This window comes from Atractosteus spatula, chromosome 6 (genome assembly GCF_055471065.1).
Source record: "Atractosteus spatula isolate fAtrSpa1 chromosome 6, fAtrSpa1.hap1, whole genome shotgun sequence".
NCBI classification, from domain to species: domain Eukaryota; kingdom Metazoa; phylum Chordata; class Actinopteri; order Semionotiformes; family Lepisosteidae; genus Atractosteus; species Atractosteus spatula.
The window spans coordinates 42,683,623-42,971,980 of NC_142711.1; the positions used below are offsets into that span (position 1 = coordinate 42,683,623).

Below are 288,358 nucleotides of genomic sequence, written 5' to 3' on the forward strand. Positions count from 1 at the left end.
ACTGGAATGATACTTGCCAAGTTTGCAGTTAAGTGGTTTAACAGTTTTTGCAAAGGAGCAGTTTGAAGTATAGGATGTGTATTAACAAGAAAACAAAATGGCAGTCAGGCTGTCACCTGGGTAGTACAGAAATCCTATTTCATTAAACTGTAATTGCATTGTTGCTACTGTACATATAAAAGTTGGAGTTAAATGACCAGACCAAACAGATTTGGCAAAGAATAAATAATGTTTTGGGGTGTATTTTGCCAAGCGCTTGATTACATGTGCTGGGTATATAAAGTACCATTGCAATCAATGAGGCACAATTACTGTAGGAAGCAATATCTAGGTGTGATGAAACCTGCTGTTTCAAGTCAATCAGTGTGTAATGGCTCCTTAAATTATGACAATTTGAATTTTGAGAACTCATCACAGCTATGCATGACAGACGCAGCTTTTGATGCTCATGAAATCTACCAGGTTTTAATCTAATCAGTGTATCAGTTCACAAAACAGAGACAGAGTTTCAAGAATGAAGTGGTACTTGTGTATGGTACTGTATGTGGTACAGTATATCCAAGGATGACAGTAACAGTCAACTGTTAATGGTATTCTCACTAGAATGGCACTTACCACTCTCAGATTTAATTGCCCAAGAGGTTTTTAAACAGCATTAGCATGAGTACAAAGAAAAAGATAGTCAGACTGGCATTGTGGTTTATACATTCATCCTGTTGAAGCTAGAGATATACAATTTAGAGTTAATTGCCCAAACAGATTTTGAGCAAGAGTAGTTTGCATGATGGGTCATGTTTTTCAAAGTAGTGTGTGATTTCTTACAGGCATAAAAAATTACTGTAACAACATCTTAGATACAAATGATAAAAAGCTTTGGTTGTTGATGAAATCCAGCTAAGTCCAATTTAATAGATTCAGTAGTTCAAAAGGCGACGTTCAAAAGGGTTTCTGAGCATGCAGGCCAGCCTACCATCCTGGTTGACACAGTTCTGGTCACACATTCAATGGTTTGTCTATTCTGGTAAATCTAACTAGTATGAACTTGCTAATCTGTCTGTCTGAGCAGTTTCAAAAGTTCGGAAGAAAAAATATTGCTATTATCTTCCAATATCTGTCTTCAAAGTAGAAACTTGATCACAGTAAATATTTAAGTGAAACAATCTGCAGTACAACATGTTTAAAAAAGAAATTTAATTCGAAGATCTAACAGTTGTGACTAGGATGTGTAAGAAAATTCCAAAGAATTGCTGAATCTGTCTTTTGTCTGTCTGAAACCCTTTATCAATGTATGGTGCGGTACAGAAATGCTGAGTAAGGTATTCAGGAACCTGGGATAAGCTGAAGACTGCCAGCTTGTACTCATTTACGGATGTGACAGGCATTAGTGTTATGTCTGTAGATAGGAGTTTCACTGCCTGATTGAAGGGTGTGGGCATACTTGAAATTTGTCTAATATCTGGGGGATTAATTAGCCAATCTACAACATAATGGTGACTAATTCAACTATGCTACTGTACAGAAAAAGGATTTCAAACATACAGACTTTCACAAACAGGAAAAGTTATCCTTTCAAAACATTTATGTTACAAAAATTATACAATGAATATAGGTGCATTATTTCTTGCTTGTCTCCTTTACTTTTGAGGCTATAAGATTTTCAGTCAGTCAGAATGAGTAAATACACTTACAGTGTAATGATATTATTGGCTGTATTTCAGCCAGTCTGGGCAGGATATAATAAATTGTGCAGGATATCATGATAGTTTCCGTTGAGCAAAACAGCAAATACTCATGCAAAATACTAATAAGTATTATCCTTAACAATAAAAGGAAAAAACATCATATATCATGCTTCTGAATTTGCTTTATTTCTGTAGTTGTTGATTTATGAAAAAAATATTGTTTGTTTTTTATAATTATAAAATTGTTTCTTTCAGTAATATTGAAATGGAAATTATTTTGGGGTGACAGGGTGAACGTATTTCTAAAAACAATTTTAAGATAGATTTTATAACAGTTTAATCACAGTTATGATTAACGCTTCTGCCTCAAAGCTCAAAGGTTCAATTCTGGATGTTGTCACCTTCTGTGTGGAGTTTGGATGTTCTCCTTTTGATCATGTAGGTTTTTGGTGGGGTTTCTTCCGACCTTACAAAGAAATAATGGCTAGGTTAATTTAGACAAAACATCTAAATTGTCTATGTGCGTATATGTGGCTTATTGATATTGTATGGATGAACAGTAAAAATATTCTAATTATTTCCTCTATTTTTAACATTACTAAACCTCTCTGATTTAAAAGGTTCATGTTAGGTCCTGCAAACAAGTAGACTTGGGGTACTCATGTCCAGACCAGGAAAGCTGCTGTATCTGGAGGTTATAAGGTCAGCTTATAAGGAAACAATTGAACTAATTATTGGCTTAATTGGAACTGTTAGCAACAATTTCCAGCTCTTAAGGTGCTTCTGATTTAATCATATGTTCAACAAAAGCGATTTCATTTAGATTTCATTTTATCAAATCTGTTACAGTACATAGAATAAGTTTAACCTTGCAAAACATGCATTAGACTTGCTTTGTGCTTCTCAATGGCTAGGTTATGAGGTTATGTAAGCTTCAACTGACAAACAACAGGAGGATCTCTGGCTACATGAAGGCCACGCACTGCTTAATGTGTCCTTAAGGATATTCCTGTCATGCCAACATGTGCAGGAGGTCATTAAAGGAAATGGAAAGTACAGAGAGTACTGGTGAATGGCGAATGCGTCCCATAAAGCCCTGTGTTGTGAAGAGCAATACAAATCCCAAATCACCTGCTTTATGCCGATTTTCTCACTGTTCCCCGCCCCTTCTCACGTATTCCGTTCTTTTGTTCTCCTATTCCTTATTTATTTGCTACTTCCCCACTCTTCCTCACGCCTGGAGAAGGCTCCACAGTCGAAACGTTGAGTGTCTTTTCTTTACCTTTCAGCATGCCTGCTCCTTTGCAGCCTATGCGTGTTGATGCAGCTCCCTGCTCAATCGTCTACAAATAAACCTGAACTATGAAAGTCTGTTCACGACAGACACAGTATGCTCTACTGCACGTACCTGTAAGAATAACTTTTCATGTTCATGTTTCATTTTCACGTTTTAAAGTGTTGGGGTAAAAGAAAGACAGACCAGAGGCCAGGCGGTGTTCCTACATTTACCTAGCTTGGTAAAAGGTCGGAAGTCCTGAAACCATTAAACTGACGGGCACAAGCAGTCACAGGCTACGTTCCACATGTGCAGAGGTAGAAGGCACAGTGACACCAAGGAAAATCCGTCGAGCTAGACCCTATTCACACCCGCATTGAAGCCAAGCTGTGACAATGGCATCCGAGGTGGGTGGTGAAGCGGAAGAACCTTGAACACCTTCCCCTGGCATTGGGGTACCCAGAACTAGCAATCGCTTAAAAACAGAAATATCCAATCCGGAAAAAATACATCTGAAATCAGGCATTAAGATTTCACAGAAAACGGGATAATACAAATGCGTGCTTTACAAGATTATAAAACACAAATTTGATTTAGTTTTTGAAATACTATGTTGCCTTTTTTTTTACTGATGGGTCTTTTACGTGCATCTTCACAAAACATTTTATGAGCTTATATGACACTAATACTCCTCATGATAATGATTACATTTGGACGTTTTTTACAGTTGTTTTCCGAAATGACTACAAAATATGCGTACAAAACGCACACAGTGAGTAGCCTGATTTATTTTAAATTCCCGGATAACGTTCCAGTACTCCGACATCTTAACATTTAAACCGGAGCTAAATGCCAATAAACGCCGAGGAAACACTGCATCACTCCATAGAGTGTGTTTACAGGGATCTCAGATTTCCTGTTGAAGAGTTTTGGATTTCCTGAGTTCCTGTGCTGTTAGCTCCCAGATCCTGTCCATTGTAACTGGCCATGTAACCATGCTCACATGGTAGATTTTCCTTCCTGCCCCTGCGTGGCTGCTGATCTATTCTCGGGACCCACATGAAGACAAATCGCTGCTCTTTATTCTAACCCTTTCTGCAGTAAATGGATACAATCTTTCCTGTCGCTGGATTAAGTTACATGTACAAAATGAACGAAATATGATGGCATTTGGAGATATTTTGTCTTCTTTGCAGGAACTACTGGCTTTCGATTTGCCGTACAAAGTAAGGGTTGTGATTGGAATTGCAGCAGTCTTGGTAAGTTGGTGATTAAATTAGGCGTGGCTGTTGTTACATTGTTCAAATATTTATTTTCCATACATTTAGATGTATTGTGGTCATCTCGTTTAGATGGGAACGTGCCCACCGAAAACTTTTTTTGCCGAGGCACTAGAGCCTTTTTTAACGCCCTGTTTTTTTCTTGCCTTGTTCATTATCATATCGCCATATATGTGAACATTATTACCGTTATCTCTGCTACTGTCCCTGCCTTTGTGCGATGGGCATGAAGACTTATTTTGCAAACAGTTATTCTGATCATGATAGTACATATGCTTAACAAAATATATTCTAAATATTTTTTTTAATTAATAGAACTTTTTAAACAATGTTTTCTTTAGGATTTAACTATTTCCAGGCGATTATTAAAACTGTTGTGCAGTTTTCAGTGTTCGTTGTGCGTATATTAGAACAAAAAGCATATATTTAATGGTATCTCAAGTGACTTTCGTTTGTTTTATTCAGGTAATTTTGTTAAGGTGACTGTAAAGTCATGCGGTCCTCATCATCCCGACTATCGAGTTTTTCATCAAAAGATTCTCTATGGAACCGGTAAGAGAGGATTTACATAATTAATTGCACACATTTTGCTTACATTCTGGTTAATGTATTTTATTGCTTATTTTTCTTTCGCCTTTTGCGAATTGAAACAACTTATACTCGAAAGCCCCGGCATAACACATTTAAAATGCTAAAGGTGCACAGGCCGTGAGCTCATTTTAAGATAATTAAATCAGAGTGCACGCTGTAACAGACCGTTACAGAGTATTTGTAAATTTGACTCAATATTTTTCAGCAATGGTATATTTTCAACAGATCGTTGGAACCGTGGCTTTAACACTTCAGCTGCTCAATTACAGTTGTTGCACATTCTCTGCTACAGATCGCCTGTAGGCTGCGCTAGTGCATCATTGCGCCCACCGAGTTTGACAGAGGGTCGGGGCACGATATCACAGAATGAAAAGTGTTACGTCGACAGAAGTAGACACACAGGGATACTTAGTAACTCGTGTTTAACTGTTCGCCTGCGCTGCTTTATCCGTAGAATTTGTTTGTCACCACCCTTGTCTGTTTGGGAAAAAAATGCTTAAATGTGAAGTTGAAAGGAAATGACACTTTGTAGAAGAAACAGTATGTTACGACACAACGTGATAATTACCATATTAAATTGTTTGATTTTAATGCAACACTTAATGCGAAAATATGCTCACGGAATGCAATGCATTACCATAGCATAATACTGTAAATGTATAATCTCCCATGCGGGCCTCCCAAAATAGCAATAAATCAGTATTACTTGTAGGGATATATGGGGCACTGCGGTTTTTCTGCACAGCAGAGGGTTAGACCCTGGCGTGTTTCTCAAGGATGAGCCCGAACGAAAGCGAAGGCGGGTGGGTTTTAGTAGTCGGAGGTAAAGCACCTTCTGGGCTGATACGGTTAGAAATATAACGTCGTAGCGGTAGCCTGTGCTTTTTGAAGGGGGCATGCTCCACCCTTATTGTCCTTTTTCAACTTAATTTTTGTACTGTAAACAACGCAGGGCCATCACTACATTTGCATCGTAGTCTGCAATGGAGATTTCAACGACGAAGACGGGATTCAAAGCATTTTGAAAATGCGTGCAATTCTAAGGACCGGTTCTGGCCTGGACGGCTACAGATGTCTAGCTTTTCAGGGCGGCTGTATTGTTTGTGATATTTAGGCATGCGCAGAGTTCTTCCTTGTTTGTCCCTGTGGTTCGCGGTGGGTGGGTGAAAGGAAGAGAGAGAGAGAAAGAGTGCGTGTATGTATGTGTGTGTGTGAGTGAGTGTCAGAGAGCAGAGATCGTCAGGAAGGAAAAAAAAATAGTGGGAAGAGAAAAGGGGAAAAAGAAAATCTCAAAACAGACCGTTACAGCTGCTGGATCTACCCAATAACTGGAATTGCAGGCGCAAACACCTACATTTGCGGAAAACGTAATGAGGACATCTGTTATGCTCCGATTTACAGCTTGTGTTGGTGGAAGCAAAGAAAATAATTAAAACTGTTGTGGACAGTGTTGCAATAGAAGCAGAGGATACGGAAAAGACTGGAGGGGAGAAGGGAGAAATTACTTGGAATCCCCTGTAACCAAGGGGACTGAAATCAGCTAATTGCATAATTTCAAACAAGGCATCTGTTCTTATTTTTGCAGCTTTTTTGTTTCTGATATTTTAGTAAAAAGACACACATTTCCTCTCCTTGGCAAGTTTGCTCTTTAATGATTTAGGTTTTCCGTTTTTTCCCCCATATCCCCTTTTCGCGTTTCCTTGCTGAAGGATGCCGGATCAGATTTCGGTGTCCGAGTTTCTCTCGGAGACTACGGAGGATTATAATTCCCCGACCACGTCCAGTTTTACCACCCGCCTGCAGAGCTGCCGGAATACCGTCAACGTGCTGGAAGAGGTAGGGGAGAGAATCACATCGCTGGGCGGCGGGGCTTCCAAATAATACGATTCATTAAAAATGACTGGTGCAAGCTACGACTGGCGGTCGCGATATACTTAACTGATGAAAGCGTGCCATTTTAAAACGGTACCTACAGAACAGTATTTTCATATACATAAATTGCAATGCATGGTTGCGATCATTTCCCCCCAGAAAATGAATGCCAAAACACCAGCACCTTAGATCTGCTTGCTTTTTAATGCTCACAAACCGATGCATTTCAGTGCAACTGCTTGAGACCCTTGTTTATAAACAATTTTTACTAACATCTTAATTCAGGCACGTAACATTGTATTTGGACACAATTTATTTTGTAATAACTCATTCAACGGTGTGTGTCATTAAGGGAAACGGTATAGAATCATTAAAAAACACTGCTATAACATGTTTTATTTTTTATTTGTACTTTCAGAATATTAGACATGCAAATAACGGGGTGTCACACTAGCCATTTGATATTGTGACTTTCATCTATCTTGGAATGAACGTGCTTCTTGCCGATTTAAACCAAATAATAAGAATGGCGATTTCTGGGTAGCTATCCACTCAAGTCTTGGCGAGCGAGGAAGAGCGAATAATTCATTGCGTATATACACTGAATAAAAGCTTATGAATGTGACTGTGCTAGTTACAAATGACTTGCGTAGCCCGGGTAAATTAGGTGTATAACAAATCGGTAATATTACGCCAAGGTCAGTTTAAGGTTGGGCTCCTGAGTGATGGGGGTATTGTGTTATGAAATATTGTTGTTCTGAACTGAAAATATTGCTAGTATTGTAACGGAGATTAATTTATTTGGAAAATAGTGATACAGATTTGTGTTGAAGTAGCCGTCTGATGGGACCAAGACAGCAGATTGTGGTGCAGCGTTTTTAAAAACCTGAATCAAAAATGTTACATCATAACATTACAACATACCTTTATAGAAAAATAGTTTGGAAGGCTAACATTTAGAACGTTTAAATTTTTCAAGAGGTGCAAAAATGGCAAATCAGCTGCATTAATTGTAATTGTTCTTTTAATATTATTACTGTTTTACACCGAGCGATGGTTGTCGCCCATAGTTCTCTTCTAAGGTACCCATTTATGTTGGGTTTTTGTTCTGCCCTTTATGCTCTTTATAAACCCATTCTGGATATATTGTGTAAGTAGTTCCTGAAAGGATACTCGGGCCTGGCCTGTTCAATCTAACATTAATCAGCTGGAAGTTCACATGGACCATGAAGTGTTACATCCCTTACAAGGGTGAGATTTTGAAGTGCTACAAGAATTGGCAGCTTTTTAGTCTTTTATTGTTGCCATTTTGGAACTTAGGGGTGAAGCTGGCTTAGCACAGGACAATAATTGTAGTGTCCCACTGATACTGATACAATGCCCGTGAAGATTGGTGTGTGAACGATGCCATCTGTTGTAGGCCTAAAACGCATCTTTGAGGGTGACAGTCTATGGATTCAGACCATTAAGTGTCCAACTACTTGGTTAAAAAAAAACTTATCAAGGCTAAAATAAGGATTTTGCACTTCATTAATATAGAGCATTGTGCTCTAATTAATAAGCCTTGAGTCCTTGATCAAAAATACAGCTTCAAAAAACATAGTAATAATTAAGAACCATAAACATGGATGCCAGAAAAGACAACAGAGAGTATCTCTGGCAGAACATGACTGTTTCTTGATGGAATGCTCCATTTTTTATTTAGAGAACACAGCATAGAACTGTGGATGTGAGTTTATGCACCCTTTATCTGAAATAAGTTTCTTCACGTGCAGGTAAATGTGAATGGTGTCTTAGTTAAACTCGACCGTTCTGAGAGCATTTTGGGTTTATGTATCCTAACAAGCAAGGGGGTTAGGATGAAGAGGGTTCATAGAGAATCAGCCAGGGTTGTAGAGAATCAGCCAATTTAGGATACAGGGTGCGGAAGAGCAGTAGTTCTGTCTGCATCTGTATTACCATATTGCTTCTCAATCCATCAGTTGAAAAGCACATGCAGTGAGGTCTCTCATATGGGAAAAAAAGCTTGCACCCTCTTTGAACTTTAGGTTGAAAACAGATACCAGACATCATAAGGGGACATAGAGTCAGTTCTCCAGCCCATTCCCAGAGCTTGTTCTTGTTGAGCTAATGCTGATGTCCTGCCAGACAGGACCACAAGGTGCCGTGTTAGCATCCTAGGTAATATACCAAGGAAAGTTTTTTAAATGCTTGTTCATCACCCTAGTCAAAAGTCTGTTTATACAAAAGATCCCAGTTCTGACCAAAATGAATAATTTATAGTTCAACCTTATCAGATACTAATATATAGTATGTACAGTATATACTGTGTATGTAACAGCCTTGTTTATTTAATGTTCATTTTGAATCTGGCACAGAATTGAAATGCTTTCATATCAGGTACAGTAGTGGAATTTGTGTCTCATGATTGATTATTATTTTTATTCTCCCAGGCCCCTTTATATACAGTACCTGTGGTTTTTTGTCACTCCTAGTTTGAGGAACCACTATTTAAAATAATGGTTTGAAAGCTTCTCAAGAAGCTTGAATAACTACCTTTAATGTGCAGTATGTTCATGCCTTTGGGTGCATTGATGTGGTTTTGAAATGAACGATAATCTTGACTAGGAAGGGATATAGTTGTAGTTTCAGTGCAATTCCCTAGCAAAACATATACACCAGTTTAAAGCTGAATGTCTCCTGCAGCATGCATTGGTATTCTGTGCGCTGTAAAACTGCAACTGAGCTTTGAAATTGTAAAGTTTTGGAGGCCTGGTGTGCATTTGTAGGTTTTCAGAGTTCATAGTGTTATTATTAAAGTCGCCTGCTGTTACACTGCCATATACAGTAGGTCAAAATGCCCACCTATGCAAGAATTTGGTGCAGTGGTTTACCCTGATACCTGCTTCTGCACTGCTGTTCAGATTTATGGTACTGTGGGATTAAGAATATGGTGCTCTGCTACTGGCAGCTTTGTGACAAGTGATCAGATGCTTATGTGGTGCTTTCCTTTTGCAGAAGAACCTTGTTAGGTGTCTGGGGATTTTGGAAAGGTATAGTGTGTCAGGTTTTACTGTAAAAGGTGTCTTCAGTGTGCATATCAAATCCAAAAGTTCCTGACAATTTACGGAAGAAACATTTAATCTGCAACCGTGCAGAAGTACACCTCAGTGTAGATGATGAAAGTGAAGTACACAGCCTATATGCAGCACTTGCTATTTTCATTCTCACCAAATAAGAGCTGTAATTCTCAGGAAGGCCTTGAAATACATTTTAGAAAACACCCCTAAGGAAATAAGAACATAAATAAGGTTGAGAATGAGAGGAGGCCATTTGTTCCTTCTTGTATATGTGGTTGCGATTGATCTGAAGATCTTGTCCAGCTGTCTTGAGGAAAGCTGAAGTGTTGCTGTTTCAGTAAGGTGGTTGGCTAGCTTGTTCCCAGTTTCAGTCTTTAATGTACCCCCCTGTAACTTTCACTGGACTCCTCTGGTTCGTGTCTGAACGTTGATTATGAAGAAGTGCACTGTGTTGACTTTGTGAATGCTTTAAAGGATTTTAATTCACTGATTCATCCCTGTCACGGAGCTTTAATTTCCTTTAAGAAAAAATAGAAAAAGATAAATCGGATAAATCATTGCTTCTTTAAAATATTTTTTTAGGTAAACAAAACACCAGCTGCACAAGCTTGTAGTTCTAATTCACTTCAACCATGCCCAGTTCTTGATGTTAAGAAAAAAACAAAGAAATTATTATAACAATGAAAATAATTTGTGTTTAGTAAAATATTTCTCTTTAAAAATCACTGGATACTATATGTTTCTAATACCATAGGACATCTTTTGTTCCTTGAAAGAGAGCATAGGAACATCTAATGAAAAAGCAATAGAAATAGCCAGGAGTCTAACATTTGAAGAGTGTTTTTACTGTAACAGGCTAGCTTGTTTGAACCTGTCTTACAAAGCCTGGAGCACCTCTCTTTCTTAGTGCACTGTGCATAGGAATTTCAATTGCACACACACAACACATTCTCCCAGTCTCCCACCTGGGTAGGCTGTTATGTGGTAATGGTTATTCCAAATGGATTTCAGGAAAACAAATTAATTCAGAAATTCTTGCAGGCAGTGTTTGTTAGTAGGGTTTCACTGCTCTGCCCATAGTAACCGAAGGCTCTGTGATTTGTCATTTTGGTGGGATTGATGAACTGTGAAGGTTTGGAGTAACTCAATCCCAAAACAAGAACATCGTTCTGCTTGCTGATGTGATTAAATAGGGACTGCAGTCCTGGGCTGTTGTTATTAGGCTCAATTAAAGTCACAGCACAATTTACTTCTCACTTTTTTAAATTATGGTTCTAAACAAATTGAGCAAGTGCACATTTTTAAGTCTGTAATTAAGTATTCGAATACTGAAAAAGTAAACAATGCCTGATTTTAGCTTACGGAAACGTCCTTCAACAGGGTTAATTAATGAGCTTGTAATTTCTCCTGGGCACAAATTCCTCTCTTTGGTTTAATGTCACTCATCCAGGTGCGGCAATCTGCATACCTGTATATGTATATGCTCAGAGAGGCAATAAAAGTGCACTCGGTTCTAATACTCAGTTTTAATATCTCTCAGTGTTTGTTTACATATGTCACAGATGTTTACTGGTATTGCCTGCCATAGGTTTCACAGGGTGGGTTGGACAGGGGTGTGAGTGATTTCCTGAGTAGTTTCTCACAGGATTTGAGTTCAGTTCACTTTCGATGACCACTTACAGTACCACCTCATTAACTATTACTGTGGATGAGGCTGGTGGTGTTGGCCTGCTGCTGGCTTTTCCATGCTATAGCTCATGATGGACTGTCTCACCGGCTGCAACCGCAGATTCAGCAGTGGCATGAGCCCTCCAGCACAGGAGAGCATCGAACAGCTGGATCCTGATTTCAAACGTCCGAAATCATCACTTGGAAAGCATCCTGTCACGGTTCAGTAAAGTCGCAAGGCCCAGACATGAAATCATGCAGGCCTTATGTTTGTTGCTGCCTCACCCTTTTAATTCTAATTGACAAAGTGGTTCGATTCTCATAGAGTGTCTAAGGTGAGCTAATTGACCTTTGCTCAATGTAATCTAGGCCACATGATGCCGAAGGTTTCAAAACGGAGATAAACTTTTACATACACGTGCAATATGACAACAGCACCTTGCGAAAGATTTCAGCCCTTTCTTGTGGTCTCCCATTTTGTGAAATTACAAAATGATGCTTCAGCATTTTTTAAAGATGTAATATTTAATTCAAAAAGTGAATGTTCAAACTGAAGACTTCTGAGGGTAGAATACTTAAGAGCAAAGGTCAGCAAAACTAAAGAGAAAAAACTGCAGTATGTTGATTGTATAAATAGTCAAATCTGTTATCTTCGGACTTTGTGGAAGCACCTCTAGAAGCAAGTACAGCCGTAGGTCTTTCTGGGTAAGTCTAGCAACTGTGCATACCAGCTTTGTGCATTTTGTGCCCATTCTTCTTGGCAATCTTGCTCTAGGTTTCTCACTTTGGTTGAGTATTGCTTATGGACAGTGGTTTTCAAGTCTTTCCACCAATTTCTCAGTAGACTCAATAGTCAGGACTTTGGCTGGGCCACTCAAGGGCAATCACTGTCTTGTTCTTAATCCACTTCAGTGTAGCTTTGGATCGTTGTCATGCTGAAAGGTAAATTTGGAGTTGTAGGTCTGAAGCAAGTGTTCTTCTGAGGTTTAACCTGTGGCCTCATGGTGGAATCTCAAACCTGCTTCGTCCTTGCCTGACTGCTAAAGTCGAGGAACTTCCTGATCTAATTGGTGTTTGGTTAATGATCGACATTGCTTAATGATCGACTTCACTATACTTAAAGTGGTATTAAGAGTCTCTGAAATGTTTAAATAGCTTCGCCTAATTACTGCCTTTATACAACTTTTTCTGAGGTGTTTTGAAACCTCCTTGTCTCCGTGGTTGAATCTGTGCTTGAATTTCATTACCTAACTGAGAAACTTTACAGAAACTGGTGGATTTACTTTGAAATCAGGTGAACCACTATCATTGCACACAGACAGAATCTAATTGTGTAACGTTTTAAGGCTCTTTATTGCATTTGAATTAAGGTGTGTCCAAGCAAATGGTTTGAATACTCTATAATCATGACTATTGCATTTTTCGGATTATTTAATTGTTTAGAGTAGGTTGCGAATATAACAGATATTAAACAGATCAAAAGTGTCTTAATTGCAAGCTTTAAAGCAGCATGTTTTTGTGCAAGGGCCTGAATACTTTTCATGGTGTAGTATGTACACTCAATGTCCAAAATACTTGGATCCTTACTAAGATCAGAAAGTCCGAACAGCTTGTAATGTGTGATTGGGTGTGAAGACAGACTTCCATCCTCTTTGCTCTGAACAATCCCTAGATCTCCATCCTGTTGAGTAGTGGTGGACAAGGACAGGACTGGGCTGTGGATAATTAAGACTGGTATGTTTGCCGTATCCTATTCGAGCTCATCTTGGTGTTTGAATGGGCACATCATGTATTTGGCTTGTAAATGTATTTGAATCATGTTTTATATTGAGTACAGAGTTTGGGTTTATATAACAATGGTAGCAGGAAAAAGAGGTGGAGAGGAGAATAAAAAGGAGTCATTAGTGGTTCAGAACATGTAGCTGTTGGTAATAAGGGTTGTAAGGAGGACCTTTAAATAGGGTAATATAGAGGACCTTTAATAGCTGTAGGTTTCCCAATAAGTCAGCCTGTTCTTGCTCATAGAGGGCAAACATTGTATTTAATTTGAAGTTCGTAATACTTTGGCAAGCAAGTTCATAGCATATTGAAGACTTAGAACATGTTCTTATTCATGCTTGTGACATGGTGTACCTGGTAATTTTCTAAATTTTTACTTAATGAGACATTTGGAAATCCATGGCAATCATACAGCATCCTTATTACTGCTGCATTACTTTCTGTGTTGTGTTCAAGAATAGCTTTTGAGAAATGTCAGCCAAAGTTATGTAGGCTTGCGTTGCTGTAAATGCTCTGTTTCTGTTTTGAATTGATTGAAATCAAGTGCAGCTGCTTATGAAATGTATTTTTTTTTTGCTGCCAGTGTGTTACAGCTGTGAAATATTAAGATGACCCTTACTCCTAAATTTACACCCTTGTCAATGCTAAATGTTCAGCGGGTCAATTGCAGATGACAAAGTAGTAAGAAAAAAATAATCATTTGAGATTGTAATATAGAGCTTTCTTATCCCAAAGGAAGCCAGTACTCTTTATGTGCAGGAGGGGACCCACTTCATCCACTCCTCTTGGGTGTTGGAAAGAAGCTCCACTGCACAGCTGCTCGGGTAGAGAAGTGAGAAGATGCCTCATCAGATGCATTAAGAGAGCTGTAAAGGAACAGCTGTGCCTCTAAGCTATCTGTGATGGTTTGCATTATGGGTGTGCGATGTAAGAGACCGGTTAGAAAGACAAAAAAAGTAGCAGGCAATCGCACAGGGCAGGGAGAGCAAGATAAGATCACTTTATTTTTTATTAGCTACATACTGTGCAATTCCTTGCATTAGGAATTTGTCTTTTCGCATACCCCAGCTTGCTCTCCATGAGACACACAGGCACACAGATGGGGAGAGAGAAGCTTGGGGTCAGAGCGCAGGGTCAGCCATTTATACGGCGCCCCTGGAGCAGTTGGGGTTAAGGGCCTTGCTCAGGGGCCTAACGGAATGGGATTCCTCTGTCGGCCATGGGTTTTGAACCGGCAACCTTCCAGCCACAGGCGCAGATCCTTAGCCACAGAGCCACCGCTCTGCTGCTTCTCTATGAAAAGGTTCAGCGGGCAGGTCATAAAGTCTAATTGGCAAGTTGTTATGGTAGACTAGTTAAGGGTTAGAGTTAAACCGAGTTAAAGATTAATATTTCTTGGAGGTTAAAAGGGAGAAGTGGGATGGTTGTCCCATCAGTTTGGAAAGGGTCAAGAAGGCTGCCTTTTCACTTAAGGTTGGGGTTAGAAGGGAGAAGCTCAGCCTCAGCTCTCTTATTATTTAAAAAATAGGTGTACTGTACAGGCGAACCTGGGGAGGCCAAAGTAGATTATGGACCAAGACAGGATGGGAAGGTTTTATACCAGGGGTGGTTTCACAATCCTTAACTGTTTATAGTAATGGCTTTACTATAAAGGTTACAGCAAATAGAGTTCAGGTACCCTACAGTCCTTCAAGAGATTTATGAGACCAGATTTCACAAGCCCACAGAGGAAGTAAGCCAGGACATCAGGATTAGCAACACTTCTCTTTCAACAGTACCATAAGAGTTTTACTAACCAAGTATCTGGACCTCAGTTAAATGTCTCATTCAATGGATGACATCTCCTCCAGCCCAGTGACTCCTGTCATCATCATCATAGATAGATAGATACTTTATTGATCCCGTGAGGGAAATTGCAGTGCAACAGCAGCTTAACACACACAACACAGCCACAGTGTAACGAATTATATAATAATAGTACAATACATACAATACAATACAAGAGTTACTCACAGTCCGGACACACAAGAACAAACTAGAACAGAACAGTACACAGAAAATCGTATCACACATATGAATATAAATATAGATGTAGCTATAGATATAAATATAAATGTATTGCACAGGTCCCTGGCGTATATTGCACAAAAAGTGGTTGTAAACGGGAAAAAGAAAAAGAAAGAGAACAGATGTAGCAGTAGATGTGTTTAGTCCAGAAATAGGTCACTGTCGATGTTGCCTCTGCCAAGACTCAAGGTGGATGCGTTGTACAGTCTTATGGCAGACGGCAAGAATGACCTCCTGTAGCGCTCCCTGTCGCACCGTGGATGAATCAGTCTATTGCTGAACGTGCTCTTCATTCCTGCAAGCCTGTCATAGAGGGGATGGGAGAAGTTGTCCATGATGGCCTCTAGTTTGGACATCATCATCATCATCATAGCAAATAGCGCTCTTCTGGACACTCCACTCAAAGCGCTTTACAGGTAATGGGGACTCCCCTCCACCACCACCACTGTGCAGCTTCCACCTGGATGATGCGAAGGCAGCCAGAGTGCGCCAGTATGCTCACCACACACCAGCTATCAGTGGGGAGGAGAACAGAGTGATGAAGCAAATTCATAGATGGGGATTATTAGGAGGCCGTGGTTGGTAAGGGCCAATGGGAAATTTGGCCAGGACACCGGGGGTTACACTGGGATTTTTAATGACCACAGAAAGTCAGGACTTTGGTTTTATGTCTCATCCTAAGAACTGCACCTTTTTACAGTATGGTGTCCACGTCACTATACTGGGCCCCCTGCTGGCCCCACTAACACCTCTTCCAGCAGCAAACTTAGTTTTTAGATAAGCTTAGATTAGCTTCAGTGGGTTGCCAGTTGTGAGTTACAGGGTGATATGGCTGCTGGCATTAATATCATACTGGGGCATTGGTCCCTCCAATTGGTTAACTAACACCACTTACAGCTCCAGAGGTCTCCCATCCCAGTACTGAGCAGACCAGTCTTACCAGCTGGGGAGCTTTGGCTAACTTTTCCATCACCTCACTATCACATCTAGGCATGCTTGATGCAATTTCACTTTTAACTTGTAGCAAGCATGAATGACATCTACAGAGGAATTTGTATCTTATTTAATTGAAAAAAGGGTTGTAATAACCTGTGTTAGATGACTTGTTTCATTGCTTTGTAATTAGGCACCATTCATATGTGGGGTAATATATAATAGAAGAGTATTTAATTTAGTGCTGTCTCTTGTAAGTGCTGGGCCATTTACTTTTGAATGATATTACAAGCTTGGCTGTTGTCTCCCTTGTGTGTTCTTCACTGGCAGCCCTCGAGAAATCTCATTCCTCACCTCTGTTAGTTTCTGGGACTGGACAGGACTGGTCTTAACACTAGATGTCAGCTGTACTAGAAGTTAACTATACCAATGGATGCCACATGACCCAGCGTCATCATTGTGTGACCAACATGTCAAGTGATGACTACAGTCTGCTGAGAGAAGATTTGGGAGGGGAACTGGAGCTCTTATTTTCGAACATACTTCAGGGCGTCATCAGAGTTATAGGTGTCTCACTCGCATCTGTGCACAAAGAAAGTTTGTCTGATGTAACTGTTGCTTTCCATCTGTGCTGGTTTTGGAATTGTTTCCATTGTCCATCCATTTTCTAACTGCTTTTTCCAATTCTGGGTCGTTGGGAAGCTGAAGCCTGTCCTGGCAAAGAACAGGTGCAGGGAAGGGTACACCCTGGATGGGACACCAGTCATACAAGAGAACATACAAACTCCACACAGATGGCACCCTACTGGATTTAAACCCCAGGCCCCAGGGCTGGAAGGCACATTGCTAACTACTCCGCCACCATGCCACCATGTTCTTCCATTTGATGGAATTGCTTCCTAAATCACCACTTTTGTTCTTTTTGCTTTTTTAAAAATAAAAGTGTTCTAAACTGATTTTGTGTTCAGAAAAGTAATACCGAGAGATGAAACCTTCTCTGAAAGGAAAGGCTGGAGGTGTTGTTTATCTTCTGCAGTGATTTTTTTTAAATGAACTTTAAAGAAATTCTCAGGTTCATGAATCACCTATTTGACTTTCTGTTTTAGAATTTAGGAACCAAAGCGTAAACTGAAAACATCTGTTGGAGAGGTGCCCTCTGCACAAGGCTTCAGTAGCTCTTTTGGAATTCCAGCACAAGGGATCACATGACTTATTCCATTACATGAGTAACAGAGAACAGGGAAGCAGAGCTCTTTTCACACAAGCGGGGATCCGATCCTCATAGCCACTGAAGCTGAAATTTCCATCTTTCTGTGGGGACATAAAAATGCACAATTAGGAAACTTTTGAGCTGTAGTCAGCTTAGTTTTGTGAGTGTTTTGTTTTGTAAAGAGTAGTAATGTAGCTTCTGTGCTTTTCTAGAGCAGATTTATTTTAAAAGAACTGATTCTTTTGAAAGCTACTCAGTAGAGCAACTTTACTGGACCATGCAGGTTTAGCTCCCTTGTTGTTTTTTGTTGTTTCCATATCTCAGTTTGATACCAGTATGACTTTAAGGATTTTGTTTTGTTTATGCTTTTGCATATGTGTTTATGTGTTTTGGCTGCCATTTTTGTCAATCAGCTGAGGCTGAGCTTCTCCCTTCTAACCCCAACCTGCAGAATTTAGCATTGCTTTTTTATTTTGCTGGAGGGGGTAATGATGAAAATGATTAGTATTTTGTCAGGATGTGCTGAGCAATAGAATGACAATCAAACATTAAGCGTTTAGTAACATAGCAAGCTGGATTCAGCTCTAAGATGTACAGTACGTTTCTGAATCTGTGCACTTTTACTGGCATTGAAGCAATACATTTACAAAGAAACCAATAGTGTGAACTCACCTTTCTGACCAGCAGTGAATGGTTTGGTGTGCACTTCTATTGTAAAAGTGGTTTGACCCCTTTTCAGTGTGCATAATTGGTTTAACATCCTGTTCCAAAGACCTGCTTTCATTTGTAATGTTTTTTTTTTCTTGACTTGAAAGCAGTGAATGTTTAAGTCATTCCAATGTTATCAGTCCCTAGGTTTTAAACTTGTTTGCAGATATGATTTTCACAGCTACTGTACCAGTTAACCTCGGGTAAACCTATTTTGTAGAAGGCAGCAGTCTTTTTAGGAACAGTATTTTTGAGGATGTTAAATCAGTGGGGCCTTTTCCTTTACAATATATCTGCTCCTTTCTAATGGTTGTCTCATAGCTCACAGGACTGTGAGTTTGACTTTATAGCTGGTGCATTGCTTTCCCATTTCTACAAAGCTGCACTGTTTTTAATTCTAACATTAATCTCTACACAAAAGTGCAAGGTATGTAGTTATAACAGGTGTAAAGTTCCATTCATTCTTGTGTTCTTTATTTGTTCACACGACCTTTGTAATGTTACACTGGGAAACAAGACCTTTATAATGCAGCAATTTGATGCATTCCAGCTTGAGCCTCGAGCACTAGCAGTGCTAAGTGCTTGACACAACATATTTGTTACCTCATTTTCAATAGAAGTGCATAAAAACATGCTAAGTAAAAATTCACTATTCTTCTGTACAATATGTATTAAAGCCTGAAGATTATAAGAAGTGGAATGAATCAGACCTTGAAGGAATGAGCAATCTTTTCTGTTTTCCTACTTCTAATCTTCTAATACGTGACAGAGTTGTTTCTGAGGATACTTTTTGCACAGACACGATGTCGCTATTAACATGAAGACCTGGCGACCTGTAAGAAATTGTACATTTTGAAATAAAATGAAAGAGCGCTGTTGTCAGAAGTTGCCATTTTATAGGGCGTTCCCCATAAAGATTCGTTGCTTTTGAATCTCAGTCATGTGGAAAGGATCGATCGGGGGAGCAGTTTTTCTTTTTCAATGGGAGTCTTTAACCTGTGTTTTTGTTTCCTGTTTTCTGGGCTCTTCTTCACTGTAATCCTTTATTAGCTGATTACTTTATCCCTCGTTACCTTGGTGCTAGCCTGCAGGGCTTCCATGGGGTTTTACACCAGTGTACCTGCAGATCATTGTCAGGCGCTACGGTATGTTCCTGCGAGGCACAGACATCCGCTTCAGCAGGCTGGAGGGTAAGGTCAGTGCTGAGGGGGACACGCGTCCCAGGCCTGACTTTTTCTCTTTCCTTGCCCCCCTAATGGTGGAAAGACCTGCCAGCCACAGTTGGAAGTGCACACTCACACACCATTGTCCAGAAGAGACTCAAAACTCATCTCTTCAGGGTGTGTCCATCTCCAGAGGATCATGACTCACCCTCACTTACAGTTTATGCTCTTATGCTGCCACTTCCTGCCTGTAAGTTTAGGATCCTACTGGTAGCTGTGCTTAATGTTTTCTGTGGTTTCATTGTTATTTTTATGCTACTGTTTTATGCAGCTTGACCGGATGCAATTTGAAGTTGCTTTGGATAAAAATGTCTGCTAGATGAATATATTAAAAGTTATATATAGTCTTGCAAGTTTTTCTTGAAAAGCTTGAAAACAGTTACTTCAGTTTATTAATGCCTTAGGAAGGGCAAGAAAAGCCAAAGAAGGTGCTGAAGCTCGAAACTGCCGTTCTTAACTGGGGTAGTTTTTGTTGTTTCTGCTTCGAGAGCTGTTTTCAGAATCTAGGTTTCCATTGCTATAGTAGTGTCCATGGTTATACTGTAGATAAAGATAAAGAGAAGCCACCAGAGGGAATAGGGCAAACAAAACTACTTAATAGGATATGCTAGATATCAGATGTTAGAAGCTAGATAGGAAGGAAACATTATATGCACTACTCTAGTAAGTGGGTGTCCATCATATGGTGAAGGCTTTGCTTGATCATCACATACAGTACCTCTCTGCATATCACTGCTTAACGAGGAACTGTAGTCCTGTTTTCTCAAACCGGTTATTAAATCTTGGTAACAAGATAAATGTATTGATGGTATAGAAAAATGTTACGAATTTCAAATTAAGCACTTGTGAAACTACTGTAAACTGCCATGTTGTCGCAAACCCCTCCTCGTCTCCGCAAGAGTGAAAGTTCCCACAATTGGATGCAGCCCTTCCTGCTCACTAGTCACTCTAATGACTGATGTAATGTGATGTACGAGTGAATAAGTACAGGTTGTGCAGCAGGTTTGGATTAAAAGAGATGTATTTACAAGGCTATTTGTTTAAAATGTCAGAGGGTTACACATGTCACCAGACATTGTGTTTTCTCGTTTTGAATCGCAGAATATGGCACAGCGCATACCTATAAATTTAATTTATTTTGTTCTACCTCCAGTTCCTGTGTACATTTTACTTTTATTGTGGTTTGAAAAGCACTCATTAATGGTGATTCTTTCTAAGTTCCCCTTTAAAGAGAGCTGGTGAAGGCCTGGAAGGTGATATTTAGATGCAGTGCATGCTATTCTTTAACACTAGAAAAAATCTTGTTGTGGTTTGAAATGCACTCATCAATGCTGGTTTTTTCTAAACCTGAAACATAAAAATAACATTGCAGTTCCCCTTTAAATGATTAGGAATCATTACAGGTTGCCACACACATGAGCTCTACGTAGGCACTTGCAGAATAGAAACCATGGATTACAAACTGCACTTGAGACATTTTGTTGTATCAAAGCAGTTTGTAAATCAATAGGGGAGAGGTAGTGGAGAGTAGTTTTGAGGCTCTGGACTCTGGAACTGTGCTCTGGAGGGGTTCAATTTCTGGTTTTGTTGACGGCTGGTGTCCAACCGTGCGACATACAGTACTTTACCCCAATCGCTTAATTTCATATGGATGTGTGAATTGGTACCCTTATTGCTGGGGGTATCCCTACTTAACACTACAGAGACCAAGGTAAGCTCTGGCCTGTTGAGCTTTTAGGCTTGCCCTTTTCACTGTGTCATAAGCAACTGGTAGTATACATTTAAACTATGTAATAAAAACAGTTCCGTTCCACTTTTGCAATAACATATCTTTGAAGAAGGTCATAATAATTGGCTTGTCTTGAAAGCAAGGGACTGTACTTGCTCAATACGCAGACTTTTCTATTTGGCCAGGCCAGACTCACCATCTGTAAGACTCGGAAGAATATGGCCTCAGGTCTGTGGAGGTGGTGAGGATGGTTTTAGGGGTTGGTGAAGAGCAGGATCATCTTAGAATTCATGTATCATAAATGAGTGAAAAGTCTGAGTGTGTCTGAAGATGTTTTTAAAATGTTTTCTGTAAAGTTGTAAATGAGGAGTTGATTTTTCAAATATAAATATTATACACAAGGTTGTTGTGAAGGTGTGCTTTAACCATTTTTGTGTTTTGTTTTTCATAAATAAAGGTGGGGGGTAGAAATTGTTTTGGATTATAATGTATTTTCTGTGATTTTTTTATCAATTTACAATAAAGTCTAAAACTCAGGACACTTCAGTAGTCCTGCAGGGGTCACATCAGTGCAGCAGCATCTGGGTTGCACACTGGCTACTGACTGACAGATGTGTTTGGGGTTAATAAGTATAAGGTCATAGTGGACGCTAGGGCTATCATTTCTGCATTCCATTTTAAATTGATCACAACTTGTTAAAAAAATCCAGCTAATGCAGTATAATCTGTGATCGAGGGAAATACTTGCTTTCCGGCATTTATTATTTTTAATGAGGGGAGAGGTTTTGAGTAGAGGTGTAATGGATCGGTAATATCCATGTTTGTGTTTCAAATCTACATTCAGTGGCCCTGAGGCTGGGTAATATAAAGCCCTTATACTGTACTATATGTCACATGGAACAGAAACAGTTATCAGAAAGAAAAAAACCAGAGAATATAAGATGCTCTGACTACAGCAAGTTTTGCTTAATATATTTTGTGATCCCAGCTAAAGTTGCGTGTGATTCTGAGTTTTCATTCCGAATGAAAAAGTGCTGCAGTCGCACCCCAGAGGAAGTTAGCCACAGCTACCTAATTTCCATGGTTTTCTGTACGTGAAGTGGTTTCTTATGCTATAGGAGGAGAGCACATAGTGGATCAATAATTTCCTTGCCTGGAATTGTTTTCTTTTCTCCGCCAGAAAGTAAATCAAAATCATATCATCTTCAAATGCGCTCGTCACTGCAGGAATCAACCCATGCCCCAGGCAAGCAGCTGTTCATTTTTTGTAGTTATGAAGGGAAAATAGTTTTGCATAAAATGTAACCCTCTCACTGTAGGAAGTTTGAAATGGTTTGTCTTGAGCAGCTGTTGTTCGGTACATTAGAAAGTTAGGGATAATCAAGATTAGGTCTTGTTAAAGAGGAACTGCAATCCCAATTTCTCAGACTGGTTATTGAATCTCTGTCAGTAAATAATTTAAATGACAAATTTCAAGTTAAGTTCAAAATCCTTAACTTTGTGAAAGTACCGTATGTACAGTAAGTTGCATGTTGCCGCAAACCCATGGTTTCACCACGGGCGAGGGCAAGAGTTTGCAAGAATTGTGACGTGATGCAGCTCTTCCTCCTTGCTAGTCAACGTAATGACTAATGTAATGCGATATACGAGCAAATAAGTACATGATGTGCGTGTAGAGTTAACAAGTTAAGTTCCATTTATTGGCAAAACTGTCACAAAGTCTAAATCAATATTTCTATTGGATTAAAAGAGAGGTATTCACAAATCTTCTTAGTAATGTTTTAATAGGGCACCGGACATCATAGAATATCACCGGAATCATAGAATATGGTGCAGCGTGTACCTGGACATTTCAGCTATTTTGTGATGCAAATTGGAGGTTTTACAAGTCACTGTGTACTTTTTTCTTTTATTGTGGTTTGAATGCATTTCTCAATGCTAATTCTTTCTAAGTTCCCCTTTAAAGAGAGCTGGTGAAGGCCTGGAAGATGGTATTTAAAAGTAGTGCTATTCTCTCTTATCACGAGAAAAAAAGAGATGGGCTCTATTCAAAGAGTAACATTTATTGTAACGACTTTATCAAATGGGTCAGATGGGCCAGATGATCTCCCCTCATTTGTAAACTTTCTTATGTTGTGACGGTACGCACACAATTGCTTGGGAGTTGGTGTGGGGTGCGTGCAGTGTTTATTTGGGTGCATGTCTAGATTCATGTCTTTGAAACAAAATGTATTTGCAAATCTAATAAACTCAACTGGACTGAGGAAAAAAAGAGCATGAGATACTCAGTTTGCAGGCTGATAATATTGTAGGCACTATTGGGTGCTCCTCTAGGCAAAGTAGCACTGTGTAATGAGTATGGTTAGTATCGTAGTAATTCTTAACTGAACTTGCTTGAATCTGGATTTCTTAAAATAAAAAAGCTCAGTTTCTGGTAGTGGATTAAATGTACAGTGTGACTGGACTTTTTTGAAAAAGAAAAGTTGTTGAAACAGTTAATGATGTCATATCTGTATGAAAAGAGCACTTGAGACTCCCCAGCCTTCTCTCCTGCAGGACTTTGGTACCTGCTGCGGGAATACTGTGGTTTACTTTTGTGGTCCCCAGTGCTTTCTGTTCCAGTTCTTACTTCCACAGTTCTTTTCTTTTGGGCAAAATTGGCAGACCAGTACACCACACCAGTAACATCCAGTAAACCTTACTGCAGCCTCTGTACACTGATGGGCTGGGACTCTGTTGCTGCAGTGTGCTTTATCTGTGACAAATAAGGAAGTGACTCTTACAGTACAGGTTTGTATTTTGGATGTGGTACCGAGTGTTGCAGTTGTCATTTTTATAGCACGACAACCTAAAAGCTGAGTTATGTTGGAGCAAAGATGCAATTACACCTTCCTTTAAAGGATTAATACTGCAGAAGTCAGAGGGCAAGCAGAGGAAACAGGTCATACATTGTATCCAGCCCCAGGAGTGCTGTGGTTTATGCTTAAAGCTTAACATATGGCCTTTCTATTACTGTACTTCTGTATTGTACTTCTCCCAACCCTTCTGTAGACTCTGTAGCATGGAGGTTAAAACAGTGACATTGAGTCCAGAGCTTGTAGGATTTATAGGAAACTTAAGTCAATATATCTGAACCACTTTCAAAAAGAATAAATAATTTACTCAAACTAAGAAATCCAGAAACCCATATGGTTCAGTCTAAGACTGATCATCCCTGCTTTAATTTCGCTGTATGTAGTAATGCTTTCAGTCATGTCCTAGATATTCAAGACAGTGCTTAGATATTGCTTGAGCACTTCTGGTCTATCCCTTTATGGCTTGAAGTTTTGTTTTTGTGTAAAAAAAGTTAAAAGTGCTCATATGTTGTAGACTGCCATACACATCTGGCTCTTCAGGGTTTAAACTTTGGTCAGTGGCCAGACCAGTGTTCACTGACCTTGATTCTGCTGTCTTATGTCTCACTGAAAATCTTCCCTTCCTCCACAAAAAATGTTCTAGCCATTTTCTACTGACTGGACTTTCAAGTCCCAACAGGCCGTAAAGGGTTAATCTTTAAACACGTGGTCCTTTAATGTACATTTAGGAAATGCCTGCCTGTACGAAAAGTGGTTGCTGAAGGAGAGCTTGCAGAAGTCTGGTGGAAATGGTGATGCAAGCATGTGACATGCGCTGCATTGCAAAACGGTGGTTGCAGGGAATGGTGTGCTTAGCTCTCTCTGTACTGAGTGTTGAAAAAAAAAAAACCTGCTTTGTCAGGATCTAGAAACCAGCTCTGCAGAACAACAATGTACAGATGCACTGTGAAAGACTCGGCTGTAATTTGAAAAAAAAAAATGAACTCACTGAAGTTCAAGCCAGACCACAGCAAAGAACGTTTTCTCATCTATTGTATTCAGTGTGGGGGCTGTTTCTTTTTTATGGTTTGTTTCTGTCAATACTGAAGATCATACATGGAAAGGATGTGTTACCATGGTGACATGACAGAGAAAGGAGCGTGGCCCTGTGTCTAGTGTCCCAATCTTGTTTTCGGTTTGATTTGTTTCAACATCTAACTTTTAAAGAGTTTTTCATGGTGCTGTAGCAGGATAATTCAAGGTGTTGAGGTATCTGTCCTCTTCACAGAAATAATTAAATAGTCATTTCAGTTGGATGCAAGGGAAGCATTTTCCTATGTAATAGATCACTCTTGGGCCCTTCAGTGGGCTAGGCCTGTGACAGGACAACCCTCTTAAAGTTCTACCTTTGATAAATTGGTCGTTTTTTTCTTGTAATCAGTTTCATTGCAAGAAACTTTTCCTTGAAAGTTATAATAGAGTAACAATGTTGCACCTGATTCATAGACATCCAATCAGACAGATGAGCTATGTCAATATATTCTATCGTTGTTTGTTTTAAAATGATTTTTTTCTTTAGAAAAACATGGAGGTGGGGTTGAGAATTTGTCACAATAAATTCCTCTGATTATGTTAAAGGGATTCTTCTGTCTTACTCAGCTAGAGGTGAGTCTGTGATAAATAGCCCCAACATATTTAGAAGCTGTTAATGAATATTTACTATGTCAATTCCTTATATGTATTCAGATCTGTGGAGTTATCTGAAAAATAAGTTTACAAAATTTAATATTACCGCAGTCTATTGTATAAGGTGTTACTGTGTTGATCTTAATGTTTTGCAAGGCAGGTGACTTTATTCATGGTGACTTATAGTAGTGCACAATTGTAAGGCAGAAGGGTTGGTACAGCTGTTGTTAAGTTCTCTAATGTTTGATCAAATCATTCACATTTAACTAACTAGAATATGCCCTTTTCATTTCCTAGATCATTTTAGATAGTTATCTGGTAAGTTAAAAAAAAACCTTTTCAAGGAGTAAAACACTCCTGAAAACTGATGATAATTAGCACTGATTCTCTGTTAAATTCCCACGCAAGCATGAAGGAGCTGCAAGTATTTCTGATCGTTAACACATTCGTCAATCACCCCTAATTCGAAAATCAGATTAGCACAATTTCTCCGTGACAAAATAGATGTGACCTAATGAAAATGCCAAATTAATGATTTGTTAATTAACACTGGCATGAAAATCCCCCTCTTCCTGTGTTGTGAAACTAGCTGCAGAAATAAAGTTGTCTTATAAACACACATATGGCCACTTTCTATGAAGCCATTTACTTTTCTTTTTCAGTTTCCTCCCCCAGACATTCTAAGATTATGTTTTTTGTGGAACATTTGGGCTCGCAGATGATCATCTGTAGCAAAAAGACAACCTTTCTCAAAGTGGCACCTCTCAGATGTTACATTAAATGCTCACTAAAAAGGATGACAGCAGTGGTGAGGTTCTGTAGTTCTTTGCCTGACCTCAGAACAGTTAAGAACTAGACAAGGAAATTGATCAAATTAATTAAAAAAAAAATACCAGAATGAAAGTATGTTGATCAGACACAGTATGTTGTTTAACATACAGCACGTGGTCAATGATGTGGTGACTTTGCTGTCACCTGAAAGGTAACATTTTCTGCTGTTCAGTGAAGTCAGAAAGCTGCTTGAGTCACGTTGTAACCACTGCTCTTTGGACAGTGGAGAGAGCCTCATCTGCTGACTGCTTTTCTTTTTTTTTTGCTTCCTCTGAGGCCGAGCGAGTTTTTTTTTACTGTTTTCTAATGGCATATATTAAACCAACAGTTCTGTGTTTGCTGTGAATGAACATTTTTCATTTAGAAGAGTTTAACATGACAGAAAGAGGATCATGGTCCAGTACTACTGGACTGAACAGTACATACAGAGGTATACAAGATATTAGGTATATCACTAATGTATAGGTCTTGGACAACAACAATGGTCAATTCATAATTCATGGTCACACAGAGGGAATTATTTCTCAGTATGTGGCATGCTTGTTAGCAGAAAGGGCACATCTTTTAGAAACTGACTAAATGTTAGAAATTATTCCTTTCCCTGATAAGAATCCAAAACAAATCTTTAAAAGCTGATATACCGTCGCTATAAGCAACTTCAGGGATCTATAGACTGAAAAACCAGCATGACATTTTCTTAACTTAGCCTATTCAGAACTGGAAGGACCAAATCCATTGAATTACAAGATTTCCCACAAAGCTTTCTTTTTTCACTTGATTTCATCTGTACGAAATCAAGCCCCTTTTCATGCTTTGCAGTACGTCTTCTGTAATAGTTCCTGGAAGTCTCATGTTGTTGATTTTTTTCCTCAAGTGCAATGAATGACATTTTGGTCAAGTGCACTTTTTTTTGCAAACTGTACTGCATTTTTTAAAGAAAGCTGAGGAATATGCATGATTAACTCAGGGCAGTTATTGATTGTTCTAAGAAGTGGCTAGTTAGCCTAGGCTTTACTACAAGACTGAAGAATAATAAGAGGGTTCATGCAGTTATTTTTACATTGTGTATCTTTAGGTTTCTCATTTCCTTGATTTTACTTCCCTTTCATGATAATCATGAATATGAAGGTGTAAAGCTTGACAGAACGGAAGATTGTTACCACATCATCACATCTTGGGTTTGCAGTTAGTCAGTGATCAGAGATATTTTTATGGTAATTCAATAAATAATCCGTAGTAGGCAGGGATATTCTTTAAACATAGAATTTATGTTCCACTTAAGGTAACAACAGAAGGTTGTTTATGGTAAATACTGCTTCATAAAATAGCATTCAACTTTTTTGAGCTTGTCTAATGTGAAAAGGTCATGCTCAAGATTTTCAAGCCTTTCTTTTTCCGTAAGATCTGAAAAGATCTGAAAACAGGCGTGACGTAATGAATAAATGAGCTTAAAAGTGGTTTCTTCCCACCCTACTTGCTTATCTGACAAGACACAGCAGTCCTTGAGGCATGACATCATTAATGTAGATTATCATAGAGTACATCCTAGTTTAGAGGTAATTAAGTGTAATGCAATGAGGATTACAGTACATTTTAATTACGGCAACATTGTATTGCAGAAGCACACCCTAATACAAACATAAAATGGATAAAGCATTGACTAATCTGAGTTATTAAGAACTTAATTCTTGCTTTAAGTTTTTAGAAATTCTTTTTTCTTGTGTGGTACAGTGTATTTTAAAAACCTGAAAACATCAGGGCAAAGATATTCATACGTACCAAATTAATGAAGCAGTTAGAGAGTGTCTTGTGAAAGTATTCACTCTCTCCCAATTTTGAAGTCCCATTTTGTTGCATTAGAGGTTTTTCCACTGTTTCACCCATATAAGTGTTCAGTTACAGTATTCATGTTTTGATTAAAAATACTGTAGTCAGAAAATGTGTATACTTCATATGAAATTCAGCAGAATGGGACATACATTTGCAAGACACTGTAAGTAAAGGATCACTGGGGAATTGTGTTGCTTGCGGTTACTTAAGATTTGTTTGTGTGATGAACACCACAATTTTTTTACAATTTGCAGAACAGTAGCATAAAAAAATGGTTACAAATGAGACAATTTTGGTTCATCTAATCTATTTAAGGTTGTTAAGAGCTCATCTCATCTGTCTGTTCATTGAAACAAGCCAGGGTATCGACTTCAGCTACATGGCTGAGTAGCTGATTCCAGACTTGACCCTTTTAGGTAAAGAAGGTTATACATGTACAGTAATTGCATTTTTTTGAACTCTCCACTCGTTTCCTCTGGTTGATGTTTCACTGATGATTCTGAAAGAAGTCCACTGGGTTGACTTCGTCAAAGCCCTTGAAGGTTTTGAATATATAGACCAGGTCCCCTCATAATAATCTCTGTTAAGGATCACGAGGGTTCAGATCAAGAAAAAGATTCAGTAATTATGTGGAGCCACCATTATTGATATAGACAGCGTTACAGAATCACCAATATTTTTATCTGACTCTTATAAAACCTTTGATGTTGATCAATACATACAGCAGTATGTAAAGAGAATAGAATACAAGGATGTGTGTGTTAATGAAGTGTATGTGCATATACAGTAGGTTTATGCAACAGCAAATAGGGGGTCTGTTTTTTCTCATTGGTTTTGGGGGGTTAGGTGTCATATATAAAATATAAATTATACAAAAATCTTTTTTATCCTCATATGCTTCTTTAACCTGTACTGTGTATGTGTTTTCAAAGGTTCTAAATTCCTGATTTTAGGGATTCTCAGTTTAATAGGTGATTTACGGAGTAGTTGATATGGTGTTTTTTCAATTTGCTTGAGCAGCTCACACAACACGGAGATTCATGAAGAAGTCTTGCTCTCCTTTAGCTAGAAAAGGTGTTTGCAGTGGCAACAGAAGGCCACTGTCATGCTGGAAAGGCTATGGCTTTAGTAAAGACATCATATTAAACAGGCTAACAACTGCACCTCGAGCCATTTTGAGCAGGTGGTGTGATTTGAAAGGTGGACAGACGAAGCTGCTTCATTAAACTTCCTCATGTTGACATGAGAACAGTAATTCTGTTCTGTGATGCATGGGACCAAAAAATTAAAGCTGCTTAAAATTCCACATTGATCCTATAGACAAGTTACACATTAAAACTATGAGGTTATTGGCTGGAAGTTAGAACAGAGTCAATGAAATGATTTTTCATGTGCTGTACGCAATTGCAAGTGTTCATTTAAGAAAGTTACTGTTTTGAAATTCATGTCACTCTGGAGCTCAAAGACAGCGACCAGTCAGTTTAGATCATTCTCATGTGGCTATTACCATGATTCTAAAGGAGTTACTGATGCTCTCAAATTGAAAACCATGCAAGGTTTATACATCACACCTGTATTTTTAAAAAGTTTTTAAAAAGTACAGACAACAGTCTGCAGACAACAGTGATTAACAAATCACAGATGATCTGTTTTCAGACAGAACTGTTTAATAAGCTTACCCCAGAAAAATCAGTCTTCAGTTAAGAAAAAAAATATATGTATAATGAAAAGTTTTCTGTGGAGTCTACTTTATTTTTTATATTCCACTGGAAACATTTCCAGTGTGATACACACAAAAAAAATATTTCACTTTGGGAATAATACTTTAGGAAATTGCTTGATGAAGCCAAATTAATGCAGCTCTTTAGTGTCTGTTTAAAAGTGGAGTGAAAATAGTGCTGCTTAATGTTAGATGCACAAGGCATAACAATTAGGTGGTTTTGTAGTGGTTAAATGTAATATTGAAAGAGAAATGAATTCCTATGGCTTTTGTGCCACCTGCAAGCCAAATTTCATACAGATATTTTTTGTTCCTTCAAAAGCTCTGAAGTCACCCTGTTTTTTGTCTTGTTTTGGAATTTTGCCACTATGCCAAGCTGTCTGGAGCTGTACTAAGTGAAACATCTGCTGTCATTGTGAGTGTTATCAGACCACTATTTGTTAAAACCTGATTCCTGAATTGAGAGAGCCCGAAGGAGAGTACAGTGATGTCAGTAAGGATGTCTTTTGTATTCCCCAGAGTGTTTAAATCTGACACTATAACCTTTTTTGGTTCGCATTTTCCAGTCATAAAGCTTCTAGGATATGACACTGTTTTCCATGGATATTTTGTTGTGTAACTGATGTCATGAACTGTGTCCAGCAGTTTACTTCAGAAAGCCACACATCAGCTTTGGGAAGGGGTAATGTGGAGGCGTACTGCTTGCAAACAGATTCTGGGAGGTGAAATTCAGTATATTATACAGGATGAACTACTCTTGTCCATCTTCTCTGGCATGGCGTGGTTAGCCAGTAGTTAGATGTCCACTTATTGTCCAGTAGGTAGATGTCCACTTCTTGTATATGGGACCAAGTTTCCTGAGGTCCAGTGAAGTTTGCTGACTGCCACATCAAGCAGTGGAAGTGTTTGTTATTTTGCTAAGCATAAACATTTTAATATCGGTACAGCAAAAGTGTAATGGATGAAGACAGTGGTACAGTATGTGCCTTGCGTGTGTTTTACAATGTAAGGTCATCTGCAACGAGTGATTTGACCTCACGACTTAAGCGTTTCACTGAAAATGAAAGTAAAAAAAGTGTGAGTGTTCGTAAGAGATTGAGGGAGGGGAAAAGCAGTGATTAAAATGCTACAAATAAATATACACATTGACCTCCAGTGGTCTGCCAAAAGTGTGTGACTTGATTCTGGTCAGGCCCTGAGGGGGCCAGAGTAGTGAGGTTCAGCGTGTTCTAATGCAGCAGCGTGTGCAGAGCTGAGCTCTAATCTCATCAGGAGGCTGCTCTGATTTAACCCACTATGGGATTCAGTCTGCTGTGCTGGGCTGATGTGACATCATCACAGTTCGACATCATTCTGACAAGAATTATGGAATGTACCGTCAAACAAATTATCAATAAAATCTGAATGTAAGAAGCAACTGCTGATATGAGGGGATTTTTTTGCCTTTTCTTTTTCACACAAGACGTTAACGTAAGTGTTCTGTTATCTGTGGCTCACAGAAGGACTACCTTGGGGGATTACCAAATGCTGTCAGAACACAAGAAGTATTGTCTGACTGAAGGCCAAGCTGGTGATTGATACTATAGCAACTGATTTTTTAAAAAGTTTTACAGGCTTAAAGCACAGGTAAGGTGGAGATTTTAAAGCTTTACTGAAACTCCTAAAATAAGGGAATTGCTCGATTCAGAAGATTGATTCTTGATATAGAATTCACAAGGGTGTAATGGTACAATAGAAACTGCTTTTAGGCAGAAAACAGTACCTTTCATTTTCTCCTAGAATGGCAGTCTGGAGCTGAACTTTCTTTAGACAAAGGAGAAATTTAAGCCCTGGTTGAGTTTGTTGACATACTATAAACATACATAATTGCACGATGATCTTACTCTTTCAGTATCTCTCCTTTTAATAATGAAAAAATAATAACATTATTTTATATAGCGTCTTTAAAGGTGGCTTCTCAAAGCGCTTTACAGAATGACAACAAAAGTAGATAAAAAGAATACACAAGATAAAATACAATTACAATACACAGAGGAGACTGTGGATGGTGATACTAAGTAAATTAGGAGCGGAGGGGTAAAGAACAGAATCAGTTAAGTAAAGGCTCTTCTAAAGAAGAAGGTTTAGAGTCTGGATTTGATGGAGTTTAGAGAAGGTGACTCTCTGATATCCTTGGGGAGAGAGTTCCAGCTTGAGGGCATAACAGGAGAAGGCCTTGTCACACATAGAATGTAGACGGGCTTTGGGGACAGTTAGGAGACCAGAATTAGAAGAGTGAAGGTTGTGAGGTGGGGAGTAGGGCGATAATAGTTCAGACAGGTACTGAGGTGCCAAGCCATGCAGAGCCTTATAGGTGAGCATGAGGATTTTAAAGTCCACACGAAATTTGACAGGAAGCCAGTGCAAGGACTCCAGGATAGGAGTAATGTAATCACTTGCAGTAGACCTGGTCAGGATTCTGGCTGCCGAAATTTGGACCTACTGCAGTTTGTTCAATGTAGATTTAGATACCCCGGTGAGTAGAGCATTACAGTAGTCAATTCAGGAGAACATAAATGAGTTGATCAGCTTTTCAACAACAGTGATAACATAGGGCATAGTCTAGCGATATTTCTGAGATGGAAAAACTATGTTTTGACAATATGCTGCACATATTGTCGAATGTTAAGCCAGAATCGAATATCACCCCAAGGTTTTAAATTTAGACTGAATCTCAAGTACAGAACCATCTACAGATAGGGTTACAGGATTGGCTTTACAAAGTTGATGGAGGTGTGCCAATAAGCATGACTTCAGTCTTGTCACAGTTAAGATGAAGGAAATTTTGAGTCATCCAAGTTTTTATGTCAGAGATGCAATTAGATAGAATAGAGACAGCCACATCAGTGTCAGGTTTGGTATGGATGTATATTTGAGTATCATCAGCATAGAAATAATAGCTGAGGCCATGTGATCTTAAAAGCTGACCAAGTGGAAACATGTAAATGCTGAAAACCAAGGGCCCAGTATTGAGCCCTGAGGAACACCAGACTTAACAAGACCAGTTTCAGACCTATACCGATTAAGAGAGACAAAGTGACAACGTTCAGTGATGTAAGATTAGAACCATTTGAGAGCAGTGTCAGAAACTCTAAACAGTCTCAAGACGAGAAAGTAAGATGTCATGGTCAACAGTGTCAAAAGCAGCACTGAGATCAAGAAGGATGAGTATAGAAAGTGAACCAGATTCAGAAACTATTAGAAGATCATTAGTGACTTTGACTAGGGCAGTTTCTGTGCTGTGAAGTTGATGGGAGCCGGATTGGAGGGGCTCAAAAAGGTTATTTGCCATGAGGTGGTTATGTAACTGAAATGTGACAGAACATTTTAGAATATTTGCAAGAAAGGGTAAATTGGAAATGGGGTGAAAATTGTTTAGATTGTCCAGAGCCATGTTAGGCTTTTTTGGCATGGGGGTAATGGCAGCAGTTTTGAGGACCGTTGGTACAATGCCAGTGATTCATTTATAATATTGAGGACAATGGGACAGAGAGAAGAGAAACAGGCTGAAATAAAGTGGTGGGAATGGGATCTAAAATAGATGTGGTGGGTTTCACGTGTGTAAATAGTTTATTGAGGGATGCTGGGTCAAGAAGAGAGATGTTGGGGAGAAGGGAACCAGAAAATGGACTATTCATCCATTTCCTAACCACTTTATCCATGATGTGATCACAGGAGAGCCATAGCCTATGCCGGCAGGTGCAAGGCAGGATACACCCTGGATGAGACGTCAGACATGCAAACACATTCAGCAGCACCGATATTCCCCGAAGTGTATTAACCTACCAGTATGTCTTTGGACTATGTGAGGAAATTAGAGCACCCAGAGAAAACTAAAAGAACATGGAGAGAACATGCAAACTCCATGCACATAGCACCCCGGTAATTGAACCCAGGGCCCCAGAGCTGCGCAGCACCAATGTTAACCAATGTGTCGCTCCACTAAATGTATCATGGTTAATAATTGTCCCGTTGTGTTTAATTGAGGGTCTTTAATGAGTGATTCCTTGTAATAGGGTCCTTCAGCCTGACAGTATAGAAAATCCTTGTCCCGGATTGGTAGGTTTGAACACTATTTTGAAACTCAGAAACGATGAACAGTTGCTTTCAAAAGACAAGATGTCAAAGGTTGTACTGCCTCCTGTTAATTGCTTTTGAGTCCTCTTTAAGTACTTTCATTGTAGGCTGTTTTCAATTCCAGAAGTGACTGAGAATTTAAAGACAACACTAGTACGTGTTAACAAAAAAGCACTATATACTGTATATATAACAATATTACACCCAGAAAACACAGCCTACATACACACTGACATCTTGTTGGCTTCGAATTTTGATTTTTTTTGTGAAACACACATATTTTCCCTCCACCTTTGACTTTATGCATCATCTTGCTGTTAAGCAGGATTTTAAGAATGATTCAGTATCTGCATCATTTTTTATTCTGGCTAGGACCCCTTGTATAAATGCATGAAGTTGTTTTGGTCTCTTAACCTTTAATTTGTATCTACATCCACATCTGTTGTGCTGTTCTTCAATTCTATCATTTTCCCTGCTCAGATGCACTAATTAGCTAATGAAATAACTCTTCATCTGTACTATTGTACAGATGAAGCACATAGGCTTTTTGTCTGTTGGTACAGACTTTTACTGCAATTACTGCAATACTTATGTCATATTGTCTTCTGTTTATGTAACCGTATGTACATTGGGTACTGAGTGTAGTGCTTTCAGGTCCCTGAGCTCTCTGGAACATCCAGAACCTCTTTGTCAGATTTGATGTTTTCTTGGGCTGTCCAGGTTAGGTGTTCAAGGTGCATTTAAGACACTGATTTGAATCTGAAGTCCAATCGCATGTTTTGCAGTGGTGCCATGATCCAGTTTGTATGAATTCAAGCTCATCACAAGTTGACGTTTCAACAGATTTTTCAGAGAAAGGGAACAGCAGAGCCCATAGAATATAGAGAGATTGCTGTGCAGTGACGTCCAGTCCTGACTCACCTGATTCAGATCCCTTGCGCCTGGGTGCTGGTCTGCTGATGCAGTGGGCTTGACTGTCATTGGGACTGTGCTGCTCTTCTGCTGGGGTGTAGGCCTGGGACAATGACTTGAATCTGGGATGTGACTGGACACTCTTGTGTAAAATGTGGACTGTCCTGTTTAGCATGAAGGAGGGTTGGGGACTGTTTGCTTTCATGAATAACCAGATTGTTGCCAGAAACTGTGTCGTCCTTATGCTCGAATTAAAAAGCTCAGAAGGAGTTTATAAACAAAAGTTGTGGTGGGAAAACAGCCCCCGGGCTGTTCCACTGACCTAGTTTCCTTTTTTGTGTGCTTTTGTTTCTTTATAGTTTTGGCTAGTAGAAGTGGTGGGGGGAGGTCTTGCTGTGCCTGTCCAGTGGTATTCCTCTTCCTAGTAATTTCCTCCAAGGAACTGGTGTTTGTGACAGGAGCACAGCCAGCAGTCGCATGCAGTTAGGAGGGATGTACAACAGCAGTACAGAAAATTCAAGAGATATCCAATGTCTTTTAGTGAGCTGTGTAGCCTTACTGCATGTGTTTATTCTGTGGCCCTGTCAGATAATCCAGGCAATACTCCTGTATTCACTCCTGTTTCGTTTTTTGACTGAAGCAATTTGTGCTGCAGTAATGAAATTAGGATGAAATAGCCTTATCTCACAAGGATTATTGCTGTTATTTTAATAGATACAGTAGTGTTCTCCAATAGCTTCTTTCTTCCTAAGAGTACTGTTTTAGAATTCTGCGTATATGTGTATTATGCACACATTTCCAAGATGAGCATGGGAAAACAATGTCTTCTAACATTTCGTCCAAACTCACTACTTTGTCTTATTGAAGACACCTATTTTTGCATCTATCACTCTCTTGTCATTTTTTAGACTGCACTCTTCATCTCGTCATGCTCAACTTGAAGTGTTTACTGTATATGACTTGTATGCCACCCGGGGCAGAATTACAGATGTTGATACTCGGAAGCTGTTTTTGGATTGCTTTAAAAAAGCTGCAGTGACGATTCTTACACATTTATTTCCTTGTCTGTGTAGCATCTTAACAATGAGAGTCAATGAAGATGGAAACATGACCGTGCTCAAGTGAAACATAGTTTCTTGTACATTACGAGTAACAAAACCACAGTCACAGAAATAGTTTCAAAAAGGTCTGTGCACTGTTTAGTTGGCGCTTGTTAGTGACCTTTTCAGATGCCGTTTGTAAAAAATGATATAACTGTGTTCACAAGAGAACCTGGTAATATTAGAAGTTAAATATTGGGTTTTACGGCACTTTTTAACAGTAGGAAAAGGTTGCAATGGTATGCTTTTTCAGAGTGTTATTTTGTAACACCAAACAGAGAAACAGAGTTTAGCCTGGTGGTTTTTGCTCATTTGAATTACGCATGGGTTTGTTAAGCCTAGCAATACATAAATATTAGTTGTATAGAGTGCATATTTCACTAACGTGCTATTCAATACTTGGATCTGAAACTTCTGCGCTACAGCTCACGTAATAGGAGTGCAGTGTTTTCTGTTATGTGGTGTGCAGGAAAAGTGGGAAAATATCCAGTCACTTTTGTGTGCAGAGTACTGGAAAACATGTAACATTCCTGGTATCCCAGAAGATCTTGAGTTTTTTGTTCGTTTGGATTTTAAGCGGATTTCTTATTCTTGGAGAGCAATGTGACATTTTAAAATATCTTTCTTTAAATAGTTTAACCTTCAAGGAGAACGGTGCTGTATGGTTTGTGGTTATCTGTGTTCGGTAATGCATTCACATTTAGCTTCAGGCAGCTTCAAAGGGGCAAGGAAAAGCATTTGCAATTCTGTTTTTTTTTCAGCTGACTGCTCATCTCTAAACATTACAGATACATGGAAATAGGCTGTTAGCATTTGTGTTGGAATGGCCATTCATATGAAGTTTAGCCATTGTAATAATGGTACAAAATAGTGGAATGAAGATGTTGTGGTTATTCAGCAAATGGCAGCCCATGACATTGGTTCTTCTATAGAGGGCTTTATCAGTATCAGACAGAACCCTGTGATGTTTTCATTATTCATTTTGCTTTCTATAAAAAGAAGGATGGATAAAACTGCCATTATTGAGGTTGTATGTCTGGGGCTCCAATGTGTTTTTAGCTAGAAATGTCACTGAGCCAAATATTCTAGCAATTATTATTCTAATGTTATTTTCAGGAATTTGCCCATTTCTGTTCAGCCTAGAAAATCTCCAGCGTCATCCTGTGTTTCACATGGAACCCAACAACACAACTGTGAAACACCATCATATTTTCACGTGTTTTAAAATGGTTTTTTTTGGATCCGGCTCTGGTTCTCTGTTGACACTTCATAAGAACCTGTTAATTATGCAGAGAACTGCAGGGGCTTTGCTACTTAATGTGATAAATTTCAATTAATTTCTTGCCAAGAGAAAGAGTGTCAGTTTGACACCTACTTTGCCTTCAGGCAAATACGATACTGGTTCTTACAATCCTCTTCTGCTCTAGGAGCTGCCAGGAATCTGAATTGATTCTGTCTAGATTCTTGATAATGTGATATTGCGCAGAAAGCTTGTCATTTTTTTGTCATTCCACAATGATGTGATTAATTGAACTCGTGGCATAGGTGTGACCTTTTTCAACCTACCAGTTTTCCTTTAATTTCTTACATTTTTAAACCATTAATTGTAGAAATAAATGTATAGTGAACTTGTGAACAAATAAAAAACCCAGCTATTGTCAGCTATTGGCAGTTTAATGAAACAATAGAATCATACACTGTAGTAAAAACATCTTTTTTGTTTGTTATATTGCAGTATTTAAAGTAACACATCTAGCTCTGAGACAAGTTTGCAGTACCAACATTGAAAAATAGAAAAATAACATTGTGGTTGGTAAACAAAATGATTGGTTTCAAGAGTAAGCAATTTTACAGTATTAACAATAATTTACAGGCCGAAAAAAGTTTAGGTCCAGTTATGCTTGTAGACCATATTTTCCAGAGTTTTTTTTTTCTCAATAGAGAATATCTTATTTGTAAGTGGTATTAAGATTAGTTTTATTCTCTTCTGAAGATTTTAGCAGCACATCTGGCTTAATTGAATAAAAAATGGCTTGTTTGTGTGGTTAAAAAACACACAGGAACTCTGAATGTTCTTTATTTGCTAATTACAATGAGCATTGTAAGGACTGTGAAGGGTGCACACTGGGTGCTATACCAGAGGCCACTGTAAGGGTATGGGGAATTGTAATTTATACTTTACCTTCTGAATTGTTAGAGGTGGAGGAAATTTTAGTGTTTAAAGAAGTTGAAACTAACGCGGTGCACCATGGCGACACAGTGTTTGGCCTTGTGGCCTCACACCTCAGGGGCCCTGAGTTCTGTTCTGGACCTTGGGTCCTGTCTGTGTGGAGTCTGTATGTTCTTTCTGGGTTTGTGTGGGTTTCTGGTATCCTCCCACGGTCCTTAACATACTGGTAAGTTAATTGGCCTAAGGGAAAACTGGTCCAGGTGTGAGTGTCTGTGTCTGTGTCTATCTGTGGCGTCCCGTCCAGGGTAAGATAAGATAGATAAGATCACTTCATTGGCCATATACAATTTGTCTTTTTGGATATCCCAACATATGAATTTGTCTTTTTGTATATCCCAACTTGCTCTCCATGAGACACACAGACAGGGAGAGAGAAGCTTGGGGTCAGAGCACAGGGTCAGCTATTTATATGGTGCCCTTGGAGCAGCTGGGGTTAAGGGTCTTGTTCAGGGACCCAATGGAGTAGGATTCCTCTGCCGGCCGCGAGATTTGAACCAGCAACCTTCCAGCCACAGCTGCAGTTCCTTAGCCACAGCGCCACCGCTCCGTGTACCCTGCCTCATGACCCTTTGCTGGTCAGTGATATGCTCCAACAGTTAGAAGATGGATGGATGAAACTAATGCTTTAATTTGTTGATAATCTAAAGGACATTTCATGACTGATAAAAATTGATGTAAATCGTTGAATTGTTCCTTTAAACAAGATATGTATATAACTCTGTTGTATGTTTTCTCCTGATGTTAGTTGCCCTGTGTTAGGGTAGGCTATGCTGTACATGTTTCTGTGTTTTTCATACATATTGATTTTGCAAAAGAGGACTGCATTACTGTTTTTGTTTTAGCGTAGTGCCATTGGGAAGGGGAACTGTGTTTACTATTTAGCCAACTCATTCTCTCCCAAGATGTGCTGGAATTGCATCTGTGAAGCTGAGTAATGTACAGTTAAGAATTTTAAAGTTGGAAAGGTATACAAATTATTTACAAAACATTGTAAAAAACAGTTCCATAATATTTTTTTTCATAAATGACTTGAAGGTCAGAAGACTGCTATCTTAAAAAAAATTAAATATTAAGATGTGTCTGTTTCCCATATTATGATGTTGTATTGCAGATATATTTTTGAATTGCATGACAGTATTGTGTTCAAGATTGCATTTCAAAGAATTTGGAATTATGACGGAGTGTGTGATTGGAGGAGTACAGTAAAGCACGATCTTCCATGGATGAAGGCAGGGGAGACCGATGCATTTGTATTTTACTAAATCCATAAATAAATCATTTGAAATTTGGCATATAGCAATACTGGAGAAGCAACACACTTGGAAACAAATGTATTTAAGTGTTAATATTCTAGCTTTTCCTGTTGAAAAGACATTTAATTTTTTAAATGCGAGATGACAGCTGAGCATGTGTGCTTTTTTTCTGTTGAATTCAAAACACTTTCCAGGAAGTATATATTTTTTAAGCCAAGAAATTGTACAAAATCCAACTGAACCTATTCACAATTACCACATATATCTGTAAGTAGCATCTTACTGAAGAAAACTAATTTTTGGAAGTGCGTTCTTGTGATGAGTCATGCTCTTTCATCAGCAGTCTCTTATACTTTATTAATTGGAATACCAGTGAAGTACTGTTGTGTGGCACTGTGAACACCTACATTGTATGCATGTGCTGAACCAAGTTTGACTGTTCAAAAATACTTGAAGATTGAGGGTGAGTCAGCTAGCCTCTAGGATGCAGAAGTAATCATCTGCAGACACGTAATAACAAGTATTGTTGTGAATAACAATTGTGGGGCTGGTAAATACATACCTGCCTTAACTAGATATTGGAAATAGTTCCCATACAATTGTAATCTTGGCACCAGGGTATCATCTTAGCATTTCAGAGAAGCAGTTTCATTATCTTTAAACTTGTAGCTGCTTTTAAGCTGATTCACTCGGAATAATGAAAGGAAGATCCTAGAAAAGGCTTACATCATTTGATGTCCAGTTCAGTAATTGGCCACTTTTCCTGGCGAAACAGTGCTTTCATGGCCAGGAAACATTATGAGCATGAAAATGACAATAGCAGTGAATATCCACTCTTCAAGAGGGGAAAAATGATTGCTTTCACAGTTTCTCGTTTTTTGTTTAATTTTCTTGTCTTTGTATAATTCTGCAGTGATAGCTAATGTCATCATATATCTTAGTATTGATGAAGATTGGCATGATGTTAGTGAACACATATGGGAAAAAATAAATCTGAATAATCCGACCCTAATAGGTTCTGACAGCTGTCTGTTTATACATAGTATAGTTTTGGAAAAAACACATGAAATTGTTGAAAGCTAATCGCTTTCAAACAAGTGTGATACTGTATATTCATCAAAGTCCACACGCAGATAGATTGTTGCAGAATCTAAATGTTGTAGAATTGAAAGTATAATTGTAACCGTATACTTTGTAATGAAAAAAATGGGACTCAGTGGGTCATAAGATTGATTTGAACAATATTGCAAAAGTAATAAGAATATGGCACAGGAAGTGTCAACTGGACTTGTACATGAGTGATGACATTGATCTAACATTTTGGGATTTAAACAATTACATATGTTTTTAGATGGGTGGAATTCATTTTTAGGATGTACTGTGTTCAGATTTGGCTAAAGAAAGCAGTTTCTTGATAGAAATGAAAAAATATTTTTTAACAATTGATTCTGTTTTATGATTCCTGACTGCTAACTCCCCAGGAATTAGTTCCTGACTAATTCCTGACTGCAGCTGTCTCAGCTGCTCTCCTCTTGCCTGTCTTAAGTCTCTTACTTTCCATCTACAACTTTCCATCTTCTCCATTCCACTCCAAGAGCCTGTTCACTGTCCACACTCACCCCTCAGAGATGGGTGGAAGGGAATGATATAGGAAAGAACTACCTATATAATTCAGAGCTGCTCAGTCCCTGATCACCTCCTCAAGTCTCATCTGTTTAACACATGCAGTATGATCTCTGAGCTCCTCTAGTTTGTGCGAGACTCATTGATTTATTCTTTACTGTACAAAATATTTCTATATATTAAAATTGCTTTTGCTAACATTTTCATCTAAGGCTGAGACTATCACACAATGGTGGATTTAAATTGAAGCTGTTAACGTTTTCCAAAAAGAAGGACATTTTACCTCAGAAGAAATATAGATATAGGTAACTATGAAAATCAAGAACCAGACTGAATCTGTGCTTTAGACTGGTCACATTTAGCTATGTTCTAACTCAATAAATATGCTACAGTAAAGGAAAAGGTGATTTCTTTCTCCAGTTAAAAGCTCATTAAAATAAGCATTTCTGAGCCAAGGAAAATGACCGTGCTAAAAACAAGAACCAAAGTACTGTATGCAAAGTGTCAGTCCTTACCATTAAAATGAGCAGATTTCAGAAAGCATGTTTTATCTGTTTATTCCAAGCTTAGCCTGCTGTAATGGTCATCAGCAGGTTACAAAATGAGGTGGTGGTGAATCAGACAGTCAAAATGATTCAGTTGTGGTTTGGAGATGCTAATTAATCTTAAATGAATGACTGTATTCACAAATGAAAAGAGTCTTGTCGCAACTTCTCTGTGATACTTGTGTACACAATTAAAATTGTTCACCAGCTTTCTGGCCAACTAGAGTCCAGAGCTAACATGGATTTTTTGATGTTATAAGACTTTCCCTGGATGGGATGTTAGTCCTATACATGGCTGCCACCATACCTAGTTCATACCCAGTTATATGGCTAGGTGGATTGGAAAAATTGAGGTTCAGCACCTTGATCAAGGATACAGCAGTGTTGGTTTTTTGGGATTTTGAATCAATTCTAAAAATTGGACCTGAGCTCTCTAACCAGTAATTTCAGGGCAAACAGGGTGGGCCAGAAGTCAAGCAGGCCTTCCCTGTGTTGAAAAGGTAGGAAGGGCCTAAAGTTAAAACTGAGAACAACTGGGAGAAGTGAAAGGAGTGCTTGCTTTTTCTCTAAATTTAAATGTAAACCAAAATACAGGCATTTTGTATTTTGCATTCAGGCAAAAATTATTGCTGTGCAGCAGTTATATCGGTCCATCTCTGTCATCTGTGCTCAGCTGCTCCCAGTAAAAAAAAATTGAATTGCAAATTTTTGTCGGGTCTGCTGCTGTTTGATTGGACTTTTATTTTGTTTCCTTCATGAAGTGGCTGCAGCCTGCAAGAGGTACAAAGGTCCACATGGGTGTAGAAGCTGGCCTAACGGTATAAGTCTCTTCCACCTAGATTGATGAGGAGGCTTTTGAAAGCAGTCTAACCCTTAGAACGCTTGACTGACTTGAAAGCTGGCGTTTTAAATCTTTTGAAATCCTTGCTTCCAATTTTCGGTTTGTGGTAAAGGATGCTGTGGGATGACCTTTGGCCATGATTATTTTCATCACGGTTCTCACTTCCTCTACAAGGTGGTGCTTTTTTTTTCTCTGTAAAGCCCAAGTGCTTTTCTAGATCTCGTTTTGATACATACATTGCAAGAAATGCAAGAAGTCCGAAACAACCTTGAGTAGTAAGCTTATATAATATTTTTGGCTTTGTTCTCAGAACAGTTTTCAGAACGGTGGCTTGCCTAGAGCTGTTAAATATGTTTGGATTTCTCTCTCTTCATCTCTCTCGGTCTCACGTTTTTATTTGTGAAAAAACATGAAGGTTACGGTGTGTCTCCTGACGAACAATATCGAAACTAAGACGCTTCACTGTGGCTTGTGTCATTGGATGCAAATTAACATTCTTTTCTGCAAAGAAAATGAGATTTTCCAAGAAGCGGTCAAATTTCAAGTCCAAAATACTTTAGTACTGTAGATCAAACACTGAAGTCAGCCAGGGAGTGTTTTTTTGCCTTACTTGGTGCACTTCACTGTCATTGGTCTGACAGGCTGGTTTGTGGAAGTGGAATTTGTCACAGACCTACATTGTGTGTTGGAGTAGCTTGATTGATTTTTTTGCCACTTTTGTTTCCTGTCTAGTTTGACTGGGTAGCTTTGCACTCAAGATTACACATCAGTTTCCGCAAAGGGCTGACCCTTGAAACCTTGCGTAATTCAAAGTGAATCAGTTGCGCTGTTTTGGGGGAATTTATTTTTGTGTGTGTGCGATGGTGGTCAGGAAGTGCATTTTCCTCTTCTACTTTAATGCCAATGCGAACAAAACCACAGTGTTTCTCTTGCCTGATGCCTTCAGCCAGAGAGTGAGAGCTCAGAACAGAAACAGAAACCCGCGCAAAACTGCGCATGCATGTGTGGCACTGAAATTCTGCATTCTGTTGCTTGCAGAAACAGAGGTTTTTATTACTTGGCCTTGAAACCCCACTTGATTGGCTTTGGGGTAGTTCATGCAGCTTTGGGTCTTTTATTATTATTAATAATAATAATAGCTTATACTTATATAGCACTTTTCTGGACACTCCACTCAAAGCACTTTACAGGTAATGGGGACTCCCCTCCACCACCACCACTGTGCAGCCCCACCTGGATGATGTGATGGCAGCCATAGTGCGCCAAAGTGCTCACCACACATCAGCTATTAGTGGGGAGGAGAACAAAGTGATGAAGCCAATTTATAGATGGGGATTATTAGGAGGCCATGCTTGGTAAGGGCCAGTGGGAGATTTGGCCAGGACACCCCTACTATTTTCGAGAAACACCCTGGGATTTTTAATGATGACAGAGAGTCAGGACCTCGGTTTTACATCTCATCCGAAGGACAGTGCCTTTTTGCAGTAAAGTGTCCCCGTCACTATACTGGGGCATTAAGACCCACACAGACTGCAGAGTGAGCACCTCCTACTGGCCCCACTAACACCTCTTCCAGCAGCAACCTTAATATTTCCCAGGAGGTCTCCCATCCAGGTACTGGCCAGGTTCACACCTGCTTAGTTTCAGTGGGTTGCAAGATGTGAGTTGTAGGGTGACATGGCTGCTTTTGCTCTGTCATAGGAAGCTGCCTAATGATGTAATTAAATAGTTAAGTTGGAGAGCTGCAGAGGATTCAGAAAGAGGGTGATTCCATGAAAGGTAAAAAGAAGGAAGCTGTAGCAGATGAGTACATCATGCGTCTTGACGTGTGAGATCAACCACATGAAAAGGCCTTGCTCACAGAAGAGTGCAGGCCAGCATGATTGAGAGTCATCATCACTCTCATGTGCCTGAATAATTGGTCCGGTTTGAGTTCAATAGATCCTTCGCTGCTGTGACATTTTGTCAGATGTGTTGAGCCGAGCAAAAACAGCACTGTATTTTTGGTTAAGTTTGTAGGCACCCATGCTGTAACCTTTCCTCTGGCTGTCCAATCAGATGCAGCAGAGTTGTTATTGGTGCCTGTCCTCCCAGTGGCATATGGCTGATGACGCATGGTTTCAACGTTTGCTGTGCTCATCTTCAGTGTGGGAGCATATAGGATTGAGTGACAGCAGCCTGTTTTGAATTGAGTTCTAAATAGCAAACATTTAGTACAGAAGGTATAACCATGTAGTATGTATATAGTTTTTTATGTTGTGTTTACTGGTTGATTTGACATTTTTTGTAAAAAAAAAAAACTAAATATCATGCTTAAGTCATTACAAAAATTGTAGGGTTTCCATGTTGTTGTCTGCTCCAGAAAATTAAAGGTCATACACAGAAACTACGATCTGAGATCTGCCAGCAGAAAACACACAGGACATTAATAGGGTTTTTTTTCCCAAAATTGCATGAATGAGGCATACAGTAATTGACTCTTTTATTTGCGATTCTAACTGAAGCAAGCCAGGTAACAAAGTGAAAACCATTTAAGTGCTGTATTTATCAAGTGTTTTCCACTATGCTGCACTGACGGCAATTTTGTTTTCGAAAAAAATCACTATACTCCTGCAGGATTGCATAAATGGATCGTTTACAATGAATATGAAGAACATTGTTTGGCATTTCCATGGTGGTGGTGTTCTCTTGCTGTTTTTCGGAAAACGAGTGGCAACTCTTGTACTGGTAAATGTTATAAATATATATAACTAGATCTTCGCACATTTGAGCAATAACGTCATCATCAGCCAGGGGCCTGACAGATGTCTGCTCCTCACAGCCAGGCAACAGATTACTCTGCGGGGATGAAAGTCTTACAGGATGTGGATGGTCTGGAGTTAAATGTCTCATTGGTAATGTCTCCTGATGATAGATGCCGCAGAGTTTATTATAGGGGGTAGCAGGAGGTGGGGATGAGGGGTTGTTTAATTCATTTTCACTCCAGACAGTGGAAAAAAAAAAGTCATTGACTGGGAGGGAGGCCAAATTATAAATGAGAAAGCACCAGCCGTTTAGAAGAGAGGGCAACTGTGGGGAACTCATTGGTTGCATTTACGTGGATAATTGCAGAGGCTAAAAATAGGAAGTAGAAGCTTTCTGAGTTTTCACCCGTGATGGTTTAATTACTATTTTTTGCCCAAGAGTGAATGAATACACAGGCACATTTGTTGCATATACACATAACGTACATCGGGGATAGCCAGCTCTGATGTCCTTCAACTGTAGAGGTTCCTGTTTTTAATTTAATCGAACATTTATTTTTATAGATTAATCGTAAATTTGTCTGGTTCCTAATTGATAAAAGGGAAATGAGAAACCGTGCTGGACTATAATGGTTTTCACTGCTGTGTGCTACCGGCTTTCGGTTTGCGGTTTCGGCCTTTTTAATAAAAAAACCTAAATGGAGGTACTGTAGCAACAATTTACAGATTCTCGTCTTCTGCTCTTGTCCTGATGATGTCCCTTGGGGGATTCTTTTGAGCGGTGACGAATTACTTGCAGGTTTTCCAAGTCGTCTTTTTTGGGCCCTTTTGTTATTGCCCTAAAAAAAGACTTAAACATTCCTTCCAAACTTCCACATTTATTTGCAAAAGGAGAAGCAAGTCCAAATCCCTTGCAGCTCAAATGGGTTTTAAGTAGACCCCCATTTATATTTCCACCTTAATGTTTTCCTCTTGAACGGTTTTGCTGTAATGTATAGTAGGTTATTCAAACAAATGTGTAGTGAAAAGTGTACGCTGTGGAGCAATGACATGTGATGGATGCTCCACTGTGGACTTTAACAGTACTCACCAGAGGGCACTGTACTGGCTCAGTGCGACCATCATTAATGTTCCCAATGACTTGCCTCAATCCTGTTATGGTCACTGGTGATGCAGGCACCTTTTATCACTAACACATGGTGCAAAGTTTCCATGATATAGATGTTTGAAACCAACTACGTTAATGAACCACCTTAATTGCCCCTTTACAAAACCACCTTTGCTTTATTGCCAGTGTCAACGTTAAGAAATATTGTGATAATAAAGAAGTTTTGTATATTCTCAAGGCACCTTTACAGCTGTACATCTTGACTTTTTTGAGCTAAGGAGATCTGGTGTTTTCTGTTGTGTATGAGGAACATATTAGTCAGAGATTGCTAATTTACACTGTTTTACCATAAACTAGCCCTGCAAAACAAGTTATGCTTTTTCACAGGAGATATCGGGTACCTGGAAGGAATGAGTTAAGCTGCATCGCAATGGCAAAGAGCCTTCCCTGAATAAGGGCAGGGAACAAAAGTAGATGTCTTTTCTCTTCTGTGACTCTTTTGGGCTTATCTAAACAAATTTGATCTTTTAGTAATGAGAATAAATTAATCTGTGTGAAGTCTTGACAAAAATGGGTTATCTAGCCACCTATTTATTTTTACCCTTACGATTGCTGTTGTCGTTATTAATGCTTAAATGTAGTTTTCTCTCAGAGGCACAACGCCCACAGGGGAAGAGATGAAAGGACACTTTATTTTTTTACAGGAATTAGGTAATTTAATGAATCTGAGAAATAGGTTTAGACAGATTCAGTTCCACCTGATTGTTTTGGCCTTTCTGACCGTTGTAGGTATTCGGAACTATGAAGGTAGGGGCACATTTTTTTCAGCTGGAAATTACAAAAGGGCGGGGAAATTAGATCTTTAAGAGACCCCAGCCCAAAAGCTGCTCTTAAGGATCCCATTACACAGGATAAAAATGACCGAGTGTTCACTGTGAGTAATTATTAAAGGGGGAAATTGTTTTGCAACATGTGTAGAGTTAAAACTAGTTTGTGATGCGCCGGAAGCTTTCTGCAACAAACCTTTCAATCTAGAGCCCGTTCAGTCAGAGATGGAGCCTTGCACGGCCACTTTTGTCTTTTTAGTTTTACCTGGTAGATCCAGGATTCCATTCTGTGCTTGTGCTGTTGAACATTTAAAGGCAGCAGGTGGACAAAAATTTTCTTCAGTTTTACCTGACGATGAGTGTGGACCATGGAATGACACTGTAAGCACGCAAATTACATTTGAACATGTACTGAAAAAAATATGAATCTCCAGTGCCTAAGGATAACTTACTGATTTGGTGTATCATACATAGACTAAACTTGTGTAATTGTGCTCAAAATCCTCAAAGACTTTGACAAATGTGGACTTCCAGTATTCAGCATCACGTGACACGGTGAACACAAGTGCTTTTAAACAGGAAACACTTCTTTAAACAAAGGGCTGTGGGAGAATGGAGCAGGCTACCCAGCCACATTGTTGACACCGATGCCCTGGCTTATTAATGGCTAAATGTGATCCTTGGAACAATTAGTTGCTAACTGTCAAACAGGCTCACAATAGTGTTCTTATATCCTAGTTTCTCTCACTGCGAGCTTGCCTCTAAAATACCTGTATCCTTGCTTATGACTGTTGTCATGGTAAATGTTAATACATTGTAGCAGCTGACGTGTTCCCTCTAATTGAGATGCACCTGTTCAGAAACAATATTCCTTAATCCAACATAGGGAAAAATAACGATTGAGAAGTTTAGAACTCTTCTATTTTTATTATTGTGCAATTTATTTCTTTCCCCTTTGTAAACCTATATTCCAATCAAATGCCACCATTCATCAACAGCAGTTCTCCTGTACCAAAAACAAGATATTATAATTGACCTGTTATGGCCTGGTATTTTTTAATAGTTCTAATTTAAGATAATAAATGTGAAAGGAGAGCCTTTGAGATGCAATGACATATTTGACTTTGAACCAAGTAGTACAGACAAGTGCATTTATTTCAGTATATTGTCACAGGGAAAATGTAATGTAATAACTTTCCTTCACTTTAGTTAAACATATGTTTTGACATTAAGCTATTAAATATGTAGTCCATTTTACAAGAATATCGAGATCATTTGACCTTTTATAATGCATTTTTCTTGTTTCTAATATTGCACAAAACACAATTGTTTTTGACAAGAACACTGAAGTGGTAAGACGAAAATGTTTCTGAACTGTTAAAATTTATTGTAATTCATTCATAAATTCAAAAACCTTTTTAGTATTTATTCCTCATTCTGAAATATAGTGACAGTGTAACATTATACACTCAAGCAGTAGTTAACCTGATAAAATATAGTAAATGGAGGCTACCCAAAATCAGTTTGTACAAGTGCGTACCAGGAGCATTATACTGTATGTAACTTCTGTGAACAGCACAGGGCATCGTTACTTTCAGGCCTTGAGAAAGGTCAGCACTGAACTGTGACAAGAGTAACACTTAAGTGAGGTTCTGAACAGCACAATGTTTGCTCAGGGCGTCAATACTGTCCACTAATGTTATTCCTGAACCATTTGTATGTTTATTTTAATGCATACATTTTTTGCTTTAGGCTCTGTCTTGGATGATGGGTGAACTCATTTTTTCTGAAGCATTGACATTAGTTTGGCCAAGCACCATGAGCAGCCTGGGTTACCGAGTTTAAAATCCAGACCAGCTTTAAGTCTGGACCAGTGGGGTTTGGGATCCATTAACTGGATGAGCCATGTGACTTGTCCGGCACAGAACCTCTCAGTTGAGAGACATTTTGGAAACCTGGTTATCATAGAGGTTCACATTTTTAACTAATTTTTATTAAACATTTTGAAAAACATCACATAGTAAACAAATAAAAAAAAACCCCAACAGCAACACAAAATAAACCAATCAAGGGAGGAAGTGGTTCTCTTTCAAAAGTTTGCCCATGAATTTCTTTTGAGCGGGGGTGATACTGTTTGGTTTCGAGAAACCCATTGGATAATTAAGTTTTCAACTGGAGCACTTTCTTCTCTTAGGGGTTTTCACACATACACAAATGACTTTTGTAGTTTGAAAAATGAAAACATTCCCAAGAAGAGAAATGAGTTACATTGTAAAAGGAAAGTTTGTAAATTTCAGGAAATTCTTACAGTAAACAGATGTGTGCTCATCTAGAGTTAGTTGAAGGTGTTTGTGTAAAGACCTGATAGACAAGTGCACACTGACTGAAGAGTTATAAATTGTTTGGTTACTCTTTCTTTTGGTTTTGCTCTCATTTAGCTCTATTAAAACCAGATTACCATTTCAGGGAAAATTTCACAAAAAGGAAAGTGAAATTTTAAGATAACTGGTTTTATGCACTGCACACTTGTAAATGTTTATTGTGTGTGATGTGACCTGTTATTAAAAGTTTGAGAATGGCAGATCATCAAAACTCCTTTGGGGCACTGTCTTTGTCGTATGTTTATGGGATGTCCATCTTTTTTGCACTATAAAACACCACTGTTTTTTTCCTCTTTTGCTGATGTTATCTGCTTGCACGATCAGAATTTTTAATTTTAATGGTGTTTTAAACTTGTTCTTGAAAGGACATATTAATACTGTACAGTATGTATTAAATTGTTACTCTCAGTAGAGAATTTAATAGGAATTCTGAGCTTTTTCCCGTTCTGTCTCAGCCGAAATAAAAAAAGACGATAAAATTAAGACAGGCTTAACTACAGGTGTTTGTAGCAATGAAGTAGTAGTAAGACCTAATTAAAGCTGAGACTTGACTTTTAAAGCAATTTAAAGCATTTTGTGGAGCACAGAATCAGTTCTTCCTTCTAGACTCAGAAATTAAATGATTAATATATAATAAGAGCTCAAATTTTTTTTGTAATTCAGAAAAAAAAGTGTGATAACATGTTCTCTGTTTAAATATGACTGGTGAAATTTTGCTTGAAATTGCTTGCTTGCCTAGTTGTGAATGAAATCTGAGACAGTATTAGTCTTATCTTAGAGAAGATGGCTGTGCATACCAATTTATAGCAGTATAATAGTTTTACAGGTTTGCGTTATGTAGTCTGCTTCCTTTAACTGGACAGCTTGTTGAAACAACATGCCAGAAACCTCAGATTCTTCTTATTCTGAAATGATTCTCCACAGAATCCTCTGATGAACTATTGTATTGCTATTGTACATGCTACAGTACATGCAAGCATTTTTTACCACTCTGGTTCTAAAACTATAAAAGTGAGTTTAGGACTATCAGTCTGAATAATGTAAGGAAATACCTCTAACAACATTTTACAGTAGATTACAAGTAACTGCAGAGACAAATGTGCATTTATGCTGTGTAAATCTCAATTGCCTAACCATTTAATAACTGGATCATTGCTGGAGACATTCCAAATCTCTTCTTATTGTCACTTGAAAAAAGTTTTTTTAAGGTTTATCCAAAATTGCATGGTAAACCTAAAGCTAGCATTTAAACCTTACTTCCTGGTTGCCTTGAGTCTTTGTTTTTTTGTGACTAATCTTGGATGGGGCATAGTTTTTTTAATTAAATGTATGATTGCAATGCTTCAAACTGAAATCCAAGGTGTTTTATAGGCATCTTAAAATAATAACATTAATGTCGTGATTTGTTTGTAAAAAACTGGAACAATCCTATATACTGTACATACATGTCTAACAAAGAAAATAATTAGGTTAAATTTAACTGACTATTTAGATTGGAAAGAAAAACCCAGAGGAACCTAAGCCCTCCAGGAACTGAGACTGCTGCTGTAAGGAAAAGACCTCAAGCAAGCATTTGCTGGATATTTCTTCTTTCATGGAAGTCTGGGCGTTTTAATGGAAAATTGCTTTGTAAGTGACCTACTTCATATGCAGATCACGCTCAGTTCTACTTCAGCAGTATTTAAATCCACATAATCTGAGATCTCATAACTACAGAGCACCTCTGCCAAGTTTAATGGGAGCTGAACCATTCATTCTGCTGGAGTATTTCCTTGGATTCGCAAGTTGTGAGGATTCAGAACAGATATGCGGAATGTAACAGTGAAACAGTGGACGTTGTCTCCCTCTTCATTTGGAAACATCTGTACTGGGACTGTCTCCAGTAGTGCAATTCAGTGATTTATTAAACATAATACAAATTACATTTAAGAATTTAAAGCTTCATAGTTTACAATTACAGCATTACATTACGCTTCACATACAGTATTTGACAGTGTCTCTGTACTCATCCTGGCAATTGGTCATTAAGACATCTTGTGCATTAAATCTGTGCAATTGCCTAGTCATTTCTGTGCAAGTCTGTTCAGTAATGCCACAGCCCTAACTTTATCTTGCATATTGGGCATATAAAGCTAAAACCGCTAAGAGTTAGCGACATGACCACTTGAGCTATGTGAAAGCCTTAACAGCTTTAAACTTTAATGCTGTTAATGATTTTTGTGTCAGTCTATAAAATGATTTTTTTTTTCCCAAGTGATGAGATGACAAGATCCTTTTTCATCCTTAACGAGAACATCCAAATTAATAGCAGCAGCTCTGTTCCTTGGTTTGGGAAGAGTTTTCCTTGGGAAGAGTTATTTTTCTTTGTTCTTGAGGGGAGAAGGCATGTTTGTTACTTGTGTGCAATATCGTGTTGCATGGACTTTTACCTGTTAATAGCTTTGACTCCTGCATGATGGCTGCTTGTAACAGCACCTGTTAGGTGAGATGAGATTGATCTCCATTTACTTGGTCAACAGAGTCGTTTCAACTGTGAATTCCCCCATTTCTTGGAAGCGCAAGGGGTAAGCAAAAAGGCAGCACACCAAGACTTACCCAATACAGTAGGTTGAAGAGTGAAGCATCTCATGGAACCACTCATTATTGACCCATTCAGAAAGTAAGGAAATATCAGGGAGACTGATTTTTCAGATTCAGTGCAGGAAAACTATTTTTGTTACTGGCTCATGTTCAGTAAATAACTACACCTCAATGCCAGGAGCTGTCTGCCTAGCACCTTTAACAATGCGCTTCAGAAAAAAGGAAGCAGGGAAAATGAGGCTGCCAGCTTTCTGCTGCAGTTCAATCACTATTTTGTAACGTTTCACAAGGGCTTACTCTTTAAGAATGGGAGAGTGATTCATCAGTCACTTCAAACACTCAGCCAGAGAGTTGAAAGAAAAATAGGGTGGGGAAAAAATGAGAAAACCAACTGTAACAGACAATAGTTTTAGACATCTTTTGAATAAAGTGTTTGCATTTATTCAGAATCCAGAGATGTTTTTCAGTAATGCATCTGAGACTAAGCAGAAATAATAAACATCCACTTTTTATTCATGAGTCAAAGCTATAGGGATGTGTCCTCTTTTCCATCTGTCAGGCATAACATACAGGCTCGGAATATTGTAAAGCACCAAGAACACTGTTGCTAGTCCTTGTTTATTATTTGTTTAATTTAAGATGTGAGTTTCCGTCATCTACAGTTAACGTTATGCTGTTAAAAGGGTGTATTTTGACAAAGGTGTAACAGCTGCTTCTCTGTTATTTTCATTTAAATTAGCTATAATAAGCAGTTTCATCTTTTAAACAGTTGCAGACACTTAATGGCACATTTTCTGCTTTTGTGATGCATATCAAGCTAAATGAATTTGTTTCTGTAGTTTTTACTGGTTTCATCAGCATTGGAAAAAACATTAGAATTTACTGTAGAAAAGTCAGGTAGGGTGAAATGCACCACTGTAATAAAGAGTTGTGTCGTCGTCTTTGTTTTCCTGCAGTTTCTTTTTCTTTTGATTCATATCTTCTGTGCGTTGTGGTTGATGTTGTTTCTCTAGTGCCAGGAAGTCATCACTATTCTATCGTGAAAGGATGAAATCGGTGTTGAGCACTGGGGAAGGTGATATTTTTGTGCATCAATGTGAAAATACTTTGAGGAAAGCTTTGTGTATTTTAACCTATGGAGATGAAAATGCAACTATCCCAATTGTATTCTTTCAGTCAGTAGAATGTGTACGGAACCTTTATAAGGTACAGCTGGTTTAAAAAAATATTAAGAACAATGTAATGGGTAAATACTGTAGCTTTAGAGAATCATTTCCAACACTTGGAGTGCCATCTAAAACAAGGAAACTGCAGAAAAAAGTAATGTGTATATTCTGTGCCACTTCTTTATTGTGTGGAGTTAGGACGTAATATCTTGGAATATCATGTACTATACATTATGCAACCCTTGTGCCTCAGCAGGTTTCAGGAGGACAAGGGCCTCTACTGAGTAAAAAATATGGGCAATGACTAATTGTTAAAGAAAAGGGTAGCCGAATGTATGATAAGAAGGATTAAAAAATAGCAAAGTTCATTACATTCATGTTTTGAGAGATAGTCAGGTGGGCTGTTAAGTAAGGAGCCTCTTAGCAAAATGTCGAAAGTGATTCACTTAGGGACTCTATTCAAACAGTTCTTAACAACTAAAAATGTTTTTATTTCCTTTGAAGCATGTTATCAAGCTTCTTCTTGACCTTGAAAGTATTTTGATCCCTGCCTTTGAGCCATTTGAGAAACACAATTGAAACACAGCCTGAACCAAGATGACCTGGTTTGCGGTATTGTTTTCTGCTGAGCCCTGAAAGACTATCATTACGTTTGAGTTCTGCGCTGTGGAGATGTCTCATTACCGTGAATTAGAAAGTGTTATAAATTGAGATTGCCACCTTCCGAAATAAGATTAAAAAGACCTTTAAAAAAACCATAGGCCTATGTGTAAACAGAAACTTAATTCAGCATTTGGTGTAGCTTCCATTTTAATCTAAAGGGAAGCCAAGTGTGGTTAAAAAATCCCTTGTCTCGTTAAAAGAAACCAAACTCTCTGCTGACAGTCTTGTCCTTGGAATAACCTCCCTCAGACAATGCAAAAACATCAATGCAGGATAACTCCTGGCGACATCGCTGGCATTAATGTTCTGATGTATCCAGTAAGAGCAGACCAAGGGCTGTCTCTGCAATTGAAAAATCTCTTAGGATTTCAGCATTTCGCTGCAGCCCTTTTGACTCTCATCTTTGTGTTGTCCTAATTACAGAGGAGCACTCTAGAAATCAAGTTGGCAGAGCTCTTCATCTAACAGAACAAAATGGAAGCTTCGTTAATGGGTTTTTGAGGCTTTAAGCCTAGAATAAACTGCATTTTTTTGCAGCACCATTTTGCACACATTTCCTCATGAAAGATGCTAGGTGCAACGTAAGTTTCACACCTTATGTTGATTCTCAGCATTGAGAAACGGTGTAATTTGGAAGTGAAAAAGGAATTTAGTACTGTAAACAAGGCTCACCAAAGAAACTTCAAGCTTGAAATCAAAAGGGTGGGCTCTTGTGTAGCTGAGCTGGCAAAGGCTCCATTCAGTAGGCTAGGGACCTGACGACAATCTGACACTGGCTGCTTCTAACCTGGGCTGTGTCCCTGGCTGGCTGGAGCTGGGATTCTAGTCTAGGTATCAGCTGAGTCTAATGCTGGCTCTGGGTTTCCTGAGGTTTCCATGCCTGCTTGGTACTTATAATAATAATTAATAATAATTCCTTATACTTACATAGCGCTTTTCTTGAAAACATCGCTCAAAGCGCTTTACAGGTAATGGGGATCCCCTCCACCACCACCAATGTGCAGCCCCACCTTGATGATGCAACGGCAGCCATAGTGCGCCAGAACGCTCACCACACACCAGCTATCAGTGGGGACTAGAACAGAGTGATGAAGCCAATTCATAGAGGGGGATTATTATGAGGCCATGATTGGTAAAGGCCAGAGGGAAATTCGTCCAGGAAGCTGGGGTAACACCCCCACTCTTTTCAAGAAATGGCCTGGGAGTTTAATGACCACAGAGAGTCAGGATCTTGGATATATATCTCATCTGAAGAATGGTGCTTTTTTTACAGTATAATGTCCCAGTCGCTGTACTGGGGCATTAGGACCCACACAGACCGCAGAGTGCTGCCTGCTGGCCCCACTAACACCTCTTCCAGCAGCAAACCTTCGTTTTTCCCAGGAGGTCTCCCATCCAGGTACTGGCTTCAGTGGGTTGCCAGTTGTGAGTTGCAGGGTGATATACAGTAGCTGCTGGCTGTATTTATACTGTAAGTGTGTTGTGTTATTGATACTCAGATTTAGGAAAAGAGGGACTCGAATTGTGGGAAGAGGTGAGAGGCTGGAGAGCACAAGATTTGGAAGGTGTATACGTCATAGAACTGTAGTGACTGATTTGATTAATATTTTGCGATTCCAAATTAAAAAAGTGTTTGGCTCCCAACTTGTGAATTTATACATAAACTCATAAACTCTTATACATAAAAACATAAACTTTTGTGGAAATTTCAGAACTACATTATTCCCAATAATTCACAATGGTTATTTCTAGTTATCCAGTCCAGTTGCGGTGTCAGTTAAAATGGGACTGCTTAGTCTGTTTATAAAATGCTATTTGTGTACTTTTCTGCTGATTTTTTTTTTTAAAGGTGAAGACCTAGATAAAGGATTCAGTGGCTGCCTGATTTTGCCCATTGTGGTTTCCTTAGCTGTGCTTGCTGTGTTTATAGATGAATGAATCTGAGTTTCTGTGCTTTTCATCAAGCCTCTTTCTTTTACCATCCTCAGAAGTAAATGGTTCACTTGCCACTTCCCGCTGAGGATACAATTAAGATAGTCCCTTACAAATGTTAGGCTTTAATTCAATTGAGAAGGGTCCGAAGAATCCCTTCCTTGCAGTGTCATTATTTTTGCAGCACACATTTTTCACTCATTCTTCATCAGGTCGCACTCCAAAGTAGCTGTCTCAAGGGGGCTAAGATAAAAACGCAGACTCTCATGAAAACCTTGCAGATTCAAAGTAGACATGCTTTCTTCCTATTGGTTTTTTTATGTGAGTGCAGTTTTCTGTGCGCTGCATATAAAAAGCTGTCCAGAGATCTCAGAGCAAACTGGCTTTCTACCAGGCATTAAGAGCCTTGGCCTGCTGGGAGATTAAGGTGCGACAGACAAGGAAAAAAGTGAAATACACTGCATAAAGTACAAATCATTGGTGGCTTGCAGCTGAAGAACTGGGTGCCTACTCACAAACAAATCATTTCATTTCAAGCTCTGTTAAGGCATAATATCCTCCAGAGTAACATCCGTACCATTCTTTTTCTCAGGCCAGGTCTTGAGAAATTCAGCGGAGTGGAAATGGTTTTGAAACCCAGAAGTGATGATAACTTGTATTAAAATAGACAAAGGAGGGGACATTCCAGTGGAGTTAAGCTTTTATTCCTAGTAATACTGCCGTGCTTCAAATATGTTTTCTGCAGGGTTGTTAAGGCTGTAGACTACAATTACTGTGTTAGAGCTAGACTGTTGAATTAAGGACAGCTGTGGTGCTGCAAAGTGCAGCTTGTCTGGTAATCTTAAAGGGTCTTTGGCTGAAGTTGTACGTGTTGGTTACATTGTGGCACCATGGTCACTTGATGAATGGTTATTTGGGTTGGTGTCTTTTCATTGTAATATGTGTGAAAACAACAGATATGTATCTGTACAAACACAAAAGTGACATACTGCAAATCTCCACACTTTCCATTTTGTTTTAGAGGTGCACTGCAGTTGAAAATCTATAGTAAATATCAAATATTGTGACGGAAAGCAAGATGAAGCATTTTTTTAAAAATCTTCGTCAAAAGGGGCAAGTAGTAAAGTTGTAACAAAAAACTTTTTTGTATAAAACAACCCCTTTCTTGGAACAGTATTAATCTACGTTAATCAGAAGTACAGAGGGCTGGGTTATGCTGGGCCAACTTTGAGGTATGGGTTACATGAGCAGTTCTGATCAGCTTTTGTGTGTTGTTCAGATTGAAAGCACTGTACTTTTTAAATGTTTTTATATGAGCAAAAACACAAACATCTAACTTTAATTAAAGCTGAAACAGCTTTAATTCCTTCAGTCATTCTAATAACAGTGTAGATCTGTCAAGCCTTGTAAACTGTATTCCTCCTTACCTTTTAAGTGTGCAAAGTTTTCATTTTCACTGGTGATATACTGTAGATGCTACCAAGGAGTGCAGTCTTGCAAGAACATGAATACAATATATTCTCCTTAATTTTCTACTTCTTAGAAGTATTTAGAGAATAATACTGTTTTATTGCCTCTTCCCACTGAATGACTGTAAAATTTATGTTTTGGGCTGGTAAAACAAAAACTAAAAGTTTGTGTCTTTCGAATCTAGGTTTAACCAAGCAGAAACGCTGAAAATGATCTTTAACATCTGAGTACAGAGGGCATTTTCAGTCCTCAAACCCATTTAGGTACTGCCCATTGGTTTAAAGGTCAAAATATAAAATGCTGCAGGGATTTTGGTTGTTCCTCTGGACTCCAAATACACGATTGTTTTTTTACTGTAGATGTCGTGTGACCATATGAATCAGTGAATCCTGATATCTTTTGCGAAACTCCAATATCATCATGCTTGTCTTGTGTAAGTTAAAACATGATCAAAAGCACAATCACTGTATATTGTTACGTGGGCCACTGTAATAAAAGTAGTTTGGAAATGGGAAGTAACCATAAGAGAGTGCTGTAAAAATGAGTTGTAGCAATAGCTACCTTGTGGAGTGATGTGCTCATTCTCTGGGTTCGTCTAACAGCGTGAACCATTTTGATTAGTGGATGCTGGATGTTTCTTCTAGTTATGTGGTGGCAGTATCTAAGGGTTTTTTGAATGCTAAAAATTCTTGAAGTATAAGAGGAGGATTGCTATTGAATAAGATATATCTATATGCAAACTGGTTTAAAGCCTGGCAGTCGTACAGTATGTTCATGAAATAGGTTTAGAGAGCTTTTCCATGAACCCCCCAAAACTTTGTTCTGGGTAGTTAGCATTCATCATGACTGTCAGCTACAGCCCCCACACCAAAGAGAGATGACACATTCCCCAAGAAAACGGATTGCAGAGCCATCTGTTGTTTACCTCAAGTGCGCTTGATTCAAACGCAAATGATTGGACTTTCAAGTGTGGCGGAAGGCAGGCGCAGCTTTTACAGAACACACCTGCCATCGTAGATGTTCTCCAGAGTCAGCGTTGCTTTTGACTCAGGTGTGTAAGAATGGCATGAATACAATTCAAGACCCCGCAAAGTGATTTAATGTGTGTCTTCCCTGACTTTGAATTCTCGTACATGGTGTTTGTGCCACAACAGAGGATGATGGAGTTGGAGGAAGCACCTATCTGCAGTGATGGACCTTCAGAGTTTTTAATTCCTCTCAGCTCTGGAATTAGTCACGGCTGCTCCAAGATAAGATCACTTTATTGGCCATATACCATTTCTTGCATTAGGAATTTGTCTTCTCGCATACCCCAGCTTGCCCTCCATGAGACACACAGGCACTCAGACGGTGGGAGAGAAGTTTGGGGTCAGAGTGCAGGGTCAGCCATTTATACGGCACCCCTGGAGCAGCTGGGGTTAAGGGCCTTGCTCAGGGGCCCAACAGAGTAGGATTCCTCTACCAGCCTTAGCCACAGTGCCACCGCTCTGGTGGGATCTGAGGGATCCCCAGGTCTGAGAACTGAGGGATCCACAGGTCCACCAAAGCCAGTTAAAGTGTTTTACAGTACTACAGACGTTTTTATCCCATCTCTGAGCTCAAGATCTCATAAAAGAAAAAAGGTTCTCAGCACGGCTTTGGGATTTTTTGGTATTTCATTCTCCCACTAATCTTACTGCTATATTAGGGATATTTTAGTGAATGTGAATTTAGTATTTGTACTCACAAGAGGCATAAGTGACAAAACCACAACTTTTCTGCAGAATATGCAGAATTCATGATTCTTATCGTTATACCAGATTCTGTAAACGTGGCACTGAAAATCCCACGTGTAATCTTGATTAGTCTCAAGTTTTTTTGTTTTCACACAAAGACACAAAACAGGACTGTGGCTAATCTTGTCATTGTTCTAATGTTCTAGTCACAGTTTATAACATTGACCTTCGCTTTTTTTCCACAGCAGTGTGGAGGGAATTTTTCTGAAGTTTCAATGCAGCTTTGGCAGTTAACTGTATATCTGGAGCTGATTTTGGTCCATGCAGGTTTTACATTAGTGGCTGATGATATCTTGTCAAGAGAGAAAAAACATTCAGCCTAGCTTGCTCAATGCACGTAAGGCAAGTTTAATTTTTTAAAATATTTTTTGTAAAACAGTGTCAATGGCAATGACGGGGGTGGCTTTCCTAACAGCTTGTTTGAACTGTATTTTCCACAACCCTGAGACATACAGTATGCTACAGACTAAATGAGAGACTCTAATGAACAGTATAGCAGAATTTTTCTGGTCACATTGAGAAACCCTAGAGAATAGAGCACAGGGAAGGGAATTAAAAAGGTAACCTTTCCAGGATGTGTTACTTTAATAAAATAATTAATTTAAATCTGTATTTACTGCAGAGGGGTTCACAAAACACACCGTCAACAAAAATATCAGTCTTTAAAATGTATGGTTTACCAGAGGGAAATGTAGGTAAAAAAAACAGTAAAATGAAGATGTTTGTTTCCTATTCCATATCAGGATGCAAAATGTTATAAGTATTTGCACATAAAAAGCTGCAACACTTGGTTAAAACTTGTGGGAAGAATTGCTTCACGCAACAGCATTTTGAAACATGCTGAGATTTTCCAAGTTCTTCCATGCAGTATGTCATGCTCCGATGGTGTTCATGTACAAATGTTTTTTTCCCCGAATGGAAAAACTCACTAAGTTTCATTACTGAACGGAGCCTCACATTCAGTGAAGAAAAAACAGGGCAAGGAAACTGAACAGAATATTCCGATTGGAAAAATCCCCATCCTTGATTTTCAGAGACGTTCCCCTTTAGCACTAGAATCAGTACAGGCATATTCCTTGTTGTGCCCGTGTTGCCAGGCAACCATGCCGTAGGTGTGCTTTGAGACAGGGGAGTGCTGGGAAGTGGAGAGGTGGATGGATGCAGAGGCAATAAACAAGCTGTGTAAAAACTTGAATTGGTCTGGTTTTGATAGGAATTTAAAGTGATGAACACTTAATGACTGAAATCCCCTGTGGAGTTTGCTCCACTGCTGTGTGACCAGCTTGCTCATTACTTCCCATTTCCTTGAGGGGAACACTCAGAAGGGAAATGCCATGTCTGAAAGAGGAGGATAAGGCTGGGGACAGGAAGGCTGATGCGGCTCGACTTGGAGGGGGTCAGGCTTTATGCCCGACGCTCAAGGCTGTCGCTCTGACCTCCGAGAAGGAAATGCTGCTGCCACGCATTTCCCCCGACAACGCAGCCTGTCTGCAGCCTAACACAAGTCTCGTTTTCTGCGGCGAACTCGAAAAGGTTGGAGTATGGTACGTGCTTTGAAGTGGAAGCTGAGTTTTTTTTTTTAACCACAAGCAAATCTTGCGGGGCAGATTTGATTTTTTTTCCTGATGATGAAGAGGATTTTGCATCCAGAGATCTTCACCAAGAATAAAAATGGTTTTCAGAATGATTTTCTGAAAACCCTTGAAAAGGACAGCCCCTATTTGTTTTTAGACATAAAAATGGAAAATCAAATGCTGGTGTCACTGGACAGCTGTTGTCTGCTGTGGCCTAAACCAATTTCTAAAGCCATAGCTACAGTAAGTGTCCTCTTGCCAGTTAATTTCAGTTTACCCTGTGACCTGAGGGTGTCTGACCATTTTACTTGCAATGGGACTTATTTAAAACAGTGCTTTGAAAGTGGTCCCACTATGTCTGCCTTCAGAAACACTTCCTGCCTTCACAAAACACCAACTGTCTCAGTAGCTTTTTGCTTTGTTTTACCAGACACACATTCCAAAACCAACCAGAGGTCCTTACAGGTTTTAGTAAAATAACCAAGATAAGAGAATAAGTCTAAATGACTTCTATAGTGTCTGGTTTCATTCTCAATCAAAATCTGGACTTTATTCTTCCAGAACTCACTTTGTTTGAAGTAACTCTTTGTTGAACTTTGTCTTTCTGTTAATGCAGTGCTGTCTTTAACTTGGTCTTCTTAGTAAGGCATTAATAACACTCTTTTACTCACCAAGACATTTGTGCAGCTACAGTGAAAAAGGAAGGAGGCAAAAAAGAAAGAAATTTGTCGGGTTTTGTACCTCAATGCACTGCATTCACAGACAGTTGGCAGAAGTGTAGAACTTATTTATATTGAATGTTAACTGTGCAGAATTACTGCACTTGACAAAGTTTTGTATAAGCAAGTGAGTGCTGGAGATTTCAGGTTATGTCCTGAGGTGTCTGATGATGTTGGTTGATCTTTTTACCTTTATGTTTATGATGAGACAGACTGTTTTGGAATTTCTGAATCGCTGAAACTGAGGTTCAGTGTTGAAAGGATGTAGAGGAGAGCAGAAACCAGATAATAAAACCGGGAAATAGTACTGATGAACAGGCACAGCTGTGAGACCTTTAATTCAATACAAATAACTTTTCATTAATGAACGTAATGGTCCACAGAAAAAACACTGTGGTGATGTTAGCTGGCGTCAGGCCTTATGCTGTAGTTATTTTTTTTGTGTTATTGGCAAGTTTGCTTCTGAGAGCACTGTGCTCATTATTGGCATTTGCTGTGTTTTTCCTCAGTTTTGAAAGCCCATCCTTTGTCCTCGTTGGCGGCATGAAGGTCTTGTTTCAGCAGTTTCTCCCTCAGCAATCTGAGTCTGTCATTCTCTTTTTTTAAAGAAATAAGGTTCCTATAGGCCCTGTAAGAGGACATCTTTCCTGCTATGTCCTGCAGTCCCTTGGGAAGACCAGTGATAGTTATGGGACAGGTTACTACAGTATACTACAATCTGCTGACTGAGAAAGTGGAGCAGATCCTCATGTACTGTATAGCACAGGAAGCAGAGTTCAAGAGAGAAATGGAGGAAGTGGAAAAGATAAATGCAACTGATAGAGTGAATGAGTGTAAAAGAGTTGGTGTTTGGGTGTTTTTTTTTTGTTTGTTGCCAGTAAGAAGCTTAGCTGCCTGGCATATTGAGAGGGACCTGAAAGGAGTCTGTTTAGGCCTCAACTAGGAGCTTTTGTCTGGGCTGGGTTTTTCACATCATTGTTGCCTTTGTGTGTCTTTTTCCTGAGACTGCACCTGTTTTCAAGAGCCCACAATGCCACCCCACCCATGTAATGTCACCCCTCCCATTGTGGAAACATGAAGGAGGGGAATGAGAATTGTGCCTGCCTTCACCCAGATTGCCCACAGGAGACTAGCTCTCGCTGCCAACACTGCAAGCTCACAGGTGCTGAATAGTCACAGAAGTTAGTATGCCTTGGGAAGCTGAAGATACCCTATCTCCAGCACACCCCACCCTTCTGGGGATTCTGGTCACAGTGAGTTAATGGCATATCCCAAACATCAGCTTGCAACATCCTGATAACAGGACTCAACATGTAGCCAGAGAGAACCACTTTGCTAGTTGAGCCGTTGTATAGCCCCATACTATACCACGCTGCCCCTACACTGACAAGCTGAAGGAACTGAAAACTTTGGTCCAAACAGTGAAGTGTTCCAATTCCTCAATGGCATTGACCAGTAAAACATTTTGACATAAAGAAGTCAACCCAGTGAAACCAGAGAGCACAAGTGGAAAACTACATGGGAGTGTATTTAAAACCGACAACAGTAGGCATTTCTTTACCCAAAGTGTTGTGGGAGTATGAAATACACTACCCAGCCATGTTGTTTAAGCTGATAACTTCAAAGAAATGGCTTCAAAAAGTGTCTAAATAGATGTTCGGATCAGTGAGCTACTGGCTGCCTACAGTAGAGAGGAGATCATAAAGGCCACCTCGCCTTTCTAACCTGTCCTTATGCTCCCGGTTATTTATTTGTCAGAGAGTTAAAATGCAAAGTTGCCTGATTCTGTTCTATGCATAAAACAAAATGCTTTGAGGGGGGAGTATTCACACACTTGCATTGTCATCAAGCAGAAACAGCTCTTGTCGTAATGGAATTCCTGTCCCAAAGAAGAATGAACTTCTTCATTGAACTACTTAAATGACACCTTTATCTACAATGTTCTTGCCTACCGTGTTCAAACTAAAACTTTATCCTGGGTTAGGGACCGCTCAATGATCGGAGTTCATATACTGGATTTGGCCGCTAGATGAAAAGGAATGGATAATGATAATCTTGGCATTATCTCCAAAATACCAATAGGGAACGTAGGATCAGTTGATTTTCAAGTGAATATGAGGTGCGTGCTTTGGCTTGGACCCGTGGCTAAAGCTTCACTTTGCGCATTGAGAAGAGGTGCAGATAATGACTGCGCTGCAGAGTGCAGTTACATGGTGATGCTGCTTGAGTGGTAGACTGGGTAACCTGCCATAGTCTTCTGACTTTCCATTTATTGAAATTCAGCCTTCATTTTTAAAGTCTGCAGATTTTGCTGTGCAGATATGGGAAAAAAAGATGGGTAAATCTGCTTTTTTTAACATGTCTTCCTCCTACATTCGCTTTTAATTCTGTACATTATCTCAGAATTATAGCATAGGTGTGTGTTCCTTGTCTCGTATACAGTCAAATATTGTGAGAGATAAATAGAAGTCAGGCATCAGTGATGAAGATTCTAATTTGCAATGCTAAGGAACTGTTGAAATGAAACATTGTGACATGACACCATAAATGCACTAAAGCTCAAACCGCATTCTTCACAGAAGTTCAGTTTTAAACATTACTCATCTGTGACTGTATTAACTTTCAAACTGCCCTGAAAACAGATTGAAATACCTTTATGTCCATGTGTACCTGACTCTTATATTATCTGATTCCGTTTGTGTTGAAAATGCCTTATTTCAGGGCTGGAAAATGTTTTTTTATCTCTTTATTGTTTGAGACCTCAGTTTACAGAATGGGCTTTGTCTATGGTGAAGAGGACTTTCTTTTCAAATGTCAGATCTGAGGAGTGTCGCTGTTTTGGTCACTCTCAGATTACACCTCTTAATGGCAGTGGAATTACATGATGATCCTTGTGTTTTTTTGTTCTCCGTGCGAAATCAATGGCATTTAGTTCCCTTAAGCCTTTTGGAATTTGCTATCACGCAATACATCAGTTGTGAAAAGATTCTTGCTTCCGAGTGGCACATTAGACAGGATAAGATCTCAGCCCACTACTCCCCATACTCTCTTATGTGACATTTTTTTTGTTTCAAACTGGAAGTTGGGGTTGCCCTTGAGATCCAGTATAGGGTAAGAGCTGTACCACTCCCAGCTTGCATCTGTGCAGTGTGGTTTCTCAGAAGGCCTGGGACTGGGACTGCTGCATTATTAATATCAGGCTCTCTCCCTTGGCAAAGGCTAGGCTTGGCTGCTCACTGACTTCCTGTCATGAGCGCCATAATGATATGGCTGCCAGCACAAGCAAAAGCACAGCCTTCACTTTTTCCATTGCTAGCTCATTTTTTAAATCTTTACCCAATTTGTTTGGATAAAGCTCTATTTTAAACTCCATCTTAGCTGTTTATGTTACCTAAGTGCTTAGTGTCTGAAGTAAAAACATAGCAAGCTGTTAGTAAGAGGGCCCCCAGTTTACACAGAATGAATACAGCAAGGTATTTTTGCAGTGGTCATTAATGTCTGTGCTGTAGCTTTTGAATACACAAATGAGCCCAAAACTGGCACGGGCTTTTGAGGCTTTTGAAGATTTCTAGAACAACGCTTTAACTTTATAAGCTGGGCAAAATCACTTTCAGCAGGGTTTATGAAACACTTGGTGGTCATAATCGTTATTGAAGTTTAAAATTGCAGTAGTGAAATGTAATAACATCAGGTTGGAGATATCTCTGAAGACTTAGAAAAGCCCATTTTAAAATTGTTTAATTATAGCCACGGCAAGACGTTAACTTAGCTCCTCGGTTTTTGTTTCTCTGACTTTGTTTAACTTATTTTTCTGATTTAAACTAAGTATAACTAGGGTGAAATGTCTTAGGTGCCTCAGTTACTGGTACTGTAAAGTAAAAGTAATCTATTGTGATTTTGTGTCGATCTGCGTGAACTGCAGAACAGTAAGAGAGGCTTCATTCAAATTGTATAGTGGGAACTCTTGAAAAGGGATCTTATCACTTCAGTTATTGGTCGAGGAGGATGAAATGCAGTAAAATTATGGTGATTTTTAGTGTGATATATTTTAGTGTGAACACTATGCTGGTAATTTTCAGAGGAGACTGTCCTTTCCATTTAATGAGAATGGGTGTTATGATGATCTATGGGTTCTTCTAAATCTGCCTCTTAACTCATTAAATATAATAATTGTTGCACTCTAGGTGTTGGTCCAGTAGTGAAAGCCAGCGTGGAGGCAATGTTCAATAAGCGATAATTCCACCTGATTTCTGATTTGAGGGATCTAAATGTATTAGTATTGTAAGTGCACACAGTAGCTTGGCACATGTCAAGCAGTACTAAATGCCTGAGTGCAAAAGGAAACTAAAATGCTCTTTTTTATATTTCAAACAGTATATGGTTTGGGTAAGTGCTATAAATCAAATTCTTATACCATGTTTTCTTTCTTTCATTTATTGTAAAGAAAATAGGCACTCATCCTAAAAATAACAAGGTTCCTACGAATTCTGAGCAATATTCGATGGCTTAAAATCCATTAAGGAGAAATATTACAAAAACATAAATACCTGTGTGCTGCTATTGACACCTGGGGAATCACTCAATCTAATAAATTACAGTACAAACACGAAAAAAGAGAGCAACTAATTCACAAGGCTTTTGTATACACCTCTGGGCCTGGTCTAAGTAGGATTGTTTGTATGAATATGCGGCTTTTGGGGCATCAGCTAGTCTAGGGACCGTTACACAGTTCTTTCTATTCTTTTTTTATGGAAGGAAGATTGCTGATGCACGTACTTGGGGATTAACAGGCTGCATTCAGTGAGCAATACAGAAGAGGCAAATTGCACAGCTCGGGAATTCTTTGTATTGTTAAGCCATAGGCCTGGGTGTTGCTATGGAGCAGGGCTTGCTTCTCTTCACTGGGTGCCAAGTGATTTAGTCTATAGGCTCTTGGACACTATAGACCCTCTAGTTGGAGGTGCATTTAGGACATTTTCACAGGTGTTCAGACCACTGTTCAGATGGAAGGCAGGTTTTAAGAGCTGGAGTGGGTTTTGTGTAAAGAATCCTGAACAATACCACTGCTTTCCAGCAGTTAACGTGCAAATTTCGCAATTTCTGACCGTTACTACATGGATCTTTTTCATCAAAGTATTCACAATCCTGTTATGGTGAGCCCTCATTTCCAAAGCCTATATGTATTTTCTTTCTCTGGACCTGCAAAAATACCTAATGTACTGTAAGTTCTGCAACACAAAGAATAAGTGCTTGAAACAAAATGGATAGTTTTAATAAGCTGAATTGATTATCTTTTTTTTCATTGGTCCCCTCTGTCTTTTACCCCATTGACGTAAATAACATTCAGGACATTTTTGAAACAAAAGAAGAAAAACTAATTGAAAAATCAACTTGGGTACTATCCTGCAAATGCTGAAATCTGGGTTGTGCACGAACTGACATGTCTTTCTGATGGAAAGAAACATTTTTTTCCACTTCCAGTTGGAAACAAATGCACATTTTGTACTGTATATAGAACCTAACCTTTTGTCCACAGGAGCATTCCATTGGTAAAGAAAATGAGTTGATACTCATCCCAAAAAAACCAAATAGATTTTTATTGTTTTTCATGGTAGAAAGCTTCTTAATGCAGCTAAGTAAAACAATATCTTGGTATCATCAGCTAGTTTCAGGTTTCAATAATACTCTTTTTTAAATACTGTAGTTCTGCTTGTTATGAAAATACATTGAATGGACCAGATGCATGGCCATGGGTTAGTTATGTACAGTAACCTGCTGTCAGAGTTTTTGTTCTTCTTGTGCCCTATAAAAGTACTGCTGAATTGCAAACAGTATTTTGAGGTTTGTATGCTTTCAGACCAGAGATACTATTAGCTGTCTTGTTTCTTAATTGCAGACATTTCTTTGCTGTCACTGTACTTCAGTCTTTGTAATTCAAGATACTTATTAACTGGAACAACCTCCCTCATTAACTAAACACCTCTGTATTTTCTAAGCAAATGTAACATTTTCTTCCAGTGCCGATTTCAAGTTTTGGCAATAATGTAGTTTTTGTGTGAGATTTTTTTTTTATTATTATTTAAGAGAACAAGACAAAACCATTTTACATATAAACCACCATTATTCAGCAAAAAATGTCTATTCCCGTTTGTTCCCCTATTATTTTACAATTATATAACTTTTAAACAAGACTACATTCAAAATGAGGAAGATGTATACATTTATGAATATGAAAAGGGAGGAGACTATATAAATGTATTATTAAATTTCAGTTATTTTGTATCTCAGCAAAATCTGACCTTAAAGATTTAATGTACTGAGCCCATCTAGACCAATATTTGACTTTTTTTTTTCTTCCATTTGTAATTTTAATGAAAATGTTATTTTTTGTGTGACATTTTTAAATCTATTTTATCTCAACAACTATGACCTTCTCTGACAAAGTGATGGTTTTCATCTTTCTGTTGCTGAAGGACGAGCTCTCCTGGTACAGTACCTGTTTACCAGAGTCTTACTTAATAACTAATTAATACTGGATCAGTTCCACTAAATAATTAAGGAGGTGAGTGTAACAAAGTCTTGCAGTCTGGTATGAAATAGAAGCTCATCTCTTTGTAAACCCTCCACTGGGCCCTGATATGGCACATTTGAAGAAAAAGCATGGGTCGAGCGGCCAACACAAACAGCACTGCAGCAGCCCCTTCATTTTGGTTGGCAGCTGTAAATTGATAGCTGCAGATAGCAAACAGTAGGCAGTGCGCGCATATAGGAATTTAGCTTTGTTTCACATTTCACCCTGAGGTAGGTTACCAGAGTCCAGAGCTGCTGCTCGTGCAGAAACAGTCGGGCTGCCCAGATCAGTTTCCGGCTGAATTTCTCACTTCGTCAGTCTAGTCAAATTCAGTTTGGAGGGTTCTGGACCTGTGTGTAGTGTGCTCGGTTTAAACCCTGACCTCCTTAAATCATACGTGAACCTTGCGTTAGGAACCAATCTTTGTTCTTTCATTTGTTCCTTAAATTCAGTAAGAGCACAATGCATTGCTGTACTGCTGCGTTTTGGTAAAAATAGTCTTGTAATGCTCATCTTTGTGTTTAGCTAAATTTCTGCCCTGACATACAGTACTTATAACACCTCAAACAGTGTAGTGGCCTTTGACTGCAAACTTGGTCTTGTGCCATTCAAAGGCAATGGGTGTCTGGTGTACCAGCATCCCTTGCAGCAGTGTCATAAATCCGCTTGGTTGTCTCCTGTCTGAATACTCAGTTACTAAGCACCTAAGGTTTACTTTGCACCTCTGAGATCTGACACCCCAGACTTCCAGGTGATATTGTTGCTCTAAAGGTGTGGTTATAATGTTGTGAAATGTGCTGCTATCAACCCTCCAGACTTTGTTTTGTTTGTAATCAAATAACTATTTGAACCCCAAGATGTGAAGACTAGGGAATTAACCTTCTTTACCTCCTGTCTGTCTCAACATTCCCACTCCAGCACTGTTGTTGTTTTTTTTAAATGTTTGAACTTAGCTAAAAATAAGATGGTTAGGGTCACTGTAGAAAGGTTCCACTTGCCACTTTTGTATCACGGCTGACAATAAAAACTCACTTTGCCATTATAAGCAATGAGGAGTATGCATTGAAGTGGCTCTTTCAAAAATCCCAAATAACACTTTTTTTACATTTGTGTTGCTTTTAATTTTCTTTTCTCATTCAGTTCTCTGATGCCCGAATACTGAAGTTGTCACATTTGTTTTTTTGCAATAATTGTAAATACCTGCCTATTGTATTGGGAAGGATCTGATTATTTTTCTCTTTAGGCAATTGAAATGTGCTGGAAATATTTACTGTATGTGTATCACAGTATGCTTTTATCTTTGCCAGAAAAAAAAAATTCTTAATGAGATTATCAGAAAAATGGCAGCGAGGATTGTTTTTTGCACGTTAAAAATCAGTCAAGTTAGTAACTTCTTGCAGCCGGGATAGAAATCGAACCCTCCCTCATCCCATATGGTAAAAACCTCAGTAAGCCAGGAATGCAGGCTACCTCCTACTGCCATGAGAATTTATTCGGCATCCACGCTCTGCCTGTGCCAGCTCAGAATGGCAGTGAGCAGGCTGCGCTATGGCAGCTGGGGTACTTTGTCCCAAAATGGCACCTTGTCTGCCACAGCCAAGCTCCTGTGTGATGGGCTCAACCAGCTGGAGCTGGGTCTGGGCCCCTATCTGACACAAGCTCTGTTGTTATCTTGCGAAAAGAAACGTGTACATGTGTCATAGGTTACCTTATGTGTTAACAGCCTCCCCTTGGTCATTTTCTCCTGGTTAGTTGGAAAATGCAGTGAGCGGCTGATGTTTTTCTGTTTCTTTAAAAAAAATTGTTTAGTTTGTAAGTCCTTGTGTGGTTATTTTAAAGGCTGTGGTTTCAGTGCCTTTGCTTTGAATTGATCATAATGAGACTGTTTTCAAAGTGGTTTTGTTGTGAAAACATTCGCAAGAAATGCAGCTTTGTTCCAAGCTTCCATTTCAGGTTTTGCACTTTGCAAAACTAAAAAGAACCATTCAAATATATATTTAAATAAAGGTGACAGTTATTTAAATATTTTTACTGTAAATAAACTCTTGAATTGTATTACATAACTGCATCAAATAATAGTAACCACTAAAGGTTTTCTCATCACACTATTATGGTTAATCCAGCTGGTCAAAACACCTTGAAGTGGAGGTGTGGAATAAGTTTACCTTAAGTCTATGCCATCCAAATTAGTTAAACTGCAGTATTGAGAGCTAAATTGGAATGCCAACCAGAATATAGTTTTCCCTCTCAAATAATGTGAACATTGGGTAATTGTGGCGAGTCGTGCACCTCCATGGCAGTGTTGAGGAGTGGTTAGGTTAGTGGAATCCAAATAGAAGGGTTCTGAGTTCTAGGTCTTAGATGAAGCTCCACTGTTCTATGTTTGAGCAAGGTGTTCACACTGCTTTGAAAATGCATCGCTAGACTGTATAAAATTGGTGCTAATGTAAGTAGCTTTTGATAAAAACATCTGACAAATTAATAATAAAATCACATTTTTCTATATAAAGGGAACAGAAACCACAAAATTCTAGTCTGAAGGAAAAGATTAAATGTTTGAATGCTTTTGTTTTGGAAAGGGTGTAGCTAAGAGAGCAGATGTAAAAAGATGGGTAGAGAGATCCATAAATACTAAGGAATATTTTTTTAAGTTTTGTTTTTTTATGTAGTCATTATATATCCTCGTCATTTTTTGTTTGCTTTAGAAGTTAATATTCCTTACACTAATCCAGTTGTCAAGCTTGGAAAATGTCAAAAGAAGGAAAAGAATCCAAGTCATGCAACTTTCTGGCATACAAATCATTCTATTTCAGTCCCCAGCATTACTGTATATTATACGTCAACGGCTTCTCAACTTCATTGGGGAGGTTCAGTGTGAGGCTCATAAAGACACGTACTTGAGTCATCGTTCTCATGGATTAGGTGCAAATGAGCAGACCAGGACTGAGGAAGACTGCATCTGGCTGTTAGGTCATTGATTATATAGCTTTGTTTGATTATTATTATGGAAACATTGTCTCTGCCTCACCCAGCTTCTTAAACTCACGTTGGCTTATCATGTTTGAACATTAAGTGAGTAGGAATTTGCAGAAAAAGGAGACTACGAATGTAGATTACAACAGATGAATAAAAAAAACCTTAGTTGAGGACAGAGGCTCCTTTTTGACACTACTCGCAAAATTGTGACCCTTGTTTCAAGATGACTGTGAATTGGGATGCATAAGTTGTGTACAGATATTTCCTTTTCTCATACCAAATATATGAATGTTACAGTTCAAGTGAGAAGTGGACATCCAACCTTAGCATTTTATTGATCTCAATAGAAGATCACAGGGACTTTAAGTCTTAAATGTGCTTCCTCACTTGTGTTCTAAGATATTTATTCCTTTGTTGTTCCTTAAGAAGTGTTCTGTTCATGGTGGTTGTCATTTTAGTCTTCTAAGTTCAAACCTAAAAAGATTAAACATTTTATCTTGTGTGTGATGTCTTCGAGGTCAAAAAATAACTAATTGCTCTACAGAATAATTCAGTATTCTTTTCTGTAACATGGAGACCACGCTCAGAATACAGTATTCCAAGCAAGGCCTTACACATACAGAATAAGTCGTGTCTTTTTATTTTTGGCAGCGACCCATCCCCAGGGCACTGTTCACAGAAAGTCTGCAAGGGATTCGGTCAGTGCAATTCCATTGTCATCGGAACAAAGTCTCGCAGACTGAGGCTAACCAAATCGAGTTATCAGCACAGGCAGCGCTGTGCTGCATCACCCCAGATGTTACATTACTCGCAAATGTAGGTCTGTGCGGCAAACATATGTGCCCTGCAGAAGACAGACCGGTTTCCTGCTGAAGTGAGTGGCGCAGCAAAATCAACTTGCTGGAAACCAAAATGTTAACAGTGCAAAACAAGCAAGAATATCCCCCAAGAGAATGTAATTTACCTGGTTTTATCAGTGATGCCAAGTGTTTAATTCAGATTTTTTTTTATATTTCCTCCCCAAAAGGCTGAAGAAAGGAGAACAGCAAGTTAAGCTTGCTTTGTTATTCATGAACTGAGTGTCAATTATAAATACGTTCTCTGTGGTGATGCTAAAAATGTGCATTTTGCACTTTCCCTTGCACCGAAATACAGCTTACTGTAAACAGGAAATAAGCAGTGTGTTCTCAATTAATTACAAAGATTGAAAACGGGCAGAATGATACATTATTTGTTGCAAGTGCTTCGACTCTTCACTGTATTGTACAGGATTATGGTCGTTTTTGTGTTAACTGTTGTAGGAAGACACAAGTGAAATCATGGCAAGAGCACTGTGAAACATAGAGGCATGGTAAAACAACTGGAGCTGGGAGAGGCTGAGGCGAAGCTACAGTATATACAAGTATGGGGGGACTACTTATAATGTTCCCCCCACTTTTATCATCTATTTTTAATTTTTTATTACCATCCATATCCTAAGCACTTTATCCAGTGCAGGGTTTCGGAGAATCTGGAGACTGTCCTGGCAACAAAGGGTGCAAGGCAGGATACACCCTGGATGGGACGCCAGTTTATCGCAGAGAGGACACACACACAAACATGCACGCCCACTCTCACACGAGGGCAAAACTACTGCACCCATTACCGTATTCCATTTGAATCTAAAAATAGTTTGCAAATTTATCATAATATACATAAGGGGGGAAAACCTTCCACTCACAGCAAGGTTGGCTTTTTTTAGTCCTAGAGAAGATTTTGTGTTTTAGTTGAAGTCAGCTCCTTTACCTGTTGGGTTTCATTGGAGTGAGTAATTAGTCCTCTGAAAGCTGCCTACTATTGGAGATGTCCATGTAAATGAGAAGAGGGCTGTTTGCTAATAAATATAGTAACTAATTGATCAGAGGGTCTCAACCTGATGGTTTTTGAAGAAAGTCAGGTGTCAGCTTCTAAACATGGCTGGGGAAGCTTGTTCCATCCTTCCACCAGCCTTTGTGTAAAGGAGAGCCTCCTGTTCTCAGTTTTAAATGCATTACCACATAGATTCCACATGTGCCCACTGGGCTATGTTTCACTGTTGATTCTGAAGAGGTTTCAGATGTTTTTCAGGCACCTTGTGATTTATGATTTTCTCAGTTCAAACCTAAAAAGTTTCAGTTCCTTTGGCCTGTTAGTGTAACCTTTTATTTTTGGAGGCTGTCTTTGGTATTCATGCAACCCTGTACTTGGTAGCAAAAAAAATTTGAACCTACAGATCAAAAGTATTCATGCTGGATTTTTTTTCCCCCTGTTGTACATTAGTTTTGTCTTCTAGTGTGCAGTGGCAAACTTCACTCTATGGGACCTTTGCCTCTAATTTCATCTAAAGAAGATCAAAGCAGTTTGACCTTGGCAGGAGAAGTCTTAAGGGCATGGCTGGCTGAGGAGGGTTGAAAATAACTGGAAAAAAACCTTTAGGGGAAATACTGGGCTGCTTAATTATGCCATGAAATTTAATTAGCTTAAAGTTCTAAGCATTCTTTGTCAGCAACCAGAACCAAACCTTAAATTATTTATGTATGCATTTTTATCTCCAAAAGCAATGTGGTGAGTTTTGTTTTGAACATGTTGAAGGGAGATCCTTTTTTTAATGTATCTTCTTTGCCTTCTACCTTGGATAAACCGCACTTCATCCCCATTCAGCTTTTAAATCTTCGCACCAAGTTGCGGAGTTTCACACTTTTTTCAGCTCTTGATTTCTCACATCAGCCTTTGTACCGTTGAAGTCAGGAACTGCAACTCCAATTGCTTGGTTCATTTTTGTGTGGCAAAACTGTGCCAGAACTTTGGAGTAAAAACTGTGAGCTACAGTATGTACAGTATGTGTGTCAGTTAATGGATATTGTGGAAAAAAATGAATATTTTCATGACATGGTTATTGTCATTGTTTTAATGATTAATGTGTGCTAAAGATAATAAAATAAATTAACTTTACTAGTTTGACCATTGTGAAGTGTTCTTATTAACAGTAATACTATGTGTACACACATGGTCAAGATGGTCCTTTAATACGTCACTTTCGCAACACAGTGGACTTCTTCAGAATATGCAGAGAAACACTAACCAGACAACACGAGTGTGAACTACATGGAAAAACCAAGAATGGGAAATACTTTTTTTCTCGAAAGGATGGATAAAGTATGATGTAGCCAATACCTTCTTTCAAGAAACGCCTGGGTGAAATCCTTGGATCAGAAAGCAACTACCACACCAGCTAGATGGGCTGAATGGTCTTTCATTCATAAGTCTTATGTCCTTAGCTTACTTAGTAAATCCCCAAGCTGGTTTACTGTCTTAGTCATCATTTTTTGTCTTTTTCTCCAAAATACAAAAGACTTGTTTTGGCAAGTGTGCCGTTATTGCTGACTGCAGAATAAGCATGCAGTTGTGAACAGTGTTTTGTGTGCCAATGACTCATTTTATTGCAAACCCTTACTTAAAACTATAATTAAATTAGTGTATATATTACAACCGTGTAGTTAAACGTAAAACTTTTTAAGTCTGTACGCCTGATTGTTTTGACAGCTTGTGTTCTGTGCACAGTGGATAGGGAAACTGAAACTCAATCATTTTTGTGAAAGTCATGTGTGGTGTCAAACCTCATTTACTTGCATGCATTTATACAAAGTACAGCACATGTCTTTTTAAACAGCGCTTGCAATCATCAAAGCGGAATGGAAATAACACCTTCTAAAGGCATGCAAGGTTTAGACATGAGCTCTTGTCTTTACAATCATGCTGGAGTCCTGCTTTGAGTGAGAGAACTCTTTCACTGGGCATGAATCAGTTTTCTGTGAGCCGGCCATGGTTTCTTGATATTGTTCGATGGGCACTGGGCGATTCATTGAGACACTACAAGTTGTCGTCTTTCCTGTAGCTGTTTTGAATTGTTCATCTTCCAAATGACCTAATCACCAATGATTATAGTTTTTTTTTTTTTTTTAATCTTAAGCATGGTCAGGTCACAACACTTTGTCAGGGGATTCCTGCTGGAAGGCTCACTTGTGAAACTGACAGTGCCGCCAACGTCAATAGAAGAACCATTGAAAAGAAAAGTATACATCTCCGTGAAGCCAGCTTATTCGGTTACTCACCAAGTGTGAAAGGTGCAAAAATCGAGCAACGCTTCTGCCTGCTTCTTCCACCCACAATACAGTTCTGTGTGTCTTGGCACTCTGGTGTCCCAGATGGGGTCAGGCCCACACAGACATGAGGTCTTGATTGCTATAGTTCAGGCTCTTGTTCATCGTTGCAAATGAAGGTTTTCACCTCCTTAGTTCCTTACGATGGCACCATGGAGAGACTGGAGTGAATTTTAAGTGACAGAAAGCTAACCATGTTGATGTCGGCTGTGTATTTTTTTATATTTTATAGTATTTGGTAACTTGCATGTAATGATGGCAATAGAATGATTAACAGTACGGTACAGCTTCGTTAAAAAAAACTATTTTTGCACTGAAACTGCACTGTTCTCTTTCTATGTGGAAAAAGTAATTCATTTTTCAGATTAACAAAGGAAGTAACAAGCAGAATATCTAGCAGTCTGATAGTAGATAAGAAAGATCTTTTTTTGTTAAAAATATAAACCATATATTATAGTACCTGTGAAAAGATGTTGGTTTCTGTCGTAGCTGTGAAAATGTTGGTTTCCTCTATCACATGTGGACACAACTTGTTATATTAGCACAGTTTCAGAATTTTATTTTCTGGCTGAAATTGCATACTGTAGTTGATTGATATATTCAATAGTTAATGAAAATGCATAAGGTTTGTTAAATGACTGTCTTGTATTCTCAGAACATAAAACGTTTGCAAATCCATCTAGCTCATTTAATAATATTATTAATATATTAATATATTATAATATTATTTAAAATATGTATTTAAAACGTTTTTGTATAGTAATCATTTTAAATGTATATAATAAAATTAAAACTAGTGGTTTAATAGTACTATTTGGCTGCATGTTTAACTCTCTGAACAATTACATACCAACCAGATTACTCAGAATCTTGAACGAATACATTCCATTTCAATTGTTAATAGTATTATCACAGTATTTACAGTACTACAACATATGCTGTGTCATGTCAGCTGTACTTTAATATGCATAAGAATATCACTCCTCTTCTCTTCTAGCTTGACATCAGCAGTCTTGTCTTCTATATCCTAGTCTGACATCTTCATCAGTCCTTAAATACTGAGTTTTCAATATATCAAAAGAATCTTTCAGAAAATAAGGCAAGCATATGGATTTTGAATTTTGGTTAAATGTTTTTGCACTCAGTTAACTGTGTTGCATTAGCAACAATCACTTTGTGTTGCATTATCAAGAGTTGATTTGGCACAAATCAAGAAAATAAACACAGAAACACAGAAAGGGGCCAACATGCTGCCTTTAGCCAAAGAACAACACCTTTGTCCTCTGGGTGTGATGGAGGCTGGGATAAGGCCTGCCAGGTGGCTTCATCGACATTGGAGCCATGTCTACTTTAGTGCAGATCACCCAGCAGATGCACAAAATTGTGCATAACAGAGCAATCTGGAGGAAGGTGCAAGTATGTCGGTCTGGACAGGAGAGTGCAGCTTCTGCAAAACTCAACTTGTAATAATTGATAGCAACATTACTGCACTTCGTTGGTCAATTCCTGGGATATTGCTTGGGTCCCTTTCGTGTGGGTTTATCCTGAAATAACACCATTCCATGAGGACATTGGAAATTTTTATGCTTGTGTAAAAACCAGCATATTTGTGAGATGAGAATGCGGAGTGTCTATTCTGCTCACCCGACGTGAGCACCATTGAGCACTTGGAGGATGAGCTGGGATGAAATGTGGCATCTATTGCTCAGGGACCAGTGATGAGGCCGTTAGCTTTTCTGGGTTTTACAAGAGACGTGGGGCAGAATCCCACCAAATAACATCTGTAAGCTGGTGCAAAGCATGTAGCACACGCGCTTCTAGCTTCTACCTGTGCTTTGCCTGACCTTTAGAATGACAGAACACCTGTTACGAAAAAGAATGTTAATTTTCCTGACAATTAAAAAGTGTTAATTATTTATTATTTGATGTAATGTAATAACATATAATGTCAGTGACAGTTTGTCTGTTTAGTTTCACATATTATGTAGAACAATACTGCAGATGCAGAAAATCAAATATCGTTATTAATCCGCTGCTTTGCAATCTTTCCATGAACAGAGAGTATGTTCTTTGAGACTTAAAAAGATAAATTAGGTAAAATAGATAAATTAGGTAGAAAAAATGACTAGGTTAGTTGTCCCTAACAGTGTGTCCCTATAACAGACTGCTCCTGGATTAGGCATGAGACCTCTTCCAGTAAAAGTATCACATCTTGATAGTGAAAGAACAAATTGCAACTCAGTAATGATCAGTATTTTTTTTTAATGTTTAGATAGTTAATTAGATCCACGTGCCACCAGACTTCTAGTTCTGTTTAGGCACATCGATGATTTAATTTACTTATTTTTTTAAAGAGTTGGATGTTGTGAATCGATCAAATAAAAGTCAAGGCCAGGAGCTGAAAATTTACTGAACAGAATAAGTCAGCTGAGAGCGATTCCTGACTGGTCTTCAAAAACCAGAGTGTTTCTGGTTTTAAGCTCTGTGGTGATCACAGAGTCTTTATTGAGCAAATTAATTTAATTGAATTAAAGAATTTAAATGATCAAGTCCCGGTAACTGGGGGAGTATTTTCAAATGTTTTATTGGTTAGAAAAGGAAAAAGATGCAATCCTTCAAAAGCAAAGATGATTTTCTTCGGACCACTGCTGCTGGTGCTCATCATTAGTGATCATTAGTGGGTAGCCAAATAGAAACTGCAAACATCGTATAAAACCTTACTCTCCGGGCAAACACACTACAGTCACTTCTCATGAGTAACAGTGACAGAACCTAGGGCTACAATAAGAGACCTTTCACTGTATCGAAGAGCAGGCACTAATCCCAGCATTGTTACAGGCTTGTACAGGGAGTAAAATACTACTTCTGGTCATGAAATAAATACTGTGTGCTTTTTTGGATGCAGGCCAGAGTTGTAGTTAATAGAATGTCGGTTAGCTGAACCACCTCCTCCATCAAAAAGCTCAGGGGCTTTCATATAAGAATTTCATTCACACTTGTAAAATGTTAAATTCACTTTGGGGTCCTGGACTTGATTCTAGAGAGGGTTGCCATCTGTATGGAGTTTGCATGTTCTCCCAGTGTGCAGATGGATTTTGTTTACGGGTGCTTCACTTTCCTCCTTCCTCCCAAAGCCAAACTGGCTATGTTCATTGGTAGAAGTAGTACTTGGCAATTATGTTTTTGAAGTAGAGGAATAAAGCTTAATAAGAAAGAAAATGCAGTTTTATAGTACCTTCACTGTAAGGAGTTAGAGATTCAGCACAGTCATCTCCTGGACTCTGGTTCTCTGATTTCTTGTAGAATCATGATGATTTCTTTCATTTACTTTTTTACTGCTTGCAGTATAGCGAAAGAAGTTTAATTTTATATTCTAAAGGATCCAAGGTATATGGATGACATTGAACCTGGCATTTTTGTAGTGAAATTCTTGAAGTGCACTAACACAAACATTTGGGGCTATTCAGTTTAGTTAGGGGTGAAACTGTGCTACATTTGACTTTGGTACATCAGCCCTGATGTGCCATATAATAAATTCTCTCTGTTTCCATTGACAGCAGCCGTGCTCAACAGAGGGTATGTCTAGTGTGCCCGACATGATAAATGTGTCTACCAAGGGCAAAAACAGAAGGAAATAATCATTGTTGTGAACGGGCATACAGTGCTTTAATAAAATGTCTGTGCTGTGTTGATACGTGCCCCATGTTTCCGTTAACTTGTGCACTAAATTAACTCAGTGGAGTAAATTTGTAAATTTGTACGAATAGGCCAGTTGACACAATACACACTCTATACTTCTCTATCCGAGTGAAGAAAAGGAAGGGTTAAGTGTACTGGTTTGGCAGAGGCACAGTGCTAACATCAAGGTAGATTGCAGCACGTGCTGTCATAAAAGCTACTGTACATTTAGGGGTAGAAAAATATATAGAAAAACTGCCTCTGAGGAAAAAATCTGTTTTATTCTTGCCTATACTTCAATATTTATCGTTTGACAAAGAAGCTGTCATTGAGAGTGCTTTTTTCATAAGCCTTCCAAGAGAGGTTTCAATCAAAGCAACTGCTTTACAGAAATCTGGCCTTTTAACTTTCTTAAATCACTCAGGAGTTGCTACATTTTTATTATATAATACTGAATATTGAAACCCTTTGGCAGGCTGTTTATTAAGAAAACAGATTTTGCATTCAGAGGAGATAACACTCAGGGCTCAGGTTTTCTACGGTTATCAAACAACAGTATTTATATTGTACATATGTTTTCTGTGTTACTGTATGTCATTTTGCAGTTTGTATAAATCAGGAGGAGATATGGATAACTGATTTGTACTGTAGCTGTTTATCATAACGTTCAATTCATTGGGGGAAAACAGCACAAAGTGGTTCTATTTTATCTGTAATTTAAAATGAGTTAATATTTTCCTTCCCCTTATGTTTTCCTAGGCTTTAGATCAAGACCGGACAGCATTACAGAAAGTGAAGAAATCTGTTAAAGCAATATACAATTCAGGTCAAGGTAAGAGATGCACAGTTTCCCTCTTCTTCAGAACAGCTGCCAGTTTGTTTGCAAAAGCTGTTGTATCCTGGGCACAGCTGAGGTTTTACTCTTAAAACATAAGAACACATGAAAGGTTACAAACAAGAGAGGGGTGTTTAGCCCATCGTGCTCAGTTGGTTACTCATAGCTAATTGATCCGAGGGCCTCATTCAATGGCAGTGGCTTCAGCACCATGGCTGGGTAGCTTGTTCCATACTACTACAACTCTTTGCTTAAAACGTGCCTGCCGTTTTCTGTTTTTAATACACTTTGCTGTAGTTTCCGCTTGTGTCCTGATTTCTGTTTTCACTGTTCATTCTCGAGAAGTACTGTGGTTTGACTTTGTTAATGCCAGTAAGGTTTTTGAATGATTAAAAAGAAATCCTCTCACCGTTTTCCGTGTTGAAGACTAAAAAGATTTTGCTCTGTGAGCCTGTCAGAGTATGACATGCCATCTCTTCCCTTCCAGAGGAGCCATGCCTTATTGGTAATGTTACATGGCTACATGTTTCAGGTGCATTATACAATTTTGACATAACATCCTTGATTTCAAATTCCACACTTTTGCATATACAGCACCATTGTGTTTGGCTTTTTATTGTTGCCCCACATTGTGTAAAAGATCTATTTGTTTGCAACGACACCTTTAAGTAATATTTCATAAGTCTTTTTCTTAAGTAGCTTTTTCAGTGTTTCCATCTTAAAAGCTTAGATCTTGTGATATACAGTACATGATTTTACTACTAGCACATACTCTGCCTTATGTCAGATGTCGTCTGTCAGGTATGTCCCATCTTGAATTTTGAATATCTTTTGTTTTTTTTCCTCCTATTTTGGTAGCATCTACAGGTCTGACTAGGGAGTTCACATTTCTGGTATCTCCAAATACTTTACCATTCTTTTGTTTTTGTGGAAGAGCACCATGTTGCTCAGTTGAGCTTCAGAGGTGCCATGTTTCTACTGTGTTCTGAATGGACATTTCATGGACAAATGGGATTAAAAAAAAGGTCATAGAATGACTTCTTTCAGAACTCGTCATCTTGGAGGTTGCAGCAGTTCGCTTACACATAATTTGTTATGCTTGAGATAACTGTGCACTGTGGGGTTACAGTAAAATGAGCCTCCTGAAACTAATTGTAATGGTCACTGCTTTTAAGTTGCACTTAAGAGGTGTACCCTTTCTACAGCATCCATTTTTATTCTTAAAATAAAAAGGTATCAATCAATCTTGAGTTGTCTGGCATCATGGTGTTTTAAGATAATGACCTTTGGAGCCCTCTAGGTCAGTGGTTCGTGGCCTGGGAGTGCCAGACATGCCAGATTTTGTAGAAAGCACAAATTAAGCACATGCACATAAGTAAAACTACTTTGTTCCGTCAGATCTATGTATTTTAAGGTACACTTGTCAATCAAGCAACATAAATTGTGACCAAAAACACAGATCAAAAGGTCATGATACTTTCAAAATAGAAATATTATAAAGATCGTAACAGATACAGCATGGCTTACCTGAGCCTAGGCACATTCATGCGTTCACCTATAGAGCTGATAAGTCTCTGGATAGACTACCTGTCACTATTCCTGTTGAAAGTATTTGGTGCAAAAGAAAAGGCTAGTCAGGGCAGGACCTTGATGACATGTTTCTTTCTTAATGTCATGCCATTGTAATCCCAGCACTGTGTGTTCTCGCATTGTCCTTCTGGAAGATTGCCACTTGCCGATCTGCTCATAAGAAAAGAAAACCTGCCATCTTGTGTTGAGTTGTTTATACCAAAGGCGTTCTTGTGCTAAGAGTGATTTCTCTCACACTGTCTGAGTTCCGCAGCCAGCTCACTTGAACAGTGCAGCAGTCAGCACAACATCCCTGCTTGTGTTGACTTCTGTCAGGTCTGTCAGGGGAAGGACAACACTTACTGATGAATGAAATGCTCCACCACTCTCTCCTGCTTTGGTTGCTGTCAAGCTCACAGAGGATGGCAATTTCATTTTCATCCAAATGGAGAGCTACAGTGATTCTGTAACAATTTTCAGTGTGCTGTCCTGGAATTTCTCTTGCTGCAGTCATTATAGTCTGAAAACAGTTTTGCACATGGGATAGACAGATGAGGTGATCCTGGGCCAATGTGATGACCCTCTGCTTTCCAGGTTGTGGCCTTTCCCTTAATAGAGCATGTTTCCTGGTTTCTCTAGGATAACCAGCTGAATGTTGAAGCAGGGCATCTCATTCTCCTTCTGAATTCTCAATCATGCCAATAGCAACCACGCCATCTTCATTACTCAAGCATGGCATGGTCATACATTACCTTTCTGTGTTTTCGTAATAATGAAATTCACAATTTTGATAGGATATTTATGGTGCCTATAGAAAATTCACACCCCCTTGCCAAAGTGGCACAGTCTGAAATAGTGACACATTAAATCAGAATTTATTTTATGTTTATTTACACGTTTGAACACACAAACTCCAAGTGAAAAGCAAATGCTCAAACATTCTGAAAAGTACTGTAGTTAGTACTTTGTGAAAGCACCTTCTGCTTGAATTATTGCCATAATTCTGTTTGGACAGGTCTGTACTAATGTAGCACAAATAAAATTGGCGTTGTTTGCCCATTCCTCCTTACCGAACTAATTATTAACTCAAATTATTAGAGGACCTTTATGACTGAGGTCAGTGCTCTGACTGGCCCACTTGAGGACGTTTGGACGTTTACCTTTTTGTTCTTTAGCAACTCCAGTGTTGCTTTGACTGTGTGCTTTAAGCCATTGTCATGCCGAAAGGTGAACTTCCATTCCAATTTCAGCTTTCTTGCAGAAGGCAGCAGGTTTTCCTCAAGGAATTTCAGGTAGTTTGCTCCATTCATTTTCTCTTCTATCCTGACAAGTGCCCCAGTCCATACTGATGAGAAACATCCCAGCAGCATGATACTACCACTGCCATTCTTCACAGTAGAGATGGTGTTCTGTGAGTGATGTGCTGTGTTGGATTTGTGTGTAATACTTTGCATTTAGGCCAAAAAGTTCTATTTTAGTTTTGTTAGACCACAACACATTTTGCCATATTTTTGCATTATCACTTTAATGCTGTGTTGCTGTTTTTTTAAGTAATAGGATCCCCTTTGCCCTCCTGCCATATACAGGTATGCCAGATCTGTGAGTTCATGGGATATTGTTGGCATATAGTCTTGGCCATTAAAGCTTGTAGCTCTTTCAAACTTGCAATTGGCCTCTTAGTAGGCTCTCTGACCAGTCTACTTCTTACTTGGTCATCCAGTTTGGATCATTGGCCTGATCTCAGTAGGCTCTTTGTTGTGCCATACACCATTCACTTCTTAATAATCATCATGACAGTGCTCCGAGGGATATACTGTACTGTATATGGCTTTTGAAATCTTCTTATATCCATTTCCTGCTTTGTGCCTTTCCGTCTCTTTACTGAGAGGTGCATTACCCAGTAGAGATGACCTACAGAAACAGATGACTTTCTTATGAAATCATCAAAATTACTATGATTAAACCATAGACTAATTTGCAATCGCTGTTACCAAGGGCTGTGTACGCTGACCCAACCCATTGCTTTCATTTGTGAAATACTTTTCGGAATCTTTGAGGGTTTTTTTTCATTTGGAAGTTGTCTGTTACTTTCTGTGAATGAAAGTAACATCAATTCTGATTTAATTTGTTTTTATTAGAATGAAGGCCTATGGGTAGGTAAGCAAAACTAATAAAAATACAATTTTTGTTTGATATGTTAGGATGTAAATACTGTATTGCATAAACATGGATCATAAAACTTTATTGCACCACCCATTGAGCTAAATTGTCCACCCAAATGGTATATGGTGTTTATGTACAGTACACACAATTTAAAATTTTCACACTTTTGATTATATCTATGGCTTTAAATATGAACCTCAACTTGGCAAGGGAAAACATTTAGTTCCTGGTCATTTTGAAATATTGATCACTAATCTTAAATGGATCCAACTGAAAAATGTTAGGCATTGAGTCCGCCTAAAAGAAACAAAAAAATAAACACTTATATGCTTCCCTGTTTTAGCACAGATTTTTCATTGGAACGGAGGGTGATCTGCAGTTTTAGATTTCTTGCCATTTACCACAACAAATTTGGATGAAGCAGCATTGTCAGTTTTGACTCTTAAATATGAAATACAGAAACAGGCTGCATGTAAGTCTCTCTAAATGAAACAGTTTTTCTAAGTTCAAGGAACCATAAAACTGTGTCATAAGTAACACACAGTAGACTGTAATGCATGTTTTTTTCATTGCTTACTAAACAGCTTATGAGCTCTGGACTTGTTTGCCCAAGTCTAGCCAGAGGCATGGCCTATACAAATGACTTTAAACTTGTCATTTCTTGATAAGAATTGTGATCCAAATTAAATTAAACATTTTTCATTATGGGTCACTGATTCCTTTTTTTCTCATCCGGGCATTTGTTGTAAAGCTTGTGGAAAATGTGTGAAACAAGAAACATTGGTCTGATCAACACAAACATCTTTTTATAGCATACAGCCCTGTCTGAATTCCTCTGAGACCTAAGCATGCAGTAAAAAAGCCTATTTTACAAAAAGAAGGTCTATGTTGGATTAGCTAGGACTTTGCAACTGAAAGGGAAGCTCTCTTCCTCTATTTTTCACAAGCTGTAGTTGTGGCCTTCCACGTGAGTGAAGTTATTTTCAATAAAATTCGTTCGGACAGGTAAAGACCTGCAGCAATGGCATTCCTCCTTATTGCTGGTTGGGTGTGTTTGTTGCCAGGTGTGCCCAGTGTGTCGCTGCCACAAATGGCAACACCTTATCCCCCCCATTTTAGGAGCTTAGGGATTGTAGCTCCTAGCCTGAGGTTGGGAACAGCGAGGAGGAGGCAGGTTTGGGCCTGATTTTTCACCGTGGTAACAAGGATTTGAGGAAGGACTGGGGAGATGCTGCGCCTTTCATTGGAATGTTCCATTGGTCCGACCTAAGAGGGAGGGCACTGTGTGGCACTGTCAGGTCAGGTTACATCAGTCCCCTGTCAAAAAAGAATCATCTCATCTTAATCAGTCTGTTACTGTTCTGTTTTTCGCTTGCCAAGAACAAAACAGAGACCACTTAAAAAAAAAGGGTTCCTGTACATTTCCTGTGGTTCCAAAGTCAGGCGAAAGTAGTTAATGGCAGACTGTACACAGAGTCATAACTGCTAATTTATAGACTGGGACTTTAAATTCATACAGTATGTCCAAAAAAGTTTACATATGGCTAAATCTGATGTAAAAAAAAGTTTTTTTTTTAATATTTTACATCACACACTGTAAAATATCACTTGCATGCAGCAGCATGTTTTAACAGTGTATTTGAATTTAGTCTTATCAATCCAAAACAAATAAGCCCTCGCTAACCTCTGACCTGTGTTATAAACATCCCTTGTCCACACTGTTACAGAGTGTAGATACAGACGTGATCACAGAGTGATTTTGGAGTCTCGCCAAGTTTAACTCAATCTCTGAGGCAGTTGTACACTGGGGATTATGGGTTTTCCTCAGCGTTGTGGTTAGTTTGGTGTTGGTCTGCTGCTGAGAAGTGTCACTGGTTAATGTCTAGATCTGTGTGGCTGTTGCCTGCATGGCTTCTTATAGGAACTGAACCCGAACTGTACCTGCCACCTTAAGTAGGCTCCACTCCTACTCTTCCACAGCTATGTGTTAATTACCTAGCCCTAGGGCTAAATGCAGAGGATTATGTTTTTAGTGGCATTGATTCCCTTACTTTTTAATCAGTTAGTTTTAAGGTGGTCTGTAGATCTTAATCACATGAAATTCAAGACCTCTAAAGCAGAAATTGGTTATTTTCAATAAGACTACAATTTAAGGCAAGATGCCATGATGTTAACAAGCATTCATTATTTACATGGGATGTCATTCTTTATATCAGAAGAGCATTTGTTTAAAAGCAATTAAAATAGCTTTTTGATGTCATTGGGTTAGTATGTTCGTTTTGTTTTGGATTTGAGTATCAGGTTGCCTTTTTAATAAAAAAATTAAAATGTCTTCGAAGCCTCTAAAAAAGTAGACTAAACAGAGACAAGTTAAGGGGTGATGTTCTAATTGTGTGTAGATAGAGTGTGTTCAACGTCTTGAGTTATCATTGCACTTCATTGTGTCCTCAGAATTACAGTATTTGAAGCTGTTTTGTCCTCTGGAGTCACTGTTGGCATTCAGCCTCCTTGTGGTAAGGAATGGTAGTGCTTATTTGTGAGTCAGTTTTTTTAGGTAAAAAGACAGATGACCTAATAATGTCATTCTGCCAAGGGAATCCATATCATAAAACATAACAAAATTAAATCCATATGAGGCTAGAATACGAAGCAGCACTGCATCTTAACACTTTGAATCCTCGACAGGACTTCTTGTTTGTCATATGATGGTCTTATGAAATGGAAAATGTTGGACTGCTATGAATTGTGTCAGAGTGTGTAATTATAAACACATGAACTGGAGTGTTACTTTCTCTGCCTTTTTTATAGTTGACTGTTTTTGCATTGTATTTATATCATCTCTATCGGTACTATTTTTATTTTCTTAGCATTTTTTTTTAGCTTGCACCCTTAGTGAAATGGCTTTCAGTGACACATACTGTAAGTGTTTATATAATGAATGCTTCACAGACTGTGTCATGAAGCCTTCAGGAAAACCAACTTAACCCCTTTCCTCTTGCTTTCCATGATGTCCTGATTGCTTATTTCAATTATCTTGAAACTGACCAGCTTACACGTAGAGGTCTGGCAGTTTTACTGTCAGAAGAGAATCTTCCATTCTTTAGAATTACATCTGAGCCCTGAATTTTCCAATAAGTGTTAACTCAGAATATTTCAGCTTTGCTTATACTGTATAATTAGTTCAGCCCCTTTGCTGAGTTTTGATCTTTATTTATTCATGATGTAATTTACTGTATGTACAGCTGTTTTCTATCCTGTCAGCCCATGAGCATCTATTTCAAACTTAGCCCTAAACTCATGGCACAAATAATCCACTTCGCAGTTTGTTTTAATGGATCCATGTGCCACCAACCGTAAAATTGGGTTATATAATACTGGTTTAAAATCGAACTTTCTGCAAATTACAAAACATTAGGATTACGCATTGCAAGGTAATTTTACAGTGCTCATTTAGCAGCGTTTGAGTAGGAAATACTCTTTCTTTCTGACACTGCACATGCAAAGTGTGCCAAGGCGTTACATCACTGGCCTATATTTGAGCAGAACGGTAAAGCAGTGCACAGAGTGTCGTAACCATCCTGACCGTTAATCTGAATGTATTTGCCTTTTACAGTAATTGTAGTGTGTTAAGGGAGGATTGTGCTCCTGGGGGCTGTTACAGTCATTATTAGGAGCTGTACAACAATGGTAGGTATCCACAAGAACACAAAGAAGGTTACAAAAGAAAGGAAGCTCTTCGGCTTACCTAATTCATATGGTCCCTAGCTAATTGGTAGTTAGAGCATCTCATTCAGCAGTGTCCAGAAGGGTCACAGGATATGATCTTTAATAAAATGCCTGGATACCTTGTTCCAGACTCAGATAATCATTTTTCTTAATAAAAAGTAGCCTCCTCTAGTCAAACTTCAATGCAATTCTCTGTAGTTACTGTACCTCTCGTGTCTTCTGGTTTATCTTTCACTGTTAATTCTTCATCCCCATTGGTTGAATTTGTCTGTACTTTCCAGCATGAGAAATACCTGGCTCAACATCCCTTGTAGTTGTAGTCTTCTCTGTTCAAAGCTAAAAAAAATTATCAATTATTTTAACCTATCAGGGAAAGAATTTTTTTGGAATCCAGAAATTTAGCTACAGTACATTGATTTAAAATCTGTGCTTTTAGCTACTGTATATACCATCATATTGTTTAGCTATTAATTGCTTTCCCACATTGTCTATAACAGTATAATGAAGTGTCAGTGTTAATGCATACATATTTTTACATATTTGATTTAAATTAATGATCTTGGAAAATGTTACTGTGATTACAGTCTGAATCAATAGAGAGTTTATGGATTAAATCCAATCTTTGATTTACCCTGCCTTCAAATTTGAAAATCAGTAGCCTATACCACAGTGTGTAGCTTGTAAGTAGTCAAGAAAGAAGCTGCTCTCACATGGTACAGAATATTTGAAATTCACTTTCAGTAGTTGTATTAAAGTTTTGCCTTTATCTGGATCTAAGTCAGTCACAGCAACAATCAGAAAGTCTGTGTGTTGAACCGTGGGGCTCTACCTGTGTGAGTCTGCATTCATTTGTGATGGGAGAGTTGGTGAGGACAGGCACAGAGGTGAGAACGGGAAAACCAGATTGCACCCAGATGGATACAGAATGTTATTTTAAGAAATAGTCTGGTTTGTGGGTTTTAATTATATGCTGTCCCATAGTGTTATTAGCAATGTACATCAGACCTTTACAGTCATTTGGAAATGCATCTAGTATCTGTGTTTCATCTCAAAGTGGGACAGAGATAGTATGTACTGGGCAAAAATAACATTTTCTGTGACTGTCCCAAGTATAAGAAGATGGCTATCAAGATATTTAATTGTACAAATAAGGAAAACAGTTATGAAGAGGACAATGAAGTGCATCAGTTAAATGTTCCCACTTGTATGTCCTGACTCATGTTCACCTGTTAATGCTGAAGAGCTCTCACTGCTACACAGATAAGCACCTCTGTAGACAGGCAGAAGCCCCTCTGGAAGAATCGTGATAGAACATGAACTTTCAATAAATAAATTATAAGCAAGGAGATCTGGGACCGTGTGGTGCAAATGTAGCACAGTGAGGTGGGCTGTCAGTAAATTCAGAGAAACTGTCTCTGTGACTCTTTGTAGTTTACTTGTCTGGGATTTATAAAGAGCAGACTCAAACAAAATGGAGTTCAAGCACAGCTGCTTTATAAAAACAACAAATATTGTATTTCCAATACACAGTATTTCCAGACATTTTGGGCATGTGGACAACTTGCACAAGAATGTGTACAGTATATAAATTAGATAAGGTCATGTTAGTGGTAAAGAATTATTTTTATAACTTTTATGTGCCTCAAACCCATTTGTATTTGTTGTTTGTTTTCACAGAACATGTTCAAAATGAAGAGAACTATGCACAAGCTCTGGATAAATTTGGAAGCAATTTCATAAGCCGTGATAACCCTGATCTCGGGACGGCTTTCGTGAAATTTTCCACTCTTACAAAAGAGCTGTCAGCTCTGTTGAAAAACCTGGTAAGTATTTTTGCTGTGAATTCTTGATGCAGATGTCTATATCCTGTATTGTCTTTAAGATTGGCTTGTGTTTATTCTAAAGCCATGTTCACCTGTTAATGCTGAAGAGCTCTCACTTAAAGTATACACAACAGAGCACCTCTGCAGGCAAGCAGAAGTCCTCTCGAAGAATTGTGATAGAAGATGAACCAAAGAGAATCGTTAGTGTCTGACTACACAGTTAGGCCTTGTAATTTAATGAAGAGGAGACTCTTTAGTATTGTTTTAAAGGGGCCGTTTACATAATGTTCAGGTTATGCTTTGGAAAAGTCAGTGTATCATGACTCACTTAAACTGTTCAGATTTGCACCTGTTAATGCACTGAGGAGGTTAAATGTTTCCTGAATTGCACACAAAGTCATTCAGTCAAACGGGAAGTTATTGCAGAAGCTGAGCTCAGTAAGCTCCTGGCTTAGAGACAGAGAACAAATTCAGCATGCAGTTTTAACTTATGATACAGATTATATTTTCACTATACAGATTAAATTATCCCTTACATGTGCAGATCAAGTATAAAGAAAATTTCGTACACTATTATGTCACTATAGAGTTCCTTATAGATCAGAATTTCAGTGGAATATGTAGTAGAAAGGGTCTTATTTAAGACTAAAATATGAAGAACATTTAATCACTGAGGACTCTGAATTTGTTTTGGCAGTCAGTGTAAGGTTGGTAAAGTCTGTTTTACTCATTTTTTCCATTGCAAGTGTTTCCTGTGTTCCAGTATCAAATTGGTGTTTGCAGATACTCCATCTCAGACTGTGTCCATCAAGTTAATTAGGGTTTAGTTGCAACTCACTTGTATTGTAACCTAAGCATTGTTTTATTCCCATATATACCACTGGTAACCTACTATATAATTTGAGAAGTTCAGGCATGTTCAGATTTAGATTCACCCAAACATCGATACTATATCCTGCTATAAATTTTGTTGTTGAAATGAAAAGTCTGGAAAAGCTTTCAAGAAGCTTGTTTGTTATGCTTTCATTTTCTGTTGCCACATGAAATGTAAATGAAGAATCAGCACCTCCTAAAATTTTAAATTCAGCAACATGTGTTTGTTTGCCTTCCAATATGTAGGTCTTGACTCTCTGCATCACCTCATTTGCTGGAGAGGAAAACAAAATAGTGACTTTAAAGCCAAGGTCTTGTGGTATAATAAATCCTACTGCACAAAGGCTTTACTGTACATCGATGACAGTGAACTTTGTCTTATCCTAGACTGGAAAATATTTTTTTTTTGATTCAGCACCCTGTGATGTGTTTTCCCATAGTTCATAGCATTATCTAATTAAAATGAATGGCCTACAAAAGTGGAACGTACTGTATTCAATAATGTGTGCTAACAATTTGCAGTTTTGCTTGTAGAGAGTGCAGAAAACAGCATTCACATGGAGAGTCATATACAGTATATCCACATAATACCATGCTTTGTAAAGGACAGATGTGGCTAGGTAATATGACTGTTGTATGCCTGGAAGTAGCTGGTACAAATACATACTGTAGCACCTGCACATGAAAGGCAGCCTGGAAGTTCATATGAGTTGGGATTTCTGTATGTTTACCAGTATTGACTTCTGTTCAGTAGCTTGATAAATTTCTGTTCATATATTCCACATTATTTAAAAAAAAAACAAATGGAGAATAATGAAGTTAAGAACCTATAGATGACCTTCACACAACTGAAGGCACTGTCAGAGGCTTTGGCTAAAAAAGACTTGGAACGAACTGTAGTAGTAGAGACAAAGCTTTGATGTACAACATAGCTTTTTTAACAGTGATCTCTGGGCTATACAGTAGGCCCTCCTATAGAAGACAGGGTCCCTTTCAAGAAAGAAAACAGTCTGGAGAAGGAGGCTGAAGGAGCAGGATCTGATATTCAGCTCAGAAATTGAAGACTGTTGGTGTGGTGAAGGCAGTTTTTATCAACTGGACATGATCACTTGTTAATGCTTAGCTCTGCTTATGCAGTGTAGCATATTCTGCGTCAGTTTTTGTTCGTCTTCTTTCAGCACAGACAGACCTTTGACAAGGTCAGTGCTGTTAAAGTATATATACATACAATGCCTTGCAAAAGTATTCAGACCCTTCCTGTGTTTGTTCCATTTTGTAAAATTGCAAAGTGGTGCCTGCTGTATATACTTTTTAAAACTTAAATGTATTCAAATTATGAATTCTCAAACTGATAACTTGTTTACAGATTGGGGTATTCAAGTCTTTCCACGGATTTTCAGGATGAGGCTTAGGCCTTTGACTGGACCACTCAAGGACACTTACCTTCTTATTCTTAAGCCACTCCAGTCTTCATTAGGCCTTGTGCTCTGCATCACTCTAATGCTCACCTCAGTTTCAAGTCTTTAGCAAACTGAAACATATTTTCCTCTAGTATTTAATAATAATAATAATTATAATAGTTGTTTACACTTATATAGCACTTTTCTGGACACTCCACTCAAAGTGCTTTACAGGTAATGGGGACTCCCCTCCACCACCACCAATGTGCAGCATCCACCTGGATGATGCGACAGCAGCTATAGTGCGCCAGAACACTCACCACACATCAGCTATCAGTGGGGAGGAGAGCAGAGTAATGAAGCCAATTCATAGATGGGGATTATTAGGAGGCTATGATTGGTAAGGGCCAATGGGAAATTTGGCCAGGACGCCAGGGTTACACCCCTACTCTTTTCGAGAAACGCCCTGGGATTTTTAATGACTACAGAGAGTCAGGACCTCGGTTTTACATCTCATCCGAAGGACAGCGCTTGTTTACAGTATAGTGTCCCCGTCACTGTACTGGGGCATTAGGACCCACATGGACCGCAGGGTGAGCGCCCCCTGTTGGCCCCACTAACACCTCTTCCAGCAGCAACCTTAGTTTTTCCCAGGAGGTCTCCCATCCAGGTACTGACCACACCTGCTTAGCTTCAGTGGGTTGCCAGTTGTGAGTTGCAAAGTGATATGGCTGCTGGCCATATGTGATTGTACTTTGCCCTCTTTGTTTTTCTTTCAACCTTCCCAGACCCTGATGAGAAGCATGCTGCTGCCACCAGTGTGCTTGACTGTAGGGCTGGAGTTTGACTGAGAGATTCGTCTTTCTTTGTACTTGACTTGTTCCTGTACATGTATATATCATATATTCACATCTCACTGCCCTGTTGGGATTTAAGGGAAATGGATGCAGCCACTGAAAAGTTATAGTTCCATTTGTATTCCAGTCAGTTCCTCTTCTGTTGATATATCTGAGGTGCAGCTTTGTTCATGGTTTAATGATTTCTGTGATGATTTGACACTCGTCCCCGAAGGTATTACATAAAAGTACTTTAAAACTGCGTTATTACCTATTTTTCTGGGTCGTCCTGTCTCCAGTTTTCTTTCTGGGAGACTGTGCCCCTCAACGATTGTTTGGGAACAGCACCCTCACAATATCTTTGAATATACTGCAGCTTTTTTTTCATACTCGCCTTGTGTTCATGTGGGTTTTATCTGGGTGCTCTAGTTTCCTCCCACAGTCCAGAGACAAGCTGTTGTCATTAATTGGCGCCCCCGTATATGTATTCCTGCCCTGAGATACACCGGCATCTTGTTCAGGCTGGTGCCTGCCTCGTGCCCTTTGCCTGTCAGATTATACACTAGTTCACCATGACCCTTAAGGATAAAGATTTGAAATAGACAGATTTCTTTAAATAAGTATCAGATATAGTAATCATCTTGGCTGTTATTCCATTCTTCATTAATTATGAATAAATTTGTAATTATTGCAGATTATATGTAAATACGACTGAACTGTACAGCACTTTGTTTCGGCTCGCAGTCCTGCAGTAATTCAAATTGAAATTCAAACCGTCATTGCTGATGTCTCAGCCTGTGATAATTCACATTCCCCATTTTCTTCCTTCATATTGAGGGGTTGTGGAATCATTTTTTTTCTGCTCCTGTTGAGATTTGTTTCATTGACAGTATGGTGTTTCCAAAATCTATCAGCATGTCTTACATGAATGCTGTTTGCAGGTTTGTGTTCGCAGTACGCAAGTTCTTGGGTTCTCATATAGTGAAATAAAGTGAGCAATACCTATGGTATCGTTCTGACGTGCTGCGTCTTCCTCCTCCAGCTCCAGAGCCTAAGCCACAATGTCATCTTCACCCTGGACTCCCTGCTGAAAGGAGATCTGAAAGGAGTCAAAGGGGTAAGACCGAGGATCGTGGATGTTGGATTTTATGTGACAGTAAATGCCATTTTGAGGGACTCTGCCTTTTCCCACAACCATTATGGGAGAGTGCCTAATTACAGCCACAGTGTGAATCTGGACAAATGAATCTCCCTATTGGTTCCCTCTCAATTCAGTTTAAATTAAGTGGTTTAACAAATATCTTTAAACAAGGTTTAAAATATTTCTTATTGTTCTTTGTGGAGCCCTTGTATTCCATGTGTAGGCATACATTAACCAGCTCTTTTATAAATTTACAAAGTTTTGTATTACATGTTGCTTCAGAGGATGTTTATAAACAAATTCCTTGTTTAGGAAGTACAGTACATTGTTTGTGATGTTTTTTGTAATTTCAGTCACAGAGAGAAAGGTATGCTTTAGAAGGACACATACAATTATTTGTCAAAATCTATAATGTGTCAATAAAGTAATGATACAACAAATAGCTACTTCAAAAATAGAAATGTCTGAAAAATGCTAATATAAAGAACTAGTTTTCTGCAATTTCCCTCACGGGATCAATAAAGTATCTATGTAGTTTTATCAGTTAACGTGTTATTGCCATTGGGTGTTGGGTGTCCCATTGTGTCATCTAATGCCAGTGAAAATTTAAATTTAAACTTGATTTTGGTCAAGCAGTATATTTCTGAAGAAAAAAAAATCAGTAGGAATGGCATTCTTTAGCGAAAATGGTTAATCCAGTGGCTGTACCATTTAAAATTAATATTCTCTGATGAAGTTAATTCAAGAGAAAAATAGAGGCATTTGTTAAGAAAACCAAATTCACAGAAGACACCCACTCTCTGTACCAAAGAGAAAGGCAAGAATCCAAGTCGAACAGTAATCAAGTACTCTTCTTTTGCTTTGCGCGTTCTGAGCTCTGCAGTTTATTTTGAATGTCTGTGATTTTAACAGATAAAGATTTTTCACTTTTTTGACTTCACGTTTAAGCTCTTGCCTTTCTTTCGGGTGCACAGAGCACGTCTGTCTTGTGTGCTTTGATATGTGCCAAGACATACACACCTTTACAAGGCAAACTTTTGCTGGACTTGTGTGATGAGAGACGCAGTGACTCACAGGACTCTTAGGGAACTGGGAAGGTTTTGCTTTCCACTGAATTAAGACCCCAATCCATAGCTAAGCACATCTGTCAGCACTCAGACACTTTACAGCACTCAGCAAAATGCCAAAATAGATCTGGATATAGGAATACACTTTTTGATGTATTCATTTTTTTTAATACCTTTACAAAGTACACGATACTGTAAATGGAAAATTTTGTTTCACGGTCAGTTTTTTTTCTAGATCAGTAGAAAACATTTTCTCCATTTTGAATCTTCCCAATTAAAAAACAAATCAGTTGTTGCAGCTCAGCTCCCTACTGCCACCCTAGCCCAAGCTTTTCTTGTACTTCAAACAGTTTAATCTGAACCATTCTACATTTTCACTGTCTCTGTTGAGTTAGCATTGTGGGGCAGTGATGCAGTTTTCACTTGACAACACCAGAGGCACCCAACATATCCCAGAGTTCACTGATGTACAGCTTGCCAAGCATGCCCTGTCTACCTTATGCCTGTGTAATGCCAACAGTGCTCCCAGTTGAAGTGGAAACATCTTACTGTATATACAGTATGTTATTAAAATTGCCCTGCCCTTGATGAACCATTCAGGAGAAAACCACTTTTCTGTCATGGAGTATTGTGAAAACAACATTTTGATAGGGCAACACAATGATGCAGTGGTAAGCACTGTTGCTTCACAGTGCTTGGTCCCCGGATACAGTTCCAGGCCTGGGGTGTTATTGTATCTGTATAGAGTTGTATGTTCACCCCAGGTTTTAGTGGGTTTTCTCTGGGTGCTCCAGTTTCCTCCCACATTTCAAAACCATGCTGGTAGGTTAATTGGCTTCTGGGAAAATTGGCTGTAGTGTGAGTGCGAGCATGCGTGTCTATGCCCAGCGTGACTGTGAATTGGAAAAACCAGTTCAAAAATAGATGGATGGATGCAGTGGGTGGCATTATTAATTTAAATTCTTTTTTAATCATTTTGCTAAACTTCTTTCAAGTGAGAATTTCAGGTTCAAAGAGGTTTTTAAGATGGAAAACTGTGAGTCTTATACTGTGTTCTTAATATGGTTGTCTGTATTTTTTAGGATATAAAGAAGCCATTCGACAAGGCATGGAAAGACTATGAAGCCAAGTTGTAAGTTGTGTAAATATGTAGTAATGTGTGTTTCTAGTAATAAATAAAAAGAGATTGTATTTGTTTAATTATTTCCATTATTTGCAGATTTGGTTTATTTTAAGGTGCAATGTTCAGTGTAATGGTAAATGTATTAGAAAATTAGTCAAATTTGGAGCAGGTGACATGCTGACAGATGTTTTAAAACAACAGCATTTTGTTTCTGGCTCTGTTCCTTGTACCAATGATGCAGTTTACTAAAAAATAGGAATGTGGCTATATGTTTTTTTTTACTGTTTTCATCATTTGATTACATTTTGATTCATTTGACACATTATTTCTCCAGTACACTTATTTTGCTTCCATGAAATGCTATTTCAAGTACAGTTTTACTTTAAAAATGTCATTTGAAATGTATTCTCTGAATTGCTTTGTATCATTATAGGATTTTTGTATTATGTAATGTATTATTAAGCATATTCTTACAATGTTGAGTGTATTCTTGGTTTAGGGTTCACTGCTGATCTGTTGTCTGGTAAACATTTGTACATGGGCGTTGCCAGTCTGTGCAGTGAAGTGATGCCAGTACAGTTTGTACTGAACTCCGCTTCTTAGATCCATCCAGGCTGCCTGTTGAAAAGTTCTGGGAACAGATGGGATTGGTCCCTGACTCAGTCTTGCCAACCTGTTAGATCTAAGCGGTGTGTGCTGGCCTGAATATATGTTTGTTTGGAGCTTTATGGTCCCACTTACTGTGATTTGCCATGTTTTTTGGTTGACCTTTTTCAAAAGGGCAAGTTTCCTTTAGCAGACCTAAAGACCTCAGGGAAAACCAGCACTGGATTCAGTCTGAAATGGATCTGATCCGATTCAATCTCTACGTCTACCCCACTGGGTCATGACTGAAGCCACCGTTCTTCTTTCACCTGTCCATCTACAGTAGATCATCACAGAGGAGTGCCTGAAGTGTTTCTAGTGCACCAGTGCCATCCTGATCATGGGGTCCATTCAGTTTTAAATTTCCTCAAGGGCTTGGTTAAGAAGTTTCACAGAGCAACCTCGATATGACGTGGTTCTTCTTTTTTTAATACATGTAGGCAGTGTCAAAAAACACCATTTACTAAAGGCGCATATTTCCCATACATTGTGTTATTTTTTTCACTACATATTCCTGTGATTTGCATTTTGTGCATTCTTCCCGAAACAGTCAGATATGATCAAGCTCTCTTCTTCTTTCGGTCAGCATCATTGTTCCCATTGTTCCCCCTGGAACATAAATAACATCAAATGGCTTTTAAATTCACTTCACCTTCTGTAATCTTCAGTCTTTCTTCAACAATATTTGATATCTTTCAATATCTTTCAACAACATTTTGTCTTTTGGCCGTACCCTTTGTGGGTTCATCTGAGGTTGAGCAGGTACTGTACAAGGATTAGCATGGGTAATAGATCTCTGCATTAGACTGATAAAGGTGCTGTCGAAACATAGAAGCTGCTTCTGTGGACAGTACCGCTGTTCAGTACAAGAGTTTCAAGAAACCCCGCAACATATTGTACCCATTTGTAGCCGATGCAGACTTTGCCTTCTACAGTGAAATGAAATAAAACATATCTGTCTTAGGAGACATGATAATACCTGCAATATATCTGAAACCGCAGTATAACGAGGCACATTATGTCATGGTTGCACTGTAAGAGGCTGGTTGGTGTATAGAGCTGAGTTATTTTTTAAATACAGACGACAAGTGAAAGAAGTAACAAAGTGGGAAAATAGATTAAATACTGTTGGTGGAATCTATAATGACTAGGGGTACTGTATGTCAGTGTCCGCACAGCCCTTTTTTTTATCTGACACATGATCACTTGAAACAAAGAAATCCCATATTGTCAGTACCAATAAATGATAAAGTCTTCATTTAGTATACTGTACATTCTGAAGTCTCTTACCTACCTTGTAAGTAAACTGTTTCATGCTAAATGAAGTGCTAAGGTCTACAGATTTCAATATCATAGTATTACATGGCACTATGGGTGAGGACATCAAAACAAAGTTGATCTCTGTAGCTACTGTATAGACACAGCCCATGTCTGTGTCAAGTTTGTAATGTTTAATTAACAAAATACAGCCTGGATCAGCAAAGAAGCTTCTGGAAAATGTTCAGGACCTTTACCACATTGTCAGAATGGCGGAATATTTTCTCTTTCATTATCAGTGATTATCAGTGCAATAACTACTAGGCAGAAAATGAAGAAAGGGGGATGTTTTTTTTAAATGTAACACATTTTAAAATGTTCTTATTTCATTAAACCATTCTTTATGAATAACAAAATTATGAGCATTCTTCCCCTTAGTGCCTTTGTAGTAAGAGATCAAAAACTCATAAGATTGGGCACAAAATATATAAGCAATAATGTCATTTTTTTAATATAAATGAATGAAAACTAGTGTCACAGTATTGGGAGTAAACACCTTCCTTTAAAATTGCACAAAATATTCTGCTGTAGGCTGCTCTATAATTAAGCAGTGTATAAGAAATATGGTATAAACCCTTTTGCAGAAAATGTAAGATTCTAAATGAAAGTTGACTATTATTGTTATTGTATGCAGAGAAAAACTGTTTCTGCGCTCACTCAAATTCTTTGTTTGAACCTAGTACAAAAATTGAAAAGGAGAAACGGGAGCACGCCAAGCAGCATGGAATGATAAGGACAGAGATCACGGGGGCGGAGATCGCTGAGGAGATGGAGAAAGAGAGGCGTCTCTTTCAGCTGCAGATGTGTGAGGTATGCAGGTGATTTTTTTTTCTTTTAATCTTAATTGCGTTCTGACTGTAGCAATGCAAAATTAGATTACGCTTGGGAGCCCCATGTGTATTACCTGAAGGTCTAATATAAAATAGACAGCAGTGCTCAGATTTTAGATTTATTAAGCACCGACTGCTTGCAGGAAATATTAAGTTGTGTTATTTCTCACACGTTATGCAGATCAGTTGCAGAACATATAAATATACATGGTTAGGGCCTTCACATTTGTGAGGGTTTGGTGCAGAGAACAGTCCAGGTAGCCAAATTCCCAAGTCCAGCCCATAATGCACTAAAGTATAGAGTCTTTATGGTTAAAAGACACAAGTAACCCTCCCTTCAATGATAATTAAAGTACTAATTCATTGGCTTTAAGTTAATTTAAATATCATTGATCACCTAAAAGGAACAGTCAACACAAACCTAAAGTAATCGGTTAAAATAAGCAACATTAATCTCTCCTCTGCGTCCAGCCTACACGCCCCACTGTAATGAAAAGGGCAATAAAACTGTCAGGAAGTCTGTAAACTCATCTCCAGCCTGTCATTCCCCACGCTGCTGACGGAGATCCAGGAATGTTCATTACAACACAGAAAAAGACCTCACTGAGATGTGAATGCTGGGTAGTGGGGACTTGGGCAGGGGGCAGAGAGAGAGGCTCACTTGCTAGCTAGACCCCCTCTCATGATCTTTGCCTGTTGTGCTGGTAATTTGAAAGATGTGGTTAACATCATCCTGGTTTCACTCCACTCTGCTCTTCCTTCATCTAAGGTGCAGTCGGCCAGACCACATCGCGAATAAGCAATCGTCGAGAATCTACTATGCGATATATAATATTATGTATTATTTACAGTGGCATTTTAAAGTGCTCCGAATGTCTGATACACAGCACCACCATTTAAGATGTGCGCATGAAATCTAAAGAAGCTGGAAGGTAGTAAGATGCAGGCTGATGACACAGCTGTAGAGTGTCAAGGGCAAAAAATTGAAATGACTGGGGAAACTGTTTGTGAGGGCTTGTGGGTACGAAAAGATGAGCAAATGATATACTGTAGTGCGGAGGATGCTTCTTTCTGAACAGTCCCACTGGCAGGGCTGTTTCGAGGTATAAGCGGGAGCTGCTGGGGTTGATGCCCCCGCTGAGCAGCCCCAGGCTCGCAAGAAGGGTTTCAAAGTCACTGTTTCCTTTGAAAGCCTCCAGTCAAAAGAATCTGATCCAACACTGGATTAATGTTCAGGTCACCAGCTGCAAGACTGCTTGACAGTCTGCAGAACTGCTTTTCTCTAAAGAATACAGTAGATGAGTAAAGAAATTCCTTTCTTACTGTGCTTTGTCCAGCAAAACCAAAGTCATTTACTGTAGGAAAATGATTAAGCGGTGATGTGGGAATATTGATCGCAAGCCATTTTGAAGACGAATTTTCCGAGAGGAGGAATAGTAGGAAACACACAAAATCACACACACTATGAATGAGGACAGTGGATTCTCCAGTTAAAACTCAAAACTCAATATCTGGAGTATATAGGCCATCTGTTAAAGCAACAGTATGTATGTGCCTGTGGTGTACTCTTCCACACAAGTTTTTTTTTATCACCAGACGTGTTGTTCTACAATGGAAATTCTGCGAGAAATGGCACAGAATGATTTTTCTGTGTAGTAATGGAACTTGTTGCATTTCAGGATTTGGATCATATTTTCACGCTGTCACACTTAGAATTGGGCTTTCGATTGAAATGTTAGCCATGTTTCATGTGCCCAGAAAGGTTTTTGGAGTTGGCTCTGAGTCTAATCGGAGTATATAAAGAAGACTGACTGTACATGTATAAGAGAATTTTGCTTTCCTTCAAACACCCCATAGAAGAGGTAATACAGTGCATAGTTTGGCTTTTGTGCTTTTGCTTTGTAGTCACCATCTGATGTGTTCTGAAGATATAGACTTCAGGGTAGTTTCTATTTTGGTTTTAATTTTACAAGTGGTTTGTGATTTGTTTGAAGGGTTGTCTTCACACATCCTTCGTTATCATGCTGAGTGAAGTTCTTTTTTTTCCCCCAGATTCCAGGTGTGTAAATATACATGTCAACAGCAGCTTTGCAGTGACTAAAGCTGAAAAGTAATTTGGTTACTTCTCCTTGTGGATGCCTTGCTGAAAACATACTGTAGTATTAAGGGCGTTCCTTGAGTGACCCAGCTTATAAGGGACTCTCTGCGAGCCGGGTCACTTTGTTTGAGCTCTGTGATCCATGTCAAGGATGTGAGCCTGGGTTACGTCACTAGCTGACTGTGACTAGAATTCGACAGAAGATGTCGATTGGCTGACAAGGGGGTGGTTGAGATTCATGGAGCAGGCTCTCGCCTCCCGGTAACACAGTGATCCATTGACTTACACTGATGTCCGAAAACCCACGCAAACCTGGGGACAACATACAAACTCCACACAGATAGCACCCCAGGTCTGGAATTTAACCCAGGGCCCAGTGCGGCAAGGCAGCAATGATAATCACTGCACCACCATACCACTCTCTTAAGATTTTTTAGATTTCTGAAATTCACATAAAGTAAAGATCTGGTGGAATGATATTAGGAAACAAAGTATATTCGAAATTATGTCTTTGTGTGAATGCTTTTCAGCAGTCAACTATGGTTTTGACTGCTGAAATGGATTTTAAGGGTTCACGCACAGGATCTTGATCACAATAGATTCTCCTGGATGTTCATTTGTACTTTATTTTAAAGTTTGATAAGGCTCTGTTTAACTAATGTTCAGGTAAATTGTGATGTGCTTTTTCTCTTTCTCCAATAGTATCTGATTAAAGTGAATGAAATCAAGACAAAGAAGGGAGTGGATCTTCTACAAAACCTAATCAAGTATTACCATGCACAATGCAAGTAAGTAGGCATGTTTTCCTTGAGCAGTCTATTATTCTCTTTGGTCTGTTCCTTGGTTTCTGTAGGGCCATCCATATTGCACAATATCACCTATATGTGATTGCATGCATTTGGTAGATGTTGATTTAAGTATACCTGAAGGATTTGAATATGCAATTGAACAATTGAACCATTGAACTCAACTCCAGAGATGTGCTGTCCGTGCAGCATGGTTGATGTCTGTATATATTTTTTTTGCTTTTATATATGTCCTTCTTCCCCCCCTTAAAAAATGCAGTACTTTGATTATGTCCTGTGTTTCCCTGTGTAATTTAGATATTTGACTTTCCTAGTCTGGGTTTTTGTGGTTCCCTAGTGTCATTTTCCATGGTTACTTACTGTTCTGTCTAAATGAGCTTATGAAAAGAGTTGTGAAAGCTGAAAATGAGGAAATTGCACAGCGGAGGAAATGAATTTGAGATTGTTAGAGTCTGAGTCCCTTGCAACCTTAAGCCCATATGCAGCTAAAATGAGCTTAAACAGCAGAGGTCATAGCAGGTTTTAGACTTTACAGCATCCTCTTTATGTCACATTTCGTATTGCATTTTGCAGAATACAGTATGTTTAAAGGGACAGTTTACTATTATGTGGTCAAAATACAGAGTATTTGGCAATCAACTTTTTTTGAACGGTTGGATGTTGAGGAAATTGTTCTTATGTTTTGCAATGTCTCTGGTACCCAATTGCTCATCCTTCCAGGCAATTGGCATTTTCAGACCGATTTTTTTTTTTTTACAAAGCAGCAGCGAGGGGAAGTCAGAACATTGAAAAGTGTGAAGTCAGCCCTGGTAGCTCCAGTCAGGCAAGGAGAAAAGAGCAAGCCAGGGCGGGAGTCATTTACAGAGAGCAGTGCCACTAACAACAGGTTCAGTGCAGCATAGCTCTGAATCAGCTGTCATTAAATTACCTGGGAGCTTGCCTGCGTTTTCCAGCTGTCATATCCAATTAATTATGTTTTAATTAGGAACACATGAGTACTGGAGAGACCTGCAGCCCTCACTGTCATATGCTTGGTGAGGCAGAAGTTCTGCGCTGTAGTGTGAGCTTTAACAGTGCTGAGTGATGTGTACTCTTGAGGGGCTTTTACAACTCAGTTTGAACTTTGCAAGGGACTGGGGAACAAATTTGATATGGGCGTTTAACCAAAGAGTGTTTCTCGTTGCATTTCATTATAAGGAAAAAAGCATTAATTGTTCCTAATTTGTGTGGCTGCTACTTTAATCAGACATGTATTATGAGGGTTAAGACTCAATTACCTTGCATTGTTAAGATAATTTACAATCATGCAGGTGTAGTAAGTCAAGTTTATTCATTTACAAAGTGACACAGAGGTTTAGTGCAGTGGAACACACATGTAGATCAGTGTGTGTTGAAATAGGGTAGCAACAATCCAACAGTCAACAGATAGGAGCAGGAGCAGCTCATAGGTTTTCCAGGTGAAGATTGACCAGCTGAGTCCTGATTTCTGCTGGTAGCTGGCTTCACCACATGGGTGATAAAATCACTCATTGTAGATTGCAGTGTGCAGTTTTGGTGTGACTTGTTAATTATGCTGCAGGAGGAGAAGCCTTATAATAAGAATTTCAGTCTGCAAGAGAGGGAACATTCATAATAGATGAAAGCCTTGTTTGCGTTTAATGCTTTCCAAAACGCAAACATAAAACACAGTTCTTTCTATGTGCTTATTTAATGTCTCACTATAGTTTAGGAGTTGATTTGCAAAGATTCATGATTCTGTTTTAACTATTTCTCTGTGCTATTATTTAATATGTAGAGAACAAGCATCTTAGTTTTAATTTCATTATGTCTGTGGTGTCTAATAGCCGGCATTCACTGTAATTCATAGCAGTGTTATCACCTTATAGCCTGATCATGCCAAATATGTGGAGTTAAGCAAGGTTGGGTCTAGTCAGTACTAGGATGGGAGACATCTAAGAACAGCCAGGTTGCTACTGTGAGAGCAGGAGTTGCCAGTATTGTGGGTGGCACGGTGGCACAGTCATTAGCATAGGTGCCTCGCAGTGCTGGGCCCTGAGTTCAGTTTCAGACCGGGGTGACTAGAAGTCTTCAGCTTGGTTTGGAGTGAAATACAAAGTTTATTGCTTAGAAAATGATGCATACCCATTTTGTAATTTCACAAGTCACAATGGGAGACAATAGGAAGGGTCTGATTATTTATACTAGGCTATGTAGATTAAAGTGCTTTGGGATCCTTTGTAATGAAAAGCACTGTACAAGTGCAAGGAATGATAATCATTATTATTACCTCTACTGCTTCACCTGCCCTAATTCAGTCTAAATTAACTAATGTATTCACTTTTTATTCCCAGTTATTTTAAAGATATAAGATAATGAAGTTATTATGTTGGCTGTGCATTCCTAATTAACATCTGAATTATCATAAGTGTAAAAGTTCATTTTAACCTTTTCAAGCTCCAGTCCACCATCTGTTAAAAATACCAGGCTAAATTACCATGGTATTTAATGAGAGGGTGCTGTGCATATTGACAAGGCTAAGTGCCAAACAATTCATGTACTGTACTGTATTTTACAGGAAGGTGCAGTCAAAATGTTGATTTAAACAGTATTTAAGAACGTAGTGAAATGGTCAAAAATTCTGTAACACTTACCTGTAACCCAGACGGGGGCTGACACGTTTAAATTGCATTTCACGGTTTTTCACCTACTCTTTAATTTACATTAGGAGTGATGGGACTATTGAATCGTCAAAATCAGGTCCTAAAATATTTAGCTTTTGTAGCTTATTCTTGAGCTCTTCAAGCTAGTTAACACATGGTTTCTGTAATTATTTATAGTGTAAGGCAGTCAAGGGTGCTTAGAATATAGAGATTAAAGTAACAGCAGGTTCTATTGTAGTGTATTGTAATTGTTTTGTTAATTATTTGATGCCTTTGCAATTGTGAAAACAGGAGAACATCTTGATAATAAATGTTTTTTTTAAATTTAGCTCTGTGCAAAAGCCAACCTCATAAATACACTTAAAAATTCTGTTTTATCTATACTGTATGGCATATATCCATTTTCCTTGAGTCCCAGTTTTGTAGACTAAGCATAAATGCACAGACAGCACATTAAGACATCGCTTTGCCTATTATCCTTAAATGACAGCTTTCAGCTTTCACTACCACACTGCTGTGAAGTAGTAATGGGAGAGAACAAAAAGGTTGAAAATTGCTTCATTTTAGATAAGGGAAGCCCTGTTCTTTAAATAACTGCAATTTGGTGCCTTTGTTAAAACAGAATGTCTTTTTAATTTACTTATCAATAAAACATTAATCCTTGGGCTCAAGATGTATTTAAAATTAACATGGGCCTCGTCAACTTTGATAGTTGCCTTAAATGGCTGGAAAATTGTCTGAAATTGACTCGACGCCGAGCTGCTGAGAATTATGTTGGTCATTACTCTGCCTAATAAGGAACATAGGGAGCTTTTCATTTTTTACAAATATCAGTTTATCTGTCTAACAGGTAGTGCAAATTGATGTTTTGGGGTTGGAGAGAAGTGCTAGACATGGTATGTGAACTGCAAAGGAACAAGTACAAATTGAATATAACTGAGGAGGACTGCAAGGCTGTTTTTGTTGACCTTTCAGTGTGAAATTAACCTCTTCTCCTTCCATAAATGTTGTGGGTTACGTCTCATCTAGACTGCCCAACTGTTCTTAGAGCTGGCTGTTAAATTTCAAATATATAGTAACTGTTTCTCTTTGGGATTCATAGCGTCTCCTCAATAATATTGTTTTGGGTATTTTGTAATTAAGTCTTTTGCTCTTTATTTTTTAAACAAGTTCCTAACTTGTGGTTTTCAGTCGTAACAACTAGTCCTAGTATTTGATGATAATTGTACCCGATAATTACACACATCACTCCAGGATCTTCTGTCACGCCATATCCTTAAACAAATAAGCATGTGTGCTGTCCATGCAGTTACATTACATGGCAAATACTTCTGGATACTGAAAGGTCTTAAATAAAATGCACAGTTTTGATCTAACATGGTGATAAGATTGGTGGAATGGAGGAGTCTTCGAATCTTGGGGAACCAGACTTGAAATTCACACCTCAGCAGTGCATCAGGGAGATGCAGAAAGTTCCAGTTAGAACTTTACAATTGAAGTAGTGTTTATTGAATAGAAACCTAATCCACTTCTTTAAAAATAAGTATGCAGAGACAGTTGTGCTTTCTGGGAACATTACTATACTCTATGTTCTTTTCACTGTAAGATTTTATAGCCCTTAGATGATTGCCTGCTACCTTTGACTTTATTCTGGTTTTCCGGAATATGAACTGTTATCTTGCACAGTGAATAATATGAAGCAATCATGTGGAGTTATAATGTGATGACATATCAGTCTTGCGTATAAAGAATGGCCATTTTTAATATGCTCAGGACATCGTTAAAAAAGATAGGGTTTTGAAAGCAGCTGCATTGCTGGCAAACACTACTTTGACCAGGCAGAACTGTGGCATGAAACCCCTGTCGTCCTGCTGAAGTTACGAAAAGGAACTAGTATTGTTTGTGGCACTAAACACAAGTGAGACAGGAGGAATACCCCCAAGGCTTGTGCCAGTTTGTGTGAGGCATAAAGGGAGTGTGTCGGCCTTTTTTTATTCCTAGGCTACAAAAATGTTCTTGTCCTCTGTCTGGGGACAGCATCTGCAGGGAGGAAGTTTTACTGAATATAAAAGTGCAACCATTTCACCAGTTCGAAATGAACGTAGCCTCTGACTTTATTTTTTTAAAATAACTCTTCATTGAAGAAGACAAAGGGCGGATTCTCAAGTGGAGCTTGAGTCTGTCGCCAGAGGGTTGCGTTTGAAACAGCCCAAGAGGGAGATGAGGGGAGAGGACGTTTGTGTTTGAAGAAAGGCTCTGGAGGAAGAGAGAACATACAATATGAAAGGTTACAGACAAGAGGAGACCTTTCGGCCCACCTCATCCAGCCATTTCTTGCATGAAGCCAAAGTGTTGGCTTCAGTATTGCCTTGAAAGTATCGAGAGAAGCAAAGGCACAGTTCTGCCACAGACAGTCCAGCTGAGAAGCTGCTGAAGTTGTAGAATTAGGTCAATGGAACCCACAGTGAAATTCCTTTCTCTTGTCTTATTTTTAAAAGTAATGTCTGTCTCCTCTCATCGAGCACTTCATAATTTAACAACTGCCGTTCAGAAAGGCTGTAAGGTTGAAGTTACAGACTGGCTTGAGAAACCTGATGAAGGTTTTCAGCCAACTGGTCCATTACAGAAGACATTGAACTCTTAAAAAACTATTAAACCTCTTCTTAATTTTATTGTAAAGGCTGTAGACTGACAGGTTTGTGAGGATTTATATTAGAACAAGGTGCTGTTCAGCACATGACTGCACAAGTGAAATGCTGAAAGCAATCATTTTGGTATTCATACCCCTACAATGTTGTGTGTTTTAAGTGAGCAGGAATGCATTACTTCAAGAAAAGCCCTGTTTTGAGATAAAATGATACTTAGCTTGTCAGTGATGTATCACTTGGAATATGGCATTACATAGTTTTCCCCAGTCATTGAAAAGAAAGTTCCCTCTTCTACAGACATGTAGACATAAATTGATTTAATTGTGGATTTGACTTTTCATTTTTTATCTTTTCAGCTTTTTCCAAGATGGCTTGAAAACTGCAGACAAACTGAAGCAGTACATAGAAAAGCTTGCTGCTGATCTGTACAATGTAAGTGCCAGAAAACAAGAGGCTTTTATCGTGATGCTGTGTAACAGTGGTACTTTTTATTTTTTCTGGGTTACATGAGATATTTTAGGAGATATTTTACAGCCTTTTTTAAAAAAAGGAAAAGTAGGTAAGACATAAATAAATTTGTCAGAGAAGAAAACAGTCTCTATCTGGCTCAATGAGTAAAAGCAGTAAAGGCGAACCATAATGTCAAGACTGAGAGTTTGGGTTTAGTCTGTTAACCAGGCCGTGACGAGGATTCTTCAAGTGATGTCTGACAATTGACTGAACACTGTCAGGACTGGGAAAACTTGTGATTGCTAGGCTGTCCTTAGCTTGTTGCCCTAAAGCAAATACCTGTGATTTACATGGTGCTTGTGGGCTTGCAGTTTTGTTAGTGAAAACTGACCCATTAAATTAACAGTGCTGGTTAGAGCTCTGGACTTGTAACTAGAAGGTTGTGAGTTCAAATCAGTTCAATTATGGGGAGGGGCACTGTTGTTGTACCCTTGAGCAAGGTACTGTACCTTGCTCAGAATGTTCCAGAAAAATGTCCAGCTTTATAAATGGATTTTCTCCAGGTTGTCATTGTAAAAGAAAGTTTGTTCTCAGTTATAAGAGTAAGAGTGTTGGTATTTTAAAGCCTTGAGCTGAACAGTTTTTAGATTTACTGTATTTCTACTGACTCTTTTTTTACACAGACATTAGAATAGCCTCTGGGGACCTGTCCCATACACTAAGTGCTGGCTGAGAATCATTGATATTCTGCAACTGTTTCTGCCATTTAGATAAAGCAAACACAAGATGAAGAAAAGAAGCAGCTGACGGCTCTCCGAGACTTGATTAAGTCCTCTCTGCAGCTGGACCAGAAGGAGGTAGGCCCAGAAATGGGACTGAGCCAATTCAAAACCTGTTCCATCATGTTTAATTTACATGCGCGAAGACACTGCAGTCACAGGAAAAAAACAGTCTGTGAATGAGAAAGGATCAGCCTACTGTGACTAGCTCATCTCTACTGTATTTTCCTTCTGTTTTTTATTTACTTGTGGAGTTTGTGACATGAAAAAGAACAGGGATGACTTGAAATGGGAATGGACCCTTGCATTGATAACTCTGCGTCTGAATGCTTTCCCTGAAAAAAGTCTTAATGGCAAAGCATTTGGAAATGCATGAGGAAGTAGTAAAGTAACATACATTTCATAATATATTTTTATTTTAATTGCAAAGTCTACTGCAAAGTAGACTGCCTGAAATTGGCTTGACAGCCAAGCAATAATAAATACTGCAGGTAAACTTGTTTGGTGCAGTGGAGCAGAACGTTTGCAGTTCTGCCTTCAGAGTTGCCAGTGCTGTACCATGCTGGTAGCCAGTGTGAACTAGGCCTTGCTGGTAACCAGTGTTGTGCCTCACTGACTGCTCAGTGTAATGCCAATTAGACTAAAGCTAGAAATGGCAACATATCTTCGGCAATTTGGTTACTTCCAGTTTAGCACCCTTATCTCCAGACTGCAACATTGATGCACTGATAGTATGTTTTATGTCAGTCGTTATGTTCTACTTACTGTACCTATTCAATATGTGAATATTCAGATACTCAAAATCTACTTATTATCTACAGAATGACTGAGCCTTATTGAGTGGCATGAAGGACAACATAGGATGTCCCACTTTTGTTTTGTTTCACTGTAATATTGTGTCGGTTAACTTGAAGTAATAAAGTAATAATTCATTCCTAAAGCTTGTATCACCCTATTAAGCTGGAGATAAACAGTACATAAACATGGATTATGTCTGAGAGAAAGCGGACTTTTCTGTTATGGTGTTCACTGTAAGAAGACCTTGCTGTCACAGCAGATGATGCATTTTTCTCACAGTGGACCTGGCCACCATCTTAGCTTGGTACAGTACTGCACTGAGGAGAGAGCTTCACTTTGCTCTCAGGCATGTAGTCCTGTCCCTGAATTGTTAAGAAGCCTGAATGAAGAAATTTCAGAACCCATGCATGGTCTTACTGGAAACTCTTTTACAAGTTTTTTTAAAATTCTTCTTAAACAGCTTTCTGAACTGTAATGTCAGTACAGGTACAGTATGTCCTTTTCAGATGTCCTACAGTAGATATTGACTACTCCAATTAAGTAATTTATATAAATCCGATGTAAAGTACTTTAAAGCATTATAAAACCTCCCTGTTACATTTTTAATGGGACAACAACATTTTGTAAAATGTTAATCAATAACGGAATAGGACAACGATAATAAATGTACCCTTGTATGTTAAGTGCTTCCTCACAGCAGTAACTCTTTTAGCAAACTGTGCAAAAAATAAGAAAATGCATAGAGAAAACGTTTGTGTGGAACAAATGCACAAATAACTAAAGTTTTAAATGTAAACATTTGATGGGGCTATCATATTAGAATTTTATTACAAAGTGGAAGCAAACACCACATTGAGTTATTGTTTATTGCTCACTCTTAATTATTTCACAATATGTAATTTATGCTTGAATGCTTATGACATGTAAGAGTTCGTGTGAACATGCTGCTATTTTTCTTTATGTACGGTGTGCAATTTAGAGTTTGAAAAATATAGAGAATGTCATGGCTAAAGAAGTAAAGGTGCACAACAACAGGTTTGGATTTCAGCTGTACCATCTGGTATCCATTCTGGTGGCAGTAGTGGCCAGACACCAATGGGGTTAGGTGGCATACAGTCAGCTGGGGTATCCTTCGTCCACATTGCACAAGTGAAATCAGGGGCTAACCAGTCTTGGGAGGAGTCACTTGGGAGATGGCTCTCTAATCAAGTTACCCCTAAAGTCCAGATGGTCCTCTCCATTGTGCACTGCAGAAGGCGGTTACTGGCCAGAGTGTGTTCAGTTTTTCAAGGTCCTTGCTGGAGGGAAGTGATGAGTCAAGTTAAATAATAACTGGCAATTCCATATTGGTGTAGAAATGAGAGGAAAATAACTGGTAACAATGTTTTTTCGCTGTGGAAATTTGGGGAAATCAGTTCCGGGCCATTTGTTAGGCTGTTTTGTGATTCTGTCTGATGTCTCGTTCTTCAGTTTCATCATCATGTACTCTAAATTGAAAACATTTGAACTACAGAACACAGGTTAAAATTTTGATAGGAATGTTTGTCTATGAAATTAATGCAAATCCAGAAGATACAGTATGGTGGTTTAACTCTTAACACACTAGAAACTGTGAATTTGTGCAGGAAAACCACAAAGTGAAGGAAAAATTATCATAATATGACTGAATCACAACAACCCTTTCTACTGTGCTTGTGAATTGCTTTTCCTGGTGCTGTTCATAATGGTAAAGATTTATTGCATCTTGCTTGTACGTTACTCTGTTGTTACCACACATGTCTTTGTTGTGAAAAAGTGCAGCTTATTTTGAGAGCCATTTTTTCTTTCTCTGTCCTGCACCTTTGTTTTGTTGTTATGCTTTTCTGAGTTTAGTCCAAAACTGCTGGAGGGTTTCATGCTTTGTTTCGACCAGTGGATTCTGGTTCGTGTCGAACTTGGAGCGTACTGCTGAGAACAGGAGAGGTCTCGTGTTATCGTGATATGTGAATGCGTGCTATTCCTTATTGCCTGACTCTCTGAAATCTAACCTGGGGCTTCTTTCACACTGTGCTTCTCTTTCCCTAATGCCTGTCCTGACTGAAGTCCAGGAGAGTAAGTTGTTGTTGCATTTTGCATGTTCTGAGTGTGCTGAGTGCATAGTTCTGTCTCTTCTGTCAGAGTAAAAACTGGAAGCCAAGTGGCTCTTGCACAGAAACAAATGGGAACTGGCAAGTAAGTTATGGGTCTACACTACTTTTGACAAATCAACACAGCTTTTGACACGTGTGCGTTCCACTCGCGTGGCATTTTTTACATAGCGGGTTATGCCCACTGGTTGCTGATCTGATCTGCTGCCTATTATCCAAGTAGCACAAGTACAGTTTTTGTTGTCAACAATATAGCACTTATATTGAGAAAACTGTGGAACCAAGAAACATATTCAATATCTTTCCAACATATACTGTTAAATAATGAAATTTTATTTTATTGTTACTGTACGTATTTTATTAAATGTAATACTCATACAACAATATCGGTAGATGAAATGGCATTCCTGACTGACTATTTTTTTGTGATGTCCTTTTATAAAGGACTGCTGCACTTGCAGCAAGTTTTACCTTGTCCATGTTTGAAATTAAACTTTTCACTGAAAGCACACAGGATCCAGTGAGACTTGATCATTGTTTACTAGGCCCAGGGTCTAATCAGCCAGTCAAGCACTTCAGCCACAGGGTTTCGACAGACAGTTCAAGGAAAACAGTAGCTATTGGGTTAATCTGCACTCTTCCAAGCTACCTATAATTTTCTTGGGGTAGGGGACCATTGGGATGTGATATAAATATATAAATATCTACATTGCATTATATACAGTATCTAATTTATGAGAAAAAATTTACTTGATGCATAAACATGACACAAGGCGTCATGACCTGATTCGCTGCACATGCTGCCAGTGTAAACTGCAGCATTATTGACAACCAAATACCAATAAAAACACGACTACCATAGATCAGACTTTCATTGCTGTACAGTGTCAGAATAACGGAATTTAGTCATCTGGTTTCTTTGGATTTGGATAAATGTCAAAACAAATTAAAACACCGTTTCCATGTCATATTTCTTGTTTCCTGCTGATGTTGACTTTGGTACTGTACATTTCCAAGTCCCTATGTGTTTAAGGATTTGAAAATTGTGGATTGCGTGAGTCTTTTTAGAGCTTGTGGGATTTTAGTTTGTATTGTAGTTTCTTAGTCCATTTCATGACATTGCTTAAACTAAATCTTAATTTAAGAAAAGTTGGACTTTCCAGACCCAAGTGTCCATTGTTTGATTGTAAAAGTTCTTCAGATTACTTGACAAATTGTATAAGGGGGACACAACAGTTCCAACAATTTTGTTCTGTTTGAGCTAAAATGTGCAAAACATTTTACATTGATTTACTTCAGATTAACAAAATAATTACAGAATATTTTGTTGTTTCCTTGAGTGTTTGTAAAACCACTGGTAATGTAAGTGTGAGATGTGTTTAGTGCTGTGAATGTCATGAAGATAAGCGCTCACATTAAGTTTGTTTTTTAAGTGTGAAGTGTTTTTAATATCAACTTTTGTGTTTGTTGTAACAGGACTCTCAAAGCAAACAGGGAGGATACAGTATGCACCAACTTCAGGGCAATAAGGAGTTTGGCAGTGAGAAGAAAGGATATCTTTTAAAAAAAAGTGATGGGTATGTTTGAGTTTTTTGCATTTCCAAATAATCCGCAACACAGAATGAGTTGTGTGAAAATTAAGCAGTTAAGGCATCACTAGTTCCTTATTGATTACTACCAAAACATAGCATTCATATGTCATAAGTGCTGTTTTGTAATTTTAGTGTCCTAACTTGTAGAACACCATGTTAAGTGTAACTGTGTCTCTTGCCTTCCATTTCTCTTAAAGTAGAGGTTTCTTATAAGTAACGTTTGCTGTACTTGGATTTTATTTTGGTTGAAAGTTTGCATTTTTTTTCCCCAAAGTCTATGAGGTTTTAAAAGAGAAGAGAGATCACTTTATTGGCCATATACAGTTTCTTGTATTAGGAATGTCTTTTCGCATACCCCAACTTGCTCTTCATGAGACACACAGTCAGGGAGAGAAGGTGAGGTCAGTGTGCAGGGTCAGCCATTTATACTGCGCTCCTGGAGCAGTTGGGGTTAAGGGCCTTGCTCAGGGGCCCAAGGGAGTAGGATTCCTCTGCCGGCTGCGGGATATGAACTGGCAACCTTCCAGCCACAGGCACAGATCCTAAGCCACAGAGCCACCGCACCACCCCGATATAAATACACTTAAGCTTAGTTGTTAGTTATGAAATAACTTATTTCACTTAGTTGTGAAATAATTTGGGTGACTAAACAATTTGGGAATCCAAACAGAACCCCTTTAGTTTCACTAGTTTGACTCATGATTTAGTTTAATTCTCTAGTTTGACTGCACATGAGAGCATTCTCAATAAGACAGAAACATGAGCAAAAACTTTGTGTAGAACCACTGAAAGCAAGTCAGACTCGCACATTTAGTCTGAACAAGAAATAGGTTTATATAGAATGTGCAAGGTTGCAGGTGTAGGCTAGTTAAAGATGATCTGCAAGATGTCCTATGTAATTCTGGTTACACTTACACAATCCAAAATGAGAGATGTATCAGCTCTGGGCATCTGCTTTTGTGTCTTGGATACATCTCAACTGAAAACATTCAACCATGGTTTATGTAAGCTTCCAAATGAAAGCTAGCCCAACTTGTTCATTAGGTTTCATCCAGCTGTTTCTTGAGGTTTATCAGGCTGTGAGCTTCAGCAACATGGTTGGGCAGTTTGACTGTGGGTTGTCTGGCTAGTAACAAAGTATTACTTTGAGCCATTTAACACTGACAACCTCACATTGCAGGCTGTGGGCTGTTTCCTGCAGTGTGTCGTAATGATCCCGTTGTATTCTAACACTGTGCTGGAACAGTGGTAGCACTGCTGATGTATCCTTGATTTTTAGGAGCTGTGCCACACCTTGCAGTGCCAGAGTATTGTTCCATTGCTGATCCTGGCACTGCATGGCGTTGCCCTGAGAGGCAGTGTCTGTGAGGCCATCACCTCACAAGGACAAACATGTAGTTTAATAGATGGCTCTGCAAAAAGATTTTTTTTTAATACAGCACTTATAAAGTCACAAGGAGATGACAGCATGCAAAAGCAATCAATTACTGCTACTAGAAGCACAAGCAAGCCATCAATATCCTGTTTATTATGAAGGAAATGTGTCCTGGTGCGGGAGAAGAAAATATCAATTTTCAGTAGCAGGATTACATTACAGGTTTAACATGTTCTTCTGTAAATTCCTTAGATTTAACAAAGTTGAAAATCATTTAAGCTGAGACAGTTCTGAGATGGTAGTTGTTACCTTTAAGTAGGGAGCTGCTTCAGCATGCGTAGGCTGCTAAGGAACAAGTAAATGTTTATTCCATTCTAAAAAGAGAAGAAAAGAAACAACATTTCGGCTGTTGAGGCTGCACAGCCTCAAAGAAACATTGTGTTTCTTTTCTTCTCTTTTCAGCATAACCTTTACTTGTTCTGTAGTTAGCTTTATATGTATGAGACCATTCCTGCTGTCCACATGGTTTAACGGAAATATCCTGGCGTGACTTTATCACTCTAAGTGATATATACCATGTTGACATGGTGTCGATCTTTCTGTGGAAACATGGTATGGATGACATAAGGTGTTTGTGGAGTGTGTGTAATGTCCTCCGTGCAGGATAAATTTTGGGCTAACATTATTGACATGATGCAGAAATGTGTTATGGGTTGTTCTGTGACCTGTTATAGATGACTTCAGAGTAAGTGTGATCAGTCTCATGAAGCTTGTTGTGGGTGAATCATTTGACATTTCTTCAGAAATGTCAACCTGGGCTGTGGGACTTGGTGTGATATATTTCAGAATGGCACAACAACAGTTACAGAAATGTCAGAATAGCTTACTGCTAAACTTCTAGACTTAATTTTTTGCACGCTTGTTAAATCATGAAGTTTCTGTTATCATTTTATGGAATTTGTTATTCTCATCTTTATCTGTATGTGCAATAACATTTGTTGTCTTTAATTAAATATACATTTATTGAATTATGCCGTCACGTAACTGAAAAATCATTTAACAAGACTCAGCTATCAGGCTTGGAAGCTGGAGAGCGCTGCCACAGCTGTCAACTTTGAACACTGCAGCAGAACAGCAAAATGTTTGAATAATAAAAGTTATTTTAGAACTGGGGCTCGTATTGCTGCCTCTCAGCACTGGGGCCCTGGGTTCAATTTGTGGGGTGCTATCTATGTAGAGATGTTAGGTTTTCCCTGTGTTTGCATGGGTTTTCTCCGGGTGCTACAGGTGATTTAGAAAATCGGTGGATGGATTTAGATCTGACCTGATACTCAGCATGGCACATTTCCTCTAACAATCTGGGTTTATTTTTCATTTGCAGGTTGAGAAAGGTTTGGCAGAGAAGAAAATGCTCTGTGAAGAACGGTATTCTGACAATTTCACATGCAACAGTAAGTTTTATGGAAGAGCTATATTTCTGTGTAGCTTTATTTTTGCCTCTGCAGTCTTTGGATGAAGTTAGTTGAGTTAGTGAAAGGAGGCTGAATACTGGGCTGTCTAGTCCTAAGTGAACATCATTGATTCACTCTAACATTGATATTGAGGTTAAATGGGTATTAATTGAAAAACAAAAATTTCTATGTGTTGTATTAGAATAAAATCATTTTTAATATCTGATAGTTAATTTTATCATTAATAACATTGGGTGTTGAGTAAGCATTTAATTTATTTCATTACTTTCCACCTTGACTTTGAGAAACATGCAATAAAATATACTTTTGAATGCAGTCATTTCAAAATCCATCAGAGGAAAGTAAGGTACTGAGGAGTTACACACATTTAAATTCTTTATTTACAGTTGCTTATGTGCCTTTTTTTTACTTTACTTTTTACTTTCCCTACATTTTAAATTCATTTTCTCCTTTGTCTTGCATTGTTATGATTCCTTGTATGTAAAAGGCACAACAGTTGTACAGGGAGTGATTACCTAGTGTGTGATTCTAATAAAAAACATTTTGTTTGCTGTTAAAAAAGTAGAAGTTGCAGTTATATAGGTTAGGTGCAGGTTTCTTCAGAAGAGATAATTAGACATAAGTGAACACGAGCTCAGATGTGTTTCAGTAGCAGGATTCAGGCTGTGTGAGTGGCCATGGGCATCTGGATTATGCAGCTCCCAGCTGAGGAAAGTAAGGAACTGAGATATTACACACATTTGAATTCACTATTCTGTGCAATCTGAGGAAGATGGAAGTCAGAACAGTTGTTGGTTTGTAGTTTTTTTTTTACTGACATGTATGACTAATCCTGCGCATGTGGCTTCTTAGAATATTTCACTGTGTGGCTGCTGTGACAGAAGAGAACATGGCAAGAAAGCAATTTTAGTTTTGTGTGCCGAATATAATCCAGTTTACAACAACAGCATGAAATAAACATTAAGACTAACTGTGTGGGCTTTTACTTAGGTCTTGCAAATGATAATAAAAAGGTTAGCAGGATTTAGCGATCACAAAAACACATCGTAGCGAGAGCAGTGCTGACTTCTGTCTTTTTCTCTGTGGTGGTACAGTACCTAGGCCGGTATCACTGCATTCAGTATACACTTTATGACAGCAGCATAAAGGGGTTTGTGTTTATAGCTGACACTTGCTGTTGCAAAAAATGATGCGAATAGGCCCAGGCGGGGTGTAAGGATGTGTCGAACAAGAGGCAGGAAATGTGAGGGCGCAGGCAATCTTCAAATCAGGGTATAGATGTATCGGAATGCTTTGAGCTTTAACAAGCCCCAGGGTGTCTGAATTTCTTTAATCCTTTTCTGCACCTCTGCCAGTTTGGCATAGAGCGCTTTAGTGAATAACCATTAATTTGTTTCTGATTTTCATCTCTTTTTTTTTCTATGTACAGTCATAATAGCGCAACAAGACCACAGATAAAGCTGTCGGCTTTGCATAAACATTTGTAATTACAGACGCTCTCTTACACATGGGTTGATTACGGTCTTGCATTTGGATCACAGAGCTTGTTTGTGACTTGTTCTCTCTAGGGTGTCGGTCACATGACCTGCTGCTGCCCTCTTATTAGGCGCCGAATCTAATTAGAAGCTGCTGTTGCAAATTGAAAGAATGTGTCTGAAAGTTCTCCACCTTACAGTGGCTTTTTTTTACTTTCCCTCCATTTTCATTTTGTTTCTCCTTCGTTGTCTTGCAGCATTATGAATGCTTTTATGTAAAAGTCACGACAGTAGTACGGGGAGTGATTGCCTATTGTGTGATCCTATTAAAATGTTTTGTGTTTGCTCTTAAGAAAGAAGTTGAAGTTACATACTGTAGGTTAGGCGCAGTAGGGTTTCTTCAGAAGTGATGATGAGAAATAAGTAAACAAACCCCCAGGTGTGTTTCAGTAGCAGGATTCAAGCTATGTGCAGTGTCAAGGGCTTACTAATGCTACGGTATACCTGTTCACGAGAGACAGAGGGGATGTCACTGCAGGGTGTTGTCACACATTCTCACATTCTCATGGGGGAAAAAATCAGGAAGAGATTTTTGCATTTTTGGTAGCAGCAGAAGTGATTTTGGGAGGTAAAAGGGATCAAACAAATTCGATCATGTTTAAATCTTTAACCCTCAGTTGTATTAAAACTACTGTGCTGCACCCAGTATATTAGTCTTGTGCTTTAGAAACACCTGCATTGAGATTAAAAATTAATGTGAAATAATGTGATTTTAATTTAATAACAATTTGACCTCCCAAATGTGATTAAAATCTGGCTTTTGTGTGTTTGATTACCAACAGCACAGCCTTGGGTTTTAAAGACCATATAATGTATTAGACATTTTTGGGGGTTTACACCAAAATAGAAACTCATCAATATTTTATGAATAGTCAGAATAGATCTTAGTAAATCATTGCTTCATTTCTTGAGGTATATTTTTCTTACAGTACAGACTCCTGTAATGTTGTTAGAATGTGCATGTTGCATTAAAACTTTGGTGTACATACTGTATGCTTGATAAGCTTTTATTTTGTTTTCTGTATTTAAACAGATCCCTAACGTTGCATTTTCTTCTCTTTTCAGTCCAATAGGCAGCCTGTCAAATTGAATCTACTCACCTGTCAAGTTAAGCCGAGTGGAGAAGACAAAAAATGTTTTGACCTTATATCTCGTAAGTTTGGTTGCAGCATAATGTAGTGTGCTGAACAGCAGACATCACAAAGACCTAAATTCTCTCCAGTGCCTTTCTTTGATTTGCAGATTCAAATAGCTCTTGGTACAACAGTGGCAACTTTGTTTTCAAAATGTCAGGAGCGAATAATTGCTTTTGCAAATATATGCTGTCTGTTCTGACCTTTGAATAAGAGGCATTATGTACAGATGTAGAAAGTTAAAACAAGCAAAAACAAATGGAATGTTCCCCAGAGCTGGGTTTTGGTTACAGAGTGGTTACGCAGCCAAGAAAACCTTTCATGCTGATTCTTTTGAAACTTTGGCAGCTGAAATAATGTTTCCCTGTCATTACTTTTCTAATTGTTTTATTCTCTTTACAGATAACCGAACATATCACTTCCAGGCAGAGGACGAACAAGAATTTGTAATGTAAGGAAAAAAAGGATCTTGCTTACAATTAATGTTTTGTATATTCCCAGAACATTTGTTCTGACAGAAAAGCCAGGCAGACAATATCAAGCATCTTGTACAGAACCTTTAGTGTTTAAAGAACTTTTAGTGGTTTTGGCTGCTCTTAATAGTATTTGCATCAAAATAAATCAGACCCATCCACAGTTCAAGTACTCTATATGTCTGACAGCACAATGAATCCAGTCTGAAACTGTTGCTGAAGCTAAGGAACAAACATCAAATAGTTAATCCTGTTTTTTACAAATGTAGCGTGTCATGAAGAGTAATATAAGTAAAGTGCCGAACAATGAACAGGCCATTTTTTAATGTGTTTTTTGTACATAGGTCCAATCATCACATTTCTGGTTCTTGTGTAATGACAGGCAATGCACACATATTTTACATATTGTTTTTTTTATTCCCAGTAATTACAAGAAGGGAAAAGGAGCCCAATTAAATGTGAACTGTGAAAAAACTGTGGTACAGAAAACTGTGAACCCCCTGGCTAAGTCATGAATACTGAACAGAGTACAGATCTGTGCCACCTGCGCAAACGACAACATGCTGTTTTGAAAAGTGGGAGGCAAGAAAGACATCACAGTGATCCAGATCATGGAAATTTTGGCTATTCATCATGCTGTTAAATATTTTTAAAATTTGGGTTACATTTCCACTGATTTCAGATTTTTGTACCGTGTGCATAAACTAATTTGTTCCAGCCTTTTAAAACTAATACACATCAGACAGTTTTCCCCATGTGAACAGGTGTTTTTTGTCCCTAAATGGATTCCAATCCCTAATCTAACCTCTAAACCCCTCAAACGTCTGTAAGGCAGGCAAGCATTGCTTTGGAAATAAATTAGAAACTGATGTTTATACAGAAACTGCAGACAGTAGTGGTAGGAGTAAATTGCTGAACACTTTATCAGCATTAGAAAACAAATCCTCAACTTTCATAATCATCGAGTTCAACATTTTTGCACTTTGGTATAATCTTTTATTTTTTTCACGGAGCTTTTGAAGCTGAAAAAAGACCTGTGTACTGTATTATCATTTCCTAACACAGGTTCACACTCTATCCTTCTTTTCTTATTTTTAGTCCAGTGAGGCTACACTCTAATTGGCATTTGTTGAATTTTGACACATTCGGTAATTACTTGAAACTCAGTTCAGTTCAGATGGTACTGTTTAGAAATCGAATAAGAAAACAAAATTGAGAAATATATTTTTTTGCATCATGTTACTACAGGGACTGTTATGAGCTGTAATAAGGCTTTGGGTTAGATTTTGTTCAAAATGTAGCAGAGCCTAATGGTAAAAAAAATTATCATGGTTGTCTATCAAATAGGTTAAATGAATCAAATAGGCTCCTCTTGTATCTGTTCTTATGTTCTTAAAAGCACAACCTTGATTTATCCTGTAATCTGACAATTTGGCTGTCAATCCAGGCTGTTCCAGATAGCAACCAGGAGTCCCCATTATCACTTTAAGATCCGGTTAAGTGCCACTTTCTCTGCACTAGGCAGAAAAATGTGCAATTTAACCAGGAGTTACAGTGCCTGCTCTTACAACCCTTGTCATGGCTTCGTTAATGGCCATGACTTTAAAGGCTTTAAGTATTCAGTATTTGAAGAAGTGCATCTACTACAACACTGTGCCTCTGCTCACCATTTTGGGCCATTGATGTGGGAAGTCTGGTCTAGTGAGAAGAGTGTCACCTAGTGGTTCACAAACACAGCAGCCTGGTTTCCCATCCCAGTATTGACTAGGACATGACTTGCTTAGCTTCAAGATTAACTACAGGGTGGTTACACTGATGTCAGTTATACTTTGAAAGTATACATTATACTTATAAAAGGATGGGCATCAAAGAAATGTTTTGCATTGTAGGGGGTTTTGGGAAGGCTTGTGCTTTCATCATAATCACCTCCTGTCTTCAATAGAAGCGCTTCTGTAATCACCTCACCTCCCTGGCTGTTTACAGCGGGGAACAAATATTGATCTGTTGGGTGTCCGTGTTGACACAGCACTTCCGAAAACAAATTAGTTTCTCAGCAAGTCAGGGTTTTCACTGCAGGTCATGCATTAAATAACACAAGAAAGTGGTAAAGTTTATAAGCGTTTAGAAACATGCATCTTCCTCTGTGTATATGAGGTTTGCATCATCATTTTGAAGGAAAGAAATTTTCTGAATAGTTTTGTACATGTTCTGAGGCATCTTTAACAAGTAGAGCTTAAAAAAGATTGTTTTTATATTTAGTATTAGCTTTTTTAACATCAAAGTAAGACTTACAGTATGTATGTAACTACTATGTATGTGGGTTTATACATTTATACATTTCTACATTTATACTTTGAAATATAAAGCTCTACCATAAAAACATAATTTAGGCCCATCTAGATATTTTTTCAGTTGCTCAGTTGATGCTATGATCTCACCCAACCATTTCGTGAGAGAAGCCTAGAGTATCAGATTCTACCATGTGGCTTGTCAGCTAGTTCTATACTCTCACAATTGTTTGCGTCAGTAAGTGACTCTTCTTCTGATCCTGCATGTTTTGAAGCATCTTTAATGTTGTAAGAGACCTATGGAGTCGGAGAAAAAGGCAAAATAAACAGCTGAATGATTAACAGCTATCACTTTAAATGGAGGAAGCAGTTAAAATATGACCATTTCTCCCTGAACAATTTACTTATCTTTAGAAGGGATTTTGTTACAGTATGTTGTGCATAGCAAACTTAAAACTTACCATGCCTGTGTATTTATTTAGCTAATTTGTTATGCTGCATTGTTCAGTTCTTGTAAACATACAGAAATTGAATATAATGTTCTTAAAAAGGTGTGCAAATGTGTCTTCATTATGTCATCTGTTCTAAAGTAAAGCCTCTGACCAAGAGCCCTTATACTGCTTTTAGTAACCTTAGGAAAGCTCTAACATACGCTTAAAGGGATATTTATAATTTAACAACAAAAAATGGGCCTAGAATGTGCACAAACATCAATTAAATGTTTCTGTGAGCAGAAGTACTTTTGTAGAAAGGGAAGTTCTCAAAGCCATCTGCTCTGAAGCACCATGTCTAATAGAATTGAAGACGGACATTGTCTAAAGTTACAGACCACGACAGAAATGGAGGGATTTGGTTTGGAGACTGATATGTTTGTAAATCATTTATACCACTTTCCAATTTTGCAAGTTTTTATTCATTAAATAAATGAATATTAAAAAAAAAAACAAGATTTGAACATGTTGATGAAGCTGTCAGGCCCAGATCATGCAGACTGACCTTTTTCTTTGTTGGTGTTCCCTGTAGCTGGATATCAGTGTTAACCAACAGTAAGGAAGAGGCTTTGAACATGGCATTTCGTGGGGAGCAGAGCACAGGGGAGAACAGTTTGGAGGATCTCACCAAAGCCATCATTGATGACGTGCTACGAATGCCTGGCAATGAGATCTGCTGTGACTGCGGAGCACCAGGTGGGGAGGCCTGTGATTTGAGGTCTGGTGTCAAGGAAGCTTGTTTTTCCCCGCTCACCCCATGATTTCTGTGATATCAGCTTGTTTCTATCTATGAAAGAAAGGTTCCATCCCTTTCTGTTAAGACGTGTACCTCTGTGAGCCATGCTATCAGTCTTATCATATAGCGTGTTCAGTTTCTTCTTCAGGTTTATGTGATTGACATATAGAAGCTAAGGTCTATTAATTCTGTTTGGATGTTCCCTTACCTCAGACCCTAAGACCACTGTTGCTTTGAATTTCTGTAAGAAAAGACTGGAAGCAAGTTTGCTGTGTACAAGACCCTGCCTACTATTTTAAGCTACTCTTTAAGAGTCAAAATTAGCATGATGGTTTTCTTTTCAGCATGGGATGAACTTCAATGCGTTTATTTTGCATGTCACGTTGAATTCTGGTTGCCTAGCTGATCTCAAGAATCGGCCAACTTTCAGGCTTTTCCAGATACTATGTATAAAGAAAGGAAAACTGAGCTTGTGATCTTGCTGACCACTCCTGTTTCCAGACATTTGTCCTTCACTGGTTCTTAGCTGCGTTTATAAGGATCCGTATCGCAGGCAGAAAAATTGCTGTGAAAATGAGCTTTGTTTAATCGTCATTTGTGGGATGACAACAACAGCCTCTTCTCAGCAGATGTGATAAAACCATTTGTTCTGTTCATTTTCTCATTCTCAGCACCTATAGAAAAAAGCCTAACGGTGGAACAAATCCTGTCTAGTTGATAGTCATGACTAGAGTGCAACATAGGCTATAAGCTAAACAATTAAGAAAATAAGCAGATTTAAAAAAAATTAAATTAGAAGGTAAAAACAAGCTGACATGCTCAAACGTTAGCATTGTTTGCATAACTTGAATCATAGTAACTATGGATTCAGACAAAAAATCAATATTGGCAAACTGTGTTAGCAGTGGAAAAGCACCTAAATTTAATTTTTCAGACTATTAAAATTGGCTATAGAGTTCATCCAGTGGTAATTCTTGACAAAAACCACCACACTTCAGAGCTACCAAGAAATAACAGTGTTGTCATTTCTCTGGTATCGGTTCAGTCTTTGCTTCCCATTTAACATTATCTCTTTATTTTTAAAATGCACAACAACACAAGATGTACTGTATACATGTGGTCTTACCCTGATGCTGCAGGAAATAGGAAGTGCACTAATCTAGCTGTAGGGAGCGATCTTGCATAAATTTACCCCTGAATATTCCAGCAGTAGATAATAGAAAAGATTTCTCCAGCTTCAGAAGAAAGTCAGGAAAAGCCACCTGTCTATGCTGCAAAGGCTAAAATCTGATGCATGTTCTGCAACTAACGTACAGAAGTACTGCACGTAGCAGTCTTGAAATGCAGTCCCAGTACACTGTTACTGTAGCAACAGTAGCAAAGTAAATTGTCAAATATTTTGCACAATAAACAATTTCCAGGATATCACAAATTGAACAGGGCTAAAGACATGAATTTTTAGGGGGACGAAGATAATAAAATGTATTATTATGAATTTACATAGATGAAGAACTGGTCTTCATGATGCAAGACTTTTATATAAAATACATATACCATTAAAAAGTCTAACCCAGATTAAAAAAAATAAAACTATTTCTATTTAAGATCCAGTTTTAAAGTCACAATTCCAGTATTTTAGTGGGTAATCCTATATTGTGCCAACCCATCTGTCTTTTGACATCTCTGTTGAATGAGCTAATGTTTAATGTAGAATTTATTGCCGCTGTATATAGAACAATATACAGCAAGAGGCAACTCAAGCCATAGAACGTGCACATAAATAAGCTCCAGGCCCAAGCCACCAATTAAAAAACACATGAAAAGCTAAATTTGAGAACAAAATGAAGGTCTTCTACAATTCAGATACAAGGAATTATAGCCAAAATGATTTCCTCTTATGATTGAATAATAGTGGCCTTGTTGAGCTCCTGAAGTACCAGATTCAAATGCTTTAAAAAGAAAACATCATCACTACATTTTAGTTCCATATGAATGTTACCATGTAAATAAATATCAATTGATGAGCAGCACTTAACTTTGTTAATATAAGCCACCAATCATATGCTTCAAGACACCTTAGTAAAAAAAAGCAGTTAAACTGCTATACAGAGGATTTACAGGTGTGGTCATATGTACAAACCATGTCTTCCAGTACTAGATTCACTATATTAAATAATAAAACCCATGTTTCACGAAAGTGGAAAGCGCCAATTCAAAACATGTGGGGGGGTGGGGGGGGGGTGAAGTGTTTCTTTCACTGCAATCATTAGAGGCAGCAGAAAAAACACAGGAGTTTCTAGCTGGCCCAAAACAGAATCGCCCTGATCACCTTAGGCCCATTCAGTTTTTGCCCAGCTAGACCCAGCCTGAAACCAGCAACATCTGGGCTAGTAAGTATGTTTCTATCCCTGACATTATCAGTACACAGCAGCATGTGCCAGAACAGAGCTTGTATGGTGTTCTGATCTTGTGGCAGATGTGTGCGTTTTTTTTTCGATTTTATTCCGCCCACACTCACAATGTATTTTCATCAGTTTGAAGGGTCTTTCTTATAAATCCCTATTAGTTTTTATGGGTGGATTTTTAGTTTACTGCATCAGCATGGTGTCTGTGTTGTGACCTGTCCCAACAGTTGACAGCTGGCTACTTTTATAACAGCCTTTCTCTCTATGCTCTTGTTTTCTCATTATAGTGCTATCCACTGCACATTTTCCCTGATACTGTATCTGCTGTAAAAAAAAAAACAAGATTCAGCACTTTGGTATGCACAGATACTTCCCTTGATAATACCCCTCACTGCCTGAGAGATGGTTCCTGGCTTCACCGTCAGCAGAAAAGCAGGTTGTTGATGGAAGAGGATGAAACTTAAAATATTAGAGGAAGAGGCCACTGGAGAAGATGCGTCAAACACACATATTGTACGAACAGGATTAGAATTAGACTCAAATGAAGATTGTGTTGGTTTTAGAGCTTAATTGGCAATCTTTGAGAAGCACTCAGGTGTTTGTGGTGATTTATCACTGTTGTCCTCCAGACAAAATTTGGGGAGGTCTCCATGGTCTTCCAAAATTTTCCAAAATTTGAACCTGTGTGATTTCACGATTGACAAAACATCAAGAAAATCTATGTAAATTCTGATTTGTTGCTGCTCCTACCAGATGAGTCCCCTAGTGTTTGTGAGATGTGACAAAACCCAAAAACGTGGCTCAATTGCCAAGAGAATCTTGTACATGTGTAGAGTATCAGTGCCTTCATGTGTTCAAGACAGTAGGTTGGTTGCTGCCAAAACAGATGTCCTCTTTCATTTTTTTAATGCTTCTTTAATAAAATGTTTGATCAACCCAGTCATACATGTACATAGCTTTACAATACATGCACAAGCTTTATTAAGATATTCAAGTAAGGCATTATTATGTTTCCGAATGTGCTGAACGAGATGCACTAACACTGATAGCATCTGGTGCAGTATCTTTTCTTCACTTGTCTTATTTATTGTTATTATTTTCATCTTTTCAAAGATCAGTGTGTTGCACATTTGCTTGTAATTTAATCCCATATTCAGCAGCTTTTCTTAGATGCACTATAGACATGAAGGAATTAATTGCCTGCAAAATTCAACCAAACAAATGTAATGTTTTCCACTGAAAACCAACAGTATCCCAGTTTTTTATGTCATCAAATCACTGGTGGACACCATGCCTTGAGGCAAGATAAATATGAGTACTGCATATGCAGTATATTATACTGTATAGCAATTTAGATTTGTTTTCCTTTGTTTTCTCATTTTTCCTAGTTTTCATATATTGTATATTTTCTGTATTATGTTGCATGGCATGAAAGTTCTAACAGATGCGTGTCCAGGAAAATTTCAAAGTCATGCATTAGGAATAGTTGAAATTGAGTTTTAAGATGCTTCACTGCATTGAAGATTCCTCACTTTTGTGGACTCTCTGAGTCCCTGAAACTTTGTTTTGTGATGATTTGTGTCTGAAATGTTCCTGCAGGGCTGCTAGGAAACATCTTGCAGTATGAGACAGACTGCCGCTGACTCTGGGCCCTACTCCCCTGGGTCGCACAGGGCTGGGAGGAGGGGTTTTGCTATCAAGAGTCAGAGGACTCTAGACCAGAGTCAGTGACATCACTTGGAGACACGTGAATTGAAATACTTATACTGTACATCCAAAACCAAATTCTAAATATAACAAAGCAGACAAGAATATCTGAGATTCTCAGTCTTTTGGGGCAGCTGATATTTTAGGTAATGATATCAGAAACATCTGTGAGAATTTTAATCACCCTGAGAATTCACCTGCCTTCCAAAGCAATGGCTGAATAGCTGCCCTGGATAGGAGCTGTGTGCTTTGAAGGCCTTCATATTTAGTATATTTACTCTGTTGCTAAATCAGGATTCTGTATTTATAAATAGATATAAGAAAACAGAATTTAAATAAAACCAGAAGATGTGCTAGATACTGTTGCCTTAATGCTAGGAGGACACCTTACTGAAAGTCTAAAAAAATTAAATGAAGAATAAATGAATTCATGTTTATGGACTTTCTTAAGTGCTGTCCCATACTGAGCCACAATAGTGGCTTTTGAGTGCTAAAATCACTTTTCTCACACTACACTTATTGTTTCACAACTGCATAAAAGAAAGGTTATGCCAGCCTTGTGGCTGTAAATTATTGTTCCTCTGACTGCATTTAGGGATGCTTGTGGCTCATTTTGAATGCGTGACTAAAAAAAAGTGCTCAAATTAGACCAAAAAAATCCAGTATGAAATGCCCAGTGGGGGGAATTACTAATGTTAGGACAGCAAAGATCCTTGCTCCCCCTTCTGTCAAAACCGTGGAATTGCATTGAATACAACAACAAGAAAAGTTGAAGCTGTATTTTTTTCTGTGTTCTGTATTTCTTTACTGGGGAATCATCTATTTTTTCCCTGTACGGTTTATTAATCCAGGCATTAGAGTCCTTAAAGATGTATTTTTTTGCTATAATTGTTCTTACTAGTTGTATTCTCTTGCCACACTTCTGTTTTTCAGATCCCAAATGGCTCTCCACTAACCTAGGCATTCTGACGTGTATTGAGTGCTCGGGGATACATAGGGAAATGGGGGTGCATATTTCAAGAATCCAGTCTATGGAGCTAGATAAATTAGGGACTTCTGAACTCTTGGTAAGTCATAACACATGTGATTTTTTTAAATAAGTGTATTTACTGTTCTTTAGATATACAGTACAGTTAGAAATGTATTGGTATGCTTTGTTTGAATCAACTTCATTCACTGGTTTCTTTGGTTTTATAAATTATGTTTATAAAGTAGTACATATTCATCAGTTACATTTTTGCCTTATTCTTCAGTCATGATTTATATTGTTTTCAGATTTTTATCTATCAAAAGTAGCTGCAAAGACTTCAGGTAAATTAAGTTCATACAGGACTTGACGTTACTTGGTGTGTACGATGGTCAGATTTTCTCTTGTTGTTAGGCCAGGTGTAAGGTCCTGTTGATGAGGAAAGCAAGTGGCATAATTGCATTTTTACAAAAGTTGAAAAATCTAACTTTACAGTTGAATATGGCTTCTGAAGAATTTCTGAAGAGTTTTCAGAGAGTGTAGAAAATAATTTGTCATGAAGTGTTTTGGAGTGCTTTGGAGCCCTTTGATGTAGTGTTAATGCATTTAAGCCTTTTCATTCCTTTCTCCCACATCACTTCTACACAGCCAAGGTTTTTTTAGATGATATTAATTACTGAAATCGTTAGTGAAAAATCCAAGAGACATAAACACGCAGACCAACCATGGTCTTCAGTTTCATTGTTATGCGGTTGATACTCAGATTTGTATGTTAAAACCTCATCCCCCTCTGATCTCCCACCACCGTCACTCATCTCTTGTCTGTGTGACACCAGTCTTCAGCTGACATCAAATTCCCTGAATGTTAATAGAGGAAAAAAACACCAGGCAGAAATGTAGGCATAAAATGTCAGCTGGAAAAGCTGTAGAGATTTACGGTAATGGTGGACGTGAACATTTTTGATTATGACCTTTTTTCAACTTAGAAATATTGCCCAAATTAGACCTTTTTTTATCAGTGCCAATTGTTGAATTCTTGCTTCACATACTTATACCATCAAAGCTTAATTTCTGCAACTCCTTGCTCTCTGGGCTTTCTAATAGTCTTCTCACTAAGTTGCAATACAGTATGTACAAAACTCTGCAGCTAGACTACTAACTCAGACCAGACCTTGGCAGCATATCACTTCGACTCTTAAATTTCTCCATTGGTTGCCTATTGGTTCTCCAATGGTCTCCATCAATATAAGATCTTGTTACTGACATTTAATGCACTAAATAATCTAGCTTTAGCTAATCATGCATCTCTGCTGAACTCCCTCCTGTAGGCTCTGCTCAGTTGAGGCTGGTCCATTGCTAACTGTCCAGGACTAAATCTTGGACATTTTGTGTTCAAGCATTTTCTGTCACTGCTTCATTGTTAAGGAATGCCCTTCCTCTGACATGCAACAAGAAAAGAATCCTATAAAAAAATCTTGAACTGCCCCAGTAAAGGAGAAAGAATGATTCTACAAAGCAAATTAGCATACAATTCCCCTTTGAGTTCTGTGTGTGTACCAGTTGTTCAAGTGCCTAATACAGCTCCTTTATCTCAGGAGGATACACATGTTTCAATTTAAATCGGGAAAATATTTTTAAATATTTCTGTCACTGTTTATTTGGCAATGGCAGAGCAGTGAATTCACAGGTGCATGTGGGGAAAGCACAAGCATCTGATTTTGCTGAAAGTGTCACCTTTCGTAAAACATTAATACATCGTCCCTGGAGAGCTGCATAAGAATCATTATTTTCTCATGTAGATTTAGAAGTGCTAAGTGGAATTTTTTTAACTGCCAAAACCTGGGTTCTCAAGACACTACTGTTATTTTCATATTTCAATGAACTAATATTTAACATCAGACCACCTTTTTGTCAAAGGGGGAACCCTTAAGAAAGGGGGAAATTAGGACATCATGCACCAAGCTTGGAGTTTACGATTGGAGCTGAACTGAATTTGTGAATACTGCCCTTTATTATTACTGTCCTAACTAAAAGAGCATCAGCTAGGGTCAGTTCCTTGCTGACATTTTATTTGGTGTCTGTTTTTCAGCTGGCCAAGAATGTAGGAAACAGTAGTTTTAATGACATTATGGAAGGAAACCTTCCTTTTCCTTCACCGAAGCCCACACCATCAAGCGACATGTGAGTAACCTGGGGAATGTACAGAACGTGTTACAAATGTACTGTAAAAATCTGCGTTAGCAATGTTTTATGAAGAGGAAATAAAAATGTGTTTTTAGTAACAAAATTCCTCTGTCAAATGTTCTTTAAGGTGCTGTACATCTGAGCAAAATATAGTTGCTTACACTTCTATTGTGCTTTTCTGGACACTCCACTCAAAGCGATTTACAGGTAATGGGGACTCCCCTCCAACACCACCAATGTGCAGCACATACCTGGATGATGTGACAGCAGCCAAAGTACACCAGTCTGCTGACCACACATTAGCTGTCAGTGGGGAGGGGAACAGAGTAATGAAGCCAGTTCAAGATGGGGGATTATTAGGAGGCCATGATTGGTAAAGTCCAGGGGGAAATTTGGACAGGAAACCAAGGTTAACACTCCCACTCTTTTCGAGAAGTGCCCAGGGATTTTGAATGACCATGGAGAGTCAGGACCTCAGTTTTACGTCTCATCCAAATGATTGAGCTTTTTTACAGTAAAGTGATAGATACAGTACAGTATACTGGGGCACTAGGACCCATACAGACTGTGGGGTGAGCGCCCTCTACTGGTTCTACTAACACCTCTTCCAGCAGCAACCTTAGCTTTCCCAGGAGGTCTCCCATCCAAATACTGGCCAGGCTCACACCACACCAAAATATTTCATATGGGCTACTGGTGGCTCAGACAGGTGAAGCTATTTTTTTTAAACACGTTTAGTCCAATAGAAAAGATAATCTGCAGTTCAAAGCAAGGCCGTTTCATTACACAAGTGCGACTGAGTCTTCATGAGCAGCAGTACACAATTGTAATGTCGGTTTTACAAAGGAGGGGAGGTCATAGTCTGTTTGGTAGTTAGTCACTTATTGACTCAAGCATCTCATTCAGGTGTTTCCTGATGCAAGCCAGGGCTTCAGGCTTCAATAATAATACGAAGTAGATTGTTCTACTTCTCTCCTCTGGTTTGTGTTTCACTATTGTTTCCATTGATTTGACCTTGTCAGTGCCTATCAGGTTTTGGAAGTACCTTGGTAGTCATCTATGATCAAGTTATCGTATCCGTGAGAGCAGCACCACTCCTCTGCTCCATGTGTGCAGATACCAGGGTTGTAAAAAGTTCTCAAATATGTCACTTGAGTCAAAGTACTGTTACTTCCAAAAATAAGCAATTCTGTAAAAGTTTCCACTTGAGAAAACTACTCAAGTAAACATACAAAGGTGTCATAGCATCTGGGAAATGTAGTGGAGTAAACGTACCATGTTTGCTAAGCCAAAATACTTCAGTGACAGTCAAAGTAACCCAAAAATAAAATACTTAAATAAAGTACGGACCTAAAACAAAAGCGCTTGATTACTGTAGTGAAGTAGTTCTGCTTTGTTACTTCACACCCCCCGGTAAATACTGTGAACAGTGGTTCAAGTGAAAGTTCTAGAGAAGGGTGTACACTTTTCTCCTCTGTGTGCTGGTAGAAAGAATCTGATCAAGTTAAGAACTGTAATTTCCAGCCATAGCTGTACTGCCTTATTTTCAAACTTGATGTTCCTAAAAAGGCTCTAAATTTAGACAAGAAACTCAGTGGTGTTCCGGTAAGACAGAATCCTTAGCTGCTCTTTGTTTTGTTGTTTGCTTACATCGACAGGACTGCGCGCAAAGAGTTTATCAACGCTAAATACGTAGACCACAAGTTTGCTCGGAAGACCTGCACTTCAGCGGCCGCCAAGATGAGCGAGCTGTTTGAAGCTGTGAAATCCAGGGATCTACTTGCACTAATTCAAGTCTATGCAGAGGGGGTGGAGCTCATGGAACCACTGCCAGAGACTGGCCAGGTGAGGGCTCCTGCTGTGACTGTCAGTCTGCTGCTCTGGCCTCAAAGGGAGTCGAATGACTTTGACCAGCAGAAGAATTCTCTTGTTTCTGCTTTAACCTTTAAAAAAAACATTCTGAAGAATTCTGAAAATTCTTTCAGTGACACTGGAAACATTTGTGCCTGTTGTCAGGCAGACTGTAATGGCGAGAAAATGATTGAAAAGAGACAATGGAATGGGAAATGATAGTGTGCTCTTTGTTCTGCAGCAGTATTTATACTCACTGCTTTTATGGTTAAAAATAAAAGACCAGAAAGGCTAAACGCTAAAAAGTCATCCATTCACTTCAGTTACATGTGACAGTATTTTCCGTTACTCACTCTTGTATTTTGTCTTAGAATCTGTTCTGATCCATCCATGAACACAAAATAATTTCCTGTGTGTTCGAACCTAAATCCCAATTTGTTTTGTTATGATCCCAAAACCATTGTATTTCCCCAATGATATTTCTTCCGCTGTGCATGTACTGCACTTAGCTGTTGTTTCCCACTGTTTGTACCATATTGCTGCAATGCACTGGACTGTACATAATTCAGATTGCCTTGGGAATTAAACACAAACACACCTCTTAAATTGTACAGTTCAGTGCATTATTAAAATAGATTGGTGCAGGTGATATGAAAGTCAGTTCTCTGTGATTTGGTACTGTTGGAGTATTCGCAAGAAATCTGGAGAAAGTGGGGAATTTTGAAAAAAGGGTTATATAGATAACTATTATTAAAGGTGTTATTAAAGGTTATGTGTATTTTTAATAATGAAGACTAAAAAGGTGTAATATTCCCAAGAGTAGGTTGTTCAGTATTTGTTTCACACTGTCCATCAGAGCCTGTGTTGAATTTGAAAGCTATGTCTAAGGGAGCTAATATATTTTAAACCTAAATTAACCAGCAGAACCAGCAGAATAATACAGAAAATTTGCATATCCTGAAAAACTTTGTGCTTAAAGCTGTTTCTTGCATATGATTAGCGATAAAAAATATAGTAGTGATGGTGTAGATGTTTGTTTCGGCTGGGACGTTTCTCAGTATTCCTGGACTATAATTATAACTTTTTCAATAAGTAATAAACTTTTATTTGGGAAATCTGTGTATAAATGCATAATGCACTAAAATGGATAATGTATAGTGAATGTCAAAAGAAACGAATCACTTACAACTGCAACATATTCAAAAGATACTCAAACTCTTTTCTTACCGCATACACTGACATTTTATTGGACAGGCATGTCCTAGGTAAATTCATTATGGTGATAAATGGGTAACAGTGAAAGTCACAGGCTAGTAGCTTGTGTTGGAAGCAATGCAAGCTGTACACGTGAGAGTTAATCATTGCACCTGTTGCGGATGCTGTCCTGTCTCGTAGAGCCTATATAAGCATATCCAGGATTTACCTGTACCTGTTCAGTGGTCTTTGTGTGATTGTCGCGGTTCCGCGTGGGGTCGTGCCCCCCACCACCCGTTCCGTCCCGCACACCTGGGGTGCGAATCCGGGTCTCCGGCAAAACGCAACAGGGAACCAACCGCGTGAGCTAAAGGAGACCTCCCTCAGTCCAGGCAGCTGATGTCCCTGCCTGTGGTGCTGACGTCACCACACTAGCTCCACTACATTTGAACCCTAGAGACCACAGGTTATCCCAGCTCATCCCACAATTGTTAAGTGAGGCTGAGTTCTAGAGTGTGAGGCATTCATTCTCAAGAAAGCTGCACGAGGATGTGTGTTGTCCTGCTGGGATGTTTTCATGTCAGCTTGAACCCATAGGAAGGGTAGAAGGCGATGTCTAGATCAGTCTAGCACTGTGGAGTCTCGTTGCCATTAATTGCAACAAGCAGAGTTTGGTAATGGCTAGATACTGTGCCTAGACCTTCACACTGGGATGATGATGATGTGTCAGCATTGGAGAGATGTGCGAGATCATGACTCACGACACATTGTGGCAGACCGCATTTAACTGCAACATTTTGCCAGGTTAGAAATTCTTGGTTGCGATCAATCCCAGAGAATGAGCCTAAGTTTGCCAATTTAGTCCAACCTTCAACCTCTTGATGGCGATGGCACAAAGGCATTGTCCTCTTGATAAGTGGGGCATTTTGGGTACATTTTAAATCACCTCATTACTTGTGGCCAATGAACTCTTGGTAGTGAGGTATGTGGTTTTAGTGCTTTTGCATCTGTCAGAGTCACCTAGGGTGTATCAATCTGTCAAATATGGTCAATCAATCAAAATGAAACCAGGAATGTTTATTCAAAATTGCAGAATTGTATACATAATATATTTAAAAACATCCACACATAAATAGAGTGAGAAGTGTCTTTTACAGCTCAGTTCATGTATGTTTTTATGTTTATTTTGGCCAGAGATTTTATCTTTTAAAGCATTAAACAGTTACTAAGTCATTCACAATTCTTACTAAAAATAGTTAAAATATTTAACTGTGTAGCTTAAATATTTCCTTTCCTCTTTGTGAGTATCATGGAATTCATAAATATTTGTCTGAAGACTCCCATGTGTTGAGATGATCAAAAGAGAAACAAAAAAGCAAACTGAGACTTTGGGGATTTCACAGACAAAATTGCTTTCGTATTCCATAATTGTAGTGCCTTTTTTCTTTTTGTCATCAAAGGCTTATTCAGTCTTCAGAGCAAAAGCAGTAAAAGCTAATTCCTTTGTTTAGAGCCAAAATAAGAAACCCATGTTTATTAAGAAGGGGAAATTATTTAATGTCTGCAAGGAAGCTTCACACCTTAATTTCATAGTCCTCTCAGCAGTTTTTATTTTTATTTTGGTGTATTTGTTTATTGAAGACGGGGTCTAAACCCTACTAGCACATCTTCAGTACTGTTTTGTTTGTTGTTGTTTTATTCAGGAGCCAGGAGAGACAGCACTTCACTTCTCAGTGCGGACTGCAGACCAGACCTCACTGCACCTGGTCGATTTTCTTGTTCAGAACAGGTATGGATCAAATGAAAACAGAGGACTACGCAGTTACAATTAGGGAACTGTGACAGGGGGTGTTTTTTACAAACATTTCTGTGATTAAATGATGCACGTGTGTGGAAAACTATTGTTATACTGTATAAAAGACCAATATTATCACACCCAGGATTAGACCCATCAACCTTTTATTGACATTATAACATTTAAAACTTAGTGTTAAATAAGTTCAAGAGGAAAAGGTACTATGTCAAGGTTAAAGTTCATGGTTCAGCTTGTTCTCAGCTGCCACCAGAAACAAGGAGTCTGAACAATTTCACCCAGTCTGAAAGTAAACAAAAGTAGTAGGTGGCCTTAGTCAATCGGGGGGAAAAAACAACATGAACTGCTATATTTCCCTAAAGACCGCCATTTAGCTGTGATGTCACTTTGTGGTAAAAACACTTGCAAAATGTTGCGAACCTTTTTTTATTTTGAAAGCTCTTTTTCTGTCAATGGCTGTACATACTACTGAGGTTGTTTTCAATTTATCATGCCAATGTGCGATAGTGTGCTTTTCAACACTGATTTGCTTTTTTTGTAAGGAGAACAATGAAAGAGAGCCTTCAGATAAGCCAGGTCAACTTTCTGTTTCTAGTGGTTACTTATCTGTGTGGTCATATTAAATCTACAAGGTACAGGCCCATAGAAAGTAAACATTGATACAAAACAGTAGTATTTTAATTTATTTGTGGTTCATTGTTTTCGGTGTGATCAGTAAGATTTTTGTAGGACAATACTGGTACTATTGGTAGTGGTATCCTGTTATGCAACTTGATTATACTGTTGTTGATATCTGTTGAAATATAAATCACACTAAATCCCGCAGGCTATGTCAGAAGATATTGTCGGTATTTCACTTTTTTGTGTTTTTTGTGGTACAAAGAAAATTTAATCTAGCTGTCAGAAGAAAACCCTTTAAAATGTTAAATTGTTAGTTATTGTTGCTGGAACCAATGCATTGAAAACCCCAGGTTTTCAACTAATGCTCTTTTTACTGAAGCACTCAAAGAAAAATGAGCTTAATCTGAAAACTAATTGCTTCAAATGGGAGATTGCCAATCTGTGGTTAAACTGTTCTATACATACAGTAATTCATTGAGTTTTCTTTCTGTTCAATTTTTCTCTTCCTGTGTTCCCTTTTATATGAGAAAGAATGCTTCAGAAAGATTATTGTAAACAAGTAAGGTTAAATTGACAAATTCTTAAAATGATTACGCAATGAAGTGAATGCTATAATTTGTTACACATTATTGGTTGTTGACAAATTCACTTCTTTAGAGTCAGCACTATGCAGTGTTGACCAGTGTTGCATCTCCTTAACTGGAAGGAAAAAAGTCATTTGTCTAAAGGCAGCATTAAAGACTTTCCAAACATACAAATGTTCTACCTTCTATGCAATTAGTGAAACAAAGATACCAAAAAAGGACATAATGAGCTCCATGTCATTTCCTAAATCCCAATCCAGAATGTATTTGCACTTCCGACACCCCTATCCTTCTGGAATAAGAGTGGAAATAGAAACTATGGCAAAGACCATTTAAAACTGAGAACAGGTGGCACTTTCTTACACTAAGGGTAGTGGGAGTCTGGTAGAGGTATTGATAGGGGTGATGGGCAAGCTGGATGGACCACTTGGCCTTTCGTACATGATATGTTTTTAAAATATGTCTGTAACCTCCCTTCAAGCTTGATCTTCAGAAGTAACTGCAATTTTAACTTTAGCTCCGCACCAGTCTTCCATGTGTAAGAACATGCAAGTATTTTGTTTTAGCTATGATAAAAGTACGGAGCCAAGTAACTGACCAATAGCCCTTATCCCAAATGTTGCCCATAGCAAAATTTAAAATTAAGCACACCTACACCTCAAACTTTTTTAAAGTTAGCCATTTAAAATATAGCTCTAGCCCTGAACACAAGCTTTAACAGTACCTCAGACCCTAATTATAATGTTATCTGTGTGGTAGCTTTGATCTAAATTGTACTTGTTAGAAAGAGCTGGAGTTAAAACTATCTACAAGTATCCCCAAAGTCACTCTTGCCTTTAATAGCAACCCTGGATCCATGTAATGACACCCTGGTCCATTGCTAATTTAGCGCTTCTTAATTCTGGTTCTGGTTACGACAAATGCTGCTAGTTTTGGCTGTAGCTGAGCTCCCTTTCGTTGACAGTAATTCAACTCTTAATATAGCTAATTATCTGCTTAATATTTATCATTCTAAACAGCTGGACATTTTTAATATACACTTAAAATGTAGTAGGTAATCTCTGGCAGATGAAGAACATTGTGAACATTGTTTTATTTCAACCATCAAGTTAATCAGCAAATCTGGAGGTTACCAGGACTGAGCAACCTTGCATTAATGTACAGTAATGCTTGCTCTTCACATAGACGAAAGGAAGGATTTAGAAAATAATTGGGGCTAAATTTGAACAGTAGGTATTCTTTTTTGTGGCTATGGGTTTATCATTTTCAAGAGGAATAAGAATTTTTCAGCAAAGGGGTTCTTCCAATTTTTAATCCCACTATATTTTACCATTTCAAATTTTTATTATTATTATTATTATTATTTTTAAAAAAGCAATTCTCAGTGGTAAAAAATGCAATCTGGGTCTGGATGTGATGGTAATGTCAGACCTTTTGATATTTTTGCAATTTCAGGTAGTAACAAACACCCTCCAACTTGAATAGATAACCTGCAGTTAAGTAATTTGTCACTTTTCAGAATCCTTTAAACCATGCTGTCTGCTGTACAAAAAAAACAGCTTGTTTCTGTCTAGATAATAGGTTTTTGTTCCCTGACAGCACTTTTTATTTCTTTTTTGTGTGTTAGTGGCAACCTGGATAAGCAGACTGAAAAGGGAAACACAGCACTACATTACTGCTGTGTGTATGAGAAACACGAATGCCTCAAGCTCCTCCTGAGAGGAAAGCCGTCTACCGATATAAGTGAGTCTGTCTCTCTTGAGCCAGGAACTTGGAAATCCTGTGGTGCGAAGAGAGCAAGCACATTAATTGAAGATAAAAATAAACCTAAGCAGAGAAAAAAAATATATCTTTGGGTTTTTACTGTCACCACATGCAGTTGTCATCGTCACAGTATTTTCACTTTACCTGGGCAGTGGCTGAGTGTTTGTTTAAAAAAAAGGTTCAGTTGAAGAGTCCCTAACTAGTTAAAGGGGAGAGGGCAGATTATTTTTTTTGCTGTTTTCAAAGAAAAGATCCATTCCTAATGCTTCCCTAGTGAAAGCTCTTCATCCTTGCAGCAAATCAGAATGGAGAGACGGCACTGGATATTGCCAGGAGACTGAGGAATTCACAGTGTGAAGAGGCAGTAAGTATTTCATATACTGTAACACATTTTTTTTAAAAGCTTCATATTGTTGGTCAGCTTAGAAGGCAGTCTAGTGTAGTGGGTACATCTCTGGCCTCATACCTGGTGGGTTGTGGGTTAAGTCCCCAGTGCAGACGGGGACCTTGACCCCAGGTGCTCCAGTCTATCCAGCTGTATTAGGGAACCTGTTGCTGCAGACACATCCAGGGGGAGAGTCGTGTTCTCTGCCCAATGAGCCATTGTGTGTAGCTTGAATGGAATAACCTACTGACCTATTTTTTTTATAGTAAGTCTTCCTTTAACCAAAAGTGACTTTCCAAAAAACATGGAAGTGTCTGTCATCATTAACGAGAAGGTGAAAAACAAACCTGTTTGTGAGAAGTTACTCAGAACAGCTTCTTTGAACTGAAAACATAAATTCTGACATGTATTGGTCAGAATTGGTCAGGCTGAGCATTCTGGTCAGCTACAGTCTTTAATCAGTCCTTTGACTGTCCAATATTTTAGTATTCTCTATGAAAAATACTATATTCCCTATAAACCCATTCAATTGTTATTTCCAAGAAGTGTTTTTACTGTTGGATTGGGGTTTTATTTGCCTAGTAATACCCCTACACTGGACTTCAAATCTTTTAAAATTAGGTACTCATAGTAACTAAGCGCTTTCAAGGAACAAGCTCTTATCTAGCTGAACACCAATGAATGACTTTCTTATGTGCCATGAGAAACACTGTTTCTACCACTAGGTGGCAATGATAATCATGTTGCAATCATTTGTAATGTATCGGCAAAGTTTGGATTCATTCATGTAGTTTGTGAGCATGTATCCATTCCCTCCTGCATTTTATTGTATTTTTTAAATTTGTGATATTAGTTAAACATCAAATATGGTCAGCGCAGCATTTTCTAAATGTTATTTCATGAAAGACAAATTCAGGTAGTATATTTCATGAATGTTTTAGCACTACCACTGTATCATGGACTCTAGCCGAGTTCATATGAAAGGAAAATGTGAACGTCAGACGCTGAATGTAGCTTGCTGATTGATTATTGCCATACCGTGTGCTGTTACTAGGTTCACTACAATCTCTCGCATGCTTCCCTCAGCTAGTCCAGGCTGCGGCTGGCAAGTTTAACCCTCACGTTCACGTGGAGTATGAGTGGAACCTGAGGCTGGAGGAGATCGATGAAAGCGACGATGACTTGGATGACAAGGTGAGCACAGGAAGCAGACCCACGTCGCAGCTCGACTCATTTCCACTACAAACAAGAGGCAAGGGGTTTGTTACCGTGCTCAAATAACTGTAAGGTGAAACCTGTGCATTGAACAGGGAAATTCAATGTGGAACATATGCTGGATCAAAGGAAACTGGCCTTTGGCTAGCAGCAATGCACTCCAGAGGACACCACATTGGCTCAGTGTGACCGTCTGTGTTAGCGTTGGCTTGTTTGAATGGAAGGACAGCGTACTGTACATAGCCACAGTAAGCTGCCCGATCCCCACATTTGTTTCCCTCTGCCTTATTTGTGTGAGCACACATTTTTATTACTACACAATACACAACACACATTTTTTATGATGCAGTTCTTTGAAAAGGCTTACTCAGCACCCAACAGTGCAGTTGTCCAAACATCCCTTGGTACTGACCCTGTGGTGTAAATTTCAGCTTTCTGCATGACTTTCCAAATATCAAACTATCAGGTGTCGATGTGTCTGTGCCTGCTCCATTTTATGCTTTGTAACTTGCTCGAGCCGTTTCATTTCTGTGTCAAGACTTAAAACGTTAATGTGGATCTCTTTAAGCATCCCCTTTTAGCCATATAAATATCTGATGCAGATATTTCATCATAGTTCATACAGCAGCCATCTTTTTAAATTTGTCTTCTCAAGGTTTTAAAACCACTTTCAGTCCATTCAAAAATGGGAAAAAAGAACATGGCAGAGCATGAGAAAAGGTTGATGGTTTAAAAAGTAGTGTTTAATATTAATATTTTACATTAATCAATGTAACTGACAACACAAATATACCATTTGAGAAAAATCAAGACAAAGATGCTTAAATAGTAGCGGAGAGTAAAAACAGCCTAAGAGATCAAAAGCCCAAGATCCAATAAAGGTCATCATGATTAACTTGTAAAGTAACTGTAGCAATGTCACTGCTAGTCAGCAGGTATTCTCTGTTCAGAAATATACCCACACAATCAGACCGGATCTATGGTCCAGTGGCTCTGTTACTCTTTAAGATCTTATGGACTTGCCCACCTCTCTTAGGTCTGCCAAGCTGCAGGTGTTGTCGTGCTGTCTCCAGAACCAGAAAGCCAACTTACTGTGACACCCCGAAGTTCTCTGATGTTCAATTCAACTCAACTTTATTTGTCATTATACTTACACGGGTGCATAGTATAGTGAAAAGTGTTTCTCATTAGTCTCTCAGGTGCAGTATATAAATAGAACAGAAAACAACACAATAGACAGTAATACAATAACAATAACAGTGTGTAAACAACAGTAAGGTGCCAGTGCAAATCGTCAAAACCTGTGCAAGTATGCAAACAAACAGGACAAAAACAGTGCAACAGTTTGTGTTCCTCGTTGATTCCCCCACGATTTCAGATCTTCTTTCATGTTTAGGGATTTCTGTATGCTACACGGCTCTAGATCTCACTGCACATCTCAGACAGTAGCTGCTTCCGCAGTAGGTCTTATGCTACAGGTTTTCAAAAATTCCATTACTTCAGCAAAGTATTCATTACTTCAGCTCTGTTAACCGCAGTACTGCTCCTGTACAGGATTATTGTACTTATTCCTATTCACCCCCTTCTGGGTGACAGAAAGCTGTTCCTCTTGTCCCCTGATCCATCTGGGAAGCAGAGGGGGTGAGGCAATCTGACTGTGCTTTTCAGGGACAGCTGTCCTCTCTGCCCCAGGGACCCATTGCCTGTCATCCTAGCAGCAGGGCTCTTTTCCTGGGTCGCTGTCCCATCTCTCCCAGCTTGTTTTGTCGTAGGGAGGAAAGCCATGTCGCTCCTGCATTAAGAAATAGGTCGTCACACCTGGTTACCATTATCTGGACTTTTATGTCCGTTACACTCTCAGGGTCTGCGACAACCCTGCCTTGAAGTGGTGCTTTCTCTCGGCGCTGGGTCTTCGCTGCCTCAAAGCTTTTCTAGCTGAGAACCTTCCCTGGCTGAGGGGGGGAGCAGAGGGCTCCTTCATACACCATGTGGCAAATTCCACATGTCTGATCATCGATTAATATTTGCATTCTCACGTGGAACACCATACTGCTCCCTGAATCTTGTGCTCTGCGGGGTGTTGGTGTTGGCCCCGTGTTTCCTGTATATCAGACCAACTGTTAAAAATACAGAAGACCAGAAAGAGCCTAACTTTAGACAAGCCCAGAGCTTGTGAAAGAGCTGCAGGAGTCTGATAATGTCTAACAAACTGGATCTGAAATAATTCTTCATGGCAGTCTTCTCATTGTGGTACTAGAATGTGCATAGAGTCAAGAAAATTTACACACATATCTGCTCCACTAATAATTTGTTTCTCTGGAGTTACTAAACATGAGCTTACAGTTGCTAGATATAAATCCAAATATGGGAGGCCAGCAACAGATTTAACAGATATTAAAGTCAGGTAAGTTGGAGTCAGGGCACATTTTGAGGATTTTGCTTGCCGTTACACTGTTGGTAAGGAATCATGGTTACACATTTGTACCCGGGGGGTACAGAAAGGCCAGCGTGGGCCCCAGGAAGTGAACCAGCAGCTGAGCCAGCTGAAATGTGTCCTGCCTCTTTGTTCGTTTGCCCTTGCAGCCCAGCCCGATAAAGAAGGAGCGCTCCCCCAGGCCGCAGAGCTTCTGCCACTCTTCCAGCCTCTCTCCCCAGGACAAGCTGGCCCTTCCGGGCTTTGGCAGCCAGCGTGACAAGCAGCGCTTGTCCTACGGCGCCTTCACCAATCAGATATACAGCGCCAGCACCGACTCCCCCACTTCACCTGGCATCGATGCTCCTCCTCTTCCTCCCAGAAACGCAGGCAAAGGTAGGCACGAGACTGGGACTTCCGTGGTTCTGCTGCTGTCACGCTTGATCAGCTTGGTAAACCAGGTGTGAGCTATGGTGCTGTCATGAGAATACATTGTTATTATTCTGTCTGCTGGTTACTTTACATACATAATAGATAGGGATGGCTAATAGGTGTGGTGTGGTCCCTCCGATACTGTTGCCTAAGGATCATACATCAGGAGTCGCTTGGATTCAAGAAGAGAATGGCAGACTGATCCTTTTTTCAAAGACAAAATCATCTCACCCTTTGTGCCTGCTTGTGTGGTCTTGGCTCAGATTTATACACTCATAATAGGAGTCGGATCCTTTCCACTAATCGTGATGCTGTAGCACTGCACCTCAGGAGCACAAAACACTGTGTGGTTACGTTTGATCCATAGTACTATTTTTTATTTTTGTTTAATAGGAAAAAAAAGATTTTTCTGCTTTAACAACAAAGATTTGCTTGGTTTTTATTGGCTTGCAACACAGATCTTCATTTGAAGCTTTTCTTTATCCACAGTTTATGCAAAGTGGCAAATATGCAGGTAGTTCTTTGTGTCTTGATCTTTTTTTAATTTATGAATCCACGCTGTATGAAACTCTCTGATGGACTTGAATGGCATAGCTGGAATGTCGCAACGAAATGTCTTTTCAAGGAATGCTTCACGTTTATGGAAACAGAAGCAAAGACAATTTAGTTCACTTGCAATATTACCTGTAATTTCTGCTTATGACGTTATGTGTATGAAGTTATGTTTATTAAGTTTCTAAGGATCTGGAGGTAAGTAGTTATTTCATAAAGAGCCAATTCCAGGAATGACTTTGCTCTGGGATATCTGTAAGTATGGAAGTTGATTAAGTTTTGAAAAATGACGAAATTCAATATTCCTATGCTAGATTTCATAGAAAAAATTGTCAAAGTAAAGGTAATTCTTAACGTTCAGTATAAAAATTAAAGCAAAGGAAGTATGAGCATTTTATACAAGTTTAAAAAAGTTTATACAATTTTTTGAAGACCTAAAAACTATAAAGAGTTATGGAAAAGCATCATCACCATCACTTTCAATAACTGCTTATCCAATTCAGGGTAAATGTGGCCCAGAGCCTATCCCAGGAAGAATTGGGCACTAGGCAGGTTATACCCTGGATGGGACACTAGTTCATTGCATGACACTCAAAGACACCAGGGACAGTTTCACAGAAGCCAATTAACCTACCAGCATTTCTTTGGACTGTGAGAAGAAACCAGAGCACCCAAAGAAACCCACGAGAACACAGGGAGAACATACAAACTCCAGACAGGTAGCACCCCAGCAATTGAACCCAGTACCCCAGTGCTGCAAGGCAGCAATGCTAACCACAGCACAACCGTATTGCCCATTAAGGAAAATCTTGAGACACAAATTAGTTTCAAAACAGAGGGCCGTATCAAACTGTTAATCGGTGATTTAAAATATTGTACAATGCCTTCCTGCATAAAGTGTACTTATAGCACACATGTAGCAGATGTACTGTACTTGATCTATGCATACAAAACACCATGAAAAAGGTTGTTTTTAATTGAAAAGTTGTATCACTCCCTCCAATAACACTTCCCAATCCAAACAAAACCCAGTTCTCTTTGTGCTCTAAACTAAACTTCTTCTACATATTCCTCCCTATCAATAGTTGGGCAGCTAAGATGTTTTTAACTGTCACCCACCAAACTGTCTTTCACCAGTTGGTCAGTGTTAGAGGATGGCAGGTCACCCCTCACTGATTTGTGGGGAATGTGGTTCAGAAAAGGTCTACCATCTTACTTTTCCTCTGTTGCAAGGGCCAAAAATGCATCATCAATCATGGTAATGTAAGTGAATTTGACTTCTTTAAATGCCAGTGCTGTGATCCTTCTTCACTTCATGAATGTACATCTAATGAGAACAGAAGACTGTAGCAGCCAACAGTAAAGACATATCTAGAGTAATTTAGTTCAATGTTGCTAAACTAAAAAAATGATATTAGAAAAATGCATTTGAACTTGCAGTTTGTATTTTTGGCATATTCAACATGATCAAGCATTAAAACACACAGAGAAACAAGGCACTGGCTTTAATTGATTAATTAATCTGAAAGGTTAAAATAATAATCATGTGGGTCAGGGGTTACACAGTATAAAGTTTTTTGTTGGACTCAATACTGTTTTCTTCAGCATCGGCCTCAACATTTTGAAAACTGTCAAGTATGTGTTTCCTGCACATACTGCAACACCTAACTGTTATGAGTTTGTGGCACCCCGATTCTATGTCCCACAAGTGGTAGCTCCATCTCTTTAGGGTTATATTCTTAAGCACAGCTTTACACTTTAATGAGGCATCTACTGAGAAGTCTTATACACCTGTATGTTCTAATATGGGTGCATACAAACAAACGTTCCTTCCACAGTCATTTGTTTACTCATAACATTTTTTTTTAGTTACTGTCGTTTGTTTCTGGGCACGTCAACATTGTATTTTGTCGTCATGTGGTTGTTTCTTGTTGCATGAATCCCTGTGACCATGAAGTCTGAAGCCGAGATTCTGCTGCTCCTGCCCTGGCCTGTTTTTGAGCCAGCACCCCACCCCAAACCCTCCCTTCAAAATAATCCTGTGCCATACCTCTCTATCCACAGAGGAGGCCTGATGCTGTCCACCGATGGCATCAGTGTGTTTGCGTCTGGGGTCCTGCTGTAGTAAGCCTGTGTTATCTGTGCTCTTCTAGCTCCTTCTGGCCCTCCTTCCACCCTCCCTCTCGGCTCACAGCCCCCCAGTGGCAGCTCCACCCTGTGTAAGAAGAGACCGCCGCCCCCTCCCCCCGGACACAAACGCACCCTCTCTGACCCGCCAAGCCCTCTACCTCACGGCCCACAGAATAAAGGTGGGATTCCTTGGGGTGAGTCAGTAAAAGAAAAGAAAGAATGAAAGCAAAAAAAAATACCCACGAACACCGGGGTCTCTGTGCGGTGTTTAGTGTAGTGTTTCCATGACTGCACTGCCTAAACCATCGCTGCTGTTGCCAACACGACACCACAGGGTTCCTTGTTTTGCTTAGACATTGCCAATTGCAAGCTGAAAGACTCTTAACGCTGTGAACAAATAATTTTACATTCTTTCTTGTATCAGTTCTCAGTTTAAGCTGTTTTTTGTATTCTGTTGATACTGGGGTCAATTTGTAACTAAGACCTAAAATGTTGATTAGATTTCCACAAGAATCAACTCAATAAAACAAGTCTCTTATGAATTTCTGAACATGTGAGCCAAAAACAGTGCCGGTCCTTGTCCTACATAACTTCCCCCGTTCTCTAGGATTCAACAGTGAAATCTGTTTAGAGCCATCTTTGTTTTAACTCTTTCTCATCTGTTGTACTTTTCTGTTTGGTGAGACAGACTGCTGAAGTATTTGAATTGCAAATGTTTCAAAACCGAAAGCTGAAAATACATTTTTTGAGTAGCGGCATTTGAAAATTTAAAAATTAAAAAACTATATATAAATGAGGTTTGAAATCTTAGCAATACAACAGTAGATATTTCCTGGGTTTTAGCTGTGCAAGGAGCTACAATATAGACAGCATATTTAGGCCTACATTCAGAAAACTTTAAGCACTGTGCTTGTGTTTTTTTCTTAATAAACAAAACACAATGAAGCCATAAAACTGTGACACAAATCAATGAGGAAGATGATCTTAAAACTCCTGACGCCTTAACCTTTTAAAATTTTAATGTTGATTTCATACCCTTAGCAGTTAGATTTTTCTAAAATGTGTTAAATAAAAAGTAAAGGGAAGAACTTTGTGAACAGAGATACACGGAGTGCATTCCAGTGATAGTCTTTTCTGTTCCTGAATGAACTGTTTTCAGTTCTTAGAAACTTAATTTAATCAGTTGTGTGTGATTAAAATGAAACTTTAGGGTTCATAAAATTATTTCTTCAAAGTCTTTCCAGGCACTGGCCTGTTTGGTTTCCTCAGGTGAATTCAGGAGCGCAGGGGCAATGGTTCTGAGAGCAATCCGCGGCATAAAAAGAAATAAAAAAAATTGTTCTTTTCTCATTCCGATACAAATAACAAAAGAATGAATCACCTCTGAAAATGAGACAGTAATTGTTGCCAACTTTGAAAACGGAATTCAAGTCTCTGAATTCTGGAAAAAAGACCAATTTAAGGAAGGGAAGGGTCAGCATTGAATAACTGAAGATAGAAAATTTAGGAGCATTCTTTGATTTAGAAAGTCGTGCAAAACCTGAGATCCTCCAGCTTCCACTTCCCAAATCCCGATCAGCCATAGATAAAAAAATCAAGAAAAGAATATTTAAAAATAGAGTAGGTTTCCATGGCTACCTGTAGTCAGTAATGCTTATGTTGGCATTTACCGTCTATAACTTATAAGACTTAACAATATACATAGATTGCATGAAAAAATATGGTAATAAGACCATATGTAGGTCTGCACCCATTCAAAACGTTGATCCAGCTGCCAGATGCAAACTCCAAACTAGTCAGTTGAAGGTAGCTTTTTCTAGTGAGATATGGAGTTTGGCAGGCAAGTGAAAATGTAGAATTAATTCAGGCCCAAATGTAGTTTTTACAGGATTGATTTGCACAGGATGAGTCTTTTTTTTTTGCTTTTTGGGTTACAAAAATAACAGTATTGTGTCCATCAGTCAGTTCATTGCTGGAATGGGATCATGCAAGAAAAAAATATCATTGAGGCAAAGCCTATTAATGAAATAAAAAATAATATTATTTTTCATCCATTTAAACAATAGTATGAATGAGGAAAACATCCCAATTCCCATTCAGGGGAGGGGCCACAAAGTTGTGCTTCCCAGTCTTTTCAAACCTTTCACTTGAACGCCTGAAAAGTCCTGAGATCTGGTTACCGCTATAGCCCAGTTTGGAATTTAAAATGATAAATATATTTCTTGTCCTTCAGTGTCAAGTCCTAGACTGTTTTGTGGGACAGTGTTGTGTGTCGAGAGCATGTCTTTCCTGTCTACCACACACTTCCTTTTAAAAGCTGTAACCCAGCAGACCTTGACTTTCCAGTTGCTTTGTTTTTGCAACCGTAAGCAGCAGGCTGTGTCATTTCCAGACGTGTGTTGCCATTTTATTGTACATTATGGTGAACATGTGGCGTGAGGCAGTCAACTCCATGATGTCTTTGCGTTTTCCACAGTAAGACGTGTCCTGAGGAGCAGATTGTCTGCATCTCCATTTTCATACTGTGTGGGAGCACTGGTCTGATTGGCTGACCACAGAACATGCACCCATGTAGTTGTATCAGGAACATGTCACTGAAAACATATAGTACTTCAGCACATGTGAGCAAGAGCTGTTCACAAAACATTCACCATCTAGCTAAGAGTCCTTCTTACTTTCCAATAAGAAAATGACACTTTGAGGTAGACCTCTCAGGGTGCTCTCCATAAAGTCTGCAGATAAGTGAATTCTTTCTAGGTTTCTAGTGAATTGAAGGCTCAGAAATCGTATTGCCACGTCATGTAACATGCTATTTGGTCAAAGTGTGTGTAGGGCCAACCCAGAAATCCAAGACAGCCATCTCTCAGCCAATAACCATATAAATAATAAATAATATAACTATTTTTATTCAGATGAGTCACTGTGAATCACTCTGAAAAGTGAACAGTATACTTCAAAATGTTAATAATAATTATGCTAACATTATCATGTGGTAAAAACAGAAAGATGAAGATTTTTAGTTAAACTAATTAAGAGTGTGTGCCATAATATATGAAATTTGTTTATTTACAGTGTTTTCAGTATTTGAAAATATTGCTTTTAAGTTAATTACATGTTTTCTGGCTTAAGTGTCTGTCTGGAACTCCCCCACTGCACTGACAGCAGTGTTATCATCTTCCAGACTAGGACTCTGCAGCTCTTCTCTTGCAAAGCTACAATGTCCACTGGTTCTCATTCCTGCTGAACTCTGAATGACTTCATTGGAGCAATCATTTGCTTAATCAGGAGAGGCAAGCTTTCCAGATTTCTGCTTATCAGTCATCGAAGGCTGTCTTGAAAACCAGCTGATCTGCCGCTATCCAAGATCACAACCCTAATCCTAACCAGCATAGCGAGGTTTACCCTAAATTAATCAAATCCCATGAACTAACCAAGATTGGGCCTGGGCAATATTGTGATGGGAGAAACTCCAGTTATAACAAATTTACTGCTGTAATTGGTGTCAGTGGACCAGTAGGTGGTGATCTTCCCGCTGGACTAGAATGGAGCACAACATTGTGCTGTAGCTGTCCTTTGTATTTGATGACTTGATAACAAGCATCCTGCTGCACTGTTTGAAGGGTAGAAGTGTTATACGTGGTAACCTTGGTAACGTGGTAAATTCCATGTGTCATCCAGGTGGGAACTGCTCTTCAGTAACGGATGGCGTTTCCCCTCCTATATGTATCCTATTTGTTAGATAAAGCCACCCACAACACAGTTTACACAGCTGGTAAATAATGGGGGTGCTTTTCAGTGTCAGTCTGAAAGTTGTAGTTGCGATGTTTTCTGCAGAGGGGAAATGAGTCTGTAGCAAAAGCAATATTTTCAAATATTGTAAGTTGTATTTCCTGCTTGCCAGACAAAACCATCTTCTCTCAGACTATTACTACCTCGGATAACTGCACAAGATTCACATATACTGCTCTTTGCTTTGTTTTATTGACTGCAGTATAATGTTTAGTACAAGACATCTGGTTAATGCTGACTCAGCTTGGCATTGGGATTAATCTGCTTTGATCTAATGTTACAGGAAATGACTCCACTCCACCTTCAGTAAACAAAGCGTCTTCTGGGAACAAGTTTGAGGGTATTCTTCAGCAACAAAGGTATGGCGATGAGCTTAAGCACCCCAGCATTTTGGCACCCTTTTTATAGTGGTACTTAATGAAAAGAAGTGTGTTTTATGCTGATGATCATGATCTTTGCATACACCTGTGCATAATTTTCAGTGATTATTAAATACGCCTTTCAAACTGTATGGCTAAAATTGAGGCCACTTTGACCACTTCAGCTGCCAATTTATAAATGTGTATATCAGGAACATTAGTTTTTTTTTCATCTTTGATTGATGTAATGTACGTGTAGTAATATACAATATGGAACTAGAAGAGAAATAACTTGTGAGATATGAATAGCTTTCCTAACAAGAGAAAGAACTTGGAAAGTACTTAACCTTCCTAAAGATCAACACTGAATTCCACTGAGAAGAATGAGAGGTGGCTTTGATTACAGGAAGCACTAATGTTTTTGTTGTGTTGTTTGTGTCTTTTTTAAGCACTAGCACTACAAAATCCACACTTGGCCCGAGAGTTCTTCCCAAACTACCTCAGAAAGGTAAGCAATGGTCCAGTTTTTAGTACTGAAGTATGAAAGAGTCTCGAGATTTGCAAGGCTTTCTGACAGAATACTGTTGCAGTTAGCCAGATTTGCATTTTAGTCCACTCCTATACCGTTACATAATGTACTAAGGTAGATAGTATGTATGATTAAAAGACATACAGTAAGTATTTGACAGTTAAAGTACTGATGCATTGTCTTCATGTTAATTTAAATAATATTGATCAACTGAAAGGGACAACAGTAATCACAAACTTATAGTAATCAGTTAAAATAAACTATGTGAATCCCCACTCTGTCTCCAGACTGCACTTTCTCTCTGCTATCCTAATTAGCACACATTGTAATGAAAAAGGCAATAAAACTGTCAGGAGGCCTGTAAACTCATCTCCAACCTGTCATTCCCCATACTGCCGACCCAGAACCAGGCGTGTTCGTTACAATCCAAAAACAAGACCAACTTGATATGCGGATACTGGGTAGTGGATACTTGGGCAGGCATCAGGGAGAACTTCACTCACTAGCTAGATTTATCTCTCTATCCTACTCTGTTGCACCACTCATTTAAGAGTTGCAGTTAACATCCTTCAGTTCAGTGTTGCCTAGCTCTACTTCTCTTTCAAGACCAAGACCCTGTTGGCCAGACCGATTTGTGAATTTGCACATGTTAAAATCGCCGATGTTGAGACCCTAACTGTGATATTGGATGATAATTATGTGTTATAAGGTTGCAAAAATACAGACCCTCCTGAACCACAAATCATGCCACAAATATACCCAAATCTAATTGCAAGCACCACATATTTAAAATATTTAAGACATCATAAAATCTCTTAATAGTTTATATTCAAGAAACTTGAACGTCCACCTCGGACAGCTTGAATGCAGATCATAATAAAAGATGATTATTAGAAGGGGATCTCGTGTACAGTATATAAGCTTAGCCTTGTGCCAGGAATCACTCATGCTGGCCTTGTTTATGTCACTTTACACCAGTACAGTGTGTCATTGTTTGGATCTGAACTTGTTTTGCCTTTTATTAGTCAAGACATCACAACAGCAAGGACAATTGAAGCAAGAGTGCCAAGGTTTAGAATATCCATCTTATTGCATCACATGTGCAGCCATGTCAGTGTTAAATTGGTAAAAAGAGTGTTTCAAATGCTTTTCTGCACTAGGGTAAGATTTAGCCTATATGTTTGTGAAAATGAGCAAACCTTTTAAGCTTTTGTTAGGTTGCGAGGTATTTTAAACACAAGTATACTTGAAGCAGTAATAAATGGATTTCCTTGTTTATAGATGACTCTTGAAACAGGAATATTTCAGCTTTTTAAAGCTGTCAGGCATGCGAGACAGATGTTAGGGGGCAGTGCGGCATTGATGTGTCTTCACCAGTTTGAGCTGGCGTCTTGCCTGCCCTGACGCGGGGGAGGCAACTGGTGCAAGGACAGTAGGACAGTGAGGCCGAAGCCAGTCAAAAGGAGCCCAGGGCTTTGCCAGCAGTCAGATCAGGATGTGCCCTGAGCTGACGGTGCAGTGTGGGAGAGCAGTAGAGCAGGCAGCGAGGGGAGGACCCTCGGGAGTCTAGGCGACACTTGGAGAGGACGGAGTCTCGACAAAACTCTGAATGTGTGTCTCAAGTGGATTTCGTTCCTTCTTCATCCCCCGCTTCAGTGACAGCATAATCCATCTCGGCCTACATTGAAAATAACTGATGAGCAAATTTAACGCTGCAGGAATCCATAATATAGACTGATACAAATAAATACAGTGTGTTAATTCAATGATTTCATGTCATGTCAAGAAAACAGAGTGAAACTGTTACATTTTACTGAATCATAATCTAAAACTACAATCTGTATATCATATATACTGTATACAGTATACAATTCAATACAAAGCAAACAATTATACTGACAAATGATCGAGTATATATAGTCAATGTAATCTATGTAATTTAAATTGTAAATCAATTGAATTAATTAAATTTAGTTCTGATACCTTGTCAGGATCATGGTTGGCTGTGGCTCAAACTAAGGATGACACTTCTACAGTGTTTATCTTCGTAGTAATTTATTATTGTGTCTGCCATTATTGTTATCCATCCATTTTCTAACTGCTTCATCCAATTCAGCGTCGTTTGGGCAAGCAAGGTGCAAGGTGCAAGATAAACCCTGGCTGGGACGCCAGTGGGTTTCAGGACAGAAAGACAAACATTCACGCACACTTACACTAGGGCCAATTTTCCGAGGAGCCAATTAACCTGCCAGTATGTTTTTTGAGTGTGACAGCAAGCCGGAGGACCGGCAAACATGGGGAGAACATCCAAACTCTAAACCGATAGCACTTCATCTCCAAAATTGAGGGTCACAGCGAAACGAGGCAGCAATTCTGACCATTGCGCCATTGTGATGCCCATTATTATTGTTGTTGTTGTTGTTGTTGTTGTTATTATTATTATAACTTCCTCTCACCGGATATTTTTTGCTGGTATTTTGTAAATCCAGATTTCAACAAGAGATAGAAGCGATTTACTCTAACACCTAACGAAGGATGTGTGTAGTGCCCATTAGTGCAATCTTCTGCACTTTGCCTGCTGATTATGATTATGATTATAAAAGGTTATGATCAAATCCCTTTTTAAGTGTCCCTAGTGCTTCAACTACAGTATGACTGGCACAACTCTCGTCTTCACATCCCGGTGATCTCAGTTTCCAAGTCCTTGTATTTACTCAGTTCCTCGATTTCTTTCATCATGATGTTTGAGTCATCTGGAATGGCTGTATCGATCAGCAGGCATGTTTTCTCTTTCTTTTCATGCAGCACAATGTCAGGACGGTTTGCTAGTATTTTTCGATTTGTGACTATGGGCACCTCCCACATGGTGATATCAGTGGTGTTGACAACCTTTTCGGGTACGTGTTCGTAGTACTTGCCAGGCACTTGTATCCCCAGTGCTTGCACATTGTCCAGTGGATATAGCTGGCCACCTTGTTGTGTCTGTTGGTATACTCGGACGGTTCAAGTGTTGTACAGCCATCAACAGTATGGCTAACATGTTCTTCTGCCTTGACATTCTGCATTTGCTATCAACTGGCTGTTTCAAGATGATCTTCTGGTGGTATCTGGTGTTGAGTGCCTGGTCCTGAGCTGCAATAATCAGGCTTTCTGTCTCTCCTTTTAGAATAGAACTGCGTAACCATGCCAAGGATGCCTCTTTATTATTATTATTATTATTATTATTATTATTCATCATGGTGGTGCAGTGGTTAGTATTGCAGCCTTGCATTCCTGGGGCCCTGGGTTCAGTTCCACACCTGGGATGCTATCTTAAAGCTGCTCTAGGTGTGGCATGGTGAGAGGCAGAGCCCTTCAAACACCAGTCATTGACAGTTGGTGATTTGATCAGCGACGGCTGCGGGTGGGCTTCCAGTCATGTTACAAATAGGATTCACCTCCCTGCCTCCAGAGACTGAGGCAGAGGAGAGGTGACAGGACAGCCTTTCTTCAGCAAGGCTGACCTCTGCATGCATAGTTCTGCGATTTGGGAAGCTAGCAGGCAGTACAGGCTTACTTTGCTCATCCACTGCCCTTGGGGGACTGGGAGTAAGAGCGACAATCCCGGAGGGAGTTGGTCGCTTCAAAGTCTTACCGCTTGACTTGAGCTGCGTGTCTTGCCCTTGTGATTACAAGCTACACTGCAAGTGGAATGAAGTGGCTGCATGTTTAGATATTGCAGACTGACTGAGTGCAGAAGGTGGTGGCAGCTGCGATGGCCGTGGCAGAGCACAGTCCAAGTGCGTTTAGTGTTCCCTCTGGCAATATTTCCAGATTGCAGGCTGGGGGCACCAGGAGCGCAGACGTCTGTTAGTCAATAAAGCCTGGTGGCACAAGGCAAAGGCTGTATGCCCACTCGGTGTCCATGGCCAAAAGAGCAGACTGGCTGGGCGTCATGAGCACCAGCAACTGTTACATACTGTATATCTTTGTTGAATGTTTGTGGGTTGTGAAACACTGATGGTGACTGGAGAGTGTCTGCTATGGTAGTGAAGACACTACGGAGCCAGGAGCTCTGATCTCTCTGTCCGTTGTGGGATATGGAATATGTATGACAGTCGGAGATCCTAAGTCTAGCTATCACTCCAAAAGAGAATGAAAGAAACAATAACCGACAGCAGCTACTGTAGGTTAATAACACAGAATACCTCAAATCTAGGGTGAATACCCCAGAAGGAGGCCATATACAACACTATCCTTGGAGGAGAGTGCGTGAAGAGGGAAATTATCTCTAAGGTTAGAGTGGAAAATATGCCTGACTGTCTGTGGAGGATGGGGTGATGTCATGGATCTGCCTGGATCAGCCCCAAAGTGTAATCCACACTGCACAACATACAGTAACAGAATGTTCACCCCATGTTTTTTGGGGTTTCCTCCCATGGCACCTACTGGTAGTTTAACTGGCTATTGGGGAAAATTAGTTCCGGTTGTGAGCGTGTGTGTTTGTGTCTGTGTGTGACTGGCTTCCCGTCAAGGGTGTATCCTGCTTTGCGCCCATTGCTTGCCAAGATAGGCTCTGCCTCCTCTGCAACTGATAATAATAATGATGATCTGGGAGCTTACAACATAAACAGCATTAGGTTTTTCTAATCTTTATTGTCCCATATAAACAGTGAGAGCAAATTCCCATTTCTAATGATGACCTGGAGATATTTTTGAATTGTTTATATGTTTAGATGAGTGACATCAGTCAATTATTTGTTCTTTCTTACCATCATAAACAAAGAATTAATGGAAAGGGTTACCGATTTGAAATTACTTTCATACTAATCATTACAGCCACAACAAGGCCAATCCATAAATGGTGTTTCTTCTCTTGCAGTGGCATTAAGAAAAATCGACACCATCCATCACCCTTCCATAGATAAGTCCAACCAGCAGCCCGATGTGTTTCAGAAGTCTCCCCAGGCTGCAGAGATACCTCCGAAAGTTCCCTTGCCAGAGAAGCCGCAGCCAGGAGACCTGCCCCCCAAGCCGCAAGTTGGGGATCTGCCGCCCAAACCAGGAGAACTGCCTCCCAAACCCCAGCTCTCTGACCTGCCCCCCAAACCACAGCTTGGAGACCTCCCTCCGAAGCCTCAGGTCAAGGACCTTCCTCCCAAACCTCAGCTGTCAGAGGTACCCCCCAAACCCCCAGGTACAGACACCCCTCAGAAGTCCCTGACTGGAGAATCAGCACCCAGACCACCGCCTTCTGACAGCCCTGGATCCAACCAGCTGGGCGAGGCCGCTCCTAGACAGCTCTCGGAGGACACCAATGGCACACCGCCCGCCGTGATGGAGATGCCAGTTCCTCTACCCAGGAAAATCAACACGGTCAGTGAAGAACCTTCCTTGGCTGCCATTTTAAGAGCCGGGAGGCTGAGAGAGTGGGGCTTTGAACATGTAGTTAGTTGTAGGGAAACCTGAGATTGAGACCCAGATGTCGTCTATCAGTCCTGAATTCTCTTGAATCTTTCTTTTCAGTACGCATTCAGTACAGGTACTCATTCTGAGTGTAGGTTGAGCTCAGTGTGCCCAGATGAATCAGTTTGCCATAACTCTGTTAACATCACAGCATCACCTTCGGCTTCCCAGGCACCTGCAGGCCTGCAGTGATGTCAGTGAGAGACCTGTTGCTCCTCTATTATGTTATTTGTAATCTTGGAACTGAAGATGTTTTTTTTCCCATGTGTGTACCCTCACAATTTGGAATTGCCAATTGCTGAGCAGTTTGTCTCACCTCTATGACTTCTGCATCAGCAGTGAGAGATCAAGGACTATTCATGCACCCCTGCTGCACACCCTCTTAGCTACTTGTCACACTAGCTACATGTGACATGATGCATGATGGCACACTAAATCTCATGGCTGGAAATGGCTGAATAGCATTCACTGTTGAATAGCAAACTCAGGATACCTAAGCCAACTCAAGCCTGCTCAACCCTAATGGAACTAAGCCCTTTGGGAATCCTAGATGAAGCTGACTAATGAAACAGTCAAGTCTCAACTTACTAGTGTCTGTGCAGGGCTTAGCATGTGCTCTTTTACTGCTCAAATACCATAGAAATCCTTTAAACTGCCATTTTTGTAATGCGAGGGATGCAACTTACCAAGAGCAAAATAACTGGAGGAGAGACGTAACTTAAAAGGTAAAAGGTAACTCTGCTTCACTTTTGTGAAATATTCTTACGTGTCATTTTCAGGCATGAGGAATTAGTGCCCTAAAAAAAGGTTTTTATTGTTTAGATGTCATTCCAGTTTAATTATATTCTAGAAGTGATTCTTGTAGAATACGCAGAGATAACTGACAGTTCTTTATGTGTACTGTAGGTTAGATTGGTAAATGTTCAAAATCCAATAAAAATTATTACTAAATTAGATCAAACATCTGATAAAGCATAATTTGTGTTATGTTGCCCAAAAGCCAAGAGAAATCCAGGTGAGTTTTCTTATTACTTTCAGCGGTTTGGAGAAAAAAGTTTTCATTCTGGCTGGGGTTGATAGAAGAGGAAATAGGTCAGGGAAGAGAAGTGATCTTGTCAAGTTTCTGTGCCCGTCTCAGATTTGCGACCTTTCTTTGGGACTATTCAAGCTAGTGTTCAAAGTGCTAAAGACATTGACTGGCTCAAAGTTCCTTTTTGACTTAATGGCTTAAATTGAGTACGCCATTACAGCTACTCCATACTAAAGATCAGCTACTGTATGTAATTGAAAATTGTGACAGAAACATGATGTTAAATCTAATTTCCTCATAAAATTAATGGGGTAAGATGTCAGGGAAACATTTTTCTGTCAGACAAATCTTATACAGGAATAAGATTTAAATAATTTTAAATGTACTCATCAGTGATCTGATCTTGGCATTATTCCACATTGTCACAGTAGTTGGAATAAGATACCAGGATTTACCACATACTGTACTGTACTTGCCTGCATCAGAACGCCTTAATTATGGAGCTGCTAAGCAGACGTTCTGGAGGAGGTCAAATTGTAATTTTGCACATCTGCTCTCTTAAGCAGACAGAACGTTGAGAACCAAATACTGCTAATAGGTCAACAAATTAATAAAACCACATTTAGTGGGTGTATGTGTGTGTTTGCGCAGGAGTTCAACCAAGTGCAAATGAATTTTTTCTGGAAGTTTTTAAAGTAATAACAAATGAGTTAAAACAACAAACACATAAAATGACACAAAAGGCTATTGGGTATGAAGTCATGAAAGTATAGTCCCTTTGAAAAATCTGGGTAGATAGTGCCATCCAGTGTGCCTCCTGAGCGAACACTTTGTTTTCCAGGATATTATTGTATTTTTGTAACTTAGAGACAATATTTTCACAGTCAACAATCAGTCCACCACAATGGGATCTAATTTTGCCTCGTCTTGTTTCAAGTGTGACGTAATGGTATTGCTGAAAGTACTTTGTTTAAGCTTTGTCAGAATCCCATCTAAAACTGTGCTTGTGGAGACTGAGTGCGCCTGGGGTGGAGTCATGGACATTTAATTGGAACTCCTCTATTGTGGATTTGAGCTCTGAAACTATTTACTGGTGTAGCATACTGGTAAGAATAAAGGAGTGGTCTGCTTCCAGGGCAAGAACAAAGCAAGGCGGGTGAAGACTATCTATGACTGCCAGGCCGACAACGATGATGAGCTGACGTTCGTGGAGGGAGAGGTGATTATCGTTACTGGAGAAGAGGACCAAGAGTGGTGGGTGAGTACAGAAAAAATATAATGACAAAAATTAGTTCATTAACTAATACTTTATTAGATTTTTTGGAATAATAGACTTCGTGGCAAGAAGTCTAAAGTTTATATCTCACTTCTGATTTTACAGAAAAAACAACATAATAATAATTCCTTACATTTATGTAGCGCTTTTCTGGACACTTCACTCAAAGTGCTTTACAGGCAGTCCCCACCTGGATGATGCGACGGCAGCCATAGTACACCAAAACGCTCACCACACATCAGCTATCAGTGGGGAGGAGAACAGAGTGATGAAGCCAGTTCATCGTTGGGGATTATTAAGAAACCACAGTTAGTTAAATCCAAGGGGAAATTTGGCCAGGACACCAGGGTTAACACCTACTCTTTTTAAAAAAGTGCCCTGGGATTTTGAATGACCACAGAGAGTGGCGCCTTTTTACAGTATAGTGTTCCTGTCACTATACTGGAGCATCAGGACCCACACAGACCACAGGGTGAGCGCCCCCTACTGGTCCCACTAATACCACTTCCAGCAGCAGCCTTAGCTTGCCTGGAAGGTCTCCCACCCAGGTATTGGCCAGCCTCACACCTGCTTAGTTTCAGGGGGTTGCCAGTTGTGATTTGCAGGGTGATTTAGCTGTTTTGACTATTTTTTTATGAGCACAAAAGAGCAAGTCTCCTGTATGATATTAACCATCTCAGACTGGGATTTGTTAGGGGCCACGTGTCACTGGGGCTGAAGGTGGACCTTAATGCTTTTGAGCATCTCTAACATTAAAGACGCTTGTTTGGAAAACAGCAGAAGTTTCAGTTTAGTCCATGTTGCCGTCTTATTGGGCGTAATTTGTAGATATCAAACTAAAGAAGGAGTGAGGGATCTAGATTCAAACACTTGTCCTGCGCGAGTGCGGAGAGATCTTTATGAGTGTTCGGTTTTCTGTGCTTTTGTTCACAGATCGGGCACATTGAAGGGCAGCCTGAGAGAAAGGGCGTGTTCCCCATGTCTTTTGTTCACATCCTTTCTGATTAGCGACCAGCTGGACCTGCACAGGGCACATCATTCATGCACCGCACTATGCTTCCTTCCTGCAAAGAGTAAGACTGCTGCCACCCCACAGCCCTGGGCACCTCATTGTGTATATAGCAGCTGTTAAAATAATAAAAGAGAACGAGAAACACAAAAGACAAAACAAATCATGTAGGTTCACCTTATGAGGTGTAAAGTACATACGTATTGTAAATATACTGTGTTATCCTGCCTTTGCCAGTATTATCATAGCCTTGGAACCTGGCCTTACTGGGTTTGCTGTAGCCATCCTTGGAATCTAGCACTTACGTAACATCTCTGTCTTTGCTGTTCAGCTGTATGTATGTACATACATATACATATATATGCATATACACTCATACAAAAAATGCCCTGCCTGCGCTTACGAAGCTTGGGCAGTCTTGTTCAAAGTTCTAACCCGTATAAGCTTGACTGTCTTAACGTTAAGATCATCTCTGTGTTTCTCAGTAACATTGCAACATCAGGAAAATCAGACGCATAAAGGAATAAATTAGTCTTTAAGTCTTCATCTCTCTCTTTAAAAAGAGAGTGCAGGACTGAAAAATGTGGTAAGATGGTTGTGTAACTTCCACAGAGCTTACCAAAAATGCACGTCAAAGGATGAAATATATATTCATTAAATGTATTCCTAATCCTCGCTTGCATAATATTTTTTTTAATGAATGTGCTTTGTATACACTGTCACAAATGTCCAGACAATATCAGCATTAGCGACAGCTGTCAGACTACTTGAAGTCATTCCCTCTTTAGACAGTCCAGAAGATGGCAATTGTGTTTTATATTTTTCACCTACTGTCCTAAGCTGGTTGCACTAAAAATCCTTCAAATTTGCATGGATTTCTTAAGAACTTCGTATATTCTGTCTCTTTCATGACTTGTCCGACTCCGATTAGAAACTGGAATGTTCCTTTGGTGAAGTGGCTTTTTTTTTAGATGTTCCTATCTAGTTTCATGATACAAGTTGGATTGTGATCCAAACGAAATGATGCATCTCACACCTGAACATCTTGCGAAATTTCCTGTCATTCGCAAGTGAGGGCATTTCCATTTTGTTCTGGAGGTGCACTCTGTGTAATGGCATCCCTCTGGTGTCTGGACACCTGCCTGGAGCTATCTGGCAGGATAGCGTATACATGCACATATACAGTATCTAGGTATTACAGTGTCCTAGCATGTGGTCTTCTCTGGAAGGTATGAGGACATTATTAAACTTTTGTGATATATTGGATTGTGAAATATGTTTTTAGAAGCTCAGCAGTGGCTGGCGAAGGTATTAATAGAATCATGCTGTACCAGAATCTTATTGTGCCTCATTAATTGTTGTATTTTATTTAACTGTGCAGGGGAATGAGCAATTTGCATTAGCTATTAAAATCCTTATTGTATTAACAAGAAACAGTACATTGCTATATGAAAGCTTCCAGTGTTATTTAATGTTCCTGGTCCATTACATTTTAGAGTTAACGTATATGCTGTATATCCATTTGAAAGTGTGTGAAAATTCACTTCAACAAGTATTGAAAATAAAGTAATTTTTATATGTAGAATACAATTTGTCCCATAGCTGAAAATTCAAAACTGGATTTCAGATGATAAATTTCCAAAAAACAAATTTCCCACCTGTTAAACAAATTAAATATAAACCTTAGGCAAGTATATACCCAATTAACACTTTGTGTAGATGTTTAGGCTTGGACCGTGTTCATATTTCTTTAAAAAGAAAAGAAAAATAACAGGAGTGCAATTGTATTTTAGTGAATATTTATTTCATCCAGAAGAACGATGGGGGACTCTCTCTCAGAGGAGCCTGTCAAATGTCAACTTCTGCACAAGGATCTTTTTTTAAAAAAGCTGTTCTGTTGTAAATGGCTCTGGATATGCTTTTAAATGGGTTTGCCATGACTGTTTTTACATATTTAATTGTGAGAAATAACTGGACTAGATGTAAACCTTCAGATTTGACTTCTGCTCAGCTGCCAGTTCCGGTTCCAGTATTGAGTTGTGCTGTTTGATTAGAGCAGTCAAGAAGGACTTCCGCCCTGTCATTCCATTTTATCAATTAATAAAAGTTTTATGTTGAAGAAAATGACTTCATGCCTGTGTTTTGTACCCAACAGCAATAACTGGCAGTGACACAAGGCCCATCCATCCATTTTTTGTACCACTTGATCCAAGGCAGGGTTGTGGGGGAGCCCAAGGCTCTCAAGCAATGGGTGCAAGGCAAGATATATCCAAGACAGGATACTGTACCAGTACATCACAGGGCACATACTACCACAGACACATTGCATAACTGCACCAGGGCCAATTTTACTGGCAGCCAATTAACCTACCCATATTGTCTTTGGACATGGAAGAAAACTGGAGCCCCTGCAGGAAATCCATACAAACTCCACAGAGATAGCACCCCAGCTCCAGAATTGAACAACGCTAACCACTGTGACATCACTCATAAGAGGTCTTTATCTTCAAGGTCTAAGGTAAAATGGAGCACTGGACAGTTCACAGTAACTCTAAAACTTCTCATGCACAGTCATGTTATTAGGAAGTTTAATAAAGCTATGTTACTGGTAAAGGGCATCAGTTACGACCTTTGTCTTCAGAGGTTGACAAAGAAGGATATTTTAAAACTGTATTTGATTTGGCAGGGTAGTGCAATGATATTCACTGACCTGTAGGGCTTTCCCCCCATCAAAACTCAATAACTAAATTGAATGTTAAACTGCTTTGCCTTAAACAGCTTTTTCCAGGTCTTTAGCTACCAAGAAGCTGAAATTACACACTGAAATACCTCCAAGTACTCCAGCAGAGTTACTTAAAACTCTACTTATGTTTAATTAAGCTTTTTTCAGTTGCTTTAAGCTGTTACAGGGGTACTGCAGAACCTCCCTCTACAGTACATTGGAATTGGAGATTCTAAATGATAATTGAGCTACTGTACATCTGACAGATTAGCTCTTGCTTTGCCATCATGATCTGCACCTGTTTGAAAGAAGCAAGAAGGCCTTCAGCACTGGCCCTCTTACCAACAAGAGGTAAGAAAGCAGGCAGGAAGACTTAAATTGCAATAACATTGCAGAAGGATTTTCTGTGCTTTAGTTGTGAGTAAATTCAGCAAATACCAAGGAGACATACTCAAGTTTTTTTTTTAATCTTCTGGGTGGTGTCAGAGCATATGTACACATATTGCCAATTTTTGTATGTTAGTACCACATCAGTCTTTGAGCCCCATCACCTTAAACATAATCCACTCCCATTTTATTTCCCCAATTTTGAATACACTAGTGTAGGGAGATGGAGGCTAGTGTTTAAGGACAAGTGAGCCCATTTTCTAATCGGATCATTAGAGATCATTTCTCTACTGCTTAGAAAAGCAGCAAAGTCTACTTGGGTTTAATCAAACCCACCCTTTCCAACAGCAGCTTAAAGCCACTTCTTCAAACCTTGTAGATTAATTATGTACTGTTGCACCAGTTAATCCTTTGTTCAAATCCTGGGAGAAACTTAAATGTTGAATCCTCCATTTACAAAATAGGGTAATAAGGAGGGGGGTTGGGAAAATCTTAAACTACTCCCCACCTAAACTTTATAAAATGAGTTGACAAAATGCTCCAGTGAGAATTTTATTTACTGAACAGAGCTCAAACCACATTTGGAACAAATTCCCCATAATCAAAGCCACAAAATGAAATTGAAAATAAACAACTTCCTGTACTGCAAACTTAAAGTGCTTATGTTAACAGATTCACAACAACCCCATGGTCTAGAACCAAGAACTCAGGTCAGACTTTCATTCACGAGCTCTGAAACATTCCTATCCAGCACGGTCAAAAAAAAAAGTTATTTAAGGGATTGGGTTTTCTGGACAGACTTCTTTGGGTTCCCATTGACCTTCTCTACCGATTTGATGACCCCAACTGCGATGGTCTGCCTCAGGTCCCTGGCAGCAAAACGGCCTACCAGGAAAAAAAAAAAAAAAGGAAGTGGCATTTTCATTAGGAAAACCAGATTCCTCGAGTGCAAGGAGCAGAGATGGCACAAACATTCCTGCAATGAGAATAATTTACAGTGCTCACCTAAAGGAGGATAATTGAAGAAGCTCTCAACACACATTGGCTTGTTTGGTACCAGGTTGACAGTAGCAGCATCTCCAGATACCAGGACCTGAGGGTTGTCTTCAAGTTTCTGCCCAGACCTCCGGTCAAGCTTCTCCCTCAGCTCCACAAACTTGCAGCTGATGTGGGCTGTGTGGCAGTCGACAACTGGAGAGTAGCCCGCTTTGATCTTGCCAGGATGGTTCAAAATGATAACCTATTAAAATTAAAGGAGCGGGAGAGGGCAGCAGGCAGCTGTTAGTGTGACAAAGGTGGTCAAATGACATTTCTCCTCAGTTCCACCTTAAAAGACAGTGTTGAATAGCATATAAATGGCTTCCAACCCTCATCCTCAAATGAACAGTTCTTGCAACTAAAATTGTTACAGGGTTCACACTAAATTACACATTAAGTCATTTGACCTTTTAAGAGCTGAAAGCAAAAAATCTAAGAAGTGTGCCCCAAACAAACTGAAATCATTAGCCTATGATTAAGAACACAGCTGGAACACAAACCAAGAAGTGGAATGACCTTGGGACCCTGGTCGGGGAATCAAGAAGGTGCTATTTCATTAAACTAAAATCCTAACTCTTCTGGGTTCAATTCTAGTGTACCATCTGTTTGGAGTTTGCATGTTCTCCAAGGGGGGTGATACCATTTCCCCCTCTACTTCCTAAACCTGCAATCTTTGTCCTCAAAGAGTGACCCCTGGTCCTGGTCTGCTTGCTGAATAGGGCTCAAAATGCCAAACCCTGATAATTCACCATGATGCATGCAAAAGAGACTTCACAGTCTTTAAAGATCACATGACACAAATCGATAAGTTTAGTAATGGGAATGTTTAGGAAGTTTAGAAGGAATGTCACCATGAGCTATCTCAGCCAAACAGGAAACAGTGGCAACTAGGAGACCCCATTGCTCTCTAGGACCAGAGGTTGACCATGTTGGTTCAGAAGGGGTACCTGTGCAACAAAGCTGGAGACATCAGAGGGAGGGTCATGCTGAGCATTCCCTGCCACATCCCCACGCCGCAGATTTTTCACCGACACATTCTTGATGTTGAAGCCTATATTGTGCCCAGGGAGAGCAGTCTGGAGGCCTTGGTGATGCATTTCTATTGACTTAACCTCTGCAGTAAGTTTCGCAGGCGAGAAGGTCACCATCATCCCTGGCTTCAATATCCCCGTCTCAATTCTTCCTACTGGTACAGTACCAATACCTGGGGACATTGGAGAAGTGATAGGGATGCAAGAGGATTGAGCATTTCCATCGACAGTACAATTGCAGTCCTGTTAAGATGTAAACCCTGTAATCCATTTAAAAAATGGATTTAGGACTCCAATGCTTGGATTTAGAAGTTCAGTTATTTTTAGTCCTAGAAGCAAAAAGCATAGAATGGCTACAATCAGCCTCAGTACCATTGACTCTTATTCAGATTTTAATCAAAGAGCAGTTTCTTGTACTAGGAAATGTACAAAGCAGATAAGCTTCTGAGATCGTAAACAACTGGTTAAGTCCAAAAGCACTTTGTGGGTAAAAAAAACAAGGCTCATCAGGGTACCTGTGCTAAAGTACCCATGATAATGTTAACACCATTAGGAATACATATGCACCTCTGCATCTCCATTCCTATGCACCTCTGCATCTCCACACACTTAGTCGTGGGTTAAAACATGCATTAGCCCTCCCCATTTTAGTCATTCTCCTTCAGAATCTTGCTAACGGATGCACATTATAAAAGGGAGATGACTAAATGGGAAAGAAGTCCGTTTCATTCCTGTATGACCAGTGTAAGACCAGACTGCCTCTCCAAACATTTGGCAACTTTGAGCAATAAACCCAGCTGCCATGCTGGAACATTCCTGGCTTGACCTGTAATAACTGAATAATGGATACTGTAAACTTCAAAGGATAGGTTAGAAACAATACCTCCTATCTTATAAACATCCTGTAAGGGCAACCTCAGGGGTTTGTTGACGGTGCGCACTGGGGGCAGAATTGAGTCCAGGACTTCAAGTAAGGTTTTGCCATTTGCATTGCCTTCCTTCCGTTTAATTTTCCACCCTTTAAACCAAGGCATCTTTGAAAGGGAGGGGGAGAAAAATAAATACACCATAAGTGGCCTTATGAGAAGATGCATGCCACAACTCAAGCAAAAGAAAACATGCTAATCACCTTATTGGAGGGAGTCAACATGTTCTCTCCAGTCCATCCAGAAACTGGCACAAAGGGCACTGCTGTAGGGTTATAGCCTATTTTCTTCACGTAGATGGTCACGTTGCGAACCACCTCATCAAAGCGCTTCTGGCTGTAAGGGGGCTCCGTAACATCCATTTTGTTGACGCAGACAATGAGCTGCTTAACACCCAGCGTGTAAGCCAGCAAAGCATGTTCCCTTGTCTGGCCATTCCTGGAAATACCAGCCTCAAATTCGCCTCTGGCCGCAGAGACCACTAGGAGCGCAGCATCAGCCTAGAAGAGAGACTCAATCCGTACACGTATTTCTCAGATGCAATTTGTACATACAGCGATAAGGGGGCTACAGAGGGTAACCAGAACACCCATTTAAAAAGAATGTAGAGATGACCTACTTTATGCAATTTGCACAACATTAGGTTAAAGTGTATCTAGACTAATCCATCTGGCCCAGTGTTTAACCCGCAATTCACCTGCGAAGTTCCGGTGATCATGTTTTTGATGAAATCGCGATGTCCAGGTGCGTCGATGATGGTAATGTAGAATTTGTGAGTATTGAACTTCATTAACGAGATGTCGATGGTGATGCCCCTCTCTCTCTCCGCCTTCAGTTTATCCAGAACCCAGGCGTATTTAAACGAGCCCTTTCCCATCTAGAAGGGGATACAGTAAAGTGGTGGTTCTTGCTGAATTTCACTTCATTCTTATATATTGTAAGTGACGCAGATCAGACTTTACTTTTGGTCCTGGTTGTATCATACATTAACATGCTCAGAGCCGTTAAAAAGTCTTGCAGTTACCAGTAGACTATATGGAACACTTAAGACGTAAATCAGTGCCAAAAAACCAAACACCGCTCTTTATAGCCTACTTCACGATGGAACACCGTTACATTCTAAAATAGTTGACGCATCAACGAAGGCTGTACCTGGCTTGCGGTCTTCTCGAACTTCTCGATAGTCCTGGGGTCCACTCCGCCACATTTATAAACGAGGTGACCAGTGGTAGTGGATTTTCCACTATCCACATGACCGATGATCACAAGGTTAATATGAATCCTATCCTTCGGCATTGTGAGACTACACCTCGACTTCCGTCTCTTCTTCAGGTGGTTTACAGTTATACAACACTTTCTATTAAAGAATTGCGTTGTCTCCTTTTCTCTCACGACAAAGACTTTCGTCTGAGGCGATCCTTGTTTATAAAGCCTGAGACCTATTACATCGCCTTGTTAAGTACAACGAGCGAATCATTACACTCACCTGTACTTGTCAGCGGATCTCGGTAAGAACTGACCTCAGAGCATTTTAAGGAATTTAAAATGACACATGTGTAAGGGAAATCTGCCTTTTACGTGTGATTGGCAATAATGTAAAATGCTAACAACTCCGGATACAGATGCTTTATTATGAACATAGTTATCAAATATGTTTTTAACGTATTGGTACTTTTTGCATTATTATACTAGTGAATCAAAATCATCCGGCGATAAATTGCCTTGTATCTTTTCTTCCCAATTATTTGTGCTAATTATATTGAAATGTTAATCCAGTACTAAAGCGTGTTTAGCTGGATCAGTATGTATTAAGACAATTAGGATAATAATTTGTAATTCCTCCCGTCATATTGGACTATTCGAACAGATGAGGACCCAAATATCTACTACTGAAACAGACACGCTGTGTGACGCGCGACAGCTATGGTGAGCTCGCAGGTCAGCAAGTCAGGAGTGCGATATTAACTAGAGCAATTGGATTTACAGGGGAATTCTGGAGCTGGATTGCGCAAGCCAAAACTGAAATTTGCACAGGACCCCTGCTTTAGCACTCCTATACTATTACAGTGTCGTGGGATCTTCTTCGAAAGATAAGGTCTATGTTTTGCATGCCGTGCAGAATTATCGGGATTCGGCATTTCGAGCCCTATTCGAGCCTAAGCCAGCAGCCATATCACCCTGCAATTCACAACTGGTAACCCACTAAAGCTAAGCAGGTGTGAGCCTGGCCAGTACCTGGATGGGAGACCTCCAGGGAAAAACTAAGGTTGCTACTGGAAGGTGTTAGTGGGTCCATGTCCATGTGACAGCAACACTATACTGTAAAACAGGTGCCGTCCTTTGGATGAGATGTAAAACCGAGGTCCTGACTCTCTGTGGTCATTAAAAATCCCAGGGCGTTTCTCGAAAAGAGTAGGGGTGTAACCCTGGCGTCCTGGCCAAATTTCCCATTGGCCTTTACCAATCATGGCCTCCTAATAATCCCCCTCTATGAATTGGCTACATTACTCTGCTCTCCTCCCCACTGATAGCTGATGTGTGGTGAGTGTTCTGCCGCACTATGGCTGCCGTTGCATCATCCAGGTGGATGCTGCACATTGGTGGTGGTGGAGGGGAGTCCCCATTACCTGTAAAGTGCTTTGAGTGGAGTGTCTAGAAAAGCGCTATATAAGTGTAAGCAATTATTATTATTATTATTATTCAGCCAGCAGACTGGGACCAGTGGTCGCTCTCCGGGAGAACAAAGATTGCAGCTGTTTGGGAAACGGGATCACCCCTCGAGGAGAACATGCAAACTCCAAACTAGAATACCTAGTAACTAGAATACTAGGTACACTAGAATTGAACCCAGAAGAGTCAGGATTTCAATTTAATGATATAGCACCATCTTGATCCCAACCAAGGTCCTAAGAGATTGTTCCACCTTCTGGTTTGTGTCCCAGCTGTGTTCTTAATCTAGGCTAATGATTTCAGTTTGTTAGGGGCACATTTTAGATTTGCTTCCAGCTCTTAAAAGGTAAAATTACTTTATTAATTGGTGTTAACCCTGTAACAAATTCTCAGTTTCAAGAACTGCTCTCATTCAGAAGTAATCTGAAATGTAACCAACTGGATCTCTGCAGAATAAAAGGCTCATTGTGGGAGTGGTTGATACACGGCTGTTCCCTATTTTGGTTGAAAAATCAAGCGCGAATTGATAACCGTCCTAGAGCACAGCATTTCCTGTCACTATACTAAGGCATTTGTTGTCAATTCTGATCCAAGGAAAGACCGCCACCTACTGGTCCACCAACTATTTACAGAAACACAAAAATGAGATTAACGCACATGTCGGAGGCAAACTGAAGACAAAAATGTAGCTTTTCACTAACATTAACAGCCCAAATACCATGCTGTGATGTGTGTCCTGGCAAATCCACTTTATGAAACGGCACCACTCTAAATTCCTTGGGAATTAATATATTTGCATGCATAGTTTAATTACGCACCGATAAAAGCATTTCAAAACGTAGCACTGGTATTACGGCGCTGATTTTGTATTTCTGTAAACATCTACACATTTCTGCGTTTTGAGCGCGAAAGGACAGAATCGCTACCCACGTCAAGCAAGAGCAGATGCTCATATCTGCAGATTCTCTACGCTCCAGTCGTGGCTGCAAAAAGGAACTGCGGGCGACCGTATGCTGCCGTCAACCAATAGTGTGTCGTAGAGATCAAGTGGCCTTAATAATTACGTTATTTTAGCAGTATTGTTTTTGTTATACACATATAGTACAAGCACTTGCATCACCCTAGATAATAATTCACGGAAGCTTCGAACAGCCGGCACGAGTACTATCCTATGCTACGAGAACGCAACCAGTGGGTGATCTCCGCAGTGCGTAAAAACGACTTTCCTGCGGCCGCTTAACTGTATTCACGATTCAGGAAGTTTTAGTCTGGGCCCAATGAATCTAATTCGGTATCTTTAATGTTAGGGTCATTAAAATAAATTTCAACAAGCTGTGATGTTTTCTGAAAAAAGGTTCTTACAAATACAAGCAAATTAAAAGTGTAACCCGAGGACAAATCATTTTCAGTTAACTAGCGGCCCGTTCCTCCTTCAGTTGTTCTCATTTACATTCATGTTAAAATCGGCTCTCCGAGGCTTCAGATGTGATACCGCTTCCTCTACTGACTCTCTGAATGAATCAATTCCTTTTATAGTTATCGCCTGTCTCTCTGGCTGTGTCAGTGCTGTGTCTGAACCTGTGTAACTGTATCACAATGACGTTAGAAATTGGCCAACCCGGAAACTGCAGACAGCTGAAAGAAGCACCGCTGCAAATTTCTCTTCTGCAAGCCCACTGTGATCGCGGAGCTGAGACTTCCTTATTCATTCTCCGTTCATTGATTTCTGTTTTAAAGGTATGTTTTTAAGGTGTATTTTTGTAATTCGTTTGCTAGGCAGACTGTTTGTTAAATTTCACTTTGTTTCCTGGTCTGTAATTACCGACAAACTAGTGTGTTTGTAGTACTAGCATGCTTTAGAGATGTACCGTTTATGCGAAGGTACTGCATGAATAGCGTGACCCGCGTGTGCTCCGGTAACACGGAGCAAAGGTTATAACTGAAAAAAAAAACCTGCATCTTTCACTTTGCAGAATTTCTTCGTAGAGAATCAGATTAGCTAATGTCCTTGGTGAGGTATGTAAGTCTTTGGGCTGTAAACTCTTTAATCCTTTTTGATCAATGTGTTTTCTGACGAGCAGACCTAGGTTTAATCTTAGTCTTTCAAATATACATTCATTTATTTCAGTATTTTTATAGTCAATTTGTAAGATATTCCTTAAGTATTGACCACACACTGATAACCTGGTCAGTATTTTGTTGAAGGCAATCAGAAGCATTTAAGCAAAGATAAAATGCTTTCTCACGGAACGTGGACTCTTTCCAAACACATGGGGTGCAGATCAGGGTTATTTTTTTAAAGACACGCTTGATCAAATTCTATGGATATTGTTGAAATTACTTCTAACTGTTGTAATCAAATGATACTAAAGTACTGCATCGTATACTGCATGCAACCGGCGTATATACAGTATGAAGCCTACAATCCTAACTCTCCGTTTTAAAAGTAAACACATTTTCGTGTCCCTTCAAAAATGTTTTCGTATTGTTTTATTTCATATACATGTTCCGTAAAGCAGATTATCTGCACATCTCAATAAATCTGACGAACGGTTTGTCTCTACACGAAAACGCTTAAAACAGCTCAGTTACTTCCTTATAGGCAAGGCACGCCTGTTTTTTCAGTTTTGCTGTCCCACGATTAATTTTTCCTGAATCGTTTAAGTTCCTTCATTCGCCAATAAGCCTGATTTTCTTTAGTTTCTCTTATGTAATAACTGGTATTAATTAATTCGAAAATCTGCCATTGCAAATTTGCAGTAATTGTATTCAAAAACCTTATCTAGTAGCCGAAAAAAATCATTATATACCTTCAGAAATATATTTCTGACATTACTGATTCTAATAATGCTTTAGCACCTGTATATGATGTAAAACAATTTATTATTGTCGTTGTGTTTTTATCACATTGGTCCTTTAAAAAAAATGTTTAAAAATTATTGTTTTAATAATGAGGATATGGTATTCTGTTTACCAAACAGACTTAACTTGAAACAGACTGAATAAAATGACAACTGTTTGCATACTGTAAAAATGTGAAACTTTGTTGACTTTATATATAATGTATAACAGATTTCAGAAAAACACAACACTAGTTTAAGGAACTGATCAGACTTAAGAATGGTAAACCATTTCAGGTGTGATCATAGCAGAAAGAAAGAGACCCTATTTATCATTTAGCATGATGTTTGTGCAATGCATGATGGGAACTGAAGCCAGGGACAGCATAATCATTACATTTCAGATGTGACTGAGACCATAAAGGTTTGCTTTGATATAGCCACAGGGTGTATTTAGTTTGAGAAGAAACACAATAGGTGTTTTTTTTTTAATGGCAGCAGCAACGCGCTGTATACATGTAACATATGGTAAATGTGATTAGTCATTAAACATATACCAGTGACAATGAATACAGTTTGATTCTTTATTACATTGAAGAGGTTTGTCCATGTCCCATATGAAATATATCACTTCACAGTTTGTGATTATCACAGCAGAACTTTGCAGGACCTCCTTTATCTTGTTCGCAGTCATTACTGTACCTTGTGTTGAATCAATCTCTTAAAGTGAAACAATTCACTCATTTGTTGAGACCAGGAAGTTTGAAATATTCATGACTTGTCAGTCATGTGATTTGGCTAAGTGCCACATATACATTTTGCTGAGACCATATAAGATCAGATGTGAGTTTGCACCCTGCGGGGTTGGAAATAGCTGATTGATTTGCATTTTGTTCCACCCCAGGTTTCAGGGCAAGTTAAATTAAAGACACGGACCAGGTCAAAACAGACGTGTGTTTAAAGACTACTGGTGAGATAAAAGTGTTTAACCCCTTCCCCAACATTCAGATGGTCACAAACACATCAATCCACAGACCCTGAGGTGACATGAAAAAATGTTTTGCATGCAGGCCCTAAATAGGGCAGACACGGCTTAAAGACTCACAGAAGCCACTTCAGTCTTTCTTGAGGAGGAAGTGATGTGCCTGTGGGTTTGAATCTCAAGATGTGAACAAATGTTTTCATTACTGCAGGAGCACTGTCATGTTAGTTAGGTGTGAGGAAACAAAAATCTCAATAAACTTGGGTTTCTTTATTTATGTTAAACTTGGGGTTAAATTATGTTTTGACAATGAAAAGCATTAGTTAAAAAATGTTTTTGTGCAGCATGCTTAAACTGTATGTCAGAGTGTCAGAGTGCATTTGACCTAAATTCGGTTATTTTTGCATGCACAGCTGCTGCACACATGCGTATACATTTTGCAAAGAAGCGGGCTTTCAGTACTTCATAATAAGATCCTGCTCTGGATGAGCTTGCTCTCTCCCCTCTCTGTGGACAAGGGTTCTTCGCGGTCTAGGTGAGCTTGCCTCACTGCGTATCAATCAAGCAGCGGATCTATGGATCTGTGAGGTGTGCAGTGATCCCACGTGCTGGGTGACAGGCAGATGAGGAAGAAAGTGAACAGGCGAGAATCTCCCTCACAGGGTAACTGTACAGACCGCTGTGGTGCTGTAGCTAGCTAGAGACTCAGGAAGTAAACACATTCTGAGATTGAGGTCATGCAGGTGGGGGTCAAAGCCGGTGAATCACAAACCTAAATCACTAACAAGAGTTCCTGTGAGTAGTCAGGGTCCAGCGAAGCTAGGGTCAAATCCAGGAAAACCGTAGCAGGCATGAGAGGAGAATCCAAGCCAAAGTCTTAAAGAAACATTCGGGGTCCCAGCATGTAAGCAGAGAAGAGTATCAAGCACAGGGGAGATTCAGGAGTTAGTAGTAAGCAAAGCAGTCTGGATTCCAATGTAGCCAGAGTAATACTCCTCAAAGGGCAAAGACAAAACCATTACAGATGTTCACGCTCTGTGAGATCAGAAGTTTTACATACTGAACTGCTTGAAATGGGCATGATCGTCAGTCGTCTTCAGGTGGTCCGGGTCTCCTGTCAATTGGTATCCACGGCAGCTGGACCTGAGAGACAAGTTGGAAGCTGGTGTAACTGGCTGCCACATCAATGCTAACTCACCCCTCCGCCTGTTAGTGAGGGCAAGCATGACATCTTTGAGGTGCTCGTGCATCTTCTGTGTGCAGTGCTGTTGGAAAAGTCATGCTCCTGGTGAAGTTTACGGTACGGTACTGAAGTTTAGGGAAATGCTGAAAGAACACAAGGAGATCAATTAGTCTCTGTTCCTTTTGCTGTTTTGTCCATGTATACTGTATATATTGTGCAAAAATTGATACATCTTAGGTTTTTATTACTATAACTGCCACTTTGGGTTAACAATTTTGGTGTATCAATCACAAATCTGTGATCCCTGTGAATGGAGTTCCGCTCTCACCAGAAGGATTATGCATATAGACATCAAGCACTGTGTAAATTGTGGTAGCCAGACACTTTTCTGGTCAGGTTATTAACACTGGCAATGGAAAGAGCACTAAATGAGTTTTCCTAAAGTGCATTTATCAAGCAACTGTGGCCCACAGTTTAAATTTCACTTTGATCCTTACAAAGACATTTCAGGGTCTTGTATATTGTTTATTGCAAATACTGTAACTTACTATAGTAATTGCTTAGTTATTATGCCTGATCTTTCCAGATCTTTATATTACTTTTGACTGTAGTCTCTGTCAAGCAATACCATCAGCTAACAAAAAGAAGCATTTCCAGTTCTTCTTTTAAAAAAAATGCTGAGCACAGAAGCAAAATGGGCTTTTGTTGTAGTAATGAGGAGAACGGAAAAGGTCACCGTCGAACCATAAAAAAAGAAAAAAAGGAGAACTTGAATAAAGGTTGAGTATAGCAGACTTTGGAGGCATGCACACTATCACCTTATTGCAATTTGGAAGCTGACTCAACACAAAATTCAGAGTTTTTATAGTGATAGAATAAAAATGCTATAGCCAAAATTCATGTGAATGAGGAAGTCATGGGCCACTGTATGCCTTTGTTCAGACTTTTGCAGTTCCATCAAATTGAGCGAGACAATACTTCAGTTTCTTCAGCTATACCGCAAAACTAAGCTCTTTACATTTCAGATATTTTATCTCCCCTTTTAAAGACGTGTTGATACAGTGTAGTCATGCAAATGAAGATTTTTTGACAGTTTTTTCCACTAGGCAACTGGAAATTAAAATGTGTGTTCCTTTTTTTAAAATTCTGACACTGTGCTATTCTTAGACTGTAAGATGACAGTGTTTTGTGGCTGAAGTGCATAAGTCACTGAAGACTTATTTTTCTTCTTTTGTGTACTTATAAATTTAAGTGTTCTGTTTGTGGTAAAGCAAGTCCCGGAGTTGAATGTTTGTCTTCTGCTAATGTTATTGATCTGTTCTAATCTGTCACACCACTGTGATGCTCTGCTTTTGTGAAGTGGTGCTCTGGACGTCACTTTGAAGGTGGAATAAAAGGCCTGCTGAGCACCACTTTCTTAAACACACGCAGCACTGCATCTCTTTCAAGTCTGTACTAGTGGAGCTTCTCATGTTCATGGCATTTCCTTTAACACCGTGGCTCTGAGCACCTACAGTACCATGTGGTGCCCCCTTGAAAATGGAAAAAACTTTCCATTTGTGCATTAGATGTGAATTTGTGCATTACATCCGTGAATATATATACTGTATCACACAAGGACAAATGCACATAGGCATATGTTATGTATTGTAGTGTTTTATTCAGGAAGCAAAGCAAATGGTTTAAAAACAGGGTAGCTGAGTTTAAAAATAAGTTAATAATATATTTATAATAATTCCTTATACCTATATAGCGCTTTTCTGGACATTCCACTCAAAGTGCTTCACAGGTAATGGGGACTCCCCTCCACCACCACTAATGTGCAGCCCCACCTGGATGATGTGACGGCAGCCATAGTGGTGCCAGAATGCTCACCACACACCAGGTATCAGTGGGGAGGAGAGCAGAGTAATAAAGCCAAATTATAGATGGGGATTATTTAGAGGCCACGATTGGTAAAGTCCAATGGGAAATTTGGCCAGGACACCACGGTAACACCCCTACTTTTTTCGAGAAATGCCCTGGGATTTTTAATGACCACAGAGAGTCAGGACCTCGGTTTTACGTCTCATGCGAAGGACAGTGCCCGTTTACAGTATAGTATCCCCGTCATTATACTGGGGCATTAGGATCCACACAGACCTTAGGGTGAGTGCTCCCAGCTGGCCCCACTAACACATCTTCCAGCAGCAACCATAGTTTTTTCCCAGGAGGTCTCCCATCCAGGTACTGACCAGGCTCACTTACCTTCGGTGGATTGCCAGTTGTGAATTATGAGTTGCAGGGTGATATGGCTGTTTTATGGCAATTTTAATACTTATTTATTGGATTGAGGTTACTATTTTCTAAAAGTTACAATTACAAATAAATGGCACGTGACATAGAAGTATCAAACAGTGAAATTTTAAAGATAAAATAATAACGTTGGTTGATAAAAATGTGGCCAAACATAGTTTAAGTGAGGAATGAAAGCCTCTAGAGGTTTGTCTACCCAAAGGAAGCTCTTTATCAACATCAATTCCATGGAAAGCACAGATGGCAGTGTGTTATCATATATGTTAAAGCCTTTGGATAACTGGCAACATTTTAAAAAACAATGCATTTCACATTGACCAGATGTTATAAGTGATTCATACAGACCAACGTCTTTTATTTGAGGCTCATCAAAATGTGCTATAACCCCTTGCTTATACTATAGATACTTGTGACATTAACTGGTTAGGGCTCTGGACACCGTGTCACAGAATTGTGAGTTTAAGCATCTGATGTAGACATTACTGTTGTATCAAAGAGCAAAGTGCTTTATTCAGCATGCTCCACCCCACCCGGCTGTACAAATGGGTACCAGCATTGCAGAGAGGTGCAGGGTTATTCTTTGTCGGATTAACAGAGGGAAGCTTGTACTCTCAACTCACTTCTGGTTCTGAATTTCCAAACTAATACTCTAGTATGGTGACAGTGGTTACTGGGGTGTAGGAGGTGTCATCTGTCATGTGGGATCTTAAACCAGAGTCTGGAATACTTGGTTGTAAGAGATCTCTCTGTTCATAAAAGTAGGGGTGAATGGGTAAATTCTGAATGGCTAAATTGCAACCTGGTCTTGCACAGTCTGACTTTCCTAAAGCCTTAATTCAATTGTTGAAGTCTCCACGCGATGTGCCGTGTGGTGGGGTTGCAGGCCAATAAAAACTGTGTCTAAAGTCATGGATAAAGTTTGCCCCCTGTTACTATCTTCTGAGGTGCAAAGCACAATTTAAACACATCTGTTACACAAAACCAATTATTGTAACTATTATTAATGATACAAGATGAGGATAAATTTAGGTTCTGGTCTATTTTTAGGCTTATGAAGAAGACATTAATCTTAACTGAACACCTCTGCTCTTTGAAGTTTCCTGATGGTTATGAAGTAAGCTGGTGCTGTGCTGTATATTACAGCTTCAATCCTCAATAGATGTAAAGTGCCACTCAGCCATGGTCATCTGGATATGGAATTATAAACCCTTTTTTTTCTCAAAATGCATGTGCAGTACAGCCCTTTGACAGATGAACAAGCGCCCCTCCAGTATGATTAAACAGAAAGAAATCGCTTGGTGTAAACCAAATTCAATTTAAAGCATTTAGTTACTGTAAAAGTGTTAGAAACAGAGTGCAGGCCGTGATACTTGACACATTTGTTTTTGTTTCCTTTGCTGTGAAGTTTTGAAATGTTTAAAAAATAAACTCAGTGATGGTAGGTTGGCAGAAGGGGAGCCACATTTCACAACCTAGGCTAAGATTCCTTTGTAAGGAATCTCAAGCAGCTTTTGCGTAAGCTAATTTTAATGCCTTTTTAAAGCCTGCACCAACTTGACACGGTAATGTGTTTTCACTTTAATCTGACTCCAACTTCTGTTTGTACTGTCAGCCGTCCGCTGAATCAAAGGTGGATTAAAGCTGATCTTCACACATACTGCTGCATGCCATGGCTGTCGCGTGGTATATTTGTGAACAAAGTGCTCTAACTCTTGCATTCTGAAAACAGAGCTGGGGTGGTGCTTTGTGTACTGTAAGGAAAATATACACTGTCTTGCAGAAGTATTTGGCCCCTTTCAATTATGTCCCATTTCGTTGAATTACATGCAGCATGCATTGAAATCAAAATGTGAATGCTCAAAACTGAACACATTTATGGGTGGAAGAAGTGTCAGCTGAAACTGCAAAGAAAAATAAAAAAAAACTAAAGACATACATTCAACACCTGATCAGTAGCACGTTGGTAGCAGTTCCAGCTCTGATTCTCTACCACTTTGTACAATGGGAGGGTGCACTTTTCACCCATACTGTACCTCTTTGCAATCAAATTCAAGTTCATGAAAAGTGAATATTCATCCCAGATTTACAGCAGGGCTTTAACATATTGAAACATATTTAAGATTCACTTCTACTGTGATGGCATGATGGTACAGTGATTAGTATTTCTGCCTTACAGCACTTTGGCCCTGGGTTCAATTCCCATTCTGGGGGATGCTACCTGTGTGGAGTTTATTTGTTCTCTGTTTATGTGGGTTTCCTCCTAAAATATATAAGTCCCAAAATATATTGGTAGGTTAATTGGCCTCTGGGAAAATTGGCCCTAGGTGTGCGTGTGTGTACTGTACTGTATGTCCATTTTGCATATCTGTGTGTGTGCCCAGTGAAAGACTGGGGTCCCACCCAGGATGTATCCTGCCTTGCACCTGTTGCTTTCTGAGAGGCTCGGCTCCCCTCTGACCCTGAAGTGGAAGAAGTGATCAGAACATTGATGGATTTGCTTGTACTTTGCTAAATCTATCCATAGGGATGGTATTGACTGGGTGATGCGCTGTGTTGGGTTTGCTCCAGATAGAACACTTCGCATTAAGCTCAAAGAATTCCAATTTAGTCTGACCTTTCAAAGTCATTGTTGGCCTCATTGTGGCATCCCTAACCAGATTCCTTCTTGCCTGGCTGCTCAGTTTGGAGGAACAGACTAATATAAGCATTGTCTAGGTGGTAAGATGTACATTTCTTTGTAGTTTTCACTAACATTTAACATCTTTCATCCAGAAGTGTGTTTGGTTTGACATTTGAGTTTTGATTAATAATGTCCACTTAAAAAGGTTTGCATAATTTGTCATTTAAATGGCACGTCATTTAAAGGGAGTGAATAATTTTGCAAAACGGTGTATGTTCAAGTGGGCAGAGGTTATAGGAAGAAGAAAATATGTTTCACATTTATCTGACAGCTACAATGGTATGTCCAAAGTGCTTTAATTTCTCTATGTGGCAACTGAATATCTTGACATTGTATATCAAGAAGCCAGAACAAAGATAGTGTCTTTCAAAACTATGTAGACAATTGCAGTTTTGCTGTTTTCACTTTTGTTTGCTTTAAAGATTGCTCTTACAACACTTTGAAATATCCATTAATATTTGTTATATGCACAACCTACTCCACACATTCAAAGCAAAAAAGAATATAAAATTCAAACAAAATAGTTATGATTTATTTATGTAGTATTCAACCCCTTTTTCTGTGGAAAATGTAAATCAATTTAGGTGCATAAAATTACTTTAAAAAGCCACACATTTAGTGGTCTGGCCTCAGTCATTGTACAATATTAGAGATTCACATGTTTTCAGAATAAATACACCTGTCTCTGTATGATCCCTAAGTCTGTCAAACAAAGATTCAACCACAAAGACCAAGGAGCTTAAAGAACAACTTTGGGATAAAGTTGTATAAAGACAAGGATCAGGGGGAGGATATAAAACATTTCAAAGGCCCTCAATATCTATAATAATACCCTCTTTGAACATGGTGAAGTCTATTATTTACGTAGAAGCAAAAGACACCTGACACAGTTTACAGTAGATCACACTGTCCATCCAAACTGTTTGAGCTGTATGGAACTGAAAAAAAAAGACATCTTAAATCTCTTATAGACAAAGAAGCTTTTAAGTGATACTGAGAACATGTCAGAAACATTTTTGTGGCCAGACAAAACAAAATTTGAACTTTTTGGTCTAAATGCAAAATGTTATCTTTGAGGCCAACCCATTTGGTGCATCATTCAGTCAACAGCATTTCTACTGTCAAGCATGGTGAATACAGCATTTTATTATTGCTTTGCTTCTCAGTGACAAAACTGATGGTACTATAGATGGACTGGCAAGAAAGCCTGCTTCAGACATAAAACTGTCTCAAAAATGCACCTTGCGGCAGGCAGTGATCCAAAGCACACAGGCAAAGCTACACTGGGGTGGCTTAAGAAGAAAGTGGTTCTGTTAAAATTTGGACTTTGGTCCTATTGAAATTTCATAAAATGACTTGAAAACGGCTGTCCATAAGCAAACCACAAGCAACTTGTGAAATCTTGAGCAACTCTAGCAAGACAAATTGGAAATAATTGCACCTTGCAGGTGGGCAAAGGTGATGGAGACTTATGTAAAAAGACTTCCTGTAGATATTGAGTTCGCAGGTCTGAATGCTTATGCAATCAACATATTTCATTTTTTCCCTTTTTAGTTTTTGCGGACGTTTGCTTAACCTTAAATGTTTCAGTTTAAGAAAAAAGGTTTTGAATAAACCTTTAAAGTTAAAGACATGTGTATGCATCATTGTGTAATTTCCCAAAATGGACATCATGGGAAGAGTCTGAATACTTCTGCAAGGCACTGGCATATGGGGACCCGCTCTATCCACATCTGAAGGGAAGTGCCCATCTGGGAACATGTAGCTGCCAGGATATACCAGCTATCCAACTACACAACAGATCAGGCAGAGAAGTAAGAAATTGTTTCACCATTTGAATTTAGGGAAAACTTTCACGAGGCCAGATTATATATGCCTATATTGGAATGTAGTGAGGATGAATAGATTAACAACCCTACTCTTTTGAACAGTGTCATGGGATTTTTAACGATAAGTTATTCAGGACCTCGGTTTAATGTCTCCTCTGAAGTACAGGAGCTCTTTTGGTATTGTGTCTTTGCTCACAATTCTGGGAGATTGGTTAGGAAATTGTGGTCTAGAGGGAATGTCCTGGTCCACCTACTGTACTGTACATCACCTGCAGTAGCTACCTGGTTTTCCTTGGGGGTCTTATCACAGTACTGACCAGACAGAAAATCTTGACATCTCATCAGATGAGGGCTACAAGGCCCTTGTATGAAGCAGTATTCTGACTTGACCTTCTGCACCCCTTAGGATTTTATATATTCATGTATTAAACCTTCTTAAACTTCTAGAAATATCTATATAAGCACCCAGATCCCTTTTGTGACTATACATTTTTATTAACTAAAATTACACACTACAGTTCCCACACAGTTAAACATCTTTTTAAAAAAAAATTCTGGGTTTAAATTTTGAAGAGGGATTCTTTTCAACTGTTAAGTCCAGTGCCTAGTTTTAGCCTGAAAAATGTAAAGTCAGGGCATAGATTATAAGCCTCATTTAATTTCCCAGTTCCTCATATTATTCTTGGGAATGTCTACATGATTTACAGAAGTGTTTTTTTTAACAATTATCTCATTCTTTGCAACATTAAAAGCAGATGTAAACTTTAAATATGTTCCTGCAGGTTGAAAATGTGACCATTAAAGTTTAAAAAATCAATAGCAATAAAGAAATAAACCTTTCATGATGATGAAATGTGAAAAGGCTAGGCCAGCCTGTTGAGATAGATTTTCTACATCATAATGATAATGTTGTTAGATTTATGGCTTTCTCACGCAGTTTTGTTTGAGATCTCTATGTAGTTATTTTTGTCAAAGCACTAAAACAGAACAAACAAAACATTTTCTAACTGCCTTGTTCACTCAAGAAGTTACTGTAGCTGTCTAATCTATTGACATCTCCTCTGATTTTCATTCAATGTCTCTCCCTCTCCAATTTCACACAATCAGCCTATAATAATAATAATTAATAAAAATAATGAAAAAGCATTCCAAAGGTAGGCAGTCATTGACCCTTGATTTGACACAATTCATGTTCCCAAATGTATTCACAAAATAAAATATCCATTTTACTGATGATAAAGGAATTTCAAAACAATTTACCAGTGAAACGATCATTAAAAACCATAATGGATGCGTGTGGCGATGCAATTTCTTGTGATTTCTGTCGTTGCGGGCTGTATTGTGTCCGTTGAGGCGACATGAGGGTCACTAATGCAGCCATTAACACATTTTAGGCTGCCTACACCTGTTAAACGCTTTCGGTTTGATCCTTTTATAGGTAATGCTGGATCTTGCCAAATTGTTAATTAACCTTATATTTTAATTATCTTTACGCAAAATCCATGCCTTTCGAAACTGCACGATACAGCAGCGTAGTGTAATGTACTGTACTTTAAATCGAAGGATAGTAAGATTCGTCGTGAACATCCTCTGTTCCTGTAGCTGAATCTAATCGACGATAGGACCCAGAGGAAAACCACAGTGTGTGTGTTAGAGTGAGTGCGAGGCGCTGGTGTTGAAGGTGGAAGTATCTTGGTTCACGTACTGGTATTTAAAAAGGAAGAACCTTCTGTGTAAAATTACAGTTAACCTAGTTCGATTTAAATTGAAATACCTCTGGCTATGTAATCCAAGGATTCATCCACGTATTGCTTAAGGTAAGAATGGAGCAACCCATCGTTAATCGTTTGCAGTATTGCATTTTATTTCGGTTTTTGTGTCAGGTTGGGTTAACCCAGCGGAGCATGGGACTAGAGTGTGTAGCTTAGCCAAGGGAGGTGCCTGAAGTCTGGGGCACATGTACTAGAAATCCGTGCGATTTCGGTTTCTCGTGACATTTTCGCAGTGATACAGTGTAACTTGTCCAGAGGCAGAGCGATTGGAAGAGAAATTGTTAGCTACCGCCTGTATGTCTCTTGTATTGTGCTGCATTGTATTTTTTCCTCGTGGGAAGCTGTTAGTTTTGGAATTAATGCTCGTAGTGTCTGTAGTAGGGTGAAAGTAGAGACAGTTTTTAAAATAATACAAACATCTAGATTGTGTTGTCTAGTAAATTCACTAGAAATTGCTAGGTAAATCGGTATGCATTATAGAAATTCCGGATTCGCCTGGTGGGTTAATATATAATTCTATTTTAAGGAAATCGACACAGCAATATGCAATCCTTGGTCAATGCTTTTAAGTTCTTGTGAATTTCAAAGTTCACTGTATGTCTGTTACCGAGACCATCGAAATTACAAGTAAAACCAACAGACCTACGCCAGAGCTACTAAACTGAACCGCATTAAAATAAATAAATGCCATTTAGCTTTTATCGTAGAATTAGTTAATCTCATTTTTAGATTTCTTCCTGATTTCACTCGAAACATTTAATGTTTTCTTTCTGGTAACTGAAATAACAGAAACAGATCCAATTTTATAAACCACACTTCACTAGACAAATATTTTAAATCAATAAGGAAAACGCTTAAGTTATTTAGCCAAATGCCCATACATTTCAGGATAACCTGAAAGGTGTGAGTTGATGGTTATAACTTGCGAGATATGAACTTCACTGTACAGTGATCATACAGTATCTGTGCAGTATATTTCACGGTACTAAAGAATGTTTTGAGTCTACTTGAAATCTAGGCTTTGGTAACCATTTGTTATTTTTAAAGAGCCACGTGTACTGTATAGAGTGGTTATAAAGCCCTACTATTTTTGTACAATCTTAACATTGGAGGTGGCTTTCTTTTCTTCTGTATTATTAACTTTCCTTTGTGCTCTGCCCTCAGGATCTTTTTTTTCCCTCTGTTTGTACTGTTTTACCTCATAATAATAATGTTCTAAGTATCCATATAGAAAAGTTCTTTATATTATAGATTTAAACTCTTTAAAGTGACTTTTTTTAAAAAGAAAAAAGTAGAAAATAAGAGGAGTGATTTTTTTTTGTGTGTGTGCTGATCTGAACTCTTTTAATACTGTTCAGACATCTGAACAGTATAGGCCTGTTTGCATGTTAAAGCATGTGAATCTTGTGATTCAAGGAATGTGTACGTAAAAAGCATGTAAAAGACATGGTTCGGCTCTTTTGTTTTGCCTGGGTGCAGTAAGGGTTTTGTAGAAATCTTGGTTTTGACACTGTTGCTCTTTCCTTCCCAGAAGGGAGTGCACTGTAACAGAGCTGTGATAAGAATATCTTGTCTGTTAAGGCCTTACTTAAGTCTTGTGAGGGATATCACTTCCTTTCTTGTACTGTTCAATTCCTGTTGTACTTGCTGCTTTTTCCTTGTAAGCTTATAGAGATTTTAGGTGATTTAATCAGATTGCCTTGGTCCTGCTTCGCCAGTCATTCAAGTATGGATTTAGTTGTGCATTTAAGTTTAGGTTTTGCATTTTTGGGTTGTCATTTTATCTTCCTGGGTGATGCCTTTTATTTCCTAAAAAGATATCCAAAACGGCCATAGTGACCTTGTGCGAACTATCAAAGTGTTTTTTTAAAAACAAGATCACTGAATTATAGTTAGGGCTTCTTCTACTTGTTTTTAATAAGGTCTTCTATTCTTGAACTTTCAGTGCAGTCAGAAGTATGTCTTACCATAAATGTGCTTCGATTTATTGCAAGTTGTGGCACTCAGAGCTTGCTGTTAAATTTGGGCTGGGAGACCAGTAATGAAGGACAGCCTAAAATGGCTGTGTTAGATTGGAAATGGGACATTACACGGTGTCTGCAACAGATACCCAAGGGTGTTCATCCATCAGTCACTTTGTGCTCATAATGTTGTGTATGCTATGTTAGTGTCGTCACCTTTTTCCTGTTACAGTTCTTCATTTCTCACTCAGTCCATATCCTGTTGTGTATGCTTTTTGTGGCTCTTTGTTGTCGTTTCTGCATAGTTTATCATTTACCTTGGTGCAGTACAGGGATGGTCTTTTCACCTGACTTTAAAGATTTCTCAAAGCTGAGTATGAATTCAAACTGTGTGTGAAGTACAGGATTCAAGGAGCTGTGTTTTTCTGTGCAGTGCCTGTGTCTGTCCCAGTTTTCTGTGCCGTGGAAGCTCTGCGCAGAAGCTGTCTTTCTGGGTGTTAAAAATGAGAAGTTGCATTCAACAGACGAGTAACAAACAGCCGCAATAATGGCACTTAACACAAATGCAGAAATTACGAACTAGTGAGAAATTAAATAGCAGGACAGTTCAAGTGGCAGAAACTAAATTAAGCTTGGTCATATTTACCCACCCGGTTTGCATTAGTCAGTTACACCTCTACATCTCATCTTAAAGCTCCCTATAACCTCATATGCATATATATATACCCTCATATTCCTCAGATGATGAGGAAGGGCAGGTTCCTCTGACCTGCCCACCCCTTTGTCATTCTGCATTTGAGGTACTTCACGAGGTTCTGGCACACCAGGAGGAGTATGTTCTTTGCTGATGCCCTTGCAATCCTGCAGGTGCCCAGGAAGTCTCGGTGGGTGTTACTTAACCAGGAGCTTAGAGCCTTTGAGGACTAATCCCAAACCTATTAATGGTGGCATCCCAGTATAACAGGACACGGCTATAGGCCTCCCATAAATCATCAGTTTATTAGGACCTGGAACAAATGAATGTTTTTAAGCAATGTGGCAAGTCATTTATCAAAACTGGAGTGGACGATTCCTATGCTTGAATCGGGGGTGGCTTAATTCCTGGTGCTGGAAGGTTTGTTTTATTTGCTGGTTTTCAGTCCAGCTCCGCTCTTCTTGAGTTAAACCAACTGGTGATTGGCTTAGCTCAACCAATTTAACACCTTCCAGCTCTTCTGCTGCTCCTGCTTTGAAGAAAGCTTGAAAACCTGTGGATCAGGAGTCTCATTACTGAAGGGCCTAGTGTCTTCTGGTTTGTCTCTCCCACATTCTCAGTTATGCATATGTTACTTAATTCGCTGCATAATTCTAAAACATGTGAGCAGGCTCCGAGATGATTTATAGGGAACTGTTGTTTTAATGACGTGGGTGTCGTGGGTAATCTAACATAAAAGACTTGTATGTGTCTAATTTAGAAAACAGTTATGTCAGTTGTTTAACTGACTCCTTGCAGAATGTGTGTCGAAACCCTTGCTGTAGACGCACTGGTCTTCCAGGCACCAGAAGTGCCCTTTCTCTGGCTTGTATCAAATAAGCTGCTATAGTGGACAAGTGTTCTATGTCTTCAGTATCAGATCAGTAACTTCTGTCACCCAGTTCTGCTTTAAAGTGCATCAGATTGTTCTGTAGTGAGTGTAGGGATGGTACAGGTGGTGTAGCAACCACAGCTACTGCTGGCTGGGCTATAGCAGTGTTAATTACCTCTCTGCAAGAGCAGGAATGAGGGCCACAGAATCTGAGAATGCTGGCTAGCACACTGCTTTCAGTTACTTCTTAATAATGGGATTTGTTTTTTGGAGTCTCATGATGTCTGTGATGTAATCCAGCTTTGTTCATTTCAGGGAATGTGAAATCAGTATTCTGATTGCAGGACAATACTTCTGTACAACAAATTATCATTACAAAATACCTCTCGGGGACTATCAATGTACAACTTTGAAAACAAATCCCTCGTCAGGAATTCCTGTGTGCTGTATGCAATACTGCAGCTCTTTAAATGATATTTGTTCTTGGTGAGGCACGTTATTGCTCTCCATTGTGTTTAATTCACCTATAGAAATGTTCTTTTAAAATTTGACCAAGTCTTATTTATTATATAGTATAACACTGGGCAAACACTGAAATTCAGAATCTAGCTTTCGGCACCAAAATGTGAAATACAGAGGGGTTAGAAGTCTGAATGTTTAAAGTGACTTGGTAGTGTGAATCGTTGTAATTTTGTGCCTGATTAAGAGCCATAGTATTTACTTTATGTATTGTTTCAAAGTTACAATTATAAACTTTTTTTTTCTATCCTTCTAGAACTTAGTCCTGAAATGTGTTTCAGCTAATGATCTGAGTTCTGTGCTAGCTGTTTACACTGCAGGTTTCAAGTACAGTGAACACCATTGTCTGTAGGAATCTGTTGTGTAGCTGTTCCTGTTACCCCACACTATTCAGGTGGAGTCTTATGTGCAGTATCCAGCACTGTCATATGGCATATTTGTCAATAAGAACAAGTAATAGGTTTATTCCATGCTGAAAAGAGAAGAAAGGAAACTCAACGTTTCGTCTGTGTAGCAGTCACACCCGAAGAAGGCTCCACAGCCGAAATGTTGAGTTTCCTTTCTTCTCTTTCCAACATGGAATAAACCTTTACTTGTTCCTTTGCAGCCTACGCATGCTGACTCAGCATCTGACATAACTATATTGATCAATATTTCATTGTAAAGAAAATAGTGGCTTTGCGTACTTCCAGAGCTTCAGGTGTAGTCGCTGCTTGCAAGCAGCCTTCAGGTTATGTGGCTTTTGGCTGTGTATTATGTTGCCAGTCTGGGGCGGGGGTGTTGAGTCGGCTGCATTGTAAAGGCTGCTGGCCTTTAGGTTCAGGTTTCCCATTAAGTCTGATGACTCTCCGGGGAAAGATGACGGCCAAAAACTCTTAACGGATGACTGGCTTTGGAGTCACAGTATGAAATTGCACTATAAAAGTGCCTGTGTTAATTTTTTCTGCACGTCCTTGCCAAAATTGGCAATCCTTTCGCTTTTGTTATGCGTTTTAGAAGGCCGAAAGGGTATATTCCACACCTGCCCCTGCTGTGGTTCCACTGTAATAGTTTTTTATTGCATTACATTTTGATTAAAATGACAGCTGAAGTTGAGGGAAGCAAGCTCTCCTCTTATATTGACAGGGAAGACAAGTATTGGTAAAATATTACCAGTACTTGTCAGGGAAATGAAAGTATGTGTGACTGAAACCAATTAATGTCTACTCATGTCTTAACTTTCCTTTTTTACTTTAATTTTTTTCTTAATTGTCCTGTTTGGTGGTGGCCCCTGCATAGAGTGACAGGGTCATTTTGCAATGCCTTTCACTTAAAGAAAAAGTGCAGTATTTTGTCATTTTCACATTTTCAATAAGCACTTATGCAATTCAGGGTCACGGTGTTCCGGAACCTATCCAAGCAAGCAACAGGCACACCTCAGACAGGACACTAGTAGTCCATTGCAGGGCACACAGAGACAAACATGCTCACACTTGCACCAAGGACAGTTTTGTTTTTTCAGAACCCAATTAACCTACCAGCTTGTCTTTGGACCGTGTGAGGAAACCAGAGCCCTTGGTGGAAACCCACACAAAGCTGGGGTTAACATACAAGCTCCTTGCAGACAGCACCCCAGGAACTGAACCCAGGGCCCTGGCGTTGCGAAGCACCGATGTTATCCACTGCGCCCCCTTGCTGCCTGTTTTTCTTCCTATAAAAGCGGATTGTTAAAATCTTTTGCATAATGTTATCTGAATCATGGTACACCCCAGCCCTTCTCCCTCATTTCATGTATTCACATCTATTTCCTGCTTCACAAGAGCAGATATTGTGAGGAATGTGTGATACTGGGTTATATGTGATTGATTAATTTTCTGTTTTCCCATTGATGATGGTGGGCACACCCACTGTAGCATTGACTCTGGTCATCCTTTGCCATTCAGGCCCAATTCACTCATGAGAGGCTTAAGTGGCGCTTAGAAAGTAATGAGTAAATCACTCTTGTTTAAAGTGTGAAATCTGGATGATGGTATGCATTGAGCTAAATCGATCCAATGCAAGGCGGTCATGGGCTAGTCAGAGTTCTCTGTAACTGATGGCATGAAAACCCTCCCAAGTCTGCTGCAACGAGCATTCCTGATACCCCAAGTTACGTTAATGCAAGAAATAGTGTTGCATGGCTGAAAATCTATCTTGATATGAAAATGCTGGGCTTGTGTGAAAGGGACAGCAGCGTCGTTTCACGTGGAGGTTTAAACTGGAGCAGAATATCTCTGCCCTTCCAGGTTGAGAATGAAACACACAGGGACTTCATTACGTAGATCTCCAATTTCTCATCCTGTATTGAGAGTTGGGACAGAGTGCGAGATGAAGGTTGTCAGAATAGGATTCCCTTTCTCTTGGATTAGGAGATAGATTGCACTCTTGGCAGAGTATTTTTTACTTATAACCCTTCCTCACCAAAAAAAACTCATCATTGCATCATTAATTTGCAGAATTAATTGCATTTAATGCTGTTACTAAACATTTTAACTATGCTGAAAAAAGCTTAACACCTAACTAGAAGGTTTAAGAACTGGTAAGATGTGGCTTGAGGATTTGTATTATTACTATTAGTAGTAGTAATATAGCCACCAGTAGAACTTAATACAAAAATAGATGGGTTTGCATTTCTTTAAATAAAAAAACAAACAAAACAATTTGGGGATTTATTCAATGTGAGAGAATCTTAAACCTTCCATAAGTGTTGCTTTTACCAAAGTAGTTGTGAGATGAAGTGTGTGCTTTTGTGAAAAGAGGTGTTTGTGGGGAGGGATACATGCATTTCTCTTGCAGTGCAGTCTTGATTTAAACCACCGCCTTCCTTCAGTGCTTGAACAGAAGCTGCTCCTGCAGTCTCATACTGTACATTCCTTCCTTACACTCGGCAGAGTGCTTTGGGGCTACTTCTTTGAAGCCGACTCAAAACCACGGCATGCTTGGATTTTGCTTTGGACTTGGTCTTTGTTCTCGCATGGTGTCATTGGTCTGTCAGCTGAAGCTCATTGCCAAGAGCTCGCAGCTCCTGTTTCACGAGGTGATGGCCACTGCGCTGGAGCAACCGATGACAAACGAGTCTGTTCAGCAGGCTCAAGTGGTTTTGACACATCGTCTTCTATCGGGGTATCAACGATTAACTTGTGCGAATGACAAAACACTGCAGGAGGACGTGTGTCACGAGCTGGAACTTTAGAATTCATCAGTACAGCAAGTCCCACATTTAGTTTACATGGGACTTTACATTTTTTTGTAGAGACTTATTTCATGAAATAAGCCATGAAAATTCTGCCCAGCTTTTTCCAGACTTGCAGAGATTTGCTGCTGCAGAACACCAAAGTAGGACATAAATACAACCTCTGGGCACAGCTTTTCGAATGTAGGAGCAGTAAGGGTGGCGTCCAATTTCTTTGTTAGTGGGCTCTGCAGGTTATTGCTTTTTTTTGTTTTTGGAGTGCCTGGTTGTGCAAATACCTGAGTGTGCATGTTGCTGCAAGTAATACGAAAAGGCATTTTAGGGAAATATATTTATTTGATAAAACTGGGCATTGGTACACTATTGCACAAACATTGTAACTTCCCAGCGCAGAGTGGTCTCAAAATTTGCCCAGATTGTCATTTCATCTGCATTGTGTCCTTTATTCTTTAATTTGTGGAAAGCAGTATAAAAGTAAAGAGCATCTGGAGGTCTGTGGCCTCTGTGGGATTAGTGTGTACAGCTGTGAAGCTTTAGAGTCCCTTCAAGTTATTACTAAGGATAACCTGGTTAATTTCCTTTGAATCTGTACTGACTTTTTTCATTTTGTTCAGGATCTTCCTAGTACAACATTAATTTCCATGAGCTTTTAAAGACTTTAAGGGGGAAAAAAAATCATCCTTTTTTTTTTTTTAAGAAAAGCGATTCAAAGGAAACCAACCCATCAACTTCCTGGCATTAACGATCTTTTAGGAGGTTTTAAAAGCTTTGCTATTTAAAATGTTTGATGATTAGAGTTTCGTTGTTTTTGCAGCAAGTATGATGGTTGTATTGTTGCGATCACCAGATCCAAAGATTGTTGCGTGAAGATGGCTGGAAGGCTAAGAATTTCATCCAAATACTGTAAAAATACATGAGAATGGTTAATTTATTAGTCTTTATGGGTGCAAGAGATTGTAAATTTGGGGGAAATTAGGAAAAGTCTAGACATTTTTTGTTTGGTACTCTTTGACCATGAATCTTCTGGTCAGGATGATATTTGTTTCTGTCAAGTGCCTTGAAGGTATTATATAAGACCATTTGTGTTTACTGGATCGCAGGAGAAGTTCCGAGCTGTCTCCTTGCTACTCCACCCATATGCAGCAGAAACAGTTCATCTAACGGAAGAGCTTTCAAGTCAACTGTGAAATCGACAATTTGTGTACCACCTGAAAACAACAAGGCACATTTAGCTCCTTTCACGTTCACTCATGGATTCAAATAAGCAGCGGGGATTTCAGCTGGAATAAATAACTAGTAGACACTGGGCTCTAGATGACCCTGACTAGGAAGATGTTTTTCGATGTAGAGGAAAGCATGTTTTTTCTTGGGATGGGGATATTTTATTAAACTGTATGCTATCATTCGTACCATCATAAGAGTGTGGCAAAGAAAAAAACTATAGCACAAAAGGAGATATTTTGGTGTTATTATATCAGTAAGAAGGTTAATTTCTCACTGAACACTGGTCATGCTCTTTTTTGTCACACTCAAATTAGTTTAGTAGAGTGTCAGTCTCCTATTAAAAACCTACTGACTTCCCCACACTCATCTACCCAGAATGTAGAAACTCGAGAAAGAGAGGAAGTATGAAAAAGTGTGATTTGAATATAATATGTGGTAAGATCAAACAGAATCAATGGCAAAACAAGTGATTTTTGTCTCTTGAGCAAATACCAGTTTTATATCTCTTCAGACCTCAGATGACAAAGCCAATTTTAAGCACACACGTTATTCAGCAGCTTTTGTCAAGAGAAAGGGGCAGTTTTGCTAGGATTGTATCCACTGCTTTTTGGGCAGATCTGCTTCAATCTACTTGTGTATAAGTGGGGAAGATTTCTTTAATTCCTACATCTCTGCACTTACAAAACCAGCTTTCCAGCTTTACAGACAGTGAGGATAACATGCAAAACTCTTCCTTTGCATAGTGTACTATAAATAACTGCAGAATTTGATTGTGCTCCTTTTTAAAGATCAGGAATGTTGAGGTTAGAATATAATTCCTTTTGGAGAAATTCTGTGCATCTTTACAGTTGTTTCTTTCAGCAGGATGTCTTTATACAGTTCTTTATACTGTATTGTTTTAAGGGACAGTGTTTGGTTTAAGGCATAATCAAGTACCATGCTAAGATTTCCTTTTGCAGTTTAGTGTCAACTGGTAGTTTTGTAACATTGATTTCTAGAAGACAAGTCTGAGTTTTTTTTATAAATTTACATTGAGTGTAAAAAAAACGGGATTTTTTAAAAGAAAAATGTTTATTCATTTTACTTGTGTGAAGCAAGGTTGTTTTCTTCTAAAGTGTAAAATGAATTAGCTTGCTCTTGAGTCTTGTAGTGCCGAATTGATATTCTTTGGCTATATACCAATACCAATAGACAAGAAACTGTGACCTAGGATGTTTTATTATTTCTGAAATGGAGAAAACAATAATTGCATGAGATAGGCAACTCGAAAGGGTGTCGGAGCAATCTAGTGCATTATCGATGATCTCAGCAGCAGCTGAAACAGTTAGTTGTAGCTTCTGAATTGTTTTTACAACAGGAAGTTCATTCATTTTAAGAAACACAAGCTTCTTCCTGTGGCACAAACAGTTTTGGCTGGCTTAATGTAGCACCCTGCCCCCACTGAATTTAATGGGTTGGCCGTGGTCGCCATGCTGTCATGTGCAGTCTTTATAGGACTTTGTAGGTTTTAAATTCTGCTTTCTCAAGCGGAACATTGAAGACTACAGAAGAGAGTGGTCAGTGTTTTGGGCTGAGCCATGTTTAAGAGAAAAATAACCTATGGTTTTGCTGCATTACAGGTTTGGTTTTCAGTCCACAAAGGTGTATCGCATGTCATGCGCTATAACTTTGAAAGCTTTTGAAATCTTGTGTTCCAATAAGAATCTTGGTTTTAGAATAGTTATAGTACATTGCACTAAGGCAGATCACTTTTTTTAATCACAAGATATGTGCTTGACGGGAGTCTAGCCTGTCAAAAGCTTAAGTGGAATGAATAAACGAGGTGAGTGGATTGACTGATTAATTTTGCAAATGAGATGGAGATTGGGGAGTGTTTACAAATGAACAAATCTGTAAGTTCCTAGGTATGCTTTTCACCGAGCTGATCAATCTTGAAGTGTTTTCAAATCAAGATCTTTTCAACATTCACACCATGACTGTGATGCGGATTTTATTGGTGTCCAGGACACTAACTGGTTTGCCTGCTCTTTGCAGGACTTAATTCGGAGGTTTGCCCTTTTGGTAGCCTTTTGTCTTTACTGGGGTTCCGCATCGGAATTTTGCAGACTTTGTTTTTGTAAGCCAAAAATAACACCAAGATGCACAGGGAGGAAGTGAGATACTGCTTAATCTAACCCAAAATATAGCCTGTTTCTTCAAAGACCATTTTGGCGTTTGCCACAGGTTCCCCTTTTCATCGGGCTCCTGATGGTGTGGGTAAATCGGGGCTGAGTGATTTTTGAAAAACGCAAATGTTGCCGCATCTACTTTAGGCAGATTTGGTGCTTCTGCAATGTCCCAGTCCCCCTTTTTTCAGTTTACTCCTATATGCACAACGTTCAACAGAATAAAATGCCTCCCTGCGAGATGCAGCAGACATCTTGTGTACATTAGCTGAAGTCCCGTAGCCTTTCTTCTGTGCCTGATTTTAACCTGCAATACTGTAATGTGCCACATTATGACTCATTAGACTTTCTGCAGAAAACATTATAAATACCTTAGTGTGAGTCGGTCGGTAAGGCTTGTAACATTTGTTACTGTTTTTGAAATAACTGAAACAATTAGAACCCCTGTTTTTTTTAACCACAGATGAGTTAAATTGTGCTTTTGTATTCAAGTCGCGTGTGCCTTTGGACTTCTTTAATTTCTCATTTTCTCACATATGGTTTTATATCTTGTACCTGCAGTATTTGCTAGTTTCATATTCATTCTGGACGCCACAATTTACTTTTGAACTGCATTTCCTAAAATCTGTGCTCGTACAAAGTGAAACGCCTCAGCAGCACTTTCTTAATCGCTGGGTCTTGGAGCAGGTTTTTATTTTTTTCGTTAGTAGGGTTGAGTTTAAACAAGTCTGCTTTTTTTTTTAATGTTTCATTAAACCAGCACTTTTGTCTGCCATTTTAAGCATACATGCATGTCTTTTGTTTTGCCAATCATTTTGTCTTCATCTACTGCATCTAGTCTCCTTTTTGCATTCCCAGGCAGCAGTTTTTTTTCTTTAGATAGCCCAACGTAACAGGCCAGGAAACCATCTCTTAAGTATAGGTTTCCAGGAATTTGTAATGCAGCTTAGCATGACAGAAAAGTACACCCTGCGTGATTTGAAAGCTTTATGCTGCACTGCACATTGTAAGTATTTCACAGTGACAATCTCAGTGCAGTGATTTCTATAGAAATGTAAGCATTGCCCGAACTTGAGGACTTTAAATCTTGGCAGCTTTAAATGTGAATTACCACATACATCAATGAACACTGTACTATAGGACTTTTGGTTCAGTCTTTCCTGGAAATGCAGAATGATACCTTAGTAGTTTAGCTAATTGTGGCAAAGTGAGGTCACACACAAATTGAAGAGCATTAGTGCATGAAGAGAGGTATGTTTTGTACATAAGTCAGAATTGTTCAGTACACTGCAGTTTACTGTTATAGACATTAATTTTAATGATCCATATCTTACATGTAACATCTTCACTGACTTTCTTACTGAAGGTACGTTTAAAAAAAATTGTGAATTTCGTGGTATTGGTTGCGGGGTGCCAATATAGAATGTAATTTACCTAGAGTATGTTGATGCCTTAGTAGGCTGGCAAGGTGACACAGTGGTTAGCACTGCTGCCTCACAACACTGGGGTTCCAGGCTCCTGAGGGTGCTGTCTGTGTGGAGTTTGTATGTTGTTCTTGTGTTCTCAGGGATTTTTCCTGGTGCTCTGGTTACCAAAGTGGGAGTGGTGGAAAATACTGGTAGGTTAATTGCCATCTGGCAAGACTGGCCCTGGTGTATGTGCGTTTGTGTCTATGTGCTCTGTGATGGACTGGCGTCCTGTGCCGGATGTGTCCTGCCTTGTGCCTTTTCCTTGTCGGGACAGGCTCCAGTGACCATGACCCTGTATTGGCTAAAGAGGTTAGAAAATGGATGGATGATGAAGCTTTAACAGTAATCCAAGGCACATGGTATTATTATAAACAGACAGCAGATAGACTATTCCTGAGCTTGTGTATGAGATCCCTGCTCTGGAAGAGTGAGTTCAGTTCCCTGTCGCCATATTGAAAATTGAATCCAAAAATGGACTGACACTGTGGCTCGTTCTGTGACATTAGTGAGGTCTTTGACATGGTTCCCCATTGTCATAGGATCTTTGTATGTTTTGCTGACTCAGGGGTGTCAGACGAAATGGGTCTATTTATTTAACTGTGTAAGTGTAATACTTGTAGCTTGGCTCTGAGGTGTTTTATACACAACTGTACCTTTTAATGAAGTGAGTGTTTTGAGGAACCAACTGTAAAAGGCCTTAAGTAACATAATGTATTATGTCTAAGTAGAATCTTAGGTTTAATTGCTGGTTATTCCTCCAATCAGAGTAGTCAGACATTAGGCCCTTCAGGAAGTGGCTTTGACATCCCTAGACTAAATGATCTAAAAGTAAAAACTACCACACAGGAAATCTTATGGTAGCCTGACATCACCTTGCTGTTGCAAAATGTTAAAATTGTCTATTCTCTCACAGAACATTTTCTTTAGTTCATGAAAATGGACCAAGCACTGATGTACTGTACTACAGTCCCTGTGTTTCTATATTCGTAAGGTTCTACCAGCAGGATTCATTTGTAACCTTTTCCAGAATTAATTTTAAAACAGCTCTTACCCCCCTCCCGCATAGGTACACGTCAAGACCTCTCAGCAGTTATAGGTGCAAGCCCTGTTCTTTAACCTTGGGAGGATATGTCCTTCTTGATTCATTAAGGGTCGTGGTTCTTGTGAATTCGGTACCATGCTATTTCCCTTCTGCTGCTAAGGAAGCTCTAAAGCACAGGGAGGCTGTAATAAACAAGACATTTTGCCAGAAAGCTGCATTTGAAGAAAAGAAGGGAGGTGAATATGTGGGGAGTAGAATAAAAAAAGAGAACTCCAGGGAAAACCAGAGTCAAAGGAGCAGGAAATTAAGGGCTTAAACCTAAATGCCAGGCGTTTAGGATCAAAATACAGGAGATAAGCGCTACCATGTCAGCATGTGATCGTGATGCATTTCGAATCACATGGCTAATAGACTGAAGGCAAGGAATACAACATTAGTGGACACAACAGTTTTGAGTGATGTGAAAGATGAAAGAGGTGGAGGTACAGCACTATACATCCAAAAGAGCATTGAGGCGCAAGAGCCTAAATGATTCAAGTGTCTCAGAAAATATCGGTCAGTTTGAAAAATTATTTTAAAAGCATAGCGTGCCACAGACCATAAAATTCAGATGTATTTCAATTCTGATGCAGCCATATGTAATAAAATTAAGAATGTCTGTTAGGGTAAAATAGTTTTCATGGGAAATGTTTCAATTTTCCTCCCTTAGAATGGGAAAGAACTAATAGGGGTATCAGCTGTACAAATTATAGTTACTGTATGGCTTGTGACTTCTTTCTTACTCAGTTTATGAGTGCACCTTAGAGGGAACGTCTGTGTTGATTAAGTCCTTGCAAACAATGAAGGTATAATGAGGAAAATGGAAGCAAAAGAACCAATTAGGCAAAGAAATTATAATATTGTATGAAGCACAGAACAGATTCTTCCCATGAGTATGTAAATCAAAGACTGAAAAGCAGTGGCCTAGATAAAAGAAATATCAGGAGAAGGAAAACCGGAAAAAAAATTAAGATAGATCTCAGGGCCTTGATAGTAGTCTACCATTTGTTTCTTAAAGTACAAGAGTTGTTATCTATAGACTATTAACAAAACACTGAATGACCAAAGTCAATCAAAACGAGGATAATACCCGTTGACTCAAAAATGGATAAGGTAGTGCCCACCTGTTAAAAGGGTGACCACACCAATCACCTGTATAAGCAAGACTTCTTGACCTACATATAAGTTTATAAAAACAATTAGAAATAAACTAGATCATCAATATGCCAGTAAAGATCTAGTGGATAGGATGTATGGATTTGGATATGGTAGATCTTGCTTAATTCACCAAGAACTCTTAGACTGTCATATGCATCTGTTCGTGACCCCCATTGCTTTTGCTTGTTCGAACATGAACCAGAGGTCATTTACTACAGGGGAGAGAACAGGGAAGCACCTTTTTGCACAACTGTTGTTGAAGACGGGGACAAACTACCCAGCCTCACTGTCAAAGCTTTTTCTTTCAAGAAACCGCTGGGTGATATCCTCTTTTTTGAGACCTTTCTAATATTCTTAAATGCGTGGGACCTCTGTTGTGTGAATTCCACCTATTTAGCAGTGCAGTTGCCCCTTTTTATGAGTCAAAGGCAGGTTTTTTGCTGTGTTATAGTGAATTCAACTAGTCACAGTGACATACCAAGATAGGAGGGGTTTGTTGCACAATATGTGCAAAAAGCTTTAAGAAGACCATGACACAATTTCTCCAGCAAGCAAGAAGTTCACTTGGCTTTTCTGAGTGTGCAACTGAATTGCAGACAGATGCTTTTTAACCACGTAGTGATGCAGTTTGAGACCCGAAGAGGAAAAGCTTCTGTCTTGACTATTCTGCCAGTGTATCAAAATCTATATGCTGATCTTTTTGTGCATGTGTAAATAACTGGAAAATTGTATCTTGCATCAGCCAAGGCTACTTTTTGTGGACAGAATCTGATCCTGGAATGCTCTGGAATAGGTTGTTTAGGATTTCTCCTTCCTGCTCCTTGTTGTACTGTAGCCAGTGCACCGCTACAGAACAACACTGGATGCTTCTCTTCCAGAACCCCTCCCCACAGACACTGACCACAAACATGACTGCTTTTGCAACCTGACCTAATTCATATCCCTCTGTTTTTAGTTTCCAGTGTACTTAATGTGAATAATAATAATAAAGTGAACTTCATTTTATGTAGCACCTTAAATATGCTTCTCAAAATGCTTTAAGGAAAGGTAAAAGAAAACATAAAAAACAGTTCACAAAGATAGGCTATAACAAAATTAGGACATGTAATAGTTAGAAATATAGTAGAAGAAGTTGCAAGGAGCAGACCCAGAGCCAATTAAAACCCTTTCTAAATAAAGAAATTTTGAGTCTGGAATTGAACGTGCTCAGGGTAAGTAACTCTCTGATATCTTTGGGGATAGAATTATAGAGCTTTGTGGCATAGCAAGAGAAGGCCTTGTTACTCATAGGATGTTAAAGAGCTTGGAGGACAGCTAGGAGACGTACTTAGGTGCCAAGCCATGTACAGTCTTATAGCTGAGCATGACAATTTTGAATAAGACATGAAACCTGATAGGAAGCCAGTGCAAGGACTCCAGGACAGGAGTAATGAACAGTAAATGAACACTTGCATGCAACCTGGTCAGTATTCTGACTGCTGAATTCTGGACATACTGAAGTTTGCTTTGTGTGGATTTATATATCCTAGCGAGTATGGCATTGCAGTTATAGATTATAGAAAAGACAAATGTGTTTCTGCTACAGTCAGATAATATAGGACATACTCTGGCTATATTTCTGGGATGGAAGAATAATGTTTTTATGATATTTTTTACATGTGGGTCAAATGTCAAGCCTGGATCAAACGTCTGCTGCAACTTCTTCAATTTAGATGGAAATTCAAGTACAGTTAAATTAACTTAACTTCCTACAGTGCCATCCAGTGATAGCATTACTGCATTGGCTTTCCATACTTGATGGGAGGTACCGAGAAGATTTGTCAACAGTCTTGTCTACAAAGTCAGGCTGTTGATATGTGAGCTTAAGTAAAAAAAAACACCCACACCCCTTTTCCACTTTTTCTGAAACAGGCAACCTTAACTGCAGGTTGCTATATGCCCATCATTGCTTGTATTAAACTTTCTTTACATCATCATCAGAATAATTTTGGGGATTGAAAGCTATTTCATATTTAACATGCCTTGCTTTGAGAAGATTTGCTCTACAGACCTTGGTTGAGCTTTAATGCTTGGGAAGTGGTCTGGGACAGATGTGCCACTGTATTCATGATACAATGCTTGTCCTCTATAGAGCAGGTGGATTTTGATGTTGGGTTGTGTGCTCAAACTAATCTCTTATTTACAGTAGTCCTTGCCATTTAACATTGCAGTGTATCATAAGTGTCAAAAACTGAATGGTCACCAGCGATTTCTGCCCCACTCCATCAGTGCACAATATTGCAACAATGTTCCTGTGCCAAATGTTTTAGCTAGAATTTTAATGCCAAGCAAACTGCATTTATGTAGAAAATCAATTGTCCGTGCTTGAATTTTCCATTGATTTAACTTGTCAGCACAGCTGTATTTTGAGTGTGGAATTTCACGCTGCTGCTGGATTAATTATGCTTCCACACAATTCACAACCTGGAAAGAAAACTGAACAGGTTAAAATTGCATTAAATGTGTAACATTGTAATAAAATATTGCTCTGTACGAAGCTTTACTGCATTAAATTGTGCTTTTCAGCTATCCTTGTAAAGCGAACGTACAGTAAATGAGATTGTTTCCATTTTTTAAGTATACATTTAAAAGATAATACAACCAGAAAAGAAATCTATGTGCTTCCTGCCTTGAACATAAATTAGGCGAGTTGTTTCACTCTACAATAAAAGACCTTCAAATCAGGTAGTAATCTTTTTGTGTATCAGAAGACATGCTAAAGTTTGATGTCGGAAGAGCAGTTTGGTTAAAAAGTAACTTCTACTCGATGCTGTAAAGTTTTTTTCCTTTGAAACACTTGACTCCTGAGCGCACTTAACATAGTCTTTTCTCCATGGAAACAAGAGATATGCTGAGGCTCAAAAACTGATTTTGTTTTCTCTGCGAGTTCACTAAAGATGCAGAGAGAGGTATTTGATTTATTTTGCTGATGAAGTGCTATATACTATAAACACGTCAGCATTTTGCCAACATAATTAAAATGAAAGCCTGGTTAATTGATTCTACTGAATTAATCTGCATATTGTAACTTTTCCTAGTCCGGTTTTATCTAGTTTCTCACAACATTAACAATCCATGTGGAAAGAGTGTATACTTAAAAACCAAAATGTTTATGTCCTTGAGATCTTATAGCTGTTATAGAGACAGTGTGGTTCAAATGCTCCAGTTGCAGTAATTGCTCATACTGTATGTTCTATGATAAACTGTGATTCATTGCCATATGTACTGATAACACCTTTATCAGATTCCATTCTATATTCAGGTAAATCCTAGATACTGCAGTTTGTAGATGGTATTCATTCTCTGATTATTCCCTGAACTGCAGGAAAAAAAGCTGAAGGTCTAATCCATTTAAAATTTTGTACTAATTAAAGTATTTGCATTTTGAAATACAAATTAATTCTCAACTCGCTGGTGACTGAGAGAAGAGACCTATTTCAAAAATAAAAATCTGTTTTCTCCATATACATTTTGGATTCATTTTTCAAGGACACCACTCATTAGTCACGTAAATTTCCACTTATAATTCTCTGTTCTGTATGCAGCCAATTAGTAGGTTTCAGCAGTGCAATGAAATCAGAGCTTGTTACATGTCCAGGGAGGTAATTCTGAAATGCGATAAATCTCTGCTGTATCCCCGCTGAGATTATTTTTCTTGAGATCTAATCTCGACACTACCGATATGCTGTTCTAAAGACTGGAAGGAGTCCAGGGACGAGTCAAGTTAAAAATGATCACCTTTCAGGTCGAACAATTAAAGGGTTAATGCAGACTGTAAGGAAAGTCAAGGCCACTCACCAGAACATAGGAACAGAAGATTTGCCTGACTGAAAATCAAGGTGAACTGTGTGCTCTTGCAGAAGCAGTTTGAACTTGAACTTTTGAATTGCTGTAATTGGAGTGGAAGAAATTCTTCACACTAATGGAGCACCATTAAACAAGGCTTTTTTTTAGTTTATCTAGTCAAAATCTCCAAATTATGGTTTTGTCAAGCAACTGATTGAAACTTGGAATAGTTTAAAATTAATTATTGTAAGTGGTTTAGGGTTTGACAGTGCTGCAGTCGTAGCGAGTAGAGTAGTCTTGATGCACAACTTTCATAATGCTGCCTTTGCAATTGAGCATGAAATAACTTCACTTTCACTGGAAATTACATTTAAATTCATTTAACTTCCTACATTTAGTACAATAAAGGTTCTAAAATGATGCCTTTTAAAGCCAGGATTTTTTTGGTCATATCCTACGTTCAGTCTTCAAGAACATTGTTCATGCAGCCTATTGAATTGCACAATACAGATTGCAAAAGCATTAGATAATTGTTTCACTAATTTTACACTTCATAGCTCTATTTGGATCATAGATGACTGTAAACTAGAATGGGTGAGATTGCTGTTTAGCCTAACCTGCAATACAATATTTGTCTCGTGTGGTGCAATGCATACCTTCAGTCTAGCTTCCCATGTGAGGTTTTTAATTTCATTTACTTTCTTACATCACTGGAGCTCTTGTGCACCCTGGACCAACAGTAACATTTCTGAAACATGCAGGTGTTGTTCTTTTCAATGTCACTGCCCACTGGCCTTAACAGGAAAGCTGTCCTGGTAAGGCATGTGTCATCTGCAGTTTCACACTGCATGCAACGAATGCGTCAGACCGAGTGGTGCAGTATTGTGAATGTAAGAGGCCTCTGTCAGTAGGGATTATGTGAAATAAGTAAGTAACTCTTTTCTGCCTGTGTTCCTGTAGAAATATCTTCTGTAAGGGCTGTCAGCTCAGAGGGAATGACAGGAAATTGTAGAATTGTTGCACCATAATACATAACAGTGATGCAATGTTCATTTGCTTCCGTTTTATTTCCTGGTTGTAAGACCTGAGCTTTTTTCATACTGTATTGTGCTTGTGTTTTTTTACCAGTTCTACATATCTTGCCGTTTGTGTTTCTTAAATTTCTTTTTCATGAGTTAAACCCTGAACACCAGTCCCTGGTTGTCATTTAGGAATCACTCCAGCACAAGAACCTATTTGTTCCAGTTCAAGAGAAGAAGCTGGACAGGATGTCTACTTTTCTCAATACGGGGCATTAAAACCCACGTTACTCAGTACACAGGCGCAAAACAAGAATCATTTGTCACTGAATTACATTTTAAATTCAGGGGTTTGCTTTTTTCCATGTTTTTATACCATTTTAAATTTTGCTTCTCAAACTGGGGTGCTTTAAGCAGGATTAAAGCAGATTTAGAAAGAGCGGAAGATGAAACTATTCTGCTGTGTAAAGGTTTCATAATAAAAAGGAAGCAAGTAAAAGTTCTTCTTCCTTTATAACGTCTTCAGCAGATTTTAGCTTAGTACTTGTACCCTCTCCTGTGGTTGACAACTTGATCTGTATCTTGGTATTCCTACACAGAAAAATACAATAAATCCTGCTTTAACTGGATTCTGCTTTTAGTGATAAGTGATAATAGCAAGGAATTCTTGATTTATCTGAAAGCTCATGATGTTTAAAAAAATATAAAAGAGGTTTTCACTTTTTTCATCTTTAGTTTAAATCCTACTTCACATACAGTTATTTCAGACGGATAATTAAGTTGGATGTGTTGAGAGGTCATACCTAAACCGCTGACGGCACAGAGTCTGTTTCATTCTACTTTTTGATTGGTGGATTTGCATTGTTACATTCTCATTATCCTGCCTTGCCCACAGTAGGTGATGACATTCCCCGGACATGAAAACACTGCAAATGAAGGTGTGCAGACTCTTAAATTCACATCTGTCACTGGACGTTTTCAATTGCTCCCTCTCTCCAGTAGTGGGGCAGTTGGTGAGCTTGTTGTATCGTATTACATGAAGGGAGCACATTGACTCAGAGCTTGTGATGTGTATCATATTGCGAGACTGGAAAGCCTTCTTCAGATTCTCTTTTTAATGTTCATTCTAGGCTGCTGTTAACTTTGTTCTCTCTTTCCTCAATTGTCTGTGTGCTCTCCAGTAAATAATTATATCCCCAGTGCACCCTATTTTGTGTTCTCTGTTTCCTGACACTACAGTGCTTAGGGCAATACCAGTGTTCAAAAGTGAAGCAGTGAGCTGTGTTGGAAAGCACACCTGGCTGTTAACAAAAATTAATCTATCTTTGCAAAGTATGTTGTGCAAATTTGTGTTCTTTACATAAGCACAGTAAATGAAAATTTATTAATATGATATGGGTGGTGTGGTGGTTAGTGTTGCTCCCTCAAAATGCTGGGGCCCTGGTCCAGATCTGTGTGTGTGGAGTTTGTATGTTCTCACCATGTTCAAAGACATAATGGTAGGTTGATCTGCTTCTGGGAAAATGTATCCTTGGTGGGTGTGCCCTGCGTTGGACTGGCATCCCATCCAGGGTGTAACCTGCTTTGGGCCCATTGCTTGCTGGGATAGGCTACAGCTCTTCCACGACCGTTTTGGATAAAACGGTTAGAAAATGTATGGATGAAGCTTGATGTGTTTGTTCTTTAAGCTGTTTATTTTCAATTAAATTCCTTAATCTTGTTTATTTTTTCTTGTTGCTGTATTTCTGTATCTTTTTTTTACAAAGAGCGATCTTTCGGGATCGACATGCATCATGTTAATTTCAAAAGTGCAGAAGTAATTACTTTAAATTAGCGATTCATTTAAAAATAGATAATACAGCCAGAGTCTATATCCCACTGCAACCCACTAAAGCTAAGCAGGTGTGAATGTGGTCAGTACCTGGATAGGAGACCTCCTGGGAAAGCTAAGGTTGCTGCTGGAAGTAATGTTAGTGGGGCCAGTAGGGTGTGCTCACCCAGCTGTGTGTGTGGGTCCTAATGGCCCAATATAGTGACGTTGCCTTTTTTAGAATATAGTGTCCCCATCCTTCAGGTGAGACATAAAACTGAGGTCCTGACTCTCTGTGGTCATTCCCTTTTTCAAAGAGATGCATCTACAAATTTTGTGTGATTAAGAAGTGGCCTTCTTTGCAAATACATGCGTTTCCTCCTTAGGACATCAGCTTAAAAAAAGGTGGATGACAGGTTTGCCCCCCCCATAGGGGTGATGAATTCAGATAGGTCCCCTTGTCACACGTTCTGGAAGACCCCTGGTAGAGACTCCGTGAGATGTCTTTGAGGTGTAAAATAGAATCTGACAGGTACAGTATAGCACCATGAATCCCTCCAAGGGAAGACATCCTGCTTGAGTTGGCTGCAAATTGCAGTTTTCAGCAGGTAATGTACAGTAAACTCTTTTCAAGTACAAATCTGAGAAAAGCTACAAATCAGAAGAGGCCATTCAGCTCCTCTCGTTTTGTTTGGCGGTTAGCAGCCTGACCCTAGACTCTCATCCCATCGTGTCATAAAGGATGCCAGAGTTTTGGCTCCAGCAACTTAGCTGGCTGGGTATCCTGTTCCGTACAACTCCTCCTGCTCCAAAATAACTCCTGTTCTAAATGCAATTCACTGCATTAGAATAATTGCAATAGAATATGACCTCTTGGATTAAAATTAATTCAACCCTCCCAGTTTTTGTGAGCAGTTAGAAAACGTATGTGTTCTGTAAATTCTAATGGAATCATGTTATAGTATTTACTAGACCCATGGTACAAGGTTCTTTGACTACAAGAATACAGGAACTTTCCGAAATTTACTGCATGTTGAACCTAATTCCTTACACACACTAAAACTGTTTCTTGTTAACTTAAAAAAAGTTGCTCTTTATCTCTGCGCTATTGAACATTTTACTCCAGATAGTTTTACCTTCTCTATTGAATATCCTCTTACTAAGTATGTTTGTTGCGAGTGTATAGTCATATAAACTAAAAGTAAAAACTGTTTGTGTACGTATTCAAGTTATTAGTGTCTCCGATTTGGGAACGATTTCATACCCTTTGTCAGACAAGGTCGTGCTTAGGATTTAATGTTAAAACATTAGTGGTAGCAACATCGTGCCATTAATGTAAAAGCTTTGCTGGAAAACGCCTATGATTTTCCAAGCTGTGGTTTTATACCCCGGAGAAATGCTGTCAATAACTTGAGCGCTGGCTCGCCTGCGCACCTCCCCTCTTACTTCTGAGTCTTGAGAAGAGTGAGCCGACACCCTGCTTGTGCTATCATGCCACGCGTTGCCTGCATTGCTCGCATAATTGCCAAGGTTATGCAATAAACGAACCCTGGGGATAAATTATTCACTCTTCACTTGTGTGTGGTTGTGTCACGCCCATTACACATTGAGGCCTGTTCCTGTAGGGATCCACCAGAAATGTTTTAACAGCAATGCATTTGCTGTGGAGTGCCTATGTAATACAACAGAATGTTCTGGTAAAGGTTAAGTAGATCCCCTTGTACATATAAAGCACCTTGGGATGAAAAGGACTCATTTATTGTGAAGTTTAGAGATATCCCTATATTGCATAAGCAATGCAAGGGTTTGGTAGACTTCTCTTCCTAGTGTATGTGCTGAGCTGTATATAGTGTATAGTGAAAGCTGTGTAATCACCTTTTTCTCTGAAGTAAGACATTTCTAGCAACGGGGAATTCCAGGTTCTCTGCTGGCCTTTTTAGTAGGTGCTGATATTAAAAAAGATTTATACAGAAGATTTTGTGAGTAGTTCTCCGGTGGCCTGGTGGTTAGCTGTAGCACAGGTTCAAGAGGCGGATGGTCTTTTTAAAGAGCAGAAGCGCAGAGCAGTGGTTAGGGTTCTGGACTTGTAACTGGAAGATCGTAAGTTAAACACTCTGTAGGGTGTTATACACTTGAACAAGGTACTTCACCTGAATTCCTTCAGAAAAATACCCAGTTGTATCAATTGATGCAGCTCGACAGCCCCTTAAAAGCATCAGTCAGAGTAACTATCTTTTTACAATTCCAGTTGTTTTGTGTCCTCCTTCTTGGTTTGAAATGTATTTACCTACTAATCATCAGTTTCTAAGCACTTTGTAAGGATTTGTTGCTGTGCTGGCAATGTGGTGACAGGATGAGACTGTGAACAGTATCATGGGCAGTGCTCTCTGACTCACTTCACACTCCCATTGTCCTCTTAAACATTAATGAGTCAGTGTATGAAGAACTCGGCTGACAGCGGTGAGTGCTGTGGCTTTATGCTTAACCCTGGTTGACTATACAGGGCAAGAGGTGTTAATGAGATTTTCAAAAGTTTAAACAACACTTAAACTCTACAGTCCTCTCTTATATCCCTATAGGTCCATAAGAACAGGCTTAACTTTTATTACTAACTGTTAATGTATTATGCTATTACTGCATTTGCCCCCAAACTCATTACTTTAATAAAGATGTGATTGCTGTGCTACTTGTTGACTGATTGTGGGAATGGGGACTACGACAAACTTGTTTTTGCAAATGGAAGAAATGGTAATGAAGTAGCGCAGTAAGTTCTCAAACTCGAGTTAAGTAACTCGAGTTAAGTAGCGCAGTAAGTTCTCAAACTCAAACTAGTGCATCGCATTTGGGTTTTTTAAGAAAAGTACATTTAAAAGACTAGCAGTTTGAAGATGGTATTAGCAGGTCTGGATTAATCTTGACTCTTGCATAGGTTTGGTGACACAAAACATAACTGTTAACCAAGTTTTTATTAAAGCACAGTGCACCAGGAAAACCATTTCTAATCTCCCAGCCAAATCCTTTGTGTGGTGTTTACCGGAATCTGGATTCAGTTTGAACTGCTGTCCTTCTAAATCTTACCTTAATCACAGTTATGCTTTCTCCTCAAATGAACCTTTAATGAATGTAAGGTGAAAAGAAAGTCTTTCGAAAATGAAATTTGCAAAATTAGGCTTTATGAAAAAGATCCAGTGCATGGGGGAGTCAGAAAACCCACCGAAAACAATTAACAGAACAGGCAGTTAACCTCGTGTGCACTTTATTCTCTCTCCTTTCAGACACTGATACACTTACAGTGGGTGGACTGTAACCTCGGCCGTCAGAAAGGCTGGACCTTCCCAGTGAGACCTGAAGATCTCACTTGCTGGTAAACATTGACACAGCTGTCCTTAAATTGAGTGGAAGTTTTTGTTCTTTTGTATTCAGAGAAACAATCTTTGACCAGAAACAACCCTATATGTATCGGCTCTTGTGAGATTCCCCTTTGGCTGAAATACAGCAGAAATCATCTACACAAACATGATTCAGATAATTAGGCTTTGAGTGTTTTTTTTCCAGCATTTTGTCACAAGCATTGAAGTCCTTATTGGAGCTGGCCTACAAGTAGTCCATTGTGAATCCTGGTGTGTTAAATGTGGTGGCCATGTTATTCTAGACCTTGTAAACCAAAGATGGGCACAGTACAGATATACCCGGCAACACAAGTTTGGGTTATCGTACTCTTACCTTCTCTGGAACCCATTTCTCATTTTGACACTACTGAGCTTGAGTAGAATTTGTACCCAGAGGAGTCCTTAGAGGGGTTCTGCTGTAAAATACGCAAAAAGGCTTGGCTTGAAAACTTGCATGTTATCTTTTAATCTCTCCCGGGAAGAAAGCAGTGCTTTCATGTCTGTATGGTTAGTGGTAGTGATGCAAGTTTAAGATCGAACTCAATTAACGTTCAGGGCACATTTCTTCCTGCCAAACTTCCTGTTTGGAGATAAAGTCCTTTGCCCTTGCGAGTGTCAGGTGAGTCTGCGGGCATCCTTGAGAGCTTGTTCCATATTTTTAGCAATTCAGGTGACGTGACCATGAAATAGAATGTGTTTCTGTAAACAAGTAGGGTTTTCTAGATACAGTGTACAGGTGCATGTAGGTTGAAAGTGCATTTATATGTCATGTTTTCCTTCACAAATATGTCACATTTAAATTTCAAAAACAGGATGAAAAGTGAAATATGAACACGCTCCAGACAGACTTGTTGTGGCCTGCAACCCGAGGCCTTGAGCTGGAGCTGTTAAAGAGCAGTTATTACTTTTTCCCTCTTATGGCCTTCATACGCTACTTAACACGACAGAGGTTACAAACAAGTGGTGGCTGTTTAGTTGCTTTATTGCCTGAAAACACATTACCGTTGGAGGAAAATTCCAGAATTGCTTGATTTTTTTTTCCACTGTTTTTTGGAAGCACAGAAAGTTTTCTCGACAGAAAAATTGGGACCTTTTAACATTTCTTTTTCACTCCGACACATTAATGACATTATTGCTCTGTCCACAGGTTGTGGAGCTTTTCCGTTTTAATTAACATTCGCTAATTAGCCATTTTATATACAAAATGGCCTTTAAAAGGAAACCATCAAAAGAAATGTATTACTGTAAAAAAATCAGTTATCTGGAAAATGGCAATCTTTTCTGGTCACAGGTGCACTGGCATCTTATTCGAACAGACCTGACATATGGAAATTCTTTATAATAATTTGCCATCAACAGCGTTAGATCAACATAAAGTACTTTAAAAAGATACAAAGTATTAGCTTGTGTGGCCAGTATTGGAAGTAATATTGGAAGCAAACTGTTTATTTGCGATGCATGCTATAGCTTTTCTAATAAAGTGTATTATGAACGAGTAATTCAGTATAGGTCATTGAATATGTCATTGAAAATGTCAAGAAACCTGTTAAGATGCATTCCAATTTGTGGTCTGATTGTGGTCATGTCTGAAATCTAAAGTATAAATGATTAAATGGCAGTAATCTAGGATTTAATAAAATCTGGAGTAAAAGGTACAGGTTTGGTTCCTGTCCTGTAGATTTTATATTTAGAAATAGGAAAACACTAAGCTTTTAAGATATTCAAACTTATTTTCCATTTTTAAGAAAGGAAAATGTATTATAGATTTACTTTTAGGTTAATCCCGAGCTATTTTCATTCTCATTTTTTAAAATGGGAGGGAATGAGATTTTAGGTTTTTGACCAAATATTTTATGATGGGATGGAAGGTTTGCTGTTAAACAGTTCAAATGCAAGAGTACTGTATTACAATTTTAGAAGACATAGGAAAGAGAACAACAATTTAAGGAAATACTTCTTAACTTCTTAACTTTGAATCCCTTAGTACTCAGGTTAAAAATCAGGATCCCCCTGAGCAATACTGCTTCAAAATTTGGGCCAAATCAGCATTGATAATGACATTAATAAATATAAAAGTGCTAATTTAATATAAAAGTAGTCTATGCCAAGTGAATGAAAAAATGATAGCTAGCTTGAGTGCACTGAAGTAATAGGCTTTTCCTTCCTCTACAAAGGTCACAGCCCTGTGTTGCTTATTTGACAAGACATAACAAAACTGGCAGCAAATTGACAGAGTAGCCCTGTTGTTTGAGTACAAACAATCCCCTAGATTATACTGTAGGTCCCCTCAGGTCTTTTCAGGGATTGCGAGGCTGTGGTTACATGATCATCTATAAAAAATCAGCATCTTGCCATCCTACCCTGGGACAAAATCAGTTGGTTTTGGACTCGGATTTAAGAGATTCTTCTACATCCATTTCTTTCATGGTTTGACAGTATGGAGTTCCTAGAGTTGTAAGTGTACTCGCCTATTTAAGACTTTCTTCTTTTTTAATGTTGTTTTTGGATGACTTGGATGGTTGTATACAGCAAACGTGTTTTCATAACACAGTATTAACCACAAACAAACCAATGATGTAATGTGGTAAATTAAGAATAGTGGCTGACAAAAAAACTAAGTTTTATTAATAACCGTACTCCAAATTGATTTTTATTCTGATTTCGTTTTGAAGCTTGGGATACCAAATTAAAATTGTCTGTACTGGGTGCATTTAGGAAAGGTTTTTGAAAATCAAAACTGCATGTTACCCTTGACTCACTGACCGAGCCTTTTTTTACTTTACCCTTTAATAAACTTTCTGAACTTTTTCTCAAGCTATTCTCGATGAACCTGCATAGTCATAATACGGCACGCATTGACTAAGCATCTCTTATTTTAAGAGTAAAATCACTTTTCCGGATCAGTAGACTGTCCGGAGTCTACCAGCCAGATTGGCTCACACAGCAAAGACAGTAAATGTGTACTTGGAGTGAAATAAGAACAATTATGGCAAACTGAAAACAAGCATGGGCCAGTCGTGAATTTGAATGAGAGTAAATAACACATTAACTGTTGGATAATGCCTGCATTATAATGCTGTTTTAACCGCAAAGAACTAGAACCAGCTATTATCATTTTTAAATGAAAGTAGAGTTTTGTTTTGTTTTTAACGTGCATTTCCTTAAACGAGACATTTGAAAACTCAGAATATTGGAAGTTCTTTACTGAAATTTGAACAGATGTTAGAATAAGTCCTAATACTCTCCTCCCTATTCAATTCTATTTACACCTAAGATCGCATTTGATAAAATCTTGTCTGTCACATCTTTAGTGTAATAGCAGTAATTGTTGGTTGCAACAGAGCTAGATGAAACATTGCTGTGAGAGGAGTGGAAATAGGTCTGTGGCACGTGTGGCTCTTGAGAGATGTTCCACTTAATTTTGTCATCATACATGTGCTTAGTGAAGCTCTTAAACTCCTGTTATATGGTGAAAGATTTATCTACAGTAAAAGCCCGAGAGCTTTATTCTTTTCTGACTAGAAAGTATATGCTATAAGTGGAAATGCATATTAATCTGTTTTATAATCAAGCAATCACAGTATCTACTAGCCAGTGCACACAAGACTAATGAACCACAGAAATCAGTGAGGTACTTGCAGTGAAATTTAAGTTTCACTGCCAGATTCCTTTTTGATTCCATCAGAGAGTGAGTATTGCAGACAAATTGGAAAAAACATATAGGCTATTTATGGATGTCTTTAATATTGTACTGTAGATGTTTATATTGAAGAGGACAATATGTTTTTCTAATTCTGCTGTCTCCCTTCTTCTTTTCCCTTTTTAGCTTGTGAGCCAAAAACAGAGAAAAGAACACTGGTTTGAGGTAAGGATCAATTCTAGTTTCTTATGCATCTGCCCATCAGGAAAGAAAAACGTATATCTTTTGTGTGTTTTATTGAAATAATTGTTGGAGATCTTAGGAAGTTAGATTTCTATCTAATTGTTAAATGTTTGCCATAATACTTTCTAGCATATTATACCATTTATACCATGTAAAAGTATTGAATCCTTTTGAGTGCACTCAGTTTGTTTTTTTTACAACATCATTTAATGTTATATCCATGAAAAGAAACGCTTCAGAGAAAATTAGGAAAAAATGGTATATTCAAACATTTTGCCTTCAAAGGCAAAGTGTAATTGCAGTATTCAGTTAAATGTTGTTTGCGAAATGACTAAAAAGTGAAATGACTAAGGAAATGCAAATGTGGCCATGAAAGAAAAGCATAGCTGTAAGTAGCTCATAACTAGTGATTCAATGGACTAACACTCCTGCTTTGGGGTTTCTTCCATTCTTTGGAGGGTGTGCATGCCCATCAAAAGTGTGATGAGTTGTAACATTGGAACTGAAGCTGTTTGCCTTTGCATGCCAAGTATGCAGGAGAGGCTCCCTGAAGCAGTGTACTGTTAGGAACGATGAACAGAAAGATGGACAACTGGGTTGTTCAGCCAATCTTATGTTGTAATGAAATAGACCTTCCAAGTTACTCTGGAAGTAGGAGTTAAAAAGCAGGCAAGCTCTGAAATTTGATGCAACATGTCTGTAAGATAGATTTACTTCTTCACTGGGAATGTTCGATACTGTTTTATTAGGAATTGCTTTGCACATTTTTTTTCCAGTGCTTTCTTTACAGTGCTATGTAAAAAGTGCCTAGAATAGCCCCAGTGAAAATTTTCCCTGCACAATAAAATAACATACAAAATTGTATGAGTGCATTTAAGAGAGATTCAATTTCAATACTGTACGTTAATGAGTGTTTTGGCAAAAATGCAAATCTATAAATGATGCTTAATTGATTTTCACTTAGCATATCCACATCTCTGCAAGCATATGTAGTCTCTACAAAACGGAGAAGTAAAAGGTGTAATAAAATGTTACTAGTTTTAAAAAGTCAAACTCGGGTCCACTGAAAAACATGAATGTGAGAACCAACGTGGCCACCTGTTGGTGACACTACTGTTCTTTTCTGACATTGTTCTCCTCACAGTTCTGCAGACTTTGAAAAGCAAGAAATAAAGTACAATGGGAAATTATTTTCTTAACCATTCGTCCCCTGAATTGGAAATAAGTGATGTGGAGTAATGATCAGGAAAATGGTGAAAGGCTATGATCCATTATTAAAACTACCGTTTTAATTTTAATAAGTTAAATAAGTTTTATTATTACTTGTATGAAAGAAGTTTATGAACCAAGGTGTTGAATATGTTGAAGGTGTCTTAGAGATGGGCCTGTGAGTTCAAGAAGGCTAGCATTAACCCGTTGTTTTGCGCAGCTTGCATGATTCACTTTACGTAATGTTTTCTAATTACTCTGAGTTTGTAGTGCTCCAGGAGGATAACCACAAGGGCAGTGATGAAGCTAGCAGCTAGCATTGAAAATGGTCAGGAGAAATAAATCAGACATCAGTACATGTAACATTATGTGAGGCTTTGTGTGGCTTTGTATGGTCATGGCTTTCCTGTTGTTCATGAGAAGAACTCTTTCGTAGATGCTATTCTGTAGTTTCAACAATTTATCCCTGCTGTAAAAAGACAGGACTTTATCACATTGTTAAAAAGTGTGCATTACCAAGAAATTAAGAGATTTAATCCTTATTTCTGATTTCTATTACACTAGTTTTTGCCTTCTGTTTGGAATTAGTGAAAGTGTTACTCTTTCTGTATGTATTTTGAAGGTCAGAGCCAGTTTAAGATGAGCTCATTGCAGTTGTCATTCTATTGTTCTCATGGAAACCTATTAAAAGTACAGGCATGACAGTTCAAGACTGCCTTAGTGAGCTTTTCATGAGGTATCAGTTTATCAGATCTGTCTCCAGCTCGCAAGCATTCAAGCATCGCAAGCAATCAAGGTCAATAAATATTTTTAAAAATGTACCGAGGCATGTAAAAACACGCTTTCTTTTGCTTGCTTATTTGTCTAGTAAAGCCATTTTAGCTTCCTTTTAAGTCCACAAGATGTCGCACTTGGCCAGGACTTTGAGTTCTTGTGTGGCTTGCAGTTCTAGGGCACATAACAGATCTGACATTGACTTACTGGCTTTGCTGGTAGCAGTCCTAGGAAATGTGGACTTTTTTAGGCTAGTTCCATACACAAGGCTAACTACACTTATCAACCCAAAATAGTACTAACCATTAGTTCTAATACTCAGGTATTTTAGTACTTACTGGATACGCTGCTGCACTGAGACCTACACAAAGGTAAAGCTGATGCGTTTAGTGCTATACACATCTACTGCTACAGATTAGTAGTGTTCAACATAGACCTGTCCTCCCATATCTTCTGTATGATATTTTCCCTGAACAATAAAAAAAGATAACGAATTGTCTGAGTTGTCTTAATAGAGAGCTTAAACTTCATCATTAAACATCATTAATGAGCGTTTTACCATAAAAACTGCATGATTAATAAATCATTTATTTTGTATACTGTGGCATGCTGCTACAAATTGGGGTGAATTGGAGAAAAAAAGACTACATATTTGGGATTTATTATTTTTTAATTAAATGACAATTAATTGATTTTTAGTTTACAATTTAAATAAATCGGGCTGTTCATGGATATTGAGGAGCCTCATAAGTGCAGTAAAAGGTTTTGTGCAAAAAGAGCTGTTTTTGGTTTTGAAAATCTTTGTCTCAAAAAGCTTGCAAGCTTTGAAATTTAAATTCCAAATCCCAAGTGTAAACCACGGGATTCATTTAAGAATAAACTCAACTTGAACAGAAGGAAATATAGCACCTTTTCTTTTGTTTGTGTGGAAGCAGTGTAAGATTTTTGTCAAATAAAACATAATGTTGTTATGTTTCTGAATCACTAGTGCTGTCTATTCCTTTCTGCATGAAAACTATAGTTTTGTCTAGTGTTCCTACTTTACTACAGTTCCTACAGTTTTTTTTTGTATTGTACTAAGAATACTTAGAATATTTAGAATATTTATTTTACTTAAATATATAAAGAAAATTATTCAACTCAGAATAACAAAGAAAAAATCAAGGGATCTCCATATAAACCCAATGCAGCAATGTTTCGTGCTGACACTTGTGTAAAGCATTTGTAGCGACAACACAGCAGAGTTGAAGTACTGTATATATGTACAATATCAGTGCTATTACCAATACATTTGTTTACTCAACTCTTTTTCCTCCTTGTTGTTGGGTATGAATATATAAAATATTGTAAGAATGGAAGCAGAATAATAAATCACCCTGCAAAGTTAAAGCACAGTAAGATGTACACAGGTAGCTTTACGTAAGCCTATTGGATGTTATTTGCTTTTGATAAGTTTCTGCAAGTATGTTAAATACAGGAAACGTGGAGCCAATAGCTCTGCACTGGTTTGTTCTTTGAAGTTGATACTGTACTGAATCTGTGTTGTAATAGAAAATATTTATTTTCCTTCCCTAAGAGGGCGCTGCATGCAAACCTATTAAGATCAGTCTTCTGCATTGTGGTTACTCCTCTGCCAAGACTGAAGCTTTTTTAATGTACTAGAGCCTTTACATCCCTGATTTATTCTCGACATCCCTATTTAAATTCATGTCCAAGTCCGCTCACAGCAGTGCTTGCAGTTAATGCAAAAATTTATGCCAGTGATTTTTAAAGAGAAAACCAGTTCTTGAATGCAGATTTGTGTGGTACATTGATTGGTATTTGGAATCTTTATGATGGGCTAAGACTATAACTAGCTTTTAATAAGTACTGTTCCATGTCACTGTATGTCAGAATTTTTGACTGTCAAGTATTTACAAAAGCTGAGATGCATAAGCCAGCTCCACTCAAAATTTCAAATTGGCAGATTAACACTTTTGTAAGTGTATTCTGCTGCCAAAACAGGTACATTAATACTGTATGTGTATTGGAAAATCAGACATACATTACATTTAGCTGATTATTTTTGCTGATCATTATTTGGAAAAACTGCCAGGAAGATGTACAGCAGGGATCTATGATGTAAAACAGCAAAATGTTGAAGGCTCTGCTCTGTTTATGGCCCGAAGAGCTAGCCACACAGTTTTCAGTGTGCTTAATTTCTGCACTGTTTTGATAGCTAAAGCTCAGTGGAAGAGCCCATAGCCTCCTCAGCAGCGTCTTTAATGTCATGTGGGAGCCCAGGGCTTTTTGAGACTCTGCACCCGTTTGATCTTGGCTAGGGGTAGCCGAGGGGAGAAACTGCAGATCTCCACTCCTGTGTGCAGAAATCAGAACCCCCCTGGTCGCTGATTCACTAGATGCTTTATCTTCTTCTTGCCTTGTTAGAGATCCTGCTATTTATCACTTCCAAGAGGAGTCTGCACTCTCTCTGATTTTATTGGATTACAGTTATCATTTATGCCAAAGCTTTTACCTGCATTTTATTTTAAAGAGCATCAAAAGGTAAACATGATCATGGTTTCGTGTTTTCCTTATTAAGAGCTAACAAGCACACCATTTTTTAAATTATATCTCCAGTGTCTGTTTAGGGACTGACTGTAAGCCATACCAGTCTTTGTTTTGGGAGCACTAAGAAAACAATAACTGCAGGGGAGATATTTCACGCCAGGAGTTGGAACAGTCTTGGTCTATTTAGTCAAGAGTAGGGGAGTCTTGGAGTTCCTGGAGGGCCTTGTGTTTTAGCACTTTTGTTTCAACCTAAGTCACTTAATATTAAACTTAAGCACCCTCTTTTCTAAATTTAGATATAGGATTTTACAGCTGATTACAGAAGGCATTTACTTAATTAGAGGTACCATTACCCATAAATCACCTCAGAGCCCAGATAGACCGTTTTACAATTAAGCAGCTATTTGTCACCTCATAAACCCCTGCAGTTTGCAGAAGTGGCTGTCTTAAGTTGTCAGAGGCACAGAATGGAATGTTTATGTATTGCAGGGGCAAGACAGTCAAGACCAGTGTGAAGGTTCTTCTTCACTGATGGCCTCCTGTCTTGTGCTGGCCCTAGCTTAGATTGGCGAAACATAAAATGATAATGGACAAATGAAAAGGACTATAACCAGTGGAAGATTTTGTCATTTTTAGCTGTGATTTTAGATTAAATTTGTGGCGGCACATTGGCAACTGGAATAGCAGGTCAGTGTAATATCCCTGCTGTGCAACTCAGTATACCCAGAGCCGAATCTACATCTTTCGAAGACCTATATATAATCCATGCTATAAGTAATAAATCACATAAGCAGCCAGCGCATAGTGATTTATTTTCCAGTTGGCTCTTTCAGTTCTTGCTTAAGTACCACGAGATTGGTACTGTTGAAAAGGCCAGCTTGTTTCAACATTAATGCATGGCCAGTATGCGTTTGCTTCTACTTGATGTAGCCTGGGTGCAGCAAATGTTAATTTGCGTTTTACCTAGAGGGGGGGTTTGGCAGGGTAGGGGGGCCGGCTCATGGAGTAGAAGCGTTAAGCTGTTTTCGGGCGGTCCGCGGCCCACCTCAGTCTGAAGCCGCCGCCGAGGGAGACCCTGTGTGGTTTTGTCGCATGACAGCGACGGCGCTCACCGCGGGGGTTGATCTGGCGGAAGGGCAGGCCTGCGTGCAAGCGCCATTTAGGAAGCCCTTCTCCGTTTTCCGCCTGTCTGATCCCGACAGCTTGCAGCACCGCGCGAGGTTGTTAATGGCCCATGTGATCTAATGCAATGTGGCGTGTTGCTGGGAGAATCTAGGTCAAGTTTAAAGCCGTATCCTCTGCTTGCCCCTGGAATTCCATGGGCGCGGCGTCTCAGCACGAGCGCATGTGATGTAAACACTGTAGTAGCGGTTTCAGTGAAGCACTGTGCGCGAGGAGTTTTTTGGGGTGATTCTTTCAATACGTGCAGGTGGGTTCAAGAAAGGTCGTTTAATCATGCAGAAAGGTTACGCATGGTGCACACTGAAGAGATTGAGACCTGTTTTTGCACAGGTGCTTCAATGAATGTCCTGGATAAGAAGGTCCTCCATACCATTCATAGTCATATCATATATGTATAAATCTGTATAAAAAATCTGTTTTTTTAAACGAGCTCTTTAACAGAATTGCTGCAGGTATTTTGGACTATTTTGAGTGTTGAAAACCTTTTCTTCTTCCTTTTCTAGGAATGTCCTGACAGCAAGGGTTTCCGCTTTCTAAATAACTCAAATCCGTGGGACCTTTTAAGGAGGTTATGCAGCTAAAATGGTTGTTTTTCGGTGTTCTAAAATGTAAAAAAAATAAAAGAAATTACAATTGCGTGCTTCCATTAAAATTGCTTTACTAGAAGCATTCCAAATGTACAAAAAGGGTCGTATCTTTAAGAGACTTAATTCTCCTTTGTACAGCAGGTACAGATTGGAGTTGGACCATGAAACTGAAACTTGGCTCTGAGCTGTTTCCTAAAAAAAATGTTTTCATCCACTTTAAGTGCTGGCCCAGTTTTGCCTTTTAGATTTGTTAGCGTTTTTACTGCATACAGTGCAGTGTTGTCAAATGTGCCCTCAAGTCACAGACAGACCACCTTCGCTTGTTGGCAGCTGAGGAAATAGGAGCATGCTAGCTCAGTAAGTCCCCAGTGAGCCCTTTTTATGTAGACATATTTTAATGTTTTCTTTAATTGTAAAATTTTCTTTAATCTTTAGCTTTTCAATTGACTATTTTACCTATTTTTCTCTGCTGCTAGCAGATTGGATAGTTTTCAGCCCCCACGTTGTATAAATAGGGTTGTCGGCAGTGAATCTATGCCATACTACCATTGTTGTTTTCAAGCAACAAGGTAATTTTGTTTTTTTCTAGTTGCTCTAATAACATCAAGTGCATCTGGTGTTAAATTATCTAGTCTAATTGCCAATAACCATCCAAACGTTTTGAGACCTTCTATACAGATAAAACTTAAAATGATTGCATAATGTGAGACCAGAGTTGTAAATCCTTGTCTTTATATTGATTAATTGTATTATTATTGTGTGTAGCACGAAAATACTGGTAGATCGTAAGTAACATGCATCACGTTACCAAACAGTTTTGTGTCTTTTAAAGAGAATTGAGTAGGGAACTACGTCAAATGGGTAGGGTCTCATTCCATGCAGAAAGGTAAATGTTGAGTTTTTTTTCTGTGCTGTGTACCTGAAGAAGGCTCCACAGAACCCAGACATGGCGTTTCTTTTGTGTACCTTTCTGCATGGAATGAACCTTCACCTGTTCCTTTTAAAGAGAATGCTGTTTTCTTATTATGCACTTTTACCCCTCCCCCAGTGTTTAATCTGGAATTGTTAATCAACTTGGCTTTATTGAAAACACCATTGCCCAACATGGGAGGAACGATGCCTTCCACAGAAACAACCGTCCCTTATTTTTCACAAAGCAAGTTCCTGCTTGCCTATAGGAAGAGAGTGGTCTGTCTCTCGCTGCCCACCCTGCAATTCTGCAAGAACCTCCCATGCGTAAGAGAGCACCGTTGTGCAGCAAGAGAAACCTTCCAGCCTGCTTCCGGTCTCCGTAGCTCCACTTGGGGAAATCCCGGAAAAAGTCGACCAGTGACATGGCCCATCCGACTTTAGGTCATCCACAGGGGAACCCCAAATTCATAAAGTCTTTCTGTTCAGACAGTTGTTCATGGTTTTATCTGTTCATAAGTGAAGACCTACTGTATGATCCAAGAAATTGGGCATCTCTTTGAGAAGCAAAGTGGTGGGTAAGGAGAACGAAAGAAAATTCATGTGTGAATGAGTACTGGAGGCCAGGAGCGGTGTCTGAAGAAACAAATCTGTGAGGCAGATTCCAGGGCATGAAAAAGCCAAATTGAATGGAGAGATTTTAGATAGAAATGAGTTGATAATTGATAGCTGGGGGAAGGCATGAACCTAGTTTAAGTGTTATTGTGGTGTGGATGCCTGTCTGGAGGTTTGGAATCCCTTTAAAAGGATGCAGACAATCTTGAAAGGGAGAGAGAAAATGCCAGTAGTTCCACCATTGAATTTTAATGTGCTTTTCTGTAATCAGGCAGCATTTAAGTATAGTGTCTAGCCAACCTCTCACTTATTACATAATACATCAAGTACACAAACACAGTTTCGACAGTGATTGTGCAGCGCTTTTAGAGGTTATTGAAAGGTTGAGAGATTTTTTTTAAAAAAGGTGAAAGTGGGAATTTACATGATTAAATGTGTTTTTGATTCAATATTACATTTAAGGGTTTTCAGCATTAAATGTATTTTGTTTTGATTTGCTGTAAGCAGAAGAGAAGAAATAGGATTTGCATAGTTACCAGTCGTAACTGATTCTAGATTTATTACTGTAAAAAGCTTGGACACAGGCTGTGAGGCCTTTTGTGGGCTTTTGTGTAAATATCTTTGAGAGACACCCTGCTTTTGGGCTGAAGTATTTTTATTTCCATCACTTTTGTGAAGGAAATTTGGAACATCTGATTTGTAACAAATATTACATCCTTGATTTCACACAGGTACACAACTGAGGATGCATGCAAAAAAAAAAAATCCTATTCTAGTCCAAAATCAGATTTACAGTGCAGTGTTGCAGAAAGTGTTTTTGGTAACCTTGCAAAGAAGTTTGCTCTTTCCTGTAGTACAACACATGATGGAGACCTTTTTTTCCTTTTTATCTTTAGTTTTGAAGGTTAAATTCTTGGAAAAGGATGTTTGATTAGACATATGGTTCATCGGAGTGCAGTTCTGCAACTAGGTTGCAACTTATGAAAACTCCCAGTTATTTGGAAATATTAATTTAGTAGCAGACTTTCTGGTATGGCTTCACTTTTGTGAAGTTTAATCTGTGGTCCTCTTCCATTAGTTGCATAGTGTCACAGGCACCCATTGTTACAGGGCTCTGATTGCTCCTGCAGATTTAAACCATATAGCTTTATGAACAGCTGTGAGAGTTTCTTGGTATTCTGCACGATTTCGGATAATCCAAGATGCTGTTTGAAGGGAACTTTGCACTACTATTTTCCCAAGGTAAAAGCAAGGCAGTTGTTCCCTGGGGAACGCATTTTCTGCGTTTACTGATAAGATGACGGTTCTTCTGGTTCTTGGTGTGGGACTACAAAGAAATTTGCTTCCTGATTTTTTCCAGGTACCACAACTCAGCGTGTTGCTCCAGTCTGCATCAAAACCACCAGCCACAGGTGTTCACAGCCATACGCTGACTCGACTGCTGGCGTTACCTTAAATGGATGCTTCCCTAATGCATGTCCCATCCTCTCCCGTTCCTTGGATCTAAATAATGTTGCCATTCTTCCCTTTTTAGGTTGTGCTGGAATGGGTAATCTCATTAAGGTGCTTACAAGGGATATAGACCACAATGCTGCAAATTTTTTCTTGGATTTTGAAAGTAAGTCCCCACAGAGTGGTAGAATGCCCCCTTCTCGCCACTTGTGAGCGCCAGAGTATTGTGGGGGAGAAGAGATCACCTCTTAACCTAGACTGCATGTGCTTCATGGTGCACAACAACTTGATCTCTTCCTTGAAAGATCAGATCAGTAACTTCTTTCCATTCTTTCTGCATTCATCTGCAATCTAGTGGTGACCAGTTCCGGAATACAGTACTTGCCTATGAAGAATTCTGACTGAAAGCCCTTTCAGCACAAACTGCATGGTTTGATCACCCTTCATTATTGTTTATATTTGGGTGGAGTTTTTTCTTCTTATATCTGCTAAATGTTAAGAACTTTGGTTTTTAGTATGCAGTGCTCTGCATGAAGGATGTCTTAGATTTCAAGAAACATTTTTTAACCTCAGGGGATGTTATTCCTTAGGGTGGCTCCGATATGTTAAGAGGTATCTGAAAACCTTGATAGAAAGGAATGCGTGTAGAAATACTTAAGGCCTAACAGTATTGCTTCATGATAAAACGTGCTTTCTTGTATATTATGATATTGTTTAGTATGTAAAAAACATTTAAAGGAGTGAAATCCCAAAACCGTTTTTGCATCGCGCCCTACAACTCACAACTGGCAGCTCACTGAAGTGAAGCCAGTGTGAGCCTGGCCAGTACTTGGATGGGAGACCTCCTGGGAAAAACCTAAGGTTGCTGCTGGAAGAGGTGTTGGCGGGGCCAATAGGGAGGGCTCACTCTGTGGTCTTTGTGGGTCATAATGCCCCAGGATGGGAACGCTATAAAAAGGAGCCTTCCTTAAGATGAGACATAAAACCAAGGTTCTGACTCTTTGTGGTCATTATAAATCCCAAGGTTTTTCTCGAAAAGAGTAGGGGTGTTAATCCCCTAGCCTTTACCAGTCACAGCCTTCTAATAATCCCCATCTAAGAATTGGCTTCATTTCTCTGTTTTCCCCACTGATATCCAATGTGTAGTGAGTATACAGTGCGCACTTTGGATGCTGTCACACCATCCAGGTGTGTGCTACACGTTGGTGGTTGTGGAGGGGGGCACCATTACTTGTATAGTGCTTTGAGTGGAGTGTCCAGAGAAGCGCTATATAAGTGTAAGGATTTATTATTAATTTTCATCACCTTCATTGCTTGACTTCTCCCCACAGGATGAATTCTTTATCTTTACAGTCTCAAATATATAACCTGCCAAAAAATGATCTTTACAGCAGAGTGCAGTGTGAAAAAAGTCAAGATTGCAGTCCCTAAATAAAATAGAGGGTCGGTAGTCCATTCACGGAGGACTGCGTTACTAGGTCAGTTATTTATAGGTCAGAAAGCCAAACTGTCAGGCAGGTCTCTGCCTCTAAAACCTCTTTAAATTGGGATTGCGGTTCAGCTGCTTCATTCTTCCCACCTTTTTTGTATTCCTGGCTCAAGAACTTGAAGAAAAGGCTTCACAGATTCAGTGCTGTTCAACACCCTAGTAGACAGGACCCAGGGAGCTCTCTGAGGATTAGGTGGCCAAAACAGAATGAATTACTCGGTTAACCATGAGAAACTCCTGCTGTGGAGGCAAAGGGGGTCAGCGAGGACAAGAACAAGTCACGGAAATGACAGGGCAAGGCAGATGTACAGGAGCTAAACTCTTTGAAGCGTTTGCACGGTATTTATAAGCTGGGAATCCTCTGGTGAAAGGCCTGCTCAGTTAAAATTCTTCATAAATAGAGACTCATTCCCGTAAACTGGTCACCGCTCCATATCTTCTGCGGGGTTCAGGGGGTGTCAAAGGGTGCAGACGTTAGAGACATCTGGCGAGTGCCGCCGCTCACAGGAAAACCACACAGCGTCTATGGAGTTCAACAGTTGGCGCATCTGGGCAGGCCCGAGGTGTCTGCGGCTGATAACGCGCTGTCTGGAGCCGGAAGCAGTCGTGTGCCCCCTCTACACCCTGTTTCTCCTCACTCCCTCGGATCCGTCTCTCTGGGTTTACTTCCTTTTCACATACAGGGAACCTCTCTCTCTTCTTGTCTTAACAGGTGCCTTAACATGGGGAACCTTCTTAAAGTTTTGACTTGCACAGACCTTGAACAGGGGCCAAATTTTTTCCTTGATTTTGAAAGTGAGCTCATTTATTTTTCTTTCTCCTTCACCCTCTCCTGTCAGCCCTTTCCGTGCTCTTTGTCCCCCCGCGTTTCTCTTCAGGTTTGCCACGCCAAGCTTCTTGCATGGCCGCTGTAAACACTATGCAAATTGTGATCAATTGCTTTGATTGACATGCCACAGATATTGGTTTACTACATACTCTAATATATGATGGCTTTTTGTGTGTTGTCAGACTGTAGTGCAATTCAAGCATTCATCACAATTTAGGTAGGAGCCATTCACATTAACCATTCAGTTTTATCTCTTCAAGTATTGATGTTCACACAATTCCTCATTTTGGTTTTATGATTAAGTTTTCTGTTCAAATAAGCAACACTCTTCTGAATTGCCATATTATATAGTAAATGCATTGGGGAAACATTTTAAAAAATCCTTTCAGTGGTGTGCATCCTTTTAACAACCTTTTGGTTGTGTACATGGAATTAATGAGTAAAATCCAGATTTAGTGGTGCTAGTAACAATATTATATCAATTATTTACAAGCTAATCATTTATTTGAAAACTTAAAAAAACTCTAAGCAGAGAAGCTAATATCTTGCAATAACACACATTTATTATTGTGAAATCTTCGGCATTGCTCTAGTAATGGGATAGTCTTGTCTTTTATTACCCATTTGGACATGCCAAGACAATTGAGCGCCTTATTTACGTCCCTTCTGAAAATGAGAGACATTGCAAAAACCTTTGTGAAGTGAATTTTCTATCTTCAGAATTCAAAACTGGGATAAATAATAACTTGGCTGTTCACTCCCACCTTCTCAGTTCTCATTTAGTGCTTAGCCTTGCTATAGAATATGTGTTCAGGTGTCGCTCCCCCCCCCCCCAACATTGCCTGAGTGAACCAAAGAGTAGGTGTGTTTACCAGTAAATATGCTCCACTCTGCTCTTGCTTAGCCACAGGGATCGTCTAGAACTGCCATCAAAAAGGCAGAAAGTCTTATTGCTCTGCACTAAGTCAGTTATGCACTCATTGTCCTCAGGCCCGATTTCATTTGTCTACCCTTGCATGGTTTGCTCTTAATCGGGAGCAGGCCAGCAATGGGCATAGCTTTCAGATACCCGCTAGCACTTCTGCAAAAAAAACCCTGGAGAAGCAGATAATTCTGACTCCAGCTCTAGCAAGCACTGACCTTTTTTGGGTTGGTGAAGAGATCTGAAACCCAACCAGCAAAAGAAATGCCTTAGTTACCACACAGCTGCCAGAACGTTCTATTTTGTTCGTCTTGGTATTCCATTTTGCTGCACATTTTACAATGAAAATCCACTCATACACATGAGCTTGTTAGAAGGATTGCTACATATATGGTTAATCGAGGGGGCTACTGGGTTACTGGGATAATATGAGGGATAAATTTAAAGTATATAGTAGTAAAGTTTGCCATTATAAAAGGCAAGTGAAAGCTGTTATGTAGGCTACGTTATATCTCAAATTGACACATTTCCACATTAGGCAGTGCAATGTACAGTGCACCATATGAAGAGTGTTAAAGGACATTTCAAGAATGTATCGTCACAATAACTAGGAAGGAATTTCCTTATTCATCACAACTACAAATTGTGCAGCCTGCCACTTCTTTTTAAACAGAAAGGGCACACTAGCAATAAAGCACGGCTTTCTGTCCTAGCACTTGAGCTGTCGTTTTTGCACGCTTCTAATACAGCTCAGGGCTATAACACCGGGTGTTTGTGAGCACCTTAAGCCCGCTGGCTTTCTCTCTGGGGCTGCCACCCGAGCCTGCAGCCCCAAGGTTGTGGTCTTTTCCAGACTTTTGCTCAGACTTGTTCTGACTCCTGTCTTGATTTGCTCAGACGCACAGCCGACAGAGCCAGAAAAAGAGGTGTGGGACCAGGTGAATGTAGTGCTGAAAGACGCCCGGGGAATCCTAGATGACCTGCAGTCTTACAAGGGGGCTGGAGATGAAATCCGAGAGGTATTCCATTGGGTGTCCTTTGCGTCTGCCTGCCACTTTGCTGCTGAGATGATATGTGCCAGCAGTGCTAATAATGCAGAACGGGATTTGAAAACGCTACCAAGTGCTTCATTTAAGCACAATTTTATGCATATTAAGCCATAAATGGGCAGCATATCTACAGAACACAGTATATTTTACAACTTGTGTTCAGTCAGCAGAGTTTTACAGTACTGGCCACTGGACAGTTGCACTCTGATATTAGTCATGTTAAGATCAATACAAGTACAAGGATACTATTATGCACCTCTTCAAGAAAGCTGTTAAAATTAATTGTTCCTCCTAATGATAATAGCAACATGCTTATATAGACAATTTTACATGTGTGTGAATCTCTACAGCTGGGATATATGTTTTTATTCTGTGTTTGGATGGTTTTAGAGATGGGAGGTGCATTTTAAGACAGCCTTCCATCTTTCCACTCGTAGGAATCGCTATGCACCTGTTTATGTTGCTATGATGGTGTGCTAAGCCTCACTGTTCCACAAGTCCTCATTTGCTGAGCCACAGTTCAGGAGCTCAGGGTACCACAGGAGCCCACTGGCCTGGTCACAGTACACTACCTCCGTGTTTCTTAAGAGTCAATTGATCCCTGTGGTTGCATTCAGAAAGAGAGGGAATAAACCTCCTGCTCTTGAAACCAAAACATTCCTATATTTTGCATGGACTTCCTCCCCAAAAATAACCAAGTGTAGCTCAAGAGAAAAAGTGGAGGAATTTGTAGAATGCAATTCCGTCTGCCCTGAAGTTAACACTGTTCCTTTGTTACACAGTGAATATTTCTCCAATAACTGCGCTGTCGTTTTAATGGTTGTTGTTTTCCCTGTTTTTTTCTGGTGCTGCTGTTCTTCATTCAACAGGCAATTCAGCACCCCAATGATGAAAGCCTACAAGAGAAAGCTTGGGGTGCTGTGGTTCCTTTAGTAGGGAAGCTAAAGAAGTTTTACGAATTCTCTCAGAGGTTAGGTGAGTACAAATGGAAATGCAGTATAATGATTCCTTCTGAAATATTAACGTCACTCCTAGTGGGTAGGGCATTTTTTGATCCCGTAATAATAAAGTTCTTGCTTTCGGTATTCAATAGATTGACACAGAGGTCCTTGTTAAACATTACCTACTATTTTTTTCTAACACAAAGGGGATGTCCCTGTTTATGTTACTTATTTCTTAGTGTGCCCCCACTCTAGTTGACAAACTATAGCCTTGGTTTCTGTAAAGAATATTGTCCAAGAATAAGTGGTTGCTGCCACTGTTGGTTATATAACATAAGTAGGTCACATCTCTCTTCCTTTCCACTGCATTGAGCTAATGGCACTTTATGCATGATATGCATGATGCAACCCAATTGGCTTTTGGCTGTCGGCAGAGTCTCAAACTCTTTTGGTTTTTAGCAGTTTTTTGGCAAGTTCATTTTTTATAACAATGAGGATATTGTAGAAACCTGGAGTGTTAGATATTAAATTGGAACCGTCTTTTTCCAAATTTGGGCATATTATGTGTTTTCCCCACTCACTTTCCTGTGCTTCCTGGGTTATAGACAAGACGCTTTCCTTGAGACTGGCTGTGTTTTCACTGGAGCTGCAAAATAACAGAGGCCTGTAGGCTTTGCCTTAACTCGCTTATGCGGGGCCATGAGTGCCGTAAGAAGCCGAATCACAGTTGCATTCTGATCTTTAGGCTTCTAACTGTCCCTCCATGATTTGACGTCTGATGGCATTCTGTATTTTAAGCTTGTGTTTTACATTTTCAGTCCAGCCCTCTCTGGGAAAGCTCGCTGTACAGATGGTTTGTAACCTACTTCCTTTCATTTTAAACTTGGCCCATGTGAAAATCCAGCCATGACAGTAGTATGAACACAGCATGACAGCTCTGTTAGATTTTAAATTAGTTTGGTCCTTATGCGGTATTCCTGAGTAAGAGTAACAGTAATAAATTAATTAGCACCCATTTTTTTTTCATGACTGACTGCCTTTGCTCACACACCTGTCTGGAATTCCTCATTTTTATCCGCTGGTAAGAGTCCATCACAGATAAGGATGAAGTGAATGAACAGCCAAAGGCAGGGACTTAATTACATTCATTAATTTATCAATCTGTCTTAATTAGGTTAGTGTGCTGTCTGAACAAAGTCTCCATTTTCATTGATTTAGCGAAAAAGAGTGTCAATTATAAATCCATTCTATATTATTAAATATACCCTCAGTTGTATCCATCATTTTATTGATAGTCATTAGAAAATATTATTTTTGTGCTATCACTGTTAGGAGGGAACAGGAGGGAAAGACTCATATCCCTTCTGCTTTCCTAAAACCTCAATTATCTTGTCTTTTCGTACAATATGAAAGTATTAAAACTGGAATAGCATTACTTAAAGATAACTAATCACTCCATTAGAAATAAAAATAAAAAAACATGAAAAATGTTGAGAGAACCTGAGATTTTTTTTTTGGGGGGGGGGGGGAGTTGAGGCTTAGAGGTTCTTTGGTACATAGGTGAGAATTGTTGAAAAGTCTGTTGAAAATTTTTTTCAAATTAATTTTAAATGTTTAAATTAGCAATATGCAATGTGACTGGTATGCAATGCAGTCATACCGTATTCTTCTCTTTAACAATAGTCTAAGGAAAACCAGCAGAACTATCTGCTCATCTGTTCTTCCCATGTATTGCCTAGGTTATCCTGTGGTGTCACACTTTTAATTGACGGACCTTTTTCTTTCAGAAGCAGCATTGCATGGTCTTCTAGGTGCCTTAACCAGCACTCCTTACAGCCCCACCCAGCACCTGGAGCGAGAGCAGGCTCTTGCCAAACAGTTTGCTGAAATTCTCCACTTCACACTCCGATTTGATGAGCTCAAGGTAGGGCCCACACCTTCCCCCCCCGTTTCTCTGGCTAGTCCAGGTTTGGGGGTTTGCTGTAGTAGTGGAGTTAGTGTGGTGACGTCAGCGCCCTCACTGCGCGTAGCAGGGACCTCAGCTGCCTGGGCTGAGGGAGGTCTCCTTTAGCTCGCGGGTGGTGCCCTGTTGCGTTACGCCAGAGACCTGGGTTCGCGCCCCAGGTGTGGGGGACGGAACGGGTGGCGGGGGGCATGACCCCGCGTGGAACCGTGACTATCACACTGTGACATGGGGATGTGGCCTTTGCCATTAGCTGCAACAGCCAAAGAAGCCAGTCTTTGGCTTCAGCCTCTTTCAGGTCTGCTGCCGTGATGGGCAGCACCTTAATGTGGGGCTTTCCCCTCGGGGTGTGGGGGGCTTTGTGAGAGTCTTTGGCTCTTCCAGCTTTAGTAAGCTCAGAGGTTTTCTTTCAGCTGATCAAAATCACCTGTTTGCTGGCACACTGTTGCTGGGAAAACACCCAGTGATTAAACGGGATTTGAGCTCACTCATGAATTAAGTGTAGAATAAATGCTGTCTGGCAGGACTCCCTCCCACTTCTGTCTCCCTTTGTTTTGTAGATTCCTCTTGGCCTGGTGACAGGCATGAACCTGCTCTAAGCGACGGTATTCCCTGCTGCCAATGGCAGCTGTTTTTTTTCCCCAGCTTTTCTGTGTAACACACACAAATGGTACCCCATTAGGCCATGCAATGGCAAAATAGGAGGTAAAAGCTGGTTCCCCTAAGCAGTTCATTAGTTTTGCAGTCATTTGGTTTCAAGACCCAATTCAGTCTCGAAGTGAAATTAGTTGCGTGATCTCAGGTCAATTTGCATACCAGTTAATGCTTCTCGGTTTTGATGAATGATGCACTTTGAAATTGGCTGTCCCAAACAGGTTTTTTTATCATACTGTACCTGCAGAGATTTGACTTGAATTAAGAAGATCCATTTAAGCCTGATATTTGCTGTATTAGCAAAATCCCTGAAAAGATGATTACTTGACAGAGTAACCTTGACTGATACATTGCATCATAAGCCAGTACTGGGGACTGCTTATAAAGTATCATCTTTTGGTGAAAAGGATTTGAAGTGCTCCATCTGGGAGAAAAAATGAAAATCGCTACAGTTCTAGTATTAAACTGTAACTGAAAATCCATTTGACTGTTTACTACTTAGTCTATGGTCATCACTGGAATAAGACGCTAAAAGTCAGTCTTTGTATACTGTAAACTGAAGAGTTTACTAAAGTTCTTTTGTTATCGTTACAACATGTCCTCACTGTCTTTTTTTTGTCCTCAGTTTTCAATCGTGTGCTTCTCTGTAGAATTGCAAAGATTTCTTTTCCATGGATAATTGGAGGATTTCCGTCTCATTCTATAATTTTGCCACACCATCCCTTCTGTATTCCCCTCCTGTGACATCCTTATGAATTGAGTCACATTTTCTTCACGGTATCGATATTCTCTGTAGAGTTTCATAAAAGGCAGCTGTCTCTTCTATAAAGAGTATAAAAAAAGAAACTGCATAATATTGCTGTGATGAAGCCTTCAAGCAATACTTCAAAAACTTGGGGAGCAAATACTTCAAAGGAGGAGGGTTTACCTCAGGGAGAAACAGTTTCATTAATTAACATTTTCGAAAACCAAGAATCTAGGGATTTGTGGTTACAGTTATCTTGTAAATGAGGATTGTCCTCTATTCCAGACCTTTACTTTAGGTGGTTTTCCTTTGTTTAACACCATTTAAAAAACTGTTTGATTCAAAGTGACATACAGAGAGGTTCTAATTGGCTGTTGTTTTTCATGCATATTTTAGTACCAATTTGTGCAGCTCAGTTTGGGCATTATTCAGGGATAAGGCAGCAGTGTCCCTACGTGAGATCTAAACCTAGAACCGTGCACTCAGGAGTCTCTACCTCAGTCCTCTGCTTCACACGGCTGTCCCACATTAGCAGTTAATTCTTTACAGGACAGTGTTCAAGAAATAAACTGCCTAACCAATTAAATGCACGTATTTCATTACTTTGTCCATTGAGGAAACTAGATAATGAGTGCCTCCCTTTTTTAACAAGTGTATTATGGTCTTTGATTTAAAGGGGAATTCTCAGACCTGTTAAGTCCCGGTCACAAAATTAATGGACAGTATTGCTAAATTCTTAATTAAGCAAAAAATCATGAACTTTGTGAAAGTAATGTATATTCAAACCCCTGATCTTGCCAAGTTTGCAAGACTTTGTGATGTGATGCAGCCCTTCCTGCTCACTAGTCACTGTATTAATTAATGTAATGTGATGTGCAAGCGAATGGGTATAGGTTGTGCCGCACACATTTCACAGTAGAAATGTTCCAATGCGATCTGCATGCAGAGTTGTCAAGTAAGTTGTATTTGTCTGCAAAACCTTCTTGAAATCAAGAGAAATACTTATTTAAAAGAGAGAAACCTGCTTATTTACAATGTCAGGGGTCTGCTTCACGTCACCACAAAGGTTGGTGTCCTCGTTCTGAATTGCAGAATATGGCACTGTGCATACCTGGAAATTTAGTGTATTTTGTAATGTAAATGTGTACATTTCACTTTCTTTGTGGTTTGAAATTCATTCATCAGTGCCGATTCTTTCCAACTGTGCAATATAAAAAGTGTTGCAGTTCTCCTTTAAAGGCTTGGCATATCTGGCAGAAATGTCGTGTTTCTCATTTTCAGCTATAGCTGCGGGCTGATTAATTAAATCCCTTCATATCCAGGAAGGCGAAACTGTATTCTCTCCTCGTCTTATGACAAATGTTATCATAACATTTTAAACATTCTGTCTGGTCTCAAGCCATAACCCGTATCTTAATTTTATTTTTGACAGATGACGAATCCGGCAATACAGAATGACTTCAGCTACTATCGACGGACTTTGAATCGCATGCGGATTAATAATGTTCCAGTAAGTCCTTGTCTTTGAATGATTTGAACGACACAGTGCCCTTATGATGCTGCACTGCCCTTTGGGATCAGGAGTAATAAGATGTATGCATCGTCAGAGCTGACATTAATGGGATAAATCACAGATCTGTCAGGGAGTCCTAAGTTGAAGCTTAGCCTTGTGCTATAAAGAGCGATCTCTTGTTTTTTTTTTCACAGCTTATAAGTGTGTCATGGATATGATTGTAGAGCACAATCCCATCTAATGACTGCAGAGCCTAATTAGTAAGTTTGTCTCATCAGAGAGAGTACCTAGACTGATAGTGGCGGTTTTGAAGACTTTACCTTTCTGATCAATATAGAATATTTTATGCCACTGTATTGTTAGATCTGACTCAAAATAATTGCCAGCCCATTAGCAATATACAGTATAAAGTCTCTCATATCCACATTTTAAATTATGGTTCTAAAAAGTGTTATAGTTCTATTCTATATTCTGTAAGTTAAAAATTAAAAAAAAAACCATCATGTCTCCATCGGTTTAACTTACAATTTCTTTCCTATTGCTGGTGTTAGACGAGGGATATGTTCAACATATGTCACTATAATGTGGTTTTCAACAAATTGTCAAATTTATACTGAGTGTTCCCAGTTTATTAAGGAGTTAGTAAGTTGTACTGACAATGCTTTTAATTAATTAAAATTAATGTTAAGAGTCAATCTGAGTCTCAACCAGATGCTCTTTCCCACAGAACAGAATCTAATCTAATTAACTCTCTTCTTTACTTGTGTATCTTTAGTGTGGCAATGGAGACAAAACCAACAGTTGGGCTTTGGGACACAAGCTTGCTGAATTAGGACCGTGAAACTGTGTTTGTGGGTCTATAGGAACTGAAAACTCACAGGGCTTTATAAATATTCTGGCCCACTCATGTGCAGTGCTGTGAAGTGGTGTGGATCCACACCTGATGATTGCTGTAAGCTCTGTCTCCAGGGAGGAGGGCTAGAGGGAAGCAGTGCATATCAGTAATGACTCTGGAGCACTGGGGTGTGAAAGAAAATGGGGTAGTGGTTTGGGGAAATCTGGGGTTATTCCCACTTTAAACATAAATTATCTAGCCAAAGGAATGTCAGTTTTATCTTGCTTATTGAGATGTTTGCATATGCTTTATAAGTCCTTGTAGCATTTGAGTCAGTGGATATACTGTAGTTTGATTTAACCTTTATACTGTAGAATATAGGAAACATGGCAACAAAATATGGTTAGAAAATTCATGACTAATTACTGTCTTTTAAATTCCTTTTACTCCTGTCAAAGTAATGTATACTGTACACACAAATGAGGGTGGTTTGAGGGGTAAGCAGGACAATATTTTTGTATTCCATTGCAAAGATTTCTATAATAAAATTAATCTTAGGTTCTCACCTATTTCCTATACTTTGTGTCCTTTAAGCTTATTTATATGGTTATTTATATATTTACAAAGTAACTTTCCACATTGCTGACATTGAATGATAAAACCCATACTTATAGAAGTGTAGTCGGTTTGCTGTTTTTTTTTTTGTGGTGTTTTTGTTCTTATCCAGTTCAACTTGTCAACCATATTGCATAGTTCCTACAGGTGAAAAAGCAGCTGTTTTCTAATGGTTTATTTTAAATTAATACAAGAAAATTAGGAAAAGCTGAAAATATGAGGGGGGAGGACATTTGGTCCATCTAACTTGTTTAGTTGCTAGCAGCTTCTGATTTCCATATTTTGTTTCTTCTAAAACAGATTGAATATCCTTTTAATTTTGATCCTCTGAATTGTCATAACCCAAGACTACTGACTAGAGGGCTTGTGGGTTCAGATTCTAGTAGGGTGCTGCCTCTGTACCCTTGAGCAAGAGACGCTTTTCTAATTGCTCCAAGAAATGCTCTACTGAGTGAACTGTTATTCAGATTGCCAGTTTAAATAAGAATGTGTCCTTGATCAATGTTCTTTGGTAATATTAAACAGAACAGGATTTTTTTAAGTGGCAAATATAGTTAATATTTTCATAGTGAAAACAGTAGAGGCTATTCCTTCCGTTCTTTGTAAAATGGGGGAAAAGGCATGTTTTAAGTGGCAATTTAAATGGCTAAATAAGCTGTTTGGTATAAGTTTGTTTTATGTTTTAAAATCTGCTTCTCATCCACTGGCATGTATGTGCAGTTTTCTTTTACTGGACCTCTGTTCTCTGTAATTCAATGTCCATTAGAGCAATGCAGTAGCATTGCATCATACTTTTTAGATGGTGCTGTAAGACATTTCCATGAGCTTAATGTTCTAGATGGCTTTTGCACAGTACATTACAATTGTTAAGCTGGTTCAGGATTTGATTTGCATACTTTATCAAGTTGGTTGTTTTTCTCTGTTAGTAGGACCATATTAGTCTTGCTTAAAATATTTACTTAATAAGATTTATATACGGTTTAATATCCACTTACTTTCTATCGTTTTAGCCCAGCCTTACAGTTTACAGTGGGCTTTAAATTTGTTGGATTCGTAAAATGGCTCGGCGAGGTGGGAAAATTGTTTTTCTGCCGATGAGTAAATCTTTTTGTAGTAAATACCTTGTGCCCCCTTGCTTGGTAGTGAGGATGGTCTTCAAGCCTTTCATGCCTTTAATTACAGGCAGAGGGCGAAAACGAAGTGAACAACGAGCTGGCAAATCGCATGTCCCTCTTCTACGCTGAAGCCACACCTATGCTGAAAACATTAAGCGATGCCACAACAAAATTTGTGTCCGAGGTAAGTGCAACCAAGTGCAAGTAACGGGTGCTTACAGCAGAGCTAATATTGTTTTTGAAATTGAGTTTTTACCCAGTTTTCTCTGTCCCTCTACCATGCACCATGCTTTGTAAACCCACATTTTTTCTTTGTAACAAGGAGTCCATCCTTTCTGAAGGCAGAGCATACAGTGATGGTCAGGGTTCTGGTGCGTTACAGGATGGATGTGGGCACAAGCTCTTTGTGTCGCCTGCCTTACGGAGAGTTGCTTTACCTTGACTGCCAGCATAGCTGGGTGGGCAGCCTGCTGTGTATCTCTATCCAGTGGTGGTCTTGTGCTCCACTTCAATGTGGCTTCAATGCCAAAGTTCCAATCCAGTGTGTCACTTAGATTCATGAAGGCTATTAACTTCTTTTTTTTTACCCTAGCTCTCTTATTTGCCTGTAGTCAGTTTCATTTTTTTTTTAGTATGAAGTTCGAGTTTCAGTTTGAGATGCCCATAGATCTTGGCTATATTCACCTTGCTCTTTTTTTTTCCAGACACTATACTGGTTTTCTTTACTGTCTCATCAAAGATTGCATGGAATTTGTAAATGATTAGGATGGGTTAGAGTATTTCACAGTTATTTTATTTTTGAGTATTTTACATTTCACATGTTTCTAATACTGGACACCATTACTGTGACCTTATTCAATGAAACTGAGTTCTTCAAGTTGAAAATCGACAAGGCCTGAGAACATTGAAGCTCACATTATCTTTGCTACTTGCACACCTTTATTTTCTAAAGAATGTGTTGTTTGCTATTATATACTGTATATATTTTTTTATTTTGTTTTACTAAATATGACTTCCATTACCAGATATCAGCTTGTGAATTTTGAACAGTTTCTTCAGCGTGCTGGATATGTCCTATAATCTTATTCTTGGTCATTTTTGTATTTTAACAGAACAAGAACTTACCTATCGAGAATACCACAGACTGTTTAAGCACAATGGCAAGTGTATGCAAAGTCATGCTGGAAACACCGTAAGTCGTTTTTCTGTTTTTAAAAATACTTTTCTGTTTTTAAAAAAGGATGAAAGGGGAGGATGTCCTTTTAGCCTTAGTGTATAATGCTAAGAGAGTTAACCTCATGCCTGATTTAAATGAAAGAAAAATACTTCTTACGTTTTACCATACTGTTCTTCTCCCTGCATACATGAGACTATATACAGTATACCTACTCATCTTTTACTACTAGCTGTATTAATTCAGTTGGCTTTCATCTTTTTTTCATCTAAATACATCCTTTCATGCAGAAAAGGCTAATAATTCTTTATGAGCAAAATGTTAAAGAATGCAGTGCATACAGTACATTAAAAAGTCCATACTGGAATAGTTTGTTTTTATAAAAACTATAATGTGTTTTAAACAATTTTTGTAAGTAGCTTTCCACTTACTATTAATATAAAACTAGTCAGTCACTTCTATTTTAATCCTTCATATTCTCTTTATCGTGTTAAATTTCAAATGCAATGAAAGAGCAAATATTGTGGAACATATGGCATTGCTGAAAATGTTCAGTATGTGTTAAACAACAATATGGAAAAACAGAGAAGTGGTTAGAAAGAAAATTACTGGGTCACTTGTATGAGCCCTCAGGTCATGCCAGAGCAGTCCCAAGTCATTGCCCATCCATTGCTTATTAGGAGCAAGCTGCCCCTCCCTCCATGTATCTGAAATTGATACCCAGGTTTTTCAAGAAAGGACTTTGATCTGTTAACTACTAACTACCAAATACTAGACTCGATGAGCCAATTGGCCTCTTGTCATTTGTAACTTTCTTGTGTTCTTGTTGTCCACACTTGGGCAACCAGTTGAAGTGCCGTGTCCCTGCATGTGGACATGAGTTTTTAACGGCCAAGTCTGCTGACGATCCTATTACCAGCACTTCTTTCCTTCTGTGAGCCAACACTTTTCAATCTGGCTGTATTGTTAGCCAACATGTATTCTATGAATTGCTCTAAAAAATCAGGCCACTATATTTGCAAGAGCTGGAGTTTCTATATTTTAAATGTGGGGAAGTTCTGCGTGGAGGTACTGCCTCCATATTCTAGTGCTAAAGCTGTCATTATCAGCTCTAGCTCAACATTGTGTTTTTTTTTTTAATATTGCAATTAGTATAGTACACGAAAAGATGGAGTCATTAAAGAGCAATGTAAAATATCTCTATAGCACCATAACCTGACACAGGAAAATTCTACATATAACTCATCAGGCTTGAGACCTGCGTGTTGATCTGGTAATTCTCTTACTTCAGGTTCTCCATCTGGTATTTTGTGGCTTTTCTCCGTTTCATTCAGTTGTGTTGTGATTCTGTGAGTTTTCAACAGAGACCAGCGTCCTGGTACTGACCGCTTTCTGACTTGTTTCCTCTGTCTTGCCAGGGAGTACCGCAGCAGGTTTGCGAGTGAAGAGACGGCGTCGTTCTGCCTCAGGGTCATGGTGGGAGTGATTATACTCTACGATTACGTACATCCCGTCGGAGCGTTCGCGAAGACCTCAAAAATCGATGTAAGCTCCCCCATACTGCTTGTGTACCACAAATCGGACTAGCAGCTGTATGACATCCAATGAGAGTATTCTGAAAATAAGACCATCTTTTTTTTTTCCAATGTTAGATGAAAGGATGCATCAAAGTACTCAAAGACCAGCCTCCGAACAGCGTAGAAGGCCTTCTCAATGCTCTCAGGTATGTGGCGTTTCTTGCCGTTTGTAGAGGAATAACCCACCCTTGAAAATGCCACCCATAACCATCGTTGGTCACATTGTTTTTGTCTTGAAATCAGTGTTCTGGTCAATATTCTGCTTAGAAACAAGTTGCCCTAGCATTTACGTCAGGACTGTCTAGCTCACTGTGAAATCTTTTTTTTCCTTGTTTACTTCTTCTTTTCGTTTCCATGTTTTTGTCTGAACAGAGGTAGTGTTCCCTTGCAAGAGAGGGACCTGGGAAAAGTTAAGATCTAGAACTGTATTCCCTGATGACCACTCTAACATCACATAGTGTCTGGATTCTTTCTTTTCCTGCCTTCTCTGTAACTAAGTACCACTATTAAGCAGACCTATTCTCTTTATCTTAATAAAGTTGACATGAAGCAGCTTGTTACCATGCGTGTCCGTGTTAGTGTTATTCCTGAATACATTTATGTTTTCATGTCTCTTACGGTTAGATCTTTTGTTTTTTCCCCAATTCAGGACTATTCTTTGAAATGTGATTATTCCAAAAATTGCAACTATGCATACAGGATGCATTTGTGCAGCTGTGCATAAATAATGACATGTAATCAACTGCCTTTCCCCATGTGTTAGTGGATAATTTCAAATAGCCCGGGATCCATTCCTGTCTGAGTACCTTCTGTGTGGAGTTTGCATGTTCCTTTGGCTGTGTTTTTTTCCGGTGCTCCAGTTTCCTCTAACCTCCCATTCCCATAGAAATACTGGCTAGGTTAGTCTGTGAGTTGTCCCTGTGTGCCCATTCATGCCTTCCCTGCCCCTTGTTAAGATGCATCCTGTACAGGGTTCCCTGTGCTTCCAGGATAGGCTCTGGGTCACTGTTGCCCTTACCAGCAATAAGTGGTATTTTGATCATGAATGGATGGATGATTCCACATCTGAAGGGCTGGAGGGTTGAAATATGCGGTTCATAGAAAATATAGTTCTGTGTTTGTTGGCTGTTGTTGTTATCTTGTTACATCTTGTCTTAATACTTTACTGTCTTGAAGAAAAGCTTTTTCAGATGCAAGGCTTTACAGTCAGCAAAGCATTACAAATCTGTACATATTTGTCATTTGTCCAAAAATGCATTTTTGAAGCTTTCTTAGTTTTAACAGTGTTAAAGAAACGGATCAGAACACCTTTGCAAAGACATTAAGTGCAGTTTCTCTTGCCTAGGTACACAACAAAGCATTTGAACGATGAGACTACCTCCAAGCAAATTAAGGCCATGTTGCAATAACACAGATCACTGAGACTTGAGCTGGCGACACATGGCATTTGGGAGACAGTATTCTCAAATGATGGAGATGCACAGAATGTTTTAAAAACAAAAAGAAAATGTTTAAAAATTTAGTAATGCAAACGCTTTGCCCTCTTTTATAAGAAAATAATGTTCCCGCTATAAAAAATAAGCTGTCTTCTTTTTCTGTGCCAAAATCTTGTACGAAAAAAGAAAAAAAATTGCTGAAAATGGTTTTTATGTTTCTGAAAGGCCATACAACAGATGGCAGCTATAAATGCATACTGTTCTGGGGTTTTGTCTTTGTGAGGGGGGAAGTAATTTGACTTGAAAATTTAAAAAAGATATTATTTTTGTCTGAACTAATATTTAATATTGCTTCTTCTGCATGACAGAATTGCCTCTTTCTGCTATTTAAGAACTAATACTTTTTTTGATTTTCTGTTTCTGCTTGATTGTGTGAACCATTGAGGAAAAATGTTTAAATTATGTTTTGTTGTAAAAAAAAAAGGTACCCAGCACAATGGAACTCAAAGATTAAAAATAGTACTGTTTATGTTTGAGATTTTTTTTTATTATTTTTTATAAGTTGTTTTGGACCTTTTTTTGTATGCGTGTGTTGTAATTTTCTTTCATTTGGAAAAACTAACTTTAAAACTGTGATGTGTGCGTAACAACGTGGATGCATGTAAATGTACAACGAATGGCTGTTGGACAAAATAAAAAAAATGGCTTTTCTTTTTCTAATGGTTGTTTACGGACATCACTGGCATGACGTCTCTAAATCAAGTTCAACTCAAAGATCCTGGATCTAGCCCAGGACTATTAAAACCTAATAGTAGTTAAACCCTCATTCAGATTCCATAGTCCAGACACTGACTCCCAGAAGCCTGGCTTTTACTGCACATTAGTCTGCTGTGACCAGGGTTCTCCAAACCGCAACGTGATTGGCTGAGAGCTACTGAAGTGGGAAGGGCTTGAGTGGATCAGAACTTCCCTGCATTCCTGTGCATCAGCAATCCCAGAGCAGGCAACGGCGAGAATGCAGAGATGTTGGCTATAGCTTCATGGCTTCTACAGTTGGGTCGAATGCACCCTGCAGCTCATGGCAGATCCAGAATGAGTAGTTCAGACAGTGTGCACATCAGAGGAGTGCTTGCACAAGGTCTCGCTCCACTTGTGCTGTTTTGGAGCGTGTAGTGGTGAGCTGATGAATGATTTAAAAGGTATGAAATCTATTATATGCCCATTTGAGATTTAAAAGGATATTCCAAATAGTATTAGACCTGTGATGTTCTGCTAGAGGAGCCCGAGCAGGGGAAACTTTGTTCCAGCGTGAGATTTACGTTATTGTACTGTGCCTTTCAACAGTATTAAGTTTTCAGTTTTTTTTGTACTTTAAAACTTGCAGTCATGACAGTGTAGAGCTGACAAACTGTGTAGAGCCCACTCCTGACATTTAAAGCAAATAAAAAAAGTAAATAAATAATATGAAAGAAGCATGGAAGAGACTTAATTGAATTTTCTATAGCAAACCTAAATTAATTTCAACCTAAAATATTGTTTGAGATTAAACCTAATTAAGTCCTAATAGAAAAAGCTAAACCAATTAAACAAATGACACAAAACGTTAATATTTCGACATTTCATCTGACCTCAAATGATGAAACATCAGTATGTGACAAAGTGGATTCAGTAACTGGTGGAACTCCCTTAAGCAGCAATAACTAGCTAAACATTTTCTGTAACCATTGATCAGTCTCTTGCATTGGTTTGGAGTTCTTTTGGCTCATTCCTTATTGCAGATCCCCTTCACCTCTGTGACATTTAGGGGCCACCTTGAATGGACAGTTTGTTTAAGGTCCTTCTACAACATTGTGATGGACTTTAGGTCTAGTCTTTGACTAGGCCATTGTAAAAAAGTTCTGCAGCCATTGTTTTGTAGAGCTGTTTGTATGTTTAGAATGCACATACAGAGGGCCTGATGTCTCTAGACTAGAATCCTCTGGATTCATGGTTGTGTCAATGATGGCAAGCAAAGCAGCCTTAAACCATGCTTGACAGTTGGGATAGGGTAGTGATGTTTGAAAGCAGCGTTTTTGGTTTTTGCCAAAGAGTACCACTCCCGTTCGGTCCTTGAATAACAATGGCCTTGAGTCATTGATCAATCATGAACAGTCACATTAGTCAAGATCATAGTAGCCTGCAGTTCCTTGGGGGTTACTCTGATATTCTTTGTAACTTTTCTTAATGATTTTCTTTTTTGTTCTTGGAGAGATTTTAGGTAAGGTAAGGCGACCACAGTGACTGGTCTTTAACATTCTCCATTTGTCTGACAGTGGGTTGGTGGATCCCCAAATCCTTTTTGTAACTCTTTCTGGACTGATGAGCGGCAGGGTTACTTTTTCTGAGGTCCTCAGAGATTCCCTTAGATTGTGGCAAGACTTGTTACTGCACACCTGTGTGGTGAAGACCAAACTTATTATGTTTCTGATCTTTATATGGAATATAAAATATTTATATATAAACCTTCCAAACTCAGCCCCCTACCTAATTTACCCAATTATTTAAAAACCTGATTCTGATTAAAGCCTTAATTGAGCTAATGCAATTGGGGGATTCAGTTCACTTACTTATTCACATCTTGTACCTGAATTACTCATTGTTTAAAATTTATAATTTTGTTTCAAAAGATGTGGAATTGGTTACTGCCGTATAAACCCTATTAGATGTTAACATAGTCTTCTTAGCTCTGGGGTTCAAATTTTTTTGTCTCAATGTAGGTGCACAACATTATGTTAAGGAGCCACATGATTAGTTGAATATTCCTGTGAGCACAATCTACTTAAATCACCAAGAATTGGAAGACATATTGTGACAGCCAGACACTGCTCAGACCAGGCTGTCAAAATGAGCAACTGGGAAAGGAAGAAACTGGTTAGGACAACTACTATGATGTCACTGACAACTTTGAAAGAGCTACAGAGTTCACTGGCTGAGATGGGAGAAATTCTGCATCAGTCAACAAGTCACACCTCCAAGCCCCACCAAGGCTTATCCTCAGTAAGGACTGGAAAACTTGATATGTTTCAAGGATAAATGGATGTAACAGCACAGGCAAATGCGAAAGGAAACCCTGTTTTCCTGATTTTAGAATAAGTGAATGCCCTTGAGCTGCCAGTCTATTTCCGACTTGAATCCTACTGAGAATCTGTGGACTTGAAACCTGCTGTCCATAAACAATTCCCACTTAACGCGAGAGAGCTTAAGCAAGTAGATGGTAGAGGCTTATCCAAAGAGACTTATGGCTGGAGTTAACCACTAAAGCAAGTTCATGGTTTTGAATACTTATTCAATCAATATAGTTCAGTTTCTTCTGTTTAGATTTTGCACATTTACTGTAACATCAAGTCTGTAGCTTGAGTGTTCATGTTTTGAAAAAATTGTGAATGCATCATTCACATTATACACTTCTGAGATACATGGTGTGTGGGGAAATCTCATGAGAATAATTTTATTAAAAACTTGTTATAATCATGACACAGATGCCATGACCAGAAAGTTTGAATAGGTAGCAGCAATTTGAATATGTCTTCACAATTACACCAATAGCTTGACAGTGATTTTTATCTTCCGATTCAATTATGGAGGTTTTATGAGAGTTTTCTCATCAAATTGTCATCAAATCCATCAAATTTTCAGGTGACAACCTGAACTGAAACTGTTTTGGACTGTTAAGGATTATGTTCTACAATGAGGTTCATTGCTTACCTTAAAAACTCCAGTAGATGTCACTGTTACTCTCTAGAAGATGTTTTCATGTGCAATGTACTGTATATTTAAATTGGCTTTGTAATACTCTCTCCCCTGGACCAGGCTCAGTAATTACCAGAACCATTTACAACTCCAAACTGGAAATGTTAACTGATACAAACTAAATCTTGATATTTCTAGTTTTCATTTTGTTATTTATTTTTTATTCATTGAAAGTAGGATGCCATTAATTCTCCTTCTTGGATGTCATAAAAATACAGCCTGTACAGAGAAAAAAAAGATTTGAAAGGGATATGTATGGTTTTCAATGACCTCACTAGAAAATACTGATGAATAATGATTTGGTAATGCATTTTAATTATTACATCTTACCTCTTAAAAAGAACAGATACAAAAATACTAATATATGGAATACTAATACTGCTATTACTTCCTGTTATGTAAAAATGTTACATTACCATGCTCATCATTTCAGTTTTCCAAAGTATTAAAAAGAGAAATTTGAATCAATTTTGAGATAAGTTGTGTAGTCTTTTCTCCACTTTTATTTATCAAAATAAGCTATATTAAGTCTGCTAAATTTGTATTCATCTGTGTGGCCACAGAAGAGCAGTCATCAGATTCTTAGCACTCAAAACAGGCCTGTTAAACACAGCACTAAAAAGGAATTTCATAAAAAATGTATACAATTTTTATTTCCAAACTGCCTGGCTTACACGAACTAACCCTTTTTAACCTCATTTGCTGTTTTGTTTAATTCAATATAATTCATTTACCCCTAATCTTCTTTTATGTTAAAAATGTTTAATTTCTTTTCCTTCTTTTCCCACATCCCGCTATTACTTCAGATTCAAAGAATCCTGAGAACAATGAAACCCCTCTCTGTTCCTCCCTTGGCTTCCTCCCTCTCTCCGGCGATCTCTTCATCTGAGTCAATGCTGAGTAACTTTAACAGCTGGCAGAAAGATGGCCGATATTCCATCTCTAGGAAGTGTTCAGCACTCACAGCAAAAACCACTCAGCCTGGTGGAATGTTGGGCTCCTGTCCATTCTACTGGCTGCCTCTGGTCAGCTGATGGTGCTTTAAAGAAAAACAAGAAATGTTTCCTCTTTCCATTTAATACCTGAAAAAGGCTTGTGGAGAGAGCCATGATACATTCCACTTTCCTGTATATCTTTGATTTGATGAAGCCAAGGCATACTTTGTCTGTCTGAAATGTTGAAACAGACAAGGTTTAACAGCTCCTCTCTGATCAGAGTAAACCTTTCTTCTGTGTGCACACGTTTGAAATGCAGACTGTCATTCTTTAGTGTGAATATGTCCTGGGGGTTCCTTTCATATTCTGTTTTTTCTGCATACATTCTTAGGAAGTATTCCTAAGTGTTTTTTACATTTCCAGATAGTCACTGCAGACATACAAACAGAAGTCTGAGAATTTGTGTATTATTTCCAAGGTACAATTCAACACAATGTCGAACGTCATACAGTGGTGCCATGCAGACTCTGGTTTTTAAAATAAAGCATTTTTTAAAATATTAAAGTGTTCAGAGGGTGTGTTTTCATAGTGCAGATACGGCCCATTTTTTTCTCTCCCTCCCTTGTCAGTGTTCTTTCACATGGTTAGTTTTTAATAAATATTGCTTTACTTACATTCAGAGTGTCAGGTAAAATAGCCTAACGCCCTTTTTTTGGCCAAAATCTCTGGCTGGCAAAACATATTTGAATACACTTTTGAGAATGTAATTATAAGTAGCCTGTCATCTTGGGACAATGTTTTTCAGGGTCTTTTCTCCCTGCTTGATTTTCCAGAAAAAAAATGTTAAATGTTATTTTGAGAACAACCAAATTAATTCCGCTAAGATCTCAAAGGAATGTCTCATAGACAGACTAATGAGACAGAATATCATTTGTCTTGTACACAGAAAACTGTGAACTTGATTCACATTCTCAGAATCCTGAGAGGTAAATATGAAGTCAACCCAAGGGATCTTTTTTCAGATCTCGATCATAATTTTAAGGACTGGTGGAAATGGTGCCATGCAGTCTCTCCCACCATTCCTACTGTTACCAACCTAACTGAAGTTATACTGTTGGAATGGGACTGGGCTGCCAGTATTTCAGAGCTTTGGAATAAATGCCAGATCCTGTTCAAGATCCACAGATGTCCAGCAAGTCATTGGGTAAAAGCTCCTGATGGTTTAGAATGTCAGTGTAAATCACAGACTACATTTAAAAAAAAACCATTGAGCTTTCTTCAGACCTTAGTTAGATACTTGTCTGTTGAAGTATAAATGCAGAATTTGTAAGAGTCCTGTTTGGCATGTTGTCCTATTTGGATTTGCTATGGCACATTTTTTTCTTGTTTCTTGTTTCCCAGATCAGATTCTAAGTGGCTCTCGGAGGTTTCTGTCATTTAAATGCAAAGTTTAGAATGACCTCCATGTTAGAATACCTCTTTTCACAGTTTCCCTAGTACAAGCGTAAAGCACAATCTGAGCAGTTGTGTGTGGCTTCTGCTCAGCTCCCGATTTTCAAAAATGTGTCAAATTTGCCAAAAGCATTAATGATGAACAAAAATTACTTCATACAAATTAATTTTTTTTTCCCATTTGATTTCTCCCTATATGTGATATGGTGTTTTTATAATTGTTATCAGTTGATTCAGCTTGCAATTTTCCCATGTGGCAGACTATAAGTGCAAATTGTTTTCTTCTGAAGAGGCTCCTTTGAGCTGCATGAAATCAAAGACACAGAGCTGGAAGCGTGATGCCATTTTTATTAGAGAATAGTACTACTGTACAGCCTTAAATCTCCTTTTTACAGAACACGTTTAATTAATGTTGTCATTTTAACAGTATCTAGAGAAAGGGCTCCTGGAGTGACTCCAGCTATGGAAACATAGATGAGACTAACTCCATCCTTTTAGCCTGTAACAATTAAGACTTCCTGTAGGTGTGACTAACTTTTTAATTAAAACATTTGCAAAAAAAAATATTTGAAACTCAATTGAGGAGTTTGGCTGTTTTGGCCAAAGATTCTTAATGTGGTTCTTGAAACAAGCTACAAAACTGAATGCGGAAGCAGGCCTGTATAAGTAGGCTTAATGAAACTTAAAGCAAAAGTCACTGTTTAGTGCTGCTGTGTCCATCTGGGGTGGACTTGGCTTGGCTCAGCACACATGAGTGACCTATTTTGTTTGTCAGGTGTCTTAGGTTGTGGGCTTTATCATTAGCATCTGTCTGTTTGTTAGCTTCCACTGAAGCCCTGCTAGTTGCCAACGTAGGGAAAATTTACTTTTAAGTGTAGCTTGTTGCAGTAACTACTTTAATGCATAATTACATTTTTAAATGAAAACATTGGGGGAAAATTGCTCTGAAGAGTTGTGCCTTGCCTTAACAGTGCCTTGCAAACAAATTTTCTCTCTTCCAGCGATGTCCCGTTTGATTGCACACTTTTATGTTTGAATGTCAGAAAAACTGCGTTGATAATACAGTAGATTGATTACATATTGCATAAGCATTCATCCACTTTCCTATTCCAAACCTGAATGGCTTCAGTGCAGCTTTACTTTTTCCAATTACTTTGACGAGTCGTACAGTTAGTTAAGAGGTTAAGATCAGGTTGTTTCTTCAAACGGAGCATCTGGACAAGGAGGAAACTGTTTAGGAATGCCACTGTGAGTTCAATGTGTGAGATGGGAGAAAATGTCAATGGGTAAAAAAATGTCCCAGTAGCTCCACAAAACTGGTCTGTAAGGCAGAGGGACAATCCGATCTCAAATCCCCCATGGTGCTTACAACAAAGCATTTAAAAGGGATTTGGCAAACTTGTGGCAAAATGTTTTTGGATCAGATGAGACAGAAATGGAACTTTTTGGCCAAAATGTAAAGTGTTAAATGTGGCTGAAACCCAACACAGTACATCACTAAGTCAACATCATCCTGACTGCGTGCTTTAAGGTGGCATTATGTTATTGGCCTGCTCTTCATGAACACAGACTGGAAAGCTTGTCATAGTTGAGGGGAAAATGGATAAAGCAAATGTCGAATAAATCTTAGAGGAAACCTATTTCAATATCCTAAAACTGGAATGAAATTCACTTTGAGTAGCCCAGTCAAAGTCCTGCCTTGAATCCAATGGAAATTCTATGGCAAGACTGGAAAATTGCTGCCCATCAACAATTCCCTATTATCTTGACAAAGCTTGACTCATGTACTATAGGTAAGTACTTATACATTCAACATATTTGGCTATTATTAGTTATTATTATCACAAAATACATTTCTAAAACAACAAAACAGGACATTATTGGAAGGGAATACTTCCAGCGGAATACTTTCACAAGGCACTCTTGATCACCATAATTGACTTTTTCATTATTTTTCACTAGCATTTTAATAAAGTAAACTCTTAGTCTCTTAACTTGTTACTGTGATGGATTACTTCATGAGTCACGATCCCAGGTTTTGGAGGCAATATGTGTAATGTCTCCTCTGAACTGCCACATAGGTTGCTGTGGTAAGTTGAGTGGCTTTTCCACATAGGTGTACAGTAAACCAATGGGAATTACTCTTTAAAAAACTTTGGAGTTCTTAAGATGCTACTTGTCTGAGCTATTCCTCTAAATGATTTGTTTGCAAAGTTGTAATACCAGTAAAAAATGCCCGGAAACTCTCCCTATTTCCTGAGAAATATTTACAACAGTACAAAAAGTCTGCTAAACATTTGTTTTCAAAATAGGCAAAAATTAACAATGATCTGCAGTTTTCCGAATGCATTTTTTTGAATTAAGATACATTTCTTCCTGTTTCCTTTACAATTATAGAAATAATTGAAACCTTGAAAGGACATTAAAGCGGCAGAGACAAAACCCAATTTCCCAAATAAAAAAAAGCTTCTAGGCCTCATTAGCCACTGTAATACCAATCTTTTGAATTTGTATCAAAGTGTTAAAAAAGGCAAGACCTTCACACTCGCATGTTCTCAGATCCAGGTCACTGTTTCCTGTCTGCTTTGGTGGGTAATAACGTGATGAATAAAACAGGAAATGACCACAGGGAACTGCTGTATGAGACACCGGATGTGAACTTCAGATTTCCTGTTAAGATGTTTGGAAGCCATCCCAAGGCAAATCTGCTTCCAGCTCGTCTCCAGTTGCATGGAATTTTCTTACTGTTCATTCCTTCTCTTTATTTGTGTGTGTGTGTGGTGGGGGCAGCATAACAATACATCCTGCTTTACACAAAATCTAAAATCAGTCTTGAATGTCTGAAATCTCTGACTAATGAGTGACACAGTCCAACTGCTACGTATTATTTGTAGCATTCAGAGTGCCAAGTTAAAAGAGTCACACATTACGTCTAGTGTTTGTGGTGGGTAAACATACAGTAATTGACTTTGTTTTTTGTAAAAGGTGATTAGTTTTGCTGGAAATTCTATGAAAAAAAGTTATGTTCTGCAAATGTACCGATTGTGCATTTTGGTCAGATTATAATATCATGTACAAAAGAAGTACATCTGGAGATAATATTTTCTTTAGAGCGCAGCGTAGTGAAAAATTCCAGTTTGCACAGTAATTGATATTTAATAATAATACACGGTGAATACAATTGAATACAATACACTGTGTTGAAAACAAAATGGCACAAACACATTGTTGTTCTTTAGTCTTTTATTAATTATGTGCTGCACATGCTGGTCCCTTCTTTCGCCAAGGCAGAAGAATTTGTATTTGGTAAGCATTACAGAAGCCACCACTTTCATTGACCTTCAGCAAAATCCAGGAACAAATGTTTTGCATCAGCCTGTGTGGGTTCTGTTGTACTTCATTCCACCAGTGACGGAGTGTGAGGCACAGCCCCTGATACGCTTCTTGGCCACGGTGGTTCTTGGGAAACCAGAAATTACCTTTATGACTCCCTTGTGTGTCATGGCTCGGCGGTTGATCTTTAGATGTAGAGGAGGTCTTCCAGTACAGTTTTTTTTTTTAAATGGAGATGTTTGTTTTGGCATTTTCTGTAGGAAGGGAGAATTATGATCAGTCTTAACCCGTTTCTAACTTTTTATCACTACTGCTCCTATTACTGTAGTACTGTCTGTGAATGCACAACACAAGAAAAAAAAGGTCTGTTTTCCCTTTTTTTTGAGGAACTGTATATACAAAGATGTGCCAGAACTTGTGGGTTGTAAGTTCAGAAAAGCAGTACCAACACTTTTACTTTCACAACAAAGGAGAAACAGAGTGAAACTCTGGAAAGTTAATATTTATTTATTGGGAAATGACAGTTTTGTTCAGTATGTCATTTGTAATCCTGCTTTTTTATGCCTTGTCTAATTCTAAGAAGCTTCTCTGATTGGTTAGTATTCTGCTTTCACTTCATAATGTCATTGAACTGCAGAAATAGTTTTTCCCTTTTCCCTTAAGATGGGAATTTAACCATTTGTCCTAATTCTTGCAGCTATCACTTTTTTCTGTCATTGACATTATGGTCTGCCTTAAATGTATTCAAGAGAATATGTATAAACCATTTACAGTATTTTCCTTAGTCATCTGCTGTATTCTTTAACAGATTACAAAAACAGCTTGCCTTAATAATAAACTTTCACACTTTTTTTGTTAATTACATTCATACAATTATAGTGCAACAAGTGACATTCGAAATGATGTTTTTTCCTGTGATTGCACCCTTCATTATTACACCAAGTTATTTTTTTTTCCCCGAACATTGCCTGCTTTGTGCTATATAGTTTATTTTAACTTGTCATTTGAAGTCTGTGCAAATTCATGCCAGCTGGCAATTTAAAACATATACATTTATAAATTAATTCTCTTGGGCAAACTGCCCAACCTACAGTAAATGAATTCGGTTTTACAATTGTCTTTTAAATTTGAGATGAGCTGTTTCATAGGCAGAAGTCAGCCAGAATACCTTTACTTCATGTTCTTCTAAGCTGTACTGCATTGCAGTGGTAAGCCCCAATTGTGCTAGAATAGCTTAACATACAGCAAACAAGATTCATCTCTAGAGGGCAAAGGAGATTTTGGCCCATCTATGCTTAGCCAATTCTAATACTCTCTAGCTGTGAAAATCCTTTGAGATTAAACTACATGATACCATTATCATTTAGGGAGCTGTCTAGTGATATATTGATTAGACTTGCAGAACTTCACTTACACTGAAGAATGTAGATGATGCTGAGAACATCGTGACCTCCTTGCACCTAGCTTGGCTTTTCAGAGGCTGTAATGGGAAAAGACACAGGGGACTAGAAATATGTCCCGACAGCCAAAAAGGATCAGAGATCTTCCACCCTGGTGCTAAATTATCTTAAAAGTCTTCTTTTTGGTCACACTCTAATTCTGAATATGCCTTTCACATGGCACCATTAATCAGAGTAATGAAGAGGCTTTCAGCATTTGGCTTTTGTCACAGGTTCTCCTTTTTTTTTGGGAATGTAGCATTTCAAATTAACTGCAAAAAGCGCCTGTGCATTGCATTCCTGGCAAAATGAAAGTGAGATGGGATATGAAGTTGTTTATTCATACCTAAAGCAGTGTTATTTAGATCATTAATGTGAAATATTAATATTTTTAATATAATTAATACATTTATATCCCAGTGGCTTGGTGCTCTATGCTTTGTTTTGTGCTCAATTCTGGGCTGGAAAACCTTCTGTGGGGGAGTTGCATGTTCCTGTTATTCTCAATTAGATCCTCCAGATGCTACAGTGTGCTCCCAATTTGCAAATACCTGCTGTTGAGAATAATGGGAGCCTCTAAAATGTCCTTGTGTGCTTGAGCTTACTGTATGTGTGCATACCCCACAGGACATCATTCTCCATTAGTTCCTAAGCTTATTAGGATAGAAAAAAGGTTGCCCTAACAAATTTGTTTCTTATCATGGATGCATTGTTTTTGAGTCTGCATGGTCTGTTGATTCTATTTCCTATCAATTACTGTTCATTTCTGGATTGTTTTTTACTCAGTTCTGTTTTCACCTTGCATGAAAAGAGGAAATTAAAACTTAACATCTGAATATCCTCCTTCCTTATAAAATGCAGTGCAGTTATGCTCGTGATTCCTTCTTCGGTTGATGAAATAAAAAAAAAACATTGACTATATTACTATTTAAGACAAAACATGTTGATGGGTTCTGATGTTTCTCAAATGTTTTTGTTAATGATTTCAATGGTCCAAATTGAATTGATAAAAAAAAACACAGGCTTTGAAGTTCACAAAGAAATTTCAGAGAGAAATGGTAAAAATGTGAAATGAACATTCTTGGTGAATCCTCCCAGACAGGTTGTTTACTTAAACTTTACTAAAATATGCACATTCCTTCACAAAATGGAAAGACAAAATGAATCTTTGAAAGTACCTTTTAACCAAAAAGACAAATGGTAAAAGGCTACTTGTCTGTAATATAAATTAATCTTGCTCTCTTTCCACATTTCCATATTTACATTAGAATATCCAAAGAAATGTAATTCTTAAGTTGCCTGCAGAAGGTTTTGTCTTGGACATCTTTAATAAACTTAAATTATAACCTGATCTGTCTATAAAGGTGGGCATTTAAAGGTGTTTGTAACATGTGACGTATGTTTTACATAAAGTATACATTACTTGTGTAATGTCTTAGCTCAGTACAGAGAAACTTAAATATCTTTATTTCTTAAGACATTATTTTATTATATAATTTTATTATACCATTGGACATACACCAGAGAAATCGACACCGTTATATTGTGCTTAAAACCAAGCACACAGCCCTCATGAAAAGAACCATTGAAAAAGATATTACCTAATGCCCTGGTTCTAAAATATGAGCATTCCAAAAATTTCATCCATTATGACAGGCACTTTCATGGAGCTATTGGTATAATTTATATGTAGCATTTTAGTTTATTCAGATTTGCTGGCTGTGCTCTCCCTGAGTCATGCTAAATCCCATGCAGCCCATTCTGAAATTAAATGATAGCCTTCTTACAAGATTTGACTAATGGAGATCCCTGCAGCTTTACTGACATTCCCACTAAATTGTGATAAATAGATAGGCCCCAGATAAGGCCCAGTTTAACACCAGCAGCCTTTATATCCCTCAGTGCCAGATGCTGCCAGCTGTTTTAATTCACCGTGGTTAAATAACAGAGGAACCAATTAGATATGGGTGCCTAGGGATATGAACTCATGGTGGTATCTGTCCCACGATTAAGTAACACCTACAGTACCTACCACATGTATATATTTAGAACAGGTCTCAAGCAGCTCCAAAACATGATTATGTATATTATTTATGTTTCATTCATTCACAGGACTACACAGAACATTTTAATAAGACCATTCCTAGTAAAGAAATTCTAAATTCTGCCTAGCATTCTGAACAGTGTAGAGCTGAGTTCATGCTGAAGGCCTGGAGGAACATTAAGCAAAAGAATCTTCCAGCTTGATTGTGTGCAGAGAGGTCTCCTCTCTACAAACCAAGGCCTTTGGCTTCTTGGTTTTGTACTGTGATTAGAGTATTTAACTGCTCTATTGGGCACATTTATGCAGTACAAGAGGTGGAAGAGGAGTATAGGGCAGTGTGTATGAATCCTAGGATATTTCACAGTAGTGGCAACAGAAGAGTATGATGGGGCATGGAACCCCCCAAAATGTAACCCCAGTACATTTTATGTACTGATTCATCAAAACAGCCTCTTGTGATCTACTGTAAGAACTGCTCTACATTAAACTGCATTTAATGAAGTGCAGATTCATCCATACAGCGTAGAACATAAGAACACAAGAAAGGTTACAAATGAACAGAAGCCATTGGCCCATCTAGCCCATATAGTTTGGAGTTAATAGATCGAAGGACCTCACCCAGCCATGAAAGAAACCCGAGCATTGGCTTCAGGGTAGCTCGCTCCCTGCTCCCACAATCCCTGACATCATTGATTTGAGCCTGGGCCATGTCATCAGCTGGCTGTGACCAAGATTAAGAGGTAGTGTCACACCATTTGGTTTGGGCTTAATTAGCCTTGGTATCCTCAGCCCGTTGTGCAAGATCCACATCTGAGATCCTCTTGGCACAAGTGAGCTTGCAGTGACATCAAGTGAAAGACTGTTTGCTCTCCTAAGAGCCACTCAGGAGTTTGCAGTGCAGCAATGAATGGCTTCCATCAGGATGGTACATAAGGGGGCTTTTGCATATGTTCAGTCTCTCAGTGCAACCTAGCAGTTTGGAAGAGTAACCAGAGTTAAGAGGTAAGAAATCCTAAATTAGAGGGATGCAAATGAGAGCATAATTGTAAAAATGATTGCCCAGATAAATAAGGAAAACATGCATGTTCTTGTATCTATGGGGAGTATCCCACATTTGGGGCCCTGGGTTCATTTCCTGGGGTGTGGAGTTTGTATGTTCTCCCTGTGTTGGTGTGGGTTTCCTCCTACAGTCCAAAAGCATACTAATAGGTTAGTTGGTTAATTTTCTGGGAAAATTGGCCCTAGTGTGGGTGTGTTGTGTCTGTCTGCCTTGCGATGGACTGGTGTCCCTTCCAGGGTGAATCCTGCCTTGCGCTCTTTGCTTGCCGCAATAAGCTCCAGCTCCCTTGCGACCCTGAATTGGATAAAGTGGTTAGAAAATGGATGGATGTATCTAAGGAGAGTGACGTATCTACTTCCCATATTCTCTAATACTATGTCATTTTTGTTTGCATACCTCTTGCATAACACTTGCAATTTGTTCCTTATTGTAATGGTATTAATCTGCTTTTCTTTGTATTTACACTTATAAAGTTGGCATAAATTGTCAATCTTCCTGGAATAAGAGCATCTGCTTAGCAAATGTACACTAACAACCCTTCTCCCTGTTGCAGCTCAAAGAGTCTCACAGGTTAGTTTAATGCAGAGGAGTCAGATTTCTATGTTTTGGAGCTGCATTAGCCTCTTCCTCTTCCCTTCTTGTGGATAAATGTTATGCAGCATGTACAACAATTAATCACACTATATCAATCACTGGCTTTAGTACATTGAATAAGTGTCTGTTGAATGGGCTGTGAATAACGTACAGTATCTCAAATACAGTATAACTGGGAAACTGCCATCAGACCTAGTGGAGTTTGCAGATTTTTATTGTGCCTAGTCCTGTAGCACTTTGGTTTTTGTTGTGCTTATTCATGCTTATTGCAGTCCTTCTTAAAGTTCTTTAACCTTTCCCCCCCATTATTGCAATCAATTCATTTAAGTTCAAAATTCCTAGCTTGCCCTGACACATCTTGAGGACCAGCATAAGACTGGACAAGCCCAACCTCGCATGTCAGCAGAGTTCTAGGAACTCTAGTTTTTTACAGTGTGGGTGTGAAAGCTCCTGTCAAAAGCAGAATGGCATGTGGGCCTAAGTCTTGCACAGCTGCAGTATATTGCCACATTGCACGCAGATATCCTGGTTGAGGCCTGTCCAACTGTAGATGCCATTTAACCTTGTTAGACAAGTGTATCTGCACCTGACAGGAATATTTGATTAACAGTCCAAGGTTGAACGGTTCCCAGTGTTCCTGCTGAGTCACTTGACAAAATTCCCATGACACTCACCAAATGAGAAAGTCTTGCACAGTTCTCCCCTGATGTGCCGGTGGACCTGCTTTTATTCTTTTTGCTAGTTAATATCTATATCATGTGCTTCATTTCAAGCGACCTAGTTATGTTTTTTTTAATAACCTTCATTGACCTTCTGGGTACCAAGGTGAACTATTGCATATAACAACTGGAGGCCTGTTGCCTCTAAATTTGGGAAAAACAGATGCTGCAGAAAAGGTTGAAAAGCAGTTTCCTTTAGACGGTAATAAAGATGTACTACAATACCAAAACGCTATTACTATACTGTGTCTTTTGGAAATTATAACATGCATTATTACCACAAAACCTGAATACAGTGGAACCTGAAAGACATGTGGCACACACTAGTTGTTGCATTTGATATGAAGAAAATTAAAATAAAGGTGAGAGACACCTCAGACACCTAGAATAGATAGCTGGGTCTGAGAATTGACCAGAGGGTTTGAATTTGGACTGGCATGTGCTGACAGAAGTGATAGATATCTTGAAATCTACAACAGTGTTGAGTTACTTGACACATGTGTTTAACAAATGCTATAGATGCTTGTGAAGTACCTTCTGGAATAATTCTAAAGAAGGGCTTCCATGTGACTCTGGGAGCCAGTTGCATTTTATTACACTGCATGAGAATTGTGTGGTCATTGTAAATCCACTCATTTAAGGATAAAGACTGAAAAGTGTCCCGTTCCTTGAACACATTTGTATAATATTTACATTTTTTCCCATTGTTAATATAATAGTCCTGTTTTATAAATCCATTGTTCAAATTATAACCCTTAACTGTGTTATGATCACCGTGCAATTACTTGGAACTAATCCTTTCAAAACTAATATGAGAGAGAGATGAACCATTGTGCAGTCCTACAGTACAGGACAAATTAGGGTCAGGGAAAGGAGTAACATTCAGCCATTTTCCCAGCAGTTCATGTTGATGAGCTTCTGGTCAGTGATTTATTGGTCTTGTATGTAAAGTAAAGAGATTAGAATGAATGTTATTTTAGAGAATACAGATTTTAATTAAGATATGCAAAGGTTTCACTTGATTATCATCATCTCATTATACAACATATTCGCCTGTAAGAGATCAAACCTGTTCGTGTCTTTTGAGTTAAATCAGTAATCAACAGTGTAATTAATGTGTTATTATAAAAATGAAATAAATTACAAATGGTATTAAAATTAGGTTACAGTATATACAGTAGTATCTTAGTATTGCAATTCACAGGCCGATACAAATTGCTGATGTTCGCTTTACTGCATATAGAGTATTTTGAAGTTCTAGTGTCAGTATATTAAGAAAAACAAAAATATCCATTCAAATAGATCAAAATAGATTCAAAAATATAATTTTTGAAAACAATCAAAGATTTCCGAAAGGACACATCGAAAAGATAGTGAAATTGAATAAGTGTTTATTAACAAAATTCATTAATATCCACAATTTTTGGTTGTGCAACCTCATAGCCACATTCATGTTATGGATAAGCTATGGGGCTCCAGTCATTTCCCTTGATTTTGTCAGTCTACTGTCAGAACACAGCACCAATAAGTTACTGCAGAAATATGTTTCTACAGAAAAGCACCACACCACACAGGTGTGCCATAATATTGAATAATTGTATATGTGGCAGGTGAATACTGTGAAACATTCTAAATGCTGAACATGCACTGTCAACATACAAAATATGTAAAAATTAATCTTTCGGAGGAAGATTAATTACAGTTGGATTTACCAAAGCTTATTTTGCACCTCAAAACCTTGTGTCTGTTCTCCTGAATCTATCTAACTTCTCCTAAGGTTTTTTAAGACCTCAGAACAATTAACTAGATGATTACAGAGGAAGTTGATGGCTGATAAAATGAACAAGAGATCTGCAGGTGGCAGCAAAGTTACATAGTAGGGCAAAGTATGAAAAACTGCCTCTTCCTTCGTTACATTTCCTTGCTTTCGTGATTAAAGTGAGCCCTTAGCGTAAAGTACTTTGTATGTTTAATCGTAGGGGAATATCCACCTGTATACAACCCTGCAAAAGCAATGCAGAGTTCAGAATATTTATTTACAGAATTATCACTGGTAGTCAAAAGCATGTCAAGTCTAATTTTTCAAACATCCTTTGTGGAGTGCCATTGACTAAAAGCCGTCTTGCTGAAAATTTTGTCCAGAACATTTCTAATGTTTTCTAAAACTTGTATGTTATACAGGAACGTGTGCATGTTCACTGTCCACTACCTTTATTATCATGAGGGTGATGCTTTTTTTTTTACAAAAAACAGACAATATCCTTTTAACTTAGAAATGCTGTCTTTCTGCTGAACAGCAGCTGGTCACTGCATGTGGCAGGATTCTGACGTTGCTTCAAGGCCAGATTCCTAACATTGTCCCTCACTGTGCTCTGCATTCACAGTACTATGATACACTGTAAAGTCTTATACACATAACATCTCTTTATGTGAAACTGGAAAATATTGCATGTTTTTTCACAGTCTTCTAGTGGTCCCTTTTGGTATTTTAACATGCTGTGTATAAGGACATCTGGCTGCAGAGGACAGACTAGCTACATAACACCTATAGGGAATCATTGTCAATGAGAAAGCATGTCAGGGCTATAGGGGTCCATTGTGAAATGACAAAAAGGTATCGGCAAGTCAAAAGCTGCTCTCATAGACTGTTCTTCAATCACAGGTGAGTGGCAAAGAGTATGAACCGCTATGTGGATCAGACTTCAGAGCAGGGAGTTGCATTAGCATGCAAGCTGCAAAAGAATAAGTGGAGGATAAAAGAATAAGTGTGTGAAATTTGGACATGAGTAGACCTTCTCAAGTTTCTGCACGAGAGAAGGAGAAAGCAGGGACATGAAAGAATGGGGGATGGTGGAGCAAATAGAAGAGAGAAGAGGTGAGAATGGGTAGGGCTATAATTGGGTGGAAATGTGAAGGACAATATTACAGGGTGAAGTGGGAAAGGCAGCAATCTGTACATAAACATCTATAGTGATGCTATGAGGCCATTTCTGCACTTTTATCTAGACTTTCATCACTATTAACTCCGCCATATTCTGCAGTTCTGTGTGTAGTTCGGTGATCTGACAGTTGTTTGTTCCTCTCTTTGCTTTTTGTTTACGTTTGTCTTTTGTATCGATTTAGAAATATTAAATTAAATCAAATCTATTGGTGAATGCTGCTTCTGTGGCATTTAAATAAATGAAAGTTTTAAAAAGTGGATAGCTACATTCTCCACTCATCTAAAACGTAAAGCACAGGGAACATTTCAAAGGAAAATCGTGCTTCTAGTAGAAAACATTTTTTGCTAACTTTTCCAAATAGTGCTGATGTATCCGTTATAGAAAATCTTATCCTTTCCTAAGTAGCTTTGAATCTTGTAAGACTTTTACTGCATGTGATTCTTTTTTTTTTATGTTGCTTTCAAACTTCCTTTCCAGTAATTCAAACTGGCTGTATTTGTGGGTTTGGGGTTTACTGCACAGATATGAGCCTATCACTACTCATGAATGGCAGTTTTTTTTACAAATTTGTCATGATGCAAATTTAGGTAGCACTTTCTAAATTTACTTTAACTAATAGATATCTACCCTTAAAAGAAACGGCAGTAAAAACTTGCACAAAATCTTATATTAATATTTCTCTCTTGTATTCCGGTATGTTTTTGGCATTAAAATTAGATTAAATTAGAGATGATGCCCTGCACCAGAACAGGATGTGTTGCCTGGATGTTAGGTAATTCTGATGGATGTTACTCCTGTAACAACCAAAGTTTCATTTTGAATAAAATAGTACTTATTCAGTGCTTAAACTGACGAGACTGAGCTACCCTGCCCTCCAGTGTAACTGTTGGTTACACTGCCTACCCACTCTTGTTTTTCAAATGACAAGCACCCCTGTCATTGTCAAGGTAGCTTTGCAACTGCGTTTTCTCAATAAATGCTGCTTCTTGCCTTGCCTGTGGTTGGCACTAAAAGTGCCATCACCGCCACAAAGTGATGTCTCAGGTTTCAACTACTGTATGTTGTCTTTGCCTCTTCCAGTTCAGTAGTAGGTTCATTATCAGTCAACTAATTTAAACAGAGGTTCTCTACATTTTTTACATCTTTTTTTTTCACTGCAGTTACAGTATTATATTAAAGGAATGTTGCAGATTACTTACAGTACATGAAACTCAATTGTTTTCAAATCAGCAATTATTAGTACTAGTTTGTTTTGGATTTTCCCCTTCACCCCCCTGTCATTAGTCACTGCCTGTTAAAATAAAACACACCTATAAGGGATTCCCCTTGTATTTGGGGTAATTTTGGTGCAGCCATAGAATGTAACTAAAGCACTGGATGAAGAATGGAAGGCTGCCTAACCAAGCACAGAACAGAAGGCCTGATGATAGTTTAGAATATTTTTCATTAAAAATGTGTTAAAACATCTTAAAACACACAATAAAATATGTTGCAAAACTGTCTCAAAAAAGGGCTGCTGGGTGTATGGGTGTTAACCCAAGCATTCTGGCCAAATTTCCCATTGGTCTTTACCAGTCATGGCCTCCTAATTATCCCCATCTATGAATTGGCTTCATCACCTTGCTCTCCTCCCCACTGATAGCTGGTGTGTGGTGAGCTTTCTGGTGCACTATGGCTACTGTCACACTTCCAGAAGGGGGCTACACATTATTGGTAGAGGAGGGGATCCCCATTACCTATAAAGTGCTTTGAGTGGAGTATCCAGGAAAGTGCTATTTAAGTGTGAGGAATTATTATTAAAAAGCCAGAGGAGATGTGTTTTAGGAGGACCAGCTACTACATGAATATATTTTTTTATGTAAATCCTCTCCATTTATTCCATTAGCTTTTATTTGATGTTATGAAAATAAGACATAAGTAAATTACTAAAGGCCCTATCTAAATGTTTCACTTAAACGTCTTTGTCTGTGGGGGCTTTCAACTGAAATCGGTTGGGGATATTTGGTAACTGGATTTTGAAATGTTTCAGAACGTACGTTTCAGAAGTGTGTTTAAGGTATTATGATAAAAGACCGTTTTTTATAATAATAAAAAAAATACATGAAATGCGTAACGTTACATCTGTTCCAAAAGCAGGATTTGGCTGCAGCACATGTTGGACTGTCTAAAAGCAATCAAGGGAGAAACAGCCACAGAATTGCCTAATTATGTAAATGAAAAAAGACGGAAAAATCAGTCCCCATAAGCTGGTCCTGTTATCACTGGTGGAGAAGTGGATCCAGGAGCAGGTTTCTGCTTGTAATGGGGGTTCGGTATTCTTAGACATCAATTGTAAGAATGGGATAGAGCTCGACACCTAACATTTACACAGAGGTGTGCAACTGCATCAGCAACACCAGCTTTTGCTCTTCCACTGCCGGGTCTATTGGCTAATGGGAAGCAGCTACAGTAATTGAGTCTTTCCATTGAAAGGTAGAAGGATTAAATACCACATTTTCTTGGTTTTACAGTATAAATTTGCAATAAATGTACCCCAAATCTACTCCCATCAACAGAATAAAACACTGAACGTAGTGTGGGAGATGTAAGCATTTCAGGAATTATAGTGCAAATTTGGGAAGTTTTTAATCCCTTTTTTCCCACAACAATATGGACAAAAGCTGTTCTATTTTCATTAATCTTAATTTGCTTTACAGACTATCTCTTCCTGAAAGAAATATAATTTTTTGTTTTTTACTTTATAGATTTTTTACCCCTTCAAATTTTTATTCAGCCTTGGGTTAAATGTGAAAATCCTTGGTGGTTTTTGTATCTTGTCCAACATAAAATGTAAGGTTATTCCAAAGAATTCACAAGATCAATAACAGTGCATGTAAGTCCCTGAGAGCTCAGGGCCTTCAGAACACACTGTCTGTTCTATATTTGGAAAATGTCTGTGTGCCAAAATACCTGGAGAGAAACAGCAACAGCTGCGCATGTTCAGAGAAGAAGAGTTCACCCACTGCTGCAGGCAAAACATAACCTGTGTATGTCACTGAGTACCAGAAATTAACCTGGAAAGCTTTTTGTTCTTGGAAGATACTTGAAGACTTGTTTTTTCCTGCTGATGTCATTCAGTTGAAACAAAAGCTTAACACAGAATTCAGCATTAACAAACAAAAACAACAACAACAACATGGCTAACAGTATGTTATGGAAATCTTAGTAGAGACTCAGCATTCCAAAGAAAGGGAAAGATGGAAGAGGGAAAGGAGTAGCGCTATCCATCAAAAAGGGCCTTCAGGTACAAGAAGATAACCTACTGTAGATAAATCAGGGATCTATTTTGTCACACTTATAAAAAAAGACAAAGGACAAAGTGTTCAGAGTATGCTACAGACCACCAAACGCAGGCATGAATTACAATGCAGTTTTATATGATGACATCAAGGAAGTATGTGTAAAAGAAGAAGTGGTTTTCATAGGCAATTTTAACTTTCCTCACATAGATTGGGAAAAAAACCTACTGGAATATCAACAGCTGAAATTGACATGGTAGACATGTCCAATGACAGCTTTCTTCCCCAGTTCTTTTTTTTTCAGAGCATCTGCTAGAGGCAACGCTGGTATTGATTTTTTAGCTTTTTTTAAGAGCGAGAGAAACCAAAGTGGGAGAATCACTAGGGACCAGTGATTGCAATATGGAATGCTTGGAGATACCGTATTCAGAACAGTTCAGAGTTCGGAAGACAGGGTTACAAATCTAGGAAAGCAGACTATGAAAGAAAGAGACAGACCTTAAGAGAAGTGAAATGGGATAAAACAAATATGAAATCAGTGGAAAAAAGAAAGCTAGTAACACACTAAAGTTGTTCTGCTTAAAACACAAAGATTTATAACACAAGTAGATAAATGAAAGTCAAACAAGCAACTAAACAACGTGGTTAAGTATATCCGTTGAGAAATCACTTTATATAGCATTAAAAAGAACAGGATCCAATTAAAGAAAATGAGAGTAATGAATTCCTAGAATTGAAAGTGTTAAAAATAATTTTAGGCCAAGGGAGTAAAAATGTTGCATTGGAGGCTAAAATACATAATGAACATTTGTTCAGTATAAGAACTAAAAAGGGACACTAAAGAACAAAGTTAAATGTGTTAAGGTTAAAAACATTTAGGTGATTACAGGGGACATTGGTAATATATTAAAGAATTCACTCATGTTTATCAAGAAAGGTACAGACAACATGCCTCAGACTGAGCAAACACAAAGATCCATATTAAATAGTATGAGCATAGAAGGGGCAGAAATGTTAGAAGTACAAGAAGCTTGTACGATAAATCTCTCAAGCCTGATGGTATTCTACCAAGTGTACTTAAGGAAACAAGAGATGATAGTCATAGACCAGCACCAAAATACTAACAGCAGTCTCTCAAGACAAGGTTAGTACAATATAGGTATAGGCAATATCCACTGATTGGAAAGTTGCAAATGCAGTGCCCATTCATAGATTGAGTGGCAAACCCAAAGACAATAATTACGGATAATTAGGACCTGCTTCTATTATAGTACATTTATGATTGTGGAAGCAATATTTATAACTAAATTATAGGATCATCTGTATGGCAGCTGTATTCTAAGGGGTAGTCAACATGGTCAACATGGAGTTAGAAAGGGTAGGTCTTTCTTACCTTTCCTGTGAGGTAAATAATATATAACATATTTAGATTAATCATCAAGGTGCAGACAGTAATTCATGTACATGGATTATGAATTAGTTAATGGTCAGGAAATGGAGGGTACAGATAAGGGATAAATGCTCCTCATGTAGATTATGTAGTTAGTGGAGTACCTAGATTCTGGTAAAGTTATCGAGATACTCAAGATCACAGATGATAACAACCTTTAAAGGTTAGCAAACACTAAAATTCAAAAGATCATAGACCTGATCTAGGACTGGTCAAACACCAAGCAGATGACATTTGACGAGGAATGAGAATAGCTGAAGACTGTGTAAAAGTAGAACCATTTATTGAGTTTGTGGAAACTTGGCATAGCCCTCTTGGCTGAGGGTCAACCTCCAGTTCCCAGGACGTGGAGGCTAGGACTCCCATGCCCTGTGAAAAGGTGAAGGATGGGGTACAGGAGGGTTGTAAGACAAGCAAGGAAGAGAAGAGGGTGAGGTGTAATATATTTTGAGATCTGAGGAATTACGTCAGGATTAGTTGTGGGTTGTGGCAGCTGAGTTTAAATAGTCTGGCTGCCTTCATCCCTCCCGAACTTTTGTTAGAACTCCATTTAAAGTACAGGGAATTGCAGGTGACAAAAATATAAACTCCACATATAAAATAAGAGAATACCAAGCTTGAAGAGGCTACTTATGAGAAAGACTTTTTGTAAAGGTATTTATGTTTTAACACATCATTTTTATCTTCTTGACACTGTAAGGAAGACATTAAAAAGGCAAACAAGACTGGGCTGTATAGTGCAGAATTAAAATCAATGGACAATATAAGTACACAGGTAAAACCTAATTTAGACTAAGATCAAGTGTGTCACTGCGTCAGCATGCATAGGCTGCAAAGTAACAAGTAAAGGTTTATACCATCTTGAAAAGAGAAGAATAGAAACAATGTTTCGGCTGTGGAGCCTTCCATACACCCGAAGGAATAAACCTTTACTTGTTCCTCATTTAGAATAATGTGTGTGTTCAGCTGTGATCAACTGGCATCCCATCTAGGGATGTCAGTGGGCAGCACAGTAGCCGGTAGTTTGCATTGCTGCCTTGCAGGGCTGGGGCCTGGGTTCAGATCCAGACCTGAGGTGCTATATGCGCGTGGAGTCTGTACTGTATGTTCTCCTTGTGTTTGTGTGGGTTTCCTCCAGGTGCCCTTATTTCCTCACACAGTTCAAAAATATACTGGTGGTTAATTGGTTTCTTGGTGTGTGTGTGTCCGACCTGCGATGGACTGGCATCCTGTCCAGGGTGTACACTGCCTTGCACCTGTTGCTTGCTGGGATAGGCTTCAGCTCCCCCACAACCCTGAAGTGGATGAACCAGATGGAAAACGGATGGATGGACCTTATAGACTGGACAGAACATTTTTAGTGCCAGTCCATCGCAGGGCAAGTGCAAGCCAATCGTACATGAGGATAATTTGGAGGCCACGGTAACTCCCTAATCTTATCGAGAAATGCCCAGGGATCTTTAATGACCACTGAGAGTCAGGACCTCGGTTTAACGTCTCATCCGAAAGACGACATTTTCAAAATTATATTCTATCTAATTTTAGGGACTTCAGCTAAGTGACAGATTGTTTTTTTTCTCTTTCTTTTCTCCCCTTATGTAGCCTCTTACCACACTGCAGTGACAAATTTGTTGTTCACAGCTTGTCCCTATCACTATTACCCACACTCTTAACGTTCTCCAGAAAATTGTCTGTCATAATCTTCCAAGAAATTATGCATTATCTTTAAGGGAAATCAGAAGGCAAGTTACAATTATCTGGCTGTTTTGTTGTATTTCATTTTTTAAGTAAAAAAATAAAGACATGCACACAGACATAAGAGGGCTTCACACTTCTGTGGAAAACCAAATTGTACTTTGTGAGAATCCCCTTGTAAAAGAAACAAAACATTTACAAAAGATGGGTAGAGGAAAATTAAATCTACTCAAATATACTGCATGCACATACTCAGTACCTTATTACTATGTATTTGGATATTATTGCTACGCTAATTTAAAAGTACCTCAACTTTGAATTGCATGTCTGTGTGCATTTTAAAGAGCTGTTGGATTGATCTTTTTTTATTTCTTTTTTCGGGGTTTCCCTTGAAAGTACAATAGTGTCATCTTATAGGGAAGACTGTCCCAACCCTTTTCAGCCAAAGTTGCACTTGCTTTAACAAATTAAATTCTATGAGGCGCACCAGCTACAGTACCTCCCACCTCCCCAATCTACTCCCCTATGAACCTTTTAAAAATGTTGGGTGAGTGCACGTTTCCATGGAGACATCTTCATATGCAATTTCATTCCACGGGATTAATTAAGCAGCGTTAGCCAAATTGACATATTTTTACTTCACAGAGTCGACGGTGGGTCAGCATCCTAAGGTGAAAAGTTTGCCTTTTTTACAGTGCAAAAATTATTACAAAAGCAAAGATTTGCCCAAATAGCAAAAGCCATGCTTACATCTTGTAAAACAACAAACTACAGTATGAGACATCATGTTACAAGTGTCACTACTTTGCACCCAAAAAGCGATAGATTCGATTTTGATTTTGCTGCTCTAATAGGTAGAAATTGCTGTCAGTAAGTGGAATCTGACCATTAGAGATTTAGGGCTTGCATAAAGCCTCCCAGTAATAATTGAAGCGGTCTGTAAAATGAAAATGCTGAGACTAGCCATTGATGAGCACATTCCACAGACATAATTATTCTGTGGAATTCACTTCAGTAGAAAGAGTGGACACAGTAGCGAAAAAAAAAGTATCATTTCACACTTTTTCAAGTCAATTTCTTTGAATAACTAAAAAATGGCAAGCAAAGTGAAGAAGCAGAAAAAGAAAAAAACTGCTTTGAATTCATGACGTTTTGGAGGACAATTTTCTTTTTGACATTTGCACACTTTCAGGCAAATCAGGGACAGAACTGTAAATATCTATGCAATGAAGGTATTTCAATACTTACTGGATAGTGTATTGTGGATACATTTCAGCCACCTCAAACCTCTCCAAAAAGGCCAACTTTTGGATGAAATATTGGACTGCTAAGAAAAAAAGTGAATTGAAAACTGTGATCTGATGCCAGAAGGTGATGTTCCATTTAAATTGTTCTCATAAAATTAGTGTCTGACTGGACATAAAGTTTAGCACTTTTTTACATTTTGGTTATCCTTGGGCCTGGCTGTATAAAAGCTTATGCAGAATTTTTTTTTGTCTTCTATAAGTTTTAGGTTTTTACCCTGAGTAGTAGACATATTGGAGAAGCACTGGGAAAAATAATTTTCATGCGCTAGTTTTTGAAAAAGTGACTTTTGAAGACAGAAAATGAAGAGGGTTTGCAGTTTTTCTTTTTGTTTTTCTTTTGGATATTTCTTACGAGTGTGTGGACTGGATAAGATATATAAATACATAGTTTAAGCTCTGAACCAGGCCTCTACTGTCTATACCTCCTAAAATACTGCAAGATACAGTATTTAAGGCACATCCATTCCAGGTAGAAATGGCTCCCAGTTGCCTGGAGTGCTACAAGGTACAATTAAAGTGAAAAGCAGGACTTTCAAGCCCTATTTAACAATTAAAAAGCTGAAGCTGCGGAGGTTCCGAACAAAAACAACTACAGTAATACAATAGGCATTTGCTTTATGCAAGCCACAACTTAATTCCTGTCCTTCCTTGATGTTTACAGAGAACATGGGAGCTCAATGTACCTTTTCAGTAGTTTTACTCAAAACTGGAGCCTCAGAGTTACAGTATATCTCATTTTGAAATGATGGCAGTGGCAATCATTCAAGCCAAGGTCATTCTTACATCTTTATAAATCTGAGTCAGAGGAATTCCCATCCCAGAGTAAAGTTCAACCCTTTATAGTTGTGCATTTCACATTTCTTTCAGCACTTTCAAAAAAGCAATCCTTCTTCTGTTGTTCAAGACATGACATTGGGCACTCAAGCTAGCTGTGATGTGGGAACAGTCACAACCTTGAAAACTGTATACTGTATTTGTGACAGGATAAAAATAAATAAGAACTGGTATAAAATTAGTTTTCTCAAAAATGTTTCTAAAAAGAGTCTCTAATTGCAGTTTCCATAGGCTTTATATAGAGTTTGCCAGATGAACTTGTTGAACTCTAAGTAGGTCAAAATTGAATTAAAATATCCAGTTACCTATGTTTTGAAAATTATTTTGTGACCTAGGTCATATTTTGCTTCTTGCATTGTGTTCATGTCTTCTGAAGTTAAGGAACTGGGTGGCCTCTTTCTAGTTGATTTATCCCTCAGATATGAAAGTGTTATAAATGCAAGCTTTAGAGGTAAGGAGATCATCTCAATGTGGTATTATATAATATTTTAATTTTAGTTAATCACATATGTATCAAACCAAGACGTATTAAACAAATTAGTCTACCACCTGTTTGTCTCCCAGGTGCCCTTTTTTGGAAAATGATGAAGTACTGGCAGAGGTGGGTCAGAAAGTTTTGGTTTTTCTAATCTTAAAGGTAATTTTGCAAAAAAACTTTGGGCCGAAATTCATTCATTATGAATTGTACCGTGTAGACTTTAAAATCCTCATGCTCACCTATAAGGCTCTGCATGGCTTGGCACCTCAGTACCTGTCTGAACTATTATCGCCCTACCCCCCACCTCGCAACCTTCGCTCTTCTAATTCTGCTCTCCTTACAGTCCCCCAAGCCCGTCTACATTGTATGGGTGACAGGGCCTTCTCCTGTTATGCCCCCAAGCTCTGGAACTCTCTCCCCAAGGATATCGGAGAGTCACCTTCTCTAAACTCCTTCAAATCCAGACTCAAAACCCTCTTCTTCAGAAAAGCCTTTACTTAACTGGTTCCATTCTTCACCCCTCTGCTTTTCTTAGTACCACCATCCACGGTCTCCTCTATATATTGTAATTGTGTTTTATCTTGTGTATTCTTCTTATTTATTGTTGTTGTCATCCTGTAAAGCACTTTGAGAAACCACCTTTAAAGGTGCTATATAAAAAAAAGTTTATTATTATTATTAATATTATTATTATTTCATTGAATCGCCTTCTTGGCCAGTACAGGTTGAGCCCTGCACATGGTGATCTTTTGCCCAGCAACACACAAGGGCTTTCAAAGGCACTGAAAACAGGTGAAAACTGATTAGTAGTGTTGAGGAAGACAGGTTTTGGTGCTCAGACTAGAGACTCCAAATAAGAGTTATACTGTATCTATTTGCCGAGGCAACAATTTTACTAGTTCCTGTTGCCCTGAAAAATTATGTTCTCTTTATTTTTTTTTCAGTTTTCCCAAATTCAGCAGCACTCCTGTTCGTTACACAGCCACAAAGCCCTGAACATCATTGTTAGAATCCTCTTTCCTCTGTGAGCATTGGTGAAAAGGCCGGACAGAACTAAACCAATCTCTAAGGCTGCCAACATTCAATTACTGTATCTGCCCCTAAAGTTATAATTAACATTTTTAAAAGCCTGTCCATCATTTAATTGCTTTAAGAGTGTGAAATCCTTTCGTTTAAAAAAAAAATGCAACCAGGAAAAAAATGTTTCCCAAAAGAAAGGTTTTAATCTAAAGCCATTTTCTTCTCTTCTCTACCCTTAGTGAGTTTCTGTTCTTCTTTTTTTGAGACTTTGATTTTTGAAACTTTGAGAAGTTTTGTCTTCTCAAGCTGAATGTTCACCTCCTTTCTTTCACTCTTTGATATAACAAATGCTAAAATCAGTATTTCTGTGACAAATCACAAGAGTTCGAGGTAACGTATCAGCCATCAGTTGTATGATCTAGCCAGGTCTGTTCTTTCCCTCATATCAGAGGGAGGCCTGCGCTCAGGTTGTCACCTCATCAGACAGCTGTCACCCCTGTTTACTGTACCTGCCTGGGAATGGCTCGGGATGAAGCAATGCTTTAGATGATTCTCCTGTTTTAGCCTCTTGTTTTCCAATGATCTTGTAGACAGGCTTATTATAGTGCTAATCACTACAGGACCAGGCCATGAGAACCTGGAAATCCTTTGTGTAATGGAAACCCATCTTTGGGTTATTTATGTTTTGAGTATCAAATAATGCGAGTGTAATATGCCATACTCTTACTGTAAGGACGCTGTCACTTTTTAACCTATTATTATTAAGGCGCTGTAATCTATGCCGATTTTCTCATGAATTTTGGATTTTCACAAAGTCCCCTATTTCCGCTCCTTTATTTATCTCTGCCCTGTTCCACCACACTGAACATGCTGGGGCTGTAATGAAAACCTTTTCATTCCCTATGTGTTGAAGGGTCTTTGCGGCGGTCGTCCTTTCATTCTTTAAGGGTAAATCCTCTCTGGCCCTCAGATTTGAGCTACATTCTTTCTGGATTAAGGGTTTCAAATTTCCTGGAAGACAGGGCAACAGAGACCTTAGTGACTTAATGTGAGTAAGGTAAACCCTTCCATTAAAAACACAAGTAATTTACCTTTATTTAGCTTTCACTGCAGTAACCCAACTTTCATCTAGGCAAGTCCTGTTAAACTACACGATAGGAAACAACCATCTATTCAACAGGAGAAAAAGAAATCTAGCCTACCTTCTTCACTTGCTCTAATGAAAATATAGCCTTTGTCATATGAAATTGCCATTTAAACATGTCTTATTTAAGATTTAGGTTTACAACAAATTTACAGTAAGTTTAATAGAGATGAGATATAATGTGTGAAATCTAGCTTGTGTACAAGTGTGGGCTGAGGATGAGATCAAAGTGAATTATTAAGTGAATTGGATTTCCACTTTTTTTTATTTAATAATTGTGTGTTGTTTTCCACTTCTGATCTCAAAACATTAGATTGTGTGCCTTAAATGGACTATTTCAGCCTTAAAAGTTTCAGTTTTATGAAGCATATTGCTTTTTGTATTTTGCTATACAAAAGGACTTCCAAAGCCTGAATAAAGCTTCATATTATATTAGGTCTATATAATAATTGTTTAGTAAGACAAAGTACTTAGTAATTAAAATCTTCTTTGATTTTGTTTGTTGTTGTTTCTGTAAGATTTTAAGGACTTGAAACAAGTCATACACAAGTGTTACAGTATGATTAAAATGTGTACGTTTGGTTCTTTGGTGAAAACATCTTCTTTCACAACCTCTAGATGGCAAAATGAATGCTGTTCAAAGCATTCTGGATGTTCAAAATCCAAAAGGGCAGATGCTCTCTGTTGTTAAAAAATGATGTATTTCAACTGAACTTGCCTAAGCGCAACAACAGAGAGTTGCAGTGTTTCTCAACAATTTAGTGATATTGTTACCCAACGAACCTCAATGAGGTTATCAGTGTAGTTCCAGTTTATTTATGAAATAACTGAATAACATCAGGTGTGAGTCTCTGAAAGCTGCAATCATCAATGACTAAATCCTTCTGATGGAGCTGTAGGCCAGCCTCATCGATGATTCATTTTTATGCCCAGGAGTGGGGAAACTTATTTTTAAAAATTATAGTTGTTCATATAAAATATTATTTTTTTGTGTGGAGTTCTTTATACAGTAACTCTAGTTACAATTACTGTAACAGTTTACTTTAAGTTATTTTCTCACAAATTCCTATTAAATGGAGTTCATGATGAAAGTTCAAGAGGGACAACAACAGCCAAGTTCAATCAGCCACAGCTGCCAGTAACTCATAATCCTGAAATCATTACAAATCATTTACAAAGAAAGTGGACTACGGTAATACTTCAAGCTATATAAATATATTTACAGTAGATCCTTAAATTAATATCATCATTAATTTCTTTAGATACGCGATTCCATATTATATTTATTCCCTATTAAGTGAAAAGTATATGTTTTTTTACGCCGATAACGAGCGCTAGTATTCATAGAAAAGGATAAAAAGTTATAGCTTTTTATAAAGAATATACATTTAATATAGTCAGAATGAGCACGTCAAAACTTTTCCAAAATAATCACAGTAAGTGACCAAGTGAAAGAGTTTGATGCATAAAATGATGAAAGTGGAATACTGTTGTGTCTTTTTTATGTAAGCTACCACTACCAGCCATATACAGTTTGTATAATATATTTATATTCCTAAATTAATATCATTTATGACGTACAGAGACTTATTTTTACGCTCAGCTACCAAACTTTCCCTTTAGCTGTAAAATTCCATATTAATATTCCATATTTAGTGGATTTAAGCATGCACAGTAGAGAGATTAAATGAAGCAATCATTTCACTAACAACTAATGCACCACAAGTGCCACCTGTCGATCATTTTGGCCAGCAAATCATGTACCGTGATAACCTGTAGATTAATTTCCGTAGTACAGGGTTTTACCGCGCATTTTGAATGGCTGCATCTGTAAACCACTATAAATACTATACATTTTCCCCTTCTCACCCCCACATGCATCTTTTGCATCCCACTTTCACCCCATTCTCCACCTCTGCAGCCCCCTTGGCCACTCCTCACTCTGCAGGGGGATCCCGGTTTCCTTGTCTTGTGGCCTGGAGGTTAGCCCTCAGCCAAGAGCAATCAGTGACATTTTATTGTGGCTAAAACACTCCATAAACCTTCCAATTTCTTTAGTGTTTTTTTAATACTTTTCTCCAAGACTGGCTGTAATGTCCACTATAGCATATAATCCAACAATCTGTGCTCATCGTTATGGATCGAAGATCCAGATTGTACCATAATTACTTTGGTTGAAAAGACAGAACAGATGCCATTATCCCATTAGATGCTTTCACTATAAGACATTTTGGGAGTTTACTGTAGCTGGTACTGTGGTTACAGTGATTACTTATTACCAGTAAGTCAAACCTACTGGTGTGTTTTTATTATTATTTTTTAAATAATTATTATTATTCACCTAGAAGTTTTCTGTGATCTCCTCTGGTTGTGAGTGCCCTTTGTTTAAAGACTAATTCTATTAATTACTAAGTGGTACATTAAAAACTAAGGTTATTACAGAGTAAGCTGTGAACAATTGAAAGGTTACCAATGAGAGGAAGTCATTTTTCCTACCAGTCCTATCAACTGATGCAAGATCTTGGCTGGGTATCTTTTCCCAGACTCCCACAACACCTCATGTAAACATGTGTTTGAAAACTTGAGTGTCTCACATTTGAACATACTTCCCTGTAGATTCCACTTGGTGTCTTCTGGTTTGTGTTTTTCAGCTTATTGGAACTCATTAATCAATATTCGATAATGGCCGAGCCACATTTCACATTTTCTCACAGTGATTACCATTTATGAGAGGAAATAGAGTAGTATAACAAAGAGCTTTGTAGCTGTGTTGCTGGAGCTATAAATCCAAAGGAGTAAACTCGACTTGGGCACAGCTTGGGAATTCCTGTTACTGCTGCTGTGAATTACAGTATGAACCACAATACCATTAGCAAATCATCTAGAAATTACCTTATACTTTTATATATTATTTATATTAGAACCAGTTAACATACTGGCATTGATTTCCTCTTTGTCTTTTGTATTTTCTGTACCTGCCTACACACCAAGTATTTTTTATTCTCCCTGTGAGTCTCTCTGACAATGTCTTCCAGGCCCAATTGGTCTGTTTAGTTATAAGGGATTTTGATAGGTTGTAGAAGCTAACCTAAAGACTAATCTGACGGCTGGAAACAATCACTGTGCTCCAGAAAAATGCATACATTTCCAGTTATCTAGCTTATCAACATCTGAGCTGGCCACTCCAAACTATCCAGAAAAGAGTAATGATAACGATTATCATTTAGCTAAAATGATTAATGGAGTCTAGTGGGTGAACTATACATCAGCGACTCCCAATGTCCAGTCACCTATGATCTTGTTTTTACAAACCCATCCCAAGAGTGTGCTTTCTCAATAGTGCAATATATTCTAAATAGTGAAAAATATTGTTTTCTCATAGTGGTTTAATCATCTTTAAATGTAAGAAAGCGCCTTAACTTTTAGCATGCTACACATTGTGTTTTTTTGCCTAGTTTATGCTACACTTTTATCTTTGACAACTGCACAGTGCGATTTCATAACTTGTAATAAAAAAAACAGCGCATGCAAAACCATGGACCCCTCACCCCCCTTCATCTATCACAGGGGGAACGACATGTTCTTTTCTAAGAAGGACAGCTAAGATCAGCAGAGACCACCCCCAACCCACTTCCTCTAATTCGTTAACTGAATCAAGAAGCCATTTAATAAATGGATCCTGTTTCACAGTCCTGACAAGCGACCGTGAGAGGCTTTTAATATGGTCTCAGTGAAGAAAAGGACCAAAAATATTTTCAGAAATAAAAAGAAGTAGTGATAGGAATGAGATAGGTTGAGGACTGAGAAATGCCAGTGCCATTAGGTACATTTTTTAAGGTTTGCTGCTTGTCCTCAGTTCTGTGGCTTTCAGAGTGTGCAGACTATGCACCTACTGTAAAGCCACACCCCTTTTTTGAACACCTGCTGTGCTAATATTCACTTCTGACCCAATATGGTTATGGAATATTCTATTGTTTAGTCTACCTGGGCTTTTCGTGACTTATGTTCTTTAGATATTGATTTCATTAGTCTTAAATACCATTGTGTCCTGGTCAAGGATTAAGGTAAACTGCAGGACTGTGTCCCGCTGTGATCGTGAATTAATATGACCAAAGAACAGCTCATGAGTATCCATGTCTAACATTGTTATCAATCTTTCCAGCATCAAACGACAGTCTTCTATAAACTATCCTCAATTATTTATTTTATAAATTTTTTTCACTGAAAAATAGCAAGGGAATGCTTTTTATGTAGTGCTGACATTAAATTTGCATGATCTGCAAGTTCCATTTTGTAGTTTGTGAGAGTCGTTATACAGTATATGCAGTGAGAATTTTAACCATTCTTCTAAACATGCAAGTACCGTTATTTAAAATTTAAATTGGTTCATATTTCCCGCATAATTGTATTTTATGCATACATAGCTGCTCATTTTGCTTTTTAAGAAAAAAAATAGGGGAGAAATGAGGGCTGTCAGCATGTTTTTTTTAATTCTCCCATGAAAAAGAAACTGAAATCGTACCTTGACTTTAGGAGTTCTTGCAAATTATAAGGGAGGATGTCCCTTAGGTCAAAGCAATAAACTTCTTATGAACAAATACCACCATCCTGACTGGGTTTATAATTTACCATTGGCAAGTGGATCCAGATTTTACTTTAAATCAGACCCTAGTATCCCTGTCATTGAAGGATACTCTTCCTCAGCTCACCTTTTTATTCATAACAACTGTCAATTAAATTTGGAAAGAGTGAAAAAACTGAGCGTTCAAAGGGTTGATATGTTTATTATCAATATGAATAACACTGTTTTCAGTGTTATTGAGTGTTTCCACATAAAACTGTTCCTTTCCCAGTTTAGTTGTATTTTTTATTCCAAATATTGTTCCTAGAGAACAGTTCATTTTAAGTTCAATTTAATTCTGAGGTTTTCACTGCTTCTATGAATTATATTTTTAAGAGAAGTGCACATATCAATGATCATAATATCATAAACTTGAGAACCCATTTATTATGGTCCAATTTAGCTTTAAATCATCAACTTCTGGTTGTGTACTTTATATCAGCAGTTCAGGAACTTAGGAATTGCATGTCTCTGCACCATGATACTGTTTGTTAGCAACGTTTCTTTCCTTGCCACCAAAACAAGTGAAGAAAATGTTAACAGATGATTTCAGAGTCCACTTTGCCTCTGTTTTTTAGTCATTTTCTTCCTAGAAAATGTGGTTCAAGCTCTATGTCGATAGGGACTGTTGTTTTTGTATTTAATCTAATCACTGCACAAAGGGTGAGGCCTAGCTCCTCGCTCCTCTTGGCATGTGGAAGAAATATGTGGGCTGCCGGTTTTCCAATCTGACGAGCCCAGATACTTCCTGCCTGTGTTGTGCTGTGGATCTGGACAGTAGCAGTCAGCAGTCCACCCTGAAGTACCGTAAATGGCTGGATGAAAAATGGCAGTTGGAGTCAAGAGAGAAACAATCAGTTTTCAACTGTTTATCTGAAACCACATTCAGGGCAAGTCATGCCAACAGGTCTGAGATGAAGAGCATGAAGAATATCACATTGTTTCAGCGCTGTTTTACAGCAGTAGATAACATATTGGTCTTATGAACCGGTTTACTTGTTTTACTCCTTAGAACTTTGTTTATGGGTCACTGTGACCCTGGCATTTGTAGCTCCTAGGTGATTATTTTATTACTACCGATAAAACTAGAAATGGTCATATGAAAAAACTGCACTTTTACCTGTGAAAGAAACACAAGTATAAACAACCCAACAAAGGAACAAGACTTTAGCCATATATGCCATATACCTGGTAACATACTTTGAGAGGGGTGCATAATACTTGTGGTTTGATTTTGCACAGCTCCTATATGTGTTGTAAACATCCTGTGGTGAAGGTGCTCGTACGAGGAGCTGAGGTTGTTGGGCTCCCACAATATACATATGCTACTACTACAACAAGAAGGGCATCTCTTCTGACAAAGAGCCAGTTACTCGTTATCCATTACTACTCGTCATGGGAGTAGCTCTCTGCAAAAACAATTTAGAGTAGCCAATTCCTACCATAAATTATCATTTCAAATAATGGAAAATATTGATTTAAAATTGGAAGATTGCAAACCTTTTAAGATTTTGGAGTACCTACAAAGTTCAACCATGCCCTGAAGGTTTGCAGACCTTGGTTTATACAGACCATATGAAACATACATATTTTGGGGGAAAGAGGATTCTTTCTTTGAATTTCATTTCTGACATTTATTTCAGAATTTCTTATTTGTTCTTGTTCTTATCCTGAGCTTATAAAGGCTATACCTGTTAAAAGGAGCAAAGATGAATGAAGTGTACAACGTCAATGCAGCTCACTTACTGTACAATCCAAGTACCCACCCCCTTCTTTCTTCTTAACTATAATAACCGCTTCAATGGATAGGTAAAATATGCACTTTTGAATAATATAACTCTTGAACATTACTATAAGTTTGAATACAATAATAATAAAAGTGTTTGGGTCAATACCCTGCTTGTACTGTATGTTACAAACAAGTGAGGAAGCAATAAAAAGCAAACAAATTATTAGGATATGGTCAAAAGCATAGAATTCAAATCAAAGGATGTTACATGTATGTAATAATAGTGTAATTAGCTAGTAGTGCCTCATTTAAAATCCTGTGTACAATACTTATTACCATATTATAGAAAACATGTTCCTATATCTGTTCAGAGAAGAGCAATCCGATTTTTTGCAGGACTTAAACTTAGAGTATTCCAATCACTTACACTAACAAGCTCCAAAATCTGAACCTTTTTAGTCTTGACCAGGGAAAACTATGAGGGGACGTGATACAAGTATTCCAAATCATCAAAGACATTGATAAAGTCCACTCAATGAACAGCTAAACATGAGCCAGAGGACAAAAATGGAAAGCACGTTGAAGTGCACTCAAAATGGAAAACTGGAGACACTTTTTTATACAAAGTATCGTAAATGTGTGGAACTAGCTTTCCAGCCATGTTGTTGTAGCTAATTCCATGGTTTCCTTTAGTAAATGGCTGAATGAAGTCCTTGGATCAATAAGCTACTAAGAACCAAATGGGCTAGTTAATCAAATGACCTCCTTTTGTTTGTAATTGTTCTGATATTCAATTAAACATACCTTTTAGTTAAGCTATATTTCAAAGTAACAGTTTAGAGCTACAAAGCAGATTCACTGGACATAACAGATTAATAGTAAAACCTAGCAAACCTACAGTAAACCTTCTCCTTTCATTTCAGAATGGAATTGGAATCTTGCATACTATAACACATACATTATCAAAACATGGAACTGCTATTAAAGTAGAAAAAAAGTGTTTTGGCATTGTATTGAACTTGAACATACAGTGCAGTACATGTTCAGCTGATATGCAACAATCTTCATACTATAATGCAATTAGGCAGCATCAGTTTAATGTTATTTCAAATTCTGGCAACAATTTCTTGTGATGACTATGGGCATATCTGAATATTCTGGTTTCCTTTATACATAGTAGTTAATATTTTTTTTCTTTGGAGTTGCCAGAACTCCACAGAAGGTTAAAAATATTTGGTGTTTCACTGTAAATATAACTAACAGGTACAGTTAGACTGTTTCTATTATTCTGAACTTAACAGTTAACAGGTACAATTGTTTTGGAACCATAATGAAAACCATTGTTTTCCGCTCAATTCTGCATAAACTATTCCTCTGTGTAGATTTTTTTAATAAGCAATTGTGGGAACATATGGTTCCCCTGTCCTTCCAGTAATCCACTAAATTCTGTTCTGCACCTTCAAAAGTTCTGTTTAACCATTAGTATTAATTATTTTTGTTTCACTGGAGGGCGGTAGTTCTTTGTTTAAGTATGGTATGATTACGAATGCAATACTGAGATGGTATTACTTCTTTGCATTTGAAGTTTTATCTTCCCTAAAAAGTGATTTTACAACTTCTGTTCAACAACACAGACAAAGAAAGATGGGGTGAAATGATCTTCTCAGATACAGGGTTTGCTCAGTTATGGCAGCAGAGCTTTTTTGGATGTTTTAGATTTTCTGTTCTTTGAAGCTTCTTGGGAATACTGCATAAAATAACCCATAAAATCCCACAAGGTCAAAGCTATATTTGTCACGAAAATAACAAAATATAAAATCATAAGAGAGCACCATGGAAAGCGTCCTCACTAGTGGAATCAGGGTATGGTACTGCAATACTACCATGCATGACAAAGACACACTACAAAGGGTTGTGACAACAGCACAGAGGATTATAGGATGTGATTTATCATCAATCGGCAAGATTCACACTATCCGCTTTCACAATAAAGTCCAATCCATCATATGGGATCCCAACCATCCTGGCCACTAACTGTTCTCCCCCCTGTACTCTGGCGAGCAGTACTCTACTACTACGTTGCAGGAAAGCCCGTTCCATACTCTTTGAGTAAAGAAGTGTTTTCTATTCTCTGTCTTCAATTAATTTTCAATTGTGACCCCTTTCAATTGTGAATCCTTCTGAAACAAAGTGTGAAACAATTTGCTGGGTTTGACCTTTATATACGTCTTTGGATTTTGTATTTCTGGATAAAATCTACTAAATTAGGTATACTGTAACTAGTACTGTACTTCCATAACTTTACCAGTAACAGAAATGACTGATCTCTAAGTAAGATCGACTCTTTCCCTTTTTGTGGATTGGTATTACATTTGAGATTCTTCGATCGGTGGGTACAGCTCCTATTCCTAGAGACAGCTGAAATACCCTAGCTAAGGGTCTGAATGAATAACATTCTTCATTTCCATAAGTATGACTGGAAAAATACTATCAAGCCCATTTCTTCTTAACCTTCCTAACCCCTTTAGAACATCAGTTTTAGTTATGTTAAAATTCCTCAGTACTGCTGGAGCCTGATAGATTTCATGCATGTTATTGATGCCTTCTTCTGTGTGAAATATCCGTTTTAAATTCTAACTATATCCTTATAACCTTGTATTATTAATTTTCTATTATCTCGCCAGCAATTTTATTCACACTTTTACTCTTTTGCTGTTGTAGTACTGAACAAAATGCTTTATTACAATCTTTTGGGTCTCCCTCTTGGTAATTCTAATTGGATTATACTGTATATAATATACTGTATTACATATACAGTATACCTGCCAATTTAAATGGATGAATAGAGTCAAAGTGCAACCTCCTCATCAACAGTAAAGGACTTGCTGAAAAGAATTACTTTCAGTTCCTGCCCTTAAAGGTTTAAAAGGGTATGGCATTAACTTTATGGTTGAGTTTTTTTTTATTCACTTAAATCTGCAGTGCATGCGAGTTACTGGCTTGTCCAGAAATCAAAAGGGGGGATAAGCTTATCCTTGAAGGTGCAACACAAGAAAATGAGTAAAACAGCACAGGCACACCCTGGTAGAATTGTCTAAGTGCGCATAACTTCACTTCAGTTCGGTTATGGTTGATTGCCTCTAGTGATTGTCTTTGATTTGAACCCAGCGATCAGCTTCGATAAAACTTTTCAGAAACCTAGGTAGGTACAGTTAATGAAAACTTAAGGTAGCAGGGCATGAACCGGGGACTTGCACCAAACAAGACAAGACAGTAGCACAATAATTGCAGATGTCTGAAAAAGCACAGCTACAGACGGAGAAAAGATGAAGAAATCACGTTGCAGTTCCTGAGCAGGGTCTACACAAAGCAGCTTTCGCACCCTTTTTTAAATAGAACTGGTCTGCACTTCCCTTTAGGGACATGTGAACGGAAAGGGGCCTCTGTCAAGGTCCTGCAGCCTCAACTCACCAAACCGACTTTCTTTCGCACTCGTTTTCTCTTCTCCAGCAAAAGAATTCCACTGAAACCTAGGAAACTACAGATGGGTTTTCTTGAGAACTGCTTTCAGTGCGTCCTCTGGAAAAAATTACCCATAAATAAACCTGTCGATGTGTAACGAGTGCTGAGGTCTTTTTGAGGTAAAAATAAGAAAGAAAAAAAACAAAATGACAAGATATTGACCTTCATCCCCTGAATGTTGAATGCTTACTTAGCTAGCACCCCTTATTGTGCACAGATGCGTGGTTCTGAGTGGATGCTGCTATATGACAGTTCATTCAGAGGATACAGGTATATTCCCACCAGTAGAACCCTTTATGAAAGAAGAAAGGGAACTCAATGGAATTTCTTTGTGGTGTTGTGACCTCAAGTATCTGCTGACACTTTCAGAATTTATTAAATGGTCTTAATAAGTCTAAGTGGCTTGATGATCCTTTAGAATAGTACTTTCAATTAATTTCAAGAAAAAATAATGTTCTGAAATAAGTCTAGAAAATAGAAGAACAAAGTTTGTCTTTACACTGCATACTGCTTTGTGTTAAGCTTAACAAGTAGTTGTACAGTATTTTCTACACAAGATTACTCTTTCTCATTTCTGTCTGCTTTCTGTTCGTTATCATGTTTTATCATGGTCTTTGGTCATGGAATGTGGTTATTTTTGTTACTATTAAAGTTCTTCAAAGATATGACGTCTTTGATTTTCCCATTATCTTATCATTTATAATGTATGATTAAAGCCCAAAGAAATGCCACTTCCTGGTATTGCCAGCTTCTTTATACAAAATGAACATATTTGAAAGGACTTGCAACGTGCCAGGGTACTTACTGTAGTTTAATACTGATCCAATATCACATTGGTATAATGCGCAAATATTGGGCTCCTGAAATGCAAAACATTTACGTATGTAAAAGGAAAATAAAAAGTTGTTAATGTGTTCACTGTATTCCAGTTGTTACCCTCCCAAATTACTTGGATCTAACAAAACGTTAATATGAAAATTCAAAGGATGATCAAACATTTACCTATCAGCTTGGGTCTTTATTTTTAGAAACTGTTACACTTTTTTCCAATGCCTTGCAAAATCCCTTATATTAATCAGCTGGAATTCATAGCAGCTGCCCACAGGTTCAGTTGAAGCCTGACCCTGAGGTTAATAACACCATTACAAACCACACTCAATCAGGAAGTGTGTGTATTATCAATGCTAGACCTGTTCTTGTTCCCTAGGGTTCACATTAGACAGTCAACTACTGTGTGGATTTATTTTGACAAGAGGCATCCTGTTTCCTATTAGAGAAATAACAAAAAGACTGCAATTCAAGGGGTATGCTGAAGGCTATTTCACCATGTCTTTGCTTTCAGTTATTATGGAAATCTATAAAAATGAACTACCTGTCTAAAAGAGGCATCATCCTCCTGGCTCAAGGACTCAAAGTCTTAGTGTCTTAAAGTTCATGATTTAAAGTTGATGGTGATTTCTGTTTAAAGTTCAAGATCAAAATCATGGACAGATTAAAATTCAGCATAATTACACAGCAAGTGGAAGTAGGCTTAAGTAATAAAAATGTATAAAAATTCTACTCAAATGGAAAATCAGAGGAGATCTGTAAATACCAGGAATGCAGATCAAAATTTCAGACTCCAGACACTTCAATCACCTGTCCATAAAGAATTTTAAGAAACAGCAAAAGGAATTTTCTATATCATCAAAGTTTTTCTTATTTCCTATACATTCTGAAAAAAAACTTCCTTTAAGTCATTTTTATTCTGTCAGCTCCTTTATTTTCGTATGAAAGAAGACATTCTGATGTAATGGACCGACTAACGTAAACTTATTGGTTACAAATCAATGTCTTGGTATATTAACATTTCTTCATCACTTTTTTTAACATGATGTACAATTTAAAACATCAGTTGCTAGTTTTTAAAATAGTGTTGCTAAACCCCTGACATTTCGTAGCTCTTTCAGATGAAAAGTGACGGTTATTCTGTGCCTATAAAAAATAAATTGTAGCTGGGCCTCACTGACTTTGCAACTATGGTCACAGGCTCTCAGCCAGGACTTTGGCTTGGACTTTTTTTTCTTTTGAGTCATCAACAGTTTCTATTTCATGAATGGACATACATAAAAGAAATGTGAGTTGTGAAATTTTACTGGCTCAGATCTGTGCACTGGGAGGCTCAATTGCTGAGATAACTTCCTATTTGGTGCTCGTATCTAGAAGACAGTGTGGTCTGTTGGTTGGTTTTAGTCAGGGCAGTCAAAAAGGGAAGTTACAAAACTCAGAAAAAAAAGCCAAAAAGGGAACTGTATCATTAACAAAAAAAAGCACAAAAAATGGAGGCCAAAAATTCTTGGTTTAATTCATTCAGAAATGTAATTAAAAAAAAAAGCAATGATCCAGACTCTGCTTTTAAAGTGTGCAATTTGAAGGAAGTTATTTGAACGTATATTTCAAATGTAACTAATTTTTGTTGTTGTTGTTGCTACAGTATATCGCAGACTTGGTTATAATTTAGGAATATCTGAATACAGTATAAGTTTCAGTCCAAACTGATGAGGAAGGACCATCAGTAATCCTGCTCTTAATACAATAAGAAATGAGAGTTGACTGATTGACTAATTGTCTGCTATGAGTCCAATGAGCCAAATGCCTCTATCTCTTTGCACATGAATCATTTAGTAATCCAGAAAGATACTTGAAGCTATTTGGCTAGTTGAGAGCAGGATAGCTACTGGCCTCATTCTAACCTAACAGAAAATTCAGGAAAAAAGACTTGAATTAATCAATAAATGCATGAGTCTGGGCTACAAGATCATTGATTTTGTATTGGGTGCTGGGGATACACAACCTTCCATGTTTTTTTGTCATCATCAGCAGATTAATACCTCTAGTGAAACACAAGACCTTCAAGTGCATGGAATCTTCATTCAGACCAATTTGATTTTTTTCCAGTTTTAAGGTCGTTTACAACGTATTCCTTGTTTAGAGTCAAGGAATAGCAAATTGTCATGAATGGAGGGGCCAACCTCAATTTGTGCTTGATTAAAGATGGCCAAAACTATGGGATGGTGGGATGGCTGCTGCATGATTTGTGGGTGTTTTTTAATTCATAAGCCTAATCTGGAAATATGTCATTCTGATCAGCAAAGCACATAAACATATGATCAGAGCAGGAGGCATGAGGATTAAACTACTTGGACATACTATATGTTTATTAATATAAATGAAAGGCACTTCTTTATGCACAGGGTTTTAGTGGAAAATCCTATTCAGATCTGTACCTTGTCGAAGCTGACACTTTGTTTTCCATCAAGAAATGGCTCAAACTGGACAAACTTTGTCAATTGAATGGTCTCCTCCGATTTGTAACCTTTCTTATGTTCTTATACATTAAATAATGAACAGGTTGCAACAAAAAAAAGTATTTCAGCTTTCAAAGATAGGATACTGGTACTTCCACCTGACTCAACTAATAAAGGTGTTCACTAAGACCTCAGGTTGAGCTTTGTGGCTAAGAAGCTGTAGGCTGAAATCTTGGTTGTGTTACTATCTGACTGTGACTGGGCATTCCCCGGCGGAAGCTGTAAAATTGTCACTAGGAACAGGGTCAGAATTAGATGATCTAAGCTCCTTGCAAAACGTGCTTGTGACCTACTGTAACCTTACTCTCCTGTAAGGTGCTGTGAAGCCTGCAGCGCGTCAGGGTTCAGTGGGTGGCTGGGTGTGAGGAGCTTGTGTGCCCGCCTTCATTCTCCCTGTACAGTACAGCAGTCTTTGCTGTCAGTCGGGATTTAAGGAAACAATCGGCAAAACCAGCTTTGGTGGGTATCCCTGTCTGAAACGAGTGTTTTCTAAGTTCTCTTTTCCAGTCGCACCTCTTTGAATAGCTGTTTCTGAGCAATACAACTCACTCCAACTATTAGACATTTAACAGTAGTTTTTGATTGGAAATTCTGAGCCGCTCTTGAATCACAGAATCACATACAGTAACACACACTGGAGTTTTAATGTGACCTCTTGCTCCACCCACCCCATGGAGATGAAAACGAAACACAACAAGTTTGATTTTAACACAGATGAAAACATCCGTGAAGTACATCTAACACTTGATGCACAGGGGAAGGTCATTATTCACTATTAAACAGAGAAGAAATGTATAATGTATAAGATTTCTAGTTGTAAATTCCCTTACAGTTTCTTGTCCTCAACTTCTTACAAGTGAAGAGGAAATAATCAATGTCTCACAACTGTAATGTGCTTCCCCAATTAGGTGTGAGTGTGTGCGTTTTTTTATATTGTGTTTTTTTTTTGTGTTGTTTTGTGTCCAGAGTGTATCCTGCCTTAAGCCCGTTGTTGCAGTGATAGGCTTCGGCTCCTCTGCAACTCTAAGTTGGATGAAGCAGTTAGAAAATGGCTGGATGTTGGGGAGAAAAAAATAAATAAAAAATGAAGCCAAGATTTAGAGTTTTTCTTAGATCTGTATTGCAAAAAGACAGGCTAACCTTCATCATGCAAGCATGGCCATACAAACCCAGCTACACATCCTGGACTGAGACATGTTCAATGTTCAGATCTATACATAATATTAGGCTGTTATACATTATGAAAACGTAGTGGGTTTTAAACAGGTGCTTCCTCACTAGTTGGTGATGCTTTCTTGTTGAACAAATATCCTTTCAAATGAATGACTGGTATCTTCCAGGCATACTTCACAGGTAAAGTAAACATTCTTCTTTTAACATACAAAAGAAGGCTGTTGCATCTTACACATTATATTAAATGGCATTGGAACATAAGAAGAGGAATATCCGATCATACAGTAAACTCCTGCAGATATACCAAATGCTAATACAAAGCTTCCAGTTGAATTATCCTCTTGATAAGAAATATATTGATAAAATTATAAAAAAAATAATAGAAAAGAATCATATTTGAGTACAACATTTCTCAAATGCCTGACAGTTCTGCATACATGTAGCACTTTAAGACTAAAACATTGTGTGTGGTGTCCACCATACCAAATTATTGTGCCTATACCCTGAAGTCATGCATAAATTCAGCATTCACATTCTGAAATACTACCCAATGGCTACAAGCCCAGCAGGGCACAAGTAACTAAACCATGCCAAGATTTCTGTATACCAAAAGCAGTATATTTCATTTGATTCCTTTTAAAATACCAGTAAACCTTACAGCAGTGAAGATACTGTGTATTTTGCAATTGCATAAAAGCAGTGAACGAGCACTTAAGGTTTTATAAATAATGTTGGTCTTCACTTATGTGGTGGTGTGGAGTAACCTATTTCTCTCAAGACTACAACAGCACAATTTGCAGCAGAGGTAAGACCCCATTACCAGTCAGAATCCTGAGGTTTACCCAGTCCTCTATGCTGTCCTCAGTCCTCTATGCTGTCCTCAATGCTAAACATGCACACCCTTTAAAAGACATAAATAGCATTAAAGATTTAAAACAGGCGGACTGCAAGGCAGTTGTTCTATAATCTTATTATGATAATTAGTCACTAGCTGTTATAATCTTTTAGTCCCAAGCACGATTTAATTTCAAATTAATTTTAATCCCAGTGCCCTGTTTGCTAAATGGATGATGATTTAAATACAATATGCCAGCTCTCCCCTAATTACTACAGAAACTGATTCCTGCAAACTCTTCTTGGAGTACGGACGCTTCTCTGCTCCAAGGCCCTGCCGGCAAAAGTGCTAACTATGCGCTTTGCTGTCCTGCAGGGGGGGCACTCACATTAGGTTTGGGTACTGTCCCTCTGCAAGGGCTTGTCAGAGATGCTGACTGCAACACATTCTGTCCCAGACCCCATTGCGTTTTGCAAATTCCTGATTCAGCTTTTATCACAGTGAAGAACTGTGTCTTGGGAAAAAAGGAAGAAAAAAGAAATTACATTGCCTCGAAACTAAAAATGATAGCTTTATGTTATACAGTGTGATGATCCAGACCCAAGCAATGAAAATAATAACGCATACAAGGATGGGCTTTAAAATATTAATATGACGCTTAGATTTTATGCCAGGAAATAAATGGACCATTATTACATGCCTGAATCTGAAATGTGATCCACAGCTCTTTCCACCAAACATTAGCTAAGTGATTTCTATTACAATGTGGATTTCCGGCTCCATTAAATGTTTCCCACTCACTTCTGTTCCCTCTGTCCTTCCTGGTAACATAATAAGCTTTGTTTCCAAAAGGGAAAAAGTCTTTTTTTTAAATACACAAAAGCAAAAATATATTGTACTACACTAACAAATTGACACAAACATTAGTTTGGTAGGACACCGGATAAAAAGATAACAATGGAAACAATATGGAAGATTAAACAACCTTAAACGACAGAACATTGTTGGACAACAGGGAAAAGAGAGAGAACCTTTCAGCTCAAATGCAGAATTGAACTAATTAAACATTTTTAGAAGGATTGAAAGCCAATTCGTTTTTTTGCAAGCCATCCACATTTGTTTCCATTTTCAGGACTTCAACAGGAACATGATACAGAAGTATAAGACCTAGGAGGATCACAAAAGGAAACCCGATTGTGCTGTGGAAGAACATTGCAGATTTTCTTTTTCTGTCGCAAAGTCTAATGGTAATTCCCACTGGGACACTTGTAGCTGAGTGCCTTCTCACTATGGTGAGGGATATTGATTTGAAGGGAATGTCCCAGATAATTACTTCTCATTCCCTGCCAGTCTTATTGACCACTAACACATTGCAAAACATATTGCAAGACAAAAGGTTCAGCACACAACTCCATATAATCTGTTTTTTATCCCTACTGCATGAATTATGTACATAAAAATCACGGTGCACATTTTCTTCACAAAAGCAATCAACACAAAATGCACATGTGGGAAGTTTTAGGGATGTTTGATAATCTTTCTGACCACTGGATTTTGCCTTATCCTGTATTTTTCGGTCACTCCTATGATGGGCTGGATTATTTATTTGAACACATAGAAGACTGATGGCTACAGTCAAAACACTGAAGTTGGGTATTTAAAATTACAAGAGCAGAAGCTGCATGTTAACTGTCTGTCTCTGAATGTGTAGGATTGGCTAAGGTTCAATAATAGCTGACACAAGCAGACCTTGAAACCACCAGATTAAAAAAGAAATGCTTGGCAAGGAATATGCCAATTTAGAGAAAAATTGAATTTTTGAGGTCTTGCACTTACAAGAATATTCAGATATTCTGCAGTAAAAATGAAACATTAAATTACATTTTTTTTGCCATTGAGCTTATTTCTTCTTTTTTGACAATGTTTTACTGTATATTGTGTGACAAAATCTTGAGAAATGTCTGCATAATTACAAGTGATCTTAAAACTCTATATTTAGCTATATGAACGCATATTTAAGAAATAAATATCAGCGTCAATTTTCAACATGAAGAAAAAGACTGGCACTGCAAAGTTTCTAAAAGCATGTCCACGGGGAAGATTTGAAGATTTTACAATATGGCTTCATAATGTACCATGTGTTTGAGTTTGATTTAGTATAAAGAAAAAATGGTTGATCGCAATCGACTTGGTTAAATTAACATTTTGAATCCGGAGGGTCTGTGCTGAACCAACTCTTTGCCTTTTTGGGAAGTCGTTCACTCCATGTTCTGTAAAGAGTGCCACTCAAGTCTTCTTCTGCAGCTCTGTGACCTTCCTCTTGAATTCATGTGTTATTTAATTTTCTAGGGACAATCCTCAGTACATTTAGGGGTTTCTTATTTTGTTACCAGCAGTTCGAATGTGTCAGTCAGAACACTTACAGTAAGTGTTAGGGAACAGGCAATGGTATGGCATAGTAGTGTAAGACTGCTGTGTTGGAACTGTTCTGTTGTTACTTTGTTTTTATGCTGTATGATGTGCAATATGCTGGCTCCAATTACTTTTCTATATGAAGTGCAATATTCCTTCATCTTGAAACAGTATCAGCAGGTTTATCTGTTTATGTCTAATAATAAACCAGCCCAGTGAGACTGTAAGGTGATTTCAGGAAGCTACTTTTACAGATGGCATAAACATTTGTTTATTCTAATAGGAGTTTTATAAACAACCCTAACAAAAAGGATATTAACTTATTAATGTAACCAAGTCAATTGAAATTAAAAATGTTTATCCCATTTTTTCTCTATACTACTGTACATCAAATACTTTTCATGTTGTGCATTATGAAGCCATATATTGGGCGGTGCGGTGACACTGTGGCTAAGGATCTGCGCCTGCGGCTGGAAGGTTGCTGGTTCATATCCTGCGGCTGGCAGAGGAATCCTACTCTATTGGGCCCCTGAGCAAGGCCCTTAACCCCAACTGCTCCAGGGGCGCTGTATAAATGGCTGACCCTGTGCTCTGACCCCAAGCTTCTCTCCCTGTCTGTGTGTCTCATGGAGAGCAAGTTGAGGAATGTGAAAAGACAAATTACTAATAAAAGAAACTGTATATACTGTAGCCAAAAAAGTGATATTATATTATCTTATCTCTTATTTGTGAATGCATTCTGATTAACAGCATATCACCTCAGAAAACTGGTGAAAACAACTCCCCTTTGAGATCAGCCAACAATGGGATATAAAAAGATGAGAAGATACTTGTATTAACATTTCTTTCTTGAATGAGAGGGAAAATTATGAGTGCCCTGGGATATGAAACAAGCTCACGTGCCATATTAAGAAACATATGCCTTTTATCATACCTCCAAACTGAGGTGGATGGGTTTTACTTCAACAAAAGGTTATAGTTAATTATTTAACACTTAATCAACTTGTAAATAGTAGTTTCCGACCAGGCTGTTTCACTCATGTGGGCAGGACAAAAGTCAACAAATGGTTTAATTACTTTTAATATCATTTCCTCAGGTATCACCTTACATCACACACATACCTCACACACACACACACACTGGCTGAAAAGCCACAGCAGAACCTGTGGAACCAAAGGAATGTGGACATCAAAGGAAGGTCAGAGGTCAGAGGAAATTTCGGTGGCAGATAATCATGAGCCACTTCTAAAACTTGTCAGGAGGCTCAGGGCTATCAAATGAAGTTGACTTTCTCCACTGTCCCTGTATTCATTTCACATCTTTTGTCTTTCTTTATTTTTAGTGAAACAAGGTTACAACCAACATTAAAAAGTAGCAGAAGCAGGCAGTGTGTTTTAAAAACACCATCAACATGTTTCAGAGAAGTAGAGTTCTGTTTGAAATGCGTAACCTGGTTCTCTCGAAAGTGGGGCATGGATGCAATATCAGACAGAACTGGAATGGTGAGGTTTATTTATTCTATATCTTTTCTAATTTAACACCACCTGGGAAATGGTCAAAGTGTTGTTTCAGAAACAGCAGGAGTAACATGCATTCACATTTATAATTGTAAAATGTCTTGGGGTGCTTTTTAAAATATTTAAACAAAACACAATGTTGTCATGTTGGAGGCCAGAGCTGAAACTAAGAGGTTGCTGAAGAGAATTTGTTTCAAAGTAGGTACATAAAAGTTCTTTTTACTATACAGAACATGTTTCTAGAGATACTTGGAGGGAGAACATCATTCACATTTTTGAGGGGAGGATAGTCAAGATACTGTTAAAGAATTTAAACAATTTGGACTAATGCACAGTGATTTACACTCATTTTGTTTTGCCCAAACCAGAGTCATGTGGACAAGATCTGCAGACTATACACTAAGATGCAGAACCAAAAAATGAAATCATTATGAAATGAATCTGGGAATGAAGGGAATCAAAAAATTCAAATATTTTAATAATAAATATATCCATCCAACAGCCCATTTCCTAACCACTCCAAAATAGGGTCGTGGGGGAGCCAGCACAAGCAAGCAACAGGCACAAGGCAGGATACACCCTGGATGGGACACCAGTCCATCAGAGGGAACACACAGACACAAACACACACACTCACAACAAGCCCAATTAACCTACCAGTATACCCCTGGAATGTGGGAGGACACTGGAAACCTGGCAGAAACACACACATGAACCCAGTGATTGTCAAATATATGAGTTTCCTAATCCAAAGCAATGTGTTTTGACCAAATTTTAAAAGAGCCAAGTGTCTAATCCCTCACTTTCTGAGTTGTGTTTAAGAGGATTCATGTATAAACACATAGTTGTCTCTGTACTGTCTTTCATGTCTACTCCAGATTACAAGCATATTCATCATCAGTGACCACTGACATTTTGTTAAGAGTTTGGTTGTCGACAACATGCTGGCTAAATCTCTGGATTACTGCTGGCTTGTATATCTCTGAAAATGTCAACAGATGTTATCACCTTCAACACACCAGCAGCCTCAGACACAGCTGTTGAATCAACAAACAAACAGAACAAATAAAAGCACTTACAATAACGATTTCCAGATGCTGTTTTCTGAAAATACTTCAGAGAGTTATGCAATGGCAGATTCCATCATGTACATAATGTACAAGCACCACAGCATTTATCTCTCTCGTGATGCACTGTTTAACACCACTGGGAATGTAGATCTGTGCTATCTTTGTAACACCTGCTGAAAACAAGACAATAGCTGTGAGCAGAGGGACGTGAGGGATGGCTCTGAGCTTACAGCACCCGTGTGAAATGTCTGCAGCTCTGGTTTTTCTTCTCTTCCTGGGTGGCTGGGTGGCTCATACTGTAGTTCATTCCCAGGACAGCATGTTGGCAGGTGGAGAACTGGAACTTCTCCTCATTCCTACTGTACTGTGACGGTGCAGGTGAAGACATACTGTAATAAGTCTGGATGAAAATAAGTATCTTACCTTAAAGCAAAATTCAAACAGGCATGTTTTAGTTATTAGAATACATGTGTTTCATTTTAATAAATAAAATTGCAATATGAATACTTGTTTAGTTGGACTGATGTTGCCTGACTGGCACGGCTGGGGCTGGTGAGGGGGCATACTAGAAAATTGTATCACCATTAAGGTGCTAAGGATTTATTAGAAATATGAACATATCAAGTTTTATAGAATAACAGCAGTTTGAAAGACCTTTTGTATTTATGTGCATATGTTTCCATTGCACTTTTAAATACCATTCTGAAAGGAAATACAGTATAAACCCTCAATGAATAACACATCTAAGGTCATTGATATGTTATATATCTTTTCTGATAAGACATTTAATATATGTATTATACAGAACAGATGCTGCTACATTGATCTTTTCAAGAAATCCAATGATTTACCTGAACATTTATTATTAAAAATTAAATTGCAAATGGTTTGCTTTGCTGCTCCCTTGAAAGATGAGAAACAGTTCATGGACTATCTCCAAATTTTCCCTTCTGTACACACGACTTTTTTTAATTAATGGGAGTATTGCAGTTAATATAAGCAATACATAGTCACAGCCACAGCTCACTGATATTTCTCCTACTGACAGGAACAATAATAATACATATAAAAACAGGTTTAACATTGTACACTTAAGATTGAGGATGTTCATTAGGCTATTAAAATGAAAAGGAAACAAAAATGTAAAAGGAGAATATTGTGAGATTAGCACATCAATTATTGCTTATAAACTGAGATTGTTTATGTGTACCGATTCTTTGATGTTGCTTGAGGAGTAAAAAAGCAGCTGGAAGAAGTGTGATAATATAAGGCCAATGGCCCAGAACTACTGCTTAGGTTCTAAATTGGTGCATTTGTGGCTAATGAGCCCTTAAACTTTTCATTTTCTTAATGCTTTCTCTGAGCTCAGACCAGCTGACTTTTATTCCACAAATGATGAATTGTGCAGCTGGAGCCGACACACAGAAACCTAAGACTGCTGCTTGTACCTGGCTCCATTCTCAGAGTCCCAGGGTACGGAGTTTGTGGTTACAGGCCGTGACTCCACTTCTCAGCTCCCTGACATGTATGTAAATAAACCTGGCCAGCTTGGCGTCACGGTTGGACAATAAGGGATTTCTGAGCCTTGTTGGACGACAAAAGCTGTATTGATCTGAATTAAATTGAATAATCAAGCCGGGAAGGACTTAATGAAGAGACAATCAGTACACAGAAGATGTTTTAATGTGGGTTTCTTCCCATTTGTTTCAAAGCCCAAGTTCTATTTATATTTAGTCTATACATTCAATTTCTTCCCTTCTCCCATTTTTTTTTCTTCCATCAAAGTGTGGAAACAGCAGGAGCTTGGGCCAAAGAATATGCACCTCAATGGACTTTTTAGTAAAACAGTGACCTTTTGTATTGCAACTGAATGACAAATAATCCCCAAAGTTCATCAAGATGAACACCAGGAGTTTTCATATGGCTTCAGAACACTGCAGATTGTTAAAAAAACCCATAGAAATACAGAATTTGTTGGCAGCTGTGTGTACATTAATGCTTTTCTGTTTGCTGACAGTTTAATCACCCTAAAACCTTTATCAACATTTCTTTCCTGACTCAACCAGCATTTCTACTCCCAACCCCTCTCTTAGCTGGTTAATTTCCAGTTGTCTTCTAACAGTGAAGGCTTGTGTGAGCCTTGATATTTTAAGCTAAATGTAGTCATAAATGCACTCCAGTGACACAGGTTCTTCACCTTGAAGGAATTCAAGTAATTGATCCCACTCCTGACCCCCTCTCCCCCAGTACTAGGCTAATCCATACCTGGTATTGACAACTGTCGTGAGCATCTTGCGCTGACTAAGCCTTTGAGAAGTACAGTATCTGCAAATAAGCAAAGGCTGCTAGGATATGCTAGGTGTCCACACTACAGGGCCACTGGAAACTGAAAGGAGTTTGGAAAGGCAGCATGGATCTCAACAAGCATTGTTTTCATGCTGTGGCAGTACGTTTAGTGCTTTGACTTGGGAGTGGCCTCTGATTGGCAATTGTAAACAACCTTGTGCTTGTGTATTATTCACCTTGGATGCATTGAGGTCATATCACTTACTGCACCTGCCACAGATGAAGATACAGGCACCTAGTTTCACTTCACAGGACACCTGTCTGTGTATAGTTAGATCACAGCATGGCATGATAAGATAAGATAAGATCCCTTTATTAGCCATATACAATTTCTTGCATTAGGAATTTGTCTTGTTGCATACCCCAGCTTGCTCTCCATGAGACACACAGGCACACAGACGGAGAGAGAGAAGCTTGGGGTCAGAGAACAGGGTCAGCCATTTATACGGCGCCCCTGCAGCAGTTGGGGTTGAGGGCCTTGCTCAGGGGCCCAACGGAGTAGGATTCCTCTGCCGGCCTCTGGATATGAACCAGCAACCTTCCAGCCACAGGCACAAATCTACTGTATAGCCACAGTGCCACCGCTTAATGTCCAGGCACATATTCAGGGAGCATGTGTCAGTATGTGTGCATATGAATAGATGTCCTAAGAGATAATTATTCAGCAGAAAAGATAAATCCTGGGTTTTCAAATCACAATCACTTCGAGGTAAGGCTTGAGAAAGTAAATCCCTTTACCTAAACAGCTCTGCAACCTTCTAGCAGCAAAACCAGAGTCAGGTTACAGAGTCAAGGCTCAATAAAGGTTTTAGCCAATTACAAGCAGATAGATGCAGGAGATTAAGGAGTAAGGGTAAATGGTGTTAGAATATTAATAAATCCCCTTGTACATCTGTCTTAAGAAGCAAAGAGGCTGTCAACAGCACTATTACTTTAGTAAGATAAATGTTAATGTGTGATTAGGGTCGTATGTTCCCCTTCGTTTTCATGTGTAATTTCATAGCCATCGATTGTAGGCTGTGAAATTCTCCCACGTGCACATGGGAATCAGAGCGTGCTTTAGATGACCAGTCAGCCGTGCCATCATCAATGAAAGGGCTGGCTTAGTGCTGTGCTTCTCACCCTTTCTGTGTCTTGCGCTCACCGTGCCATCAGGCACATTAGTGAAGGTCAACCCACACAGAGGGTGCACTGCTACTCCCAACCCCTCTCTTAGCTGGTTAATTTCCAGTTGTCTTCTAACAGTGAAGGCTTGTGTGAGCCTTGATATTTTAAGCTAAATGTAGTCATAAATGCACTCCAGTGACACAGGTTCTTCACCTTGAAGGAATTCAAGTAATTGATCCCACTCCTGACCCCCTCTCCCCCAGTACTAGGCTAATCCATACCTGGTATTGACAACTGTCGTGAGCATCTTGCGCTGACTAAGCCATCAGGCACATTAGTGAAGGTCAACCCACACAGAGGGTGCACTGCTAAGATGTGAACATTGAAGTCAGCTCTGAAGAAGATTAAGTAGCCTAATTTTTCACATAGCTTTCTTTTTTCATTTTTAAAGGCTGAAGATCTCTAATAATTAATTGATAGGGATCATCCCATTCAACATACCCTGCACCAAGGAAATGCTGTTAATTTTGTCTTTAAGTTCTTTTTTTTTTTTGCTTTAGATATTAAAAATTAATTTACCTTTATGTGTTGAAAATCACATTTGGCAATTAAACAATTTGCTTACAGAGAATGTACTAGAGAGTAATATAGCTGACTGAAATTGGATTTCTTTCAAAATGGTTGTATTCAGAATCAGATCTTGGAAGAATTTCATATAGGCTTCCACTTATCTGTAACTTACAAGGGGCTGATTGCTACAAGCTTGCAGTGACAACAGACCTAAGAGCATGTACCAGTATGTGTTAATGCTGTATTTACTGTATAATGTACTGCAAGATCAACAGCAACAGCATTCCTGGTAATTTTAGCAATGTCTCTTCCCCTGTTGTACTTACTTACACTCCCTTATGAAAGTTTACTGTACATTTTCACAGACCTTTAGCATTTTCATCACCATATACACATACTGTAC

General features: G+C 38.7%; 3 protein-coding genes across 11 annotated transcripts; 2 read left to right on the forward strand and 1 right to left on the reverse strand.

The window, feature by feature from the left end:
- Window positions 1-4,138: 4,138 nt before the first annotated feature.
- asap1a (ArfGAP with SH3 domain, ankyrin repeat and PH domain 1a) lies at window positions 4,139-159,547 on the forward strand. Of its 3 annotated transcripts, none has more exons than XM_088918598.1 (30): window positions 4,139-4,217; window positions 4,704-4,790; window positions 6,539-6,665; window positions 79,721-79,793; window positions 88,932-89,077; window positions 93,229-93,303; window positions 95,477-95,526; window positions 98,160-98,289; window positions 101,110-101,195; window positions 106,878-106,953; window positions 107,742-107,828; window positions 112,151-112,251; window positions 115,023-115,092; window positions 117,714-117,801; window positions 118,184-118,232; window positions 121,566-121,729; window positions 126,815-126,948; window positions 128,938-129,029; window positions 130,691-130,877; window positions 133,781-133,866; window positions 136,723-136,838; window positions 137,156-137,223; window positions 138,331-138,438; window positions 141,043-141,268; window positions 144,010-144,180; window positions 148,059-148,134; window positions 148,584-148,642; window positions 153,525-154,018; window positions 156,274-156,396; window positions 157,348-159,547. In XM_088918598.1, exons 2-30 carry the CDS (start codon window positions 4,732-4,734, stop codon window positions 157,420-157,422), a joined length of 3,396 nt encoding a protein of 1,131 aa, XP_088774724.1. In that variant the 5' UTR covers window positions 4,139-4,217; window positions 4,704-4,731; the 3' UTR covers window positions 157,423-159,547. The 3 variants fall into 3 exon arrangements, with proteins under 3 accessions (XP_088774724.1, XP_088774725.1, XP_088774726.1); XM_088918599.1 differs by having other exon boundaries at window positions 144,010-144,165; XM_088918600.1 differs by lacking the exons at window positions 4,139-4,217; window positions 6,539-6,665 and having other exon boundaries at window positions 4,753-4,790.
- A 1,754-nt stretch (window positions 159,548-161,301) lies between these two features.
- On the reverse strand, window positions 161,302-164,823 carry eef1a1l3 (eukaryotic translation elongation factor 1 alpha 1, like 3). Its single transcript, XM_088919389.1, has 7 exons — window positions 164,680-164,823; window positions 164,225-164,404; window positions 163,731-164,027; window positions 163,485-163,635; window positions 162,518-162,774; window positions 161,538-161,772; window positions 161,302-161,417 (listed from the first exon to the last, which is right to left on the reverse strand). The coding sequence occupies exons 1-7, from the start codon at window positions 164,821-164,823 to the stop codon at window positions 161,302-161,304; spliced, it is 1,380 nt and encodes a 459-aa protein (XP_088775515.1).
- A 3,018-nt stretch (window positions 164,824-167,841) lies between these two features.
- On the forward strand, window positions 167,842-234,912 carry fam49ba (family with sequence similarity 49 member Ba). Of its 7 annotated transcripts, none has more exons than XM_088918587.1 (13): window positions 167,842-167,934; window positions 204,061-204,149; window positions 208,001-208,039; window positions 219,537-219,619; window positions 221,473-221,594; window positions 222,494-222,599; window positions 224,353-224,489; window positions 227,360-227,437; window positions 230,073-230,189; window positions 231,118-231,197; window positions 232,598-232,724; window positions 232,832-232,902; window positions 234,102-234,912. In XM_088918587.1, the coding sequence occupies exons 4-13, from the start codon at window positions 219,547-219,549 to the stop codon at window positions 234,163-234,165; spliced, it is 975 nt and encodes a 324-aa protein (XP_088774713.1). In that variant the 5' UTR covers window positions 167,842-167,934; window positions 204,061-204,149; window positions 208,001-208,039; window positions 219,537-219,546; the 3' UTR covers window positions 234,166-234,912. The 7 variants fall into 7 exon arrangements, with proteins under 7 accessions (XP_088774713.1, XP_088774714.1, XP_088774717.1 ...); XM_088918591.1 differs by lacking the exons at window positions 167,842-167,934; window positions 219,537-219,619 and adding exons at window positions 179,659-179,823; window positions 217,418-217,501; XM_088918585.1 differs by lacking the exon at window positions 167,842-167,934 and adding an exon at window positions 179,664-179,823.
- The last annotated feature ends 53,446 nt before the right edge of the window (window positions 234,913-288,358 follow it).

Coding starts and splice junctions, on each gene's coding strand:
- asap1a (XM_088918598.1), top strand. CDS start 4,732: ATGCGGTCCTCATCATCCCGACTATCGAGTTTTTCATCAAAAGATTCT. Junction 95,527..98,159: donor AAAGACTATGAAGCCAAGTT/GTAAGTTGTGTA, acceptor GTTTGAACCTAG/TACAAAAATTGAAAAGGAGA. Junction 141,269..144,009: donor TCCCAGAAACGCAGGCAAAG/GTAGGCACGAGA, acceptor GTGCTCTTCTAG/CTCCTTCTGGCCCTCCTTCC.
- fam49ba (XM_088918587.1), top strand. CDS start 219,547: ATGGGGAACCTTCTTAAAGTTTTGACTTGCACAGACCTTGAACAGGGG. Junction 221,595..222,493: donor CTGGAGATGAAATCCGAGAG/GTATTCCATTGG, acceptor TTCATTCAACAG/GCAATTCAGCACCCCAATGA. Junction 230,190..231,117: donor CAACAAAATTTGTGTCCGAG/GTAAGTGCAACC, acceptor GTATTTTAACAG/AACAAGAACTTACCTATCGA.
- eef1a1l3 (XM_088919389.1), bottom strand. CDS start 164,823: ATGCCGAAGGATAGGATTCATATTAACCTTGTGATCATCGGTCATGTG. Junction 164,028..164,224: donor TGATCACCGGAACTTCGCAG/GTGAATTGCGGG, acceptor TCTCTCTTCTAG/GCTGATGCTGCGCTCCTAGT. Junction 161,418..161,537: donor CTTCAATTATCCTCCTTTAG/GTGAGCACTGTA, acceptor TTTTCCTGGTAG/GCCGTTTTGCTGCCAGGGAC.